We start from the raw sequence: 275453 nt of genomic DNA, 5'->3' as shown, positions 1-275453 counted from the left end.
CAAAGAAAACCTAAAGAGCAGGATGGGAAGAAAAATGCTTATTGTTAGGATGGGTCACAGTCTATCTTCTCCCATGTTTTATGTGCAACTTAAAAGAAGACTAAACAATATAGTGAAAATGAGTATACTACCCAAAGCAATCTATAGAGTCAATGCAATCCCTATCAAGCTACCAACGGTATTTTTCACAGAGCTAGAACAAATAATTTCACAATTTGTATGGAAATACAAAAAACCTCGAATAGCCAAAGCAATCTTGAGAAAGAAGAATGGAACTGGAGGAATCAACCTGCCTGACTTCAGGCTCTTCTACAAAGCCACAGTCATCAAGACAGTATGGTACTGGCACAAAGACAGAAATATAGATCAATGGAACAAAATAGAAAGCCCAGAGATAAATCCACGCACCTATGGACACCTTATCTTTGACAAAGGAGGCAAGGATATACAATTGAGAAAAGACAATCTCTTTAACAAGTGGTGCTGGGAAAACTGGTCAACCACTTGTAAACGAATGAAACTAGAACACTTTCTAACACCATACACAAAAATAAACTCAAAATGGATTAAAGATCTAAATGTAAGACCAGAAACTATAAAACTCCTAGAGGAGAACATAGGCAAAACACTCTCCGACACAAATCACAGCAGGATCCTCTATGACCCACCTCCCAGAATACTGGAAATAAAAGCAAAAATAAACAAATGGGACCTAATTAAAATTAAAAGCTTCTGTGCAACAAAGGAAACTATAAGCAAGGTGAAAAGACAGCCTTCAGAATGGGAGAAGATAATAGCAAATGAAGCAACTGACAAACAACTAATCTCAAAAATATACAAGCAACTCCTGCAGCTCAATTCCAGAAAAATAACCTAATAAAAAAATGGGCCAAAGAACTAAACAGACATTTCTCCAAAGAAGACATACAGATGGCTAACAAACACATGAAAAGATGCTCAACATCACTCATTATCAGAGAAATGCAAATCAAAACCACAATGAGGTACCATTTCACGCCAGTCAGAATGGCTGTGATCCAAAAGTCTACAAGCAATAAATGCTGGAAAGGATGTGGAGAAAAGGGAACCCTCTTACACTTGGTGGGAATGCAAACTAGTACAGCCACTATGGAGAACAGTGTGGAGGTTCCTTAAAAAACTGGAAATAGAACTGCCTTATGACCCAGCAATCCCACTGCTGGGCATACACACCAAGGAAACCAGAATTGAAAGAGACACGTGTACCCCAATGTTCACTGCAGCACCGTTTATAATAGCCAGGACATGGAAGCAACCTAGATGTCCATCAGCAGATGAATGGATAAGAAAGCTGTGGTACATATACACAATGGAGTATTACTCAGCCAATACATCTGAAATAGTTCTAATGAGGTGGGTGAAACTAGAGCCGATTATACAGAGTGAAGCCAGAAAGAAAAACACCGATACAGTATACTAATGCATATATATGGAATTTAGAAAGATGGTAACGATAACCCTGTATACGAGACAGCAAAAGAGACACAGATGTATAGAACAGTCTTTTGGACTCTGTGGGAGAGGGAGAGGGTGGGATGATTTGGGAGAATGGCATTGAAACATGTATAATATCATGTAAGAAACAAATCGCCAGTCCAGGTTTGATGCAGGATACAGGATGCTTGGGGCTGGTGCACTGGGATGACCCAGAGGGATGGTACGGGGACGGAGGTGGGAGGGGAGTTCAGGATGGGGAACGTGTACACCTGTGGCGGATTCATGTTGATGTATGGCAAAACCAATACAATATTGTAAAGTAAAAAAAAATAATAAATAAATGATAAATAATAAATAAATGATTAAAATAAATAAAATAAAATTTTTTAAAAAAAAAGAAGACTAAAGAGTTCCCCGATGGCTCAGTGGGTAAAAGATCCGCCTGAAATGCAGGAGACACAGGAAACATGAATTTGACACCTAGGTCAGGAAGATCCCCTGGAGGAGGGCATGGCATCCCACTCCAGTATTCTTGTCTGGAGAATCCCCATGGACAGAGAAGCCTGGTGGGCTCCAGTCCATTGCATCACAAAGAGTCAGACATAACTGAGCGACTAAGCATGCACACACACGGAGTTCATTAAGAACTGTCCTTGGCATCTAAATTCAAGACATGGTTCTGTACTCAGTGATGTAAATAAAACCATTCAGCATCCAAAAAGTAAGTACAAACTGGAGATGAAGGTGAGGTGAGTGTTAACAGGTAAGATTTTGAAGGGCGTGTTACTACCTTTAAAAAAATTTCTTTATCCCATTTCAAAATAATGCTCTCTCATTTAAAAAGTCTGGAAAAGTAGAAGACCAAGAAATCCTCCACAGCCTGACCATCTAGGGGTAACTCCTATTAATGTTACATAGGAACTAAACTGTCATCTGGGTGATTTTACTGTGTCTGAAATGGGCATGCAAAGTAACAGACTAAAAATTACTAAGTCTTTACCTCAAAAAGTCACATTAAAAAAAACTCACCAAAAATGTGATTGAAAGCCCCACTTTTTGCCTCTCTAAAAAAGATAGTGAAAGTCACTCAGTCGTTTCTGACACTTTAAGACTTCATGGACTATATATAGCCTGCCAGGCTTCTCTGTCCATGGGATTCTCCAGCAAGAATACTGGAGTGGGTAGCCATTCCCTTCTCCAAAGAATCTTCTCAACCCAGGGATCAAACCTGGGTGTCCTGCATTGTAGGCAGATTCTTTACCATCTGAGCCACCGGGGAAGCCCCTAAAAGATATGCTTCTCAAATTAAAATATTTCTTTTTAATTTCTGCAGCTGTAGCAACATTAAAAACCAGAGCTTGAGGATTTGTGTCACTAACTTGCTTGGTCAGGAACTGATGTTTAACCAGCTTACTTTCTCTTTGCCCTCCAAACCAAACTGCCAGCAGTTGAACCAATGAATACCACAAAGAACAAATGAGGCAATGACCCAAGGGCACATAATCTGCAATGATACCGGACACTTATATTTTATTAATGTCATTGTTACAGGAGAAGTAGCAGTAAGGCTTTGTGGTTAAGTCTAAATTGTGGAGTCAGACTTGGTTCAAAGCCAGATTTTGACATTTTTCAGATATATGACCATGGATAAGTTAATCTAATTCTGATCTTGTGATTTATAAGATAGTAACTAGCAGTATCTGGCTTCCTAGGGTTCTGTAAGCACTAAGCCTGTGGCACGTGGAAAGCTATCAGAAAGTGTTACCTACCTTTATTATGATTTCAGCTAAACACCCTTGACTGTATTATACTTTACAAGGTAAAATGAATTTTCATGGGATCATTTTCCCTGATCAACAACTTGTGGCTTTTCTAAGGAATGAATAAACTTACCCAACAAAAGAGAAAGGAGAAGATAACATGTGTTTGCTTCCAGTTTTGTTATTTTCATACTCGCCATCTAACTGACTAGCATTGTCATCAGCATTTCCTGAAATCACATCAGAAAACTGAAGTTCAAAGAGGTGACTTCTTTGCTTAAGATCCCATGACCATTAAGCTGCAGAGCCAGAACTAGTTCCCGAATTGTGGCCCTAAATCTTGGGCTTTTCCTGGATCTCCTCTGAATGATCCCGATGATCTCAAAAATAACTGCTTAAGACATGGAACTGAGATGAATGGTCATACTCCTGGTTTTTGGCCATCAAAGCTCCATGATAGAAAGTCGCTCAGTCATGTCTGACTCTTTGCGACACTGTGGCCTATACGTCCATGGAATTCTCCAGGCTGGAATACTGGAGTGGGTAGCCTTTCCCTTCTCCAAGCGATCTTCCCAACCCAGAGTTTGAACCCAGGTCTCCCACATTGCAGGTGGATTCCTTACCAGCTGAGCCATAAGGGAAGTCCAAGAATACTGGAGTGGGTAGCCTATCCCTTCTCCAGCGGATCTTCCTGACCCCGGAATTGAACTGGGGTCTCCTCCGATGTAGGCGGATTCTTTACCAACTGAGCTACCAGGGAAGCCCTGAGCTCCGTGATAGTCTTCTCCAAAACAATGATTTAGTATGATGTACCCATACTCCTGTATAAAATCAAAGAGTATATGGAGTTCAACACTCCATGTGAGGAAGATGCAAACCACTAAAGAGAAATTTTTAAATAAAACCAGCAATTTGGAGATAGTTACTAAAAAGTAGAAACAGTATCCTTAAAGACTGCAGTCTCCCTGTTAAGATAGCAGACCAACCCCAAAACACATATATATAAAAGTTGTATCTACAACAGTATTTTTCAAATCATTTTTGATGACAACTCACAATAAGAAATGTATTTTACTTTACAACCTAGTACATATGTATCCCTGTGGCTACTAAGGGCTCCCCTGCTGGCTCAGCCGGTTAAGAATCTGGCCGCAATGCGGGAGACCTGGATTTGATCCCTTGGTCAGATCCCTTCCCAATCCCTAAATTAAGAAGATCCCTTGGAGAAAGGAATGACTACCCACTCCAGTATTCTGGCCTGGAGAATTCCATGGACTATATATTCAAGGGGTCGCAAAAAGTCTGACAGGACTGACTTTCACGTTCACTTTCAAGGCTAGCAAAAGCTTTACATACAAATACTATTCCCCTCATGTCTGAATATACTTATATTTTTTGTTATATTTCATTAAAAAAAAATGTTAGCTAGACCTATATAATTCATTTCAAGACCCAAACAGTTTGAAAACACTGAACTAAAGAGATACAAAGGTTATTTATATCATCAGTCAGTTGTGTCTAACTCTTTAAAACCCCATGGACTGGAGTCTGGCAGGCTCCTCTGTTCATGGAATTTTCCAGGCAAAAATAACTGGAGTGGGTTGCCATTTCCTACTCAAGGGGATCTTCCTGAACCAGGGAACAAACCCACGTCTCGAGTCTCCTACATTGGCGGGTGGATTCTTTTACCACTGCGCCACCTGTGAAGTCACCTACATTATCCTGCCATGTTCTAATAGAAGTGAAAGTGTGGGTCGCTCAGTCTTGTCTGACTCTTTGCAACCCCATGGACTGTGGCCCACCAAGCTCCTCTGTCCATGGAATTCTCCAGGCAAGAGTACTGCAGTGGGTTGCCATTTCCTCCTCCAGGGGAACTTTCTGACCCAGGGATCAAACCTGGGTTTCCTGCATTGCAGGCAGATTCTTTACTGTCTGAGCCATCAGGGAAGCCCATTCTAATAGAGGTCTAGCAAGGGAAAAAATGATATACATCAGCAGGGAACTCCTAGGAAGGGAATGCTAAGTATTTCACAACCAGCCACTTAAAAGAAATTAAAGGGAAAGAATCATTATAGACCTAAAAACTTTTGGGGAGAGGGGGTATATTTAATATTAATGAATCAAAGCAAAAAAATAAAAAAACAGAGAAAATTAGGCACACCCAACTTAAGATCTAAATTTTCTCCTCTCAGCCTCTTTAAAGGTGGAGGGAAAAGACAGAAAAAAAGAAAAATGGAAGAAAATGTTACACCAGTTTGAGAGATTCTCTTCATATTTGATGCTATGTTACATTATGTGTTTATATATTTGTGTGTTTATGTATGTATGTATGTATATACACATATATATATCCAAATTATGGTTAATGTTTTCCCCCCAGAAATAATTTTTAGAATTTCTTACAAAGTAATTTGGTGACCACTTTTTATGACAGGCAGCCATGGTGACACTTATTTCACTTAAAAGGTGACCCTGCTTTCTAAGAGATTATACTGCATACAATCTTCATACAGACTAAACCCTCAGGCTAACAACTGCCTTGCATCTATAAACCTTTGTCACAAAGGAAGAATATACCTGGCTTAGCAAGAACGAATTACCAAAAGGGAAAAAACTCCTTTATGTGTAATTTAGAATGAAATTAAGTGACTGCCCCCAGCTAAATCTCTTAACAACCTGTAAAGTACTGAATTACAGGTACATCATTCAGTGCACTTGCTGATATTTTAATGTCTGCTTAGCACTTACCACAAATACCAGGCACTCTCAGTTCTAGAGGGAGGAGGAGGTAGCAAGGAAATAAGGAAGAACAACTGAGAATATTATATATCCTGCTACTTAATACAAATTCATTATTCTACTTGTGAAAATATACTAAAGTTTTTTCAAGTTAGAAATATCTGAAAAGAAATTTGCATTTGAGGCAATATTCATAAAAGTACACAGAAAAAAACTCTCAAGAAGAACAGACTTTATTTTTAACATAAAAGTTCCATTTTCTTGTGAGGCAGCAACAAGTGTTCAGATATAGGGAATACATAAGTACACAGTAACAATATCACCATTGGAAATGCAGTTTTGGGGGAGAATTTTGTTAGAAAAACAAAACTTTAAAAATTGCATTTGAAAAAGATTTACACAGCTTTAACAGAAATGAAAAATAAAGACTTTTAAAAAACATAAATTATATCCATCAACAGGATTGTATAAACAAAATATTGTTCAGGGCTGATCTGCTTACTCCTAATTTAGGAAGAGTAAAACTTAAACCTTAAAGTGCGAAATTAAGTATTTTAGCTTTTTGAATGCAAATTCAGCACTTCCACTGGTCTAGTCTTGAAACATCAAAATTCTAAGCATTAAGGAATGAATCTTCAGAGTTGTATTTAATAAATTCAGTAGTGGCGATTTTTCTTTTACTTTCTTTAACAAAAGAAAATTCTGACAATCCAGTCCTAATCATGGACACAGAGGAGGCTATAAACTCTGCTATTTTTTAAAATACCTTTTCCCAGTAAAAGCCAACCATTAGGGAAAAAAAGGGGGGTGGGGGCTTCCTTGTTGCCAGTTACTCCACAGTTAGCAGTAGCACCTTCTAAAAGGCTGATTTGGCTTGTCACAAACATCAGAAATAGTTTAAAAAAAATGAATCTAATTAAAAAATAATTTTGGCATCCATGCTCACCGTATTAATCAAAGAAGCAAAACAGGTATTTTAAAAACATAACTGTTCACAAAAGCCATGACAACTTAAGATCTAAATTTGACAAGTAATACAGACTTGGTCATGATCAGAAACAGTAAATGTATATATTTTTATCACAGCAAGGAAGAAACTGTTTAAGAGTAAAAATAACAACACTGACAAAGTTAATAACCAGAGAATAGCTTCCTTTTGCTGAAATATACAAGCCACCTGTTTCTTTTACCGCAATGGAAGTACATTTATTCAAAATTTTTTAAAAATTTAAATTGTATTTCCATTGAAGCTATTCTGATTTACTTACCTTCTGTACAGTTTTCTACAGAATAACAAGATAATTATGGAATGTAATTTTAGAAAACAATATTATGCATTCTATTAAGAGTAGACCCATTTAAAAAAAAAAAAGTCAACCACCTGTGCACCAAGGTTAAATAAAAGCTAAATGGACTACAATCAATATTTTTTCAAGACGGCATAAAGCTCATAAACTTAAAATTTAGCCCTTTGGCACTGGCAGTTAAGAGTTTTTTTATACCTTGTACCTTTTTTCCTTCCTTCAAACCTCAGGCTCTATTTCTCCCAAACACGAGGGCTATGTCCGGTTACCATATAATTCATTTACCTGCAAATTCACATTCTCCTTACAGCCAAACATTAAAAGTTCCACCTATAAGACTATGAAAATGATAGTATCTTAAAACTGTCTCCCATTCTGATTTTAAATTACTGTAGATTAAGGATATATGAATACTCTACAGAAAGATGTGTACAAACGTGCACAACACAGTAAGAAGAGAAACTTTACAAAGTGGCATTTTGGTAAAACACCCTTGTGACCACGTCCAGGTGGGAAAAGAAGTAAGTCTGAGGCAAGGAAAAGAACAGAGATTTAACAGAATTCAGGTAATCCAAAAACTGATGGGGGATTTTTCTGAAACCTTACTTTTAACTTCCAACCTTCAACACCAGCTCACCTGATCTGTTTTGCCCTTTTCTGTACTTCTCACAGAGCGGTTCTCGGTGGTGAAATGGTAATGTCAAATGATCAAGGTTCTCAAAAACCAACCCACCAGAGAACACTTAGACCTTGAATAACTGAGCTTTTCCAATTTGGAAGCCACAATGTACTAATTCCAGCTAAATCAGTTTTGGGTGGAAAAGGAACCAAAATTCATCAGGCCTACCAACTGAAACCTGAGACTGTTCAAATGTTGTTTACCTAACTTGCCTAAATCCATCTCCATTTTTAACAGGGCATATTTTTAATTATTTAGATGTTTTAAAGGTACTTAAATATAAGAAGTCCTTTCAGAAGATTTATTGCTACCACTAGGTTTTCTTTGATGGGATCAAAGTGACAAACTGACATATTAACCTTCTAAACTGAATCCCTTTTACAGTATTTAAATGTTCTCTTCCTATAATATGTATAGGAACATTAAATTATTGCATCATAAGGTAGTTTACGAAGATCTTAGAAGGATGCTTTCTATCAACAAGGCTGTAACTTTAAAACGCGCTGCTCCTTAATACCACATATCCAGACACGAAGCCTGCTGTCACGTGATACTGGCAGTGCTTGTGTTAAGATCGGACTAAATCCCCAATTCTTCAAAGATTCCTGCTGTTTATGCTCCAAAGCCCTTCTGGCCTGTTTTTTCCCCCTCTGTGTGGAATGCTGGAGCAAAAACTAGCAAAATCTATAGGCAACATATCTCAGTGCCAGCCACCACAAAGGAAACGTCAGTCTCAAGATTCTGTGACTAAGGGTTGCTATTCAATGGATCACACTCCTGGCAAACTACTAACCCAGACCAAATCCACAAGACGACAACATCACAAAAGCAGAGGAGGAAATCCATGCACAGCCATTTTCAGGATCTCTTGGGGCTATGATACAGTGACGGTTAAAGGTAGAATGACACCCACGGGACAGAAGGGTGTTCCTGTGATAAATACTGCGCAGAAAATCCAAGGGGCTCCTTACTCCTAGCTAGCAGTCAACACTGGGCAGTTAAGTTTCCTTTTGGCTTGCTGACTTTTAAACCAAGTTCCAATGATGGGTGAGAAAATATTAAAGCACTTGTCTCCAGATTATAATTTTTCTGACAACGTGGTGAAATGTATACAAGAGTAGTGAAGAAAACAGCAGTTTTACAAATATTTCACCCAAAGCACAAACTTCTGACATCAGAAAACATAAGTCACAAAATGTACTCATATTGCTTTTTATCTTTTTTATATATGTACTTGGTTCAAGGTATTATTAACCTATCAATTCTTGTTTGGGAGAAAGAACACAGTCATGAGATTAAGATTGCTAGGAAAATGTCAACAATCCCTTTGGTCCCAAAGCTGAAAACAGCTGAGAAAAGCACACATCTAGAAAGGGAAACAAGAAACAGAGGCCACCAAAGAACATCCTGTTTGCTACGTTTCCAGAAAATGTAACATTGGTATAAAATAGTCATTTTCATAGAAAAGATGGTTCTTGCAGCATCATTCACGTCTCCCTTCAGGAATCATGTTTGCAGGGATCAGTTTTTTGTTTTTTTCAAAAAAGTCTAATTTGAGAACAAAAAACGTGATATTGGCCCTCCAAAAGCAAAGAATGATACCTTTTTCTTGTTTCAACCGGTGCTTTAAGCAAAGGCAGGCTCGGCGCTGAGGGCCGGCCTCCAGAGGGGCCGCTCCCGTCCAGCAGCCACGCCACGCCGCATCAGTGTGGAAGAGCTGGGGCACTTCACAGCCAACGAGGAGCCATGATGCCATCGCTGCCAAGGGGTCGAGGAGGTTCTCAGTTGCCCAGAACTCCAGCCTCACAGCACTGGGACCTATCCTTCTGCTTCCTCAATGGGTTCTGGTGTGGGGAGGAGAGAGGCGGGGGGCAGGACTGTACTTGTTCCTCGAGAGACTCGATCTTGCTCTGTGTTTGTAGACAGGGAGGCCACAGCGATGGGCTGCAGCAGAGTGGTGGTCATGCCAGTGGTGACGGTCAGGCTATGGCCAGAGCCCTTGAGGGTAAGATCTGGTGTGGGGAGGAGTGGCTTCAGGATGCTGACGAGGCAGAAAGCAGAGCCGCTCTTAGGAATGAAATTCACCTTGTTTTTGTCAGGACAGTAAAAGGCCGGGATTTCGTGAAGTTGTTTTGGCCTAGACACAGAATAAATAACCCAAGACTTTTAAGTCACGAAACACCAGAAGTTTTTTCTTTAAAAACAACAACAACTTATAGACACAAAAAAGGAAAACAAAACTCAAGCTATGTCTAAGGCTCCAAATGCCATCAACCAAAGGACACATGATTTGAATTATGCATCTCAGAATGCTGGAAGGACATGAGTTTAACTGTTGATTTCAGCTCCCTGGCAAGCCCAGGCTCCACACAGGATGCTCAGGCATCTCAGTGAAGCTCTAAGACAGCCAATGTGAATAAAGAATTTCCTAAAGCAAAAGATATTCCAGCTGTTTAAAGACAAAAATATGTTCCACTATGATTGTTCCAAAGTCTGTACTATTTTGAAGGGCAAAGGCAAAGAAATGAATGACCCAAGATGTCTATCTTTTGCTGAGCTTTGCCACTGCGTGACTAAACTTCGCTAGGCTTGGCTTCTCCAAGTGTGCTTAAAAATCTCTTTGAAACAGTTCTGAGTTAACAGCCATAATGACTTCCTGAATAATATAATGTAAATGTAAAATCAAAGTAAAACTAACGACAGTCCTGTGTTCTAAAGGTTTTATTGAAGCCAAATCCTTCCCTCTCCTCAGGTGCTCTTGACAATTAACCCAAATGGTTGGAAAAGGATACAAGTGTTAGTGGTATTCCCTAAAAGTAAAAATATAAAATTTAAACTGTTAAAGTAACATGGAGGTGACACAAAATTAATAAGAAAGTCAAATGGAAGAACCTAAATAAATCATGATTCAGGTGGGGAAAGGTAGTATGATCATATGATCAAAGTATGGTTCTCATCTCTCCTAATAAAAAAAAAAATACAAGTGTGCCACATCTGCACTAGATTCTGGAGACCTAAAGATAGAGTGACGTACATGGAGACATACTAAATATGTAGTTCTTGGGACGAGAGAGGTATAAGGGACAGACTGCATTCCAGTATTATCAGTCTCCATTATAATCTTTAATATGTTTTTAAAACATAATTCAGAGAAGCTATGAATCACTTCAAAGGCGTTACCAAACTGCCAGAGATGTCCACAGCAAAAAAAGGTTAAAAACTGGCACAAGCATGTCTGAGAGATGTGATAAAAATGGTCTGTAAATTGTTTAGAGGTAGAACAAGCGAGTGAATAACCTCTGGCACAAAGAAACAGGGGGAGTTTGGTAGAAGATAACTTCCAGAGGAAGGAACATCTGAGCTGAGTTTTAAAGAATGAATAAACACCAACCCTGGGGAGTAGGTGCAAAAAAAAAAATGTTCCATATAGGCAGTGCTTTGGGGAGGCATATTTTATTAATAGTGAATACTACCCATGGATATCTTTGGCAAGAATAATTTAAGAAGAAAGAAATTACATCATTTAAATTTGTTTTACTTGTGTATTGTTATTCTTGGATAAAATGGAAACTTTATATGGTGAGTACTTTTAGGGTCACATGTGTATTTGGGTATACTGTAAGAAGGGCATACACCCCTCTATTTTTACTGACAACATGGTTTTCAATTCCTTAAAGCAGATAGGAAGTTGATATTATGTTTCTATAATTAAATAATGCTTGTATTTTTTTTTTGAAGAATTAGTAAAGATAACTTTCATTCCTATATTAGGGGGAAAAAGGGCTAATCAAGTTTTATACCCTCCTTCAAATGAGGCTTAGGTTTTTAATTATTTATTGTTTGATGTTATCTTGCTAAAAATCACATAAGACACAATGCTGCTAATGGATCTTGAGGATGAAACCTCGTATTTCTGAAATACAAACAAACTTCTTCCTTTTTTTTTTTTAAGGCTAATTCATTTGTTTTGTTAATGCTATTAAGTAGGTAGCTACTCCAAGTTCCAGCTCTAGCCTAAATGGGATCACATTTCAAATGAATTCTCAATACAACATTAATTATATAGCATCATTATTATCAATAAGTTTCTCAGCCTCTGTACTGCTAAAAGAGAATCTAAAATTCCCTCTCACCTACATCCCATCAGCACAAAAAATACACTTTTAAAAATTACATATATTTATACTTGAGTCAAAAAAACTGTTCAGTTTTTCTTCAACTAATGATCTGATAACTGTGACTTTTTAAATGACAGAACCTAAAATCAGTTTAACTCCCTTTCTGCTTTCATGAAAACAGACTTAGCAACAGATCTCACACAAAATAACATAAAAAAACATAACTTGTCTAATGGGCACAGATCAAGAAACAAAACACTAACAGTGAAAAAAAAAAGTATCAGGCCCCCACCCCTCTTCCAGTCTCCCCTCCGGTCATGACTGCAGCCCACCAAAAGCAATCAATTTTCACTCCATTTAACTTTTAGGAGAAGATTCTCCAAGAAATTCGTTATCCACAACCAGTATAATACTTATGCCACTATTAATAGAAGCTGCAAGTTCTAATACTACTACAAAGCTTTCTTCAATTTAAGAAACAAGTATGTCAAAAAACCAAAACACGTACACACACAGAAACCCTCAGAACTAATGTAAATATTTTATTTTTCCATAAGTTATACCAAAAGTTACTGTTTCTCAAAAACAGATATAACTGCTTGCTAGATGATTTCTGAAAAATAGATGGTCAGACTAGATAATTATTATAGGTATTTTCATACTGATGTAAGGAATTGCTATTTTTTTTAAAGCCTTATGCAATTTTCTTTTCAAATTCAGGAATAAATTATCAGCTAAGAAATGGTGGTTCCAATTTACTTAGAATGGGAGAGAGGGAAAGAAAGGAAGAAAGAGAGGAAGCAGTTCTGTCATACTTTTAAAAAAATCTCTATACTGCAAAGAGGCCATAATATCTAGGAACCTAAGATAACTAAGGTCAAGGAGTTCATTAACTGGGATCAGGAAAGAGCCTATGTGACTTCATTAAAAAGGACTTGCTAAGTGCAGAAGGAATGGCTAAGGTCTTTGCTGTATCAAAAAAAAAAAAAAAGCTAAATCTGGTCTTGTCCTTTCTGGGCCCAAATCCAACTACCTATTTTCTTTCAGGCAAATAAACATGCCAATAAGAGACTAAGCCCTCACCTGACTCCTGGTTCAGATCTTTAAGTCTACCTTTAAGCAAAAATGAAGACTTAGAAAAATATACTTTAAAGAATGATTAAATAAGCTAAAATTTTAAGATTAGGGCCAATAATTACCCTTGCTTTAATGCTAGTGCATAAAGTGCGTTTTGCTCTAATTATGACATACATATCTGGGGCAAAAAGAAACCAGTATTTTAGACTTTGAGTAACTTGTTTTATTGATAGAAGGTTAAAATTAGCTCTAAAAAATCCATTCTTGGGTTACTGCCATTAATTTCTTTTTGGAATACAATTAAGATATTTAAAAATAAATAGGTTTTTGTGTGCTACACATCCTTTATGTCAGTAAAATTTATAATAAACTATGTGCATTCAAAAAAGAGATTTACCTTCTAATAACAGATGGATATGCCATAAAACATTTTATATGTCATGGTTCACCTTTTATTTATCCATCCATACATACACACACAATACATACATATTCCCCATCCTTTCTTCCCTCTCTTTAGAAACAACCAACACAGTTGTATGTATACAGTTCAGATACTGAGAACTTTTCCAAATATAACAGTCTAGGCAGATGCCACAGGACACCAACCTACACAACTAATATTCACTCAAAGTCATTTATACAGAAATTCAAATTGCTTTTTAAGTCCATCAGCCATGAGTCAAATACTCCAAAAGGTTCCACGTGGACCATTTAACTTTTACCTATTAGAATGACTCCATTTCTGAAGAACTCTCATGAAAAGGTCTAAGCCAGCATGTTGAAGGGAAGCATAAAAGTCCTCTGAGATCTGTTAAAGATGCATAATCCAGGTCCTATCTAGCTCCATATTGTTTCACTCCTTAGGGCTAGGGTGGGACCTGGGACTCTGTAGTCTGAGCTGATTTCCTGGATGATTATGGTGCAAGGAGTCCATGAAACACATGTGTGCAGAAATACTGCTTAAACTCTCTGGCACCACGCATGCCTTCAGACTTACATGGTGCAAAGACTAAAGAAGAAGCTGCCAGAACAGGGTTTTCAATTACTGTCACAAAAGCAAAAAGACTGACAGCTGGGATCTCCTGGTAGAGAAGGTGAAGGGATTCAAAGACAATGCTCTTTGTGTGGAAAATTGTTTAGAATTGACATTAAAGGAAGCACTGAGAGGAGGGGCACAGAACAAAAGGATGCCATGTTTCAGAACGATTCTAAGATACTCATGATGGAACAAAGAAGTTATGTGAACCAAACAAGGGCGGACAATCTCCACCCTGTATTTTTAGTTTCATAGTGAGAAAAAGCCAGAAGGTGTCTCTTAGTCTTGCAACGAGACTGAAAAGTGAGGTTTATATATGTACCATCATTCTCTCTTCAAATAATGTTTGTCACCTAATTTGCTCAGCATCATACATACCTACAACCCTGTAGCCATCACTTACAAGCAAAGGGCCACAGCTGCTGAAAACAGGCCGTGGCTTCAATACCTTCTAAACAGATTCTGAGTCTAAAATTAAGAGTCCCTGGCTAGAGTAAAAGCCAGCAGAAATACATGAGTACAGAAGATTGCATACCAAGGGTACCAGATGCTGTTTAAAGTTCTGCTTTTTCTATGATCTTTATCACAGCAACACGTTTCTGCAAAGTAATAGAATTCTCTTCCCCATGTTGGCAGCAGAATATTTCAATTGTTTAAAGAACCAGAGACTAAAAACTGAAGGGAATTTGATCCTTGAAAGGAGGAAACCCACTCTGCATTGAGATCTGTGGTCTCTCTTGAATAAATACACTGCTAAATTCAATGTGTGGCGCTGACTGTTCACAGGTTCAAAAATAACCACGGGTGATATGCTGGGGATGACTGAGGAAATGTGAATAATAACTGGATGCTAGTTGGTGTTAAGCACAACTGTAATTTTCTTTGGTGTGACAATGGTACTGTGGTTATGTAGGAGTGGTTACTTTTAGGAAATAAGTAAACTGTATTCAAGGGTAAATGTCATGACTACAACTTACTTTCAAACAGTTCCGTAAAAACTAACACCAAAACACAGAGAGACAAAGCAAAATGTTAACCATAGGATCTAGTGTTGGATATACAGGTGGTCACCGTACTGTTCTTCAGCCTGTTTGAAATTCTTTTAATACTTCTCATAATAAAAGTTTGGGGTGGGGGAGGGATGGGGGGATACTTACGAGCATTCCTCAAAGACTTTGACCCTCTCACAGCCCTCAGGAGGTTCCCTTTTGAACATGTAACTGTTGTTAGGTTTTGGTGAGGTTGCATATTTGGGCAAAGGAGAGTTGTTCCCATTCTCTGCAAGAAACGACATGCTGGATTACTAAGCAATACTAGCACATGCGTGCATAGTCCTACTGTATTTGATTGCTCCTGGCCTCCCGTACACCATGAGCTACTACTTGAGGGTAGGAACAAGGCTTTACTCATCCACATTACCCCAATATCTAACACAATTCCTGGTAAAAAAAGACATAATTGTTAAAAAATGCATAAACCAGAGATTTCCTTTCTACTTACAATTACCACAGCCTAGGCCTGTATAACTTACTCCTCAGCACTGAATACTGCGGTATGCTGCTGCTTATTTCTATTCTATACACAGCACACGGGCTCAAATGCCACCTCCATTCTTCCCAAGACAAATAACTAAAATGGTTCCTCACTGGTGGCTTATCATTCACTCTTGGCTGCCCCTCAGAATCTCTCAGTTGATTCCTCTACTCCTCTGGCTGCAATCTCTGCTCCGGGTAGTCAGAGTCTATGCACAGTGTATGGCAGAGACTTTCTTTTGCCTACAAACTTCTCTGTACCTAAGAGGTCCTCCTCTGCTCATTTTCCAAAACCTCCTTCAAAGTCTGGCTCAAAGTTTTTGTTATCTTTCTAAATTAACCCTACCCAAGGGAACACTTCTTTACTCTGGTGATTCTGTTCAGTGCTGATTTCCTCAGTTTCTACCACATTAACTTAGAATTCTTGATATGTAACCTGTGTGTTCTAAATGTACAGTGTGTGTCAACTAAACTACAACTCCTTGCTGACAGTAGCACTTTATTACAAAAGAAATCCAGAGAAGTTAACCAGTCACTAGTTTCCTGAAGTCAAATGAACAGGACACAAAACTTACAGAGTTCCTTATATGCTGCTGAAGTAAAAGTAGAAAGTACGGAAAATGAAGGGCAGATTTTAATAGCTGTGGTTAGTCGGGGGTGGGGGGGGGCAGGTGCACCTGATTGAGCTTAAGTACTTGGAGCTGCATTCACTCTCTCTTTTAATCCTTTAGCAAGTATCAGAAGTAATTAAGTATGTCAACTGACAAGAAACACAAGGCCCAATCAAAGGATTTAATTCAGTGGCGTCAAAATTCTGTGCATGTGAATCGCCTGGGAGCACGGAAGACTGCTGGTGCCTGTGTCCTGCCCCCAGGGGATGTGATTTATTAATAACTGGTCTAGGGTATAGCCATGTTTTATTTAACCTTGTAGATGACAAATAAGGGCCCAAATAGTATGATTTTACAATTGCCCATGGTCTGAAGTGACTTCTTCAGTAAATCTTGGGTCTTTTGCACTTGCTGTAGTCTCAGTACTTCAGATGACTGGCACTAATGACCAGCTGTCATCAGACGTGGAACATTTTAGGACAGTCAACACATTGCAAGTAGGAGGGTCTAAATAAATGACTACTGAACTGAGCCATAGAATTTATCTTATCATTTTTCTCAAGCTCATGCAGTAATAACTAGAATTTAGGCTAAGAAAAGATTGCCTTGATAAAGATAGATGAAAGATCATATTTGTTTTAAAAGTAAAACATTATCAGTAACTAATATTCAAAGTGCTATGTCTCCAATTACTTTCTGAATCATGCAAGTGGTTTAATACTATAAGTATCCCACCTCCCCTTTTACTCCAGGCTTGCCTGGAATACTCATCTTGCACTGATATAAGTCAGCTTAATTCTTATTAGAAATATCACAAATATAGATCCTGAAACACACTAACTTGAAGGCTTCACATTCAATTAAAAAGTAGTAAGATAGTAAAAACATGACAACTAAGGTAACAGAAAACAAATGCTTTTCAGGACAAATGTTTATCTCATTTATACCAAAAAACAATGTTACTCACTATTAAGGAACTTGTATTAGTAAATGCAAAAAGAAAAAAAAGTGTACAAACAAAAGCCCATAAACCCAGCCAACCTGACCATCACCTGAGTACCACAGTAAAACCTACGGTTCTGTACTACAATTCTTTAAAATCTGTATTTTGAACACATCTCAAAGTCATGATCTTAGTGGCCCTAAGTGTATGTGTTCTGCTAGAAAATGAACAGAAAGCAGGATACAGCGGTGGTGTCGCTTATCCCGTGGCAGCAAACTCCTCCCGTGTTGTACCTTTATCCCTGGGATCGACAAGCAGGTCATCAGCCGAGCACGGGCTCTCCTCGCTCCCCTCGTTGGAGATGGTGAGGAAGGATGTGGGGGACACAGACTGGGAGCGGCTGCTGTCGTTGCTCCCCCGCTCGGCCCCGCCGGGGGTCTGCGTGTCGGTGCTGCGTGTGCTGCTGCTTCTCTGAGCAAGGGGCGGAGGCGCACGGTGGCCGTCTGGAATGTCTTGGGGCTGTTACAAAAATGTTTTAAATGTATGTGTTTTGGTCACTGATTTTGAAATTCCCCTGGAAAGGCACCCAAGGTTCAACCTTCCCCTGCAGTTGCTGAAGACTCAAAAGTCAGAAACCCTCTCCTTATCGGGCTCACGATAGAGGGAGAAGCCTCTGTGTTGGCTGTGGGGACAGCCATTCCTGTCTCATCGCCCGCCCCCCCTGCCGCTGGACACCGAGTGGCAGAGGAGGGCCTCTGAACTCACAGCAGTCTGGCACATGAGTGGTCAGTGCTCGCTGAAGGATGAAACAACACTGAATTACTTATCACGTGCTAACATTTTCAAAATGAACAAGACACACCATTATAAAAGAGGAGAAACCTAGGTGTAACTCTAGGTTCCACATGAGAAGAAAAGGTTGTGCACTGTGTGAACTAGTAATACCTGATGATAGCCTCTGCCGCCCCCTCCCCCTGCTCACTTCCTCCTCAGTGTTCTCAAAATCTTCCTAAATGAGAGAACGGTTAATCACAGCAATGCTAATTATAGAGGGAAATCAAGGAGAATGTTCAGAGGAAGGCTTGTGTGACTCACTTAGCAGGGAAACCAGCTCCCCGGACACCTTTGCCGCGTTTACCTTTATTATCCATCAGGGGAAGTTTCACCATCATGCAGTGGAGGAGGGTAGGGTGTGGGCAGTGGTGTTTTCTCTAAGCTAAACCAGCCTTTCATCTTAAGGGAGAGAAATCTCAGGCATCAATAAAATACTACTTTAAACTCCCCAAATCCTCTTTCACTGGAGAATGAAAGCTTCAGGATACTGTGACATGCTTTTAAATATAAACAGGAAATTTTCTGTCTTACATATAAACCATACTTTTGTATGTCACAGTTAATAGAATACACATTCTATGTATGTTATAGGTAAACAGACCTGTGCTTCACAATGATACAGTCAACCAAACAGTAACTGACAAACCGTAAGATATATATTCATACTCAGAAAATACTCCACGCCACCACCAACAAACCAGTAAGCTGAACTTTTGTTAAATGGAGTTACAGATAATGAGAAGAAGTGATATTGATTTTTTAAATACAGAAAAACAAAAAATAGTTTCTGTTCAAAGACCCAAATTTAAGTCCTATCAGTTGTCTCTATGAGATGCCAAGAAACAAAAACTGTCATTCACTTGCAAAGGTCAAGAGTTTTTCAAAAGAGATAAATTTTTATTCTCAACAAGAAGCAAGAAACATGTAAATATGGAAACCAAAATTGTGATTTTTAAAAAATAATTAGAAGAATTAATGTATAAGGCTGATTTTAAGATACAAGATTACTTACTATAAGTTGCTCTTCCTTTTCCCCAGTCTCTTTAATTATTATTTCAATCTCCTGATTCAGTCCTTCCACACTATTCCGGAACCGGGAGCCTGTTGATTTGGTGATGGGAATTACTGGAATAAGTGCACTCTTTGGAACAGGGGCCTTAAGAAAAAGTGGTGGAGTGGGGAGAAGAAACATTTATTACTACCTTTACATTCTCTAGATGGAAACATACTTATTTGATCTGGGTAACTCTAAAATAAATCAAAATTTATAGACCTCACAAAAAGTGTGAATAACGAAACCTGCTCCTTGGTATACATGAAATATAATTTCAAGCAAAAATCCCAGACAATCAAGGTAGAATTTCAGAAATTAATTCACATCTATGAGGGACTGTAAAGAGAAGAGGGATACAGGAAAACACTAAAAGAATCTTAACCTCAGACATTCTTTTATGATTATAGGAGTTCAGATTTCAGAACATAACTTTAAAGTCCTCCACTGCCATAATTATCTATATTCCAGAAAATAAATAACAAAAAGTAATTTATCAAAAAAAAAATTTGGTAGCAAAAACAAAATCACTTCCAAAGTCCATATACAGTAGCAAGATGATAGAGTAACTTCCCTGTGAAATTTATTTATACTTCAACTGCAATTATTTTAATGTTTTGTTTCAAAGCTTATCTCTAGTTTAAAAAAAATGTTCCCACTGGCACAGTATTATTTTTGAAAAAAAATAACTGATTATATTACAGGATATCACTTGGTTTCCTGACAAGATACTCAAAATAAAAATATGAAACAAGAATTGCAAGGTATCTGCCAAAGTTCATAGCAACAGTGTGCCAGAAGGTCATCTAGTATTGTCCTGCTGTCTGGTAAAGAAATGTGATTAATTCATCCTTCATTTAGGGAGGCCTCTTTGAGAAACCTCTCTTTCAGGGAGGTTTCAGATCCCCTATTCTTCAATCCTTCCGTCTTAGTGCTACAAAGCCAGTAACTTCCCGCACTTCCCGAAAGCCTCATCAGCAGGCCAGCCTGGTTCACCCTGTGACAGGACTGTGATAAGACGGGACAGGAAGAGGAAAGTAAACACCAGAGCCCTCCCCTCCATTCTTCCAAGAACTTGCATTCTCCACCCTCCACCCTACTCTCACCCCAAGGTCTTCACTTTCCTACTTCAGTGAAACAATGCCTAAGACAGCCACTGAAACTGGCAATTTCCCATCAGTTTTTTATATCCCAAGACCTGTCACTAACACCTTGAAGGGTACTTTTTTCTTTTTTTACCTATTCTCACCCTCTTGTTTCCTTAGCAACAGAATAATATCGCAAAGAATAATCTAAAACAGGCCTAAAAAAAAAAAAAAAGAAAAGAAACTCTCTCCAATTAGATATGTACCTACTCTTGGGATAAGAGTGGGAGAATGAAGCTAAGAATATGGTTTGGTTCATGACAGGTCAAGGAAGGAAAGAAACCTTTCTCAAAGCGGTGGCAAGAGAAAACAAAAACGAATGAAGGGACGAAAGGAAACTGATTGGACGGAAGCACCTATGGGTTAAAAGGAACCCAGAGCTCACTAGTCTGCAGTGGAGCGCGTGTGAGAGCATTTCTGTCAGGCAGGCATCCTTCCTGTGCCTGGACTCTTCCTCTGTCAAAAACTAATGAGGTAACAGAGAACTGCTACAGACTAAGATTTCAGGAGTTATCAGTATATATACTACAAACAGAACTTTGATTTTATTTTTTATATTGAGTGAAAGGTACTCAATTCTAAACTTAATTTTCTCTCCTAAAATCACAAAACAACATGAATAATGGCTTGCGTTGGATGCCATTTTTAGGCTGCATCTGGTTTGTAGCTAACATTACAAAAATGAGGAAGGAGAAGACTAGAAGGGGAAGATGATCTGTCAAGGTTTCTGCAAAATGTTGACCTTTCTGGATTTTGGAACCATAAGGATCTGTTAGTAAGTCTTCTAAGAACAGAAAGCTTAAGTCTGCTGGGTGTCATGTTGAGAAATGCACACAACAGGAACCCACCAGTGTAATAACTGGACATCTTGTTACTGCCTTTCCAGGCAGCTACAGAAGTCATATCCTAGATAATTGGTAAGAAGTTCTTCTCAAATGTAATCTAAAATAGCGGCAAGTGTCAATAGTTTAATTTATTTAAAGCAAAGGAAAGAAAGGAAGGAAAAAAAAGAAAATGCCCACTTTCTTAAGGTCAACACACCATTTTAGGTAAATGAAGCAAAGGTTCAACAGTAATTCATTTAACCAGCAAATAGTTATACGATTAGAAGAAAAATAATCTACCAAGCTGTCTGGGAAATATTTTCTTCATTAAGCATAGTGTTATTATTCCATAAATAAAAAGTAATAGGCCTTTGGTTTTACTCCTTACATAAACTATGCTCTAAAATATTTAAAAATAAAAAAATGATTATACTTGGAACTTTTATGCTTCATTTCAAGGGTTCTTAAGGAATTTTGTGTGTGTATATATAATTTATTTTTCCCACATCTACATAGCTTTCTGTAATAAAATGTGTATTTCTAAATATAAGTCAGCCTATACAAATACAAGTGGGCAATCATATTAACTGAGAGATGTCCTATGCCAAAGCCTTTGACTGTGTGGATCACAATAAACTGTAGACAATTCTGAAAGAGATGGGAATACCAGAACACCTGATCTGCCTCTTGAGAAATTGTATGCAGGTCAGGAAGCAATAGTTAGAACTGAACATGGAACAACAGACTGGTTCCAAATAGTAAAAGAAGGACGTCAAGGCTGTATATTGTCACCCTGCTTATTTAACTTGAGAAACGCTGGACTGGAAGAAACACAAGCTGGAATCAAGATTGCCGGGAGAAATATCAATAACCTCAGATATGCAGATGACACCACCCTTATGGCAGAAAGTGAAGAGGAACTCAAAAGCCTCTTGATGAAAGTGAAAGTGGAGAGTGAAAAAGTTGGCTTAAAGCTCAACCTTCAGAAAACGAAGATCATGGCATCCGGTCCCATCACTTTATGGGAAATAGATGGGGAAAAGGTGGAAACAGTGTCAGACTTTATTTTTCTGGGTTCCAAAATCACTGCAGATGGTGACTGCAGCCATGAAATTAAAAGACGCTTACTCCTTGGAAGGAAAGTTATGACCAACCTAGAGAGCATATTCAAAAGCAGAGACATTACTTTGCCAACAAAGGTCCGTCTAGTCAAGGCTATGGTTTTTCCTGTGGTCATGTATGGATGTGAGAGAAGAAGGCTGAGCGCCGAAGAATTGATGCTTTTGAACTGTGGTGTTGGAGAAGACTCTTGAGAGTCCCTTGGACTGCAAGGAGATCCAACCAGTCCATTCTGAAGGAGATCAGCCCTGGGATTTCTTTGGAAGGAATGATGCTGAAGCTGAAACTCCAGTACTTTGGCCACCTCATGCGAAGAGTTCACTCATTGGAAAAGACCCTGATGCTGGGAGGGATTGGGGGCAGGAGGAGAAGGGGACGACAGAGGATGAGATGGCTGGATGGCATCACTGACTCGATGGACGTGAGTTTGAGTGAACTCCGGGAGTTGGTGATGGACAGGGAGGCCTGGCGTGCTGCGGTTCATGGGGTCGCAAAGAGTCGGACATGACTGAGCGACTGATCTGAACTGATCTGATCCTTAGACAGCTCTGAAAGGTTAAAAATCCTTCCGTTATTAAGGAAAAATCTCTCTCTCCTAAGATTTGGCCTTTGGAAACAACAAGGATCTCTTATTTTTCTCAGTTCTTGATTCTTTCTCTTCAAATCATAGTTTTCCACTCAAGTAAGATTTCAATTAGGTGAATCACGGTTTTAAAGTTTTCTTTTTGCTATTTACATTCTCCGTCTATCTATATATTACATTACAGCTTAAAGATCAAACTGCATTAAAGCTGTGAACTAACCAACAAAGAACTCCAAGAGACGGTTTGGCTAACCCTGAAGCTTCATAAGAATCCAATCTACACTATAACTTAAATATCTGTTTCAAAGAATGGGGATAAAATTGTGGCAAGACAAGCAGACTCAGGAAAGATGGGAAGAATACCTACTGAAGTAGTAGCTGAGCAGGGGAAAAGACAAAGAGAGCTAAATTTTCAAAGGAACAAAACTGTGTAGGATAGAAAAAGGTCTGTTCAGCAATTCAACAGAAATCTAGGAGAGAAATATGAGCCAGAAACCCTAATACAACAAAACGGTGGCCACAACGGATGTTTAGAATGGATTTTTTAAAAAATTAGAAAGCACTGGGGGAAAAAAGCTTTCCCATCATAGGGGCTTTGGTAGGGGGGCCTTGATTCCTCCTGTCCCGTCAGCATCACTTTATTTCTGTCCTCCAGAGATCAGTGTCCTCTGGTGTGTATCCCCCTTTTAGCTCTTCTAAGCTATAGCTATATTCTCTAATGAAGGTCACAGCTGAAGCACCTACTGTTTTGATTTCTCAGTGGCAAAATCTTGAAACTTTCAAGAACAGCAATCGTGTCCTGGACAGGCACACAAAGATTCCAGTGCTAAGAAGCAATTTTCTCTTTAAAGTGCAATGCTTCTCTCACTTCTCAGATGAAAATATGTTTTTTTTTCCTCCCCTTTTCTTTCTCATGATCCCTTTGCTCTCAAACCCTCCTAAGCTATTACAAAACTATCGTGTGCCCAGCCCAGATGAAGCAATAAGAAAATCCTACGGGAGGGCTTTCTTATTTGAGCCTATCACAGCCAGAAACACCTGCATGATTTTAAAAATGTGCACTCTTAAATTAGTTTATGCTGCATCTCCAGCTCTTCTGTTACTAACATCTGACTCTAATCATCAAACAATTCTGAAATGTGTTAGCTACATCTTTTTGGAAAAAAAAATTTTTTTTTAACTGGAGGATAATTGTTTTACAATGTTGTGTCAGTTTCTGCCGTACATCAACATGCATTAACCACCAGTATACGTATGTCCCCGCCTCTTGAACCTCCCTCCCACCACTCTGAGTAGTCACAGAGCACCAGGTTGAGCTCCCTGCATCATACAGCAATTCCCACCAGCTATCTATTTTACATGCGATAATGTGTATGTGTCAATGCTGCTTTCTCAATTCATCCCTCTCTCTCCTTCCCCTGCAGCGTCCACAGGTCTGTTCCCTATGTCTACGTCTCTATTCCTGCACTGCAAATAGATTCATTGGTACCATTTTTCTAGATTCCATACATATGTGTTAACATACGATATTTTATTCTTTCTGACTTACTTCACTCTGTGTAACAGGTTCTAGGTTCATCCACCTCACCAGAACTGACTGGAATTCTTGGCCACATCTTCTAATGAGGGTATTTATTAAAATACTCCTTAAAAATGATACCTTAAGTATCCAAGAGTTTTGTCAATTTTGGAAACCAATGACATGTGAAAAGTTTCTCTCTCCTAAGGAACTTGGCAGCAGTTATTCTTCATAATAAATAATCCCCCCTCCTGAATTTCCAGGGAAGGAATCACTCAAAAGTATGTCAGAATTCTCTAACTGTAAAAAATCCATTGCAAGCCCAAGAAAAAGATCTCATGTTAGCCAGTGGTTACAGACTATCCACTATCAGAACAATACTGTCCTTGATCATTAAAGGATGCTAAAGGAATTTCCCAATAATCTTCCTAAAGACTTGGACCATGTGGTTTATCTGTCCCTAGATTAGTGTTTTCTCCCCTTTAATATTGATGTAAACAGTGTGCTACAAACAGTAACATGTAATTTGACTTTTCTTTTTTAATGTCTTTTCCAAAAACTACAAACTACTGTCATTCACATATGTCTCCTTTTTTTTTAATTGGAGAATAACTGCTTTACAATACTGTGCTGGTTTCTGCCATCCATCAACATGAATCAGCCACAGGCATACAAATGTCATCTCCCTCTTGAACCTGCCTTCCCCTTCCCACCTCCTACCCTTCAAGGTAGTCACAGAGCACTGGGTCCCCCATGATAAATAAGCTTGTCTTCCTATCTGGCTTTTTATGCATGTGTTCCACCAATTAACTACTTTTGCAGTTTAATCCAATAAAATTTCTTCTGTTTTGTTTAGTGTAAAGGGGTAAAGATAAAAGCTGAAACCGCGCCCCCCCCAAAATAATCATCTACATATCATGAACTCCAAACAAAAAAACTGTAATAACTTGGAGAGCCTATGAAGAGGAAAGTCAAAGAGCCCCCAGATATTTAAACTTATTAACCAAATAATGGAAAGTTATTTTCTACCCTAGAAAAGTATAATGTAGAAAAAAGCTTTAAGCACACAGTAACTGGACCCAACTAAATGACCAAAGTTAGAGAACTGCTCTACAGAATCTGGAACATTAAAAATGTTTCTGAAGCCCTCTGAATAACAAACATTTTTCCACACTAAATAAATTTTTAAAAATACATACTCTAATACATGGTATGATCTCCACAAGGAATGAAAAAGGAAAAAGAAAGAATTTAAGGAATACCTGTCTTTATAGAGTGAAACTGGATGATTTTTCTTTCCTATTTGATTTTTTTTTTAAAGTAACAGCTTGACTGAGGTCTAACATTTCTTATTTTTAGTTTTTCTTCTAGTTTTATTGAGATAATTGACATACCACATTGTATAAGTTTAAAATGTACAGTATAGAGATATAATTTTTCTATTGACTTTAGTTTCTAAAGTTTCTTGTAATAAGCATGTAAATATTTTTATGATAATTAAAGTTTTAGAAAATAAGTTAAATATGAATTGGCAGAGAAGCCTAAAGAAAAATCCAACTGGAGGCAACCTAAGATTTATTGAGCAGTTATTCTATGCCAAGAATTACATTAACTGTTTTATAATACTCTATACCATAAAGAAAGCTCAGCACCGAAGAACTGATGCTTTTGAACTATGGTGTTGGAGAAGACTCTTTTGAGAGTCCCTTGGACTGCAAGATCAAAACAGTCAATTGTAAAGGAAATCAGTCCTGAATATTCATTCGAAGGACTGAAGCTGAAGCTCCAATAGTTTGGCCACCTGATGTGCAGAACTGACTCATTGGAAAAGACCCTGATGCTGAGAAAAGCCAAAGGCAGGAGGAGAAGGGGCCAACAGAGGATGAGATGGTTGGATGGCATCACTGACTCGATGGACATGAGTTTGAACAGGCTCTGGGAGTTGGTGATGGACAGGGAGGCCTGGCATGCTGCAGCCCATGGGATCACAAAGAGTCAGACACAACTGAGTGACTGGACTAAACTGAATACCATTTAGTGGGCTTCCCTGGTGGCTCAGATGGTAAAGAATCTGCCTGCAATGCAGAAGACCCAGGTTCAATCCCTGGGTTGGGAAGATTCCTTGGAGAAAGGAATGGCTAACTGCTCCAGTATTCTTGCCTGGAGAATTCCATGGACAGGGGAGCCTGGAGAGCTACAGTTCATGGGAACACAAAGCGTCGAACACAGCTGAGTGACTAACACACACACACATGCACCATTTAATCCTCAGAACAACACAACAAACAGGTAATATAATGCAGAGAACCCAAGGAACTTCAAATAGCTAGCAAGCAGCATGACTCAGATCTTACGCTAAACAATCTGAGCTCAGAGCACCTGTGCTCACCTTCTACAGTTATAAGACCTCCTGGGTTACTTCTGGGTTCTTTGTTAGCATCTAATTTATTATTTCCAGACAATTACATTTGCATTTTATCTATTCATTTTTATGTTGGTTAGTACACGTTTTTTTGTAGAACTTTATTGAAAAATAATTCACAGTATCATACAACTCACGCATTTCAAGTGTACAACTTCTGCTTATGAACAGTAATTGAACAGAAATGTACCACTATTATCACAATTAATCTTAGAATCAAACCAAAAAACAAGTCCCTCACACATCAGCACTCATTCTCCATCTTCCCTCAACTTTCTTACCTTTAAGCAATCACCAGTCTACAATCTGTCTCTATGGGTTTGCTTCTCCTGGACATTTCATATGAGGGAAATCATGTGTTCCTTTGTGTCTGGCTTCTTTCACTTAGCATAATGTTTCCAAGGTTCACCCATATGGTCGTATGTATCAGTATTCCATTCATTTTTTGTAACCAAGTAATACGGGCTCAATAAAGGACAGAAATGGTATGGACCTAACAGAAGCAGAAGATATTAAGAAGAGGTAGCAAGAATACACAGAAGAACTGTACAAAAAAGATCTTCATGATCCAGATAAACACGATGGTGTGGTAACTCACACTCACCTAGAGCCAGACATCCTGGAATATGAAGTCAAGTGGGCCTTAGAAAGCATCACTACGAACAAAGCTAGTGGAGGTGATGGAATTCCAGTTGAGCTATTTCAAATCCTAAAAGATGATGCTGTGAAAGTGCTGCACTCAATATGCCAGCAAATCTGGAAAACTCAGAGTGGCCACAGGACTGGAAAAGGTCAGTTTTCATTCCAATCCCAAAGAAAGGCAATGCCAAAGAATGCTCAAACTACTACACAACTGCACTCATCTCACACGCTAGTAAAGTAATGCTCAAAATTCTCCAAGCCAGGCTTCAGTAATACATGAACCGTGAACTTCCAGACGTTCAAGCTGGTTTTACAAAAGGCAGAGGAACAAGAGATCAAATTGCCAACATCCACTGGATCATCAAAAAAGCAAGGGAGTTCCAGAAAAATATCTATTTCTGCTTTATTGACTATGCCAAAGCCTTTGACTCTATGGATCACAACAAACTGTGGAAAATTCTGAAGGAGATGGGAATACCAGACCACCTGACCTGCCTCTTCTGAAACCTGTATGCAGGTCAGGAAGCAACAGTTAGAACCGGGCATGGAACAACAGACTGGTTCCAAATAGGGAAAGGAGTACATCAAAGCTGTATATTGTCACCCTGCTTATTTAACTTATATGCAGAGTACACCAAGAAATGCTGGGCTGGATGAAGCACAAGCTGGAATCAAGATTGCTGAGAGAAATATCAATAACCTCAGATATGCAGATGACACCACTCTTATGGCAGAAAGTGAAGAAGAATTAAAGAGCCTCTTGATGAAAGTGAAAGAGGAGAGTGAAAAAGTTGGCTTAAAGCTCAACATTCAGAAAACGAAGATCATGGCATCTGGTTCCATCACTTCATGGCAAATAGATGGAGAAACACTGGAAATAGTAGCTTACTTTATTTTTTTGGGCTCCAAAATCACTGCAGATGGTGACTGCAGCCATGAAATTAAAAGACGCTTACTCCTTAGAAGGAAAGTTATGACCAACCTAGACAGCATATTAAAAAGCAGAGACATTACTTTGCCAACAAAGGTCCGTCTAGTCAAGGCTAAAGTTTTTCCAGTGGTCATGTATGGATGTGAGAGTTGGACTATAAAGAAAGCTGAGCACCAAAGAATTGATGCTTTTGAACTGTGGTATTGGAGAAGACTCTTGAAAGTCCTTTGGACTGCAAGGAGATTCAACCAGTCCATCCTAAAGGAGATCAGTCCTGGGTGTTCGTTGGAAGGACTGATGTTGAAGCAGAAACTCCAATACTTTGGCCACCTGATGCGAAGAGCTGACTCATTTGAAAAGACCCTGATGCTGGGAAAGATTGAGGGCGGGAGGAGAAGGGGACGACAGGATGAGGTGGTTGGATGGCATCACCGACTCAATGGACATGGGTCTGGATAGACTCAGGGAGTTGGTGATGGATAGAGAGACCTATAGATGGAGGAGCCTGGTAGGCTGCAGTCCGTGGGGTCGGAGTCAGACACAACTGAGCGACTTGACTTTCACTTTTCACTTTCATGCATTGGAGAAGGAAATGGCAACCCACTCCAGTGGTCTTGCCTGGAGAATCCCAGGGACGGCAGAGCTTGGTGGGCTGCCGTCTATGGGGTCACACAGAGTCGGACACGACTGAAGCATCTTAGCAGCAGAGAGACCTAGCGTGCTGCGATTCATGGGGTCACAAAGAGTCAGACACGACTGAGTGACTGAACTGAACTGAATATTCCATTGTATGGATATATACTGCATTATATTTATCCACTCATCGGTTGAAGGACAATTTGGTTGTTTCCAAATTTTGGCTACTGTGAGCCATGCTGCTATGAACATTTGTGTACAAGTTTTTTTATGAACATATGTTTTCAACTCTCTTTAGTACATAATTTGGAGAAGAAGCACTGGGTCATACAGTAACTCTATGTTTATTTAGCCTTTTGAGGAACTACTAGACTTTTTTACATTCCTATCAGCTTATACAGTGCTGACAGGATTTTACATTCCTATCGGCAATATATAATGGTTTCGATTTCTCCACATTCTTTCTAAAACCTGCTATTTGTCTTTTTAGTTTTAGCTGTTCTAGTGGGTATGAAGTAGTATCTCACTGGAATTTGTATTCATTTCCCTATAGACAAATAATGATAGATATCTTTTTCACACACCTATTGGCTATTTGCTCATCTTCCTTGGAGAACTCTCTATTTAGATCCTTTGTCCATTTTTAAATTGGACTGCTTGTCTTTTTATTGTTGAGTTTCAAGAGTTCTTCATATATTTTAGATACAAGTGTTTCATATGATTTGTATATATTTTTGCCTATTTTGTAGCTTATCTTTGAAGCACTAAAGTTTTTAACTATGATAAAGCCCAATTTATGTACTTTTTTCTACTGTTGCTTGTGCTTTTGGTGTCATATCTAACAAACCATTGCCTAATCCAACATCACATTTATGCCTATGTTTTCATCTAAGAGTTTTTAGTTTTGGCTCTTATATTGAGGTCTTTGATCCATTTTGAGTTACTTTTGTACATGGTGTGAGGTAGGTCGATATATTTCTTAAATCATATTTAAAGGCTAGAATTGGCCTTACCTTTTACTCCTATATGTCCATCATTCCCATATCATCAACCATAAGCTAAAAAAGTTTAAAGACTCAGACTCTGAAGTCAAAATGCTTCTATTAGAATCCCAGCTCTGTCTCATATGACCTTGAACAAGATACATGAACTCTCTGAGCCTTAATTCTTTGCCTGTAAATTGGAATAGTAACAATCTCCATCTCAAAGATGAGGATTAAATGCTTAAATATACAAAAGCTGAGTACAGTGTTCCCGTATTGTAAATACTCACTGCAAAGTCACTGCTTAGTATACAAAAGCTGAGTATAGTGTTCCCATATTGTAAGTACTCACTGCTAAGTCACTGCTAAATATACAAAAGCTGAGTACAGTGTTCCCATATTGTAAGTACTCACTGCTAAGTCACTGCTAAATATACAAAAGCTGAGTACAGTGTTCCCATATTGTAAGTACTCACTGCTAAGTCGCTACTTAGTAAGTACTCACTGCTAAGTCACTGCAGTCATGTCCAACTCTGTGCGACCCCATGGACTACAGCCCACCAGGCTCCTCCGCCCATGGGACCCTCCAGGCAAGAGTACTGGAGTGGGTTGCCACTGCCTTCTCTGAAGTACTTACTCAAGTTCAACTATTAATTATTGCTTTCTAAATATGACTCAGGTTTGTCCATTCTCTCCAGTTCCATAGCTTCTACCTTACTTTAGGTCACCATCATTTCTTACATGGATTATAAATCTATTTATAGATTTTCCTGTCCCTAATCTTGTCCTGTACCAAATTCATTCTCTACTCTGAACTCATAATGATCATGTCAAAATGCATATCTGATCACCTGTCAACCCCCTGCATTGTAGCAAATAGTTCTCAGGTGCTTCAAGGACAAAGTCCAAATTTCTTAACAACTGAGACATGAAGACTTTCAGCTCTGGCTAACCTAATCTCTTACTATCAACCATCCCTAGAGCCATGATTTCTTCTGCGTCCAGAAAGTGAAAGTGAAGATCTCTAGTCCTGTCTGACTCTTTGCAATCCTATGGACTATACAGTCCATGGAATTCTCTAGGCCAGAATACTGGAGTGGGTAGCCTTTCCCTTCTCCAGGGGAATCTTCCCAACCCAGGGATCGAACCCAGGTCTCCCACATTGTGGGCAGATTCTTTACCAGCTAAGCCACAAGGGAAGCCCAAAACTGGCTAAATTCTACCTATCCTTCATGGATCACTTAGACACCACTTTCTCCAGAAGTCTTTCTAGATGGCTCATTGTCAATTCAAGGATAAATGCTCCTTCTACAATACTCTGAACACTTCCTGATCAACATACTCATTATACTGTATAAAAATTAACTGTTTACTTATCATCTGAGATTTGGTGGGGGGAAAGCCCCAACATTTCATTTATCACTGCATCCACTAATGAGTACTACAATACCAGTCATATGGCAGATATTTGATAAATGTTGCGTGGATGGAGGAATGGCCTCAAAGCACACATATCTCCAAGTGGTACTTTCTCCTTTAGAGAGAGAATCCACTACACAAAGCCACAATCATGACTTGAATAATATTTTCATGTTCACAGTCTTAAAGTTTCAGTTAACTCTGAATACTACTGCCATAGCTATCATAATACACACGTGCTTGATCTCTGACTGGCTTTAACACTCAATAAAGCAAGTCAAGTAGTCAAGATGATTGGTGTGTCAAGTGTACAAAAGTCAAGCCACATGAATTTATTTTTCAAGTTACTGTATTTTCTAGTCCTCACCTTCTCCACAAAGAGGCACCTTTGTGAAGTTCATGTGAACTTCAATAGTCTTTACTAAGCAAATTCAACTAGCAGGGGAAAAAAATTTTTGGATAATTTTACCACTGTAACTGTTAATTTAAATACAACTTTTTAAAAAACCACTTCAGAAAGTTATAAACTGCTAAAATCCATCAATTAAAATTCAATAAAACTCAATCTTAACTTCTATTCTACTTGGAATAAAAATATGAATAGGAAATAAGAACTGGATTTATCTCTTAGAAATGCATCTAAATTATTTATGGATGAATTAGAGGGAGCAGAAGGTTGGCGAACTCACCTGTAAAACCAGGTAGGTCTGCAGCCTTTTGTGAGTGGAATATTTAGTATCCCAATAGTCTATTCAAATTTTTCACTTCTTACTTGGTCAATTTTGCATTTTCCATTTCTCCAAATATAAATGCAATTTGTTTAGGCTTTTAAATGTGTCAATGTATATTCATATTTTATAATTAAAATGGCTTATATATGGAAAAACGTTACTGGAAGCCAAACTGCAATCAAACTATAAATCTGTAAAATCAAGTTTGACCCACCTATCAATATTTTAAGACATGATCAGTTAGTTTGAAAAAAAAATACACCTTCACTCATACTTTCTCTTGAAAACAATCCACATATACTTGACAATCATCAGAAGCTATCAACCTAAAAAAGGAACAGGCAAAGTTTTTCTTGCTCTCTCTTTGCCAAGGGATGCCATCCAATTTCAATTCAATTTCAGTGAAGAGAAATGCTCCCTGGGTGAGCAATCAAGAGCAGTTCATAGGGTTCAATTAAGAAATCAAAGCAGTTAAAGACCTTTTCTACTAAAAGACTTCATGTGCCAGGTATCATTATCATCCTCTGTTGTCACATGAGGAAACAGACTTTGAACAGGTTACTTATCCAGGCTCTAGCTCCACAGCCAGTGCTCATCTGTATTATCCTGCCTCCAATATACCACACTGACAAAGACAAAATTCAAAATATGTAACCAGCTATATCTCCTAGAACTCATATCATTAAAGGAAAATATCATTTTTGTCAACTTAGTATTGTGGTTTTTTTTTTAATGAAGGCTGTGATTCAGTATTTAATCACTGTTTCAAACATGCTTTTGAACATCTTTATCATAACCATTTACCTATGCAATAACATAACACCAGGAAAACTACATATCCCTTGTCTGGATTTTGTGGTATCTTGTGCTCCTACCTGACTCTGGTTAATAGCTGCATGGTTGCCATGGAATGGAGACTGTCTTTCTTTATCTCGATGATGCCGACTGCTGTGTTTACTTCTCTGCAATTGCTGGCGTAATTTTGCAATCTGAAAAGGGGAAAATAAGTGCGTCAGAGTGTCTTCCACATCACATAAAACATATCCTTGCTTAATAATAACCAATAAAACTCAACCCTATTATATCTTTTGAGTTTTTAAACCATACCACAAAAATCTGATTTACTTTTAAAAATTTATATGTATATATACACATATCTATTCTATGTATAAATGTATATTTTTCTTTCAAAGAAAAAATTATGTTCCAACACTGTTCTGCACCTTTAAGCTTCCCAAAAGTATTAAACAAATGAAGCTTTTAGCAATTATACCTTATAGCTTTCACAAACAATTCAAAAACAATGATAATTATTCTCTGATTTTCCTTACAGTAAGTCACATTTTATTCAGAATTAGATTTATCAAATACCTTACCTTCAACAGCTCCAAAAAAGTAAACAGTATTATTTAAAAATCAATTCAAGCCATGAAATGCATTTAGATACAATCTTTAAATAACAAATATAATTTTGATTAATCTCTGATTATTAATTATGATTAATATTATTATTCCTTGACTGAATTTTTCTGTTTTATGGCTACATTATATTTAAAACACAAATATGCTAATTATAGGCACAAAAAATGGTAATCATAACATAGGGCCATAATCAACTTGGTTATACTGGGTTACTAAATATCAAAAATACTTACCATTGTATATAGAAATAATAAGAGTGAATCTGTTGTATCACTACAATCTCATACATTTGATATTTAATTATATTAACAGCTATGGATTCTCATTAAAAAATAAAAAAACCACATAATCAGGTAAGTTACATGTATATTTCCCTATTCAAATCTTTCTGTTTTTCTGGTATTATTTCTCATAAACAAAACCACCACCAAAAAAAAAAAGAAATAAATTAAAAAACAATGGAACTGACAAATCTCTGCAGCTCACAGGTTTCTGGGAACTAGTCAACCAAGGGATCAAACTTTCACACCCACTTCCTTGGAACCCTTTTCCTGACCTCCTTAAGCTGATCTGTGCTGCCCCACGATGCTGAACGTTTGTGAGACCCTTTCTTCTTTTCAGAGTATTCTTCAGCCCATGCACTCTCTGTCTATAATGGGAAAGAGAAGAAAGAGGTTTTAATAAAATAGTAAATCATTTAACAATAGTGAATGCCATATTTGCAACAACATGGATTGACCTTGAGGGCATCATGCTAAATGAAATAAGTCAGACAAAGATAAAAAAATACTGTATGATCTCACACATGGAATCTAAAAGAAAGAAAAAAGCCCATAGAAAAAGAGATCAGATTTGTGGTTAGCAGAGGGGGAATTGGATGAAGGTGGTCAAAATGTATAAACTTCCAGTTACAAGATAAATAAGTACTGAGGATATAACATACAACACAATGGCTATAGTTAACACTTGCTGTATGGTGTATTAGAAAGTTGCTAAGAGACTAGATCCTAGATGATCTCATCACAAGGAAAAATGATTTTTTTGGTAACTATGAAGTAATGGATGTTAACTAAGCTTACGTTTTGTTTTTTTTTTTCTTTGCTACACATATGTCACATCATTATGCTGTATGGCTTAAACTTTACAGTGTTATATGTCAGTTATATTTCAATAAACCTGAAAACATTTTTCCTTTCTAAAAAAAAAAGTATACCATATTTTCCTATTACAAAATACATGCCTATTACAGAAAAATTAGGTATTACAAAATACTTAAAATAACGCAAATTACCCATAATTCTTCAGCACCAGTTACCTAACTGCAATACTTTAGCCTATTTCTTTCATTTCTATTACTAATAAAAATTACTATTTTTATATAATTATAAGCATACCATTTACTGAGCAAATGCATACTAATAATAGCCAACATTCCTGTGATCTTATTATGTGCTATATACTGTGCTTTATGAAAGTAAATGAAAGGTCATCACTGTGCTATCTGATTTAATACATACACAAAGTTCTTCAAGGTCTGTAGATAAAGAAGTTGTGACAATGAGAGGTTAGGGAAGTTGCCTGAGGTCTCACAGCTAGGAAATGGTGAAGTCAAAGATATAAACCTAAAATTCCAGAGTTTATAATCTTAATCTCTAAATTATGTCTTTTCTTGGTTTAAATAACTGCAGAGTACAGCTTCAAAAATGTTACATTCTTAGTGGTTACACAAAATCCAGAACTTAAAAACACTGTATCGGGGGGAAAAAAGTCATTCTCGGCACATGAAAATACTGCTCAGCCTCACCCCATAATAAGAGAAATGCAAGTTAAGGTTACTAAGACTAGGCAATTTGATTACATACACTCTCCTCCATTGCTGGTGTAATGTAAAATTCGTACAGTCTTTAGTGAAGGTGACATGGCAACTGCTGTCAGAGTTACAAATGTACACACTGTTTGACACAATAACCTTTTGGTACTTTATATCACAGATCTACAAATTTATGCTTCTATGCACAAAATGACATATATTATTCCCTACAGCACCATTTGTGCAAGCAAGAGATTAGAAAAATGTTAATAGAGGACTGGGCTTCCCTGGTGGCTCAGCAGTAAAGATTCTGGCTGCAATACAGGAGACGTTCAATCCCTGGGTTAGGAAGATCCTCTGAATAAGGGAAAGGCCACCGACTTCAGTATTCTTGACTGGGAAATCCCATGAACAGAGGAGCCGGGCAGGCTACAGTCCATGGGTTGAAAGAGTCGAACAAGACTTAGCAACTATTGTTGTTCAGTCACCTAGTCGTGTCCGACTCTTTGCAACCCCATGGAATGCAGCATGCCTAGCCTCCCTGTGCCTTACCACCTCCCAGAGTTTGCCCAAGTTCATGTCCATTGCAGCAGTGATGCCATTCATCCATCTCATCCTCTGACGCTCTCTTCTTCTGCTCTCAATTCTTCCCAATCAGGGATTTTAACCACCTTAGCGACTATAATCACCACCATAACCAAACAGAGGATTGGCCAAATAAATTATGGCATATCATTACAACAGAATAATATGCAGCTATAAAAATTAATAAGGAAATCTAAAATATACTTACACAAAATAATTTCCATGAGATACTGTTAAATGAAAAAGTCAAAGCTCAGTACAGTATGTACAGCAACGACCTTTATAGATAGGACTGCTAGAAAGAATATATACACATGTAGAGTATACATGGTAACAAAAGAAACTGGTATCAGTGGCTGCCTCAGGGGAAGATGTCTCTCAAATTCTGTACTATATGAAAAATGTATAGCCTATTCAAAATAATACCTCTTTACATATATGATGTAAAAAAACTTTTAACACCAGGGGAAACTTTTCTATATGGATAAAATGATGCCTTTAAGTGAAAACAAAATTGCAGAAGAATGTACAGAATATGCTATCTTGTGTTTAAGGAAAAAAAAAAATCACCTTTAGGCAAGGATTATCAATGGACACTAAAACATTAGGTGAAAAGTTACTAAGGAACAGGATATTCACTGGTGCAGAGACATATTCTACAGTTACTTCCTAATTCAAAAAGGATAAAGTATCTCCTTTACAAATATGTCATTCATAAAACATAAAATAACAATGTTATTAAAACTGAAAGAAAGTATAAGAATGAAAATGAACTGTTCTAAATTAAAAGGAACTAAGAGAAACTAAGTAAAATGCTTGACTCTCCAAATGGATCCTGGTAAAAAAGAAAGAAATCTTGTGTAAATTTAACATAAACTGGACGTTACATGATATTATGTAATTATTCATTTTCCTAAGTGAGCTAATGGCACTGTGATTATACAAGAAGATATATGCTGAAAGATTTAGGGATAAAATGTGAAATCTGCAACACACTTTGAGAAAGTACAGCAAATGCATACATAAAAGCACAAAGGTTGATAAAACAAACATGGCTATGTTTAAAACTGCTGAATCTAAGGACAGCTAACATGTCCTTCCCATTTTCTTATATGTTGAACATTCTCTTAGTAAAAAGTTAAAGAGGGGGAAAAATAAATCTTAAGTCGTATCAATCGACATTTTAAATCCATTTTGGACAATTTCATAAAGAACCATTTCTATCAAAAAGTATTAGACCAACAAAGAAAGGCAGGAAGAATGACAAGAGTTAGAAAGTCATCATTTGGAACTTCTACAGTAATTGTTGATTTAAGCAAGAATCATCAACAAATGCTAAAAACAATGGGTGAAAGTCTGTTGGGGAATGGGATATTTATAGTCTCAAATATTTCCCCACAGCCTGTGCAGGTACAGTTACAAAGGGTACCCGGTGGGTGAAACAACATTACTGACGTTGGGCACTTCTTGATGCACATGCACAAAGAACACACATCAACTACAGTATTTCTGTAAAAAATGTTATTACTGAATCGAATTGTTTAAAAAATGGATAAACCCGGGCTGAGATTCAACAAAATACCACCTTGCATCCTTAGAAAGTATCAATGTCACAAATGACAAAAGCTGAGGAACTATTCCAAATTAAAGAATTCTAAAGAAATATGACACTTAAACGTTGACTTGCGCTCCTTCACTGGATCCTAGCTTAAGGAAGAAACTGCTACAGAGAACATAATTGGGGAAACACACCAAAAAAAATGGGTCTATGTATCCACATAATAAAGAACAGAATTGCATCAATGCTCAATCTTCTGAATTTGATAATTAAATTTTTAAAGTCTGTGTTCGTATATACTTTCTGAGGTATTTGAGAAGAGTCACAATGTCTGTAAATTACAAAGAGCAAATAATAACATCAATGATAATAACAATTATATATTAAAGAACACAAAATATGCAAAAATGTTTATTGGTAAATATAGGTGAGGAGTACCCTGGTGCTCAATCTTAATTCTTGTGATTTTTTTCTATAAATTTGAGACTTTTCCAAACAAAAAGCTTTTAAAAATTAGAGAAATTACTAAAGATATTCAATATAAGTATAAAAACTCAAGGAAAAGCAAAGGAATATAGAAGGTTCTTATAGATTTAAGAACAAAGTAAAGATAAAAAGTATTAATTAGCAAAACAAATAAAAATAAGCATAAAGAGCAAAAGACAGCATTGTTAATTTCAGTGATAAGATGTTCAGGCAGGAAAAAATATTCAGCAAAAGTCGTTAATTTTACTTAACCTCCTAATTCAAAAGATAATTGCTTTCTTTGTTCAACTAAGAAGCCAAGCCTTTATTATAAGACACTCAGGAATTAATACAAAGTAAAATTGAGTTTTAATTAAGTATGTATCAATTTTGTTCAATTTTGCATTGTATACTGGAAAGCAATATGTATCTTCTAACATATCAGGTACTAGACTAGGTGTTGGAGTTAGAGAGAAAATACAGTTTTTATGCTCAAAGAGTTTTTTCTAGGAGAGAAAGGATAAATAGCCAATTTGGATATGATGTGATGACTGAGGTCCCCTAAGAAAGGCACCTAATCCAAACCTGGAAGGACAGGAAAAGTAGGCAGGCAAGATTCTATGGGATTAGAGGCAGCTGCTGTGAGCATTAGAGTGTAAACTATCCAGGCAAATGGTGGGAAAGCATTACAAACAAAATGAAAGCCAGGAACACAAGTCAAGTGGTAGCTAGAGCTAGATCACAGCAACTTGCTGAAGAGACTTACTGAACTTCCACAGAACAAGGGGCTCCCAGCGATTTATAAAACTGTACATTCTTACTGGTAAGGCAAAATATCTGAACCCACTGAATCTGAAACTGTAGAGGAAATAAAGAAGGTTGCAGAAATATTGAAGGAAATACACTCACACTACTTTAAACATCACATGTGGATGAAGCTAAAGCAAGTAGAGACCGTATTCATTTTCCTTTTTTAATTTTATATTGGTGCACAGTTGATTAATAAGGTGTCAGTTTCAGGTATACAGCGAAGTGATTCAGTTATACATATATGGGTTTCTATTTTTCAAATTCTACTGTATAGGATAGGAAATGCTGCTCAATATTCTGTAATAACCTAAATGGGAAAAGAATTTTTACTCATTTTCTATACGACCATGCCCTAATCTCAGTAAAGTTACAGATTTAGAATAAATGCAGAGGGCTTCGCTCATAGCTCAACTGGTAAAGAATCTGCCTGCAATTCAGGAGACCCGGTTTCGATTCCTGGGTTGAGAAGATCTCCTGGAGAAGGAAATAGCAATCCACTCCAGTATTCTTGCCTGGAGAATCCCATGGACAGAGGAGCCTGGCTATAGTCCATGGGGTCGCAGTGAGTTGGACACGACTTAGCGACTAAACCACTAAACCACCAACCACCACAGAACTCTTTGGCTTAAAGAGTCACAGTTCCTTAAAAGACTCATTACTTTTGATGAGTACAAGACTCAACGCAGAGTACAGACTCTGCATTTTCATTTCTGCAGCTGCAACTGGAGTATAACCCTCAAGGTAATTTCGAATCCTAAGTATCTACCCTAACAGTGGGGCTCAGTTTTAAGAGTATCAGAACAAAAAAACAGAAAACAAACTAATGGAATTCTGGAAGCCAATATGTAAATCTAAAAACCACTGCAAAGTGTATTTACTTGGTCCTGTAAAAGGACGCTCTCTCATAAAGTGCTGAGATCAAGCAACCATCAAGTGACGTAAATTTAAAGTCTAAATCAAGATGTACCTTAGCTGATTTTCAACAATCAGTATCAAAGATCTTTTAACTCTTTAAAATGATTTTCATTCTTCACTAGCCATAAAGCTTTAACTGTTCTGCTCATTCAATCCGTTGCAAATATTCCTGGAGTGCTTATTCCATCAAGTATAGATAGGGGATGAAAATATAAAAATGGGCAAGCCAGACACAGTTCCTGCCTTCATGGGCTTGCCATCTAATGATTATGAGAAACATTAAATGATTATACAAAGATTTAATTAAGTTATAACTGTAGTTAAGTTGCTGTGACAGAAACTACACCCAACTAAGACACAGTCAACAATTGGCTTTATGATCTTGGACCTTAGTTTCCTCACTCGTAAAACTAGGAGTTAGATCAAATGATCCTTTAAGATCCCTTTAATTAAAACTTTTCATAAATCTAAAAGTACAAAACTTTGCTTCCAGACTCCCTTTGTCAGGATATCTACATTTATAGACTCTATCAGCAATATAAAATAATATCCATTCCCCAAAACATGAAGATTTTTGGCACAAAAATATAAGGTTGGATGAAAAAGTAACCTTTACTGTAACAAATTTTTAAGTCCAATTTCCATAAATTAAATTTACTGTGATGTTCTAAACTGTAAAAAAGTGAGAGAAAACATGTCCATAAATTACTGCATGTATCAGAATTCCTTTGAGAACTGTTTAAAATGCACATTCTTAAGACTCAATCAAAACCTACTGGAGAACATTCAAGGTCAAGCCTGGGGATCTGCATTTTTGATAAGCTTCCCAGATAATGCTAATACACACTAGTTTTAAGAATTTGAGAGCAGAGTAGAATAAACAATATTATGAGAAATGGTTTCAGAGTGAAACACTTCAAGATAAGAACTGTAATAAACCTACCTGTGTAGCCTTGTCCCTCATGCAAGGAGCAGCTTGCCCATGACCATCACGAGGCCAGTGCCCTGCGAGGTACGGAGCAGCGAGTGTATCCAGGGAGGAGGTACGGCGGATGATGCTAGAGGGGCTGGAGGAAGGCGGTCTCGTTTTGTCCCCTAGATTTAAGACAGATACATTTATTTTAAAATAGCTTAGGAAGGAAACAAAGCAGAAACTAGGTAGAGTTTCTCTAACTTAAATATAAAAAGTGAGTGACAAAGAGGAATAAGCTATTGATTCACACAAACTTGGACGGCTCTCACATTAAGGGATTCCCTGGTGGCTCAGAAGATAAAGAGTCTGCCTGCAATGCGGGAGACCCAGGTTCAATCCCTGGGTCAAGAAAATCCCTTGGAGAAGGAAATGGCAACTCACTCCAGTATTCTTGCCTGGAAAATCCCATGGACAGAAGAGCCTGCCAGGCTATAGTCCACAGGGTTGCAGAGTTGATCACGACTGAAGCAACTTCATTTCATTTCCAGGTATATTAAGTAAAAACAGTCACTCTCTAATGGCTACTTATAACTTCATTTGTACATTTTTGACATGACAAAATGTTAGAAATGGAAGAAAGATTAATGGTTGCCAGGGGTCCACTAGTAGATAGATAGGAAGAGGGAAGGTGAAGTGGCAAGAGAGAAGCAGGTGTTACAAAAGGGCAACGTGCAGGACCCTTTGGTGACAGGAGACTATTCAGCATCTTGACTGTAGTGGGGATGTACAAACATAAAAAGGAGATTAAGCAGTATAGAATTTAAAACACATACACACAAGTACAAGTAAAAACTGAAGAAATCTGAGTTAAGGGCAGTGGTTTGTACAATGTCAAAATCCTATGTAATCCTACAAAAATGTTATCACTGGGGAAAATAGGGAAAATGTTTAGCCTATAAACATACAAAAGATCTCTGTATTATTTCTTACAACTACAATTAATCTCTACAAAAAAACAGAAAATAAGACAAATGTATCAATATTATCCATGAGAGGATTTACAAGCTTACCGTGTCCTGAGAGATAAAAAGGCATAATAAGAAAGGCCACCATCCTTATCTACCCATTTTCAAAATGCTCACCTTGGGTTTAAGATTAAGTAGGTGTAATAGGTAAATATCACTTATTATTATACCACCTATACTCACTCAAAAGGAAATAAGACAGATAAGATAAAGTTACAGGTAAAATTCCACTTTAATCAGCTCAGTCAGGCACATGTCTTACTGAGTTTTGTTATACTAAATAGACTTCAAGAAACCAAACTAACCAGCCTATAGGAGCTATACTTGAAGACATATATGCAAATATATTTTCCATTTCAAGATACAGGATATGTATTTAGATATAAGCCAAAAATAAAAACTATAAAAAAAAAAAAAAAGAAAAGAAACTAGAGGTAATGGGAAGTTAGAAGTGATACAGAAAAAATACTCTATTTCCTTTTTTTTTTTGAAGGGGGAAAGTAATAGGCTTAGCTAATTATATTACAAAAATTTAAAAATTAAAGGATTTAAAAATATGAAACTTGAATATAGGCATGAGTAGATTATATTATAGTGCTACCATTCTAGCTCTCTCTATATAACAAATACCTTGTTTTTCTTAAGGCCATATATGAAAACATTTTAAGACGCCTCTCTTCTAATCGTATCACATTATTTCTTGACAAGAATCTTATATAGTTACAAATATAAAAGTTCAGTTGCTGGTTATGTGACCCAAATAACAAGAGATTCAATTCCACCAAGATAATAGTTTTAGCAGCTGTGTTGTTGATAATCATAAAAGTTGCCTCACAAAAAAAAAAAAAAAAAGTTGCCTCACAAGATATGCCTCAGATACATAATTTGTTTTCAAAATGGTACAATTATTTCACTAAAACAATGCCTAAATGTTGCAAATGCTAACCATATCTCTGCAGTGTCTTCCTTTTATAAACACAAAATAAATACAGTACATATCCATAAGTTCAAGGAAGCATGTACTCATGTAACTACCTGTAACAAGTGAAAAGCAATAAATATACATGTACATCATTTTTCCTTTAACTAAAAAATGAATCTCTATTGGGAAAGTCACAAAAATATTGTTCTTGTCCACAAAAAAGGGACACAGACTATGTAAACTGGGGTATATTCATTAAAATCCAATTGTTAAAAGCTGGCCCTTTTCTTCCTTAACTACAACATTGCTTCCATCACTGTTCAGTGCACTAATCAAATAGGTCTGATTTCATCATCAAGATTTTAAATTATCCAAGCACTGACTTTTCAACTAGACTTTCTAAGACTATTAGATTTTCCATAACGAAATGGAGAATAGAAAAGTTATACATGGTCACACGTAAAAACACTAAACATTTTCTTTTGAACTCCCTTCATGTAAATATTTACTAAGGGTCTGGGAGCCAGTGCTAAGCCCTAGAAATTAAAAAGACTAAGTTACAGCCTGCCATAAAGAACACAGAGTCTACATCTAGCTTGTCATTATTCTATTTCAATCCAAGTTCCCAAAATTGACAAGATTTGGTGCCTAATTATGAGGAAGTTTAAGGGAAGGGAGGAAGACTTAAGAGTCAAAGATGACTCAAAGAATTCCCGTCTATGTGAACAAAGGCTGTATTTACATGGAAGTCCAGAGAAAGAAACTCGCTGACAGCTGACAAGACCCTTCATGATCTGGCTTCTCCAGCCTCCCTTTTTCTTGCCTGGACTGCCTGTAATCCCAACCATGCTGAAGGCCTTACAGTTCCCAACATGTGCCATGCCCTGTCTGCCTCTAAGAATTTGTCTCTACCCTACATTACCCTCATATCCCTTTCCTGGGTTTGGCTAATTTACATTTAATCTTTGAAACTTCAGATCAAAATTCAGTTCAAATGTTTCCTCTGAAAAAAAATCTTCCTTGAATAGTCATCCAAACCCAAAAAAAAACGATACATCAGCATCTAGGTCAAAAGCCCTCCTGTGTACTGCCTTAGCATCATTCACCGATACGCTCTCCTGACTGTACCAGTGCTCTAGCAGAGTGAGATTTTGGAGGGCAGGAATTTTACTTTCCCTCAACCCAATGATTTAAACAATACCTGACATATATGCAGAAAAGAGAATGATTTCTAATATTTCTATCATTTATCAACAAGAACAGGTGTGTGCAATAAATTCAGATACTTTGTTAATCCAAAGTAAATCAACAAAAACTAATACTGCACAGTATCACTTTACATGTACAATCTTTTTTAAAAAGTCAAACTCATGGAAACAGATAGTAGGAAAAGTGACGGCCAGAGATATGGGAGAAGCAGGGAAAGGCTGATGAAAGAGCATAAGTTTTCAGCTCTAAATGAATGAATAAGGTCTGAGGTGGTAATATATAACATGGTGACTACAATTGGTAACACTATATTGTACAAGTGAAATTCACTGAAAGAGTAGAACTTAATGTTTTCTCTCACATAAATGAAAAAAAGATAAATATGTGAAGTGATGGATGCTTTAATGAACCAAATGGGAGGAATCTTTCACAATGTATACATATATTACATCATTATGAGCTATGCTTTATATATCTAACAATTTCTTTGTTATTTATAAACAAAGCTGAGAAAAAGTAAATCAAAGCAACAGAAACAAAGGTTCAAACTTGACTCTGTTCTTTAAAAATCAAGTCTTAAAGCACTTACAGCAGGGTGTGGCAATGAAAACTTCAGTAAATGCCCTGGGGTCTGGAGTTCAGAACTCCCCAACTACCGGCACCAGTGCTTGGGTAGTTTCAATGGCAGTGGTACAGCATCCCAAACCATGGCTCCAGATATCACATTAGAATGTTTCTACAGACACTGGTAGAGTTAGGTATTTCTAGAATTTATCAGGTATTAGTTTAAAAGCTGTATTTTTTGTTATCCACAAAGTTAATTAACAAGCAGAAGGGATAAATTAGACATATTTATTTGTTCAGAAAGGGGAAAAATACTCTTCTTTCTTCAGGTATAAAAATGATAAAGATTAAATATAAAGAAACCAAACAGTACTAAAAAAAAAAAAAAAAAAAAAACCACAAAATCCCAAAAGGCCACCACTCAGAGATAATCATTTTAATCAGTATTTATTTCCAGAAATCTGTCTACATTTACACACATGTACAATTTTATATAAATGAGGTCCCATTAGGCACACTATTACTTATTGTTGAGAAAGAAGAAGGGCATGTCAAGGACCTATTTCCACTGTAATAAATATGAATCTATATCACCATTTTTTAAAGTTTATTTTTAATTGAAGGATAATTGATTTACAATATTGTGTTGGTTTCTGTCACACATCAACATGAATCAGCCATAGGTATACATGTCCCCTCCTCCTTTCATCACCATTTTTAATATTAACAGCTGTACAGTATCCAATTGACTGGATACATCATAACTTAATCTTATAGTGATGGACATTTTCAGCGGCAGATATATATCATTTTATGCTTATTTATCTCTTTATGAAAAATTTCTAGACATCAAATTTTGTATCTCCAACGGTAAACACATATTAAAATTTTAAATATTGCCAAATTACCTGCCACTAGAAAGAATTTTGCCCTTACAACAACACTCATTTACCACATCCTTAAGTATATTCATTAATTTTTCTCAATTTTCCCAAAGATTAAAAATATCATTTTATTTGCATTTCAATTGTTATTGAGTTCTAAAAATTTTAATTTCACTGCTAATTTATATTTCTCGTATGTTACTAGTATTGTAAGTATTTTATTTTCTTCTGATGAAGAATGCTTTTGTGTTTTTTTCTGGCTGTGCTGTGTGGCTTGCAGGAGAGATCTTAGTTCTCTTATCAGGGATTGAACACAGGCCCTAGGCAGTGAAAGCAGAGTCCCAACCATGGGACCATCAGGGAATCCCCAAGAAATAGTTAAATCAAAAGAAATTCCTTCAATTTCACTTTACCTTCCTCTTCTTTTATTATATTCTAGTAAAGTTACATGTAGTTGATTTTGTCTTAAATAGTACACATGTGCTCGCTTAATCATGTCCAGCTCTTTATGACTCCATGGACTGTATCCTGTCAGGCTCCTCTGTCCATAGGATTTTCCAGGCAAGAATACTGAAGTGGGTTGCCATTTCCTACTTCATAAATAGTACATGTAGTATGATTAAATGCCTACAACAGTGTATGTCTATTCATCCACTGTCTAAGCTCCCACCTCCTACACACACACAGACATACACATACTTAAAATGTCTCTGGAAAGAAATATAAAAAATTGATGACAATGGCTGCCTCCACAAAGGGGAACTGGATGGTGGGCAGACAAGAGAGGTGGCAAGGGAGTTATTTCACTGTATTTCTAATTATACGTTTTAAAATTTACATGTGAACTTACTACCTGTATTTTAAAAATTCATAAACTTTGATTCAATGACTCTCTATCTAGACATGTAAATAGAATAATCAAATGTAGAAAAGGGGAACTTCCCTGGTGGTCCAATGGTTGAGCTTCTGCTTTCCAGTACGGGGGATGTGGGTTCGATTCCTGGTCAGGGAGCTCAGATCCCACCCAGCTCAGCGCAGCTAAGCCTGTGTGCTGCAACTACTGAGTGCAGGCACTTCCACTAGACAGTCTGTGGACCGCAGACTCTGGGGCCCACACGCTCTGGAGCCCTCGCACCACAACTCAAGAGAAGACCACACACCACAGCGAAGATCCTGCATACCGCAAATAAGACTAGATGCAGCCAATAAATTAAATATTTTTTTAATGTGGAAAGGGTTTTAAATTCAGAGACATTCATAACATTTACAATAGTAAAAACCATAAATAATATAGCCAATAGTGGAGGTTAAGGAAACTGATGAAAAATATAATGGAATAGTAAAATTATTAAAAATTATGTTTTAAAATGATAAACATGAGAACTTTATTTATAATCTGTTAAGGGAAATTTAGGGGAAAAGTATATGCTTCCATAATTTATTTCTACTTCATACTTTCTTCAGTTACTCCAGGTTTCAGTTAGTTTTTTGATTAAGTTTTCAATGAAACATTAACAGATAACATCAAGAACTGATGCAGGCACAGCAGTACCAAATTAATGATTAACCCTAATAAGAACTAAATAATCAAATTAACCAAACTGGTTATCAAAAAAAAAGTCTATTCTAGAAATGTAAAAATCTAATGTACAATAGCCAGGACATGGAAACAACCTAAATATTCATCAACAGAGGAATGGATAAAGAAGGTGTGGTCCATATATACACTGTATACATATATACAGTGTGTACCTATATACACCCATAAAGTAGAATGAAATAATACCATTTGCAGCAATATGGATGAACCTCGAGATTATTATACTAAGTCAAGTCACAAAGAGAAAGACAATGGCACCCCACTCCAGTACTCTTGCCTGGAAAATCCCATGGACGGAGGAGCCTGGTAGGCTGCAGTCCATGGGGTCGCTGAGAGTCGAGCTCGACTGAGCGACTTCACTTTCACTTTTCACTTTCATGCATTGGAGAAGGAAATGGCAACCCACTCCAGTGTTCTTGCCTGGAGAATCCCAGGGATGGGGGAGCCTGGTGGGCTGCCGTCTGTGGGGTCACACAGAGTCAGACACGACTGAAGTGACTTACCTTATCACTTATGTATGAAATCTAAAATGTGACACAAATGAACTCATTTACAAAACAGAAACAGACCCACAGACACAGAAAAAACCTTTCAGTTATCAAAGGGGAGAGGGGGTAAGGGACAGGTAAACTGGGAGACTGGGATTGAAACAAAGTCCTGCTATATATTCACTAACCTACAATAAACCATAATGGGGAAGAATATGAAAAGAATATATATACACATATACAGAGATGTATGTATAACTGAATCACTTTGCTGTATACCAGAAACTAATACAACATTGTAAATTAACTATTACTTCCATTAAGAAAACACACACACACACACACACACACACACAAATGAGACGAGTTATAAGTCCACAGTGTTAAGAGGTCACAGGGCACCTCACACATTTTGCTATAAGCAGCAAGAAGAAACTTCTTGGCACCTTTACACTCTGCTTAGAAATCTCCTTAGCTAGATCATCCTGTTTTTTAGGCATAGTTCCTACTTTCTATCCTACTAATCTCAATAGTGTGGCTAAATTTTCTGCCTCAACATAACAAGGATGCCCCTTTCTCAAGTTTCAACATCTCTCTCATCTCCTTCTGAGCTCTCAACTACAGCTTCCTCATAGTCCAAATTTAAATTTCTCCATCATCATTTGCATCTTTCCTTTCCCCACCTGTAAGAGGTCATACCTATAAGGACCACGGTCCTAGTGATCACAAATGAGGATACTCAAAGGGAGAGGAAATGCTGAAAGTGCAGAGGTCTTGTGAAAAAGCTGCCACTTGATGCAACTCTTAAAAATGGGAATTTGACAGTGATGAAACAACTAAAGGGCATGCCCGAAGAACAAAACGTAATCCTAAAATATAGCTCTAGGACGTAAATGTACCTTATAATGGCTGAAACAAAAGGACCGTGCACACAACATGACCACGAGCAAAGAAGGTCTTGAATACTGTGCCAAGTATTTTATCCCAAAAGCAGTAAGGGAAATGACATAATCAGATTTGCATTTTAGAAGAAATTTTTTGACAGCAGTATGGATGTAAAAGAAACTGAGTCAGGAAGATTTATTAAGTGGCTATTGCAATAATCCAAGTAAGCAAGGCAAACAGAATCAAGAAACATGAAATATTTCATAGCAATTCAAAAGGTCAGCAGTAGCGGGTGCTCAGAGGGGCGTGTAAGTGTGCTGTGTTCATGTTGAAGGGAGGGGGACCAGAAGTGCCACAGAACGGATAGAGTATGGAGTTTGCAACTATACATATTCTGTTCAAACCCAACTCCATCTGTTGTACTGCCGACTGGTTAAGCTCCTTAACTGTTCTAAATCTCTCTTAGTGCTTCTGTAAAACAAACTGGGTTGTTGTGAGGATTAAAAGAGAATATTTCTGTACAGAATGCAAATCTCGTAAATAGCATCTAGCATGATGGCGATTTCCCCAAGTTGCAGGCTTAGGCAACTTGTCTATAATTCAGTTTCAAACTCTGGGTTTGATACAGGTGTAGGATATTAAATTGAGACTTAAGTCAGTTTTACACTTTGGTGAGTTTGTCTAGAGTTCTGTGTCAGAAGGAGAAACTTAGAAGTAATCTGCCTATACAGGTTAAAGCCACTGATGCATACACAACGGATGAAGCCTAAGAGAAGCAGGTACTGAATGGGATCTTGGGAAACAAGAACGTTTCCTGCAAAGAGACGTTTGGGGGAAAGGTTGTCTCTGGATTGCTGTGAGGATTAAACAGAAAAAAATACATAAAGCACCTGGCATGTAGAGAACACTGTACTCCCTCCCTTTCAAGAGATACGTCAATGAAGTCAACAGGCAGAGGTTATACTGTACAGTCTGAGGCATAAATAGGATGTGAGAAGTCACACATGACCCTTTAAAGAAGGTTCCTGGTAAAGGAGTATAAAGTAAAAGCTTTAAGAAATGGAGGAGAAGGGGAGAACATATAAAAAAGAATATATAAATGTATAACTGAATCACTTTGCTATACAGCAGAATTAATAAATATTGTAAAGCAACTACATTTCAATAAAGTTTTTAAAAAGAAATGGAGTAGAAGGAATAATTGGCCTTTAATTCATCACTCTAAAGCAGGCGCTAGCAATTTTTTTACACTAAATTCAAGTCTAAACAAACAGTAAGAGGAAATACTGAACAGTGAAGCAAGGACTTAGCCCTCGAGCATTCTCAGCATCAGCCAGCTGTAACCAAAGTTCATGCTATCTTAGTTCACAGCATGCCACAGCTCCTTTCTGGGCTTCCACTGCAGTCTTAACACTTTTCTTGCAAATAATTCTTTTAAAAAACTAAAATAAACAGATCCTTTTACAACCAATAAAAACTTGTTAATACAAGTCTTCGAAGAGCAACAATAAATAAAATACAAAAAACAAAAGGGAATTTAAATTTCCTATTTCAGGAGGTACTTGGAATTTTAATATCAATCAGTACATGCGTCATGTTGTACTTGTTAACGTCTACACCACTAGCTTCAATTCTCTATCCCTTAAGAAGTACACTTTAGAACTGCCTGCCATATATGTCTAAAGAGGTGAGTTACAAAGCAATTTTAAACCTACCACGTCTATTCATCTCCTGAGTGGCCTACCTTCCATGGCTTTCATTCAATAAACATTTATTGAGTACCTATTAAAGATACAGGAATGAACGAGAGAAAAGATGCCTGCAGTTGCAAAACCTGTATTCTAATAGGGGAAGTTGTTCATAAAACCAATATGGTAGGTGCTAATAACAGGGAGAAAGTAGGGCAAAGCAGCAGAGGAGCGAGCTGTGTGAGGTTGCCATTTTAGACAGAACTTAGGAAGGCCTTTGAACAGACACAGAAGAGAGGAAAGAGTATAGGAGGGGTGGCCCAGCTGGAGAGAAGAGCAGCTTGGGAAAAAGCTCTGTGGGAGAAGCACTATTGGCCTTCCAAAATCACTTTACCTTTTCCCCTTCTGTAAACTATCCCGAACAAAAACTGTAAGATTCACCAAGACAATACTTCCTTATCATTCCTTCCTTTCCATATCCATCAGTGTCACTCACTCAGTTGTGTCCAACTCTTTGTGACCCCATGGACTGTAGCCCCCCAGGTTCCTCTGTCCAAGGGATTTCCCAGGCAAGAATACTGGAGTGGATTGCCATCTCCTTCTCCAGGGGATCTTCCCAACCCAGGGATCAAACCTGGGTCTCCGGCATTACAGGCAGATTCTTTACCATCTGTCCTAATTTCAGGTTTCATCACTTCCTGCTTTGACAATTACATCAATCAGCTTTGGCTTCTCCTCCCACCATCCCATCCTACACTCTGCTACCATTTGTTCATGTAGAATAAATTAGCCACTGAAACAATCCTTTTGAAAAGTGGTGCCAAACTTTAAAGAGGAAACTAAGAAATTCTGCTGCAATTCTTTGCCAGGTGCCAAATTAATGACAAAGCAAGAATTTTCAGTTTTGTGAAAAGTAAATAACTGCTCTTTATTTTTACCATTTGTGATGTAACCATCAATAAAGGAAACTAATTAATTGTGTATGTGCAATATATGAATACTATTAAGGAAGAAGAAATGTGACTTATGGATCTTGGAGATCACCATTAAAATTCATGAAATCTTGACAGCTGAGTGAAAATTCTTCATTGCAAAATGGGTCAGAGACAGTGCCTTCCTTCTAATTAGGCTGGAGCCCTGTAACTGGTTCTGGCCACACATATGATTGAAGTGACATGTCCCCTCTCCACGCTTTCTCCTGTCCACCTGGTTGACAGGGAGTACTCTGGGACAGTGGAATTTCAGCTTGGAGCTCTGAGTCATCCATTGTTTGGAGGAAAGCTCTTCCAGAAAGCCACCAAATGTACACTAGCCACAATAAACCTTTGTTGAGTGGCTGAAATTTCTGCGGTATATTTCATCCAACAGTATCAACAATCATAATGTAGAGAAAATGAGCTGAACTGGGGTGGGAGGTAAGTATAGGTACTTATGTTGTTCTAGCACTACACAAGAATCTTGGTGAAAAATCAAAGGAATAACCCACCTACTTGAGGATATACTTGAGGATATCTTTCACCATTTACAGCTGAAACTATCAAGTTCAGTTCAGTCGTTCAGTCGTGTCCAACTCTTTGCGACCCCATGAATCGCAGCACGCCAGGCCTCCCTGTCCATCACCAACTCCCGGAGTTCACTCAAACTCACGTCCATCGAGTCAGTGATGCCATCCAGCCATTTCATCCTCTGTCGTCCCCTTCTCCTCCTGCCCCCAATCCCTCCCAGCATCAAGGTCTTTTCCAATGAGTCAACTCTTCACATGAGGTGGCCAAAGTATTGGAGTTTCAGCTTTAGCATCAGTCCTTCCAGTGAACACCCAGGACTGATCTCCTTTAAGATGGACTGGTTGGATCTCCTTGCAGTCCAAGGGACTCTCAAGAGTCTTCTCCAACACCACAGTTTAAAAGCATCAATTCTTCGGCACTCAGCTTTCTTCATAGTCCAACTCTCACATCTATACATGACCACAGGAAAAACCATAGCCTTGACTAGACGAACCTTTGTTGACAAAGCAATATCTCTGCTTTTCAATATGCTATCTAGGTTGGTCATAACTTTCCTGCTAAGGAGTAAACGTCTTTTAATTTGATGGCTGCAATCACCATCTGCAGTGATTATGGAGCCCAGAAAAATAAAGTCTGAGGCTGTTTCCACTGTCTCCCCACCTATTTCCCATGAAGTGATGGGACCAGATGCTATGATCTTAGTTTTCTGAATGCTGAGCTTTAAGCCAACTTTTTCATTCTCCTCTTTCACTTTCATCAAGAGGCTTTTGAGTTCCTCTTCACTTTCTGCCATAAGGGTGGTGTCATCTGCATATCTGAGGTTATTGATATTTCTCCCGGCAACCTTGATTCCAGCTTGTGCTTCTTCCAGCCCAGCATTTCTCATGATGTACTCTGCATATAAGTTAAATAAACAGGGTGACAATATACAGCCTTGACGTACTCCTTTTCCTATGTGGAACCAGTCTGTTGTTCCATGTCCAGTTCTAACTGTTGCTTCCTAACCTGCATATAGGTTTCTCAAGAGGCAGGTCAGGTGGTCTGGTATTCCCATCTCTTTCAGAATTTTCCACAGTTTATTGTGATCCATAGAGTCAAAGGCTTTGGCATAGTCAATAAAGCAGAAATAGATGTTTTTCTGGAACTCTCTTGCTTTTTCCATGATCCAGCGGATGCTGGCAATTTGATCTCTGGTTCCTCTGCCTTTTCTAAAACCAGCTTGAACATCTGGAAGTTCATGGTTCACATATTGCTGAAGCCTGGCTTGGAGAATTTTGAGCATTACTTTACTAGCGTGTGAAATGAGTGCAACTGTGTGGTAATTTGAGCACTCTTTGGCATTGCCTTTTTTGGGATTGGGATGGAAACTGACCTTTTCCAGTCCTGTGGCCACTCTGAGTTTTCCAGATTTGCTGGCATATTGAGTGCAGCACTTTCACAGCATCATCTTTCAGAATTTGAAATAGCTCAACTGGAATGCCATCACCTTCACTAGCTTTGTTCATAGTGATGCTTTCTAAGGCCCACTTGACTTCACATTCCAGGATGTCTGGCTCTAGTTCAGTGATCACACCATCGTGATCATCTTGGTCGTGAAGCTCTTTTTTGTACAGTTCTATGTATTCTCTTCTTTTTTCTTTTTAGTTCTATGTATTCTTGCCACCTCTTTTTAATATCTTCTGCTTCTGTTAGATCCATACCATTTCTTCCAACAACACAATAGAAGACTCTACACATGGACATCACCAGATGATCAACACCGAAATCAGACTGATTATATTCTTTGCAGCCAAAGATGGAGAAGCTCTATACAGACAGCAAAAACAAGACTGGGTGCTGACTGTGGCTCAGATCATGAACTCATTATTGCCAAATTCAGATAAATTGAAGAAAGTGGGGAAAACCACTAGACCATTCAGGTATGACCTAAATCAAATCCCTTATGATTATACAGTGGAAGTGAGAAATAGATTGCCTGATGAACTATGGTGGAGGTTCGTGACATTGTACAGTAGACAGGGATCAAGAATATCCCCATGGAAAAGAAATGCAAAAATGCAAAATGGCTGTCTGAGGACACCTTACAAATAGCTGTGAAAAGAAGAGAAGCAAAAAGCAAAGGAGAAAAGGAAAGATATAAGCATCTGAATGTAGAGTTCCAAAGAATAGCAAGGAGAGATAAGAAAGCCTTCCTCAGCGATCAATGCAAAGAAATAAGAGGAAAACAACAGAATGGGAAAGACTAGAGATCTCTTCAAGAAAATCAGAGATACCAAGGGAACATTGCATGCAAAGATGGGCTCAATAAAGGAAAGAAACTATCAAAGCCCTACCCATATCCATTCACAGCCACTATGGAGAGCACCTGCAGTTTCTATGGATAGTTCTCTGAACAATTCTCAAGCATCTGTCCCTCTGTGCCTCAGAGCTTTCTGCAAACTGAAGGAACACACTCAATAGGCAGCAGGCCAAACAGGAAGTGGCTGGAAGTCAACATCCCTTAAACCTCCAACCACTGAGGGACAAAAGGTGATGGATAAATACCCCAGCTTCCTTATCTCCTCATTGAGACAATTCTGAGGTATGTTCCACATGATCAATCAGAGGTGCTTAGTAGGCCTGAGCTCCTGTTTTCCACTGTGGTATACTACTTATTAACACATTCATATTGGCTTTTGTCCTTTCCCCATCTCTTCATTACTTCCTTAACATCTCTTCCTGGAATCAACCAAACAAGTCCATGTTTTGGAGAAACCAAACTAAAACACCATGCAACATTAGCTTTCAAAACCATGTCTTTATAATCTACAAGACAACAACTTTCCTATCAATGTGGCGAATTATGTGGGAAGCAACATATTAAATTATTTATCTGGCTCTTCGCATATCAAACTGAAGTTCACAATTTAGATTTAGAAATGAGGAGAAAGGGTAACATTTTTTTAAAGTCTTCAAAATCAGTAAAGCTTTGGCATATGTGATACATTTATCTGAAGCACAAATACAAGAAATCAAACTTCATAATGCAAATGCCAAGAAGAGCTACTATGTTTGCCTGGCTAGTATCTTTGCCTTTCCTCCTTGTGGTAACAGAGTCTGGTCCTTGAATATTGAGTTTAAATGACCCAGGCTTAGTAACAATATTTTACCCTTCTGGGTGCAGTTACTGATTGCAGAATGGGATCACAACCTACCACAGTCCTTCCCTGGAATTTTTCTAGGAGAGTAGGTGGGGAAGACGCCCTCTTGCCTCATGGGTCTTACAGATGAAAATCAAGTCCATAATGGTCTCTGGCCTTGTCCCCTGCTATGCAGACCAAGTCCCTGCACTAGAAAGAGTGCTTCTTGAGGACACAGACTTAGTTTGTCTTATGTTATCACTTGCTTCTCCACCAACTAAAATCATGTCTAGCACATACTACATATTCAATAAAGGACTACTGATTTGAGTCAACAGGACAGAATGAAGCTAAGAGATAGACAAAGATGAAAAATTAAAGGATTTTCAGAAAGTATCCTGAAAGCATTTGATCCTTGTGGACAGATCTATCCAAGCTCTTCGTTGTTCAGAATTTCACCAAATCTACTGTCATTCTACTTAATTTAAGTTGGTTTGTCATTTACAACCAAGAGGCTAGAAAAAACTACCTCAAGCAAACAAAGGAAAAATGGCATAAATCAAATTGGTGCTTTAATATTCCTTTTTGACCCAATAAAAAACTCAAAAATAAGGATTTCAAAGAAAAAAAAAAAGCAATACTCCTCTAAAGGATGATCTAAGGAAATACTTTCACAATGACATGTCTCAAAATTCCACTTGAAACAATGTGAGGAACACTTCCCTTAGTTATGTTCCTGCTTGGCCAAAATATCTCTAAGGATAGGTTTTATAATTTAAGCTTGTCTCAGTTAACAAAGTAATTTTCAAAAAATAGTCTGGAGAATTTCAGGGGGAAATGTCTTCTAGTTTGCTGCCCCTCAAAAATAAGCAAACTTTATCCTCCCTATATAATTTATTTTGCAAAGCTGATATTTCTTGCTGTACTTCTGACAATAAAATCAGGTTTCCAAAAATTAAAAACTCGGATTCCACACTATGTGTGATTGACAAGCCTGTTGGCAAGTAAGCAGACCCATCTATACTGACATTACATGACTGATACAGAAGAGTATCTATTTTTTAGAAACTAAAATTTTTTTCTCCTAGAATCACTTTATTTTTTAAACTATATTTGTTTTGAAAATTTCTAACATCACAGCATAATATTTGTATTTACGAAATCAAGAGCTGAGATTAATATTTCTACTTAAAATGCCCTGTTTTCTAACCTCTTCTACCAATTTTCCTGGACCCCTCCCATCCATTGATTTATCAGTCTATTTATTCACTATCCTATTACTAATCTCTAGTCTTTCCCATTCTGTTGTTTTCCTCTATTTCTTTGCATTGATCACTGAAGAAGGCTTTCTTATCTCTTCTTGCTATTCTTTGGAACTCTGCATTCAGATGTTTATATCCTTCCTTTTCTCCTCTGCTTTTCACTTCTCTTCTTTTCACAGCTATTTGTAAGGCCTCCTCAGACAGCCATTTTGCATTTTTGCATTTCTTTTCCATGGGGATGGTCTTGATCCCTGTCTCCTGTACAATGTCACGAACCTCATTCTATAGTTCATCAGGCACTCTATCTATCAGATCTAGGCCCTTAAATCTATTTCTCACTTCCACTGTGTAATCATAAGGGATTTGATTTAAGTCATACCTGAATGGTCTAGTGGTTTTCCCTACTTTCTTAAACTTAAGTCTGAATTTGGCAATAAGGAGTTCATGGTCTGAGCCACAGTCAGCTCCCGGTCTTGTTTTTGCTGACTGTATAGAGCTTCTCCATCTTTGGCTGCAAAGAATATAATCAGTCTGATTTCGGTGTTGACCATCTGGTGATGTCCATGTACAGAGTCTTCTCTTATGTTGTTGGAAGCGGGTGTTTGTTATGACCAGTGCATTTTCTTGGCAAAACTCTATTAGTCTTTGCCCTGCTTCATTCCGTATTCCAAGGCCAAATTTGCCTGTTACTCCAGGTGTTTCTTGACTTCCTACTTTTGCATTCCAGTCACCTATAATGAAAAGGACATCTTTTTTGGGTGTTAGTTCTAAAAGGTCTTGTAGGTCTTCAGAGAACCGTTCAATTTCAGCTTCTTCAGTGTTACTGGTTGGGGCGTAGACTTGGATTACTGTGATATTGAATGGTTTCCCTTGGAAACAAGCAGAGATCATTCTGTCAGAGATACCAAAGGAACATTTCATGCAAAGATGGACTCAATAAAGGACAGAAATGGTATGGACCTAACAGAAACAGAAGATATTAAGAAGAAACGGCAAGAACACACAGAAGAACTGTACAAAAAAGATCTTCACGACCCAGATGATCACGATGGTGTGATCACTAACCTAGAGCCAGACATCCTGGAATGTGGAGTCAAGTGGGCCTTAGAAAGCATCATTACGGACAAAGCTAGTGGAGGTGATGGAATTCCAGTTGAGTTATTCCAAATCCTGAAAGATGATGCTGTGAAAGTGATACACTCAATATGCCAGCAAATTTGCAAAAACTCAGCAGTGGCCACAGGACTGGAAAAGGTCAGTTTTCATTCTAATCCCAAAGAAAGGCAATGCCAAAGAATGCTCAAACTACTACACAATTGCACTCATCTCACACGCTAGTAAAGTAATGCTCAAAATTCTCCAAGCCAGGCTTCAGCAATATGCAAACCGTGAACTTCCTGATGTTCAAGCTGGTTTTACACAAGGCAGAGGAACCAGAGATCAAATTGCCAACATCTGCTGCATCATGGAAAAAGCAAGAGAGTTCCAGAAAAACATCTATTTCTGCTTTATTGACTGTGCCAAAGCCTTTGACTGTGTGGATCACAACAAACTGTGGAAAATTCTGAAAGAGATGGGAATACCAGACCACCTGACCTGCCTCTTGAGAAATCTGTATGCAGGTGAGGAAGCAACAGTTAGAACTGGACATGGAACAACAGACTGGTTCCAAATAGGAAAAGGAGTACGTCAAGGCTGTATATTGTCACCCTGTTTATTTAACTTATATGCAGAGTACATCATGAGAAATACTGGGCTGGAAGAAACACAAGCTGGAATCAAGGTTGCCGGGAGAAATATCAATAACCTCAGATATGCAGATGACACCACACTTATGGCAGAAAGTGAAGAGGAACTCAAAAGCCTCTTGATGAAAGTGAAAGTAGAGAGTGAAAAAGTTGGCTTAAAGCTCAACATTCAGAAAACGAAGATCATGGCATCCGGTCCCATCACTTTATGGGAAATAGATGGGGAAAAGGTGGAAACAGTGTCACACTTTATTTTTTTGGGCTCCAAAATCACTACAGATGGTGACTGCAGCCATGAAATTAAAAGACGCTTACTCCTTGGAAGGAAAGTTATGACCAACCTAGATAGCATATTCAAAAGCATTACTTTGCCAACAAAGGTTTGTCTGGTCAAGGCTATGGTTTTTCCTGTGGTCATGTATGGATGTGAGAGTTGGACTGTGAAGAAGGCTGAGCACCGAAGAATTGACGCTTTTGAACTGTGGTGTTGGAGAAGACTCTTGCGAGTCCCTTGGACTGCAAGGAGATCCAACCAGTCCATTCTGAAGGAGATCAGCCCTGGGATTTCTTTGGAAGAAATGATGCTAAAGCTGAAACTCCAGTACTTTGGCCACCTCATGAGAAGAGTTGACTCGTTGGAAAAGACTCTGATGCTGGGAGGGATTGGGGGCAAGAGGAGAAGGGGACGACAGAGGATGAGATGGCTGGATGGCATCACTGACTTGATGGACGTGAGTTTGAGTGAACTCCGGGAGTTGGTGATGGACAGGGAGGCTTGGCGTGCTGCGATTCATGGGGTCGCAAAGAGTCAGACACGACTGAGCGACTGATCTGCTCTGATTACTAACCTCTCCTTAGAAACAGAAAACAGACTTTTAAAAAAATTGTACTCTATATTTTTAGATTCTAGATAAACCAACGTTTGTGTGTGTAGGGCAGTTCTGCCCACTGATGTTTAGGACCTAGTTGCTTTGACCAGTCATATGTATGTTGCTATTACAGTGATTTCACTTCTAACAGCACTATCATTCTATAGCCTTATCCACTTTTCTGTGGTTTAGCCATGCCAGATGTTTCAGTTCAGTTCAGTCGCTCAGTCGTGTCTGACTCTTCGCGACCCCATGAACCGCAGGATGCCAGGCCTCCCTGTCCATCACCAACTCCCAGAGTCCACCCAAACCCATGTCCATTGAGTTGGTGATGCCATCCAACCATCTCATCCTCTGTCGTCCCCTTCTCCTCCTGACCCCAATCCCTCCCAGCATCAGGGTCTTTTCCAATGAGTCAACTCTTCACATCAGGTGGCCAAAGTATTGGAGTTTCAGCTTCAACATCAGTCCTTTCAATGAACATCCAGGACTGATCTCCTTTAGGATGGACTGGTTGGATCTCCTTGCAGTCCAAGGCACTCTCAAGAGTCTTCTCCAACACCACCGTTCAAAAGCATCAATTCTTCAGTGCTCAGCTTTCTTCATAGTCCAACTCTCACATCCATACATGACCACTGGAAAAACCATAGCCTTGACTAGACAGACCTTTGCTGGCAAAGTAATGTCTCGGCTTTTTATTAATTTTTTTTAATTTATTTATTTAATTAGAGGCTAATTACTTTACAATATTGTATTGGTTTTGCCATACATCAACATGAATCTGCCACGGGTGTACACATGTTCCTAATCCTGAACCTCCCCTCCCACCTCCCTCCCTGTCTCGGCTTTTTAATATGCTGTCTAGGTTGGTCATAACTTTCCTTCCAAGGAGTAAGCGTCTTTTAATTTACTTCACTACATACCCATTTATCTTCTCACCAGCCACTATTCCAAAGGCCTCAGAAAGAATGAAACCTAGCAGAAATCAACACACCCAGAATTCTACTTAACTGTGTAACCCAACTTACTTAGTTTAGCTTACATCCTGAAATAATTCAGTGGGGCCCAATGACTAAGGTTCACTTTGAGATTAGTCTAAAACATAACACAAGGAATACCATCTGAGGGCATCCTGACACAACGGTCCCTCTAGATGCAATTATTTTCATCATAATAACTGGATCCAATACAGAATATCACTTCTCTTATGGAAATAGAGGACACACACAGAAGCAGCTTGTTTAGGACCGTGTTAAAAAGAAAACTCTACCAAAACAGCCCAAATAGAACCTTAGAGCAAATCCCAGAGGTAACGCTTTTACTGTTTTTTATCCTTTCTTTTTTCAACAGTTAATTCCATTGTAAGTCAGTGCTATTAACACAGAATTTTGATTAGCTTTTTATTATAGAAATGAAGCATGCTATATCAAAATATTAAAAGAAATGGAACTGGATAAAGTAGAAAGTGCTACGTTATTTGTGCTGCATTCCCCCATGCCATCAGTGGAAGCCCAGCTAACAGGCAGTAGAGTCTGAGATTTTTCAGAATATAAATGTTCATATGTACACACTCAGATACAATTTTTTTAAAAAACAGATGTGGCAGTGTAAGCTTCTCTGACTCTTCAAGCCTTCATTCCGTCCATCCTGACCAAAGCTGTGTGTGTATAGTATGTCGTGTATGTGTTTTTGAATGTGCAACATTAATTCATCTTTTATCAACAAAGTATTCTTTCAGTGCAAATTCTAATGAGTCTATTAATTTTTTATTACTTTACTAAAGACGATAGGTGGACTATTTCTAATCTTTTTCAATTTTTGTGTTTATTTTGCTAAAATAATTTTTTGTTTCAATCGCCTTTAATGTAAAGCTTACAGAAAAGATGCAATCGGCTTTTGACTCATCAAATTTTATCAATTAAGGCCTTTATCATCAAGAGTTTTCCTTTGTAAAAATTATTACTGTCATGCCCAATTTCTTAAGGGAAAATTGTAAAGGCATATACATATGGTCATATGTATGATCTGTACAGAATTTTCAATGTCTAAAGATATAATATACATGAACACTAATATAAAGGGAAGAGGACAGAAAGACATAATTGATTATATAATTTCTACATTTTATCTGATTACATGAAAAGTTAGGTATATATAATTCCCATAGCAACCAACAATGACAACGAAAAAGTATACAAAGAACAGAAATTAAACAGAACATTGTAAATCAATTATACTTCAATTAAAAAAAAATTTTTTTTAGGGCTTCCCTGGTGACTCAGTGGTAAAGAATCTGCCTGCCACTGCAGGAGACATGGGTTCGATCCCTGATCCACGAAGATCCCACATGCCAAAGAGCAGCTAAGCCAGTGCACCATAACTACTGAGCCTGTGCTCTAGAGCCCGGGAAACGCAGCTACTGAGCGGCACCACAGCTACTGAAGCCCTCGCGCTCTAGAGCCTGTGCTTCCCAAAGAAAAGCCAGCACAATGAGAAGCCCAAGCACAGCAAGGGAGACCTAGCGCAGTCAAAAATAATAAATACAAATATTAAAAAAAATTTTTTTAATCTATATAAAGAGACACAGTCAAAAGCCAATATATAAAATAAAATAGATTATTAAAAAATACTCAAGTAATCCAAAAAGATGGTATATGGTGTCTGTAAGAAATGCCCTTCAAATACAATACAGATAGGATGGAAATATAAAATAATACAGAAAAGATAGAAAAAAAATAGATGATACCAACACTAATCAAAGCACACTTCAGAACAAAGAAAATTACCAGAGCCCCAAAAAAATGCATAATGATAAAAAGCTCAATTCCAAAAAGACATAACAACTCTTAAATGGTTCTGCAAATTAAAAAACAAAAATAAACAAAAAAACCTTCAAAATACACAAAGCAAAACCTAACTGGAATGAAATAAAAACCCACTAATATATTTGGAGAATTCAACACTCCTCTCTCAGTAATTGATAAAGAAAACAGAATCAGAAAGAACAGAGAAGACCTAAAAACCATTATCAATCAATTTTATCTAACTGACATTTATGTAACACTCCATCCAACAACAGCAGAATACACAAGGGCACATGAAAGATTCGTCAAGGTAGATCATGTTCAGGGACATAAAACAATTCTTAAGAAATTTAAAAGAAATAAACTCATAGAAAGTATGTTTTCTGGCATGGAATCAAATTAAAAATCAATCAAAGAGAGCTATGTGGAAAACTCTCAAATACTTAGAAATTGAACAAAACCCTTCTAAGTAATCCATAAATCAAAGAAGAAGCCTCAGAGAAACTAGAAACTAGAAAATACTTTGAATGAGTTAAAATGAAAATAAAATGCAATAAATTTTGTGGGATGCAGCTAAACAACTGCTTAAAGAAAAATATTCAACATTAAATTTTTCTATTAGAAAAGAAGGTCTCGAATCAATAATTTAACTTTCCATCTGAGAAAAACTAGAAAAAGAATAAACTAAACACAAAGCAAGTGGAACAAAGAAAAAAATAAAGATAGGAGCGGCAATGAAACAAATGTAACAATGTAAATTAAACTAAAAGCTGATTCTAGGACAAGGTATATAAAAATCATAAATTATAGTTAAAATGTCTAAGGAAAAAAGAAAAGACACAAATTTCCAATATCAGAAATGAAAATTCCCAAACATCTTTCAACTAGGAAATAAATCAACAAACTGGGATACAGCTATATTATGGAATACTACTCAGAAATAAAAAACAGTGAACTTCCGACATATGCATGAACATGAATGAATCTCAAATGCATTATGCTAAGCAAATGAAGACAGAATAAAGAGGCTAAGTACTATACAAATCATTTACATAATATTCTGAAAAAAGTAAAAGTTACAGGAACCAAAAACAAATCAGTAGTTGCTATGGCCTAGCAACCACTGACGGGAATGACTTTAAAAAGCATGAGGAAACTTTATGGGTGATAGAAATGTTCTGTACCTTGATTGTGGTTGAGATTATATAACTGTGTTCTTTGTCAAAGTTCATACGACAGTATATATTTAAAAAGGATGAATTTTAGTGAATGTAAATTATACCTCAATAAACCTAACACTCCACACAACTACCAAATGAAGACAATCTTTTAAAAACAGTAAGGGCTAAAAAAGTTAAACTTTCAATGAGTAAAATGTTCACTCAACAGATACGAACAGAATTATATATTTCATATAAAGAGGGAATAAGCACTTAAAAAGAATACAGTTAAGTCCCCTACGAACCTCCAAGCTGCAAACTCTCAAAGATGTGAATGTGCATTTGCATGTCCCATCGTGTAGTTCACACATGTACACTGTCATATGCACGCATCCTCTACACCCGGCTGTGCTTTTGTGTACTTGAGTGTACAGCACTGTATAGAGTACAACAGTACAGTGTCTTTATTTCAAGACCAGGATGTCTGGACGCAAGCATAAACGCATGGTGACGTAGTTGCTCTACCATCTCCCACCTCCGTTCCCTCCTCTAGTCAGTAACTTTTCTTGTCTGTTTACTCAATGCCAGCCCCTGTAACCAACATTTGTACTGAACTACTATACTTTTCAAGGTAGTGTACTGTGAGATTAAACATGTCTTCTTTAATTTTGTGTTTGTTTTTTATGTATTATTTGTGTGAAAAATATTATAAACCTATTACAGTACAGTATTGGGCTTCCCTCATAGCTCAGTTGGTAAAGAATCTGCCTGCAATGTAGGATACCCAGGTTCGATTCCTAGGTTAGGAATATCCCCTGGAGAAGGAAATGGCAATCCACTCCAGTATTCTTGCCTGGAGAATCCCATGGACAGAGGAGCCTGGCAGGCTATAGTCCATGGGGTCGCAAAGAGTCGGACACGACTTAACGATTAAACCACCACAGTACAATATTATATACCTATAGTACTCTATACCACATGCGGGAACTTTCTGGCAGTCCAATAGTTAAAAGACTCAGAGCTTTCACTGCCGTGACCCAGATTCAATCCCAGTATGGGGAACTAAGATCCTGCAAGCCTGTGGCATGATCAAAAAAAATAGAATAAATAAAAAGAATATTCAGTTCAGTTCAGTCACTCAGTCGTGTCCGACTCTTTGAGCCCCCACTGACTGCAGCACACCAGGCCTCCCTGTCCATCACAAATTCCCAGAGTTTACCCAAACTCACGGCCATTGAGTCGGTGATGTCATCCAACCATCTCATCCTCTACTGTCAACTTCTTCTCCCACCTTCAATCTTTCCCAGCATCAGGGTCTTTACAAATGAGTCAGCTCTTCGCATCAGGTGGCCAAAATATTGGGAGTTTCAGCTTCAACATCAGTCCTTCCAATGAACACCCAGGACTGATCTCCTTTAGGATGGACTGATTGGATCTCCTTGCAGTCCAAGGGACTCTCAAGAGTATTCTCCAACACCACAGTTCAAAAGCATCAATTCTTCGGCGCTCAGCCTTCTTCACAGTCCAACTCTCACATCCATACGTGACCACTGGAAAAATTATAGCCTTGACTAGATGGACCTTTGTTGGCAAAGTAATGTCTCTGCTTTTTAATATGCTGTCTAGGTTGGTCATAACTTTCCTGCCAAGGAGTAAGCATCTTTTAATTTCATGGCTGCAATCACCATCTGCAGTGATTTTGCAGCCCAGAAAAATAAAGTCTCACTGTTTCCACTATTTTCCCATCTATTTGCCGTGAAGTGATGGGGCCGGATGCCATGATCTTAGTTTTCTGAATGTTGAGTTTAAGCCAACTTTTCCACTCTCCTCTTTTGCTTTCATCAAGAGCCTCTTTAGTTCTTCTTCACTTTCTGCCATAAGCGTGGTGTCATCTGCATATCTAAGGATATTGATATTTCTCCCGGAAATCTTGATTCCAGTTTGTGCTTCATCTAGCCCAGCGTTTCTCATGATGTACTCTGCATGTAAGTTAAATAAGCAGGGTGACAATGCACAGCCTTGACTTACTCCTTTTCCTATCTGGAAACAGTCTGTTGTTTCATGTCCAATTAATAACAACTATTATTTCTTATTAAATGGTATTACATGGCTACTACATGAAGTTATTAAATATATTATCTCAAATATTCTCTATGACTCCAAGAAATAGATATTAAGGAAATATCAATGGAAGCAATGAGGTACTCTATTACACGTACTGAATTGATAAAACTAAAGAAAAGATATGAAGTCTAATTCTGATAAGGCTTCACAGCAACAGGTAGACACACTTCTTTCTGTTCGCAGGGTAAACTGACTCAATTACTTTTTTGGTAAGCAGCGCTACAAAGCAGCAAATTATTTAAAACAACTAAATAATCTCAATCTTGGGAATATTTTTTCCTAAAGAGGATATATATCAACGTACACTTATCTATACCAATCCCCAAACACACACATTTTTAAATATATTTTTACTAAGGTAATTTATAGGAAAGAAAATAGAAATCCACTGAAAAGGAGAGTGATTAAGCCAAAGTTTATAAAGTTTTACAAAGGGGAAGCTGTTCTATAACCTCTCACTATACTTAGCCTTAAACCCACTTATCAGTCAAAAGTATACTATTAATAAAAAAAATGTATCAGGATTCTGTCCGGTGGTTAAGAATCTGCCTTGCAATGCAGAGAACATTAATTCAATCCCTGGTCCAGGAAGATCCCACATGCCTTGGAGCAACTAAGCCCATACACCACAACTACAGAGCCCACACTCTGCAGACTGCAGGCCGTAACTACTGAAGCCCACGAACCCTACAGCCTGTGCTGCACAATAGGAGAAGCAATCAGAAGCCTGCACACAACTACAGAGTGGTCCCCACTCTCCACAACTAGAGGAAAGCCCACACAGTAACAAAGACCCAGGGCAGGCTCCCCCCCAAAAAATATATGTATCAGACAAGAGTATGTATTAATAGATGGATCAGTATAATCTCATCAACCATTACCAGAAATATGTAACTTCCCTATCCAACAGGATGTCCAACAGGCCTTCCAAGGACTATTGAAGATATTCTACTCAATATTGAGCTAGCAGTACAATCTTCATAAGCAAAGCTCAATTACAAGAAAACAGTAGCACTTAAAACCTAGTGCTATGCAAGGACTCCAAACCAAGCGAACAGACAAAAGACACACAGAAGACAGGCATGGGTCTTCAGGCTCACACTGCTTTAAAATAGGAAGCCATCCATTCATTCAAAGTTTTTATTGGGTCTCATTTAAATCTTGCATTTTACTAATACCCCAACTGAGGGGAGAGAGTAACAGATTTAATTACAAAGGAGGTTTTGGATGGGCTATCTGGGAGAATATAAGTTTAACTTGTGGATCCTAATTCTTCCTAATACAATAGAGACATCTCTGAAGTAGGACAACAGCATTCCTGTGACACTAAATCAATTTCCAGGAGCAGACTTTCCAAGAATTCCAGGGACAGTATTAATGGCAACTGCTTTCTAGAGAAGTGACGAATGTCCATCCTCCAAGTCACCTAGCAATTCCTGACTGCACACAAACCACTCAAGAGAGTCCCACAGGGCCAGAGCAGGCTTTTGCAATTAAGTAATACTCTTCTTAGTAATACTATATATTTTCTTACTTTTATTGTTAATCCTTGAATAGTACAAAAATCCACACTGTCTCTCTCTTTAATTCTAAAGCCCATAAGGTCAGGGATGCCGTCTCAATGGCTTACATGTTGTTCTGCACAGAGTGAGCACGGATTCTAAAAGAATACAAAGACATCCCTTGGACTTCCCTGGTGGTGCACTGGATAAGAATGCACCTGCCAATGCAGGGAACACAGGTTCGATTCCTGGTCAGGGAAGATTCAACGTGCCAGGGAACTAAGCTTAGGTGCCACAACTACTGAGCCTGTGCTCTAGGGCCTGCGAGCCACAACTGAGGCCGCAAGCACTGAAGCCAAGGTGTTTAGAGCCTGTGCTCCGTAAAAGAAGCCACCACAAGAAGCCTGTGCAGTGCAACAAAGAGTAACCCCATTCACTGCAGCTAGAGAAAAGGAACAAAGATCAGCACACGTCTTAAAAAATAAAAAAAATTTTAAAATACCATTTGTCCTTATCTTTAAAAATATCAGCATACATGCACAATAGGAAAACATAATTAATGCAAAATAGTTTTTCAGAAAATACTAGATAGATCTCAGTAAACACAGTAGGACAGTAAGTAAAATAACTATTACAAGTTTTTAAGAATAATAAATTGGAAAGAGTATACGCAGAAAAAAAATTAGGCTTTATCTTCCAAAATTTCCATATTATTATTATTTCTTCTGAAATGTTAAAAAATTTTAGTGCATTATGCCTCAAAAGTTTATGGCCTACTCTGTATGTATTCTGAATATAACAGCATTTACGAAACCAGTTAATAACGACAGCATTATTAACTTAACCACCCAGGTAGGTTGGAAATCTCAGTCAAAATGATGACTTCTCATCTTCTCACCCCGCAAATCTAATCAGGTAACAAGTCCTGTTATTTCTTTGCTTCTCAAATAATCCTTTTTTCACTCACACTACAACCACCCTATTTCACACAAAGAAATTACGAATGATGAAAATGAGAATAAAGATAAAAAATAACCATCTAAGGTACAAAGAGTAACAATGTACTGTGGAATTTACAACAGAAAAACAAAATACTGGACAACAGCACAAAAGATGTGAGGCAGGAAATGGAAGTATATTACTATAAGGTTCTAATGTGAAATATTAGGTAACAGATACAGAACATTTCCATCACTGCACCAAGTTCTTTTGAACAGCGCTGCTGTAGAGTAACCATTAACCACTGAGAGTGTAATGAAAAGAGGTATAACTGATAACTAACAGTAGAGATAAAACGAATATAAAAATAATCCAAACAAAGATAGGAAAAAAGAAGCAGGATCTTAGAATTCAAGTCTGAACTGATATTGACTCCTGAAATATATTTTACAATAGAAAGAAAAAATGTACATCTTTGATCAAGAATTTCATTTCTAAAAATTATCTACAGATAAGCTCATTTATATGTATAAGTGCACAAAGAAGTATAAATAAGAATGTTCAACATAGGACCATTTAACAACAGAAGACTGGAAAATGATCTAAACGTTCAAAACAGAAGGCTGGGGAAATAACATATGGTCTATAGACTGAAGCGACTAGCAGCAGCAGCAGCAGCCCTAAACATAAAGTCACACACCCATATATGTATATGCGCATAGAATGAAAGTGAAAGTGAAGTCGCTCAGTCATGTCTCCTTCTCCAGGGAATCTTCCTGACCCAGGAATCAAACCTGGGTCTCCCGCACTGCAGGCAAACGCTTTACCGTCTGAGCCACAGGGAAGCCGTGCATAGAATAACTGTAGAATAATACAAAAGCAGCAGCTAACTATTTCTCTGAGAAGAGTGATGTTAAAGACAAGTAGGGGAAGACTACTTACTGTATTATTTTTATTATCTATAATTTTTATCATGTGCATATATTAACTGCACAGAAAGAAAAGAGAGAGAGAGGGAGGGAAGGAGGGAAGGCAGGAAGAAAGGGAGGAAAAGAGGGAAGGAGGGAAAGAGGAATACAGGCCGGGAGGTAAACTTGTAAAATACACAATTCCAGAATTAGCTCCTTGGAGGCAAGAAATCCCACCAAATTGAAATTTACTTCCAAAAGAAATTTACACTAGTTCATAAAGAAAAGTGGGTCACTTAAAAATGTTATATGTATTTTCATTTTGGAATAAACTATAGTTAATTTCACCTTGACTAGCCTTTATCAGAAAAAGTAGCAAAGATTTTCAATTAAAATAATACTGAAGAAATAAAAATATGTTACTCACAAAGACAACAGACAGGGAAGGAGGCAAGAGCAGAAAAGAGGTTTCAATGAAGTTTCCAAAGCAGATGTCTAAGTGGTAACTTAGCTGCGGTCTGACTATAAACTTAAATCAAGACTTTCTGATCTGCCCTGACACAAGTTCTAGATTTCTGTGGCAAGAAAAGTATCTTGTCATTCACAGGAAAGCAATGAATAATTTGCTGCATTTTCAACTTCTTACATGAATAAACAAACTTAATTGTTTAACAAGTATCAAGAGCTAGGAAACTAATGTTTCATTTCATTTGAAAATGAAATGTGGCTGTGTTCATTTCTAGTTCAACTCAGAATTGACTATTTGTACAGAAAACACACACACACATACACACAAAAACCTCAAGAACACATTTCACTTTAAAAATATAAATTTTAAAATATCATTTTTTTATGTATAGATCTATAAATGAGGTCACAAAGTCAATATGTGCCAGTAATTCTGCTAAACCTATATTGAGACAGGGAATTTTACTTCAGGGGGCTTCCCAGGTAGCTCAGTGGTAAAGAATGGCCTGCCAGTGATGGAGATGCAGGTTCAATCCCTGGTTGGGAAGATCCCCTGGAGGGAATGGCAACCCCCTCTAGTATTCTTGCCTGAGAAATCTTATGGACAGAGGAGCCTGGTGGGCTACAGTTCATGGGGCTGCAGTCAGACACAAATGAGCAACTGAGCAGGCACGTGTAACTGGAAGTTTTTCAAATTTAAACAAAATTGTATTTCAGGCTAAATTTCTGTCATTTTACTGTACAATCTTCTCAATAAATTTTCACATTATAAAAGGATAAATTTACTAATTTTACTTAAATTAAATCTACTGAGTCTACCTTGGCTGTGCCGTACTTAGTCACTCAGTTGTGTCCAACTCTTAGCAACCCCATGGAATGTAGCCCGCCAGACCCCTCTGTCCATGGGGATTCTCCAGGCAAGAATACTGGAATGGGTTGCCGTGCCCTCCTCCAGGGGATCTTCCCAACCCACGGATCGAATCCAGGTCTCCCACGTTGCAGGCAGATTCTTTCCTATCTGAGCCACCAGGGAAGCCCCATTAAAACTACTGAGCCTACCTTTAGAAAAATTAAACCTCATTTGATTTAAGCCAATTATTTAATCACAATGTACTTTGGTTGCCTTTGAGCTTTAAAAAAAAAATCTATGAAAAGGGATTAATACCAAGAACAGTAAGCTAAGCTTAACTATGTTTGTGTCTAAGAAGGGTAGAGGTGAAATCTATACACCTACCTGTTTACACCTAAACACCTATAAAATGAATAGGCTTATAAACTGGCCAAATAAAAAGATCCACAGAGAAACCAGTCTGTACTCAGAACAATATTATTTTATCGTATCTCAACTTACTCATGCAGGGGTTCCCTGAGAAATGAAAATTATTCCAAGGGTGTCTCCCGAGCAAAAAGACTGGGAGAAACTGCTTGAGAGATTAACTAGACCGGCTCTGTATTTAAGGACACAAGACAGATCCTCGGGCATGATATTGTAGGACTCTTTCCAGGAGAATCTGGCCTAAGAGGAGAAAAAAACAAAAAAAAGCCTACTTTTGAGAGACCCTGCATCATCATTCAACTTTGAGATCCTCCAGTCTACCAGACTGACCTGCACTCAGACTGAAAACCTAACCAGCAATTTTGTATCTTTTTAAAATATTAATAGAAAACTAAGGAAAGTTTCCAACCAGAAAGACATGGCTCAAGACAAAAAGGTCTCTCAGGACAACGAAGAAGGCAAAGAAAACTTGGAGGGTATTTATACCTTTTATAAATGTTTTCAGAAGACACTGACAAGACAAGGAATAACTTAAAAGATACTAACACAAAAAGTAAGGTTAAATCCTTCCCAAAAATGATTATGTCCAAAGAATTTAAACTCAGTTGAAGTGATAGAAAATACATCTGCTAGAAGAACAACAACAACAACAAAAGACATGGAAACTAGGACAGAAATAAGAAAATTATAGATTGAATCCAAGAGGTTCCACATAGTGGTGGTTCCAACAAGATAAAACAAAGATAACAGAAAGAACAAATGAGAGAAGAAAACGTCCCAGAAACAAAGAGTCTGTAAAATTCACAGAGTAACCAGCACACTGAATGGGAGAAAACAACCCTACACCAAGGCAATCACTTCAGAACAGTGGTAGCACTTTCACAAAGAAACACACACACACACACATAAACCATACACAAAGGACTAAGAAGCAGAATGGCGTCCAGACTTCCCAAAGGCTTTTCTAGAGCCTAAAAAATGAAGTCCTTTCAATTATCAGTAGAAACATTATTTCCAACCTGGAATTCTATACTGAGTTAAACCATTAAGTGCAAAGACAGATAAGTGCAGACATTCAAGGTCTTAAAAAACACTTTGGAGGTTATGCTCTAGTAAAACAAGTTCCAGAGATCAGGGTGTCCAAAAACAGGAGGAGAAGGAGTTTCCAGAGACATTCCAAGGCAAAAGCCATGCCACCAATCTGGAAACAATGTGACAGTTGGGAATAGGAGGATACGAGATTCCAGAAAGGCTATCTTCAAGAAAAAAATAAAACTTTACAAAGTACTTGATGCATTTTAAAATACTTGAAAGAAAGTTTGTTATGAAAACTTTGGGGATGACTTAGTCAGAGGCACACAGAAAATAAAGCAAACCAAAAGCCTTTTCAATCTCAAGGAGCCTAAAAAGTTATAAAAGAAAGGAAATATAATCGTAGCATACCACAAGGTTCTGCTGTAAACAGTATTTACACAATCATAATAATATAAACATTAATAATAATTTAACCGAGAGTGCTGTAACTACAACGGGAGGACTGGGAAGGACAATAAAGGACCAAGTCTACAGCTGTAGGAAGTCACTGTATAATACACGAAGATGAACAAAGAAATCCTGCAGCAGTTATCAGTCATTTAGAAATATGTAGGTGAACACCTGAAGAAACCAAGAGGTGAAAGCAGCTGTCTCAAAGTGGCAAGAAGCGGGAGTGGAAAGAGATGTGGCAGGGAGACACTTCACTTGATTAGGAGTTTTAGTGTTACTTGACATTTTAAATTACATACATGTACTTTGATAAAAATAAAATTTAAATTTTAAAATACGGTATCTGACAAACATACTATTTCTTCTTCAAGTAGTTTGGCAATGGAAATAGCTTACTTTATCTACTCCCTTCCTGTCTATTGCTGAGTCATCTATCATCTTAACCCACCCTTACCTCCCCTCCATCCTCAGAGAAAGAAGTGTCCTTAATTGTTTCTGAGATTTCCAGACTACACCCTGTGCTGGCCCACTGCCTCTCATTTTCCATGACCTTGCTCCATCTATTATTTCCTCCTCTTGAACTTGCAGTCTTTCATTTTCTTGTGAATCCTTCCCCAAACCTATAAAACATGCCGCAGTTCTCCCCATCCTATAAGTAAACAAGTGAACTTTAGCTCGCCTCTTGGTCCTGTTTTGTCACCTTCCTTACAGTGAGACAGTAATTAATACTCCGCAAGGGCAATCTATAATCATTACCTCTACTTCCTCAACCAAAACTTTAACCTGATTTGTGTCCCCAACATGCTATTCTAACAACTGGACTGAAATGTCAAATTCAAAAGCCTATTCTCCAAGCTCAGCCTACTTGTTACCACCACAGAATTTTAAAATCTTTACCATCTCCTCCTTGAAATCCAAATCTTTCTCTAGGCTTTCTCAACACTAACTATTCTACCACCACATTCTTAGGCTTCTTCGTTGGCTTTTCTATCTACCGTCCCCTGGTGGCTCAGCTGGTAAAGAATCCACCTGCAATGCAGGGGACCTGGGTTCAAACCTGGACTTGGAAAGATCCCTTGGAGAAGAGAAAGATAACCCACTCCAGTATTCTGGCCTGGAGAATTCCATGGACTGTATATCCACGGGGGTCACAAAGAGTCGGACACGACTGAGCAACTTTCACTTAACACATTATTGACCAGAGACATATTACAGCCACAGGCATTAGCTTCTACAAAAATTTCCCCAGTCAGTAATATGCTAAAATGCTTATATTCTCCCACCGTTGTATCCTCAGCATTCTCCTATCATCTTATCCATCCTAGTAACTAATCATTTCAATTACCACCCACACGCAAACACTTAGCATGAAGTGTGGGTTAAATGAATGTTTACTGAGCTGAAGTAAACAAGTCCCAATTTTTTGCCTCCAGTTCAAACTGTACCCCCAAGTTCTAAACTGTATTTGCCACAATTTAGAAAATTACCTGAATTTCCTGAGAGCACAAACTAAGTATGCCCAAAACTGAACTCATTTTTCTCTTCCCAAACTGGCATTACTCAGTGTTGTCTCAGTTAGTACATCCAACCCTCAACTCCTCCTTTCTCCATCCCTACATCCAACAGGTAACTGAACCCAAGTTTCCTCAGCCTCCTTTATCCTTGCCATTCCCACTGCCAAAGCAACTAAATTCATGTGCTTGATGCCTTCGACAGTCTCTCCCATCTCACATTTGCAGTCTACTCATCCGAGATATTTACCAACTCTGTGTATTTGAAGAGTGTAAACACCACTAATGTAATCAATTTATTTTTAATGCCTAAACCCCTGGATGATGAGGATGATAAAAATAATGTGAAAATAGCTAATATCAAGAGATTCCTTATTATTCCCACTCAGAAATTACAAAACATTTTGTCCTTCTAACAAATGCTGGGCTGGATAAAACTGAAGTTGGAATCAAGATTGCCAGGAGAAAAATCAATAACGTCAGACATGTAGATGATACACCCTAATGGCAGAAAGTGAAGAAAAACTGAAGAGCCTCTTGATGAAAGTGAAAGAAGAGAGTGAAAAGTCAGCTAACTCAACATTCAAAAACTAAGATCATGGCATCGGTCCCATCACTTCTTGGCAAATAGATGAGGAAAAAATGGAAACAGTGACAGACTTTATTTTCTTGGGCTCCAAAATCACTGCAGACAGTGACTGCAGCCATGAAATTAAAAGATGCTTGCTCCTTGGAAGAAAAGCTACGACAAACCTAGACACCATATTAAAAAAGCAGAGATATCACTTTGCTGACAAAGGGCCATCTAGTCAAAGCTATGGGTTTTTCCAGTAGTCATGTATGGGTGTGTGAGCTGAACCATAAAGAAGGCTGAACACCAAAGAATTGATGTTTTCGAACTGTGATTCTGGAGAAGACTCCTGAGGGTCCCTTGGACAGAAGATCAAATCAGTCAATCCTAAAGGAAATCAACCCTGAATATTCACTGGAAAGACTCATGCTGAAGCTGAAGCTCCAATACTTTGGCCACCTGGTGCAAAGAGTTGACTCACCTGCAAAGAAAAGACCCTGATGCTGGAAAGATTGAGGGCAGGAGGAGAAGGGAGCAACAGAGGATTAGATGGTTGGATGGCATCACTGACTCAATAAGCATGCATCTAAGCAAACTCTGGGAGACAGTAAGGACAGGGAAGCCTGGCGTGCTGCAGTCCATGGGGCTGCAAAGAGGCAAACACGAATGAGCAACTGAACAACAATGACCTTGAATAACAAGGGGTTATGACCACTGACTCTCTGCATAGAAGAAAATTCAAATATAACTTTAGAGTCGGCCATCTGGTTCCACAGTTCCGCATGTCCAGATTCAATCAAGCTCAGATCAGGTATGTTGTAGCATGATTTAGACTTTGAAAGTTCACGTATAAATGGACCAGGACAATGCAAACCTGCTTTGTTCAAGGGTCAACTTATTACTAAATATTAGTTAGTATCCCATTTTTACAGGTGAAGTGAATTTGCCCAAAGTTAAACAGCTACTAAGTAAGCAGTAATACCAAGATTTGAACCTGACAGTCTAGCTCCAATGGTATTATGCATGGGATACATTTGAATTCACACATTCTATTCCAGGCCATTCTGTAAACTTACCTTCCTACTCTCTTTTTCGACTGCTTGCTCTCTTTCCTCCCCAAACATCCTATACTCTACATTTTAAGACATAGGACTGAATATGACATGTATATGTTCATACCTCTATGATCCAGCTGTAAAATGCTGGTCCTCTCTTTCCAACTCAAAGCAAAATCCATCTCCTCTGAATTTCTATACCCACTCCCTACAGAATTACTCACTTCTCTATGAGCCCAAAGCTCTCATATTACATACTTAGGAACCTGTCTTACAAGGCTGGTTTGTGTCTTTGGAGTTCTCTTTTACATTCCTGTATTGCACAGTTGAAGAGGGCATGGCAACCCACTCCAGTATTCTTGCCTGGAGAATCCCCATGGACAGAGGAGCCTGGTGGGCTATAGTCCATGGGTTCACAAAGAGTTGCACACAACTGAGCGACTAAGCACACCACACAGTTACTAACACAGAGTAGTTCAAAGATTATAGAATTGAACTTAATTCAATATAAATTCTATTAGCCAAGATGCTGAACTAATAATAAGGTTCCAGTTGCCTCATCTTCAATGTTTGTAAAATACAGATATTAAAACCAAAAGGATTCCCCTGAAAGTGTGAGATTACCAGCAATCCTCCAAATGGTTAGAAACACCTAAGTCTCTAAGCTGCATAGTTCACAAAGTACTAGAAAGCAGACGTCTAAGATGGCACCAATATTAAGTTCCCTTTCACTACTTCCTTATTATTAGTCCAGAGAAGTCCATCTCTTGTTGCTGCTCACTCCCAGCTCAATTAATAACCATATTCATACACAACAAATGCATCCAAAGTAATGGAAAAATGAGCAAAAACACAACTTGCTGTCTACCTATTAGCGAGCCATACTGCAAAAATAATTTTTACACATACTGTACCAATGCCTTTTTCTCTAAAGAGGAGTTTTCAAACTATTTCCCTTTTTTGCTTCTAGTAACTGTTTTTCAAACACAGAATTCAGCAAAATCAAAGAGGTGCAAGGTACTTTCAAGATCTGGAGTAGGTAGGGCCTGGGAACTTGCATTTTTAACAAAGACCCTAAATGATTCTGATACAAATGAACCACAGATCACACTCCAAACAGTTCTGGATGTTCTTGGCAACTTGAAATGTCATACCACCATGAAAACTAAGCCTACAGTGGCAATTCATGCTATATCCACTACAACCAGAAGCAAAAACTAGTATGACACACAGCAGCTCACTTTTATACTGAGGTACTGTGCTGGGTATTTTTCACTTTTCTTACATTTAATCCTTACTACCATATGAAGTAAATATCATCACCGATTATATTAATACAAATGAGAAAGTTAAGGGATAGAAAGTTAATCACTTCCCTGTATCATGTGGCTTCTGAGTGGTAGAGGACAGAATGTCTACCCAGAGCCTGTGCTCCTGCCCTCTTTGTGCCGCCTCTCTATTTGTAATTCATCCGTTTGACATTATACAGAGTAAGACAAAGTCAGGTAAAAGGAGGGAAGGAACAAAAACTTCACCTTCTTCACCATTTTATCTACAGTTAACACTGCTGCCTAGTTATCTTCTCTAAGCCTATCTCAGCTTCTAATGACAAACCACTTGGCCCTGGAAATGGCAGGCATTGAAGGTGGGAAGTTGAAGCTATCTGTCAGGGACAGGTGTTTGGACTACCTTATAGTCCTCAAGAGAAGGAAGTTCTCAATTAGCCAATGATTAACTGTAACCCTGGGGGAATAAAGCAAGTGGGGAGGGAGCTGACTGAATAGGGACACCCCTCAAAAGATCCTGAGACCTTCAAACAGGGGACTTTCAGACTGGATTCCTAACAAAGATTAGGGCATCCAACTCACCTACAAGCTGACTGCCTGATCTAGATGGACCCCAGAATTTGAGTTACATGAGGTTTATTTAATAAGGTAGACCCTTGCCTCTACCAATAAGGATGTCTGCATTTCACTGAAGCTGAATACTAGCAGTAATCTCCTTCAATCAAAAAGGGAGTATCTGATGTGCACCTGAAACTCTGTAAATCAACTATGTTTCAGTGAAAAATAATAAAGGACTTCTCTGGTGGCCCAGGGGTAAAGATTTCACACGTTCCCTGCAAGGAGCATGAGTTGGATCCCTGGTCAGGGGAGATCCCACATGCCATGTAGGGCGTCCAGAGGGGAAAAAAAAGGAATAAAAAAAATTTAAAGGAAGTCTCATGATTTATCCCTTTCCTTCCAGATTTAGTTTGTGCTAAGAGGACAGTATTTTGGGGGGCTCCAAAATCACTGCAGATGGTGACTGCAGCCATGAAATTAAAAGACACTTACTCCTTGGAAGGAAAGTTATGACCAACCTAGATAGCATATTGAAAAGCAGAGACATTACTTTGCCAACAAAGGTCTGTCTAGTCAAGGCTATGGTTTTTCCAGTGATCATGTACGGATGTGAGAGTTGGACTGAAAGAAAACTGAGCACCGAAGAACTAATGCTTTTGAACTGTGGTGTTGGAGAAGACTCTTGAGAGTCCCTTGGACTGCAAGGAGATCCAACCAGTCCATCCTAAAGGAGATCAGTCCTGGGTGTTCACTGGAAGGACTGATGCTAAAGCTGAAACTCCAGTACTTTGGCCACCTCATGCAAAGAGCTGACTCACTGGAAAAGACCCTGATGCTGGGAGGGATTGGGGGTAGGAGGAGAAGGGGACGACAGAGGATGAGATGGCTGGATGGCATCACCAACTCAATGGACATGAGTTTGAGTGAACTCCAGGAGTTGGTGATGGACAGGGAAGCCTGGCGGGCTGTGATTCATGGGGTCGCACAGAGTCAGACATGACTGAAGCGACTTAGCGGCAGCAGCAGCAGAGCAAAACAAGAACACATTCCTGGGAAGGAAGCTATCAGATACTCAGATGGTATAACTCAGTAACAAGGAGTATCCCTTTTTCACACCCAAGTGAGAGCACTCCATTCGAAGAAAAAGGTTTTATTTTTCTGTTTTGTTTGTGTGTGGGGCGGGGTGGGGGGTGGGGGGCGGGAGGAGAGGGCTAATGAAACGAGTCAATTTTACAGCATGAATACTCTATGAAATGACAGATCTGAAATAAAGAAGCTTTGGGAAACATGAAAAGTGGGCATATGGGAATCTGAGATCCTGGAAAATAGAGCCCTTCTAGAAAGATAAGAAAAGAGCACCTTTCTCCACACATTCCCAATACTTAATTTAACCCGGCTCTCATCAGGTAGCTGCTTTTTAAGGGTCAAATAGTTCAGAGAGTAGTCAGATGTTGTTATCAGACCATCAGATCACCACCTGCTTCCTCCATCTTAACTGCCTACCTAAGTAGTTCTCCTTTCTTTCCACCTGCCACATTACACCGGCTCCAGAAGGTTGAAAGCAAACTGAATAGATTATGTTCACCATATACCTCTAAGAGCTGCTTGGAAAACTAAGCACATGTCATTTTTGGTGTGCTACATATTTCCCCTGTACTATCTTACACACCATGAAGCTTCCTCCTTGATACAATGTAAAAGACATGGTTTTGGAGTGCCACTCATCAGAGTTCAAATATCCACTCCACTGCTTGCTCTCCAAAACCCCCTGTGAGAGTTAAAGTAAGAACCAGGAAGTAAGTCACTCAAAGTAGGAGCTAAATAAGAGCTATTATTTGAGGGAGAGGGATTTTTTCTTCAACAAAGTTTAGAATAAAGCATTTTGCATGTTTGAAAGTTTTAAAACAGTACTCTTGTTTCACTATCAATCATTTTTCAGGACAATTCTCTCCCCTCAAAGTATCCACCATCTAAAATCTTTGATAAAATAAATGGTAGAAAAGATTCATCCCATTCCCTGCAATTCTGAATGAACCCTTGAAACCATTTCATTATCATTTTTATTTGGTTAGGAAGTACTGTACTAAGTTTCCTGAAATAATCAGCCATTCTGCCTAAAAATTCTAACAAGTTTTCCAAACAGGGTAAGACAACGGTAGATGCTGGCAGTATTAAAACACAAGCTAGAAACCACACACTCCTCTTTTCAGGAGATTCTACAAAGACAATCAGATGATAAATATTATCTCTTTCAATTTCTACAGTCTGAATTTCTCTTATGAATGACTACTGAGGAATTCAACAGCTCCATTCAGGACCTTTCCCAAAAAAGCTCCCAGGTCTAGAGAAAAACAAATTTTGATGCTAAGTCACTTCAGTCTTGTCCGACTCTGTGCGACCCCATAGATGGCAGCCCACCAGGCTTCCCCATCCCTGGGATTCTCCAGGCAAGAACACTGGAGTGGGTTGCCATTTCCTTCTCCAATGCATGAAAGTGAAAAGTGAAAGTGAAGTCGCTCAGTCATAACCGACTCTTAGCGACCCATGGACTGCAGCCTACCAGGCTCCTCCGTCCATGGGATTTTCCAGGCAAGAGTACTGGAGTGGGTTGCCATTGCCTTCTCCGAAAACAATTTTTAGGTCCCTAAAATAACAAGAAGGAGACAAACCTTTAGGTCTTGTTCTTAAAAAAAAAAAAAAAAATGGTTTTATATCCTAAACACAAAATCAGTATATCAGAAATATACCAGACCCTCAAAGCCCATAAACCTTCCAAAGGAATCTTGCTTAACTTACTTCTCACTTCTTGCTACCCACTTAGTCTTAGGAAATGCTAACACACTCCCAGCCTTACGTCTCTTCAGGGATCCAACCAAACCTGCTATGCTAGTGCACTCAAGTTACCCAAATCTGACACTGTTTTGTGAAAGAGAAAGGCTTAGCAACAAACATGCACTATACTAACATCAACCGTGTCACTAAAGTGACAAACTACTCTTAGCCTCACTCCCAAGAGAGGGTAAGCGATAGACAGCGGGCGGCCAGAACCCCAGGTTTATCATTAACACATCTGCTTAGGCACAAGGTTAGCGCCTGCGTCTCCACGGACCAGGACCAACTCAAGGCGGACGGAGGGATGAATGAGGCGGCCGGGAGCGGCGGAGGGGACGCGGGGCTGGCCCGGGGAAGGCGGGGCCGCACCGCCCAGGTCCCGCCCCCAGCCCCGCCCACGGCCACCCCGGCACCGCGGTAGCGCCGCAGTCCCCGCGCGGTAGCGGCGCGCGCCCCGGACCCCTTCCCGCCGCCGCCTTTCCCTCTTCGCGCAGCCCCCAGCACGTACCTGCTTTGCAAACCGGGGCGCTCGGGCTCCTCCTCTCCGGGGAGCTTCGGCTGTGCTCCGGGGACCTCCTCCGGTGCCGGACGCGGGCTGGGGGTGGGGCCGCGCTCACCTCTCCAGTCCACAGGTGGGTGGGCGACGAGCAGGGCGATGACACGGTACCCAGTAGCGGTGGCGGCGGCTGCGGCCGTGGGGGGCTTCCGCGGGCCCCGGGCGCGGCGGCGCGCGTGGGGCTGGTGCCTCGCGTGGACGTCGCGGATGCGCCCGTCTGCGTGGCCACCGTGGGGCTGGTGCGCGCGGCCGCACTCCCGCCGCCCCGCGTGGGGCTCGTGCTGCGCGAGGCGGTGCGCGGGGCCCCGCCGCTGCCGCCGCCGCCCGAGGGGCCTGAGGCGCCACCACAGCAGCCGCCGTTGTTGTTGCCGCCGCCGCCGCCGCCGTTGCTCCGCGTGGGGCTGCCATGTTGCTGCTGCTGCTTCAGCTGGAACGGAACCGTCGCCCTCATGGGCTGCAGGCGGCTCCCGGATCCCCCGGCCGTGGCGACCGCACTGCCCCCGAGGGAGCCGGCCGGCGTGGGGGACCCATTGCGCCTCACCCGCTGGGACATGGTCCCCCCCTCCCTGGTGACTGGGCGAGACGTGGGGTAGTTTTGTTGTTAGAAGGCAGGGGGAGGATTCTCGAGGCTGGAGGGAAGGCCTCCGCGACGGGGTGACGAAGCCGGAGTCTGGGGTGCTGGGGGCTCCCGGGCCGCGGCCGGCAGCAACGAGGTGGTGCAGCCGTCGCCGCCGCTGCTCCTCCTCATCAACAATAGTGTCTCCTTCGCTGCCCCCGCCCCCCGCGAGCGCCCATTGGTGCAGCGTCAGCCGCGCTCGAGCCGCTCCACCGTGCCCATTGGCTGCGAGGAGCTCGGGTCCCGGGCCCCGGGGCCTTAGAGAACCTGGGTTTGCGCGGAGACCGTCTGCTCTTTAAAGAGAAAGAGACCCGCCCCCCCGGGGGGAGGGGGAGCGGAGGAAACAGGCTGTGTGTATGTGTAGTGTGTGCGCGCGCGCGCGTGTGAGTGTACACGTGAGTGTACACGCGTACGCCTGCGCCTGGCCACGCGCATCTTTCCCTTCCCACTGGGGGGAGCCCTGGGGACTCAGATTCTGGAATATTGCCAAAGGGATTGCCCCCGAACCAGAGCGGTCCCCAGAGATGTCTCAAGTCTTTTCCCCCCAACTCATTTCCTTAACTCAGTATTTACTGGCACAGTCTGTGTTCTTGAGTCTCTTTCTGGCATTTTTTTCCCTTGGTCTTTTTGTTCTGTCCTAATTCCATCAACGTCTTGACAGGGCTCAAAGGAAAAGAATGTTTAATGTTACTGGCATTTTACACCTTGTTTCTCTTTTTTTTAAAGCTCTGTAGAGAGCCAAATCTTAGAAAGATTAAAACTGCTGGTTTGAATGCTGTTTTAGATTGTATCAACGAAGCCCAGTAACCAAATGCTATTGCTACATCTCCTGTATCTCAAGTAATCAAGAATTTATTTCAATCAGCCACTTCCGAGTTCCCCGATACCTTGGAAAGATGATTGTTGCCTTACAAGTTTGTTAAGTGCCATAGTTTTCAAAGGGCCTATTTTATCCTCACAGTCATTATTTGAGACAGAAGTGGACCAGCCATTCGTATTTTTGTCTAGTGGAGAAAACAGGTCTTTGTAGAATGGGCAAGAAATCAGTAACACTAGTTCTCAAATAACCTGAAAGGCTCTTCATCAAGACAAAAAAAGAAAAAAAGTGAACCCATACCCCACATACTCATTTCCCAAGCTATAAACTCCCTGTGCATGACCTGTTTTCCCTTTACTACTTTATTAGATAAATATTCTAGACAGATTTCATCCTATAAAAATATGGGAGTGGAGGGCCCAGTGTGATTTGCTCTGGACCTGAAATTCTGCTGGGTCCTATACACTGTGGTGGAGAGCCTTTGAGGACCTAGAAAAGAGATTCATATTCCAGATCCACAACATACTCTGTGGCTGGGATAAGTCACCAGCCACTTTCCTTTATCTGTAAAATGCAGTTAAACAATACCATCTCTTTCATACAATTGTGATTTTCAACCAAGAGTTAAATGAGAGTATGGTGCATACAAGGGATTCCCTGGTGGCTCAGACGGTAAAGTGTCTGCCTGCAATGCAGGAGACCAGGGTTCGATCCCTGAGTTGGGAAGGTCCCCTGGAGAAGGAAATGGCAACCCACTCCAGTACTCTTGCCTAGAAAATTCAATGGATGGAGGAGCCTGGTGGGCTACAGTCCATGGGGTCGCAAAGAGTCGGACATGACTGAGCGACTTCACTTCACTTCACTTCACTTCCTGGTGCAAAGTACTCAGTACTTTGAGTCTCCATGTGATTCAGAGGCCCATGTCTCTCCTTATCACGCATTCCTCCCCTCTTCCCTACCAGAAAGAAAGGCCCCAGGCCCTTATTCTAGGACCTTCCTTAAATTGGCTGGTGCTCTAGATAGACCTAACATCACTACTCATCCCAATAACCTGGAATGAAGACAAAAGCAACTTCTCCCTAGACAAGGAGAAGGAAGTTGCAAACACCAATGCAGACAGCTAAAGCTAGTCTTAAAATAATGAGTAAGAGAGAAGATAAGCCACAAGGCTACCCTAGAAGCTGTATCTGGTACTTTGTCCTATGCAGAGTAGTAAAGTGAAAGTTGCTCAGTTGTGTCTGACTCTTTGCAACCCCCTGGACTATACAATCTATGGAATTCTCCAGGCCAGAATACTGGAGAGGGTAGCCTTTACCTTTTCCAGGGTATCTTCCTAACCCAGGGATGGAACCTAGGTCTCCTACATTGCAGGCAGATTCTTTACCAGCTAAGCCACAAGGGAAGCCCAAGAATACTGGTGGGTAGCCTATCTCTTCTCTAGCAGATCTTCCTGACCCAGGAATTGAACCATGGTCTCCTGCATTGCAGGTGGATTCTTTACCAACTGAACTATCAGGAAGAAAAGTTGTAACCCAACACATATTCATTGAGTTAAACTGAGGGAGTTCCACAGCCCTAATGTCTTAGACTTCCTGACCAATTACTTTTTAAAAAAATTTTACTGCAGTTTTGTTGATTTACAATGTTGTATTAATTTCTGCTATACAACAAAATGACTGTGTGTGTGTGTGTTCTTTTTCATATTCTTTTCTGTTATGGTTTATCACAGGATATTGAATATGGTTCCCTGTGTTATACAGAAAGACCTTGTTGTTTATCCATCCTATATGTAATAGTTTGCATCTGCTAATCCCAAATTCCCAATCCATCCCTCCCCCACTTCTCTTCCCCCTTGGTAACCACAAGTCTGTTCTATATGTCTGTGAGTCTGTTTCTGGTTTGTAGGTGTGTTCACTTGTGTCATATTTTACATTCTACACCAAGTGACAGCATGTGGTATTTGTCTTTCTGATTTACTTCAGTTAGAATGATCTCCAGGTCCATCCATGTTGCTACAAATGGCATTATCTGAGCAATATTCCATTGTATACACAAAATCTTCTTTATCCATTCATCTGTTCCAAAATTGACAAAACCCTTGGATACTTAAGATGTCATTTTTAAGGAGTATTTCAAGAAATAGTCTCATTAAAAGATGGAACTAAGAATTCGAGTCAGTTCTAGTGAGGTGGATGAATCGCCTGATATACAGAGTGAAATAAGTCAGAAAGAGAAACACAAATATCATACCTTAACACATATATATGGAATCTAGAAAAATGGTACTGATGAACCTATTTGCAAGGCAGGAATAGAGACTCTGACACAGAGAAAGACTTCTAGACACAGTAAGGGAAGGAGAGGGTGTGACAAATTGAGAGTGTAGCATTGAAACATAGTTGCTATATAATCCAGAACTCAACCCAGTGCTCTGTAACAACCTAAAGGGATGGGATGGGATGGGGGAGAGGGGGTGGGAGGGAGGTTCAAGAGGGAGAGCAGATGTGTATGCTTAATGGCTGATTCACATTGTTGTATGGCAGAAACCAACACAACATTGTAAAGCAACTATCCTCCGATGAAAAAAGAGAAAAAATAACCATAGTTCTACCCTGGGAGAAAAACCTCTGTTAAACCTGTTTATCTATTAGTATGTGCATGTTGTTATTTTTGTTGTTTTTTTACAATAATAGAATTTTATATTATTAAAAAAAATACTTGTTTGGATGTCTGAGAACTCTTCATTCTGTTTTTAAGATTTGATGGCAATGCATAAAAGCATTATATACTCTTGCCCTTGACTTACATTATCTGTTGATAAAGATTCAAAACGATATGCATCAAGGTTCAGTTCAGTCATGTCCAACTCTTTGCGACCCCATGGGATGCAGCACAGTAGGCTTCCCTGTCCATTGCCAACTCCTGGAGCTTGCTCAAACTCATGTCCATTGAGTTGGTGATGCCATCCAACCAGCTCATCACTGATATTCAGTTTGCTAGTTCATCTACAAACACAGTCCATGTATTTCAAGACTCGATGAAATAAACATGTCTCCCTGTGGTTTAACCCTGTTCTTAGGATATAATTTGAATTTTCCATTTTCTCTCCAAGGTTAACTGTATGAAGTTGAAGAAGCAACACATTGAATAGGCTTATTGGTATTTAATTTCCAGAAGACAAGATTATCAATAGACTCATTTGCTTCCATGGTTTTTAAACTATTGTAAATGATCTTGTTAATGGTAAAGGAGGATGGGTTGTGAGAAAAGCTGATCATCCTGTAATTTTTTTTTCTTCCTATAGTTTTGATAGTCTAGACCATATCTCTTTACAGATCTCTAAAATGTCATTGAGTGAAACATTACACAGCCACTAAAATGACAATTAGGAAGTCATTAAGTTTCTTTCACTTTCAAATGGAAAAAATTTATGCATTCATTTTAGCTACAGCCATGCAAAAATGTTTATGCATTATAAATAAATACTGGAAGATAAAATACTTATATGAAAATAGTTATTTTAAGGTGGGAGTGAAGGAGGTGTTTTTTCCCCCAAGAAATGTTGATATACAATTTCCTAACAAAAGGGGAGAATTATCAGAACATAAACTATTTAGTGATGTTCTCTACTTAAAATTTGACTGCTAATTCACTGAAACTTTGTCTTAGGCCATTTCCTCAAGGCCTTCCATAGCACCACACAGTGCAGTGTTACTTTTACCCTCTGACTATTCCTTGGTCACTTTGCTGGCTCCTTCTCAACATGATCCTTAAAATGGTGAGAGGATCTCAGGATTTCATACTAAGCCCTTCACTCCACTCACTTCCTAGACAGATTCATGTGTACACAGACTCCGGCTGACCATTATATTGCCATCTTTTCCACTGTCTGCTCAACCTCACACCTTGTATCTCACACGTGCCTCAAATTGTGTCCACAGCTGAATTCATCATTCTCCCACCACTTACCCACAAACAACTGGCTCTTCTTCCAGTTTTCCCTTATCCCTGTCAATGGTACCACTCAGTCATCTAAATCAAAACTTCAGAAATCATCTTGGTCCTCCAGCTCTCTTACAGTAAGTCCAGTGACCCACCGTATCTTAACTACTCTGGCTTCTAAATCTCTTATGGATCTACCATTATTCTGCAAACTTGCCAGCTTCTCTAGCCAAGCCTCTATCTTCTCTGGCCTGTGCTCCTATGTAGCCACTCTAACCAAGATCATCTCTGCCCTGGCCTCCTCCAAGCTCCTCCCTCCTCCATGCGCTCTATTTCTCACCTGTAATCCATTCCCCACCTGTAATCCATTCCCCACACAGCTAGTGGTATTTTAAAAACACAGACTTAGGACTTCCCCTAGTAGTCCAGTGATTAAGAATCTGCTTGCCAATGCAGGGGACACAGGTTTGATCCCTGGTCTGGAAGATCCCATATGCTGCAGAGCAACTAAGCCTGTAAGCTGCAACTACGGAGCCCATGTGGCGCAACTACTGAAACCCACACACATAGAGCCCGTCCTCTGCCACAAGCGAAGCCACCGCAATGAGAAGTCCAAGCACCACAATGAAGAGTAGTCCCTGCTCATCACAACTAGAGAAAGCCTGCATGCAGCCAAGAGTAAATAAATAAAAATTAAAAGAAAAAAACAACACAAACTTAATCATCTCACTCTGCTGCCTGAAGATTTTCATTTCCTTAGGACGAAGCTCCCAATCCTGAGGGTTAGCAAGTATTCACATGTGCCCGCCTCTTCCTCTCTAGGCTTTAGCCATAGTGGTCTTCTTTGATTCTCCCCAATATTCCATACTCTATAGAGTATCCTGAGGCTTTCACACGTGTTATTTCCTCTGCCTGAAACAATCCTCACTCTAGTCATTTGGCCAACTCCTAACCCATTTTTATATCAGGGAGGCCTGGATTGACTTGCTCCCTACATAAATTATCCTCTCCAGGTTAACGGTAATATCATACTTCCCTGTTGTGGTCGTCATAACATGATCATCTGTTCAGTATCTGTCTTCTCAAAATTTTAAGCTCTACAAGAGCTTGTCTGTTCACTTAACAAGTGTTCATTTGCAGCCTTCTATGTGCAGAGCACTGAGAGGGGCATTGGCTCTACAGCGGTGAACAAAGCCACAAACTCCTTGTCCTCTTAGACGTACATCTGCTGGAAAGAGACAATGAACAACACAGACGTGCGTGCGCACACACATGAATAAATTATCAATTACAAAGTTCTATGAACGAAACCACAGAGGGCCATGAAAGAGAACAACAATGGAAAGCCAGCTAAGACAGATGCACAGGACATTCTGAAAAGATGACATTTAAGATAGGACCTAAAATAAGAATGTGCCATCCTTTAGGCCCTGGTAAAGGATTTTGAATAAAGCTGAGCCCACTCATTGCTTATATCACCATAGCCTGTCTCATTCAAAAGAAACAGCAAGTACCAAAAATAAAAATGAAAAGCAATGTTTATAGAAGTTCATGAAATAAGCACAAAAGGGAAATTTCTGTGTATGAGTCTCAGTAAACAGTACTTTTTAAAAATCTTGATCTATCTATTTCTCTTAAGTTCTACCTATCACAGCACAACAGTCTGCAATTGCACTTCTCTTTAAATTTGACCCCCAAACTAGACCAGACCTGGACCTGACTCTTCTTTCCTTGACCTCCTTCTCTAACCTTTTAAGAGACCATTCTTGATCCTTGAATAACCTCCTGCTCTTGCTCATGTAAATCAATCTGTCCTTTCTGATCTCATCAGTTCTTTATCTCTACCAATTTACCCTCATCAACACAACAGAAGCCCCAGGCCCAGGGGTAAGAATCTTCCCAGAAAGGAGTGGGAATGAAGAATACTTATATTTTTAGTTTTGTTTACTTGTTGTGTTTTGTGTTTGTTACCAGTACTGTAGCTATTGCTTTCACACTGGGAATCCATTCTGGCCACTGTAGAGAAGGGCTTGTAAGGTAGCAAGAGGAAGCAGGGAAAATAGTAGCGCACCTATTGCAAGAAGTCTAAGCAAGGAGGGTTGCAGGGGGACAAACAGCAGATGGTGTCAAGATCTGCCTTCTAGGTAGAACTAATTTGTCTTGCAGGTGGGAGGTCAGGGAGAGGAGCTGTCAGGCAAGTCCCCCACGTCTCCAGCTTGAACACCTTGGTGGATGGTGGTCTGTTTACAGAGATGGGGACAAGAGGAGGGACAAACAACTTTGGGATCAAAATCAGTCTAGGTTTGGATGTATTGAGTATCTTATGAATTTTATTTAAAAGGAGTCATCAAAAAGGTGAGCGGGCTTCCCTTGTGGCTCAGTGATAAATAACCTACCCTACAATGCAGGAGACACAAGTTCAATGCCTGCTGGGAAGATCCCCTGGAGAAGGAAGCGACAACCCACTCCTGGGAGTTTGCCTGGGAAAACTCATGGACAGAGGAGCCTGGCAGGATACAGTCTGTGGTGTCACAAAAGAGTCGGACATGACTTAGTGACTAAACAACAACATCAAAAAGGCATTGTAAAAAAAAAAAAAAAAGGCATTGTATATATGAAAGTCAAGTTCAGAAACATTAGTCCTGGAAGTGTAAATTTGGGAGTTTTCATATGTAGATATTATTTGTAGCCATGTGAGCAAACGAGACAACTGAAGAATTAACCACTACTTCTCAGCCTTAGCACAGAGCCTGGCACATAATAAATGCTCAAAACTACTTAAGCTCCCGTCTGTGTTGTTCACTCTTATATCCTCACACTTAGGACAGTGTCCAGCATACAGCAGGTGCTCAATAATGTCCTGTGAATGAAATAAATGATTTTGCAACTATCCATTCACAGCTTCAAAACAGTCTTTTCATACCTATGAGTCTTAGACTCCAAAGACAATCTAATCTGCTCTCACCATAGGATGTTACTCTAGTTCAGTAGACAGTCTCAAAACCTGGTGACAAATTTAAGTAATGTGGTATCCCCATTACAGAAATTATAGAAAATTACAGAAATTACGTGCTTGCTTAAAACCAGAACCCAGGTCTTTTGACTCAAATTTCAGCATTCTTTCAACATAGCAGGGATGACTTTCAACCAACTAGCAGCTGCTCTGGGTAGTTCAGTTCAGTTCAGTGTAGTCTCTCAGTCGTGTCTGACTGTTTGTGATCCCATGAACCGCAGCACGCCAAGCCTCCCTGTCCATCACCAACTCCCGGAGTTTACCCCAGCTCATGTGCATTGAGTTGGTGATGCCATCCAACCATCTCATCCTCTGTCATCCACTTCTCCTGCCTTCAATCTTTCCCAACATCAGGGTCTTTTCAAATGAGTCAGCTCTTCACATCAGGTGGCCAAAATATTGGGAGTTTCAGCTTCAACATCAGTCCTTCCAATGAACACCCAGGACTGATCTCCTTTAGGATGGACTGGTTGGATCTCCTTGCTGTCCAAGGGACTCTCAAGAGTCTTCTCCAACACCACAGTTCAAAAGCATCAATTCTTCGGTGCTCAGCTTTCTTTATAGTCCAACTCTCACATCCATGCATGACCACTGGAAAAACCATAGCCTTGACTAGATGGGCCTTTTGTACCTACTAATTCACATTTGCTGTGAAGAAAGAAAAAAGAAAAACCAAGGAATCAGGTTTGGAACAGTGAGTATTACTACTTAAAACAATCTTCTAGGGCTTCCCTGGTTGCTCAGCAGTAAAGAATCCACCTACCAATGCAGTAAACACAGGTTTGATCCCTGATCCGGGAAGATCCCACATGCCTTGGAGCAACTAAGCCCATGCTCCACAAATACTGAGCATGTGCTCTAGAGCCCGGGAGCCCCAACTACTGTAGCCTGCATGCCCTAGAGTCTGTGCGCCACAAGAGAAGCCACTGCAATGAGAAGCCTGCACACCACAACTGGAGAGCAGCTCACAGCAGCCAGAAAAAAGCCCACACAGCTATAAAGATCCAGCACAACCAGAAATAACTAACTAAATAAATAAAATTATTTTTTTTTAAAAAGCTTCTTGTACTTCTCTGCCATGTGAGCCTTTCCGTCAAGATTCAGCTAAAACATCATATGGCCTTTTTCATTTCCCAAAAGCTAGGTATTCACTCCCTCCTCTCTTTGTTCCTTGATCTTGTGCTGTCAGAGATATGGTTCCCATTATACCAGCAGTTTTGTGTCTTTTCAGAAACTCTTTGATCTGTGTATTAGAAGAAACATTAATGAACAAAGGTATGGTATAGAACAGTGTACACTGCCAATAACGCTTTTCTCTTTAAGGATTATAGTTACACACATGCTTGTGTGTGCATGCATAGAATATTTCTGGAAATTCTCCCAAGAAACTGGCCTTTGAAAAGAGGAACTAGGAGGGGTAGGGGTAGGAGGAAAATGTTCTTTTTTTTTTTTGAAAATGTTCTTTTTTATGTGTACTCTTTGTACTATATTTGAAGCCTTTAAAGCATCTTTATGTGTTAATTTTAGCAAAAAAATTAATATAAAAAATTCTCAAAACCAGATTATTTTGGTAAACACTCAGGTTTGAAATTAGGATTTATAAATGATAATTGCAGTCTTTATCTTTTTTTTTTTAACTTATTTATTTAGCTGTGCTGGGTCTTAGTTGCAGCACACAAACTCTGAGTTGCAGCATGTGGGATCTAGCTTCCTGACCAGGAATCGAACTCAGGGCCCCTGCATTGGGAACCCAGAATCTTAGCCACTGGACCACCAGGAAAGTCTCTTTTTTTTCTTTTTCTTTTTTTTTTAATTGTAGTCTTCACTATCCAAAATAGTTCTCTATTTTGTTTTGATTGAGTAACATTGAGGAAATCCTGATTAACAAAGATAGGGAATTACAAATGGTAACAGTGTTCTTTTAATTGTTCTTCAACTGGACAGATTCAGATAAAAAGGAATAATTAAATGTTTATTAGAAAAAATAATAATCAAGTAGGGAACAGATGGAGGTTTGGATGAAGTAAGAATGGCAGACTATAGCTGTTAAAGCTGGGCAATAAATGTAGAGTTGTTGATTACTGTATTGTTCAGTTTGTATCTATTTCAAAGTGTTCATAATAAAATGATTTACACATTGATTCACAAAAATAGCCAACCACCACTCACATGCTTTACTACAAAAGTCAAACAATGAAAACTTTATAAAACTTTAAGGATCTGCAAAATCCTATCTACCCTACCTGTTATACATTTATCTGTTATGGCACATAAGAATGCCCATCAAGCAGATGAACTTGAACTTTGCTGTGTATTTAGTCATGTTCAGTACATATATGCTGTGGTTGCATAGTCTCATTGCAATTATTATATAAGCACATTTATGCAGATTAGATTTTTTAAAAGACCAATATAAAGCTACAATCTTTTTTAAAAACTGTTTTATTTTATTTTTGGCTGTATTGGGTCTTCATTGCTGCACAGGCTTTTCTCTAGTTGCTGTGAACTGGAGCTCCTCCCTAGTTGTGGTGTGCGGGCTTCTCTTGTCGCAGAGCATGGGCTCTAGGGTGAGTGTGCCACAGTAGCTGTGGCGTGTGGGCTCAGCAGCTGGGGTTCCCGAGTTCTAGAGCGCAGGCTCAGTAGTTGTGGTGCACAGGCTTAGTTGCTCCGAGGCATGTGGGATCTTCCTGAATCAGGGATTGAACCTGTGTCTCCTGTATTGGCAGGCAAATTCTTTACTACTGAGCCACCAGGGGAGCCCGAAGCTACACCTTTCTAAGTAATGACATGTTTACAATAAATTCAAATATATGCTCAGAAATAACAGGAAAAATTCAGTGCTGATAGCTACACAGCTATATTTATTATACTAATTGATTTTATTATAGGTGTTTTAATATTTAAATATATTTTGAAATGAAATTCAGAGCAAACATTTACTCCATCCCTAAAGCACTAGGCAATTTAAAAACCTTTCCACTAGACTGTGATAAAATTGAAGGAAGATATTTTATTCATCTCTGTCTTTTAGTACCAAACACAGTATTTTGATGAATGAATCGTGATAACTGAAAGTATAGAAAAACTGATTTCTAAGCTCCAAAGTAATCTTATTAAAAATTAATCTGAAACTATTATATATAGGATGGATAGGCAATAAGGTTGTACTGTATAGCACAGGGAACTATATTCAGTACGCTGTGATAAACCATAATGAAAAAGGATACAAAAAAAAGAGCATCTATATGTGTATAACTGAGTCACTTTGCTGTACAGCAGAGATAGCACAACATTAAAAATCAACTGTATTTAATAAAAATGAAAATAAATAAGACTAAAAATTCATCTGTGTTGATTTTTCTTAGTACATGAAGTCCATCCTCAGTATGAACAACAATTCAACACCAAAATTTTTAATTAGGAAATAAAAATCCACAGTTCCTCAAACTTTTGTTTTTCTATGTATAAAGTAATATATAGAAGAAGTTTTTTACTTTAAAAAATAGAGTCACATCTTGGATACAAATTTTGAGATCTGTTTCTTTTTTTCCCTTACACATATAACCTGGACATCTTTTTGCTCAGTATACATCTGGATTCTTTTTCATTCCTTTTCAAGGGTACATAGTATTCTATCATTTGGCAGCACCATAATTTAACCAATATTTCACTAATGGACATTTCATTTATTTTCAACTTTTTGATATATCATACAATGGTGGAATGATATCTTTGCACTTATACTTTGCATTCTTGTGAGGGTATTTTAAATTTAATGTTGTATAAATGCAATCAGTTCAGTTTAGTCATTCAGTCATCTCCGACTCTTTGCAACCCCATGGACTGCAGCACGCCAGGCCTCCCTGTCCATCACCAACTCCCAGAATTTACCCAAACTCACGCCCATTGAATCGGTGATGCCATCCAACCATCTCATCCTCTGTCTTCCCTTCTCCTCTCGCCTTCAATCTTTCCCAACATCAGAGTCTTTTCAAATGAGTCGGCTTTGCGCATCAGGTGGCCAAAGTATTGGAGTTTCAGCTTCAACATCAGTCCTTCCAATGAAAAGTCAGGACTGATTTCCTTTAGGATGGACTGGTTGGATCTCCTTGCAGTCCAAGGGACTCTCGAGTCTTCTCCAACACCACAGTTCAAAAGCATCAATTCTTCGGCGCTCAGCCTTCTTCACAGTCCAACTCTCACATCCATACATGACCACTGGAAAAACCTTAGCTTTGACTAGATGGACCTTTGTTGGCAAAGTAATGTCTCTGCTTTTTAATATGCTGTCTAGGTTGGTCATAACTTTTCTTCCAAGCAGTAAGCGTCATGGCTGCAGACACCATCTGCAGTGATTTTGGAGCCCCCAAAATAAAATCTGTCACTGTTTCCCCATCTATTTGCCATGAAATGATGGGACCAGATGCCATGATCTTAGTTATATATATACACAAATTAAGAAGTCAAATAGCTTTAGAAGGCTGATTTTCTTAAATGGTCATTTGATTTCATTGCCCTTCCCAAATCCTCCAAAGAATTGTTAAATCTCTCTGAAAATGATTAGTAGTTTGTCTTTTTCCTTAAAGATGCCTTAAGGGAAGCTTCTTCTCTCCTGCTATGTTTAAATCCTAGAAATATTCTAGGATTTCTGCATAGCTGTCAGCCTGGGATTTCCCTTCACTTCTTGGCTATGCAACATGTTCCCTTAACCCAGGAAACTTCTGTTTTTGTTTCTTTGCTTGTTCATTCCTTTTTTGTGTGTGTGATAGCTTCTTAAGAAAGAGTGTCTAGAGGGTAAATTTATGAGACATTGCATGTTTGCCAAAGTCTTTTTTCCATCCTTACAATTAATGAAGATTTGGCTTGGAAAGAATTTTTCCTCAGAAAGTTGAAGACATAGCTCCATTGTCATACAGCATTCAGTGTTGATCCAACCTAGCACCATTGTGATTTCTGATCCTTTATATAAGATCTGTTTTTCCCTCTGTGGAAGCTTTTAAGATCTTTTCTTTATTAATGGGGTTGTGAAATTTCATTATTCCGTGCTTTTGCTGGGCTTTCTTTTTTTTTTTTTGGTCACATTCTCTGGGATGGTCACCGGATGGTTTTCAGAAGGGAAATTGTTACAGTATTATTCTTCAGTAAATTATTTCCTTTCATATGCTAGTCCTGTCCTGCTCTGAGAGAATGACCCCTGTACACTATAGACTGTATCAACTGGTTTCTGGTTAGGCTTGGCCAATGTGAGATCAGATCACAAAGAGAGAAGTCAGAGTAATTCTTCCCTGCTTATGAATCCCTGAAGTGGAGCCACATTTCTTGGGTACATTTCTTCCTGCTAGGAAGGCCTACTTCCTTGGCTACAGTTCTCGCTGGGCTCTGTGTATACCACCTCCTCCAACCTCATCCCTTTAGCCGTGGGAGTGTAACAGCTTCTTACTGTTGCTAGTCTCTGGACACTATGCATGTGTGCAATGCTAAGTTGCTTCAGTCATGTCCAACCCTTTGCAACCCTACAGGCTCCTCCGTCCTTGGGATTCTCCAGGCAAGAATATTAGAGTGGATAGCCATGCCCTCCTCCAGGGGGATCTTCCCAACGCAGGAATAGAACCCGCATCTCTTAGGTCTCCTGAATTGGCAAGCAGGTTCTTTACCACTAGCACCACTTGGGAAGAACCTTGACACTATACCACCCTTGTTTTCCCTTAATCCTTTCTTCTCACATTTCATAAGGAGTCCATTTATAAAAATGACTTCATCAGAACCATGTAGGGTCAATTGGGTTTGCTGTTAGGACTCCGACTGCTACAATCCGCTCTCAATCTCTCTCTCTCTTTCCATTTTCCAAGAATTATTGAACTTCCTGGACTAACCCTCTAATGTTCTCTTCTATTTTCTATCTCATCTCTTGGATCTACCTCCTGGGAAATTTCCTTGTCTTCATCTCCCAACCCTTCTACAGATTTCTTACTTCAGTCACTATATTTTTCATTTCCAAAAGCTCCCTTTATTCTCTGATCATTCCTGCTTTTTTATAGCATTCCATTGTTTATTCATGTTTTGTGGATATAATTTATTTTCCTGCATTGTCTCTTTTTTCCTCTAAATCCTTTTGTTTTGGAATGTGCCTGTCATGATGGAGGCAATCCTTAAAGGTCAAGTGACTTTCACATAATAGCTGATTGGTAGCTCTGTGTACTCCAATAGTGCTTGTCTGTTGGTGGGCTTTACTTCAGGGTCATGAAGCAGGAATTCACCTGCTTCATTTGTAGAGCCCCCAAACATAATTTCTCTTGAGATGATACATTTTTTCAAAAGAGAATCCACCAATATCTTGTCTGGTATTCTTGGAGCCAAGTGCAGAAATTAGGCTGAGTAGTTTCAAGTTCAGAATAGACTTTTATTTAATGGAAATATTTTTCTGGAAAAAATTCCTTGAGGTGAAATTGTGGTATCTACGGGTATGCATTTTAAAATTTGATAGATTCCAATGCAATTTTAGAAGCATCCAAAGAAAAAAGTTTAATGTGGTTTAAAAGAACAAAGTAAATGCATTTTATAAGTTTTAAATGTCAGCAGAATTTAATAAAATGCTTTTCTTATGGAATTAACACTCCAAGAGGTAAAATAGACTGAAATACATTCTTTTTTTCCATGGGTCCTACTTGGCTTCAGAATTAGTGCTAATACAGGCTATTTGAAAGATTAGAATTTCTCACCTTTCTAGAAAACAAAATTAGATTCTCCATAAAGGCCATTTGCAATAGAGGCAAAAATGGAAACTTATAAAGAGGTACTTGGTCTTATTTATCTATAAGGACCTAAGGAAGTAGCAGTTAAAAAAACTGTTTAAACCAGATGATCTTTGGTAACTGATATTTGAGTTTATGACTTAATTATTTGTGGGAGATCTATCTCAGGGCAGTGATTGCTCTGTAAGTTACAAGAATAATTAGGGCAAGAAACTGTTCAACCACACTCCAGAAAGAGGCAGGCCACAGAACAAGAAGATAAGTTACTTCTAAAGTGCATGCGTGCTAAGTCATTTCAGTTGTGTCTGACTCTGTGCGACCCTATGGACTGTAGCCCTCCAGGCTCCTCTGTCCATGGGATTCTCCAGGCAAGAATACTGGCGTGGGCTTGCCATGCCCTTCTCCAGGGGATCTTCACGACCCAGGGATTGCACTCGCATCTCTTATGTCTCCTGCATTGGCAGGCAGGTTCTTTACCACTAGCACCACCTGAGAAGCCCAATTTAGCTACTTCTAAAGTAGCTAACCCTAACCCTAACTTCTAAAGTAGCTAAATTACATCCAGGTCATAACTGACCTGTAGGATCTACCTCTATGGTAATCAAAGTAGGTTTTTCCTTTTTTAAAATTGCTGATCATCTTACCCCATAAAGTTGCTCCATATTTTGTCTTAAATTCTTCACTACATGGCAGACAGTAAGAAATTCTTCACAAACTCTACCCTGGAGAGGCCAAGTCTCAGCCAGAAATAGACATTTCCCTTCTCAAATGATTGTAAGGAAGCCTTTACATTTTCTGTCTCTATGGTGACAACTTGATGGAGATAGTTGAGGGCTGGTACACAAAATATGCTTTGCCCTTTCAAATTCTATAACAAGCATTCAACATGAGCTCACAGGCTACCAATCATTGCTATGTAATCGTCACTGTACCATTGCTGAACTGGAGCTGGATTTCTTAACAGAGGGAAACAGAAGAGAGAAAATAGTCAGTCTACATTGTACCTAATCACTCCTTCTTACCTAAGCTTTTACTTTATAGATACAGTTGAACTTTCCTGAAAGAAATGCAGTTGAAAGCTGTATATTGGCAAATGTACAGTCCAAGCACTGGTTTGGAGTCAACAAAATGTGAGATTTTACTAGGTACTAGTACTGTGTTCTATACTCATCATTGTCAATAAATATTTGTGGATGGGTGATTTTAGGTCACTAATTTCACCAATGATTACCACTCACTATCTTTTCTCAGTATCACTTAGTCATGCCAGAATACAGAGCGAATCCAAACAGCAGAGTGCCAAATCACTGCTTCCTGTTAGATCCAGTGGGGAGTCGCTTAGCCCCCCATGCATGTGTCTCCAGTCAGCTGGGAGAATTAATTGAGCCATGGTACCCTGTGAGATGACTTAGGCAGTTCACAGGTGAATAAACTTAATCACTTACCCCTCCCATGTAGTGAAAGCATAGGCCTGCCCAGACTTGGTCTTTAGAGAACTAAAATCAGACTGCTTGTTTGACTCAGCTCCCAAGTACTCATTACATGGGGCACAAAGACCTTTCTCCTTAGAGATCTCTCTAGAGAGAAAAGCTGGTAGAGAACTAGCAGCTCTGACCTATGAACAATGACAATTGCCTATCATGTTCTCTTCATTGTGTGTGTGTGTGTGTGTATATATATAAAATATATATATATATTTTAAAGCAATGTCTTTTAAAACCCACTCGTAACTCCCTTTAAGTACTCAGAGTTTTGAAAGAGAGTTGCAGCATGGATTCCTTCTTAATATGGGCATCATCTATTAACAGTGAGGATAAAAAAGCAGAAACCAAAAGGGAAGTTAAATTCACACTCAATATGTAAGTTAATAAAGCAGCAATCCCACTCCTTCCTGCCCACAAAACAGAGGCTCCACACCAACCAAAGTCTTAGCCTCCCTCCCTTTCTCTCACTTCTATATGGTTTTTCTCCAATGCTCTGAATGACTGGCATTTTCAGTTAATTCTTCTCTTTGGAACATCTTTCAATTTCTCTTCACTGCCCTCAGCATGATTTCTACTGATCCCTAAATATTCTGTAACTCAAGAGCAAAGGACTTGTGTGTGGAAAGTAACCAAATGTCTCCCTTTTCTTATTCTGGCAATTATAGTACTGTCCTGCCAGGTTCTAAAACATGGGGTGATAAAAACCATTTTATTGATAGTTAACCTTTATTGAACACTCACAATGTGTCAGGAACTGGATTGAGTACAGCACACACTATAGCACATTTATACTTTATAGCAACCCTATACTTGGGTGCTATTATCTCTTTTTATAGATAAGGAAAAGGAAAGGTAGACTTTTAAGTGGATTGTTTAGGCATTTGTGGCTAGTCGCACTTACTAGCCATAGGCAGAAATCCCAGGGAATCTGAATCTAGAGGTCATACTCTCAACCATAGCGGTAGGGTAAGTTTCTTCCTAACTTTTTTTGAATTCAGAGATGTAGCCTAGTTGTTAAGTGGCTTTGGAGCCAGAGTGCCTGGATATAAACTCTGGTTCCTTGCTTATAGTTGTATGATCTGGAGCAGGTTATTTAATTTCTTCTCAAACAGTTCTGTTGAAGTTTAAACACATTAATTCACATAACAAGCCGTTACCTTGTGACAGGCACAGAGAAAGCACTCAGTGAGGGGAGGGGTGGTCCTGATAATTGTTCAAGTGATGGTTAAGCTCTGTTCACTGGTCCATCTTATGCCTCCAGGTCACCTCTCCTTCATTTTCATAGCTGCAACTCTAATCTGAGCACCTCTACTAGCTTTTCATACACAGGAGGAAGATTAATCTTCCTCAGACAATTTCATACACCATTACCATGCTTAAGAATCTCCAGAGGCTCTCTATCACAAATTTTATCAGATCCAAATTCTTCAACTCAGCCTTCAGGTATATTTCTACAAAATCTTGTTTCGCTTCCTCATTCTCTGTCTATTCAACCCTTTCCATACAGCTTGCCATGTTTGCAACTTTTGTGTTCTCTGGAATATGACTCTGTGGGGCTTTCTTTAATCATTTAAACATTGGAAAACCGTCCCTGCATTCTTTGGTAAGTATGTTAGTATAGTCAATTACATTTGCAGGGAAGTCTTCTTCTAAGAAGCCTTCTCTGATTAACTCCCCCCAAGTTTGAACTTGCCAATTAACTCCTAAATCTGTCTGGAAATACTCTGCATTATGTTAATTTGTATTTGTTTGTGTAGTACTTCATGTTTTTATGCATTCTCAAGTCTCTCCTCAGCAAGTTTTTAGTCCTCAAGGCCAGAAATTATGGTTTTTCTTCCTTTCCAACCTTTCCTTCAGGCTTAAAGGAAGTGCTTCATAAATGCTGTTGAGTGATGAATGGTGTGAAACAGTCGATGAAAAAAGAAAGTTCTGTTAGAGGCAAACAAAGTAATGTGACACTGGGTCTCATGTTCCTTTAAGTGCAGGTATCGTAACTATGCGTTCTGCAGCTCTGCACATCAGGACAATTTTCAGTGTAAGGCAGGCCACTTGCCTCTGAAAAACAGGGCATCCTTTCAACAGCAGCCAGAAAGCTGATCTCTTGATTCTCCATTCCTGGGTGTGTAGGCAGAAGAAGGCAAGGGATAGGCTGCCATGACATGTCTAGGGGACTTTGCTGAGACAACACAAAGTCAGTAACCCCACAGCGGGGAGAGGAGTCAGGTTGCAACTAACTCCTTATCACCTGCTATAGCAGAGTCAGCAACCTGGCAGCTTTCCCTCCATCTACTTAGAGAAAATGTTCCCCCTTCCAGGCATCTCCCTGGATCCCTGATCCTAAAGAGACCCTATGCCCTCTCTCCCAATTGCACAAGAAGAAAAAGAAGATAGGTTCCATGGATATCTTCCAACTCCGGATGAGTAACAGATAAAGGGGAGGAGGTCTAGAGATTTTCAAAGTAACACTTGAAACAGGACCCAAAAGAACTGAGTCATAGATCACCTTTAACCATTGTGCCAATTACTTCCTTGGTAGAATGACAAATGGAAGCCAATAATTGAAACCTCTGAAATGAAAATTAAATCATTCCAGTTATACCAAGCAGAGCAGAGAAGGCCTGTCAACACTCACACAAAAATGTAAGGGTGATCAAATTCCATGGAGCTTAGGTGTGGCTTTTACTTTAAAAATAGAAAACAGTTTTAATTCTTCCTAATTCAGAAGTGGAAACAGGTAAACTCATAGGATTTTAGAGTTTACATAGTACAAGTTCATGCTTTTTAAAGGAGGAACTGAGGCCTAGAGAGGAACATTAACTTTCCCACAGCCACAAAAGTGTGACAAAGTCAAGGTGAGAGCTCAGGTCTCCTGACATTCCAGGGCAAGGCACCTCTACTGAACAATAAAGATGCTTGCACCTGGGCAAGGCTCCCACATTCAACTATGGCCCAGAGAACATGAGTAAATACAAAACCTTTCCAGAAAGAGAAAGCTCCACCTCCACCACACTGGGCCACAACACAACAGCCGTGATTTTTATAAAAAGTTCTAAATTCTCTGATTTGCCTGTTGATCTCTTGTACGAGTAGTGGGATAAAGCATGTGAAGAGAGAAAGAAAGAAGAAAAAGGAAAAAATCAAAATGAAACAGTATAACCTAAAGCGGAAGCAGTCTTCTCAGTGGCGTTGGAGTGTTTAGTAGCAAACTGGAAGCAAGGGGGATATGCATTCTCCTGCCTCTATTTCTGCCACTAACTAGCTTTGAAAAGTCATTTAACCTCTGGGTGTCTGTTTCCCATCTGCAAAACGAAGGCTGTTGTTGATCAGTTGTGTCCGACTCTGCGATCTCATGGAATGCAGCACTCCAGGCTTCCCTGTCCTTCATTGTCTCCCAGAGTTTGCTAAAATTCATGTCCATTGAGTTGATGATGCCATCCAACCATCTCATCCTCTGTTGCCTCCTTCTCCTCCTGCCCTTAATCTTACTCAGCATCAGGGTCTTTTCCACTGAGTCCGCTCTTCTTCCCATCAGGTGGCCAAAGTATTGGAGCTTCAGCTTCAGCACCAGTCCTTCCAATGAATATTCAGGGTTGATTTCCTTTAGGATTGACTGGTTTGGTCTCCTTGCAGTCCAAGGGACTCTCAAGAGTCTTCTCTAGCACCATAGTTTGCAGCATCAATTCTTACGCATTCAACCTTCTTTATGGTCCAACTCACATCTGTAAACCATAGCTTTGATGGGACGGCCATTTGTCAGCAAAGTGATGTTTTTGCTTTTTAATATGCTGTCTAGGTTTGTCATAGCCTTTCTTCTAAGGAGCAAGCATCTTTTGCTTTCAAGGCTGTACCCACACAGTTTTATCTTACCCCAGATTAGTAACAGAAAAATATATATGTAAAGAAGGTGGTGAGCAAAAAATATTACAAAAATATATATGTAAAGAAGGTGGTAGATAGCTGATTGTGAATTCAACCAAAGAGATAATTATAATTATTATCCCTTTTATCTCTTATCTGCTTGCCCTATGCCTGGCCTTCACTCTCGGGACAAAAAAGATACCACCCATGCTCTTGAGGAGCTGTTGGCCTAGAGGAAACACCTCTAAAACTCTGTATTCATAGATAATCTCTAATCTAAGTACTATGGGTCTGACCAAAGATCAAACAAAATTCAGTCTGTTCAGGAAGGTTTTGCCAGAGGCATCTTGGTAGGCAACTTCCTGGTTTCTTTTCTCTTCTTACATCTCCAACAACTCCCAAGCATTGCAAGCAGTAGGAGCTGCCTGGTCGGGGCAGGAACCCACCTGAAGAGCATTCCTAATTCATGCTAACTGGCCAGTAGCATGGTAGGTCAGACGCTGGAATGTCAAAGCTGTTCACTGAGAGTACTATACACAATAGATGTAAATAGCCATTAAGTTACATTTTATCAGGGATCAAAGCAAAATGCTAGGAACTCGGAGTGCACACACATGACTTTTCTCTGAAAATGGACAACTTGGCAAAAGCATCTCTTTCTATTTAGGAAATCGAGAGCCAGAAGGGATCTCTGACACGTGTACCTCTGCAGAGGATTCTTAATTCTAGAGGTAGGTAGTCTCAAGATTTGTCAGAAGTGTAAGCAAGGTGCTTAGTTCAAGAGGCCCTCTTTATTGTGAAATTAAATTTTCAAGTTCTGCCATTGTTGCACACTACCTACTTATACAAGTATAGTGTGCTAATCCGTTGCTACTCCATGTAACAACCAGGGTAGTAGCTGCATTTTCATGGCCATGCAGGTGTATTATATACAAAGTGAAAGCTTACCCTGTGGAGTTGTGTGCATAGGTAACCTTGAATTACTTTATGACATCTTAACTTAGGTGTGTTGTCCTTTTATTCAAGTAGTACCTGTTTGGAGCATAAATTGCCCACGCTACAGAAGTGGGGGAAAGGAAAGAGAGACAGGACTATAAGAAAATAAGTAGAGTGGTAGGCACAGCCTATAAGAAATAGCAGACTTTAAAAGAAAAATGCCTATAGTCAATTCTCCCGTGGTGAATGAGATATAAATAAGCACCTTCTGCTTCCTAAACTAGAAATCATAGACATTAGGGCTCTGAACATATTTACCCTGCTCTCTTTTTGGGAATCTACCCTCTTAAAGTTTTTCTTCTTTATTTAAGTATGAAAATAGAGTTCAGAGCCTGTCTGATCATAAGCCCTAAACCAAGATGAATCATTCAGTTATAATGTCACTGGCAACGTCTTATGATTACACAAAAACCTTTCCAAACAGCATCCAAAAAAGACTACACTGAGCACAGTCTGAGCACAGTGAAAAAGGGCACACTGAGCACTTCACTGCCCTTTACATGAGCAGGCCAACCCTACATAGGGGCAAACAGAACCAGTCAAGAACACTGAGTGAGCTTTCACATCCCACTGAAACTCACTTTAGCAGCAAGAAAGCTGAAGGAAAACTACCTAAGTAGAGAGCTGTTCCCTAAACCGTGCTTTAGGTAAAAGGTAGATTTCCTCATCTTCTCTGTGTGTGTGTGATGATGATGATGAGGGGGCAGGGAGGGAGGAGTTGTTTTTAAATATTGCAAAAATTTATTGTGGAAAAAATTTAAATGTACAATTAAGCAAAAAATAAGTTAACAAAAATAAAACAAACGAAAAACACTCATCATACCCTCAATGTAATTTCTATGCTTTTGTGTATGTACTTCAGACATAGAAGAGAATAATACTACACATATTAATTTGTAGCCTATTCTTTTCACTGAGTAACATACATCATGAAATTCTTTCCATGTCATATAGATTACTAGGGCTATTTTTAATGTCAATATTAAAAATTTGCACATGAAATAGAATGTATATATTATGTGAATGTATAATTATGTGAATGAATCATAAAGTATTTACCTAACTTCCAATTCTTGGATTAGGTTATGCTATGGGCTGAATCATGTCCTAAAATTCTTATGTTGAAGTCCAAAGACCAGTGTCTCAAAATGTGAGTATACTTGGGAGATTAGATTTTAAAGAGGTAATTATGTTAAAATGAGGATATTAGCACAGGCATTAATCCACTATGATGGGTGTCTTATAAGAGGAGGAAATTTGGACACAGACATACGCAAAGGAAAGACTGTATAAAGGTATAGGGAGAAGATGGCCATCTACAAGCCAAAAACAGAAGCCGTAGAAGTAATCAATCCTGCTTAACTTTGAATTTCTAGCCTCCAGAACTGTGAGAAATTAACTTCTGTTAAGTCACCCAGTTTGTGGTGCTTTGTTAGGGTAGCCCTAGCAAACTAGTATAGGTTGTTTCTAATTTTTTCTTTGTATTTAATTCTCTGGGCACATGTCCTGTTATTTTCTTGGAATACATTTCTAAACAGAATTGCTGGGTCAAAGGGTGAATAGCATTTTTAGGCTTCTGATATGAATTGTCAAATGGCCCAGGACAAGACTGGGTTTCGAGTTACTGCTAAGGATATTAGTCAAGGTTCCATAATTTTTCATAGCTTTCTCTTTTTCTTCTAATTATGTGTTTTTCAAATTTTCCATTGGGAATACATACTGCTTTTATAATAAGATATATTTCTTTTTAAAAAAGGAAAAGAGAGCCCTATACAATATAAATGATTTTAACATATGACAGAATTAAAATAAAAGTTACAATGAAATTGTGGTCTGAAGAGACAAAATTGAAGGTTAGCCAAGATAATGAGAAGAGAAGCCACAGACTGGGAAGAAATATTTGTAAAAGACATATCTGATAACCATTATCAAAAATATACAAAGAACTCATAAAACTCAACAATAAGAAAATGATCAACCTGATTAACATATGAGCAAAAGACCTGAACAGACACCTCACCAGAGCAGATACATGTGTGTGTGATGATGATAAATAAGCATATGATTGATGCTCAACATCATATGTCATTGCTGCTGCTACTGCTGCTAAGTCGCTTCAGTCATGTCTGACTCTGTGCGACCCCATAGACGGCAGCCCATCAGGCTCCCCGTCCCTGGGATTCTCCAGGCAAGAACACTGGAGTGGGTTGCCATTTCCTTCTCCAATGCATGAAAGTGTAAAGTGAAAGTGAAGTCACACAGTCATGTCCAACCCTTTGCGACCCCACGGACTGCAGCCTGCCAGGCTCCTCCGTCCACAGGACTTTCCAGGCAAGAGTACTGGAGTGGGTTGCCAGTGCCTTCTCCGTATTTTAAAGCAGAATTTCTAATTTCAAGTCATATGTTCAATTCAGTTTTCAGTTCAGTCGCTCAGTCATGTCCGACTTTTTGAGACCCCATGAATCGCAGCACGCCAGGCCTCCCTGTCCATTACCAACTCCCAGAGTTCACTGAGACTCATGTTCATCGAGTCAGTGATGCCATCCAGCCATCTCATCCTCTGTCATCCCCTTCTCCTCCTGCCCCCAGTCCCTCCAAGCATCAGGGTCTTTTCCAATGAGTCAACTCTTCGCATGAGGTGGCCAAAGTACTGGAGTTTCAGCTTTAGCATCATTCCTTCCAGAGAAATCCCAGGGCTGATCTCCTTCAGAATGGACTGGTTGGATCTCCTTTCAGTCCAAGGGACTCTCAAGAGTCTTCTCTAACACCACAGTTCAAAAGCATCAATTCTTTGGCGCTCAACCTTCTTCACAGTCCAACTCTCACATCCATACATGACCACGGGAAAAACCATAGCCCTGACTAGATGGACCTTTGCTGGCAAAGTAATGTTTCTGCTTTTCAATATGCTATCTAGGTTGGTCATAACTTTTCTTCCAAGGAGTAAGCATCTTTTAATTTCATGGCTGCAATCACCATCTGCAGTGATATTGGAGTCCCCAAAAATAAAGTGTGACACTGTTTCCACTGTTTCCCCATCTATTTCCCATGAAGTGATGGGATCAGACGCCATGATCTTCGTTTTCTGAATGTTGAGCTTTAAGCCAACTTTTTCACTCTCCTCTTTCACTTTCGTCAAGAGGCTTTTGAGTTCCTCTTCACTTTCTGCCATAAGGGTGGTGTCATCTGCTTATCTAAGGTTATTGGTACTTCTCCCGGCAATCTTGATTCCAGCTTGTTCTTCTTCCAGCCCAGCGTTTCTCATGATGTACTCTGTATAGAAGTTAAATAAGCAGGGTGACAATATACAGCCTTGATGTACTCCTTTTCCTATTTGGAACCAGTCTGTTGTTTCATGTCCAGTTCTAACTGTTGCTTCCTGACCTGCATACAAATTTCTCAAGAGGCAGATCAGGTGGTCTGGTATGCCCATCTCTTTCAGAATTTTCCACAGCTTATTGTGATCCCCACAGTCAAAGGCTTTGGCATAGTCAATAAAGCAGAAATAGATGTTTTTCTGGAACTCTCTTGCTTTTCCCATGATCCAGTGGATGTTGGCTATTTGATCTCTGGTTCTTCTGCCTTTTCTAAAACCAGCTTGAACATCAGGAAGTTCACGGTTCACGTATTGCTGAAGCCTGGCTTGGAGAATTTTGAGCATTACTTTACTAGCATGTGAGATGAGTGCAATTGTACGGTAGTTTGAGCATTCTTTGGCATTTCCTTTCTTAGAAAACTGTAAATTAAAACAGCAGGAAGATACCATATAACACCTATTAGACAGGTAAAAATCCAAAATACTGACAACATCAAATGCTGGCAAGGATGGGGAGCAGCATTCATTGCTGATGGGAATACAAATGGTGCGGCCATTTTGGAAGACAATTTGTCAGTTTCTTACAAACTAAACATACTTTTACCTTATGACCCAGAGATTATGCCCCTTCATATTTACCCAAAATAATTAGAAACTTATGTCTACCTAAAAACCAGCATTTGAACTTTTATTGAAGCTTTGTTCATAAGTTGACAAGGCTTGAAAGCAACCAAGAAATCAACCAAGGATAAATAAACTGTGATACAGCCACACACTGGAATATTTTTCCCTGTTAAAAAAAAAAAAAGAGCTACCAAGTCATGAAAAGACATAGAGGAAGGTTAAATGCATATTAATAAATAAATGAAGAGGTGGCAAGAATACACAGAACTATACAAAAAAGATCTTCATGACCCAGATAATCATGATGGTATGATCACTCACCTACAGCCAGACATCCTGGAATGTGCAGTCAAGTGAGCCTTAGGAAGTATCACTACAAACAAAGCTAATGGAGGTGATGGAATTCCAATTGAGCTATTTCAAATCCTAAAAGATGATGCTGTGAAAGTGCTGCACTCAATATGCCAGAAAATTTGGAAAACTCAGCAGTGGCCACAGGACTGGAAAGGTCAGTTTTCATTCCAATCCCAAAAAAGGCAATGCCAAAGAATGCTCAAACTACCTCACGATTGCACTCATCTCACATGCTAGCAAAGTAATGCTCAAAACTCTCCAAGCCAGGCTTCAGCAATACGTGAACCATGAACTTCCTGATGTTCAAGCTGGTTTTAGAAAAGGCAGAGGAACCAGAGATCAAATTGCCATCATCTGCTGGATCGTCAAAAAAGCAAGAGAGTTCCAGAAAATCATCTATTTCGGCTTTATTGACTATGCTAAAGCCTTTGACTATGGGGATCACAATAAACTGTGGAAAATTCTGAAAGAGATGGGAATACCAGACCACCTGATCTGCCTCTTGAGAAACCTGTATGCAGGTCAGGAAGCAACAATTAGAACTCGACATGGAACAACAGACTGGTTCCAAATAGGAAAAGGAGTACATCAAGGCTGTATATTGTCACCCTGCTTATTTAAGTTATATGCAGAGTACATCATGAGAAATGCTGGGCTGGAGGAAGCACATGCTAGAATCAAGATTGCCAGGAGAAATATCAATAACCTCAGATATGGAGATAACACCACCCTTATGGCAGATAGTGAAGAAGAACTAAAGAGAGTCTTGATGAAAGTGAAAGAGGAGAGTGAAAATGTTGGCTTAAAGCTCAACATTCAGAAAACGAAGATCATGGTATCTGGTCCCATCACTTCATGGCAAATAGATGGGGAAACAGTAGAAACAGTGAGAGACTTTATTTTGGGGGGCTCCAAAATCACTGCAGATGGTGACTGCAGCCATGAAATTAAAAGACGCTTACTCCTTGGAAGGAAAGTTATGAACAACCTAGATAGCATATTGAAAAGCAGAAACATTACTTTGCCAGCAAAGGTCCGTTCAGTCAAGGCTATGGTTTTTCCAGTGGTCATGTATGGATGTGAGAGTTGTACTATAAAGAAAACTGAACGCCAAAGAATTGATGCTTTTGAACTGTGGTGTTGGAGAAGACTCTTGAGAGTCCCTTGGACTGCAAGGAGATCCAACCAGTCCATCCTAAAGGAAATCAGTCCTGGGTGTTCATTGGAAGGACTGATGTTGAAGCTGAAACTCCAATATTTTGGCCACCTGATGTGAAGAGTTGGCTCATTTGAAAAGACTCTGATGTTGGGAAAGATTGAAGGCAGGAGGAGAGGGGACGACAGAGGATGAGATGGTTGGATGGCATCAGCAACTCAATGGACATAAGTTTGGGTAAACTCCGGGAATTGGTGATGGACAGGGAGGCCTGGTTTGCTGCGGTTCATGGGGTCGCCAAGTGTCGGACACGACTGAGCAACTGAACTGAACTGAATAAGTAAATGAAGCCAATCTGAAAAGGCTATATACTATATATTTTTATCTATATAACATTCTGGAAAAAGCAAAACCATGGAAGACTGAAAAAAAGGGAGTGATTAGCAAAGAAAAGGAAAAGGGAGAGATGAGTAGGCAGAGCCCAGATTTTTAGGGCAGTGAAACTATTTTGCTAAATACTATAATGCTGGATACATGTCATTATATACTAGTCAAAACTTAAGGAATGTACAACAAGAAGAGTGAAACTTATGTTGGAGAATAGTATGGAGGTTCTCTAAAAGACTAAAAATAGAGTTACCATATGATCCAGCAATCCCATTCCTGGGCATATATCCAGAAAAGACAAAAACTCTAATTCAAAAAGATATGTGAACCTCAATGTTCATATTTACAATAGTCAAGACATGGAAGCAACTTAAGTTTCCATCAACAGATGGATAAAGAAGATGTAGTATATATATGGACAATGGAATACTACTCAGCCTTAAAAGAAGAATGAAGACTGCCATTTGCAGCAACTGAATGGACCTAGGGATTATCATACTAAGTGAAATAAGCCAGACAAAGAAAGACAAATATCATATGATATCACTTACATGTAGAATCTGAAAAAATGATACAAATGAATTTATTTACAAAACAGAAACAAACTCACAGACATAGAAAACACACTTATGATTACCAAAGAGGAAAGGTAGGGGAGAGATAAATTAGGAGTTTGGGATTAACAGATACACAGTAATATAAACATATATACATATATATGTATATACACATGCATATATATATATATAATAAACAACAAGGACCCAGCACAAGTCCCTGTATATAGCACAGGGAACTATATTCAATACCTTGTAATGACCTATAACGGAAAAGAATCTGAAAAAGAATATATATATATGTGTGTGTGTGTATATATATATATATATATATTGCTGAATCACTTTGCTTGTACACCTGAAGCTAACGTAACATTGTAAGTCAACTATACTTCAATTTAAAAAAAGAGTGAACACTAATGTAAACTACGGATCTGGGGTGATGGCACATGAATGTAGATTCACTGATTTTAACAAATGTATGACTCTGGTGCGGGATGTGGACAGTGGGAGAGGATGCGGACAGTGGGAAAGGCTGTGTGTGGCACCAGAAGGAATCCTCTGTATTTTCTACTCAATTTTGCCAAGAATCTAAAACTGTTATAAAAGATAAAGTTAATTAAATAACAAATAACTAAAAGCTCATTGAGAGATGCATTATTAGGAAACAGGTCACCAAACTTCCCATTTAAGTAAAAGACACCACCTTCCTTGGCTCAGTGGTAAAAAAATCTGCCTGCAATGCTAGAGATGCAGGAATTGCAGGTTCAATCTCTGGGTCAGGGAATTTAGAAAGATGGTAACGATGACCCTATATGCGAGACAGCAAAAGAGACACAGATGTAAAGAACAGACTGTTGGACTGTGGGAGAAGGTGAGGGTGGGATGACTTGACAGAATAGCATTGAAACATGTATATTATCATATGTGAAATAGATTGCCAGTCCAGGTTCGATGCATGAGGCAGGGTGCTCAGGGCTGGTACATTGGGATGACCCTGAGGGATGGGATGGGGAGGGAGGTGGGAGGGAGGGTCAGGATGGGGAACACATGTAAACCCATGGCTGATTCATGTGAATGTATGGCAAAACCCACAATATTATAAAGTAATTAGCCTCCAATTAGAATTAAAAAATAAATAAATAAAAATTAAAAAAAAAAAATCCCTGGGTCAGGAAGATCCCCTGGAGAAGGAAATAGTAAGCCACTCCAGTATTCTTGCCTGGAAAATCCCATGGACAGAGGAGCCTGGCGGATACCGTCCATGAGGTTGCAAAGCTGGACATGACTGAGCACATACAGACACCACCTTTCTCCTAGTTATACAAACCAGTAACCCGAGGATCATTCTTGATGACTGCCCTTACCTTACTCCCTACTTTAACCTCTCTTGCTGAAAATATAATCTTAATATTTTCCCCAATACTGTTGCAACCTTTGTAGGCCAAGCCAGACTAGAAAGTCTCTCTTATCTTTCTCCAGACTAGAGACAGTCTAACTGTTCTTCTAGCTTCTGTTCTTGCCAGATTTTAATCCGTTCTCCACACAGCAGCCAGAGTAATGATTTGGAAACATAAACTTACGTCATTTCACTGCTTGAAAGGATTTTTTTCTGCAATGTGAATAAAAGCCGAACTCTTCAAAGCTGGTCAGGTGTCCACTTATCTTCCAACCTCAACTCACTCCCCTCCCTGTCTTGATTGATCATCAAGCACTGAAAATATAAGCCTTCTTTCATCGTGTTGTCTAACAGACTTTCCATTACTCTCCATTTCTGAATATGGTTTGTTTCCTTCACAGCCCTTGGAATTTATAACTTGCTTGTTTACTTATTCTCTCTTGACCTCTCCCACTAATGTGAAAGTCCCATGAGGACCAGAGTTCATTAGTTCTGCCTAATGTGGCATTCTAATACCTAACAGTGTGGCTTGAGCTTAGTAGGCAGCTGTGTACCAGGGATGGGCAGTGGGAAGAGTACCCTCCATGGCTCAAGCAATAAGAGGATGTGTTTAAAAACAGTAATTCAAGGCAACTAGGAGTTGGTTTACTTTTTATCATCACCATGAGTCTTAAACAGTGTGACAGAGTACTCCTCCCTCTCAAATTCTTTTTTAAAATTAATTTTTATTGGAGAATAGTTGATTTCCACCCCCAAAATTCTTTTGTTGACATAAATTCTGTAACAATTGTTGCTGGACTTCCCAGATGGCTCAGTAATAAAGAATCTGCCTCCCAATGCAGGAACTGCAGGAAATGGCAATCACTCCAGTATTCTTGTCTGAGAAATCCCACATACAGAGGAGCCTTGTAGGCTACAATCCAGAGGGTCTCAAAGAGTTGGACAAGACTGAGCAACTGAGCATGCACACAATTGTTGATATTACTGTTTCACTGATGAAAGCTTCAAATTAACATATTTGTATCACTTTTGCTTCAATAAACATTTTATTTTACATAAAAGTTAATTGGGAGAATCCCCAGTTAGACATGCAGACTCAGCTATACATAGGTACTTCAAGAGTAAATTTACGGGCCGGAAGTTCAAGAGCAAGGGGACATGTACGTATCATATGTATACATATATGTATATGAGGGGACATAGGTATACATATGTATACCTATGGCTGATTCATGCTGATGTATGGCAGAAACCAACACAACACTGTAAAGAAATTATCCTCCAGTTAAAAATAAATTAATTTAAAAAAGAGTAAGTTCATAACAGTTTAGAATTATTCTACTTATTTCGGGAGCAGTTCACATTTCAAGTCCCTGTAATACAACATATTCTTGAATTTAAACATTAGATTCAAAATAAATGATAGCCTGTGCTTATATAGATTAAGACATGGAATGATTTCTATTCTCTCACTCTATGTGATCATTTAAAGTTTCATTTGTGCCTAAAATTTACAACAATGAAACAGTGCATGTGGTAAGATTTTATCTGGTTAATGTATGTTTTAGTTCATACATGAAATAATTTACTGAATTTGAATAATATCTTTGAAATTGAAAGTCTTTAAAATTGTTATTCTTATTATTTAATAAGCTAAATATCATTATTCATCAATAGATGAATGCTGCTGCTGCTAAGTCACTTCAGTCGTGTCCGACTCTGTGCGACCCCATAGATGGCAGCCCACCAGGCTCCCCCGTCCCTGGGCTTCTCCAGGCAAGAACACTGGAGTGGGTTGCCATTTCCTTCTCCAATGCATGAAAGTGAAAAGTCAAAGTGAAGTCACTCAGTCGTGTCCTTGGCAGTCCAGTGGTTAGGACTCTGTGCTTTCATTGCTGAGGGTAAGGGCCCAGGTTCAGTTCTAGTTTCAGTTCCTGGTTGGAGAACTAATATCCCAAAGCTGCATGGCATAGCCAAAAAAAACTTTTATCAATTACTTCTTTTCTTTTTTGTACTTATGTATTTTATTATTTAGTCATATCAAGAGTATATAAATATGTGTGTATATATGTGTATATACATATACATACACACACATATAAAATTCAATGAAAGAAAATTTTTGTCCTCAGATTTCTTTTCTGGCTACTATTGCTCATTTCATTTCATGATTCGATAAAAAAATATTGTAGAATGTATGAATTAGTCAATTTGAAATGTCAGCAACATATAAAATGATTTAATCACTTTCCAATATAACTAGACTACACGCTATTTAACATTATACCTAAAGACAGTGACAATTTTATTTCCATCTGGTAAAAACCATTTACTTACAGAAAATTCAAGCCCAGACAAAGCAAAACATTCCTACCCAGAACATGACACTGACATCAGGTTTGACCTAGACCATAGTCACAAAGCAACAGTTTTAAAACAACCCTTAAGTTCTGTGAAGTAAGCCACCCATTTTGGAAATGCAGACTCCTGCGCTCACCAGACAAACGTGTAGAACTGAGAGAGCACTGATGCTTCTGCTATTAGTTCCCTGAGAAAGGGTGGGAAGAGGGTCCCCCCACCTCCTCCACGAGAAGAGAAGGCAGCCTTTTCAAACCACCACCTCCTTTACCTTTGTGACTGTAACCCGCTGTTTCTAGGACAGTAAGTTCCCTATGTTTTATCACTTCTAACTTCTGGGTAACAGCGTAAGTGAAATGGATTTTCCACTGCTCTAGGGATCAAAGGAGTTCTCCACTTTGAGCTTCACAAATTCCAGCCACTGATACTGTTTTCTGTTTTCATTTTCTCTCTCTTTCTCTTACACACACACACACAGCCGCTAGGAAATAAAGTTCCCTAATCCCAGCTTCATAGGAGTTTTGGGTGTTGGCTCACACCTTTGAGATATCAGTGCCAAGGGTGGAGCTTATTTGAAAAATTCAAGGAACTGTTTGAGTTAAAGGGAAGTTCTTGCTTTGTCTGGTTTAGTTAAAATGTAATCTTAAAAAATAAAGAGTAAGCCTCCAAATCAATTTAATTATTTTGAAACTTATAAAGGAAGAGAAATTAATAAATATGTTTACTTTTTTTTTTAATTGAGGTGTTAATTTGCTTTCTGTTTATCCATTACTTTTTGAGGGGAGAAGCTTATTTATTTAGGCTAGAGGATAGTAGAAATGAAGCCCTTTAAATTTCACTTTTGAGTAGAGACTTATTAAGAAAGGTGCAGGAAGATGGAAGGGAGGTTCGGGAGGAGGGGACATGGGTGTGCCTATGGCTGATTCTTGTATGACAGAAAACCACAAAATTCTATAAAGCAAATATCCTTCAATTTAAAAAATTAAGTGGCCAAAAACAAAAAAAAGAAAGAAAGGTATAGGAAAGAGCAGTATAGAATAATTTGACACAAAGTCATATTGGTTCTTTCTCTAAAATTAGCAGTTCTTACATTGCTTCAGTTTGCACATAGTTTTCTTCTCACCCTCTCAAATTATACAAGTGCATGTTCATTCACACAATAAATGTATTACTGAAAAGATGATTTGTACTAGAGGAAAACCTATTTTAAAAAAAAGGGTGGGGGGAGGATTGGTGAATCCTTGAATCCTTTTAATTGAAGAATCTCTTTCTATTCTACAAAGCCAGGTTTTCAGGTAGTAGATTTGCTCTTAGAGAGGCCCACCTGTCTGCTATATAATAAAACATACTCCTTTTGAATTCTAGCCTAAATTTCACTCAAGTTTTGGTCTAGAAAATCCAGTTTAGCAGGATTAGTCATCAATAACCTCCCCCAAGATGAAATTTTAAGTTATCCATTGAATGTTAAAGTTGAAGGTACTAAAGGTCTGATTTGGGCCACACGATTTAGGTGAAAACAAATCAGAGAAAGGTTAGCAATAAATGAGGAAAGAAAGAGGCTTACAGGAAAGTGGAAGGGGATTTTAGAGTCTGGAGATGAAAAAACTATGGGGAAGGTTTTATGTTAACTGTGAAAGCTGTTTAAAAGCACATCACCAATTATTTTTGTTGACATGAACAACTGAAAGAATATCCTAGTGTTAAAACCAGAAAAAAATTAGGTGAGCAACAGCATCAGTAGGTCTTGACTTATGAAGGAGAACAACACAAAGGTAAGTTTTTGAGGTCAGTATCCCTGTTTCTGTACTTCTCTGGTTCAGTGTGCCATGAAGCCGGGGCTCGACTTGGAGATAATAATTTCTGAAAGCCTCTTCTCTCTGGTCCCCCCATTCTAAAAGGCTAAAGTGAAACTTCTGTCTCACCTTTCCTTTCTCAAGAGTGGCCTTTCTTGTCTACTTTTCCTGACCATCTCACCTACCAAGTTAAAAAAAGTAAAAAGGATTAAGAAACAGAAGCTGTTACAGAAACCAAGCAGGCTTCAAGTAGGGGTGACTGTTGATGAAATTTTCTTTGGGTTTAAAGAAGCCATATTGGGACAGTATACAGCTGTATATATAAAAATATATATACTTTAAAAGTAGTCCTCTATCCCATGAGTGAGGATTAAACCCATATTCATGTTCAGGTTTCAATGGGAGATGAAGGGAGAATGGAGAAATACAACAACAGAGGACTTGCTACAGAAGAAGAGTGCTCACCAGTGGAAAGAGCACAAGAGTTGCCTTGCTTCACAGTTTAAGGTGGGGCTGTCACTCCTCTCAAGTTTACCCCAATATTATAAGCATTTTGTCTAGGTCCTTATTTCCATGTTATGCTTGGGATAGAAATTCTTGGAAAGGGAGCACAGATGAAAGTTAAAAAGATTAGGAAGTAAACATAAATGGGTAAATCTTTGGTATAAGACAATAAGGAATTGCTGGATTTGGGGAGAGTTCAGGTCACACCTAAAAGACATTTAAATTAAAACACATTTTAAACATTATGCAGGTCAAACAGCTGGTTGGCTGAGTTCAGTTCTTGGCTCCTTTTTATTCCTTCCCTAGAGAATAAAGTATTCTCCTCTTGTGTGTCAGATATGGAAACGATATAGAGAAACAAAACTAATTAAGAGGAAGGTGGAGAGTACAATTTAGTGAACTTTTGCATAGCTTAGGAGAGGTTATTTCTAGAATTTTAGTCACACTGTGAATTTAAACCAATCCTGGTTCTGATTTCTTATTTTAATTCTTCAAATCAATTTTGGGCTGAGCAATATATTTTTGTATAAACCTTTTTGAAAGAATGGAGCTTCCCCTTCTCCCCCTCAAATAGTTCAAAACTCAATTACTGCCCTTTTTGGTTCTTGCTTACATTCTTCATTTTTTAATTTATTTTTTAAAATTTATTTTTAACTGTAGTATAGTAGATTTACAATGTTATGTTAGTTTCTGGTGTACAGCAAACTGATTTAATTATACATATGTATATAATCTTTCTTATATTCTTTTCCATTATGGTTTATTGCTAGATATTGAATATAGTTCCCTGTGATATATAGTAGGAACTTGTGTATCCATTCTATACATAGTAGTTTGCATCTGTTAACCCTAAACTCCCAATCTACTCCCTACCCAAGCCCCTCTCCTCCTTGGTAACCACAAATTTGTTCTCTATGTGAGTCCATTTCTGTTCATAGATAGGTTCATTTGTAACATAGTTTCAGTTCAGTTGCTCAGCTCAGTCCTGTCCTGTAGGACTCTTTGCAACCCCATGAATTGCAGCACACCAGGCCTCCCTGTCCATCACCAACTCCCGGAGTTCACTCAAACTCATGTCCATCGAGTCAGTGATGCCATCCAGCCATCTCATCCTCTGTCGTCCCCTTCTCCTCCTGCCCCCAATTCCTCCCAGCATCAGAGTCTTTTCCAGTGAATCAACTCTTCACATGAGGTGGCCAAAGTACTGGAGTTTCAGCTTTAGCATCACTCCTTCCAAAGAACACTCAGGACTGATCTCCTTTAGGATGGACTGGTTGGATCTCCTTGCAGTCCAAGGGACTCTCAAGAGTCTTCTCCAACACCACAGTTCAAAAGCATCAATTCTTTGGTGCTCAGCTTTCTTCACATCCAGCTCTCACATCCATACATGACTATTGGAAAAATCATAGCCTTGACTGGACAGGCCTTTGTTGGCAAAGTAATGTCTCTGCTTTTGAATATGCTATCTAGGTTGGTCATAACTTTCCTTCCAAGGAGTAAGCGTCTTTTATTAATTTCATGGCTGCAATCACCATCTGCAGTGATTTTGGAGCCCCCAAAATAAAGTCTAACACTGTTTCCACTGTTTCCCCATCTATTTCCCATGAACTGATGCTAGTAAAGTAATGTTCAAAATTCTCCTAGCCAGGCTTCAGCAATATGTGAACTGTGAACTTCCTGATGTTCAAGCTGGTTTTAGAAAAGGCAAAGGAACCAGAGATCAAATTGCCAACATCCTCTGGATCAACGAAAAAGCAAGAGAGTTCCAGAAAAACATCTATTTCTGCTTTACTGACTATGCCAAAGCCTTTGACTATGTGGATCACAATAAACTGTGGAAAATTCTGAAAGAGATGGGAATACGAGACAACCTGACCGGCCTCCTGAGAAACCTATATGTAGGTCAGGAAGCAACAGTTAGAACTGGACATGGAACAACAGACTGGCTCCAAATAGGAAAAGGAGTAAGTCAAGGCTGTATATTGTCACCCTGCTAATTTAACTTCAATGCAGAGTACATTATGAGAAATGCTGGGCTGGAAGAAGCACAAGCTGGAATCAAGATTGCCGGGAGAAATATCAAGTAACATAGTTTAGATACCACATATAAGTGATACCATATGGTATTTGTCTCTCTCTGACTTACTTCACTTAGTATGATAGTCTCTAGTTTCATCCATGTTGCTGTAAATGGCATTATTTTGTTCTTTTTATGGCTGAGTAGCATGCCTTTGTATATATATGTACCATATTTTCTTTATCCATTTGTCAATGAACATCTGTTGTTGATTGGATGTTGTGAATAGTGCTGCTATGAACACAAGGGTGCATGTATCTTTTTGAATTATAGTTTTATCCAGATATATACCCAGGATTGGGGTTGATATTTTTATTTTTTTGAGGACACTCTATACTGTTTTCCATAGTGGCTGCACCAACTTACACTACAAGAATATCATTCTTGATGTTGCTAAAGATTTTCATGTTGAAAGAGATCCTCTTTGAAAACAAATGGAAGTCTTAATAAACAGCCCTCAAATCCAAAAAGATTTGAAAGATTGGGAAAATAATTTATCTTTTGAGAACTTGAGAAAATAGTGGCTCAGATTTAGATAAAAGACAAAATAATATTGAAAATTACCGAACATTTCTGAAATAGGTAACTGAGGTCACATTTGACTCAGGCATGATCTATCTATTCTAGCCCAACGCTCTGATCATTTGGGGTATTTCAGTTTATCAGGATAGAGGCAGTGATGTCTCGTCCTTCCCTCACTATCTCATTTTCATTTTTAGTAAAGGAGATATCAGTAGCTTCATTTACCATCTAAAATTTTCAAGTAAGTTCTTAGAATTGGGGAAGTTCCTGTCAGTTTGTACATCTGAAGGCATCTTAATGGAAACTTAAAGACTCAAAAGCTTTAGAGTACAAGAAAAAAATTGTACCCATTTCCCCCTTCTTATGATACTATACAAAGTAATACTGAAAGCTGCTCAACAATTCTGAATACTGATAGGAATGAAATTTTAAGGTAGAAAATAATCAGAGAAGAGAAAATACAAGGAGGGAAAATAATCAAAAATTGTTTCCTCAAAAAATTAAATATCAAGAAAGCCAAAGTAAAAATAATTAAAAAAAAAACCTAAAAGCTAAGTTTGCTTATAAAATGCCTTTATAGAATTTTGCTAAATTTTGATAGAATTCTGGAAAATGCCACTGTTTCATGAAAATGTTTGAACAACCTGCGATTAGTCACTTCTTCCAATGTCTCAGGAATTGTCCACCATGTTTCATTGCAGGGCTGTAGTGAAGTCATAAAGAAGGTCATGTTTGTCAAATCCAGGCTTTGGAGAAAAGGGAAACTGGACTAGTAGCTCAAACCTTAGTCAACACTGGACTCTTCTAATGTAAATTGCGTTCATAGAACCTGTACTGCTTATTATTCATAATCAATAAGAAAACACTATGAACCAAATTTGAGATGTGTAGACACTGAAAACAATGGAGAGGCCTCTAGTTCTTGGAACATGAAATAAGAGAGCCTCCTGGTGTTCAACATGAAATCAGAGAGCCGCCAGCAAGCACAGGCTTGCAGCTGAGGGAGTGATTTTACTATTTTATTAACATGACTGAAAATGTAAAGAGAAAAAGACTCTTGTTATAAAAAGCAAAAGATAAAAGCATTTAACTTAAGGACCTATTTCCCAAACCCACTTACTCTAACTCACTTTTTCTAGAATCATGCCTGTTGAATGTAGTTTTATAGGCAATACTGGTATTCGTTTATTTAGAACTCTCTGTACTTAAATATCTTAAACATCTTTAACATCTCTCTGTACTTAAACATGCTTAATTAAAATAAAGCACATCCACATGTTCTCTCAGTGCTTATCATTTTGGTCAATTTTAACCCCAAAGGTGTGCCATGAATCTCACAAAATAACTTACAGAAGGACCTGCAGTTAAGTTATTGCAGTTCGAGCACACAGAGAACGCAGGTGGACTAAGAAGTCTGATTAATAGAAGTTAGGTGAGAGTCTAAAATATTTTAAAAACTATTTTAATTTTCATCACTCCAGGTGGTGGATCACAAAAGATCTTGCTGTGATTCGTCAGAATGTTCTGCCTATAATCTCCGTTAAAAGTTTTATAGTATCCAGTCTTACATTTAGGTTTTTAATCCATTTTGAGTTTATTTTTGTGTATGATATTGGTATCAGCATCAGTTCAGTTCAGTTGCTCAGTCATGTCCGACTCTTTGTGACCCCACTGAGTGCTGCATGCCAGGTATCAGCATATCAATCAAAATTGGAACTTCAGAGACAGAAAAAATTGATAAGGCTCCCTCCTTGAAGTAAAAAGATAAAAATCCAGTAAGAAGATAAACAACAAGCAGCTATAGACTATAGACGGAATCAAGTGGTGGATGATAAGGCTGGAAAGGAATTGGCTGACACACTGTAGACAATTTAGAATTTCAGGTCGAGGAGAATGAGCCAATGGCAACCTGATAAGGGTACTGACAAGATGACTGGGAGCAGAGTATAGAATTGCTTGGAGTAGGGAGAAAATTTTAAAAGGGAAGACTTAAGACCTATCAAAACAGCTCACCTTCTTAGTTAAGAAGGTGCAGTGGGTGTTAGGAGAAGGAGACAGAGATGTAAGAGGTTTTATTTCAGAATTTTCTCAATTACTTTTGTTTTTGTTTTTACTTTTCTAAATGTGAGAAGATGTGACTTACAGAGGGCATCACCAGTGTCACAGAGAAGCAAGTTTAATAAATGTATTTGTTTGCTTGAAAAACTAAATAAAATTTGTGCTTTAAAAAACCCAGGTAGTTCTGAAGTTCTGCATGACATTTAAAAGAAAATAGCTTACTTTCCTACATACATTTCTTTAGATGTCATCTTTTCTCTGACATCTTACACTGAGTATGGGTTCAAAGGAAACTTCCCTCTTACCTGTCTTATTTATCACAATTACAAAAAACAAACATCCATTTGGGGGGTTTGTTTCCTTGGATAGAAAAGTTTCTGGGTTTTCTACCTTCTTTTCATATTAAGTAGAGAAGAAAGGAAGAGCTCCAGTGTTGAGAAGTTAAGCTGCCTGAGGACGTGATGGGAAGGGGAAGCACCAGGCAAGAGAAGAGCAGCTCTCCTTGGAAGATCATGTAACTACAATCAACACAACCTCTGCAGTTATCTTCCCACCACTCACCACTTTAGGATATCTTTTTGTTGCCATAGTTTAAGGCTGCTTTTAATACTCTTTTTATGGGGCAGGATAACCCCCAAAATATCCCAGTACAAAAATTTGTCAACAAGGTGGTCTAATAAGGCACACAGTCAAAAAAATAGAAACTTGTGTGTGCCTTACTTTGGGCTAATTGCACTCACCTCACATGCTAGTAAAGTAATGCTCAAAATTCTCCAAGCCACGCTTCAGCAATATGTGAACTGTGAACTTCCTGATGTTTAAGCTGGTTTTAGAAAAGGCAGAGGAACCAGAGATCAAATTGCCAACATCCACTGGATCATGGAAAAAGCAAGAGAGTTCCAGAAAAACATCTATTTCTGCTTTATTGACTATGCCAAAGCCTTTGACTATGTGGATCACAATAAACTGTGGAAAATTCTGAAAGAGATGGGAATACCAGACCACCTGACCTGCCTCTTAAGAAATTTGTATGCAGGTTAGGAAGCAACAGTTAGAACTGGACATGGAACAACAGACTGGTTCCAAATAGGAAAAGGAGTACGTCAAGGCTGTATATTGTCACCCTGCTTATTTAACTTATATGCAGAGTACATCATGAGAAACGCTGGACTGGAAGAAACACAAGCTGGAATCAAGATTGCCAGGAGAAATATCAATAACCTCAGATATGCAGATGACACCACCCTTATGGCAGAAAGTGAAGAGGAATTAAAAAGCCTCTTGATGAAAGTGAAAGTGGAGAGTGAAAAAGTTGGCTTAAAGCTCAACATTCAGAAAACGAAGATCATGGCATCTGGTCCCATCACTTCATGGGAAATAGATGGGGAAACAGTGTCAGACTTTATTTTTTGGGGCTCCAAAATCACTGCAGATGGTGACTGCAGCCATGAAATTAAAAGACACTTACTCCTTGGAAGGAAAGTTATGACCAACCTAGATAGCATATTCAAAAGCAGAGACATTACTTTGCCAACAAAGGTTTGTCTAGTCAAGGCTATGGTTTTTCCTGTGGTCATGTATGGATGTGAGAGTTGGACTGTGAAGAAGGTTGAGAGCCGAAGAATTGATGCTTTTGAACTGTGGTGTTGGAGAAGAGTCTTGAGAGTCCCTTGGACTGAAAGGAGATCCAACCAGTCCATTCTGAAGGAGATCAGCCCTGGGATTTCTTTGGAAGGAATGATGCTAAAGCTGAAACTCCAGTACTTTGGCCACCTCATGTGAAGAGTTGAGTCATTGGAAAAGACTGTGATGCTGGGAGGAATTGGGGGCAGGAGGAGAAGGGGACAACAGAGGATGAGACGGCTGGATGGCATCACTGACTTGATGGACATGAGTCTGAGTGAACTCCCGAAGTTGATGATGGACAGGGAGGCCTGGCGTGCTGCAATTCATGGGGTCGCAAAGAGTCGGACACGACTGAGCAACTGAACTGAACTGAACTGTGCTTGAAGTGTTTCTATAGAAAATAGGTGAAAGGAATCTGTATATATTTTTTGAAACAAAAATTTGAAAATGTTTTGTTTTCTATGTCAAAACAATGTTCCAAATGTCAAAAATGTCTATTTTAAAACCTATAAATTAGTCTCCTCTGTTAGCCTGTGCATTCCCTGAGATTCCTTTTTAATCCTGACCCAATCTGCTTCCTCTTCCCTACCATCACTGACTCAGCCTTGGTTCAGGCTCTCATATTCTCTCAAGAGTGAGTCTCCATACTCAATTATACTAGTCTCCATACTCAACTACACTTCACTCCCTTCCTCTCAATCCATTCTTTATACTACCAGCTGAGCTATCTAATTTGAACCTTTCCTGCTTGAATTCTTCCATTGGTTTCCAGATAGGTCCAAACTCTCAGTATAGTATGCTAGAGTTTCTGTGTCCTAGTCCTGTTTGGGTCATCTCTTTCCACACTTCCAGTTAGCATTCCAAACTCTACATCCCAACAAACAAGAAAAAGCTCCACCCTTTCCAGCCTCTAGGGCTTTGTGGATGCTTCAACTTCTGCTAGAAGGTCATTGCTCATCTCTTAACTAATTCCTTATATTTTAAGACAATCAGTAATCTCAAAAGGAGAAATTCTGACTTAGTAAGACTGGATTAGCTTTCCTTGCCATGTACATCCATAATACCCCTAGTTTTCACTCCGTCATAGTACTTACAATCTGCACTATAATTTTAAGTCTACTGTGAGGGTGGGCTGTGTCTTTTATCTTCTACTACAGTGTTTCCAACACAACAGGTGTCAAAATTTTTTGATGACCCTTCAAAAAAGGAACTGATAACAACTGAAATTCCATTTGGCTTGAAGTTTCTCTCATGCCCTCAGTCCCACCACTCTCCTTTACTTTATCCTGCCCATCTGTGACTCTAAACTTCTCCAAATTACTTCCAGGCCTTTCCTACCTAAGAAACTTCAACCTCCGTATTGTCTATCACAGCAAGTCCAAAACCTGGCTTTCCAAAGTCTTAATGTCTGTTTGGTTCTATATGTTCTGCTTTATATTAATTCTCTATGCTCCTTTATTTCTGGTCACTTCAAGTATTATGCCTTCATTTTCCCTATTGAAATCCCACTTGTCAAGACCCAGCTCAATAATCATTCCCTCATTGTAGTCTTCCCTAGCTCTTCAAACACATATTGAATATGTAGTTTATCACTTATTGGGGTACTTACATGTCATCTTCTTTGATGTCACCACTTCTTGGATGAGCCTTCTCTCCTCACAAGATGCCTTCAGCTCCTGGGGGGCAGGAATCATGTCACACACTCAGTACACAATAATGATTCAATTTTAAGAAAGTGAACATATTATTTACATTATACCAATAAAATGAAGGCCACCCTAATATGGAATTTGGCCTTAAGTTTGAAAGACACCAGGTAGTGCAGTGGTAATGAATCCACCTGCCAACGCATGAGACGTGGATTTGATCCCTGGGTTGGGAAGATACACCCTGGAGGAGGAAATGGCACCCTGCTTCAGTATCCTTGCCTGAAAAATCTCATGGACAGAGGAGCATGGCTGCCTACAGTCCACGGGGTCACAAAGAGTCAGACAGGATTTAGCAACTGAGTACATCACGAGAAGATAAAAGAAGATTAGTCACTATCTAAGTTTGCCCTTTGCAGAGAAGTATATAAACTGGGGAGATGAATCACACAGGTGTAGGTGTAAATGAGAGTAATTTTACTTTTGGCTAGTTGTTACTAAAGGTTCAGCAGTTCATTACTATACATTTTCCCCAGGTCATATTTTCTCTAGGGACATTTAGTTAATCATCTTGAATATTACATAGTGGGTTTTATAGAGAATTGCAACATCCTGTAACATTATATTGTTAAGGTTGGGCATGTGAGTCAAAAGGAAAAAGATACCCCACACCTATTATCCCCTACAATATTTTTTAAGGTGACAACAGAGCAAATGGGAGTAGACCATGCTTCTCCTCAAGCAAAAGTTCCTTCTAAAAATACAAAGGTCTAACTGAAAAGATTATTTGATGCTGTGAAGCACAACAGCATTGTCAAGCCAATAAAGATAGTTGTTTTGGTAACTTTTCAGTAATCTCAAATTGCTTCATGTTATGTTCCTGGAGCCACTAGCGGATTTCCATTTTTGAGTTTCTCTTTCTGTAAGCAGAAACTGAAAACTATATAGTTCAAAGCAAAATGGAAAATACATTAGAATCTCATCTTTACAAGGTCTGTGGCTTTGGGCAAGGTCTGTGGCTTTGACTTCTCTGAGTCATTTTTTATATATAAAATGTTAATAGTAATATGCATTTTGTAGAACTGCTATAAGAATTACCAACATACATAAAATAAATAACACCATACCTGGCATACAGTGAGTGTGCAACTATTATTCTAATGTTAGTTGATTTTTGTTTTGATGTATCATACTGAGTAATGAAAGTCATACTATATCAAACAATTGCTATTCTGATGCAAAATACCTAAAATATCATACTAACAATCATATTTGTTGATAACCTCATAAAATCAAGATACAATCACTGTTGTCATTAATATGATCTTTAATAAATGGAATAATGCACCATTTTACAGCAAGCCTTTTTTAAACCTAAAGAACTCCCTTAAAATCTCCTTCTCGAATGTCTCTGTATCAATACAATCTTTTTATTTAGGTTTATATATATCAAAGCATTTACTTACAATTATTCATAGAAAACTCTTTAGTGGCTTAATGTCAGCTTTCATAGTGGCATCCATAGATAATACAAAAGAAAAGTGATTTGCTTTATTTCATACTCACACCGATCCATCAAACACAACTTACACAGCATAGCAAGGTCTCAGACGGCTTATACAAAAGCAAAATAACTGAAAGCAATTATTCATAAATTCATATATGATATTCTATTGGTAATGTAAGAGCAAAACACACCAACAAGAGATACCCGTTAACAAGAAAGAGGGTTCTGAGGAATTGCCAATATTTTTCAGCCTTTCTCATTAGAGAAAAGCATCCTCAGAAATGAATACTCTGTAGCTTATGTTTCTCCTGTCCGTTTAGAAAAAGCACGGTGGCTACACATTTCCATGTTTCAGCTACTACAACACCCTAAGAGTTAGTGTATTTTACAATTATCCACTTATCTTCATCTGAAAAATTATCAACAGAAAATTAATGATGATTCCAGCTTATACAAACACTTATACAATATGATCTCTATGGAAACATGACAAGGCATACAAAAACTGCTTAAATAAATAAATGTGACCAGAAAAAGAAAAGCCACAGACTCTAAGCAATTTAGCATTAAACCAGGACTTATCTTTGAAGTTCATCTTTTATTAGTATTTCAGTTTTCTTACTGTTAAGCTTTAAAAATGTGTTTCCCTATCACATTTCAGAGGGTTGGTAATAAGGTGGAGAGCCTGAGACAAGAGACTTGTTACAAGTAACTTCACTGCAAGGATTTTAAATATACAGCTTACTAATTTGGAGTTTGAACTTGTCTGGAAGAAAAATTCTATTTGGATGTGATGATGTGATAAATAGGTTACCGTAGGTTACCTTCTCAAAACCATCCAAGCTATTACTAAAGCTATAAACTCACTAGTTCACTTTTGAAGACAGTTTAATAATGTTAAATTACCTCTTGAAAAATTTTATTTCTGAGGAACTACTTTACCAAATTCCCCCATTAAAAAATGAAACGAAATGAACTGTCTCATGTATAACTATTTAACCAAACAACAGAAACGGGTTGAAGACTGTGCTTCAACTCTAAGGCCTACATATGCTGTAACATGTAGCGAATTAGTTGAGTCATTTCCCTCTATTCAGTAATTATAAAACTGGGCAAGTTTTTACAATTAATGAAATTTGGTATCTATGTAAGTTAAGTCAAATCGTAAGATGAAACATTAAATGAACTCTGTGTGTAACAAAAACTTAAATATTCAACTGTATCTAATTGTTTGTTTGCTATCAATTGAAGTTTTTCAATGTGCAAAGGGATGAAAGAGACCCTGAGTTTTTAAGTAATATTATGTCTATAGAGTGAGTCTAAAACAGGAAGATGGTTTTGAAATCTTAAAGTACAAATAAAATGGAAAAAAACCTACATGTTGCCTTTTAAAACATTAATGACAAAAACAAGTTGCAGTTTAAAATACAGTAATTTGCTTAATATTGTCATAAACTGGACGTGCTAATCGGTGATAAGATTCTTTGTCTCTTACCCAGATTTTAAAATCTGGGTCTCAAATTAAGTTAAAAAAAATAATTTTATAACATTTAATAGTAACACGATGGATATCACAGTAATAACGGAATTAGAATTTTCAAGATATATTTATTTGGGGCATAATTTTAATACACAGCATAAATTCTTAAATATTTACTTTTCAAATGTTACCAGCCATGAGATAAACCTTTTCTTTATATGTACAACACTCAATTTTAACCACTTAAAAGTTAAATGAAAGTTGTTATAGTCCAGTCTATGTTGCAAAAAACAATGACAAGTATTTCAAAAGTGGTCTGCAAAAATGTTTGTAGATAATACTTGATTGTTGTAGGGTTTGCTTTCAAAAGTTAATCTTGCATTTTGTGTTTAATATTTGATGCAAAGAAATATGTAAAATGTTGTGGCTCAATCATAATGTTAAGCCTGCTGCAATATAGGTTAAAAATAACAATAAAGTGATATACAATTCTGTATGCATGGCTTTTTAGTTATAAACTATTGTATAAAATCACAGAACTCCACAATTTGACTAAAAAAAAAGTTAGATAATATAAACTGAAGTGCTTATTTGCTGACAATCTGATGGTTAGATCTACTGTCAAATGGAAACATCTTAATTCTGAATTCTACCCTATTTAACCATAAATGGAGTAATGAACTTGAATATAACAAAGCATAATTTTAGGTGTTCTTAAATATAAATAGGTATGAAAATAGTAAAAACTGAGGAGAAAATGGCAAAGGAACCAAAGAAATTTTGTGTGAAGAGCTGAGACTTAAGTGTCGAGAAGCTTGAAGCATCCTGAATAACAAATGTTGGAGAGGATGACCAGTCGGTCACCCTCCTTTTTATTTTATCTGCTGGTTAAGATAAACAGATACAAAATTAAACAGGAGGGAAGCAGAATAAATGTGAAGAAAACCTTCCAGACACAGAAGATTGCAAGTCAGATAACCAAGGGACAGAGTAAGACAGAAACTAACAGGTGAATGAAATAAAGTAGACCCAGAGTGCCATCCAGGGATTTCCTCTTTTCTTGTATGTTAATCAGGGAACCTGTAGAAAAGCCTACTTTTGATAATATTTGTGTAAACTAGTTCAAATAGTGATTTGCCAGATTTACTTAATCAAGGATTATCATCTAGGAGTGGATCACACAAGGTAGTTTTGGCTAAAGTTTACACAGTTCAGAATCTAAAAGTTAAAATGAACTTTTATTTGCTGATGAGCAAACTGACAATAAAAGGTATGAATATTTAGAAAAATCTTACTCTGAAAGACTCCTGGGGTGTCTATGGGAGAATTACATAATTTCTAGGATAATTGATCTAGATAATCAACCAACATGTGTGTACAGATTCCAAGTTTAAGAAGTTAGCTTGGAAGATAGAGTAATATATATAGCAATCTGTGAATAGTTATTGATATGTAATAGCCTGCATACAACTGGTAGTAAGTTTAACATAAATTTATAAAAGGTTGTAAAGAAATAGAATGTAATCTCATATTCTAGGAGCTAATTACCTCCAATGAAATATTTTTATAAATAAGAAAAAAGAGTTTGTGAATTTCATTTGGCTTTAGAAGCCAGGATGGAAAATATTTTAAATATACATACTTGCCAAATTTTGTGATAATTCCCACTGAAACACATACTTATTTGAGTGTTCCTACCTTTAATTATTGTCACATTCAGAACCAACACATTTTCCAGAGTGAGTGGATACACCTAAGGAAGCTATACAAATTGCTTTATAAAAACAGTATTTTCCTTCTATTCTTCCTACAGCCTCTTCTATTAGTTCTCTGGATTAGTAAAATTTTCTAAAGTCATTAAAAGTAGAAATTTTCAAAATGAAGTGCAAGGACTGATGGGACACATTAAACTAATTCCACCAGGTCAAGAATGGAATCAGTTTAGGAAAAGGTCTCTGTTCCCACAATTCACCTTTGCCTTTCCCATTTAGTTTTGTAATATAAGAATATCGGGAGTGAAGAGAAGTTAAATGATTTTAAGATTCATGATGGCACATGTGGGATTGAATTTCGTCTTGAATTAGTAATTATTTCTCAAGCAACAAACACCACAGACATGTCTGTACATCTTCTTATGTTTTCCTAACTCTAAAGCCATTAAGGTATCTGGTTTGGCTTATATTCAAGCCACAATTGTGCTGGAGTTTAATGACTAAATTTCTTACAAAATGTTAGTCCATCATGCATTCTGTCATACAGCATGTAGGCAGTGTGGTGTGGATGAAAGAGATGTTAAGAGAGCAAGCCTAGGTTAAAAAAATCACAGCTTTGTCATTTACAAGGTGTAGACCTCAGGCAAACTAGCTAGCTTCTCTTAGCTTCAGTTTCCCCTATTGTAAAATGGAAATGGTAACCATAATGCTCATATGGTTGTCATGAGGAATCAAAGAGATAATGTATTTGTATCGCAGCATTCAGTATGTAATAAATGGCCAATTACTATTTGTATCTTTGCCTTCCCATAACTTTTTACACCAGTATTTTTTTTCCCCAACTATGCATTATAAAGAGGGAACTTTTTAGGAGCTATCATTAAATCATTTTGTCTACATTCAATTCAAATTAAGTTCTTTCAAAGACTTAGTTCTGATATACAATTATGATAGTTAAGGGAATTATTTTGATTACCTATTATGATGCTTTTAAGGTTACAATACTTTTAAGGTTGAATTTTAGTATTTTTTTCATTAAATGAATGGCCTCTTATTCAAAGGAGCCCAAATGATTTTCTACATGCAAAAATTTTTGAATACAGTTAAATATTAGATTTAAGATACATTTATTATTAAATAGTTTGCAAATGAGTATTTTATGTAATTTTGCTTGCTTGTATATTTGCAAACAGATTCTAAATCAGTCTGAGGTAAATTTAACTTAAAATTTATTAAAATGATCTACACTCTCTATTTCTCCTACTTTACCAAGAGTCTGCTAATAAAAACATAGAGAAAGAAAATTATTTAAGCATGCCTGCATAAAATGGGAAACTATAAGGAGTTCTTTTAATTTGGTATACCAATTTTTGAGAGCATTTTACTATTAAATACCAAAAAATCCTGAAAAACTTACAATCATCTGGCCCAAACACAGTGTAGTAGAATGTAAGGCAACTCTTCTTCTGTCTGGAAAAGATCAGTTAGACCTCAAATGGTCATTTATCTTTGATGCTTCCAATTGAAGAAGACATAGAATTTATTTTGACTCAAAGGTGTTCTACAATTACTTAAAAATAATATCCTGAAATGCAGTTGGAAGACATTTAAAATTAAGAGAACCAAGGGAAATTTTACAGGAAAAAATATAAATAAATCATTACATAGATAAAAAAATAAATGAAAAATTTTTATGCCAGATGACTGAAAAATATATTAAGGGTCTGAATGAATAGAAGGGCCAATAAAATACAAAAGGTGGAAATCTTGGGCACTAGCAAAATAATGTCATTTCTAAGATTTCATAACTGTGTTCATCAATCCAGCTGAATAAATGTTTAAGCACTGTGACATCTCTCTTCATAAGATCACAATAGATGGCAAACAAAAGAAGGCTTATATACACAAGTAAGTCATACATATTTTGGATAGCAAATTGAGAAACAGAGTCTGTCTTTTTTTTTTTTTTTGACAGAGTCTGTCTTTAGCTAAGTGATGCAGATAGAAGAATATGAGTGTGAAAACTTTGTTCAGGAGATAAAAATCTCAATCAGGAATTTGTGTTTTCCTGTGAGCTTTTTATCTCCAGAGAAATCTAAGAACTGAAAGTCTATGAAGTAATCTGAGAATCTGGGGGAAGAAGTGAGCTCTTCATTGTTTGCAAATTGATAGAAAATAATTTGTGCTTATAAAAAAGGCCCTTATTTGACATAAAGTGCTTTATTTATAAAGAAAAAAAACATGCAGAAGTTGTTTTAGAGACTATTATCAGTAATGAAAGAAGCAAAGGAAGCTTTAAAAAAAAACATGATCTGAATATACATGATGTTATCACTAAAAGGTACATTCTAATATAATGTAAAATCATAAAACGATGCTCAGATATCAAAGATATAAAAACTGGCAAATGGAAAAACTATGAAAATAAGATTAGTGAAGAAACACAGTTTTGAAAAGAGAGAGGTAAGTCTCAGTCTGCTCAAAAATTATAGGTTTGGCAGCAATTCTTCCTTCCACAGGGACTTGGCATGCCAGTTGAATGATTTTTCCACACAGTGTTTTAGGTCATGGGAAAAGGAATAATTTCCAGATAAAGTTACTAGGCCTCGTTTGGGAAAATATAAAAAGATACTACAGGTTCACAACTATGAATTACTTTTGAAGTTATTTTGAACAGGATGTAATTTTATTTATGTCAAACACAGCATATTCAGAGAATGAAGACTATAATACTACATTGTGTTAACCATCTACCTACTTAAAAATTCCATAAGGAAAGCTCTGTAAGTTTTCTGATAAAAATGTGCTTCTTAAATAAATGAATATGGAACATGAACATATATATATAAAATAAAATGGAAAACAGCTAATATTTGACTTGCTCTTTGTTCTGTGCTCTTACGAACTTCCAAAACCAGAAACCAAGTATGTTTATTAAAATGCCCGGAAGGAAATGTTTAGGATTTGGAAGGATAAAAGAAATGGCATTTCAAATTAGGTTTTGGTAGTTCCTTCTTTAGAGCCCTTTGAGACGTTTCTGCATTCTCCATAAGGAGAGAGAAAGCAAGAAATCAGGTAGCTGCTTTCTCTTGTGCAAAAACTCACTGTCAAAGAACTGACCTGCCAAAAGTATGGAGGGTGGGGAAGGAAAATGTTCATATCTTGGAAGAATGTGTGCTCTGTTAGGAAGAGAGCTTACGAGAAAGCTTATTTGTGGCCTATAGACTATTGCACATTCAAACAAAACACAGAGAAAAGAATGTCCAACAGATGATGCGTTCAGGAACGTATCAACATACAAACTAGCTTGTGCCCAGAAATAAAACATGGATACCAGACACCACTGCAGTCAAACCTGTCTTAATTTGCTTCTGATTTAATGACCTTTAGAAACTGGTCCAAACTGATTATCAGCAATACATTGTTTCTGCTTTTTTTTCTTAAAAAAATATTTTGAGACCACTTTTGATACACACACATATAATTCTGTGGTCATAACAGACAAATATAACTTCAGCGAGACTAAACAAAAGTGCAAAACTTAAAAAAAATTAAAAAATATGGAAGCATAAGCTAAATTTTTCTGCATAGCTGAAATCTATTTAAAGCAAGTCCTTGTTGCAGGGGTAGGAGGGGGTACTGACAGGAGGATAAAGCAGTTTTTTCTTTTAATGTCTTCTGCACATTTAAATGATGCAAAAAATAATTTCACTCCATAGGTTTGAAAACATTTCACAGACAGTTCATCCCTATATCTTTAGACACCATCGTCGTGGCAGTGCCTCCGTCTGCAAGGTAAACAGTGGTGCTGGATTTGGAATGCACTGCCCTGTCTTTGCCATTGTTGTTGACCTCACAGTCCAGTGGTTCAGTGGAAATGACCCAGGTGGAAGGGCGCCACCGCTTAAGAGAATAGGGAGTTTTCACTCGTTTCTTGATCTTTTCACCAGATCCTGATTTGCCATCTTGTGTTGAGTCACCTACTGAAAATAAAAGTGCAGAAAAATGAACTATACATAAAGAAACTACTAAAAAGTAAAAATTAGGGTTGTAAATGGAAAAGAGATCAAATGAACATCTACAGGAGAAGCTACCAGACATTTCTTAAAATTTATGATGCCAGATAGTATTTTTCTAACTTTACCAAATTATTTTTGAGATTCTTTAAGCACGATGTTTCTATAATTGGTTGAATTATTCTATAGGCAAGGAAGAAAATATAGAAAAACCTCAAAAAGCAAAAACAGAGGAAAAAATTCCAAGTTCTCAACTATGTTCTCAAATCCTTTGGTTATTGGTAGAAATCCTAATTTGGCAAAATGCATTTAATCTTTCTATTTCATGATCAAAGCAGGCACCTAGAATATAATTATTTTTTCAGAAGAATGACATAAACACTAGAGTGTAAATTTTCTAGTAACTTCCCGTTCCCATACCTGACAAGACATTTTAAAAATGTGGACCCTTGCTATAATTTATGTCAACTCTTCAATACAAGCTACTCAAGCAAGGGGCTAGATTCTACAGATTTTTTGACAATCTAATCCCAGTAGCCCATTTTGTAGTCTTTGACAACAAACATAAAATGCAACTTCTTCATAACTGCTATCAGTCTAAAAGAAATGTCATTTTGTACAATAATGACTGTTTTAGTGAGCTCTCCTGTCTTGTGTTATAATCCCTCAACGGCCATAAACCAAGCATCAGGTTATTTGTGTAAGTGGCTAAGGGCCCCATAGCACCGTGCTACAGGCACACAGCTCCTGAAAAAACTGACATGAAAAACCAAGAATAACTTTGTAGTTTCTTTACAGTGACTTTTCTGAATTTTCTTTGTACTTTTCAGATTTATTAAGATTAGTCTGATAAAACCTAAATGTGTATATAATAGGTATAATATGCTCAACAAAGTGCTTCTAAAGTTGTATTGATTATCATTTTACTCAGATGCTTTAAACTACAAAGTACAAAATCTCAACTATGTACAGCAAGTATGTGAGCTGCATTATAAGCTGCATAAGATACACATTAAGTTGGTAATTATTCTGATTATTGTGACATTGACTTTTTAATTATCAGCAAAAAATTACCTTTTTAAAAACAAATGTCTAATTACTTTTGAAATCCAACCAAATGTGGTAAAAGTAAATAACTGCTAGTTGAAACATAATCTGTTTCTAGCTAAGTATATTTAAATGGTCTCAAAATCCCTCCATTTACACAATCCCTCCACTTACACTGCAAACTGTTGCCATCAAGGACATTGGTGGCTGAAAGATCCAGAGAATTAGGCCTCTGTGCTCTTCTAGGCTTTGATGGTCCGGGGTCTGCTACTGTGCTTGGAACACCCTGTGTGAGAACTTCTTGCTCAGAACATGGATTGCTGTTGTTGTTGTTGGAATTAGTTCGGCCGCCTTCTAGGGGCCGTTCTCTCCTGTCCACAAGACGATCCAGAACACCTTCATCATGGCCAGCCTGCTGCTCTCGTCTCAGTAAAGGTTCATGCTCATCAGGACTAGAATTAATGTTCAGCCGAGTGTCCTCACCAATGAACTGATTCTGCAGCATTTCTTGGGCTCTGTGTGCCACTGTGTTAGCTGTCTGGCCAGATGGTACTACGCCATTGGCATACTGAGTAGTGGCAGTATGGGAATTAACGCTGTGGTTTCTACCTGCCACACCATTCATAGTGACTGTCACTATATGAGGTTCTGCAGCATTGATTGTATTCATCTTGGCAACTCCAGTTTCTACTTGTTTCAAGTTTGATTTGTGCTTGCTGCCAAATTTCAGCCTGGGCTCCTTTGTCGAATTTTTGGTGTTTAAAGGCAAACTAGTAGGTCTCTTAGGAAGGTTCTGTTGCTTGGGGAGAGGATAGATCTGAGCAGGTGGGACATCAGGAATTAAACATGCTTGGCCATTTGCAGCCTGTGTGAAGTCCTGCTGCCCAGTCACTTCAACTGCAAGCTTTATAAGTGGGTAAAGCAAGCTAGAACTGGTACTGCTCAGTGGGTCTGGCCCACTGAATTGTTTAAGAGAATGCTCCATGAGATTCTCATCAGAACTTTCCTTGAGATTTTTATCGACTTCTTTTGGGTCCAGCTTGTTGGTCTCCAAGTCTTCTTCGGTCAGTTGTAAGCAGACAGGGGTTGGCCCGACTGGCTGTGAAACATTGGTGGCATGCAGACTTGTTTCATCTGGGTATGGCACCTCGGATATAGTGGTCATGCCGGTACTTGGAGTGAGGCCAGTGGTGTTTGTGGTTGTGGTGTTGGTAGACAAGCTGGTGACACTTGTTTCAGGGCTGGGGATTCGAGCTTGTGCTTGCTGCCGTTCATAGTTAATTGAGTTTCGGTTCTTTTCCCCTATAGTCAAAGGTGTGCTGGACATCGAATGCTCAGAGGAAATGTTCTTCACAATGCTGTCAGTATGATGAATAGAATCTTCAATGTATGAGGAAGAAGAATAATCTGGATAAGGGCCAATCTTTGGCACACGCCTATTGTGTGACAGGTTGCTTAAAGAAAGAAAAAAGTGTCACATTGAGAATACATTTATGACAAAGTGACTCTTCAAGTTTAACAACTCTGATTTTTAAAGTACAAACTGCCCTCTCTTTTATTCCTAACCCACGTTAATTCTTGAAGCTATTTAAAAATTCTAACCAAATGTTAATCCAGTATTGACAAATATGAACTAATAATTTGTTACAGGCTAGTTTAATGCCATTTAAGCCTATCAGAAAACTGATGGGGATCTATATGATTTTTATAGATTCTCATTATTTTAGTTTATAAGAGTTATTAATTTTAAAAAATTTCCCCTATAGTTTTGTAATGTTAGCAAATATGTCTTTATGAATTGTATATTTGCTCAATTAGACATAAATGTCCATGAAAGAAGGAACCAAGACACTTGTCTTTTGTGTTTCTGTAATTCTAGATACACAGTGGCTACTCAACAAATATATTACCAATTAAGTTCCAAATGGTAAAAAGAATACAAGCTTTTAGGCTGTTCCAAAGTGCTCCATTAAGTGGCATACTCTAGCAAAGGAACATATCTTCCTAGGTAGAGACTGAGCCATATCAATGGAAGTCCTAGAGCCTAGAGTATAAGGCAGAATGTGATACTCAGATTAAAAAAAAAAAAAATCTAAGACTCAGAACTGCTCTCCAGTTTACCAAGGGTTTTACACTGTAACTGTCACATCTTGAGAATGATGGTTCTTGGGCAGCATACTGTAATCTAGTTATGTTTTTAAAAATAAAAACCAGGCCAAGATACCTAAGCAACCCAATATTGTTCACTGATAGGTGAACAAATATACTATATGATTTTACTTTTATGTTGAATCTAAAAAACCAAACAAATGAACAAACAAAACTAAACAGAAACACAGGCAGGGATACAGAGAAGAAACAGGCAGGAGCCAGAGAAGAAGGGGTTGGAGGGAAGAAAAGGATAGATGAAGGAGACGAAGAGGTATAAAATTCTACTTTCAGAATAAATGAGTCATAGGTATGAAATGCACACTGGGGGGAATACAGTAAATAACTATGTGATATCTTTGTATGGTGATATACCATAACTAGACTTATCTTGGTGATCATTTTGAAATGTACAGAAATAACAAATCACTATGTTGTATAACACAAACTAACATAATGTTGTAGGTTAATTATATTTTTTAAAAAAACTCACAGAAAAAGCAATAAGATCTGTGGTTAACACAGGCAGAGGGGAACAGGTAAGGGGAATGGGATAAAGGCAGTCAAAGGTCTTTCAGTTGTAAGATAAATAAGTACTAGGGATCTAATATATAGGATACAAACAATTAACACTGCTCTATGCTATATATGAAAGGTGTTAAGACCGAGTTCCCTGGTGACACAGTGGCTAAGACTCTGAGTTTCCAATGCAGGGTATGCATGTTTGATCCCTGATTGGGGAACTTAGATCCCACATACTGCTTGACATGGCCAAAAAATAAAACAAACAAAAAATAAAATGAAAACTGTTAACAGAGTAAATCCTAAGAGTTCTCATTACAAGGGGAAAAACTGTTTTTTAACTATTTCCTTAATTTTTTATCTATATGAGAATGATGAATATTCACTAAACATTGTAATAATCATTTTATGTATGTAAGTCAAATGATCATTCTACACATGTTAAATTTATAGAGTGCTACATGTCAATTATATCTCAATAAAACTGAAAAGAAAAATAACATAAAAGTGAAGGGTAGTTTAAAATCAAGTATAAACAATCAAATATAGACAATGGGAACATTAACAGATACAAGCATTACAGGAGAAAAGCAACAACTAAAGGAAAACTGCTATGAAGAAAAACTGCTGAAGTTATGAGGCGAATGACAGGAAGGGGAGGAACAGAAAAGCTTTTGTATTGCACAAGAGGGATGGAGGGAAAGAGTCAATACAATGAACCCTAGAGTAGAATGAATGTGAGATGAATTACTATTTGAAGGAAAATTCAAAAGTCACAGGACATGAAGAGCAGCACAGGGTACAACTGAATGGCTCAGGAGGCAAAAATGGCCACAGCAAAGGAAAGCATCAAAAAAAAAAAAAAAAAAAGGATTTCCTCCTCCCAGTTAAGGAAAGTTAAAGCACTTAAAGTAAAAGTAGCTGACTCTTATAAGACGTACAAATAGCATACTAAAGCACACAGAAAACACAGAGATAAGGGGTGATGGAAGCAGAAGACTATCTTCAAGGTATTTGTAAGGTGAGAAATTTATATTTAGAAATGCTAATTTCTATCTTCCTTAACTTGCTGATATATTAATAACAGAAATAAAGGTTTATACCCTGAAGGTAATTCAGTCCAAGCACAAGCAGTGTAAACCCAATGTGGGATCCATAGTTCAGAATACAAATTTTCTTGAAAAATTAGAACAGAAAATATCAAAGAAAATGATTCAAGAATTCAGTTATTTTTTATCTCAATTTTCCCTGCTTACTCTTTCTTTTCTGAATCCTTCTCTGAAAAATTTTAACATGTTTTATTTAGATAAAATGAAAATTTGTGGGAAGACTTTATCCCCTAAACACAGAATGAAGAAACACAGATTACATGGTCTGAAAAGTTTCAAGTTTTAGAATTTTTTCTAAAAGCCCTTCTAAGAAGTTCTAATAAAGACAGCTTAAAAAAAAAAATCATGGTTCTAATAAAGAAATGTCTCATAAAACAAAGTTCATGATGAGACAAAAAGACTTATGAACTGCTTTCATGTAAAAGTAGCAGCATTCTATAAAGAAAGACCACTGGATAGGGAATCTGGAAACCTTAGTTTCCAGTGAAGCAATGGTTAGATACATATGCAAGTTCACAGTTCTATTTGCTTTAAACAAACAAAATTCAGGGGAAAAAGAAATAAAAACCACGAAGGCTAGATAATCAAGACAAAATAGTACGCAGAAGTGCTTATAAAACTTTTGGAACTATGAAAATGCTTTTCCTTTATTATTGTACGGAACTTTGTGCATTAACAAAGACTAATCTTTTACTGTATTGTTAGATATAAAAACCTATGGATTTCATCTTGCACTTACATTAAACAAGAATATTCAGTAAAAGAACAGGAATACTGAAAGAAAAGTTATGACATTAGACTGCACCAGTTAATCACTGTATGCTTAGACTGTTTTAATAGTATTTATTTTCTGTTCTCTAGTATCAGATTTAAATTCTGACAGACGGATTCCAAACCCTTAGTGTCTTACCGCTCATTCTGCATAGCAGTAGACATTGGATTGACTGTTGGGCTCACAGACTTGTTTCTTTCCCATATCATCATAAGTTCAGCCATCCTCTCTTCAGCACACTGAGCAGTAAGCCGAGCCTCTGCATCCTGGTCCCAACAGTCTTCGATTGTCTCCTTGAGTGATCTCACTGCCTGTAATAAAGTATATGTCAAACACTGTCTCTTACCAAAATATAACTGAATTTTTTTAGTGACATGAGGTGAAAGAAAAAATATCAATTTTATTTAACCAATATTTTACATAGCTATAATAAAATATCTTAAGACATCAGAGATTTGTAAAGGGCCGTATTCTCAAAAGGTGAGGAACAAGTACAGTAAGAAAATTTTAATTGAACACATTGAAGAATTATCCACAAGAGCAAGCAGTTGTAGTAAGTCATACGTATCCTCAATGCCGTGTGTTTATGTTGTTGTGCATCCACAGCACTGTTATTTCAATCAAGAGCCACTAATTCTACTTCAAAAATGAGTTTAAAAAATTTTGACACTAGACTGTCTTCAATCTCTAAGCTCTTCCTCCTTTACTCCTAGTAGTGTGCTTCATTCTAATCATAAATCTTAAAAGCCTGACACTTTCTTCTTATTTAAACTAGTTTCATTAGTAGTATCAAAATCAGTCCTATTCTGTAACATTCATATATATCTGCAATGAACAGCAGTGTTCCGTTTGGAGAAAGTTGGTGCAAACTCCCTTTTAAAAAGACAGACTTTATATACTTTGATGGACTGGCATCCAGAATTCTTACTCACACTTGTACTCTGATTTTTTATTAGGTGTCAAGCTCTTCACCTGCCAGTACATTTCTTGTGTCTTCAAGACACTTTCAAAATAGTAAGGCCAGGATTGCCAGATTTAACAAGTAAAAATATAGGATACTACTTACTTAATTTTAGTTTCAGATAATTGGACAAACCATTTTTTAGAGTAGGTATATTCTTGCCAATTCATAAATCAAAGTATTTTATCTGGCAAGCCTATTTTAAGCTAAAAATTTCTGTAAGGAATCTTGGTAACATTTTTAATGTTTCCTAATAATTTGTGTTCTGTAACAACTTGAACCTTAGGTCTCTGGGAAACATCTGTTGTTGCTGTTGTTCCCTCACTCCGCTGAATCCGACTCTTTGCGACCCCATGGACTGCAGCACACCAGGGTTCCCTGTCCTTCACCATCTCCCAGAACTTGCTCAAATTCATGTCCATTGAGTCAATGATGTCATCAAACCATCTTGTCTTCTCTTGTCCCCTTCTCCTCCTGCCTTCAATCTTTCCCAGGATCAGGATCTTTTCTAATGAGTCAGCTCTTTGTATCCAGTGGCCAAAGTACTGGAGCTTCAACTTCAGCATCAGTCCTTCCAATGAATATTCAGGATTTATTTCCTTTAGGATTGACTGGTTGGATCTCCTTGCAATCCAAGGGACTCTCAAGAGTCTTCTCCAACACCACAGTTCACAAAAGCATAAATTTTGGGGTGCTCAGCCTTCTTTAAGGTCCAACTCTCACATCTATACCTGACTACCAGAAAAACCATAGCTCTGACTAAATGGACCTATGTTTGCAAAGTAATGTCTCTGCTTTTTAATATGCTGTCTAGGTTTGTCTGGGCAACATGATAGTGTTCTTTCTGAATACAGGCTCACTGGGTACACGCACCACGGTCTACCCTTAATACCATTTTCCCCTGGCTCTTCTGAGCTGTCTGCCTCAGTACAGTACTGCTGATTCTCCAATCCTGCCCAGAACACAGATCAAAGAGTGTATCTTTTAAGACTCAACTTTACTTTGAGTTTTGAAATCTATTTAAAAGTATGTTCCAGGCTCTATTGAGTAAAAATTAAAATATGAACAATAGACATAAAACACCAACAATCTTTTCATTAAGCAATAAAAATCTACCTATTTCTTAAGATATGGAAGAACCGGAAGAATATATAATGATAATCTTGAGTTTAATAGCAAGTGTATCATCTCCCTGAGGTAAAAGTTTGGTGTTTATAAGTATGGTTGAGTCTGTTATCGATAGCAGTCATGTTCTATAAAGTTGCTGTGCACTGAATTAATGATGAAACATTAATCCTAGAGGAAATCCTGTGAGTCTCTGAATATAACATTTTCATCAACTGATCAATAAATAATCTTGTTTTACTTGTGTTTCTGTTTAAAGACACCTTTTAAAATATATATTATCAGTTTAAGTCAGATAGAAAAGGAGAAATACTGTATGACATCCTTTATATGTGGTATCCACAAAGAGATGATACAAATGAAATTACAAAACACAAAGAGACTCACAGACTTAGAAAACAACTTATGGTTGCCTATACACACTGCTGTATTTAAAATGGATAACCAACATGGACCTGCTGGAACTCTGTTCAATGTTATGAACAGGAACTCTGTTCAATGTTATGTGGCAGCTTGAATGGGAGGTGAGTTTCAGGAAGAATGGGTTTATGTATACGTATGGCTGAGTCCCTTCACTGTTCACCTGAAACTATCACAACACTGTTAATTGGCTATACTCCAATTCAAAAAAACAAGTTAAAAAATACATAAAATCACTTCATTAATTTGTACTCATGGTCACAGCACTACACCCCATGCCCTAATGGAGTTTATCTAGAACATGTTTTCCTTTCTTCATAAGGAATATCAAACTTTTCTTGTGCTTAGGAATATCACATAAGAGTTCAGCGTTATACTTAAGGGCTATTTTAAATGGTGAAATCACCAAAAAACGCAAAAAAAAAAAAAAAAAGTGAAAAATAGGGCAGTGAATACAGTGCAAAAAAGATACTTTTTTACAATACAAGATATGAAACACGAAAGCCTTATTAGACCTTCAGTTGGGAACATGTACATCTGAACTCAAAATTTTCACTGCTCTGCACACATACACAAATGACTGGGACAGTGTTCTGACTAATGATTCGGGGATTACAAACACACTCTGGCAAGTAGTTGAATGCCAAATATGAAATTCATGAATAATGAGGAAAGACTATATTTAATGAATTTAAAAACGACTTGGATTTTAAGATAACTCAAGAAACTCAAGAATAACTAACTTTTTATGATAAATATACCTCTAAAAACTAGTTATATATTTACCTTAGTATATTTGTAATATTGGTTTGAAAAAACGAACTCGTCGTAAGTTATGAAGAGAGGAATTTTTCTTTCCCTTTTGAAATAATTTCAAACGTACTTTTCTTTTCTTTCATGATCTTGACATTTTAAAAGACTATGCAGACCTAAAAATAGCCCAGTTACTTTTGAAAATGTTCCTCAATTTATCTGATATTTCCTCCTGACCAAATTCAAAGTTTGCATCTTTGGCAGAAAATCACAGGAGAGATTGCTGTTCTTCCCACTGTTCTTCCTATCATGTACACATTTTTTATTTGTCCCATTACTAGAGAACTTAACCTTAACCACATGACTAAGTTGGTGTCTGCCAGGTATCTTCCCTGTAAAGTTCCATTTTTCGTTTAATAATTAATCACTGTTTTGGGAGGGGGAGAGTACTCAAAGCTCCTGTATATATCTTGTTCTGCATTCAACTTTTCACCCATTGGCTTCAGCATCTCTTGCTGTTTCTTGGATGAATCAATTATTTCTATGACACTTGCCAGTAAGAAGACATTTAAAAAGTGATAGTAAATCCATAACAGGAATATAGATAAAGTGCATATAAGTAAGAAAAACAAACACCTTTAAAATATGCTAAAATGCTCAACCTTATTCACCATGTTGAGGTAGTACAATGAAGTAGTTAAGAATATTAGTTCCAAATTTGTAGTATTAGTACCAGCTCAATCAAGATCCTGTTTTCAAATACTGCCTTTATTTTTTACTAGGTGCAAATCAAAATAAGATTTATTTTTCCCTAACACATTAACTGATGAGAAGAACTGACTCATTGGAAAAGACCCTGATGCTGGGAAAGGTTGAAGGCAGGAGAAGGGGATGACAGAGGATGAGATGTTGGATGGCATCACTGACTCAATGGACATGAATCTGAGCAAGCTCTGGGAGCGTGTGATGGACAGGGAAGGCTGGTGTGCTGCAGTCCATGCGGTCACAAAGAGTTGGACACAACTGAGCGACTGAACTGAACTGAGCGCATTAACAAAAACAAAATTGCATACCACCTAGTGTTAGTGATGGGAAAACAGGCACTTGTATATTATTATTGGGAGTGCCATCACTTTGGAGGGTAAATTTGTATTTTAAAACTTACCCATGAAAAAACCTCCATGTCTGGATGGCTTTAGGAAGGAATTCAACCAAACATTAAAAAAAATAATAATAATGCCAAGTCTTAACAAGTCTTCCAGAAAATCAAACAAGGAAGGTTATTTCCTAATTCATTCTGTGAGGACATTAGTCAAAACAAAGCAGAGCAAGGAACTTTGGGAGGAAAAGCACTGAAAACTTCGCAAATATCATAATCAACTTTACTGAAACTCTGGATGTTAGTCAAATGTTTACAGCAACCAACTTAAAAACATAAATAGAAGGAGAAAGGTCACTGAAACAGGCTAGGAGACTCTGTCGTGTTTTAATTTAGAGCTGCCCCTGGAGTGATGGCACATATGAAGATGGCAGTCCGTTTTTCCCAAGACAGGCACCTGTTCCCAGAGGGAACAGAGTGACCTTGTTTCCAAGGGAATTATGCTGTCTGTTTTGACATGTCTTCCCTTGAAGATCCAATGCAATAGGCCTGTCTTTGTTCTACCTAACTCAGAACTCTCTTAGCATAGGGAAGTGGCTATGACTAAGTGCATAACATTCTTTGGAAAAATTGAAAGACCAAAGAACAAATGCTACAGCCTGGGGCAAAATGTAATAGTTGAGGCACACAAAAGAAATGCTTGAAAGTCAAGGAAGAAAAACTGGGTGTGAGAAACTTTGGGGAATAAGGGCATTGAAAAGCTTCTGCATATACTGAAGAATCTAAAAATCCACACACAAGTTCAGAGCAGGATGCAAGCTCAGAGAAGACCACAAACTTTCACAGCTGACTGGCTCAGCCAATGAGAAGACTTGGAGAGTCTTTTCCTTTTTTGTTTCCTTTTTGTCCATAATGATATCCAAAAAGTGATTTTAAACAAAAAATTACAAAGCATGTGAAGAAACAAGAAACTATGCCCCATTCACAGGAATGAAAAAAGGAACAGAACTGTCCCACAGGAAATACAGACATTGGAGTTACTGGCAAAGACTTTAAATATGCTCAAAGAACTAGAAACCATGGATAACAAATGAAAGGAAACTGGGAAAACAACATCTCAACAAATGGAGAATAGCAATTAAGAGACAGAAATTGTAGAAAGGAGTTTAAAAGAAACTTGGGAGGTCAACAGTAAAAACACTGAAATGAAGAATTCACCAGACTGGTTAATTGAGGATTTGAGCAGAGAGAAAAAAGAATTACTAAACATGAAGATAGGAAATAAAAATTACCTAGTCTGAGAAGCAGAAACAAAAAAAGAATGAAGAAAATGAATAGAGCCTAAAAGACTTGTGAGGCACCATTAATCACATCAAACTACACAAAATGAGTGACAGCCCCAGAAGAAAAAATGGAAAAAGAATATTTGAAGAAGTAATAATTCAATAACTTTCCAAATTTAGTAAAAGAAATGAATCTACACATCCAAGAAACTCAATTAACTCAAGGAGAGTTCCATACTGAGACACATTATGATCAAATTATCAAATGCCAAAGAAGAAAAGAGAATCTTGACAGCAGCAAGAAAAGCCACTTGAAATAAACAGTTCGGTTCAGTCACTCAGTCTTGTCTGACTCTTTGCGATCCCATGGACTACAGACACCAGTTCTCCCTGTCCATCACCAACTCCCAGAGCCTATTCCAACTCATGTCCACTGAGTTGGTGATGCCATCCAACCATCTCACCCTCTGTGGTTCCCTTCTCTCCCCGCCTTCAATATTTCCCAGCATCAGGACCTTTTTCAGTAGACAATTTAATAAAATATATCATATCATCATTTGGTATGACTAGAGCCCATATCAAAACATTTGATGACTGCATTTATGTAAAAATCATTAACTTTCTCATCTAACACAAGAGGGAGCTCTATAAAGGTGGAGGCTGTATCTAGTGCTCTCTATATTAAGCACACAATACACAGGATTCATTTAGTGAATGTTAATGAATAAATTCAGAGAAGGCAATGGCAACCCACTCCAGTACTCTTGCCTGGAAAATCCCATGGACAGAGGAGCCTGGTGGGCTGCAGTCCATGACGTCGCTAAGAGTTGGACACGACAGAGGGACTTCACTTTCACTTTTCACTTTCATGCATTGGAGAAGGAAATGGCAACCCACTCCAGTGTTCCTGCCTGGAGAATCCCAGAGATGGGGGAGCCTGGTGGGCTGCCATCTACAGGGTCGCACAGAGTTGGACACGACCGAAGTGACTCAGCAGCAGCAGCAGCAGCAATGAACAAATTCATTAACTCCAATAACCATTAACTCCAATAAACTCATTGGAAAAGATTCTGATGCTGGGAGGGATTGGGGGCAGGAGGAGAAGGGGACAACAGAGGATGAGATGGCTGGATGGCATCACTGACTCAATGGATGCGAGTGTGAGTGAACTCCAGGAGTTGGTGATGGACAGGGAGGCCTGGCCTGCTGCAATTCATGGGGTTGCAAAGAGTTGGACACAACTGAGCAACTGAACTGAACTGAACTGAATTAATAAATAAGCTGAATGACACTGTATGGGTTTCTTAATGATCTGCAGTAAGTTCAAAATTCAGTTCACTTCAGTTCAGTTGCTCAGTCGTGTGTGACTCTTTGTGACCCCATGGATTGCAGTATCCCAGGCTTCCCTGTCTATCACCAATTCCCAGAGCTGGCTCAAACTCATGTCCATTGAGTAAGTGATGCCATCCAACCATCTCATCCTCTGTCATCCCCTTTTCCTCCTGCCTTCAATCTTTCCCAGTATCAGGGTCTTTTCCAATGAGTGAGTTCTTCACATCAGCTGGCCAAAGTATTGGAGTTTCAGCTTCAGCATCAGTCCTTCCAATGAATATTCAGGACTGATTTCCTTTAGGGTGGACTGGTTGGATCTCCTTGCAGTCCAAGGAACTCTCAAGTCTTCTCCAACAACACAGTTTAAAAGCATCAATTCTTCAGTGCTCAGCTTTCTTTATAGTCCAACTCTCACATCCATACATGACTACTAGAAAAACCATAGCTTTGATTATACAGACCTTTGTTGGTAACATAATATCTCTGCTTTTTAATATGATGTTTAGGTTGGTTCCCTGGGAATTTTTAAAATGGGTTTTTACATTCATTAATTTTTAGAAGATTTTGAGTTTTGTTACTACAAAAATGTTTTGTAATTTCAATGCAACTATGAAGCAAAATGTCTTCATAGAAAGGGGGGATATTTCATACAGAAACTATGTATTTGCTATCTAATTCTAGTACTAGATTGTCATTGCACAGAAGCAGCAGTTCTACTGACTATAGCACATTAGATTTAAATGGATTTATTGGAAGTGAACCAAATATTACTTATTTCTTACTTAGCAACCTCATCTAAATTGAGAGTAAAAAGTTTTCAGAAAAATATGCATATGGTGCATATCCCATAATGGCAGGGTTGCCAAAAGATACTTTAGAATAAGTAGTCCAATTTCTCTGGTGAAATAAAACCATTTATGGCAGATGAAGTTGTATTTTAATAGATAAAATTTCACAAAGAGATTTTTCTTTGAAGCATACTCTGTTGTGAGGCTGGCACATCTAATGAACCCTGGGAAAGGATTCAGCCTCTTACCTGACATCAAGGACCTCTTAAGAAAAAATCTGTCCCAGTTCCTACAGGAGAAGGCAATGGCACCCCACTCCAGTACTTTTGCCTAGAAAATCCCATGGACGGAGGAGCCTGGTAGGCTGCAGTCCATGGGGTCGCTAGAGTTGGACATGACTGAACGACTTCACTTTGACTTTTCACTTTAACGCACTGGAGAAGGAAATGGCAACCCACTCCAGTGTTCTTGCCTGGAGAGTCCCAGGGACGGCGGAGCCTGGTGGGCTGCCGTCTATGGGGTCGCACAGAGTCGGACACGACTGAAGCGACTTAGCAGCAGCAGCAGAGGGAAGGGAAGGGGAGAGGGAGGGGAGAAGAGAAGGTAAGCCTAGGGCCAAAAAAATCAGAAAAGCCAGGGGATGGTGACTTTTAAAACATCATTCCTCAAAAGGCAGTAGCTTCTAGTGACTAACATAGGATTTTCACTTCCTCATTTATGAGTCCAAGCACAACAGTACATTGTGCCAAGGACGTTTCCACAACCATAATTCTACAAAATTCCCATGTTTTTATTTTATTAAAAATTTTAGATCTGTATACAAAATAGAAATTAATACAGTATTATACTAAATTATTATACTGTATTATACAAATACAGTATTGTAAAATTAGGAGAGGATAAATGAGAGACAACATAAATAAGAATAAACATAATATTTAAAGTTATAATGGGAACTTCCAGAAGAGAAAGTTTAGAAACAAAAACAAAACCTCAGAACACTGTTAACATGAATTACTTCTGAAGGTAGGACAGGAGAAGTCTTTTCTTTTCTCATTTCCTCTTTTAGCCATTCCATTTAATTTGATTTTGTTTACCATATATAAGCATAACTTTAATTCTTCTAAAAGGTTTTTAAAATAAGAAATACAGGGTACTATCATGCAATTTAATAATTATGACATATAATGAAATACTGATCAAATGGAGAGAAAGTGATAAATCTATATATGTAATGACATGAAAAATTAGTAAAAAAACAAGCTTCAGAAATGACAGTGGATAATGAGATGATCCTACTCACATTAAAAAAATATATAAGAGTGTGTGAATATATCTGTTGTGGGCAAATGTTTGTTAAGATGCTTTTAGAATTGTAGCAACAATTTACTGAAATGGCAGGAGCCTCTGAAAATAATTCAGCATTGTAAACTTTATTTTTAACAAGCAGAATTTATACATGGTACTTTGGTTTCTTTTTGGTGCAGTTTAAATTTCTATCAGTCAGTGAATATATATGTCTGAACTAATTAACATTTTTGGTACCACTCTCAAGAGAATAGATGGAATGGAATTTCAATCATGTTTGAAATATTATCACGTTAATTATTCCAGCTGTTACCCAATGCGGCAAACTGCAGACATAAGTTAGTCTCTCTAAGGAGTATTTTATACTTGAAGAAAACAAATTAAAACACCTCCAACTTTGAAAATATACAATATCATACAAATCAAGTAAGTTAGATTTTTGGCATTAGACAACTCTAAAAACTATTTACCATCAACAATCTATTTTTGCTTCAGGCAACATTTGAAACATATTCAGTCATAAGTCCTCTTTTTTAATAATTTAGTTTTTCCTTACCAGGCTATTTTCTTTCCAAGCTTCTGGGAACTTGGGTCTCTGTTTTTCCCTAGACACCAGAACCTGCATATCTTCAAAAGTGGGATGATTTCCAACCTCTGTCTGAAAAGCCATCTGGTATTCTGGTACAGATTCACCTGTGAATTTTTTTTTAAAAAGGAATAAAATTTATTATTATCATTTTGGGTTTCATGCATTATTAATAAAAGCTCTACTTGTAACAGTCTTTGTTTGATAAATTAAATGTTGCTATAAATTAAATGGTAGTTATAAATTAAATGGTAGTCCTTTTCTACATTTTATCTCACATATACTTCTTCACTATTTCCATATCTAGGATAACAGGGTATCTTAATACAACTCTCTTCATTTTCCTTTATTTTTAAACTGTGGTTAAATGTACGTAACATAAAATTTACCATTTAAACCATTTCTGAATATACAGTTCTGTGGCACTAAGTGCATTCACAAAGTTGTGCGTTCATGTCCAGAACTTTTTCTGTCTTCCTAAACTGAAATTCTGTATACATTTAAAAGTAACACTCACTTTTTCCTTTTTTAAACTCTTTCTAACATTATTTCAATTCATCTTATATCTCCATTAAAATAATATTCTGCAAACAAGATTTAATTGCCTTTCCTGTGCAAACATTTGATATTGCACTTTATAATTTAACAGTACAAAAGCAATAGCTATTCTTTGAATGTAGTAACTGTTTAAAAAAACATTGCTGATAGCAATGTATTAACTTAAGCTGATACAAGAATCATTTTAGTCACATATGCTTCTAAAAAACAAAAGTTCTGGATTAGGATTTTTAAAATACTATGGCCGAAGTTTCAATAATAGAAATTAAAACTTATAAGGTTCCAATAATATGTGATACTACTGTAATCACTATTTCCAAAAAAACACTTTGAGTACCCAATCAGTGAGTCAGTTCAGGAGCTCAGTCCTGTCCGACTCTTTGCGATCCCATGGACTGCAGCAGGCCAGGCCTCTCTGTCCATCACCAACTCCTGGAGTTTACTCATGTCCATTGAGTCAGTGATGCCATCCAACCATCTCATTCTCTGTCGTCCCCTTCTCCTCTCGCCTTCAATCTTTCCCACCATCAATGTCTTTTCAAATGAGTCAGTTCTTTGCATCAGATGGCCAAAGTATTAGAGTTTCAGCTTCAGCATCAGTCCTTCCACTGAATATTCAGGACTGATTTCCTTTAGGATGGACTGGTTGGATCTCCTTGCAGTCCAAGGGACTCTCAATAGTCTTCTCCAGCACCACAGTTCAAAAGCATCAATTCTTCAGTGCTCAGCTTTTTTTATAGTCCAACTCTCACATCCATACATGACTACTGGAAAAACCATAGCTTTGACTAGACAGACCTTAGTTGGCAAAGTAATGTCTCTGCTTTTTAATATGCTGTCTAGTACCCAATACTTCTATTTAATTGGAAAATATACTTCTAAATAATAACTGATTGAATTGCCAGTAATCTAAATAATTATTAATTTATTCCATTATATTTTAGAATTATAAGCTGTCGATAAATGTTTTTTCTTTTTTAGGGGCTGGGGAATTGCACTGTGTGCCATGTGGGATCTTACTTCCCTAACCATGGATCAAACCTGTGCCCCATGCAGTAGAAGCACAGATTCCTAACCACTGGACCACCATGGAAGGCGCAAATGCTCACTATTTTTGAAACAACAACAACAAAAAAATCAACCACATTACTAATCTGTTTTTATTAAGTAGTTCCATTTGTCTAATGCTGGGTCAATTCACTGTTTTTCATTTCCCCATGCTATTAATGCTGTTATTCCTACAATATAGAGACCACTTATATTGGAGAAGACTCTTGAGAGTCCCTTGGACTGCAAGGAGATCCAACCAGTCCATCCTAAAGATCAGTCCTGGGTGTTCATTGGAAGGACTGATGCTGAAGCTGAAACTCCAATACTTTGGCCACCTCATGTGAAGAGTTGACTCATTGGAAAAGACCCTGATGCTGGGAGGGATTGGGAGCAGGAGGAGAAGGGGACGACAGAGGATGAGATGGCTGGATGGCATCATCGACTCGATGGACGAGAGTTTGGGTAAACTCCAGGAGGTGGTGATGGACAGGGAGGCCTGATGTGCTGCGATTCATGGGGTCGCAAAGAGTCGGACACAACAGAGCGACTGAACTGAACTGATGTCAAATTATTTTTATGCAACCTAAAAGAGTGCAATGCACTGGTAAATACACTGGTAATTAGTTTAAATTTTTATTAATATATCACAATGTCATTGATATAATCATAACAAAAGGAGAAAAATATATACTCATTTTGCTATTTCAAGTTAGCCTCAAATAAATATTTACATTGAATGAGTTGTTCTTTCATGAAAGGAAGGAAGACAGATAGGAAGGCATGAAGACAAGAGAAGGGAAATTTTTTTAAAAAGGAAGAAAAGGAGAATTTTAAAAAAGGAAGAAAAAGATAATCCAATGGATAGTTCACTACTTCTAATTCCTTACTGAGTCAATTCAGGTAACACTATGAAGTGCAGCTTCGAAAATGCTCAGAGGTTGCATAAGGAAATGATAACTGCTAAAGCCATCAGAGACCAAACTGAATACAGGTAAGCTATTATGAGCAATTAATTAAATCACCCTCAGATGCAAACCCGGAGTTCTTTCTAAAAAGTTTTTTCCCACTGACATCTTTCTGCTAATAATATTTTTGAACACTAGATGGCAATGAAATTAAGGTTTAAATGAAAGCACAAACACATAAAAGTAGACTTAATATAGGTAGAAGAAAGATGTAACTGCTTCACTTCAAAACATACATTAATTCTGACAACAATTCCCTCACCTGGAAAGAGGTCTGTACATCTCATAAATATCTCCCAATAAATTAGTCCAAGTGCATACATATCTACTTGTTTCAAAGCTGATTCACAGTCCCTAAGGTTCACAGCTCCTTCCAGAACTTCTGGTGCCATATATCTGATTGTGCCAACCTGATAAAAAAAAGTGTTATGTATTTCAGGAAATAATGTAGCATATTCTGAAGGGCATACATTAGGCTAGAAGTTATACATAAATTCGGGTCAACAGTAGCTCAATATGCTTATTTGAACCTAAGTATGGCACTGAACCTTTTTAGATCTCATTTTTTAAAATATAAAATACCCTTTTCAGAACATCTTGGTTGCTTCTAGTTTTCGGCAATTATGAATAAAGCTGCTATGAACCTTGATGTGCAGGTGTTTGTGTGAATACAAATTGTTAACTCAACAGGGTCTATATACCTAGGAGTGTGATTGCTGGAATACTATGTTTTCCAAAGTGAATACTATCCAGCATTCCTACCAGCAAGGAGTGGGTTGCTGTAGCCCCACACTGTCTCCAGCATTTGAAATTATTGTTTTTTTTAAACCATTCAAAGGCAATGGCATCCTGTTTTGATTTGCAGTTCTTGAATCATGAATCACGTTGAGTAACTTTCACATGCTTATCTGCCATCTATCTATATAAATACTATCTTTGGTCAGGTTTCTATTTAGATCTTCTATTTATTAATTGACTTATTTGACTTCTTACTGTTGAGTTTTAAGAGTTTTTATATTCTGGATACAAGTCCTTTATCAGATATGTGTTTTTCAAATACATTCTCCCAGTTTGAGGGTTGTTTTTTTCATTTTCTTAATACTATCTTTCATAGAAGTTTTTAATTTTAATAAAATTCATCTTAGCAATTTTTTCTTAATAAAAAAAAAAAATATCCTCTTGAAATAATTAAGGTGTGATTTAGTCATCCTAGTCAATAGTGCTTATGCTTATGTGTGCTTAGTTGCTCAGTCGTGTCTGACTCTTTGTGACACCATGGACTGTAGCCCACCAGGCTCCTCTGTCCATGGGATTCTCCAGACAAAAGTACTGGAGTGGGTTGCCATGCCTTCCTCCAGGGCATCTTCCCAAACCAGGGATCAAACCCAGGTCTCCCACATTGCAGGTATGCTTTACCATTTGAGCCACCAGAGAAGCCCAGTCAACAGTATTCCTCCTAATGCTTGACAAAAATAAGGTTGACTGGCAGTGATCTCCATAATGAATTGATGAACTTCATGCAGTGTTTTCTGTATATCTTAATTCTGTAATTCCTAATATGCTATAATTGGATAAGGACAACTGTCCTGAGTACTTAGTAGGTTTTTAAATTCAATTTATTATGTTTTAAAAGTATGTCAGCTTGATACCCTTTGTATGCACTCACCTCACTAATGGCTGCATTATCTTCTTCCCCTGGGCGCACCAGTCTATTTCCAGTCAGCTTCATGGACAACCCAAAGTCACTAATAACGCAGGTTCCATCATTTTTCACCAGAACATTTCTGCTGTTCAAATCTCGATGGGAAATTGCAGGTTTATAATGATCTGTTTGGATAGTTTTCATATATTTATTAATGCTTCAGTTGCACTACTGAACACAAAATGAGCAGAAGGTAATATAAAGAAGACTGCTTTTTTCCTTCCCTATACTTTTCTAATAACAAAAGGACGTAAATAAAAATTTCAACTCACAATCCTGTTTTCATTATATTTCACAACATAATTCCTTTTGCATCTATAATTAATTAAGCTTTAAACATTCAGTTGCAATTACTAGTCAATAGGATCTTGCTTCTAATTTTAACATATACTACTTTGGTCCTTTTTTTTCCCTCTAGTAGGAAAAGGAGGCAATAAAAAAAGGAATATTTGGTAAAAACAAAAAGTAAATTTATCTAAAACAATTATCACTATAAAACTGGCATGGCTCTGAAATTGGTATATGTTATCTTATAACCTATGACAGAAAATCCCAGTTTTGCACTGAGGCTTAGCTATATATCTAAGCCCACCACAGTTCTTCAAATCAAACTAGAAACAGTTTTGCAATGGATTGTTTTCTGATTTTACAAAACAAAACACTATTATACTTATTCTGTTACTTGTTTATCAGAAGACGTTTATGTTCTATGAAGGCAGAGAGAGGACATGTTCTGCCTGATTTCAAAAGGCCTGATACACAGACACACACACACTGCCTGAAAGAATATATCCAATCAAGAAGCCTAACTAAAATCATAATTCTTTTCCTCTTGATAAGAAAACCATGGAGGAGGGAGGAAGGAAGGAAAGGACTGGGAGTTTGGAATTAGCAGATGCAAACTGTTATATATATAAAACGGAAAAACAACAAGGTCCCACTGTATAGCACAGGGAACTACATTCAATGTCCTGTGAAAAGCGACAATGGAGAAGAATATGAAAAAGAATACATGTGTACAGCTGAGTCACTCTGTAGTACAGTAGAAATTAATAGAACATTGGAAATCAACTATACTTCAATAAAATTAAAAAAAAAACTTTATATAAATCTTATATTGAAATAAAACCACAGCTCTTAAAAGGAAAAAAAAATCTATAGTACAATACTCAAAATTTAAAATAACTTCTTAGTTATATAAAGAAATAGAGCAATGAGAACAAAGTCAATGATAAAAACAAACAGAATGCTTACATTTAGGCACAAAAAGACTCAGTATTTACATTTATTACTCTCATTAACATGTATTAAACTGCAATTTCACCAACAATAAAACCAAAGACAGAAGATAATGATTCCTTTGACCAAAAAGAAATGATACAAATGAACTTACTTACAAAACAGAAAGAGACTCACAGACATAAAATGAACTTACTTACAGGGCTGGGGAGGGATAGTTAGGGAGTTTGGGATGGTCATGTACACACTGCTATATTTTAAATGGATAACCAACAAGGACTATTGTATAGCACATGGAATTCTGCTCAATGTTATGTGGTAGCCTGGATGGGAGGAGGGTTTGTGGGAGAATGGATGAATATAACTGAGACCCTTCGCTATTCACTTGCAACTATCACAACTCTGTTAATCAGTTATAGCCCAATACCAAATAAAAGCTCAAAAGGAAAAAAAAAAAGGATTCCTTTGATACGGGGAGGAAAACGCAATAGCACAACTGGAAGAAAAATAGCAATTATTAGGTTTCTAAGAGTTGACTTCTTTCTCATTTGTTCCCCTTCCTACTTACTTCCTGGTCCAGTCTTCCTAAAGTTTGTACTAACATGGCTCACTCAACTAGTAAAAGAGCTACATTTCTTATTCTGGATAAAACCAGAACATAAGTATATATGGTTTAATCTTGAGCTGATATTTATATAAGAAAATTTATAGAGATACCTGAAAATGTTTGTATAACACCATACCAATACAATGCAATGAGTCAGTGAGCCAGCAAGAGGGGAAACTAGGGTAATACTTTGTGATAATATTATAAAGGAAATAAAAGGTGGAACAACTGAGCCCACGTGCAGTAACTACTGAGCCTGGGCTCTAGAGCCCAAGAGTCACAACTACTGAAGTCCATATCCTTTTCCCCCTTCCCCTTTGGTAACCACAGTTTGTTTTCTATGTCTGTAGGTCTATTTTGTTTTGTAAATAAGTTCATTTATATCTTTTTCTGTTTGCAGACTCTACATACAAGTGATACCATATGATATTTGTTTGGCTTAATTCACTTAGTATGATAATCTCTAGGTCCATCCATGTTGCTGCAAATGGAATTATTTCATGGCTCAGTAGCACATAACACAATATTCCCTTTATATGTGTGTATAATTTATATATATTTCCCTTTTATATATATCATATCTTACTTATCTTCATCTATTGATGGACATGTACGTTCCTTGGATATTGTAAATAGTGCTGCAATGAACACTGGGATACATGTATCTTTTTGAATTATCGTTTTCTCTGGATATGTGCCCAGGAATGGGACTTTAGGATAATAAGGTAACTCTATTTTTAGGTTTTTAAGGAACTTCCATACTATTCTCCATAGTGGCTGTGCCAATTTATATTTCCACCAACAGTATAAAAGGATTCCTTTCTCTACACACTCTCTCCAGCATTTATTCTTGTAGACCTTTAGATGATGGCCATTCTGACCAAAGTGATTTGCGGAATATTTTTTAAATAATTAGGTACTAAAAATTTAAATAGCTATTATACTGATGTTTTCTACAATAGCATATACTCAGTTGTTTTTTTATTTAAGGTTAACTATTCAGTAATAATATAAGGTGATGTTTAAGAATAGAATCTGTGTTTAAATAAAACTCCTATATGATGGCAATCATTCTTTCCAGCCAAAGTTTGACTGGAAAACTTTCTGAATCATGCGAGCTTTGAAAAGGAGGATAGGATGGTATTTTAATTTTTGTTTTAAGCCAGCTCTTTAAAGGAGTTATAATATTTAAGAATAAAGAAACACAATACAAATGGTTAATGCACTAAAGTAAGTGCATCAAGTTGCTGACATAGGCAATAACATTGACCAATTCTGTATTCAAGAAAAGCAAGATGTCAAGATAAATGAACTGATAAATTATTCAGGAGAAATTACTTATATATGAAGCAGCAGCTAAAAATGATGATCCATGCTATTATACAATGGAACAAAGATCTAAGAAATTGATACATTAAAAATTCTCTTCATTACAGAGGTCAGAGAAAGTGAAAAAAGAATGTATGGCAAGAAAATTGCTGTAAGGGATGTAAACGCAAAGACAGTTTTATAGCAAAGCTAATTTTGAGGGGCCTGTGATATGATATGAGGTGTACTTTGAAACAAAGTGAAGAGAACAAATATATTTAAAAAAGATGCTTTGGAAAACTAGCAAAAATGTACATAAAGGCTAAATAAAACTGTAGTTATAGCACTATACTCATTGACATAATACAACCATTCAGTATTGACACACTGGCGAAGACTGACTCCTCACCATGCATTCTCGTTATTTGAAGCAGCAATGCACCTAGCTAAAACTAACAAACACACATACACTGCACTGAAACATCCCTTGCAGCTAAGTGTGGTGGGAAAGCATGGACTAACCTCTGGGAAAGAAAACAAGCACAAGAGTGGGACTTCTGGAAGTAAAAAGGGGCATTTCCTTCTATTCTTTCTTTTCTCTGATTAGCATATAGCATGATGGACAATGAGGTGATCCTGAAAACATCAGCTACATATAAAGATTAATGGAGGAGAAATATATGAGTCTGGGCCCCTAAAACTACTATGGTGCTACCAAAAGAAATGTGAAGACTGTCTCTGTCTAGATTCTTACATGAGAAAGGAAAAAAATAGTCATTCTCATTGAAATCTGTTTTATTCTCCTCCCTGATAAATTTGAACAAACCTAGTGCTAGCTATGGAGAAGGCGATGGCACCCCACTCCTGTACTCTTGCCTGGAAAATCCCATGGACGAAGGAGCCTGGTAGGCCGCAGTCCATGGGGTCACTAAGAGTCGGACACGACTGAGCGACTTCACTTTCACTTTTCACTCTCATGCACTGGAGAAGGAAATGGCAACCCACTCCAGTGTTCTTGCCTGGAGAATCCCAGGGACAGGGGGAGCCTGGTGGGCTGCCATCTATGGGGTCGCACAGAGTCACACGACTGAAGCGACTTAGCAGCAGCAGCAGCAGCAGCAATGCTAGCTAAGAGAAGCACTGATTTATAAAAAAGATACAATTGGGTTTTATACTAAAGACCAACCAAACTACAGAATGTGTACCTAAAGAAGTAACAATGCATTTGTAGTTCATTTAAATAAGCAAAATAAATACAAGGAAAATACAATGCAGTCCAGCTAAGAGGTTCTTAAACTAGGGCCAGAGAGGAACTTCAAAAGATTGAGAACCCCTACAATCACAAGAATATTTTTTAAAGTATGCCCATACGTGTATCTTTACAGGGAGAGTGTTCATAGCTTTAATTAAAATCTCAATGGAATCCATGACTTGGCTAGAGTAATGAAGTCCTTTTTCTTATTCTTCTTGTTAAATTTCAAATACGTTTCCTCACACTAGATCTTTTAAACAACTATCTGCTGTAATATAAAACATACTTTTATTCTGAAGATACAAATAAAGCTTCCCTTTGTGAATTGTGTCCCCACATGGTTTTCAGAGTCTTGTCATTGTCTTACCTCCTCGTGGTAATTCAGTATGAAGATAAGCCAATCCTCTAGTCACAGAATGAGCCAGACGGCAAGAGCTTACCCAGTCACTTGTATGGAGACTTAAATACTTGCATAGAGATCCCTATACGGAGGGAAAAAAGTAAAAGGGGAAGGGGAGAAAAAGTGGAATTACTTTATTTGAACATGAGGAGGTAAGTGAGCAACTGTATAAAGGGATTTGCATATGTCAGGATTCAAAGGAGGTCTAATGAATCATGACATTTCAGAACAATGAAGTAAGAAAAGACATTTCTGTGGGTAGAGAAAGGAAGAGAGAATGGAAAGTAGAATTTAGACATTATCAATTTTTATGCCTCCAGTATTAAAAATTATGAAAGGTTATTTAATTTCATTTTAAAGGCTTCTTTGATTTATCAACAAGATAGAAAAACTGTTTCTTTACACGGTTTCTTTACAACTGTTTCTTTACACGGTATATTTTACCAGGACAAAACCAAATTATCCTATTATGTAGAAAACTTTTTTACAATCAGAAGGCTTTTGTAAATATATGTGTCATTGCTACTCAAGGTCCTCATCCATAAATTCTTTATTACCAGGCTGAGATAAAGAGCACGCATCAGAGTAAATGTCAATCAAAGCACTGCCTCCTTCATCAAAAAGTCTTGCTAAGAGACAGACAGAGACAGAGTGACAGAGGTTCAGGGCACTAAACAGTTTCATTCACATTCTGGGATAAAATCCTTATTTCACTGTAGACCATTAATACTCAGTTTGCAAAACAGCAACTCTCTACGTAATGGGGATCCTCTTACAAATCCAATTAACATAAATGTCAGTAAACTTTTTAAGAAGAACTTACATTGGGATAATACTCCATCACAAGCAAATACTCCATGCGTCCATCTGCAGTGACTCTCTCATCTCCAACTATAAAGCGAGCAATGTTGTCATGTTCCATCAAAGGCACTCTGTAAATGTTCTTCTCATTGATAAAATTCTGACGGTTTGCAAAGGAAAATACTTTTACAGCAACTGGACGTTCATCTAAGGAACCTTTATATACAGCTCCATATCGACCCCGGCCAATCAGCTGTAAGTTTGTTTTGAAAAAAAAGCAAGATGTTATTTCTTCACAACTGAACAATCAAATTTACTAAAGTATAAATCCGTATGTATCCAACAGGTCTCTAACGCTTAGTCTGAATTACTCCATTATCAATAAACTAACAAATTAGGCATCCTACACAGCTCAGAAACAAGTACCATACCCAGCCCTTCCAAAGATGACAATTATAAACTCTGAACAAAATTTTTTAAAAGAAATCTAAAAATGTGGTGGAATGAACAAAAGAAGGTAGATCCTGAGGGGAGTTAACATTTAAAAGAAAGAAATGGCATAGCCTGAGATATTCATTTTATAGTGTTCAGTCTGTGAGCAGGCTGAAATCTGCACTGTGTATTGGGATCAAAAATTGCAATAGAAAATCTTTCAGGCCTCAGAAACCAGGGAACAGAATTTAGGGCAACAATTGCCGATGGAGAATGAAGGCAGAATCCCAAAAAGAAGAGTCAGAGAGTGGGAAATCCAACTAATGCATGGGACAGACTCCAGGTAAAGGATCAATAACAAGAGATAAGTTTGTAATATGCCTAACGAAGATAACTGCCTACCAAAACCAACAATGAAATGAATACACTTTATAAGAATAGAACAGAATACAGTCTTCACAACATAATATTTATAGATTCTAGTATAATACAATAAAAAATTACTCAAAACCCCCAGCAATTTACAACTGTTCTCTTCATTTCTGGCTTCTGGAACTTCTCTGCCTTTTTACTGAAAAAAGCTTAGGAATTTACCACCATTTATTTAATGATTATTTGTTATATTTCATTCACTATTCCTAATTTAAATATTTACAAACAGATAAGATTGCCCTTTAGAAAGGCTGTATCAAAGCAAAGGTAAAAAGCAATGGTTGGATTGTTTCTTTTACTCAATCCAGAACAATTTCCTAATGGTTTTAATTCATATTTTTTCCAATTTAGTAAACAGGACATCTTATTATACATTTACTAGGCATACTTCCCTGTAACTCAGACGGTAAAGAAAGTGAAGTCACTCAGTCGTGTCTGACTCTTTGTGACCCCATGGACTGTAGCCTGCCAGACTCCTCTGTCCATGGGATTTTCCAGGCAAAAGTACTGGAGTGGGTTGCCATTTCCTTTTCCGGGGGATCTTCCCAACCCAGGGATTGAACCCAGGTCTCCCACATTGTAGGCAGACGCTTTACTGTCTGAGCCACCAGGGAAGCCAGATGGTAAGGAATCTGCCTGCAATTCAGGAGACCCAGGTTCGATTCCTGGATCAGGAAGATCTTCTGCAGAAAGGAATGGCAACCCACTCCAGTATTCTTACGTGGAGAATTCAATGGACAGAAGAGCCTGGCGGGTTACAGCCCATGGGATAGCAAAGAGTGGAACACAACTGAGCGACTACCACTACTACTACTACTAGGCATACTTCTGTGAATTGACAATTCATCTCTTTTGTCTATTTTTAATGGATTGTTTATTTCATGTTGATTTCTACCAGCTCTTTATCAATTCTTTACGCACTGAAATACCTTTTTTGAATTTTGCTTTTCACTTTTACTATATTTTCCTCCCAAAAAGAAAGTTCTTAAAATGTTTTATATACCAGATCTATCATTTAACAGTCTCTGGTTTAGACATTATACTTCAGTTATCCTAATAAACAGCATAAAAACATTCATCATGGTGAGACTTTTAACACAGGTTCTGAGATATAACCAAATTAAAATTTAATTTTATGCAAAACATAATATTTGTATGTACCTATACAATACATAAAACACAAACAAGTAATGTTTATTTGGCATCTACCATGGATTCCTTGCCTGTACATTTTCTCTGAGAATCTGTATATCTGTATTCCCATAGTCTGTTCAAGTCTCTACTCAAAGATTATCTCCTTTCTTAATATACTTTCCTTACTAACCCCTTTCTGTAACTTTCTCATCTCATTTGCATTTTTTTCTCCATAGCACTTACTACTACTTGAAATATATAGTGACCTTTCCACAATGTGGGGTTAGGGACACCTAATCTCCACATAGTCCAAAAATCCACATATAGCTTATAGGTGACCCTCATACAAACATGCTTCTTCTGGTCCATGGTTCTACATCCACAGATTTAATCAAATATGGATGGTGTAGTAATATCTATTATTGAAAAAATATCTGTGTACGAGTGGACCCATACAGTTCACACTCATGTTGTTCAAGGGTCAACTGTACCTTCATTTATTTACCCTCTTGTAGACTCCTTCTCACTAGAATATAAGCCTCATGTATCTGTATTGGTCACCAACATTCTCAGTGCCTTGAAGAGGTCTTGACACAAAATTCATAATAAATGGTCATTGAATAAATGAATTAATCACTGTCTCAGATGTACTATGTGGACAGAAAAAAACAAAAAAACAGTCTATAATCTGAACGCAATCTTACCTCCAGCAGTTTCAGATTATCTAGGTCAAGAGAGGGCTCTGATGCTGCTGCCTCCATCATATTCATACTGTGAAGACCTTGTTTGCGGTCTCCTACAGAAATTAGAAAAAGAACTTCCTAATTCGTAGTTCTCTTAAAAGTGAAAATATTTATTATACATTTTTATATATTACAGTTAAATAGAAGATCTGCAGAAGGATAGACAGCATAACTTATACCTAATATCAAAGGGACTAAAACTATTTACTAAACTAACAATCATCTATAAATGAAGATAAATAATGAATAACATGAAAACTGAACTCTGGGAGATGGTTCCAGTACACCCAGTGTAAAACCCTAAGAAATGGACAGAAATATTAAGGAAGGTTTTATTAAAATTATTCAAATCAATGAACGGGTGCTCATTTCCTAAAAAGCTTATCAAATCAAACGTTTATTAGAACCAACTAGACAGCTGACGCAGAGAAGGCACTGGCGACCCACTCCAGTACTCTTGCCTGGAAACTCCCATGGACACAGGAGCCTGGTAGGCTTCAGTCCAAGGGATCGCTAAGAGTCAGACACGACTGTGAAACTTCACTTTCACTTTTCACTTTCATGTGTTGGAGAAGGAAATGGCAACCCACTCCAGTGTTCTTGCCTGGAGAATTCCAGGGATGGAGGGGCCTGGTGGGCTGTCGTCTATGGGGTCACACAGAGTTGGACACAACTGACGTGACTTAGCAGCAGCAGCAGTAGCAGACAGCTGATGATTAGGAATTATTTTTAATTACTGTTATTTTTAGATGTGAAAATGGTATTGTGTTTATATATATTTTAAGTCTTTATACTCCAGACATAATACTAAAATATTTATAGATGAGGGATACTTTCAATTTATTTCAAAATAATCCAACAGCATGGAAAGGTAGGGTGAGTGGGCCTATACATGATGTACAGATGTGATAATCATCGAAGCTGGGTGATGAGTATTCTGTTACGTTTGAAACCTTTCACAAAAACTAGGGGAAAAAGTTTAAGACAGAAGGATGGCTGCAGGGCTACTGCAGCAAACAGATGCTTTTTACAATGAAAAATTGTTTTTTAAAGAAAATCAATTCTGATTAAACACAATGTTTAATAAACATTACAAAATAAATAATAAACAAAACAAAAACCTGCATTTTTACCTGTCAGCATCCTATATCCAAAGCATAAGGCAACTATCAAAACAGCTAATACAGAGACTGATGCCAATGCAATGATTATTGTCTCATCTCGGTTAAATGAATGAGGTGGACCTAAAAGAAAGTAAAATTTTTAAATACAGTCATCCTTTCTATCCGGTATTTTGCTAACTACTTATAGACAGGCTATATCAATATACAGTCAAATCAGCAATGTTTTTGCATCAAAGGAAAAGAAAAATTAATAACAAATTTGTAATAATTGAAAATCGCACATATATTTAATCATACAAATTATTTTATATAGACCCACAACACTGAAATGCCTGGTAGCTGTGCTTCTATTTTCTAGGAGAAGTTGTAGATAACCGGCATCATTTCTTCTTTAAACAGTTGCTAGAATTAAACAGTTGCTAGAATTAAACAGTGAAACCATCTCAGCTTGGTACTTTTGGTTTAAGGAAGCATTATTTATTTATTGAATTTCTTTAATAGATAAATACCTATTCAGATTATATATTTCTCCCCATGTGAGTTGTGGTAGATTGTCCAGTACAATTGTCCTTTCAAGGAATTGGTCCAGTACATTGAAGCTATTGTATTTGTTAACAAAAAGTTGTTCATAATTTTCCTTTACTATCCACGGGATCTGTAGGTATGACATTTTTTTCATTTCTGATTATTAGATATTTATTTTTTTAATTTTATCTTGGAAGCCTTGCTAGAAGTTTATCAACTTTATTGATCTTTTTAAAGAACCAGCTTTTGGTTTTGTTGCTTTTTCTCTATTAATTTCCTGTTTTCAACTCAACTGATCCCTCATCTAACTTTTATTCTTTTTCTTCGCTTTCTTTGGATTTAATTTGCTCCTCTACTTGTAGTTTCCCAAGGTAAAAACTTAGGAAATCACTACAATTTATAATGAAATAATAAAAGGACATACAAAATTAAATCCAATTTCATGTAACATTTAAAAAGAAGTACCTGCCTAGAATCTTAGCACCAATGTGAAACCAAGAAGGACCCTGTGGGGTTTCTGGGCACAAAACCCCATGTCCCCTGTTTCTTGTTTGAAGGAAATAGGTTTCATTCAGCCTTTAAGACTTCCCCTGAGTTTCAAAGGATAGATTCAAACAGTTGCTAATCAATAAAATGAGAGGGCTGCAGAGAAATGGAGGAGCAGTCAAGAAACAATAGTGCAGTTCTGAAGCAGGGTCCTGGTTCCTCCTCAAGGAATATACATATCAATATCCTTGAGTTCTTCTACAGTACTAAAACCTCCACCAAATGGAACATGCTAACTAGCTGATGAAGCATTCTTCATTCCAGAAAGAAGGTCACAGTTACCACAGAATCCCAGAATCCCATCAGGAGACCACTAGATGAATCCTAAATTGAAGGGATGCAGGCCTTGCAGGAACCCAGGTCCTTATAGGCAACCCCACTCCTTGACTGTGAGACTCCTCACAAACCATCTCTCCCAGGTTAGGACACAGTTTTGAGGGCATTAGCTGGCTATTGCCCCCTTTGCATGGCAAAGCAATAAAGTTATTCTCTTCCATTTCACACAAACTCTGTCCCCGAGACTCAATTCAGTGTGGATATACAGAGACAAATTATCAGTAGCAAATGTGACAGACAAAATTTATTTTTGATAGAATGAAGCTGTTCTCTAACTGGATTAATAAAATTCACAAATCTAATATGAAACAAAGATTTCCTATTTCCAAATTAGAAAGGCTAATTATTTAAATGGGTATTTATTTTCTTGTGTAATTCAAACACATACATGAGTTAATAATGTCTTAAAAACACTACAAGACATTATAAGACTATAAAAACACTGTAAGATTACTAAAATAGGCACTGCTAAGTCGCTTCAGTCATGTCCAACTCTATGCGACCCCACAGACAGCAGCCCACCAGGCTCCCCCGTCCCCAGGATTCTCCAGGCAAGAACACTGGAGTGGGTTGCCACCTCCTTCTCCAATGCATGAAAGTGAAAAGTGAAAAGTGGAAGTGAAGTCGCTCAGTCGTATCCAACTCGTAGCGACCCCATGGACTGCAGCCCACCAGGCTCCTCCGTCCACGGGATATTCCAGGCAGGAGTACTGGAGTGGGGTACCATTGCCTTCTCCGAAAATAGGCACATAATAAATCAAATAAACCGGGCTATCTACATCTTAGAAGAATCATTGACATGGGATAATCAAATGATTTATTTAGAATGATCTATAGAAGGGGAGGGAGAAAAAAACCATTTAAAAGATGTTAAGTATGAATATAATTAAACTGTTCTGCATAGCTGTAAGCTGTTGAAAAATCATTGCTAGATAGATCAGACTGATATGAAATCAGAAGTTTTGGAATGGTGTTTATGAGGAGAAGCTTGGCATTGATTATGAAGCCAACAAGAATGTTACAGAAATAAAAAAAGAACAGATTCTATAAGGAACAAATGCAGTCGTAAATCAAAAAAATGTTTCTCACAGTTGTATATCTATTCAGACAGCAGCCTGTTCAGCATTATCTATATGTAAATGGTTTTGATAATGACATTTTCAGATTACAAAGCAATGGCTACCATTAGAACCATAATCAGGTAAGGTTTTCTTCTGCAAAAGATCCACATTTTATTTAGCAAAATTAATAAACATGGCATTATCTTTAAGTAATGGAGAAGATTTAAAAACAAAGGGGCCAGAAACCTAAATAAAAATCCATCTTATTCTGTAGTGGAATTCAATAGATTTTGTAGTCATTATATGTTTTTTACTATGGAAAGAAAACCTGAAATAGCTGAGAAGAGATCTATGTACCCAGTCTTAAAAATGGTACTTGAGCCACTGACAGATGTTTTAAGGGGTGTGATTTAAACATGCTTGATAAGAATATAACTGCTGAATTTATAAGTAATAAAAGGCAAGTGATATCCTCTGAACAGGCCAGATGTAGAAAAACCACAAGGATGGAAATATGAGGCACTATGTTTCACATTTGGCCTAAATGAAGACATTCTTGAACAGGAAACTTGTAGGAAGAGTCAAAATTTGGATTCTCTAAACCAATGTTGAGGAGCTAGAACTCACAAGCTTTTATCTGACACAACTATTTAGCTGTGTACAAATAATTATGTGAATGCACCTTGAAAATCTCTTAGATTAAGACATAAACAGCTGATTTCTAGAATATATGCATTAAATAACTGCAGTCCGCTGGAGAAGGGATAGGCTACCCACTCCAGTATTCTTGGGCTTCCCTTGAGGCTCTGCTGGTAAAGAATCTACCTGCAATGCAAGAGACCTGGGTTCGATCCCTGGGTTGGGAAGATCTCCTGGAAAAGAGAAATCCTACCCACTCCAGTATTCCGGCCTGGGGAATTCCATGGACTGTATACTCCATGGGGTTGCAGAGTTGGGACACATTTGAGTGACTTTCACTTTTTAAACAATTCATGTGGATCACAACACATTGTGGAAAATTCTTAAAGAGATGGGAATACCAGACCACCTGACCTGCCTCCTGAGAAACTTATATGCAGGTCAAAAAAAAAAAAAACAGTTAAAACTAGACATGGAACAATGGACTAGTTGAAAATTGGGAAAGGAGTACGTCAAGGCTGTGTATTGCCACCCTGCTTATTTAACTTACATCCAGAGTACATCATGTGAAATGCTAAGCTAGATAAATCACAAGCTGGAATCAAGATTACTGGGAAAAATATGAATAACTTCAGATATGTATATGATACCACCCTAATTGCAGAATGGACTTCCCTGGTGGCTCAGACGGTAAAGTGTCTGCCTACAATGCGGGAGACCCAGATTCAATCCCTGGGGTGGGAAGATCTCCTGGAGAAGGAAATGACAACGCACTCCAGTATTCTTACCTGGAAAATACCATGGACGGAGGAGCGTGGTAGGCTATAGTCCACGGAGTCACAAAGAGTCAGATATGACTGAGCGACTTCAATTAATGGCAGAAAGCAAAGAGGAACGAAAGAGCCTCTTGATGAAGGTGAAAGAAGAGAAGGAAAAAGTTGGCTTAAATTTCAACATTCAAAAAACTAAGATCATGGCATCTGGTCCTACCTCTTCAAGGCAAATAGATGGGGAAAAAATGGAAAACAGTAACAGACTTATTTTCTTGGGCTCCAAAATCACTGCTGATGGTGACTGTAGCCATGAAATTAAAAGACACTTGCTCCTTGAAAGAAAAGCTATAACAAAACCAGGTAGTGTATTAAAATGCAGAGACATAACTTTGTAGTCATGTACAGATATGAGAGTTGGACCATAAAGAAGTCTGAGTGCCTTAGAACTGCTGTTTTTGAACTATGGTATTGGAGAAGACTCTTGAGGGTCCATTTGGACAGCAAGATCACACCAGTCAAACCTAAAGGAAATCAACCCTGAATATTCATTGGACGGACTGATGCTGAAGCTGAAGCTCCAATACTTTAGCCACCTGATGCGAAGAGCTGATTCATTGGAAAAGACTTTGATCATGGGAAAGATTGTTGGCAGGAGGAGAAGGCAGCAACAGAGGATGAGATGGTTGTATGGCATCTCCTACTCAGTGGACATGACTTTGAGCAAATTCCGGGAGATAGTGAAGGACAGGGAAGTCTGGCATGCTACAGCCCATGGGGTCTTAGAGTCAGACATGACTTAGAGACAGAACAAAAACAACAATCAATTGATGTACATACCATTCCTTTAACAAATATACTTTATATTCCCAATTGAATATTTTAGAGCTATCTAAACAACATACTCAGAACTAAGCTCCTTATTTCTACCGATTCCAATTTACCTTGCCCAGTAGCACCACGGTAAAATGATTAGTACAGAAGAGCAAAAAATCTTAGTAAAAGACAATGAGTAGCATGGAAGCATATATACTAACCTATGTAAAACAGACAGACAATGGAAATCTGCTGTATGACTCAAGGAACTCTGAAACAACCTAGAGTGGTGGGAAAGGGTGGGACATGTGAGGGAAATTCAAGAGGGAGGGGAATATGTACACATATGGCTAATTCATGTTGATGTATGACAGAAATCAAACCAATACTGTAAAGCAATCAGCAATCCATTAAAAATAAATATAATTTTTAAAAAAGATAGTATCTACAATTAAATATTTTTTTTAACTTAAAGCATTTTGTATAAAATGCTCTTAAAAAGTGTGTATTTTTTATGCCTTCTCAAACTAAACATACTGGAGCAAATTTCTACATGACTGGGCCATAATTTTGGATGTCCACTAGTCTATGGTGATATTCTCAAGGACTATTAAGGATTCTCACACCTTTGAGTTTTCCTGGATTACTGCATCTGATTTCCAATTTTTCCATCTCATCCTTTGCAATCTCTTCTTTATGTTGTCAATATGCTTACCTTAAGGTTTTTATAATCTAGCTCAGGTTTTAAAAACAGACAGCTTAATTTGTTATAAGTGAATATAAATTTTAAGAAAACACACTTTTAAAAAAAGTCTAAGGGACTTTTCTAAAAATAGAGAAAATTTAATAGAAAAATTTTGTAGCATCTATTGTGGCCACTAATAGTAAAGAAAATTAATTGATAGAGACTCGGTACTGCAGCAGTCCATAAAATTAGACATTATTAGGAGTTCACTGAAATTTGATTTCCAAACTTTCCTTTCAATATCTGGTATGAGAAATTACCCAGGAAGTCAAAACAAATCTGCACTTTCACAGTGCAGGAAGCAAATGAAGCCTGTGTGTTTGGCCTTTACTGAAGACACAAACCTGTGTGTTACCCATGCCAAAAATGTGTAACAATTATGCCAAAAGACATTCAACCAGTATGCTACATGTGTGAAAAATGAGCTTAAGAACCCACTATGACAGAAAACATTTCATTCTAAAAAAAAATTTTTTTCCCCTCTCCTTCCTGTTATTCATAATTTTGAATATTAGACATTTCCCCCTGTGGAGTCAAAAGATAGGATTCTGAGTGGAAAAGTATAGGACAGATCAGGTATTGGCAGTTTTTCCATTAAAACCTGTATGTCAATTTTTAATATAAATGTGGACACACAAAAGCACAAATGCAAGTCAAAATGTCTCAGTGAACAAGTTTCAGCAGTTCAATGTCATAATAGTTATAAATAAACCTGTTGAATGTTTCTGGACAATGCCACCACTTGGATTTTTGTTTTTTTAAACTAAGCAAACTTTTTATTGACAGCAACTGAACGGTGTTTGTAACATTATTATCATACAGTATATTCCACCCATTTACTATACTTTTCAGAGTTGTACTACATGCAACAACAGATTTTTAATGTTGTCTGTCTTCCGTGCTGTTCCTATAAGTTTGCTATTAAAATAAAACCATTTTCAAAAGGTATTTATACTTGGTGACTTCCAAAGTCCTTCTAACTCCAAAATTCTGTTTAACTCCTCTAGTTTTTTTTTTCTGAAGGTTCAGCATTCTCTTTGCTTTTATTCTCAAATTTGCACAAAAAAGTTAAACATAACATTTCATAAAATAATGCAAAATCTAAAATAGAGATTATTAATCCACATAATAGTAAGGAAAAGGGTGTTAAAATAGATTTTAAAACATGTTAAAATCATGCTAATGGTTAAATATTTTAAATTAAAAGCTTTCAGGATATGTCACATGATCTAAAATATGAAATCCCTGAAAAACTTCCAGGAAAAATATTTCAATATGTGTATTCACACACGTGTGTAATTAAAAAAAGCGTTTACCAAAAAAACTACAAACTTTTTTTTTCTTTTTATAAAATATATTTAAAAGAAACATATATGCTATATATAAGCTATCTTTGAAATTGTTGTGTCCTGCTAGTTCTAATACACCCTTTTCTTCTTCCCTATTAGCTTTTTCAGTTAAATACTCAGCCAAATGTAAACACTGCTATGTATGCCTGTGTGCAATGTCTGGGCTTGTAAAAGCAAGCGCTTCCTGAATGCATAACAGACAGGGAACTGCTGTCTGCCTCATTGGAGCCTGGGATGTTTCTGTTTACAAATCCTGGAGCCAGGCAGGGGCCACTACTGGAGGCGTGCTGTCTGCTTCCTTGCTACACTTAGCCTTTGTCTGGGTCTGTGTCAAAGAAAGAACAACATTGTTGCATGTGCAATAAGCAACAAAGGAAATCTTAAACATAACACAAACTGGTTATGTTGGCTCCTTAATCTTTTACAACTTCAATGCGGAAAGGCAAATTAGGGATTAAGTTTTAAAAAAAATTTAAGCATGTGCTTCTCATAAAAGCAGAGAAAAACATTTAAAATCAAAACAATTAATGTGATCAGAGTTAAATGAATTACTTAGCAAAATAATTCAGATTGCTAAATACTGTTCCAGGAATGATGATATACCGTGCAGCTCAGTGTTTTGAACAAACATTTTTACAAGGAATAAACAATGTTGACTTGTTTTAATTATTATGTTTGGAATGGCAACTATACCATAATCATAATCAGATTAATGTTTATGTTTAATGTCCCAAAAACAAACTGAGTGGAGGCAGATTTCTTATTTTTCCCAAGATGGTATTTAAACTTGAATATTTAAGATCATTTTAAATTTAATTTGCCTTGTTAATCACTGTAAACAGAACTAGCCTGTAAGAAACAAATACAACAAATCACAACAGTAAACAAAACATTTCATATTCTGTTGAGTTTAGGCATTCTATGACTAAATTAGAAAAGGAACAGCAGAAAACTAAAGACAGAAAGCGAAACAAACTGCATTAACCCTCTTCCCTATAAAAACTTTAAAAGAAAACAAAGGAAAGGTAAAATCTATCAAACTTAATTTGTAAGTCTTTATAATAATTTTAATATCTTTAAAATAGTTTCTTTGTGATTGAAAAGACTGAATTGCAGGATTATGCTTCTCTCATTAAGGAATAAATTAAAACTAACAAAGTTAATTATATTTCACTGGAATAAAGTCATTAAATAAGTCTAAAATCAACATTTAAATAAATAGGTTAAAATTCTCAGTAAATATAATTAAACAGGAGATATAGATTAATCTGCAGACTATGCTACCTTCAAAAAAATTTCATAAAAGTATAAAGAAACACCATTAGTCATGTTCTCAAAATATTTTTGGTATAATTCTACCAGGATGTAATTGTCTCTATTTTTTTCAGATTTTATTTTTCAGCTTTACATGTAGATATGACAAAACAAAAGTATCATTACTGCACACAAAAGCTTTTGAAAATAATTATTTCTATTTCTTAGAAATCAATAACCTAATTGAGAAAAGATAATTTGAGCCTACAACAGAAATCCAATCATTCCAATATTCATTATGTAAAACAAACCAAAAGCAAATTAAAATTCTCACAATACAGAATCAAACCAAAAAGTCAAATAACTCAAGAGATCGCTAGGCAATTTTTCTAACTGGCATATAAATGATACTTCGAAATCCAGAATTCATACTAAAGATCCTTCAGAAAATGACCATAAAATAACCTGACTATAAAAGTGGAAGTTGTATCTTCCAGTCATTTGCCAACCAGACAACAAAATATAAATTGCATTATACAAATAACTCCTACCCCTCTGACTGATGTTCTTTTCATTATGATCATAACTTGTGCCCATTCTTATAAGGAAAGCAAAATAAGATGTATTAAGAAAAGCTATCTTTTTTCCTATTAAATTTGTTTCCTAGTTTTTCTGATAATTGGCTTCCTTCTTTTAAACCATTTTTATTACAAAACATAATCCACATACACAAAACTGTTCATAATACAAATGTAGTGTTTGGTGAACTATTATGAAGTAAATACTCATACAGTTACCACCTAGGCCAAGAAACGGAGAAGGCAATGGCACCCCACTCCAGTACTCTTGCCTGGAAAGTCCCATGGATGGAGGAGCCTGGTGGGCTGCAGTCCATGGAGTCGTGAAGAGTCGGACATGAATGAGCGACTTCACTTTCATGCATTGGAGAAGGAAATGGCAACCCACTCCAGTGTTCTTGCCTGGAGAATCCCAGGGACGGGAGAGCCTGGTGGGCTGCTGTCTATGAGGTTGCACAGAGTCGGACACAACTGAAGCGACTTAGCAGCAGCAGCAGCAGGCCAAGAAATAGAACATCTAGGTTCCCCCAAAACCCTTACCTGCTCTTGGGTCATTACTATGACCCCTCTTCCCAGAAAAAGCCATTATCCTAACTTTCATGGTAAGCATTTCCTTGCTTTCATAATAGTATTATATTTTTTACCTGCTTAGTTTTGACCATTTCTCTATTCCATATAAATAAAACTTTTGTGCCTTGAATCTGTTATTCAATAGTACATTTTCAAGATTTAACTGTGCTATACGTGCAGATGAAATTCATTCAGGGCTGCTCTTCTATATAACAGGTTATTTTTCCTTGCAACGAGCCTAGGAGTTATGATAATAATAATGAACAGATCATTGTAGGTAATCCCTATCAAGCATCATAGAAACATTACACATTTCACTTATATTTAGTACTTTTAAACTATCTAATTTTATTAATAAGAGAAGAATATTAAACCAAACAGACAAATGAAAAACGATTGGTTTCTACTGTTTTGGCAGCAGAGGCAGTAGCAGAAACCAAAAAGGCCAGAGTTAATAAAAGATGAACTGGGGCAGAACAGAGAAGAAACAAAAGCTTGGCAATTGAGATTAACGTGTCGTTGCTCAGTTGTGTCCAACTCTTTGTGACCCTGTGGACTGTAGCCTACAAGGCTCTCCATCCACGGGATTTTCCAGGCAAGAGTACCGGAGTGGGGTGCCGTTTCTTTCTCCAGGGGATCTTCCCAACCCAGAGATCGAACCTGGGTCTCCTGCATTGCAGGCACACGCTTTACCCTCTAAGCCACCAGGGATGGGGCAGAGGTAAATATGTCTTATTGGACAGTTTATATGTAATTAGCACCATTCAGAAAACCATCCTTAATACATATCTAAAACCTTAATTTACCTATTTCATGATTTCCAAACTATTTCCTCATCCCTCAAAGCACCTACCATGTTATCTGACAATTCTTTAAAAGGGACCTTTGAAACAGCACAGCTGGTCTTCCATGAAAAGATCATCAGCTCATCCATCATTGATTATTCCCACTCACACTGTTTATAGATATTTGCTCAGTTCCTACAAACCCCACTCCTCAGATAGTGAGAGAAGGGTGGTAAAGTGACACAATACCTAGGGCAGTGATGAAGCCAAAGTGGAGTTTAGAAAAACTGTGGCTGGTACTGTACTATTCTCCAACACAGACACTTCTCTTTCTTATGTCCTCAACTCTTCCTTTTTACAATTTGTCTTTTTATCTTTCCTTCTCTTTTACATTCCTTTATTTTCCCTGAACATATTTTTGTCTGCAAACTTGTCTTAAAGGCACTGACATGTCCTGCTTGAACTATAAAAATAGCTCAGCCCCGAAGAATTGATGCTTTTAAACTGTGGTGCTGAAGAAGACTCTTGAGAGTCCCTTGAACTACAAGGAGATTAAACCAGTCCATCCTAAGAAATTAGTCCTGAATATTCAATGGAAGGACTGATGCTGAAGCTGACTTTGGCCACCTGATGTGAAGAACTGATTCACTGGAAAAGACCCTGATGCTGGGAAAGACTGAGGTCAGGAGGAGACGGGGATGACAGAGCATGAGATGGTTGAATGGCATCAATGACTCGATGGACATGACTTTGAGCAAGCTCTGGGAGTTGGTGATGGACAGGGAAGCCTGGAGTGCTGCAGTCCATGGAGTCACAAAGAGTGGGACATGACTGAGAGACTGAACTGAACTGTCCCACTTAGAAGCACTAATGAAAGTAAGAAGTTGGAGTTTCACCACAACTCTACCTAGGTTTTCTAACAAAAGCAAAAGATATTTATCATATAATCTCTGTGAGATAAAAACAATTTATGTTTTTATAAATATCTTAGTATTTTATCAAATTGGAAAGCAAGACATATTACTCTTTAAATGAGTGACTTGTTTAGTAGCTCTTAATCCTTTGACAGATCCACTTCAAGAATCATCAATGAAAAATACCAACCTAATTTTTTAAAAGTATTGATCTGTACAGTAACTAATAGGCTATTTTAAAGTAAGAAGAAAATCACCTAACTAGAGTATCTGTAGTAAAAGCTAGCAGAGTGAAAATAATTTTGATTTATACCACTTGTGGGTATATTTTGGATGTCCATTCTTATATGCAACAGATTTTATTTTAAAAGGAGTGAGGAATTTATTAGGGAAAAAAAGAGCTGGTACTAAATATATAGGTGCTAAAGAAATTTTCCTTTTAAGTTTAGAAAGTAACTCTTCTTGGTTTCTAAAAGTCTCTCTTGCTGTAACAAATATATTGACATTCTCCTATGGTCTCATGATAGATGGAATGTACTTCCCCACCTGTTGATATTGAATTTGGCTACGTGACTTACGTGGACAACAGAAGGCTGGCAAATATATAAAACTCACAGAGATCTAAAATATGCTTGGGCAATTCTATTTGAGCTCCCTGTGATCAACTAGCCCATTCTGAGTAAAATGCTGCCCCTTTATCCTGAGCCCCAGACAGCGAAGGCCTGAACTGACCCTACATCCTGAACCTGAGTACAGCCTGTATCAGGCAAATCCAGCAGATCTTCAAGAATGGTGATCGTAATAAATGCTTGTTGATAAGGCCAGTGAACTCAGAGGTGGCTTACTGAAGAAGTATTATTGGCAACAGTTGACAAATAAATAAGTACACCTTCTACTGTAACATATTAAATAAATGTGTGCAATATATACAACTTTTGGTTATCTAAAAATTAGACATTTAGGAATAGTTTAGAAAAAAATATTTTTCTACTTTTACCTGTTTTTCTCACAATTATAGACATATTAACATACAAACAAGAGGCTATATAAGAAATGCCTATAACCCTGCTATTAACTACAGACTGAACTATTAAAACTGGAAAAATCAATGGTATTTGTTTATTTAAAACACAGCACTTTGGTTGTTTTCTGGAGTAAGACATGTAATACTCTCCAAAGATCAACATTTTATTTAACTTTTGTGAGCTTCAGATTTGCAAGACGAAAAGAGATCTGGAGACTGGTTGAATAACAATACTGAACGGAACTATACACTTAAAAATGGTTAAGATGGTCAATTTTATGTTACGTGTATGTTACCACAATTAAAACAAAACCACTCTACAAGGATAGTTCTCACTTTTTTCAAAGTTAACATTTTATTTTTAAAATCCAGGACATATACATATACATAAAGACCAGAACTCAGTAACATAATTTCTAGTAGTTATAAAAATGTTTTACAGATACTATTAGCATTTATTTCAGTATATTTTTAGTCTATGATAAAGGAAATAATAAGCTCAATTTCCTTTTCCTTCACTTCCAAGCAACGACCTCTGGTCAGCAGTTCTGGCAGCTAGAAATACCACGTGACTTGCTAGGTTGAAGGGCACTAAGATGTGTCTGATTGATTTTTTTAAAAAAGGAAAATAAGTGATCCTCTACTTAATAAAATGCACTGTGGCAGACAAAATCGTCCCCAAATTAGCATGGAGGAACTCAGGACAGATAGAAAAAGAGAAGTCCTTACAGTGAAATAATTGTAAACAACTCTTTTAAATATATGTATAAATTTCTATTGGGAAAAAAAATGCAAAAATCTCTCTTAAAATCACACATAAAAATCAGCAGGCAAAATTCTTTTCCATGGTAACAACAGCAACAAAAACCAAAAAACAAAGAACAATAACAAAAAAAAACCAAAAACAGCCAGAAAAAAACGCTCCATAAATTCTGAAACAGAAAGCCTAAATTTTGAATTGAACATTAGGCTTTTAATCTCTGTGCCAATATTAGTAGAAACTGAAATTAAAGAATGCCATCTTTTATTGCCATTTGCAGCACGGAAGGAGCTAGTGATGATCATACTAAGTAAATTAAGTCAGAAAGACAAATATTGTATCACTTGTATGTGGAATCTAAAAAATAATACAAATGAACTTATTTACAAGACAGAAACAGACTCACCGATGTGGAAAACAAACTTATGGTTACCAAAGGGGAAGGGGGGTTATAAATTAGGAGTATGGGATTAACAGATACACACTATACATAAAATAGATAAATGACAAAGATTTACTGTACAGCATAGGGAACTATATTCAATACCTTGTAATAAACTATAATGGAAAATAATCTGAAAAAGAATATAAATATATGACTATATATAAACATATAATCAAATCACTTTGTGTATACCTGAAACCAGAATTGTAAATCAACTACTGTTGAATTAAAAAAAAAAAAATGCCACTTTTCTCCATCATAAAACACTTCAAAATTGGGGTCAATAGGATACATATAACCATTTAAACATTACTTTCTCATAACTTTAAACCAATAGATCTGTTGGGTAAGCCATTTTCACCAAGCTATGTCAGTCTTTCTTTCTATCAATTGATTTTTAATTAATGTAACAAATTATTCAACATCTTGAAATACAGAAGAATAACTAGAAAAAAATAGGGATATGTAATGGAAAAGACTGAGGTCTTGTGGATGTAGCCTTTAATGTAGGATTAAAAGGTAATTGAAATAACTGGCAAGAATATGAAAAAAAATTTTAATTTAAAAAAATCAGTTAAGCCTTTATAGTAGTTAGTAAATAATTGAAAGAAAAAAAGGGAAAGCCAAAAAATGGTCCAGTGATAAACATATTAGGGTGACTACATCTCCATGCTACTATCCAACATTTTATATCAAAAGGACAAGAAATAACAAGTGTTGGTGAAGTGCTGAGAAAAGAACACGCTGTGTGCTGTTAGTGGAAATGAAAATTGGTGCAGCTACTGTGGAAAACAGTATGGAGTTTCCTGAAAATATTAAAACTAGAAGTAACATATGACACAGCAACTCCACTTCTGGATACTTATGTTTGAAGAAAATGAAAACATCTACTCAAAAAGATACATGCACCCCATGCTCACTGCAGCATTATTTTCAATAGCCAAGATATGGAAACAACTTAAGCATCTACTGATGAATGTATGGATAAAAAAAAATGTGGCATAGGTATATAAACACACACACACACACACATACATATTCACCATAAAAAAGGAAGGAAATCTATTTGCAACAACATGGATGCACACTTGAGGGCATTGTGCAAGGTAAAATGAATCAGACAGAGAAAGAAATACCATATGACCTTTTATGTGGAATATTAAAACAAAAACAGAACTCGCCGGCCAATGTAGGTAGGTGTAAGAGACACAGGTTCAATCTCTGGATAGGGAAGATACCCTGGAGGAGGAAAAGGCAACACACTCCAGTATTTTTGCCTGGAGAATCCCATGGACAGAAGAGCCTGGTGGGCTATGTTCCACAGGGTCACAAAGAGTTGGACACAACTTGAAGTGACTCACCATGCATGCATAGAGAATGTCAAGATTACTATAAAGATTATGTTGAACATATGAAACTAAATACAATGTTATATATGTCAATAATATCTCAATTTTTAAAAACCAACGTATTATTTTAAAGACAGCTGCTATACAAACCACAACTGGTTTTGAGACAGGCTGGAACCTGGGACCTTTTGCTGCAGGGCCTGCAACTGGACCAGTGTCTCTTCAAGCAAAAAAATACAAACAAACCAAAAGGGCCTTAAAAATAACCGCATGCATTCACAGATGGGGCAAATTATGAATAAGAAGATACAAAAAAGATGAAAAACCTAACTGCCACTTCTGAGGAGGCAGGAGCAAAAGCAGGGTACTGCAAGTGACCCCTGTACATAGCGCCACCGATGGGATGAGTAAGCCACCCCATCACTCCCCTGGCCGGACTTGTGGACCCACCCCTAAAAGGGACCAGTTCCCATCCTTCGACCCTCAGGGAAGGAGCAAGGCAACATTTTACTTATTTTCACTCCCTCCTGCTGTAACAGAAGTCCCAATAAAGCCTTGCCTGAATTTCGTGTCTGGCCTCTTATTAATTTCTACTGATAAAAGAGTCCTGTAACCCAGTTTCATCTTGGCTTTGGATGTGCTGGAAAATTTTCATGTATCTATAACTCTACTTTTTATGATATGCTGGCATCTGAAACCACTAAATATTTATGGATTTAAGAATAATGAGTTCTTCCATATGAAAAGATGCAAAAAGTTCTCAGTAATCAAAGAGATACAACAAGAAAATGAAGCCCAGTTAGTGCAGGCCAACAGGTACAGAACACGTATGGACATGGAAATCATAAAAGACAAGAAAATTTATTGTAGTTATTGAAATGAGGACATGGAAATTATTTCTTGATCAATATCCACATTTGTATCTCAGAAGACGTTTATTTTTAAATATCAGTCTATTCTTTTTTAGAGTTAGGGTCAAGTTGATAAACATGGAATGGGATGGACTTTCAATGGTAGCAATGGTAGCAAAACTTCAGAATCAAAACTGTCTGATCAAGAACATATAATATGTATAAATAGAATCTTGTTACTATAGCATTATAGTCGATTATATTCTTACCAGGGGGCTTCCCTTATGGCTCAGTGGTCAAGAATCTGCCTACCAATGCACTTGGGTGCGATCCCTGGGTGGGGAAGATCCCTTGGAGAAGGAAATAGCAACCCACTTCAGTATTCTTGCCTGGAAAATCTCATGGGCAGAGGAGCCTGGAGGGCTACAGTTCATAGGGTCACAAACAGTCAGACACGACTGAACAACTAAACAACAACTACAGCATTAAAGAATTAATATTTTCTACAGGAATGCATTCCTCTATTTCTTTTGTGCCACCTCTTCTCCACTAATATTTTTTTAACATTTTAATTTGTTTATTTTTACTTGAAGGATAATTGCTTTACAACATTGTGTTGGTTTCTGCCATACATCAACATGAATCAGCCATAGGTATACATACGCCCCCTCCCTTTTGAACCTCTCTCCCACCTCCCACCCGTCTAGGTTATCACAGAGCCCGGTTTGAGCTCCCTGAGTCATACAACAAATTCACACTGGCAAACTATTTTACATATGGTAGTGTATATGGTAGTGTATTATGTCTAATAATATTTTTAGTAAGTATAAAAAGGAACGGCATATTTTGTTTTGATTCTTACTAAAATGCATCATGAAGTATTAAGCATAAAAAAATTTTAAGACATTCTTATTACCCATTTTCTGTCTACTCAATTGTTTTAATGCTGCCACAGAAGCAGTAAAAACCGAAAAAAATCACTATAAATTCACAATAGCTAAAAACCTACCTGTGGCCCTATGCCAATGTCAGTGTCTCTGAATGTAGGCTTTCATTTCTAGCTTAGTGTGAGATAAAGACATTTGCTGCCAGATGCTGAAATTAGAATTTCTAATCTTAACAAACAGCACAGCATAAATTAGAATTTCTTAAACACAGCATTAGATGCAGTTCAATCTTTATTTTTTTTTTGCAGTTTAATCTTTATTATCAACCTGATCTAACCATCAACTTAATGAATAACATACATAAAAGAAAAGTATTCTACATTTTTATACTGATTTTCATCCAAGAACTTCCAATACTAAACACAGTGAATAAAGTTTAATTCTTTTAAATGACAAATTTTTGCCTGCTTTTCTACTAACTTAATTATCTTGTTTATAGTTAGGGAGGTTAATTATACCAATTCCAGAAGTGTTATCAAGAAACTTTTCTAAAATAACTGCAAATACTGCATTAATTATATACTTCTTTCAAACTCTTGGAATTTACAAACACACGAAGGGTGAACTAAGGGTTTAAGAAAATAAAAGAATACTGTAGATACAAATTCATTTACTTAAAAGACTGGCTTTCTTTTTAAACAGAGTAAGTACCACAAAGTCCCTCATAGTTGGAAAAAACTCAATACAGTTCACTTTCCTAAAGTGTCAGACTTTGTAGGTGCTACATGGACATATATTAGTGAAGTTTCTTTCTTTCTTTTTGTCTGGTTATTATAAAATAAAATCTCAACTTGGTGACAGTTTAATTCTATTACCTCACAAACTTTGCTATTCTCTTCTTTAACACAAAGAAAGCAAGCCTGAAGTTTCAGACAATTTGATAAGCAACAATATCTAGCTAATTAACTAATTTACTTTCAACTTATTTACAATTAAATGAGTAATTTTTAAAATTTATTTATTGAAGGATAATTGCTTTACAGATGTTTTCCATCAGACCTCAACATGAATCAGCCATAGGTATACATATATCCGCTTCCTTTTGAATCTCTCTCCCATCTCCTACCCCATCCCTCTAGGTTGATACAGAGCCCGTTTGAGTTTCCTGAGCCATACTGCAAATTCCCGAATTCCTGATGTCTATCAATTTTACATATAAGTTCCATGTTACTCTTTCCATACATCTCACCCTCTGCTCCCCTCTCCCCATGTCCATAAGTCTATTCTCTATGTCTGTTTCTCCACTGCTGTCCTGTAAATAAATTCGTCAGTACCATTTTTCTAGATTTGGTATATGTGTGTTAGAATATGATATTTATCTTTCTCCTTCTGACTCACTTCATTCTGTATAATAGGTTCTAGGTTCATCCACCTCATCAGAACAGACTCAAATGCGTTCCCTTTTTTTTCATGCTGTTTTTTTTTTTACATTTTTTTTTAATTGAAGGATAATCGTTTTATAGAATTTTGTTGTTTTCTGTCTAAATGTATTTCCTTTTATGGCTGAGTAATATTCCATTGTGTATATGTACCAAAACTTCTTTATCCATTCATCTATCGATGGACATCTAGGTTGCTTCCATGTTCTGGCACCACTGTAAATAGTGCTGCAATAAACAATAGGATACATCTGTCTTTGTCAATTTTGGTTTTCTCAGGGTTTATGCCTAGGAGTGGGATTCCTGGGTCATATGGTGGTTTTATTCCTAGTTTTTAAAGTAATCTCCATACCATCTTCCATAGTGGCTATATCAGTTTACATTCCCACCAACAGTGCAAAAGCATTCCCTTTTCTCCACACCCTCTCCAGCACTTACTGTTTGTAGACTTTTTGATGATGGCCATTCTGACTGGTGTGAGGTGATATAAATAAGTGATTTTAAAGTTCTTCTTTCTTATAATACTTACAACACCTTCTACTTACCATACTGGCTTTCCATTTACAGTTGATGAGAAATTTCCCTTTAAAGTACTTGTAAGTATTTTTTAATGAGACGATACAAAGAAAAACAGATGTCCTTGAATTTGGGGAAAAAGTCATAAGCATGCTCAAAAAAATCTTTTCATTCTACCACATGAATGAACAAACAAGTATTAATTTGTCTGCATTTGTGTGTAGAGAATAATGGTTAAGGATAACTGAGTATGGACAGTAATGGTTAAAACTAATAGAAAGTAATGTTTGGTAACACATACTCTGGAGTTAAAACATCTGGTCTGTAATCTTGGCTCTACCACTTACTAGCTGTGTAACTTGGTAAATTATGTATCTGTGCCTCAGTGTTATCTATGTGAAACAAGAATGTAACAGGAACCATTTCATATGTTTCTGTAAGGGTTAAATGTAAATGCTTAATGCATACAGAGCCCTTAATGAGTACTCAAAAAATGTTATTTAGCTAGTTTCAATTTCCCTATGTAATAAAGGCCTGGAGTCCCTTTAATATGTTTACTGAAACTGCTCTATCAATTGTATAATCCTGATAGACTGAATTGAAATTTTATTAGTAGATGTATCCTATCTGAAAAAAACATTTTCTAAAAATCTAAAGTTTACTGCAAGTAATATTTTAAGAAGCAATACTCATTGAATAACTATCTAACGCTAATGTCTTAAGGCCAAAAGGAAATAGAATTAAGATCAGCATATGCAGATTGGGGAAGGAAACAAAGTACATCAAAAGTAAACCTATCATACTGGGCACAAAACATGGACGGTTTCCTAAGAGAAAGCAAAGGGCCACAGAAAAGGAGATCTTGAGGGAAGAAGAGTACCTAATCTTCCTGAAATCCATAACTGTGTCTAGAACCAGGTTTACTTATATTAATGCATAAACAGGTACAGAACTACTGGATACTGTTTTTAAAGATTCTCATACTTTCTCATTTTTAAAATACAAATAGTCAGAATCAGGTACCCATTCCCTTAAAAGAGACAAACAATTGAAACAGACTTAGTAGTAGAAGAGAAAAATCTTTGAAAAAAGTGACTGAGGAGCAAAGATCTACATGAGTTATCAATCAATCCATATATCTCCTTATCTCTAGCCAGTTTTATTTTGGAGAATTATCCGATAATGTGACTCAGTCTAAACACATGCTAAATGTTGCCAACAACCCAAGATCAGGGGTTACAGCAAAATATCTGACATGCATTTCTAAATATCAGAAGCTATTTTTATTTTCTTTTTCAACGGTAATAATTCAACATATAGAAACATACATATGGAAAACTATACTTCAGATGCTGTGATTGGAGGAAAAATGCTTGAGACCAAAGAGCTAGCGTCCTAACTAGCTAGAAATCATTGGTGATCTATAGTCCAAATAGAATGTTAATTTTTATGGCATATAACAATGCTCATACAACTTTTTTCAACATTAATAATTAACTGCTGGTATTTAATTATTTTAAAACAGACATTTCACTTATGCCTCAACAAAAGCATCAGTGGACTTCCTATTCCACTAAATTTTTTAGGAACCAGTCACACTTAACTTACAGCTGATATTCCTGTAACTTTTTGCCTATTATTATATTGGTAGACAATAAATGTCAAATGTTAATATTTCAGACCCCAAACCAAAAAAAATTTAACCTTTAAATTAGAGGTTATGTTAAACTTACAAAAACTTATATAAGAAGGGGAAGAAGGGGATGACAGAGGATGAGATAGTTGGATGGCATCACTGACTCGACAGATAAGAGTTTGGGCAAACTCTGGGAGTTGGTGATGGACAGGAAGACTGGCATGCTGCAGTCCATGGGGTCACGAACAGTTGGACACGACTGAGCAACTGAACTGACATTTTTAAGGGAAACAAACTCCCTTTTTGTAACAGAACATCCTTAATTTATGACCTGCCTGATTTACCTTTGTGATTAGATTCAGGATATGCATTCTTGGTTGAAATACAGTACTGTATTAGCACACTGTGTCCTCAGGGTATCATGGATGTCCATCTGCCCTTCATTAATGACACTATTAATACTTGTCTAAGGTACTGTCCAATTTTCTCACTCCATAATTACTAATTTTCCCTTGCAATGTATGTTGGAGAAATTCTAAACTCAAATACCCTCTGTCTTTACTGACTGCCCCCTAGATTTGAGATCATTTGATGATTCTTGCCTGACCCAATACTTGGAATGATAGCTGCATAATGATAATTTTCTAACTTCTCGATTTACCACTTGGCATTCTACTATAAACAACTGCCCTATCTTCTCTCTCTCTGCTATCAACAGAGAACTAATTCATTTTCCCTCCAAAGGTTTATAACTTAATACTGTAGTTTTTTAGCACTACAAGGATCTCAAATGTAGCTCATGGAAGGATCCTTCAAGCTGATTACTGTGACAAGTCTCCATTCTTTGAGGGGGTACTTCTTTCCTTACTTTCTAGTGTTACAAGATGTTGCAGGCTTATTTTGTACCTATACTGCACCAATCCTAGAATAAGTCATTTTTCCAAGGAGCCCAAGTTTCATTGACTGAGGAGTCATCAGTTCAGTTCAGTTTAGTTGCTCAGTTGTGTCTGACTCTTTGTGACCAGATGGACTGCAACACACTAGACTTCCCTGTCCATCACCAATTCCCAGAGCTTGCTCAAACGTGTGTCCATTGAGTCAGTGATGCCATCCAACCATCTCACCCTCTTGAATCAGGTGGCCAAAGTACTGGAGCTTCAGCTTCAGCATCTGTCCTTCCAATGAATATTCAGGACTGATTTTCTTTAGGATTTACTGGTTTGATCTCCTTGCTGAGTGTTTATACGAAATATAACTGGCTTCATTTGCTTTCAGTTTGGAATTGTGGGGAGTCATAGTAGAAACTAAATCTGTGTGTTATGTACACTTATAGTTACCGGAGTGCTTTTGTTTCTTGTCAACAAACAAAGGTAAGAAATATATTTAGGTAGGTATATATGTATACACACACAAATACACACACACACACACACAGCTTCATATAAATGCATATAACACATATATGTGGATATTTTTAAAGGCATATGTCCCTAATGATATTTTAAACTACAATCTATTCACATAGGATTCTCTTTTATTTCCACATCTATAACTATGTTTCCTTATTTCCTTCAGTGAGAACAAGAGATCCCAAGAATATCAACACCTACATTCATTTTCTTAATCCTATAATACAAATATATCTACAACTTCAGAACTGCTTTGTCGACACTACTGAATATAAAATCTTCTAAAGAGATCAGTATTTATTTGCAATTACCCCCACTATCTCTTACATCACATCTTGCATCAAAGAGTATATACAGTCAAATACCATTTTAGTAAAATGCTTAGTTCTTTCGTTTCCCCTTAAGTGTGATTACAATGTTTATGTGAAATACAGCTGGGCTCATTTGCTTTGAGTTTGGAATTGCACCCCCTTCCCATCCTTAATGACTTAGTTATACTTTTACACACACAGATTAGCAACAGGACTCCAAAATTCAAAACTACATGCATAAAGCTATGTTCAGAGGACTCTTTTTCCCTGTATCCTTTTTGCTCCATTCCCTCCACCCCTTGTAAGTAACCAACATTACTGTTTTCTGGTTTATCCTTTCTTCACTTCTTTTTGTAATGATAAGCTTTCTGTTTTACATAAAAGACAGCATATTGTATAAGCTTATTACACACCTAACATTACCTCCAAATATAGCTTTAAAATTAGTACTCCATTACACGTACATACCATAGTGGATTTCAATCAATCTTCTATTCTTAGGCTTTTACGTGGTTTCAATACTATGCAGTTACACACAACACTGCAACGGATACTTTATGCATATGCATTTAATACTGTTGGGGGTATGTCTTCAAAGATCAATTTCCCACAAATGGGAGTGCTGGGTAAAAAGTAGGCACACATGTTGTATTCTTAATATTGTCACTCCCTTCAAAATATAGTTGGAAAGTATTATATTTTGATTCATATCTTGGAAATCCTGGTGTACCTTTTTTCGATTTCAGCCATTAGCTAGATGCACTCTCATTATGCTGGAACTCTCTCCCTTTTACTTTGGCCAAACTGGAATATTTGTATAATTTAAATTCTGAAAATCTTTGGAGAAAGGAATTTTCAGGAAAAAGTATGTTACTTTACTCACTGAGTGGTGTTGTGTCTGGAGGTGGAAAATTCTCAGTAAAGTTGACATTACACAAGTCTGTGCTACAGCAGCAGAACCGGTATGTTCCATTCTGAATTGAGGGTGGGGTGGTAGTTACTACACATTCTTCATAGTGACACTCCTGGGGATCACCAATGTGAGACCAACATCCTACAAGTAGATATTAATGTAAACAAGTTAAGAGTCTGTAGGATTAGAAAGAACTAAAAGGAAAACAACAAACAAATTGCAAACAATGTGATGGAGTACAAATAAGTTATAAAACTCTCTTGCAAACCAAAAGGAAACCACATTTTTTTAAATAACAGAAAAAGGTAGAGCATAAAAAGGCATTTGTGGGAGGAAAAAGCCATTAATAAAATGTTTCACATCATAATTAATCGAAGAATTTATTATTAAAACATCTATAGGAATACTTTTTTATCTATTAAACTGTTCTGGTTTTTAAAATAATGATATATAATGATAACAAGGATTCAGTAATACTCTCATACAGTGCTGGAGGGAATGTAAACATATACAACATTTTTAGAAAGTTACATAGTAGTTTTTATGAAGAGCCTTAAAATATTCATGTTTGATAATCTAAAAATTGTACTTCAAGAAGTCTATTCCATATGTATGGTTAAGGCCTTCGGCTGTTCACCTGAAACTACCACGACATTGTTAATCAGCTATATACCAATACAAAATACTTTTGGTGTTTAGAAAAAATAAAGTAGAAGTCTGTTCTGGGGATTCCCTAGTAGCTTAGGTGGGAAAGAATCTGACTGCCAATGCAGGAGACACAGGTTTGATCCCTGATCCGGGAGGATCCTGCATGACACAGGCAACTAAGCACATGAGCCAGAACTACTGAACCTGTGCTCTCTGAGTCCATGCTGCACAACAGAAGCCACTGCGATGAGAAGCCCAACACACTGCAACAGTGAGCGGGAGCCCCCGCTCACTGAAACTAGAGAAAAGCCCATGCACCGCAAAGGAAACTCAATGCAGTCATAAATAACATTTTTTTAAAAAAGGTCTATTTGAGATACAAAGAATTATGTTCAAAGATATTCACTGAAGCATTATATTACAATGAAAACCGGACAACAACATAATGTCCAACAAAAGAGTAATGTGTAAGTAAACTGAGATACATGTATACAATGAAATACTATATAGATGTTGAAGGTGTTCTCAAAGAATAGTTAAAGATAGGAAAATATCCATGATATAATTGAAAATGGGAAAACTGTATATTAAATTTTTTATATAGTATTACCATACTTTGGAAAAAAAATTACACAAACATATAACATAGGAGTACAAATGTAGTACCTGAAGGGAATAAACCAATGTAGTTTAAAAAAATTTTTATAGGTATGGAATTGTAGACATTTATTCTCTTACAGTTTTCTGTATTTTCTAAACTTCATAGAATGTCATTATATTATTAACACTGTAATAACATACTATTAAAATAAGCTAAAAATCAATTACCCTTTGTAAATTTGGAGCTTGTTTGGGCATACATACATGAATACATACTTTTAAATGTACTGTTCTCCTGCAGTGTTATACTCTATCTCCATGCCCTTTTTAGATAATCTTCAATTGTATGAAACAGTGATTTCAGGTAAGAAAAGTATTACTTGCCTTGTTTTACCAGATTGATGTCCCCTTTTGATTTCTCCCAAAGGCCATAGCAGGTGCTACCTTTTGAGCATAATATTGTTCCGTTTTCATGAGAGATTCTACTTTCACCTATCCCAAGGTCTTGTTGATATGGATCTTTAAATGCACAGAGACGTTCTTGATTCTGAGAAGCTAAAACAAAGGGAAAAATGACAAATTCGTTATATGATAATCTTTGCAAAAAATTATTACAAAAGCCTTTATAGTCTTTTTGAAAGCCACTTTAAATTTCCCTACTAAATTCCTAACAAGGTGTGGGTAACTGAGAAATTTTATACATATTTAGTAATATTTTCTATTAGTTTGTTAACTTCCTGAATACACATTTCTCAAAAGCAATACCCTCTTATACAAATTATTCTCATCACTCTATGGAATATTAATGTCTGAATTAACAAATATCATCAGCAAAATGTCCAGGATCTAAATTATTAAAAATTAAAAATAAAGAAATCAACAAACCTAGAAGGCTGAATAATTTTTGGAAATTCTACAGTATCCCCTTCTACCATATTTTACAGCAAATTGTAAAACGCTAAACCTAACATCATTAGCCATATTAAACTAAGGATGAGGACTGACTGCAAATGGATACATGATTTTTATCTGGACTATTCCAAAATTACATGTGGTAATGTCTGCACAGCTTTTTAAAATTTATCAGAAAAAAAAATAACTCTTCACTTAAAATGACTGAATTTCATGCTATTATATAAATTATACCTTAATAAACCTGTTTTTAAATATTAAGCCTATCAGTGGTCAAAAAGAAAATGATTTTCCATTATTAAAAATATCAATAAAATAGCCAGAAAAAGAAATGCTTAATAATCCCTTATACTAAAGGTCACCCGAATGTATTTTCAATGCCAGTCAAGCTTTCTCCATATACATAATCGATTTAACTAATCTCAGCACATTTGCCACATAATTTATCAGCTAACAAACATTTACCAACACTGCTGAGACTACCAAAGAAGTAAATGGTCATCAAAAGCAACGGCTGATCTTTATTTGGTTTCATAAAGCAGACACTCCTAATGGTTTGACTAGCTAGTAGCCAGGCTCTTCTGTCCATGGAATTTTCTAGGCAATTAATACTGGAGTGGGTTGCCATTTCCTACTCCAGGGGGATCTTCCTAACCCAAGAATCAAATCCGTGTCTCCTGCGTTGACAAGTGAATTCTTTAGCACTACACCACCTGGGAAGCCCATGTTAGCACTAAAGACGATCTATTAAAATAATGTTTCTTATACAAAACTAAGGACCAAACCCTAGAAAAGAAATGAAAGACCAACAACTGTGGGCTCAAGTCCATTCAGAAACACAGACCTGCCATATTTATTACAACAGACCACATTCAAAGTACTGGGCTAAGTAAATAGGGGATTTATAAGTAGATAATATAGAGTTCCACCCCTCAAGCATCTTAAAGTCTACTTGGAGACAGAGAGTAATTACTTAAAAAAAACACAAAAGTGATTTCCACAATTAAAAATTACCTCAGGCAGTCTTCTAGAAGATATCCACTAATACCAAATAAATGGCCAGAAAATACAGTATATCTTTTCATAAAAACTAATCTTAGGACATTAGCCTGATTATAATTCTACCATATTTTACCATAAATAGTCACATATTCAAATTCCTTTAATGACAAACATTTATATTATCTTGCATATTGAATATCAATATTTCCTTAGATATACCCTAATTTGCAAACTTTCACAAATAGGAAAAGGAGTACGTCAAGGCTGTATATTGTCACCCTGCTTATTTAACTTATATGCAGAGTACATCATGAGAAATGCTGGACTGGAAGAAACACAAGCTGGAATCAAGATTGCTGGGAGAAATATCAATAACCTCAGATATGCAGATGACACCACCCTTATGGCAGAAAGTGAAGAGGAACTAAAAAGCCTCTTCATCAAATTGAAAGAGGAGAGTGAAAAAGTTGGCTTAAAGCTCAACATTCAGAAAACGAAGATCATGGCATCTGGTCCCATCACTTCATGGGAAATAGATGGGGAAACAGTGGAAACAGTGTCAGACTTTATTTTTTGGGGCTCCAAAATCACTGCAGATGGTGACTGCAGCCATGAAATTAAAAGACGCTTACTCCTTGGAAGGAAAGTTATGACCAACCTAGATAGCATATTCAAAAGCAGAGACATTACTTTGCCAAAAAAGGTCTGTCTAGTCAAGGCTATGGTTTTTCCAGTGGTCATGTATGGATGTGAGAGTTGGACTGTGAAGAAGGCTGAGTGCCGAAGACTTGATGCTTTTGAACCAGGGTGTTGGAGAAGACTCTTGAGTCCCTTGGACTGCAAGGAGATCTAACCAGTCCATTCTGAAGGAGATCAGCCCTGGGATTTCTTTGGAAGGAATGATGGTAAAGCTGAAACTCCAGTACTTCGGCCACCTCATGCAAAGAGTTGACTCATTGGAAAAGACTCTGATACTGGGAGGGATTGGGGGCAGGAGGAGAAGGGGACGACAGAGGATGAGATGGCTAGATGGCATCACTGACTCGATGGATGCAAGTCTGGGTGAACTCCAGGAGTTGGTGATGGACAGGGAGGCCTGGCGTGCTGCGATTCATGGGGTCGCAAAGAGTCGGACACGACTGAGCGACTGAACTGAACTGAACTGAACAAATTATTATTAAAATCAAAATAAAATATATCTCTACATATAAAGTACATACAGCACAGAGACTGATACTTAAAAGATGTAAACTAAAAAGAAAATTCTATAATATAGATCTTTCAAAAAAGCATGCCTATTTTAACTCCCTATCCCCGTTTCTTGATTAAAGTTAAAGGCTCTTTAGCTACTACCACTTGCTGAAATTATATAACCTACTCTGCTTCCCTTTTTGTCATTATTGTTAGAAATTTTGCCATTATTGTTAGAAAGGTCAGAATGAATTTATAAACTAAACGTCTCTAGTTTTTCACAACCAAGATAATTGATTTTTTCTCCTCCTCTTCTGTTCTTATCCATTTTGTCTAGAATTTTGTATTGAATATTGAGTTGATGAATAGGGATCTAACCATATCTGGAAGTAGAATTAAATGCCTTATTTACTTTAAAAATAAAAAGAAAATGAATATTATCATGAAATGACACAAAATAAAATTTTTTCCTCTTCCTGGATTTCTTTTACAATAGAAAAGCAGCAAAAGGCATGAGCATAACGGCATAAATTTTTAGTGCCATTATTAAATAATTCAATGAATGAAACCTAGAAGACTCCTTATAGAGAAAGACAATAAACAAATCCAATCTCTTCTATGTTTCCCTCTCTCTTCGTCCCAATATCATCAAAGCAATAAAGGTACAGATGTAGGTACACTGAATCGTACACTGAATTGTCTCTCAGTTTTCACTGATTTTTTTCTTAAAATTACTTCAGCCTAGACTCCCCTGGTGTTTTAGTGACTAAGAATCCACCTGCCAATACACAGGACACGAGTTTGATCCCTGGTCAGGAAGATCCCACGTGTCCCGGAGCAGATAAGCCCAGAAGCCTCAACTACTGCACCCATCTGAGGCAACTACTGAAGCCCATAAGCTCTACAGCCCACGCTCCACAACAGAGAAGCCACCACAATGAGAAACTCCCAACGAAGAACAGGCCCTGATCACTACAACTAAAGAAAGCCCGCACGCAGCACTGATGACCCAGTACAGCCTAAATAAAAAAGTCTAATTAGTATAGGGAAAATCTACTTTGCTATTTTAAGAATAACTCTTTCAAATTTTGATTCAGCAAATTACCATATAAAATAAAGATGTCTAGCAAATCACCTTTTGCTCAAATAAAAAAAAAAGAAATCCGTTTCATAAAAGAGTGCTTATAGTTTTTTAAATGCTATTTGTTGGAATGTTTCAGCAGTATCTCTATAGAAAGTTTTGGATTCTTCATAAATCATGTAGGCAAAAAAGGCATGAAATAAACAGTATTATCAGAGAGTCTAGCCTAGCATTATACTGTCACATACAGAGACCTGATTATTTACATGTGGTTTTCTAAATTTATCAACAGCTTGGCAAATCTTCATCAGTTGAATATAGTCAATTAGCTCTCTTAAGAGACATCCTTAACCAAGTACTGTGATTAGACATGAGTTGCTCTCCTCATTTTAAAGAGGTGATATTTGGTTGTAATAAGCACTAAAACAATTTTGATTAACTTAACTATGTTAAAATGCAAATAGTCACATCCAAAGTGCTAACAGAGATATCTTCATAAAAGATAAAGTGGACCATGCTTAAAATCTATTAGCTCCCTGAAGTTGCTAGAATGAAATTCAAGCACTTCATTTAGCATTGAAGGCCATTTATAATTAAGACCCAATAGGAACATGACCAATTTTGTGGGCCCTAGGAACTTTTGTTTTCATGGGACCTTTCCTCCATTAAAAAGTATACTTTATAACTGCATTGGGAGAAAAACATTAACACTAAATATCAGAACATTTTCTTTAACAATAAACTTCATTTTTTTCCTTCTGATTTTAAAACAAATTAAAACATTCTCATGGGCCTGCAAAAATACTATGGGCCCTGGATTCTATGCCTTCTGTGCCTAACAGGTAAGTCAGCCCTAGGACTCAATCTACTACTTGCCATTCATGCTATTTCTCCATTCTTCACTTTCCACCACATGAATATGCCAAGGGCTTTTACACATAATATACCCAATATCCAGAATGCCATTTTTGATGCTCTGCTTTAGCATTATATGGTACTATATTTTATCAATTTAACATACATATCTTCCCCACCAAGCAGGAGGGTGACTTCACTTGTTCCCAGAGTCAGATTAGATTTACATAACTCATTTTGTATACCATAAATCCCCAACAGTGTTAAGGGCAGTTTTCGTATCTACATGAATTATACTTAATATCATATTCCCACTCAAAGATTATATATCTAGGCAATAATCATCCAGTCCTTTGACCATGAAACTATAAATGAAGCAATAAAGATACTATTAGTATAAAGACAACATATACTATTTCGCTCCATATACATATAAAATTGAAAATAAAGTAAACATTTTCTGTTTACATAAGCTTCCTGGGATCTGCATTTGCTAATCATATGCAGCATTTAATTTCCAGGAACAGGTGTGGCATGTCTAGAATACTCAGCTGTCTTACATTTTCCCACTCTGTGACATAACACTATCAAGAATGCAGGGTATAAAGGTATGGCATAGTTTCATCATGTCAGCATGAGTTAACTGTCATTACAGACATAAATCAGCATCATTATGCTTACACTGAAAAATACTACCCACTTGCTTTTATGAGGGAAGAAAAGAAAGGAAAAAAAGGCTGTACTGAAAATATTAACTCTATGTGTACTCAGTCATGTCTGATTCTTTGAAAACCCATGGACTGTATAGCCCAATAAGCTCCTCTGTCCATGGAATTTTCCAGGCAAGAATCTTGGGAGCGGGTTGCCATTTCTTCCTCCAGGGGATCTTCCCCAGTGACTCGAACCTGTGTCTCCTACATTGACAGATTCTTTACCACTGCATCACCTGGGAAGTGAAACTATCAACTATTTGCCCTTTTAAAACAAACAAATACTATCATATTATTTGACCTTTCATGAAAATATATTCATGATTACTTATATGTTTCAAAGACAAAAGTTTTTGAATGATTTTATGTTAGTTTTTTACTTTTAAATATCAATATATCCATAGGTAATTGAAAAGAAATACAGGGAAGAGAATTTGATTTGCAAACTAGGTTCCCACTTCTCCATTCTTTGGCCACTGAATAAAATGTATGCTAGTCCAGTCTAGAAAAGAAAAAGAAAAATAGAGAGTAGTCCAATCCCTCTCTCATCAATGCACACATCCCACCCACACAATCACTATACAGTAGTAACAAAACCAAGAGATCAATATTAGCATAATCCACAGAGTTTAATCATATTTTATCAACAATACATGTACCTATCTGTGTGAGAAAAAATTTAAGCAATTTTGTCATATACTATCACAATCAAAACATTCAACTGTATTATCACTCTCATGTTAACCCTTTAAAATCATGATCCCTTCGTCCCCCATTCCTAATCAATAGTAACCACTAACCTGCTCTCCAACTCAATGATTGATATTTCACAGGTGTTCATATAGTACATATTCTTTAGAGACTGACTTTTTTCACTGAGAAAAATTCCTTGAGGTTCACCCAATTTGCTGCATGAATCAATAGTGAATTACTTTTTATGTAGTAGCATTTCATGATGTAGATGAGATGTACAATCTGTTTAATTTTTCATCTTATGACGCTTATGGGGTAGTTTTCAGGTTTTTTTGGCTATTAGAAATAAAACTGTTATGAACATTTGTATATATGTTCAATTTTATCAGGATTTTTGTTTAGAGTAAAATAAGATTAAAGTCCTAGAAAAATAAAGTATGACATCAGCAAAAAAGAAACTTGACACTAAGACCATGTGCTCTACCAACAAAATACACTGCACCCCATTATATACATTAAAAGCTTATTTCAGAGCATTCAAAAATCTCTAACCTCTGTTAACCAAGTAGTTCTAGTATGGGGAGAACTGGGTTGTGCTATGGGATCTTGGTCTAAAGAACCATTCGTGTAGTATACTCTTTATATGTATATGTATAAATACAAGGTACTCATGGCACAAAGTCTTTAAGATGAGAGATTCCAGTTTGGGGATGCTGGTGTTTAAAGGAAGCTTAGTTCTTTGTAACAAAGTCCAACAAATACAGCAGAGCTCTGTCCCTTTGATGCCTGGACACCCAGAGCCCTTTAATGTGGAAGCCTCTGCTGGTGAGCTTTTCCTAGAAATACAAGAATAACACTGATCCATCCATCTTTATTTCCTTTTCCTACATTAAAAACAGACACATGGCAAATAAATTTTCACATTAAAAGAATGTGACTCTAAAACAAAACAAAACAAAAAAAAAAAAAGAATGTGACTCTAACATGAAAATTCAAATTAAAACTGCAATGAATGATAAAATTCAATATCCATTTAAGACAAAAACTTCAACAAAGTAGATATAGAATGAATGCACCTCAACATAATTAAGCCCATATATGACAAATCACAACTAACAAAATACTCAATGGTGAAAAGCTGAAACCTTTTCCTTTAATATCAGGAACTAAGACAAGGATGCCTACTTGACACTTCTATTCAACACTGTATTCACAGTCCTAATCAAAGCAATTAGGCAAGAAAATAAAATAGAAAGCATCCAAAATGTGAAGAAAGAAGTAAAACTGTCACTATTTGCAGATGATATATTATATATAGAAAACCCTAAAGATTCCACCAAAAAACCAAAACCTATGAGAACTAGTGAATGAATTCAGTAAAGTTGCAGGACACAATTCTAACAGACTGAAATCTGCAGGACTTCTACATACTAAGAGCGAACAAACAGAAAAATGAAGAAAACAATCCCATTCACAGTTGCATCAAAACGAGTAAAATGCCTTGTGATAAATTTAACCAAGGAAGTGAAAGACCTATACTCAGAAAATGTAAAAAAAATGCAAAGAAATCCATTTATCAGTGCTCATGGATTGGAAGAATTAGTATTATCAAAATGTCCATACTACCAAGCAACCTACAGATTCTATGCAATTCCTATCAAAATAACAATAGCATTTTTCACAGAACTAGAATAAATAATTCTAAATCTACATAGAAATACAAAATGCCTCAATAAACAAAACAATCTTGAAAAAGAACAAAGCTGAAAGTAACAAATTCCCTAATTTCAAACTATATTACAAAAGTCTAATAATCTGAACAGTATGATACTGCCACAAAAAGAGATACAGAGATCAAAAGAACAGAACAGCAAGCCCAGAAATAAACCCAGGCTTATATGCTCAATCAATATAAGCCAAAGGAGGCAAGAATATTCAATGGTTACAGTCTCTTAAATAAATGGTGCTGGGAAAACTAGACAATGGAATGCAAAAGAATGAAATTGGACCACTTTTTTACATCATACACAAAAACAAACTCAAAAGGGGATACGGAATTAAATCTAAGATTGAAACTATAAAACTCTCAGAAGAAATCATAGGCAGTAAGCTCTTAGGCATTAATCTTAATATTTTGGGGGTATATCTCCTCAGGCAAGGGAAACAAAAGCAAAAATAATCAAATGGGATAATATCAAACTAAAAAGCTTTTGCACTGCAAAGGAAACCATCAACAGAATGAAAAATCAACCTACTTAGTGGGAGAAGATATTTGTAACTCCAATAAGGAGCTGACATCCAAAGTACATAATGACCTCATTCAACTCATAAGAAACTGTGAAAAATTCTTAAGGAGATGGGACTACCAGACCACCTTACCTGCCTCCTGAGAAACCTGTATGCCAGTCAAGAAGCAACAGTTAGAACCAGACATGGAACAATGGACTGGTTTAAAACGGGGAAAGAATTACATCAAGGCTGTAAATTGTCACCCTGCTTATTTAACTTATATGCAGAGTACATCATGTGAAATGGCAGGCTGGATGAATCACAAGCTGAAATCAAGGTTGCCAGGAGAAATATCAACAATGTCAGACGTGCAGATGATACCATCCTAATGGTAGAAAGAAGAGGAACTAAAGAGCCTCTTGATGAAGGTGAAAGAGGAGACTGAAAAAGCTGGCTTAAACTCAGCATTCAAAAAACGAAGATCACGGCATCCAGTCCCATCACTACATGGCAAATAGATGAGGGAAAAAATGGAAACAGTGACAGACTTCATCTTCTGGGGCTCCAAAATAATTGCAGATGGTGTCTGCAATTAAATCGCATTAATTTAATGAAATTAAAAGACACTTGCACCTTGCAAGAAAAGCTATGACAAACCTAGACAGCACATTAAAAAGCAGAGACATCACTTTGCCAACAAAGGCCCATACAGTCAAAGCTATGGTTTTTTCAGCAATCATATATGGATGTAAGAGTTGGACCACAAAGAAGACTGAACACTAAAGAATTGATGCTTTCAAACTGTAGTGCTAGAGAAGACTTGAGAGTCCCTTATACCGCAAGGAGATCAGAGTCAATCCTAAAGGAAATCAACCCTGAACGTTCACTGGAAGGACTGGTGCTGAAGCTGAAGCTACAAAACTCTGGCCACATGATGCAAAGGGTCAACTCATTAGAAAAGACTCTGATGCTGGGAAAGACTGAAGGCAGGAGGACAAGGGACAACAGAGAATAACTGACTCAATGAACATGAGTTTGAGCAAACTTTAGGAGAAGGCAATGGCAACCCACTCCAGTACTCTTGCCTGGAAAATCCCATGGACGGAGGAGCCTGGTAGGCTGTAGTCCATGGGGTCGCTAGGAGTCGGACAGGACTGAGCGACTTCACTTTCACTTTTCACTTTCATGCATTGGAGAAGGAAATGGCAACCCACTCCAGTGTTCTTGCCTGGAGAATCCCAGGGACGGAGAGCCTGGTGGGCTGCCGTCTATGGGGTCGCACAGAGTCAGATACGACTGAAGCGACTTAGCAGCAGCAGCAGCAGCAGGGAGATGGTGAAGGACAGGAAAAGCCTGACATGCTGCAGTCTACCTGGTCAAAGAATCAAACACAACTTAGCAACTGAACAACAACATTCAACTCAATACCTCTCACCCCACCAAAAACCCCAAACAACACAATTAAAAAATGGGCACATGTACATCTGTGGCTGATTCATGTCAATGTATGGCAAAAACTATCACATATTGTAAAGTAATTAGCCTCCAATTAAATTAATTTTTAAAAATGGGCAGAAGACCTGAATAGATTTTTTTTTCAAAGGCATACAGACGGCAAACAGGCACATGAAAAGATGCTACATGTCAGCAGTTGTCAGGAAAACACAAATCATAACCCTTATGAGACAGACACCTCACACCTGTCAGACTATTCTCAAAAAGACAACAAAGAACAAGTACTGATGAAGATGTGGGGAAAAGGAAACCATTGTACACAGTGGGAATACAAACTGGTGCAGTCACTACAGAAAACGGTAGGGAGGTTCCTCAAAAAATTACAAATAGAACTACTATACAAGATAGAGATTCAAATTCTGTTTATCTGGAGAAAATGAAAACACTAATTTGAAAAACTATAAGTACCCCTAGGTTCACTGTGGCATTATTTATAATAGCTAATATATGGAAGCAATTTAAGTACCCATCAATTTAGATGTGATGTTTATATACACACAATGGATATACAAGAAAAATAAGATGTGGTTTATATATACACAATGGAATATTATTCAGATATAAAAAAAAGAATGAAATCTTGCTAATTGGAACAACATGCATGGATTTAGAGGGTATCACACTAAGTGGAATAAGTCAGAGATATACCATGTGATTCTACTTTTCACATGTGGAATAAGCAAAGAGATAAACAGAACAAAACAGAAACAGCTCCGTAGATACAGATAACAAATTGGTGGTTTCCAGAAGGATGGAGGATGGTGGGGTGGGATATCTAGGTAAAGGAGATTAAGAGGTATAAACTTATAATTGTAAAATAAACACATCATGGTGCTGTAATATACAGTATAGGGATTACAGCTAATAATATTGCAGTAATTGCAGTAATATTGCAGTATGGTGACAGACAGTAGCTGGATTTATCATGTGATAATTTCATAATGTATAAAAAATACCCAATCACTATGTTATACACCTGAAATTAATATAATATTGCATGTCAATTATAACTCATCTTTCTTAAAACCATGAATGAAAAAAATTTTAACTACCATGAGATACTATTGCACACCTATTAGAATGACTAAAATTTTAAAACAACAAAACAAAAAACTCCTGACAGTATCAAGTACTGATCAGGGTGCTGACACAGATGGGACATATGCTTACCAATTAACTTAGCAGTCCCATTCCCTGATACCTACAGATACTGATATAAATGTAATGAAAATCTATGTTCACACAAAAATCTTTATGTGAATACTTATTGTGATTTTACTTATAGCCACATAAAACTATTTATAACCCAAATGTACCTCAACTGAAAACCAGATAAACAAAAACTTCTCAGCAATAAAAAAGGAATGAACTATTGACATGAGAAAGAACATGAATGAATTTCAAATACATGATTCTAAATGACAGAAGCCAGACTAAAAAAGCTGTATACTATTTGATATATTACATGACATTTTAGAAAGGTAAAATTACAGGAACGGAGAAGAGATTACTGGTTACCAGAGCCCTGATGGGAGCAGGAGGGAGTAACTGATTATGGTGGTACTGAAAGAGTATTTCTAAGGGGTAGAAATGTTCTGTATCTTAATTGGGGTGGTAGTTAACATGATTATGTACTTGTCAAACTTCACAGAACTGTATAACCAAAAGAGAAAATTTCACTTAAGGAAATTTAAAACTAAACCTTAAAAATAATTTGGTACAGATAATTTTTGAATATGTATTAGTAGATAAATATATTAATTCCTTTTTAAATTCCAATTTGAATTCTAAAAAGGGATATCTCTACATTATAAGAATTAAAGTAAATTAACCCAAAATCTCTTCAATTTCATGAAGGCTGACAGAGGTGAAGAAGCTGCAGAAGAAGAGTTTGAAGTGAGCAGAAGTTGGTTCATAAGATTTAAGGAAAGAAGTCATCTTCTCAACATAAAAGTGCAGTGAAGTAGCAAGTACCAATGTAGAGGCTGTACCAAGTTACTCAGGAGATCTAGCTAAGATATTAATAATTAAGGAAGGTGGCTACACTAAACAACAGATATTTTTAATGCAGATGATGAAACAGACCTGTGCTGAAAGAAGATGCCACCTAAGACTCTGAGCTAGAGAAGTCAATGCCAGTTTTCAAAGCTTCAAAGGACAGGCTGACTCTTTTGTTAGGAGTTAATACAGCTGGTGACTTGATGTTGAAGCCAATGTTCATTTACCATTCTGAAAATCCTGGGGCTCTTAAGAATTATGCTAAATCTACTTTGCCTGTGCTCTATAAATGGAACAACAAAGCCTGGATGACAGTACATCTGTTTACAACATGGTTTATTGAGGATCTTAAGCCCACTGTTTGGACCTACTGCTCAGGAAGAATCCTTTCAAAACATTACAGCTCACTCACAGTGCACCTGGTTACCCAAGAGCTCTTAAGGTGTTGTACAAAGAGATTAATGCTGTTTCCATGCCTGCTAACACAACATCCATTCTGCAGACCAAAGATCAAAGTGACATTTCAACTTTCAAGTCTTATTTAAGAAATACATTTGGTAAGGGTATACTGGCATAGATAGTGATCTCTCTGACAGATATGCACAAAGTCAATTTAAAACCTTCTGGAAAGGATTCACCATTCTGGATGCCATTAAAAACATTTGTGATTCATGGAAAGAGGTCAAAAATTTCAACAGGAGATTGGAACAAAGGATTCAGAACGTTACATAAACTTAGTTGATAAACCAACACCTGGGTTTCAGAGGATTGGCTCCACTTTTGAAGAGTACTATTGTGGATAAATTGCTATCAAAAAGCACCACATGAAACACAGAAGTTTGTTTGTGAAAGGAAGAGTCAATTGATGCAGCAAACTTTCTTACTCTTATTTTTTAAATCATAGTCACCTACTTCAGTAACCACCACCTTGATCAGTCAGCAGCAATCAACGTGGAAGAAAGACTCTATAACTACAAAGATTATGAGCTGCTAAAAGTTCAGATGATGGTTAGCATTTTTTAGCAATAAAGTATTTTTAAATTAAGGTGTGTACGTCTTTTTTTAGACATAACTTACACATGTATTAGGAAAACAAGTAAGTTACATGACTTACTTTTTTGGTGATATTCTGGAACCAAACCCAGAGAATCTCCAAAGTTATATAACCCAAAATAATACTCTAGGTTATCAATGCATACCTTATGTACTAAAACTATAGGTACATGGGAAAAAAAGCAGATTCATTCCAACTCAAGAAAGCATTAGTTTTGGGGAGCAGAAAATGGGATGAAATTAGGGAGTGGAGTTTTAACCAATGTGATCTATGCACACACACATTTTTAAACAAACATAGTACAAACATGACAAAACGTTAACACTTATTAAATCTTGGTATTCAGTCATTTCTCTGAGTGTTAATGTGTTTAAAATACTTCACAACAAAAAACTGTTTAAGCTTTAAAAGTTGGGATTTTTGGCAATGACAGCTTAAATGCTCTAGACATGATTCACAGAACTAGAGCACTGAGAAGAACTTAGGTGTTAATAGTTCAAAACTGGAGTAAACGAAAACAATGCATAAAAGTAGAATACCTTGACCGAGTTTTGAACATACAAGGCTAAGACTCACCAGGCCAATCTACAGCTGAGCATTTGGGGAAATTTTTTTTAATGGGGGAATGTATCCCAGGTGTAGAAGGTTAGTTTGAAATCCAAAAATCAATTAATGTAATCTATCACATCAATAAAGAAGAAAATTCAAATGATAATATCAATAGATGAAGGAAAAGTGACAAAATCCAACAACTACTCAAGAGAAAAGCCATGAATACAGAGGAACTTGTTCATCTTGATTCTGATAATGAAGGAGTCTGGGTTGGGGGAGGGGGGTAGGTATGTGGGAATTCTATACTTTCCAGGCAATTTTGCTGCAAACCTAGAAGTGCTCTAAAAACTAAAAGTCTCTTAAAAAAAAAAAAAAAAAAAGGATGGGAGATAGGGAATGGAATGGCACCATGAAAAGGTGGGTAAAAGACGGAATTACTGAAACAGGTGCATTTTAAAAAACATTTAGATAGCCACTAAATGTATTTTAAGTGGTGGCGGTGGTGGTGTAGTTGCTAAGTTGTGTCCAACTCTTGCGACCCCATGGATTGTAGCCTGCCAGGCTTCTCTGTTCATGGGATTCTCTGAATACAAATCAACAGATGAACAGTCGTTCCTAATTTGGGCAGGATGGCCTGTGGTGGGAGGGTAGCAATTTAGAGACAAGTGAAAGAGGTATATTTTGTTTTGGTTTGGTTGTCAAAATGATTGGGGGGTTTTCGCTGGCTTTAATGTCAGTGGCCAGGGATGCTAAATATTCAGCAATATGCAAAACAGCTCTGCAGGCAAAAGAATCACCCCTTCCAAAACGCAATCCCACTCCCACACTAGGGAGGTACAAAGGGAATTGCTGATATGATTTCTGACATTTAAGGAGACAAGTATAACACAGACAATTAATCCACATTATGTGAATATGCTTGCCAAATAACTAAGAGGATGTAAAAGAAATCTTTTTCTTTGCTTTATCTTTAGGTAGTCAATTGCAGTCAATTCTTATTCTCAGCCAAATGAATTGTTGCTTCTGATTTCAAATTTTCATATTTTCTTCCTTCCCCTGATTCCTGGAAGCATCATTTTTATGTCAAACTTTTCATAGTGAATATCAGATTTTCAAAGATGAAGCTTGATTTTAATATTTCCTTTTCACCAACCTAGGAAGTTGGTAGACTAATTAACTGCTTGTTTTTTTCTCTTTACTTTAATAAATTTATTAGCATGAGTCTAAGTACTGTTCTCTTTTCATTATACATTTATTGACACTCAGATAATCCTTTCAATATAAACAGTACAGTCTTTTATTCAGATCAGAAAAAGAATACTGTTTCAATAACTGTTTTCAATCTTTTCCCTTGTTTTCAAAATGACAGTTATATTATGAACCCATGATTCCCAAATTCAGTACAATCTATATCACCAATTCTCCCACTTTCTTCTATGACATTGGGGTATCATTCCAGACCTCTTTAATTTTGTGGTACCACATCTATTTTTTAAAATATTTTTATTTATTAATGGCTATGCTAGGTCTTTTATCTTTTTTTTGCAGGGGGCGGGGTATTAGGTCTAAAAGGTCTTCAATGAACCATTCAACTTCAGCTTCTTCAGCGTTACTGGTCAGGGCATACACTTGGATTACCATGATATTGAATGGTCTGCCTTGGAAATGAACAGATTTGTCGTTTTTGAGATTGTATCCAAGTACTGCATTTCGGACTCTTTTGTTGACTATGATGGCTACTCCATTTCTTCTAAGGGATTCCTGCCCACAGTAGTAGATATAATGGTCATCTGAGTTAAATTCACCCATTCCAGTTCATCTTAGTTCACTGATTCCTAGAATGCCAACGTTCACTCTTGCCATTTTCTGTTTGACCAATTCCAATTTGCCTTGATTTATGGATCTAACATTTCAGGTTCCTATGCAATACTGCTCTTTACAGCATCGGACCTTGCTTCTACCATCAGTCACATCCATAACTGGGTGTTGTTTTTGCTTTGGCTCCATCCCTTCATTCTTTCTGGAGTCATTTCTCCACTGATCTCCAGTAGCATATTGGGCACCTACCGACCTGGCGATTTCCTCTTTCAGAATCCTATCATTTTGCCTTTTCATACTGATCATGGGGTTCTCAAGGCAAGAATACTGAAGTGGTTTGCCATTGCCTTCTCCAGTGGACCACATTCTGTCAGACCTCTCCACCATGACCCACAAATGGTATGGACTTAACAGAAGCAGAAGATATTAAGAAGAGGTGGCAAAAATACACAGAAAAACTGTACAAAAAAAGATCTTCACGATCCAGATAATCACGATGGTGTGATCACTCACCCAGAGCCAGACATCCTGGAATGTGAAGTCAAGTGGGCCTTAGAAAGCATCACTATGAACAAAGCTAGTGGAGGTGATGGAATTCCAGTTGAGCTATTTCAAATCCTAAAAGATGATGCTGTGAAAGTGCTACACTCAATATGTCAGTAAATTTGGAAACTCAGCAGTGGCCACAGGACTGGAAAGGGTGAGTTTTCATTCCAATCCCAAAGAAAGGCAATGCCAAAGAATGCTCAAACTACCACACAATTGCACTCATCTCACACACTAGTAAAGTAACGCTCAAAATTCTCCAAGCCAGGCTTCAGCAGTACGTGAACCGTGAACTTTCAGATGTTCAAGATGGTTTTAGAAAAGGCAGAGGAACCAGAGATCAAATTGCCAACATACGCTGGATCATGGAAAAAGCAAGAGAGTTCCAGAAAAACATCTATTTCTGCTTTATTGACTATGCCAAAGCCTTTGACTGTGTGGATCACAATAAACTGTGGTAAATTCTTCAAGAGATGGGACTACCAGACCACCTGACCTGCCTCTTCAGAAAACTGTATGCAGGTCAGGAAGCAACAGTTAGAAGTGGACATGGAACAACAGGACAGGAACCTATTTGAACATGGTTCCAAATAGGAAAAGGAGTACGTCAAGGCTGTACATTGTCACCCTGCTTATTTAATTTATATGCATAGTACATAATGAGAAACGCTGGGCTGGATGAAGCACAAGCTGGAATCAAGATTGCCAGGAGAAATATCAATAACCTCAGATATGCAGATGACACCACCCTTATGGCAGAAAGTGAAGAGGAACTAAAGAACCTCTTGATGAAAGTGAAAGAAGAGAGTGAAAAAGTTGGCTTAAAGCTCAACATTCAGAAAATGAAGACCATGGCATCCGGTTCCATCACTTCATGGGAAATAGATGGGGAAACAGTAGCTGACTTTATTTTTCTGGGCTCCAAAATCACTGCAGATGGTGACTGCAGCCATGAAATTAGAAGACACTTACTCCTTGGAAGGAAGTTATGACCAACCTAGATAGCATATTCAAAAGCAGAGACATTACTCTGTCAACAGAGGTCCGTCTAGTCAAGGCTATGGTTTTTCCAGACGGCATGTATGGATCTGAGAGTTGGACTGTGAAGAAAGCTTAGCACCAAAGAATTGATGCTTTTGAACTGGGGTGTTGGAGAAGACTCTTGAGAGTCCCTTGGACTGCAAGGAGATCCAACCAGTCCATCCTAAAGGAGATCAGTTCTGGGTGCTCATTGGAAGGATGCTGCTGAACCTGAAACTCCAATACTTTGGCCACCTGATGCGAAGAGCTGACTCATTTGAAAAGACCCTGATGCTGGGAAAGATTGAGGGCAGGAGGAGAAGGGGATGACAAAGGATGAGATGGTTGGATGGCATCACCGACTCAACGGACATGAGTTTGGGTAAACTCCGGGAGTTGGTGATGGACAGGGAGGCCTGGTGTGCTGCGGTTCATGGGGTTGCAAAGAGTCAGACACAACTGAGCGACTGAACTGCACTGAACTGATCCTAGGTCTTCATTGCTGCACGGGCTTTTCTCAAGTTGTAGTGTGCGGGTTTCTTATTGTAGTGGTTCGTTACAGAACATGAGCACATGAGCACGTAGTGGTTCGTTACAGAACATGAGCATGTTACAGAACATGAGCTTCAGGGCGCATGGGTTCAGTAGTTGAGGCAAATGGGCTCAGTAGTTGCAGCTCCAAGGCTCTAAAACACAGGCTCAATAATTGTGGCACAGGGGCTTAGGTACTACATGGCACGCAGGGTCCTCCCAGATCATGGATCAAATCCATGTCTCCTGCATTGACAGGTGGATTCTTGACCCCTAAAGCCACCAGGGAAGCCCCACTTCTATCCTTTACTACCTTTAAATACTATTTTTCCTATTGAATTATTTTATTATAAAAATTTTAAAATCATGGAAAAGTATAACATAAAGCATAGTACTCACCACTCAGATTTAACAAGTGTTAATACTCACCCATATTAGATTTGATCTAGTCTAAATGTTGGAAACTTACCTGATCTTTCCCTGATCTTATCTCCTGAGGAGTAACCACATTCATGAAATTTGTGTTTAAACCTCAAATTTATCTTTTAATATTTTTATTCCATATATATGAATATATGGATCCACAAACAATATTTGACAATGTTCAAGGGTGTTTTAAATTTGCAAAAAATGTACTTCATAGAATCCTGAAACTTATAAAACATTATACTTTTGAGACTCATCAAATTTTATTGAATTTTTAGTTACATCTCTTAAAATATAAGAATGTTCTTCCTCTCTGCTTTCAAATAGTCTTATGGTTTTATTTTTCTTAATAACAGAGTTATTCTAATGCCAAATGCCAAACAATTTAAACATTGTTGTGGTTTTAATTCTATCTAGTTCTCAGATGTGAATCAACCTCTGAAGAATTCTAAATAATATTCTATTTTTCATAGTATGTGTTTTTATTAGTTTTATTCACCAGAACTAAGTAGAGCTCTATTAATAAAGCATGTTTGCCAAATAACTAAAAGTGGATAAAAGGAGGAGTATGAGGAGTCGGAGTAGCCAGGTGGTAGCTGACAAAAGTTTTTATTAAGAAGAATCAAAAAAACTAGAACTTTAGGAAAACAAAGGAAGAGTTCACTTAAAGGGGAATGCTTAAAGAAAAATAGCAAGAATTCTAGCACAGACATGAACACAACAGTATATCTGGCAGCAGGACATCTTACTTTCTCAGTCCAACATGTTGAGAACAGCCTACACTTTTTCTATCTTTAAGATACAGCTTGCAAGCTAGGTCTATAAATGTAAAACTCTAGAAACTGTACACCAATATAGAGAATAATTTTTTCAAATTAACTCCACAACAGCTTTTTAGAACCTAGTGATAACCAATTTATACCCTGAGATTTGAGAGACATGAAAATTGTAGTTATAAATAACAGACTACTTTATAGGCACAAACATATTGGAGAACAAAATAAATAAAATTAGTTTGAATAATGCAGAAAATTCACATCTCAAGTGAAAGGGAAGGCAACTTTTAAAAATAAAACGGAGGAAACTGTGACATGAAAGAAATATTTAGTTTGGTTGGCATTTACTTTGAATATCTGTTAAACTCAGAGATACAGAAATGGGCTTCCCTGGTGGCTCAGGGTTGAGGAATCTGTCTGCCAATGCAGGAGACACGGGTTCAGTCCTTGATCTAGAAGATCCCATGTGTCATAGGGCAGCTCGGCCCATACACCACAACTACTCAGCCTGTGCTCTAGAGCCTGGGAGATACAACTACTGCATTCACGTGCTGCAGCTACTGAAGCCTGCCAGCCTAGAGCTCCGCAAGAGAAGCCACCACAATGAGAAGTCCACAATGCAACTAGCGAGTAGCCCCTGCTCTCTCCAACTAGAGACAAGCCCATGAAGAAACGAAGACCCAGTACAGCCAAAAATAAGTAAATAAAATTATTTTTTAAAAATTCTAAGAAGCTGATCAAAAACATTTTTAAAGAGAGATACAGAAAGAATAAAAAGAGTTTGAAACAACAAAGCCAAGGTCAATACCTTCTAAAGAAAATAGTAACAAAGAAAACAAATATTAAGCATTCAAATTTTTTTAAAAACTCAATTTTATAGATGTGGCAAATGAATGCTTTCAGCAGAAAGTATCATTACATAGAACTGACCATGTGTTGTCATGCAATATAAGCAAAACGTGTCCAATAGTTTACTTTAAAAAGTGAAATTTGGGGACTTCCCTGGTGGTCCTGGGGTTAAGAAACCACCTTCAAATGCAGGGGACATGGAGGAGATCCCTGATCAGAGAACAAGACCCCAACCTGTCACGTGGCAACTAAGCCTGCATGCCTCAATTAGAGAACTCACACAACGCAACTACTGAGCCCACCAGTTGCAACTAGAGAGAAGTCCACGCATTGCAATCAAGGGCCTGAATGCCACAATTAAGACGCAATGCAGCCAAAAACCAGTACATAAAGATTTTTTAACTGAAATTTTGTCGCCTATGTTTTGTTCTTGGAGTAAAAATGTCCATTTTGACACTAAAAAGATTAAAAAAAAAAAAAACGCTTTGAAAAAGAATGAGCATGTGTTTCCCAAAGGTCTCAATGGCTTATCTATAATGCCTTAAGAAATATATAAAACCAAAGCTTGCTAAAAACAAAAATATTTATTTGTATTACTTTCTCTCCTAAAAAAATCATTAAATATACACACTGCTGAAGAAATTAACAAAAATATGATTGTCCTGAAAAACAGTTATCTTATAGCCATGTAAATGAGCTATACTAATAGAAATTCACTAAAATAGAGCTAGGGTGTTTTACTAATAAGAGATTCACTATAATAGAGCTAGGGTTTCCTCAATGGCTTAGCGGTAAAGAATCCACCTGCAATGCAGGGGACGAGGGTTCAATCCCTGGGTCAGGAAGATCCCTGGAGGACAAAATGGAAACCCACTCCAGAATTCTTGCCTGGGCAATCCCATGGACAGAGGAGCCTAGTGGGTTACAGTCCAAGGGGTTGCAAAGAGTAGGATACAACTGAGCACCCACACATAATAGAGCCAAGAGCAAGATTCATTAAGTGAGACTTTAGTATAGAAATTTATTATGTTGAAAGTTTTACATAAGAAGTGGTTAAAATTTTTCACATATTATCTACTGTTATAAAACAGATCTCCACTTATGATCTATCTTGAAATCAATGTCTTACTATAGTACATATAGGGAACACACATTAATAAACAAATACTGATTTGGGGGCAATAAGTACATAGTACTACACTACATGCCATATGAAATCTTAAAATATTTACAAGACAATTGTCACGTGCTAAAAATTTGTTCAACAAATAACTACAGAGCACTTTCTTCGTGAAAAAGTTGTGTCAGATACTGAGGATGAAACGATGAACAAAAACTTCCATCATAAATAACTGAAACAGGATGTACCCATTGGCACATGTGCCCAAATATACCAAGGCTATTATTCTAGCTCAAAATCTCACAACATGAAGTTTAATCTCATTCATTATTTTGGATCAGATGCTAATAATACTAGGGTCTATAGATAGATGCACAAATAATAAATCCATTCTGAAAATAGGAGCAATTTGGCAGACACTGGTGTACAGGGTACTAGAAAAGTATATTCTTCCTCTAAAACTTCAAACTGATATTTAACACTTTTAAAATAGAAGGGAAGGAGGGAGGGAGGCAAGGGAAGAATACAGGTCAATTTTTATATTTATTACTATTAGAAAGGAAAATTTATACTACTCTGAACCTTTCAAGAGATGCCCACATGTGAAGCTATACATACTGTATAGTTTACACAATCTCCAAACTCATGTCCACCATGGTTTACAGAGGTATGTGAAAGGGCTTTGAAAAGTATTCTACATATAGAAATGACTTTTCTGAAGAGATCTGAAACAAGTAACTAGCAATACTACTTTTAAGTAAAGAGTATACCAAAGAACACACCATGATAATAATATAGCAAATAGAAGTTTAAAAAATCAACTTTAAAATGAAACGAACCACTGCTTCCAAACAAAAACTCTCTACTTCTTAAAAGGATTAATTATAGTGGATTTTTACTTTGTTTTCCTAGCCTCAGAGCAAGTACTATAAAAGTGTTCAGTGTCTTAACAAGATACTAGATTACAGAAGGTCAGACTGTCAACAAGCCTCTTATAAATCATGCCTCTTGCCAAAATGATTTCCTGCAAATACACTTGTTATGTATATGAAAGTTTTCAACATTGGTATTCTAGTAGTATCTTGATAAATTCTACTTAATCAGAAATAACCAAGAAAATTAAATAAGTAGTCATCTCAGTCTTACTCTAACATTCTGCTCATCTAATAGCAATCCTTATCAAAATTTAGGGTTAACACTTACATTAACATTAGACTAAAACTTGATTAAAAGTACACAGAATTAAAGATGGCAGGTAGAATTTATGGAAATGAGGAGATTATAAAGTACTTACTCAAAAAACTTGATCACAGTACCTACAATTTGACCTTATCATTTCCTTGATTTTCATTTCCAAAATTCTTAAAATGATGTAGAAGGACCTTCTTGACTGAGTAACTACAGATACTCCCAGCTTCATCCAGACAGAAATGATAGAGTACCATTCTCTTTCTCACCTTATCACACAGTCTATTTCTTTTACCTAGAAGGCCTCATTTACTCAACCGCTATTCATCTTTACATTTCTTCTTCAAAGACTCTCTCCCTGTTCAACCCAGACCTGGGTGGGGGGATCTGCTTTCATATTCTCCATAACATTCTTTACACAACCTCCATTTCTTATTCCTTGTATGTGCCTGAATTATTCACCAAATTGTAAGGTCTAAATAAGAGCAGGGGCTGAGTTCTTGTTCACCACTGTGACTTCAGCACATGGCACTATATCAAAAGCATTCAATATATGTTCATTGAATAGGTGAAAGATTAATGTGTTTCCCTCCCTTATTTTTCGCCTAGGACAATAAGTACAAATTTTTTTAAAAAGTGGGGCACACCAGCAAAATGAAACCCTATGCCTATGCAAAAACAAGTATAATATCAGCTTTGTTTACAATGGCCCCCAAATGGAAACTAACCAAGTGTCCATAAATTGGTAGACAGATCAACAAAATGTAATATATCCAAATAAATATTAATGAAAAGCAAAAGGAATAAACTATTGACACATGCAGTAATGTGGATAAATCTCAATTATCACTGTGTTAGTGATAGATACTATATATGATAATGTTTCATATGATTTCACTTATATGAAATCCTAGAAAATGAAAGAAATTTAAAGTAGATCAGTGCTTGCCTGGTACTAGTGGTAAAGGAAAAAAATGACTACAAAGAGCACAAGGAATCTTTAGGGGATGATGACAATTTTGTGTATGCTGATTGTGGGGGAGGGATTTCATAAGCATACACAATTATAAAACTTCATCAAACTGTACAGTTTAAAGACATGCAGTTCCTCAACTGGGTCTATTTTCAAAGACAAGTACACAGAGTAAAACTGAACAAGAACAGGACAACATAGCTCAGAGGAATTTTTTCAGGCATGTTGTGAAATGATAATATACAAATGTTTTCCTGAGTCACAGAATCTTATGCCTAATCTGTAATCCTCTTAAAAGCCGGTTCTATGAATGAATATAAATTTTCCCTTGGTGTTGTTGGCAGGAATTTTTTTAAGACCTTCACTGCTTATCTAAACAATCCAAGAGTCACATAACATCCATTTTTCAGTAGCTGTAATATATTTATCTGTACTGGAAAAGTCTAAATGCCTTATCTTTACCCTGGAACAAAGTTCAGGGACTAGTTCTGGGTATGCTGTGTGTTTGGCTTCTGTTTATCTAAGTGTCAAAATGAACTATCTAACATAAACAACACAGGAACCTTGCAGTAATGGGGCAAATAACTGAATAACTGAAGCAACAGTATCCTGTTCTTGGAACACAAATTTCTCAAGGCAAACATAACTGGGATTTCAGAGTATTACTACAAAAAGAGTGTCTTAACCTAACAGAAATGTTCCTTAAAAAATCTGGTATAAACTCAAATTTCTAAACTGAATTATAATACATCAAGTACTGACGTTTCTTCTTATGCAAGTTAAAAAATTACCTTTTAACTTACACATTTCTTTATCCAGATTACAACACATTAAATTGTCATTCTGCTGTGCATTCCCATAATGTCAAAAAGAGAGCAGAGTGGGAAGATTACAGTCTTCAAAAGGTGCCTCTTTAGGATGTTCCTGAATTTGATGTTATGGTGGGAGTCCTTCAAACTACGCAAGGACTCACAGGACTCGGACATCATCGTACTCATGGGTATAATTTACTAAAGCAGATAATCCAGAACCAAAGTCAGCAAAGGGAAAAGCTCTATGAGGTGATGTCTAGAGGAAACCAGGTACAACTTTCCAAGGGTCTTCTGCCCACAGAGCCACAGAGGATGCACTTAATTCCTCCAGCACCGAACTGTGACAACATGTGTGAAATGTCTAACCAAGGAAGCTCATTAGAGACTCAGTGTCCCAAAGTTTTTATCACGGTCACGTACACAGCCTCTGCCTGACACACACAAAAAATGCCACACTCTGAGAAGAAAAGGAGGTGCTCGACATAAACCATATTGTTATGCAAAGAGTTCAAGCATAGTAAACCACTCTTATCAGTTATGAAATGGTGAGAACACTCCCAGAATTCAATTTTTTTCCTCAGATGCAGGCCAAGGGCCAATCTTAAAAGCAGATCTTTCTAAGCACAGCAATCTTGCTGTGTTAACTCCTTTTCTGCATAGATTCTGAAAAAGAAAGGCAACCAAACGCTGATTAAAACACACACAAACATTTTGAGTACAGGGCTGCAAGGCTAACCAGTTGTCTGAACAGACATGGGCCTCAAGACACCTTGTTGCCAGGATCGACCAGCTGTCGAACTGGACAGAGGGCTCCAGGTCACTAGTTCAAATAATCAGACACGGGGCCCCAGGTCACTAATTCAAATAATCTCCTGGTGAAACATGGCTGAGGTGAAATATTAACTTTAAAGGTAAATCATAGAGAATCTCAGATAAATTCTCGTTCAGAAAACAGGCAAGAAATAATAGGTTTATCTTCACTGCAATTATTACCATCATTTATTAATGTTTCAATGTTGTAGCAGTGGTGGTTGCCAAAAGAAAAAAACCCAAGTAAAGTTTCTGTCCACAAAGATGCCCACCTGACTGAGGGAAAAAAAAAAAAATGCGATACACCCTCAACAACAACTCTGGACTGACAAAATACCTCAGGTAATCCAAGCTCTTCAGAACAGCAGTGACATACATTGTTCTCCCCTAATTCACAGCAACATGGACAGAGGAGCCTGGTAGGCTACAGTCCATGGAGTCCCAAAGGGTCGGACACGACTAAGCGACTTCACTTTCACTTTCAATTCACAGCACCAGAAAACCACAGACTGCATAACAATCAGTCATTAAAGAGTCACTCAAATATTTATTAGTACCTGTTAACATGCCAAGCACTATTCTAAATCTGGAGATATGGTAGGAATAAGATAGAGTATATACATATAAAGTAACACATAGTGAGTCTACCTTCAAGATGCTTATATTCTAGTGATGGAAATATAAAAGTCATAAAACTATAAACAAATAAATATGTAAGAATTTCATAGGATGGTTTTGAATGACTCAGTTTTTCCTCCTAAGTTGCAATCAATGGTCATTCTCAGTAACTACTCTTTCAGGAGTAAATTTTAAAACATTTTAAAAGTAGTCTTTATCTACATAGTTTGCCAGTTTTCCAAAAGAGCAATTTAGTGTTTTACATAAAAAATTTTAATGCAGATGTTCTTAAGCCACCAAATTCCCTTTCAAATCTTTATGCTAGGAAATAAAGAACCAATATGTAAGTATGTAAAAAGAAAACTTACTGGAGCACTGTTTGTAATAGTAAAAATTGGAAACAATCAGTTCTCTGCTGATAAATATTTAAGTTACCAAAATCAGATATATCCAAAAATAAAATACTATGCAGACATAAAAAATTACTTAGATCTGATTTCCTGATGGGGGGGGGACGATGATATATTTAAAGATATTATCGTCGAAAAGACAATATTAAACATTGGTGTATCGTAATTTCATTTTGGAAATTTATGTGGGCAGGAAGAGGAGGAGGGGAAAAGAATGTGTGTATGTAAAAAAAGTCTGGAAGGATATACTCCAAAATATTGTGAGATTATGACTTAGCATTGTTAACACATTATACTACATTAAACTAATAGGACATCAAAACTGGAGGCCTAAAAGACCCATTATTATGTTTTATAGAGACGATCAATCAGCAAAAACAGAAGCAGATGCAGTATTTCAGAAATTTAAAATTATAGTGAACATATTTAATTATGAAGAATTTTCTCAAGAGTATATTAATCTTCAAGTTTAAAATTCTTCACAATTATGTTTATATATCCCAGGTGGCTCAGAGGTTAAAGCATCTACCTACAATGCGGGAGACCTAGGTTCGATCCCTGGGTCGGGAAGATCCCCTGCAGAAGGAAATGGCAACCCACTCCAGTATTCTGGCCTGGGAAATCCCACAGACGGAGGAGCCTGGTGGCCTACAGTCCACAGGGTCGCAGAGAGTCAGAGACGACTAAGCAACTTCACTTTCACTTTCATCTTAAAAATACTTATTTACAAAGGGACACAGATAGTATTTTAAAGTATATGGAGACAGGCTGTAACTAGGATGTCACTTAACTACTACTCTTAAAAATGTCTAGTTCACTACAAACATTACTTGCTTTTGCTTTTTAAAACTCACCTGTGGCGGATTCATTTTGATATTTGGCAAAACTAATACAATTTGTAAAGTTTAAAAATAAAATAAAATAAAATAAAAAACAACGTAAAAAACCTAAGGTATATTTCTAAATGGAGAGTTAATTACAGGGGTAAAGATGGGTAAACAAAAAAGGATTGTTCAATCAAAGATTTTACTGATCAAATTTCTAGTACTCAAAAACACACACATAAAAAGCAGAACAAAACAAATACTGGCACCCTTCATAAAAAATTTCTACCCAAAAGAGTTTCACATATGAACATACTAAGGCCTTCAAAGTCATGATATATATAAACTGACACACCAAAAAAACAACTTGGGAAAAAATGCAGAGCAACTGGAACTCTCATACATTACTGGTGAAATGCAAAACAGTACCGTCACTTTGGAAAAGTTGAGCAGTTTACCAATGTACACAGCAATATCTGTCCTCCGTGAAATGGAAAACATACCAGTATTCAAGATATTCATTTATAACAGCATTATCTACAACAGTTTAAAGACTACTACTCAATAAAGAAGGAACTACATATGCATGCAATAACATGGGTAAATCTTTTATATATATATAAAAGATTATATATATATATATATTCATATTCTGCCTGGAATGCAGGAGACCCCAGTTTGATTCCTGGGTCAGGAAGATCTGGTGGAGAAGGGATAGGCTACCCACTCCAGTATTCTTGGGCTTCCCTTGTGGCTCAGCTGGTAAAAGAATCTGTCGCAAAGAATCGGACACGACTGAGCGACTTTCACTTCACTATATACATATATATATATAATACTGGGGCTTTCCCCGGTGGCACAGCGATAAAGAATCTTGGGAAGATCTCCTGGAGAAGGAAATGGCAACCCACTCCAGTGTTCTTGCCTGGAAAATTCCATGGACAGAGGAGCCTGGCGGGCTACAGTCCATAGGGTCACAAGGAGTCAGACACGACTGAGCAACTGAGCACATATGAAATACTGCTGCTGCTGCTGCTAAGTCGATTCAGTCGTGTCCAACTGTGAGACCCCAGAGACAGCAGCCCATCAGGCTCCCCCGTCCCTGGGATTCTCCAGGCAAGAACACTGGAGTGGGTTGCCATTTCCTTCTCCAATGCATGAAAGTGAAAAATGAAAGTGAAGTCGCTCAGTCGTGCCCAACTCTTAGCGACCCCATGGACTGCAGCCTACCAGGCTCCTCCATCCATGGGATTTTCCAGGCAAGAGTACTGGAGTGGGGTGCCATTGCCTTCTCCGTATGAAATACTAGAGACAAATAAAAAATGTCTAATCACTATCAGAGTCATTTATTTTTAAAGATGAAAAAGAGTAAGATACACTTCTGAATGAACCGTTAAATTTATGATACTAATCAATAAATTGATTTCACATATATTAAATACTAAAGATAAAATCATAGAAAATGTATCAATAGTAATCTGGAGCAAGGGTTGAGAACACGAAGCAATGGTAAACAGTTAAGAGGGAAAATTTTGAGAATGATGAAATGTCATTCTTTGTGGTGATAATCACACAAACATATTCATTTTCCAAAACTTATCAATCTGGATATTTAAAAGAATGTTATGTACATTAAACTTCAACAATACTACACACACAGACAACTCAGCCATAACTTACTATTTACTACGTGCCAAAACAAATTCCACCAAAAACATCTCCAAAGTCTTAAGTAAAATACACATGCTACTGGATCAAATGCCATTATATAATAATAAGTGTATCTACAATAGCCACATGAATACTTAAGTATACATATATCCATGTGCCCGGGTATCTAAGATAAACTCTTAAAAGCAAGTCCTAAGCTTTTACTGTAACCAGTTCTTCATTCATATAAAAATTTCTACCAAACCACTTATTTATACACACAAGTATATTTTTCATAATACTATCTATTCCAGAACAAATTAAATTGGTCAGAGAGAGTTTATTACTTCAATAAAACATGGAGTTATAGAGAAAGTACTAAACTGGGAACCAAAAGAACAGGACTTCCTAATGATATAATAGAGCACAGAAGTTTTGTTTTGTCGAAAAGCAAAGAGGCCCAACTTTTACTTTTTCAATCTATCAAGATTTTATTTTTAGTTTATTTTTCCATCACACTAAATACAGAAAAGCCTTCTCCTTCCAAAGATATGTCTTTAACTTAAAAAAAAATTTGATTAGCTTGTTTTTTTTTTAAGATCAGCTTTAGAAGTTGAACGCAAAATTGAGAGGAAGGTATAGAGGTTTCCATATGACCTCTGTTCCGACACACGCCTCCCCTATTATCAGCATCCTCAAAAAAACTGCTGCATTTGTTACAACTGATGAGACTACAAGGACTCATCATCATCACCCAAACCCTATAGTTACCCTAGGGCTCCCTCTTCTACATGTGAGGGTTTGGACAGACACATAAATGACATGAATCCATCACTAATTGTCTCGCTTTTTTTTTACAAAATTGTTTTTTAACTGTTTATGATTATATTCCATCTATCATCTATTTTGGAGGTATGATATGAAGTGAGACTATAAATTAACTTTTACCTAAAGGCAACTGATCCTTCCATCCCTATATATCAAATAATTTACCATCTCCACTAAAAAACAAACAGAACAAAACTCAAAAAACAAAGAAGTACACCTTCACCCCCTACCAACAAAACACCGCATGTCTTTTGATCTCATTTCTGTCATCAGTCAGGTTACGATGGTACTTGAAACAAACTACGTAATTTCTCTAGGTTTCATTCTAAATATCAAAAAATATGCTAACTTAAACCTTCCTTAATGTCTCATGTAGCTCAGTATCTAGGGTTATGTAATTCTAAGAATTTCTTCACGAGCAAAATCTTTACTTCGAAAATAATTCTAAGGAAAAAAAATGAAGATACGTTATCCTACAAATCTAACTTCAAACTCACTGAGGAAAAACTTTCCCAAGAATTATCTAGCAAGTTTTTAGGCAACAATCCATTTTTCCTATTTGAAAGATTAAAATTCTGCTGAGCAAAATTAAATGCTGTGAATGACAAAAACAGCAAAATCCACACTGACAAAAAAAAAAAAGGATATGAACAAAGAATAATATTTTCTTTCTTCCTCTAAGGCAGTAAAGTTCTCAATCAGGGGCAATTTTCCCCCAGGTGACTTACGGCACTATTAAGAGGCAATTTTAGTTGTCACAACTGTAGATGATGGTACCACTGGTATCTGCAACAGAGGACAAGAGTCCTGCCAGAAATTTTAAAATTCACAATACTTCCTCACGCAAAAAAAAAAAAAAATCATCCAGCACAAGATGTCAATAATGCCAAGGCAGAAAAGCCCTGCTCTAAGGATATTACAATGCAACAGATCTTCTGGGCAGAGATATAACAACAGTAGAATTATCTATTTGGAAATACAAATAAACACAAAATCATACTCTTTCTTGCACCAATCTCAAAAAACCTTTCTATGTGAAACATCCAAAAAATTACAATGGCGTGTACTAGGATGGCTATAATGAAAACAACAAACAGTAAGTGTTGGCCTATCACAACACTGTTAATCAGCTATACTCCAATATAAAATAAAAAGCTTAATAAGAAAAGGACTGCTGGCTAAGTAGAATGTAGATACAATGGAACGCTCATATATTGCTCATGGGACTATAAAATGCAGCAGCCACTTTGAGAAACAATCTGGCAGAGGCTCAAAACTCTCCTAGGTATGTACCAAGAGAATTGAAAATATATATCACATAAAAACTTGTACACAAATATTCATAGCAGCATTAGCCAGAAGAAAAACAAACTTGGAAGCACCCCAAATCTTTATCAACTGATAAATGGATAAACAAAATGTGATTCAGCCATACAATGGATTTTGGGATAATATTTTTAAAATGAAGTAATCATATGGAATCTCAAAGAATCCTGAATAACCATAACATTCCGAAGAAAGAACAGAGCTTAGAAGCCTTGTATTTCCTGATTACAATACACTATAAAGCTACAGTAAGTAAAATGGTAGGATACTGGCATAAAAACAGATACATACACCAAGAGAACAGAAAAGAGTGCTTAGAAATAAACCCTTCCAAGTCATCAAAAAAAAAAAAAAAAAAAAAAGTCATCAAAACTCATTGATGTCCAACGCATGGATTGTCATGCTTAATAGTGATAAAATGCTCGGTTCTTTTTAGTCACTCAGTCGTGTCCAACTTTGCGACCCCATGGACCGCAGCACACCAGGCCTCCCTGTCCATCACCGGCTCCCGGAGTTAACCCAAACTCATGTCCATTGAGTTGGTGAGGCCATCCAACCATCTCATCCTCTGTCGTCCCTTTCTCCTCCTGCCATCATTCTTTCCCAGCAGATAAAATGCTAATACTCCCCAAATTGATCTATTGATATATACTCAATGTAATCCTTATCAAATACCAACCTCTTTCTGCAGAAATGATAAGCTGCTTCTAAAATCATACGGAAATGCAAAAGACTCAAAACAGCCAAAACAATCTTAAAAATACCATAGTTGAAGGGCTCACATTTCCTGGTTTCAAAACTCAGTACCAAAGTGACACTAATCAACACAGCATGGTACTGGCATAAAGACAGACATACATATTAAGGAAACAGAACTGAGATTTCAGAAATAAATCCTTACATGTATGGTTAATAGATTTTTAACCAAGGGGTACCAAGACAACTTCAATAAGGGGGGAACTTTTCCTTCCTTTCCCATTTCCAAGAATGAAATGGGATCCTTTGACATCACACCACATTCAAAAATTAACTCAAACCACAGCGTCTAAATATGAGAGCTAAAACCATAAAACTCTTAGAAGAAAACATATTTTGCTTGTGACCTTGGATTAAACAACAGTTTCTTAACTGACACCAAAAAAGCACAGTAACAAAAGGAAAAAACAGGTAATTTGAACTTCATCAAAATTAAAAGCTTTAATGCTTCAAAATACAACATCCAGAAAGTGAAAACACAATAAAAGAATGATCCCCCAAAATTCAAATTATGTTTCATAAATGTCTCAGTTCAGTTCAGTTGCTCAGTCATGTCTGACTCTTTGTGATCCCATGGACAAAAGCATGCCAGGCCTCCCTGTCCCTCACCAACTTCCAGAGTTTACTCGAACTCATCTCCATTGAGTCAGTGATGCCATCCAATCATCTCATCCTCTGTCGTCCCCTTCTCCTCCTGCCCTCAATCTTTCCCAGCATCAGGGTCTTTTCCAAGGAATCAGTTCTTCGCATCAAGTGGCCAAAGTATGGGAGCTTCAGCTTCAGGATCAGTCTTTCCAATGAATATTTAGGACTGATTTCCTTTAGGATAGACTGGTTGGATCTCCTTGCAGTCCAAGGGACTCTCAAGAGTCTTCTCCAACACCACAGTTCAAAAGCATCAATTCTTCTGTGCTCAGCTTTCTTTATAGTCCAACTCTCATATCCACACAACTACTGGAAAAACCATAGATTTGACAGAACAGACCTTTGTTGGCAAAGTTATGTCTCTGCTTTTTAATATGCTGTCTAGGTTGGTCATAACTTTTCCTCCAAGAAGTAAGCACCTTTTAATTTCATGGCTGCAGTCACCATTTGCAGTGATTTCGGAGCCCCCAAAAATAGTCTGTCAGTTTCCATTGCTTCCCCATCTATTTGCTATGAAGTGATGGGACCGGATGCCATGATTTTAGTTTTCTGAATGTTGAGCCCTAAACCAACTTTTTCACTCTCCTCTTTCACTTTTATCAAGAGGCTCTTTAGTTCTTCACTTTCTGCCATAAGGGTGGTGTCATCTGCATATCTGAGGTTACTGATATTTCTCCTAGCAATCTTGATTCCAGTTTGTGCTTCATCCAGCCCAGCGTTTCTCATGATGTACTCTGCACATAAGTTAAATAAACAGGGTGACAATACACAGCCTTGACGTACTCCTTCCCCAATTTGGAACCAATGTTCCAAATGTTCTGGACATCTAGTTCTAACTATTGCTTCCTGACCTGCATACAGATTTCTCAGGAGGCAGGTCAAGTGGTCTAGTATTCCCATATCTTTAAGAATTTTCCACAGTTTGTTGTGATCCATACAGTCAAAAACTGTAAACAACCCTAAATGTCCATCAGCTGATAAATGGATAAACAAAATATGATATATCCATAATGGAATATTAGGGAACAAAAACAAAAGAATTATTGATACCTGTTACAACATGGATGTACCTTAAAAAGACAGTACTAACTGAAAGAAACCAGACAGAAAAGGTCACATATTTTATGATACCATTTACATGAAATGTCCAGAACAGGCAATTTCTTAGAGACAAGAAAGTAGATTCAGTGGTTGCCAAGGGCTGGGGGAAGGAATGAATGAAGAATTATTGTTAATGCACACAGAACCTTTTTTGGAGTGGGGGGGGGATGATAAAAATGTTCTAAAATTGCTTGTGCTGACAACTGAACAACTCATATGCTGCTACAGAAAATATTAGATATGAATAAAATGACATCTGTGAAACAGTATACAGTAAGCGAAAATTTATTTGCAACAACTGAAAATAGAAGAAGCAAAGACATAAACAATCAGTTGAAATTCCTGAGAGGTAAACATAAGGCTTTTGAGAGAAGCTCCCAAAGAGATGCTGCTGCTGCTGCTGCTGCTGCTTAGTCACTTCAGTCATGTCCGACTCTGTGCGACCCCATAGGCGGCAGCCCACCAGGCTCCCGCGTCCCTGGGATTCTCCAGGCAAGAACACTGGAGTGGGTTGCCATTTCCTTCTCCAATGCATGAAAGTGAAAAGTGAAAGTGAAGTCGCTCAGTCGTGTCGGACTTCTAGTGACCCCATGGACTGCAGCCTACCAGGCTCCTCCCGTCCATGGGATCTTCCAGGCAAGAGTACTGGAGTGGGGTGCCATTGCCTTCTCCAAAGAGATATTAATTTACTAAAAAGAAAAATTTCCCATTTGGATAATATGAGAAAATATGAAAATAAGAAAACACAAGCTGAGTAAAGGACAATTCCTCCAGTAAGACAAAATATTTTGCAAAGACTTAGTAAAGAATTCTATAGTCATGTTTCTTGCAAAACTGCCAAGTCTGAAATAGCCAATTTGGGCTGAGGTTATTTTAAGTACAACTGAAAAAACTGTTAAAAAAAAAAAAAAAAGAATACACCATTTTCTAGGAACAGGACCTTAAATAAGCTAGAATCACAAAATATTACTTGGAAAGAACCAAACAAATTTCCCATAGAAAAGGCAAAATTTCACCCTATATGTAGCATCTTTGATCAATGATCTACCTGGATGTTTTCAGAGCTAATTCAAAAATAGGGCATGCACTGTTGCAAATGACAATGCCAAGAACCAAATGAAATTTCTGTATTTTAAGATAAAATTTTTCATGAAAATAGCCAATTTACTAACACTATTAAAAAATGATGTGTCATTTTACATAGTTAACTTATAACAGTGTAAGAAATGCTTTTTTTGAGCCATATGCCCTAGTACACACATACATACACATACAAGTTAAACAAAAAATTCATGAAGCAATACTTTTACCATGGACAATGCACTATAATGTAAGTCACAGATAACTCAAAAGCTCAGAAGACAAAATTCTCCAAACCACAACAGGTACAGTGCAGGATAAACTGTATCTCCTTTTGAAGGAAAACACGGTAGTGAAGCATGGATTCTGACTGCTCCCAACCCATTACTGGGTTAACTGCAACTGATTCTGCACTTACGCTTTTTCAGCAGGTGGCTGCACACTTTTTTAATCAAATTAAAGTCGACTCCCATCTTTGTGCTCATTTTTAAAGAACTTGGTAGGGCAGGTGAGGGTGTGGACAATTATCTTCTATTCCCTACACACATACAATAATAATGCATATGCCCGTGCATATGAGAGGATATTCCCTAGAATTAATATTTCTTTCAATTAACTTATACATATTTGTTGTCTATGACTGTAGATATAAGCTGTGTGTAACCACATTTACAAAAGTTCCTGTAAACAAATGCAACCAGTTATCAATTTTGGAAACATTAAGTTCACTTGTCAATAATTTCCCTTAAATTATATTCTTCCTCCCTTTTGTAATATCTTATCTCTATCAACATACTACTTTTCCTTAGAAAATAACAAACTTCAGCCTTTTCTAAAAATTTGACAATCAATACTAACAGGAAAAAAAAATTAAACATCAACAACTAAAAATGTCAAGACACTAATTTAGGGTTGTCTGGGTCCTAAAACACAAAACCTTAGGACCTAAGCCATGGCCCCAATCAGAAGAAAATCATCACAAAGAGCATCTTTGTTCTTCCCTCAAGGAGTTGCTTACCATCTTCAGTTCTACCACAACCACTATAATTAAACACTGTTTCTTAACAAACTAAGCTTTATTCTCAATCTCTGTTACAGGGGTCCTAAATCTAAAGTCTGTGAAATTTTGTAGAGGTGAATATGTACATTTTTTAATGGGAAATACCTGTAAGTTTGTCTTAAAGGGGATAAGAATTCTGCCCTTAGGGATGCCACTGTCTAATAGGTGAGAGAAACAGAGTACAATGTGCTGAATGCGCTACTGAAAGCAAAAAAAAAAAAAATAGGATGCAGATAATCCTAACACTGCCTCATTTTTCCAGGGAAAGCCAAGGAATATTGTTAAATGTCCACATCACAGAACTGTAGCTTGAACTGAACTGTGAAAGAAAAGTAAGGATTTACACAGCAGACCAAGAGAGAAGGAAATTGCATACAAGGGGAAAATTCCAAAAGCAAAATCTTGATGAGAACATGTTAAGTTCCAGTAACCATTAACAGTACAGTGTTGCTGGAATGCAGACTGGGGAAGGGAGAGTAGTAGGAAATGATGTTGAAAATGTAAGCAGGAACCAGATGATGGATGTTCCACGATAAGGAGTTTGAACTTCATTTTGTGGGCCACAGGGAACAACTGAAGAATTTTAAGCAGGGGAATAAAATGAACAGATTTGTATTTTAGAGAAGCACTCTGGCAGAGTATGAAAAAGAGATTGCAGGAGGGAGAGAAGAGAGGCACTGTACCAGTTAGAAAGCTATTGCATATATTCAGTATTGTGTGATAAACCACAATGAAAAAGTATTTTTAAAAAGCTACTACAATAATTAAGAGAAAAAATGATAAAAGCAGTAACAGAAATAAAGAGAAGAGAATACAGAAATATTTATAGGGCCAAATAAAACTAGCATAGGCCTTGAAGTCACATAAAAATGTTAACATCTAACCCTAGCCTCATTGAACCTGGTTCCCTCACCTGTATAGTAGAAATAAGAAAAATCCCTCAAAGACAAGAGCTAAGAAAATAATTTCCCTACATTGTATATGCTACAGTTGTTTCTAGATAATGTCAGTTATTTCCTTAGAAATGATACAATTACCTTGGTGTCTAAATGGATGCTCTGGTAGAAATGGACATGGAAACTGAGAGAATAATCAAGAACCAAAGATAACCCCTGTAATATGTGGCCTGGGCAACAGGGTAAATAGTGGTGTCAGTAACTTATCCAGGAAATAAAGGAAGAACAGTTTTGCACGGAAAAGTGCCATGACAGAAGTAAACAGAATGGTACAGACACATGCGAAAACTTCTAGTTAGAGGCATGAGGAATCATGATGGATATGTGATGGATTCAAAAAAATTCAGTAAGATATCAAGAGGCACAATGGCATTCAAAAACAATAAGAATAGAAGCAGAGAAATAGGAGCATTTCATGGTGAATAGACAGGGAAGCAACAGAAACAGTGAGAGACTTTATTTTTGGGGGCTCCAAAATCACTGCAAATGGTGACTGCAGCCATGAAATTAAAAGATGCTTGCTCCCTGGAAGAAAAGTTATGACCAACCTAGACAGCATATTAAAAAGCAGAGACATTACTTTGGTGGACAACAAAAGTCCACCTAGTCAAAGCTATGCTTTTTCCACTAGTCATGTATGGATGTGAGAGTTGGACTATAAAGAGAGCTGAGCACCGAAGAATCAATGCTTTTGAACTGTGGTGTTGGAGAAGACTCTTGAGAGTCCCTTGGACTGCAAGGAGATCCAACCAGTCCATCTTAAGGGAAATCAGTCCTGAATATTCATTGGAAGGACTGATGCTAAAGCTGAAGCTCCCATACTTTGGCTACTTGATGCAAAGAACTGACTCACTAGAAAAGACCCTGATGCTGGGAAAGATTGAAGGTGGGAGGAGAAGGAGATGACAGAGGATAAGATGGTTGGATGGCATCACCGACACAACGGACATAAGTTTGAGTAGGCTCCAGGAATTGGTATGGACAGGGAGGCCTGGCATGCTGCAGTCCATGAGGTCGCAGAGTTGGACACGATTGAGTGACTGAACTGAACTGAATATAAATCATTAAGTTCTGATAAACTATGAACTACAGAGAGCAAGTATATGTATGTGATAGAAGGGGGAGGAAGAGAGGACAAGAGGGATGAGAGGAGGGAGGAGGGTGTGTGTCTGTGTGTGTGTGTCTTAGGGAAGGAGTTATAGGAAAAGGCAGAGGAGGGAGGGAGGGAGGGGGAGAGAGAGGGTGTGTGTGTGAGTAGGGGGATGTAGAGAAGGGAGGTGTGGATGTGTGTGGGGGTGTGCGCGGGGATGTCTGTGTTCTTAGGGAAGGAGTTACAGGAAAAGGTAAGGTCAGTAAGGTGGAGGGTTATACTCTGTTCTATAAAACACTGGCTTACAGATAAGAGTCTACTACAGTTGGTATGTGTGTAAAAAAACTGCACTGCAATTACACTTGCGCAAGATCAGACTGCTCAAAATATGGAGGAACTGTAGAGGGAATAGACAGAAGGTGTGTGAAACAGTAAAAGGTTATTTCTTACAGTGATGCAGTGGCGAGGGGGGGGGTGCAAAATAAAATTCTTCACAGAAAAGTGCTATGAGAACAGAAATAAAGGTCCAAACGAATAAAGAAATCAAACTACCTAACAGACAATAATACAGAACTGAGAAAGTTTTAAGGCTCAGAAAATAATGGAATCTTATTATAATATAGGCCTAATTCTTTTTTTACTTAACAACTGCCAACTAAAGAATGTCACTTGCCATCTGGTTCTACACAAATTAAATCACTAAGTCACTGCAGTCACTGACATTCAACAAACACACTCTGAAAGGAGCTCTGAAGGAGATTGGAATGAGGCATTCTGTGCTCTGGCAAAACTAGTAGAACAGGCCTCCAGAATACTTTCAGGAGAAAATTTTATGAACCCAAATGTTCCTTCTTCTCATTCTTAGAAAAATCACTAAAATCATTAACTGAGATATGTGTTCCTCGTGACCAGTAGCAACCTTCTACTGAGATGTGTTCTGGATAGCATGTACCCTTTCTCCAAAATCACTGATATCACCCTCCACCTCTTTCGAACAGCTCCTCAGTCCTATGTTAGACACTGCCTACCAGGCTATAGTCCCCAGTGAAAGTGAAAGTGGAAGTGTTAGTCACTCAGTTGTGTCAATCAACTCTGCGACTGCCAGGCTCCTCTGTCTATGGAATTCTCCAGGTTAAGAATACTGAAGTGGATTGCCATGCACTTCTCCAGGGGAATCCTCCGACAAGGGGTTGAACCCAGGTCTCCTGCATTCCATGCAGATTCTTTACCATCTGAGCCACCTGGGAATAGTCCTCAGTAAGATCCCAAATAAAACAGAAATACAACTCTCATATTGTGCATTTTTTATTTTAGTCAACGTAACTTCATTTTGATGTTATGTTATAGTGAAAGCTTGATATAGGCCTACTTCTTTAGTTTTTACTTAAAGCTTGTTATAGGTCTACTTCTTTATTTTTTACTTAATCACTTTATTTTGGGCCCATAAATGTATTATATGCTCACTGTAAAATTTCCACTGCAGAAATACATAATGTCCAATTCATCACAAGGCACAGTGAATGCTACCTCAAAATAGCTCTGACTCCATCTATCTATGTTAATCTGTACCCAACACACCATCCTAGTTTTGGCTGTCATCATCTCCTGCTGAAACAACTTTGATAGACTCCTTACTAGTTCCTCATCTAGTCTCTACATGATACCAGAGTAATTTTATAATTTAATATAATACATGCACAGAGTAATATAAAGGTATACCAGGACATATAAAGTCTCCCCTTCTTCCTAGTCCCAAAGCCATTTTACTGCCTCTTTTTACCAAAATAAACTTGATTATATGCAGTAATAATCCCAAAATCTCCATTGCCTTAAACAACACATTCTAACTCAGAGCCTAAGTAATATATTACTTCCAGCCACTTACTTGAATTGCTGTCAGACTCTCCAGAATTTTTTTTATCTTCTTTCTGCCATTTCCTTGATTAATCCTGTGGCTTTTCAGAAGCTTATTAGCCATCTGCTGCTGCTGCTGCTAAGTCGCTTCAGTCGTGTCCGACTCTGTGTGACCCCACAGACGGCAGCCCACTAGGCTCCTCTGTCCCCCGGATTCTCCAGGCAAGAACACTGGAGTGGACTGCCATTGCCTTCTCCAATGCACGAAAGTGAAAAGTGAAAGTGAAGTCGCTCAGACGTGTCCAACTCTTAGCGACCCCATGGACTGCAGCCTACCAGGCTCCTCCATCCATGGGATTTTCCAGGCAAGAGTATTGGAGTGGGTTGCCATTGCCTTCTCCGGTTAGCCATCTAGGTTCCCTATTTTGTGAATACAAAGCCTTTCCCATTTTCCTTTTGAACTACTTTTTTAATGTTTTTCTTATTTTAGATAATAATCCTTATTTGATTATATATTTCACAAATATCTTTCTCAACCTGAGGCTGCTTTTTTCACTTTTTGTGTATCTCCAGTTGTACAGAAATAAACAATTTTTAACTAAGTTTTTATTTTTTTTTAATCTTTGGCTACTCTGGGTCTTACCTGCTGTGAAAGGCTTTCTCTAGTTGCAGTAATGAGGGCTACTCTCTAGTTGAGGTGCACAGGATTCTCAAAGCAGTGGCTTCTCTTGTGGATCAGGCTCTAGGGCATATGAACTTCATTCAGTAGGTAGTGCACAGACTTTGTTGTTTTGTGGGCATGTGAGATCTTCCCGGACCAGGGACTGAACCCATGTCCCTGCAGTGGCAGGTGGATTCTAACCACTGGACAATTAGGGAAGTCACAGAATTTTTTTTGTTTTTAATTTTTTGGCCACGCCATATGGCATGAAGGATCTTAGTTCCCCAACTAGGGATTGAACCAACACCCCCTGAATTGGAAGCAGAGTCTTAACCAATGGACTTCCAGGAAAGTTCCCTAGAATTTTTAATTTAATGTAATTATATTTATTAATTTTCCTTTATTGTTTTTTATATCTTTTTAAAGAAATCCTTTTCCAGACCACAGTCAAAAAGATAACAGATTTTCTTCAAGCTTTTTCACACACAGATTATTTTTCCACATATAAGTGTCATTTCTAGTTCATTTCTAATGACCTTCCTCAATCTTAGGTTTTATTCCTCAGATGTTTTGAAATTTAAGTTTGCAGCCTCAGACTTCTTGTCTGTCCTCTCTCTCTCTCCCAACTCCCTCTCACCATTTCATCTCCAGGAGACTTTCAGGTATTTTCCCCCAGATACCTATACTTTGCTTGTAGTCCAAAACTATAATGTCATTTTGAAACTCCAACCCTGCAAATATAAAGGGGATGCTGCACATCCAGTCACAGATCAGAGAGACCTTGGCTAAGTTCTGGCCATAAAGGTGAAAGTCTTCATTCTGGTGCTCCTTAGGTCCACAGTTAATGAAAAAATTTAAAAAATTTTAACACTGAGAAGAAAGAAGCCGCTTGTTTTGCCTCCTTTCAAGAGAGAACACCTGGGATCAAGACAAGCCTAGTTCTGATGTTGTCACATGGTTACTTTTGGAACCTGCTAACCCTGAAGGATGGAGAAAGCGATGGCACCCCACTCCAGTACTCTTGCCTGGAAAATCCCATGGACGGAGGAGCCTGGTAGGCTGCAGTCCATGGGGTCGCTAAGAGTTGGACATGACTGAGCAACTTCACTTTGACTTTTCACTTTCATGCATTGGAGAAGGAAATGGCAACCCACTCCAGTGTTCTTGCCTGGAGAATTCCAGGGTCGGGAGAGCCTGGTGGGCTGCCGTCTATGGGGTCGCACAGAGTCGGACACGACTGACGGGACTTAGCAGCAGCAGCAGCAGCAACCCTAAGGGAACCTATTTTATACTCATCACTGCCAACTTCCAGTCCCAGAGCTTGGCTATTCACAACACTTTGCTCTTCTACTCCACAGAGATGTTACACTTGCTTTTGAGCTTACGAATGTTATCTTCTAATATTATACCTGTCAATGTTGTTTTTGGAACAGAAGTCACATATCAAACTATGAAGTAAGAAACACCTTCACTAACAGTGATATTTTCTGCTTTTTGAAGTGAGCGTAAGACTTCCCTGGTTGTCCAGTGGCTAAGACTCCAAGCTTCCAATAGCAGAGGGCTGAGTTAGATCCCAGGTCAGGGAACTAGATCTCACAAGCCTCAACTAAAGATCCATATGCCTCAACTAAGACCCAGTGTAGTCAAATAAATAAACATATAAATAAATAAATATTTTTTTTTAAATGACAATACATGTTATTCACTATATAGTCACTTTTCAAATTCTTGAGTTTTCCTCACCCCACCCAACAGGCAAAAAATCAACAGGTGCTCCCACTGCTGCTTTCCCAATATCTATAACTAAGCGGAACTGTCTCTTTTCTTAGGGAAAGACAGTGGCAAAAAGGGGACATTTCTTCTCTGTGGCTGACCTCTAGTGATACTCACCCTTATTGCCTCTAAATTTCTAAACTCCCCTCCCTTAAGCACATTAAAAAAGTTTTTTAAAGGTAACAGTTTTACTACTAAATACTATAGAAAATGTTAACAGTAGTAATTATACAGACTTAAAATTCTGGGGGAGAAACCCTTCAGTGATACATAACTATGTCTGTAAATATACCACTGCCTGATTTTAAAAGAAAAACGCAACTTTCTTTTTTTTTAATGAAATGCTAATATTTTCTTCTATATTGTATCTCATATATTAAAAAAATAACTAAACTTTGTCATTACGACTCTTTCACTCTCCTATAAATATTTTCATATTCCAGGCAGGATGTAGGGTTACAAATGCACATTCAGGAATGCCAGCAGGCCCCGAGTGTATCTGTGTGTGGCTGGGTGGCTAATGTGTACACACGCAACTCAGTTGTATCCAACTCTTTGCCACCCTCTGGACTGTAGCCTGCCAGGGAAGAATACCGGAGTGGGTTGTGATTTCCTTTTCCATGAGATCTTCCCAACCAAGGGATTGAACCCGCATCTCTTGCGTCTCTTGCACTGGCAGGCAGATTCTTTACCACTGCACAGGAAATCCTGCAGGTCCCATCCTTCAACTTAAACCCAGAACACTTAATTAGAAGCAACATTTGAAAGGAGTTTTTGGATATGTAAGACTAATCGATAAAATTCACTAAGTTTGTGTATAAATTAATTTCAAAAAATAAAAATAAAAAAAATTAATTTCATTAACTGTGCTATATTATTTAGTAAAAATATTCTCTTCAAGCTTAATTTTGCAATTGCTCAATATTTCTTAGGATATGTGTATCTCAAATAGAGGTTAGACCTTTCCATTATTGTCTATGGTAAGTCTTCTATTTTTTCTTAGTCTCTTATTTTAGAGACATCCTAATTCCTCTGTTTATGGTAAGCAATAAGCAGCACTAGGCAATTAATTAACCAATTCTACCTCTGAGAGAAAAAGAAAAGGGATAAGTAAGCATTGTTAATAGAAATATTCTGATTCCTTTTGAAGTAAATGCATATCATTCCCTTCTTTTATTTATATAATAAATTGTTTTCTAATGTCTCACTGTGCTTTTTGGAAAACAAATAGTAGTGAAAAGCTTAAGAATCAACAAGATACTGTTTTCTTCTGGAAACGTTAGATACACTAAATATGTAAGACCTTACTTACAGAAACTGAAACTCTAATGTTTCCCATTTTCTACTCTAGGCTGTACTTAAAAAGCCCAGAAGAGAATCAACAAAAATTACCTAGAAAAAGTAATCCTAATTAGAATATTCATTTAAATAAATCAATCACTACAGAAAAAGGTATTTAAAATTTAAAACAAAACAGTATATGATATTCAATTTTACCTTAAAATCAAGGCAATTTAATTATCAAATAGAAAGATGTGAGGGGAAAACTCACTATTCCTGGAATCTAACAATCACAGTTTTTTATATGATATTTCTTAGGCAAAGCAGACAGTAAGAATCTAAAAAGAAAACAGAATTTGGAGCCAGACCATGAATTTTGGCTATTATATTGTGTCTAAACACATTTTTTTCATTCATAAGAATATGGATGCTTTTGTAGGATTTGGTGAGAGCAGAACACATATAACACATATATAATTTATAATATATAAAATATGTAATATCACTAATAATATATGTAATTTATAATACAGAACACAGGTATCATAATACACACACACAGAGAATTGATTCTTATATGTTCTATAAAGTTGCTGCAAACACTGAATTAGAAAATAATGAACTGGAAGAAAATCAGGGTTAGATTCCTAAAGCCTCTAGTCACAACATTTTCATCAACCAAATATATAATACTGTTCTGTGTCTGTATGTCTCTGCTTAATAAACCTTATCTAATATATATTAAACCTTTTTTAATATATATTGTGGCTACATTAACACTGAACTCATGACAACAGCACTACAACTAATGTCTGAATGAAGTTTATCTAGTATTTTCTCCACAAGGAGAAAAGCCTTCTTGCATTTAGGAACACCAGACAAACTCACAGTACTACATCTGCAGGCCATTTTAAGCAGTGAAATCATCAACGAAAATGAGAAAATGTGGCAAATAAACAGACCATGGAAAGGACATTTGTTTATAATTTAAGAACTGAAACAAGGCAGTGCATTGCCTTGTTTGACCTCAAGTGGGAACATTCACATCAGATGACTCAAATTTTTCACAGTTCTGCGTATGTCCACAAGTGACCACGAAAGTGCCACAAGTATCCATTTGAGGGCTTACAAATTTTAATGAGTAGATGAATCTGCAAATAAATCACTACAAATAATGAGGATCAACTGTCCTATACTTACACATAGAGGCAAATGATAAATACACATGTAAAAAATAGTCTTCTTCATGCTTCAATTACATAATCCTAGAACTACCCATGAAAGAGTAATTACTGAAGACACTGGATCCATCATAGGTAGAAACAGAAAAGTAAGTTCGAGAAAAAAAATTTTAAATAGTGTGGTTAGTGCCTATATAAACTCTAGTTTTCCTTCAAGATTTATTATCTCCTGATTATAAAATTTACAAAACACTTCTTGCCTGTATTTTTATTGAGAATTATTGGTGACACATACAAGTTACATCTTAAAATTATGATAAAACATACCTTAATAAGTGATGACAGACTGGACTAATATTCCCACCATAGAAAAAGTATTGATATAACCTCTAGCAAATAAGGAAATATGCGAGAACACTTTGAATACTATAAAATACTACTAAAATTCAAAGTGATAATTGTTGATCTTGGCAAAGCTCCTCAGAAATATAATGGATATTTTCTTTATAAGACTTAAAATAAGGGCAGAAAATCCATTCCATTTGGCACAAAGCCAATAGGACAGTAGCACTGTTGTAAATTATCCATTTTAAAATGAGGTTAATAAGTAATGTGGGAGCCTGAAGTATGCTGTAGTTCATTTCCACAGACACTTTAAAAAAATTTTAGCGTGTAAAATACATTGGCCCACTACGGAGAATATTCAGAAAACTATCATTTGTACACCCAGGCAGGCTCTGACAAACTTCATCTAAAGACAAAGATAGTAGACAGAAATATATCATAGGACAATTTTAGTATATATAACATTAAGTTAGTAATATATAAATTATAGAGTAACAGCTATACTCTAATGATCTATCTCTGGACGTGTACTCCAAAGTGAAAAGAGTATAGTTCTAAGTTCTTGATCATAAATATAAAGAGTATTTGTGATACTCATGGGGTTCAAAACACCACTCTAAAATATGGTACCTTTGCATATTGAATATATTAAGCTGAAGGAATCTGACTAACAACAGATGCAGGAAGGGCTTTCTGATCTCCCCCATCTCTTCTGAAGCAGGTCAAAAAACCTCTAGATGAGAGGTGGCACCCCCATACCTGGAGGAAAAAAGAGCATCCTTGACTCAAAGCCAGAGGGACACCAAAGGAACAGGTCTTACTCTGTTTCCCCCTAGTTTACTACCTTCATAGCTCGTATCCCATTGTCCTATCACATTTCTCACAATTCCCCACGCTTCATCAAACCTAGTGTAAGGCTGCTCAAGCTCTTCTACTTCTCTATATATTCATTCTATTAATTTTTGAGAATTTGATACTGAAACTCCAACTAAAAATCTTAATTTATCTACTTTAAAAAAACTGTAACATATAGTGAAACTATATATGTAACTTTGTTCCTTATCTTCCCAGTCTCCTGTAAATATGTTATATTTTAATAATTTTTAAAAATTAAAATTAAAAAAAAAACACCTAGAAGACATCTTTGAAAAAAAAAGAATGCCCAGGCTTATCTGCTTCTTAGGGCCTCATTTCCTGATGAAAGCTCCTATGTCATGTACAACACCAAAAAATTTTTTTAATTTTTAAAAATAATAAATGTGTATGCCTTTCTGCTGTTAATCAGTCTTTTTTAACACAGCCCTAGTCAAGACGCAAAAGGTAGAGAAAATGGCTTTTTCTTCCCTACAATACTATTCTGTTTGCAAACATATGATACCCTTAGCCTCAACCTAAGACTTCAAGTCAAACTGAAAACAGCCTATGTAAACAAGGATAAACCAGAAAATGAAGTAAACTCAGAATTCAGTATCTACAATGACTCTCACACCAAACAGTGCTACAAACTGTAAAATCAGTAACATACTGGAAGGACACCAAGATTTATGAGAACCAACACCAAAAAGATGTCTTTTAACATCTTATACTGGGAAGATTACTCTCCTGCTGTGCAGATACCATATCAAAGCACGGTTTTTTCAAAAGCTTTAATTTAAGCCATCCTAAAATGATACAGGGGCAGCACAAAGACACTTGTAAGTGTATTCCAGTACAGATACAAGGGAAGTTATATATAAAGTATCACATGTCCACCCAGGAAGAGCTTTATTATATCTGATGTACTGATAATATTTTTACTTATTTGTCCAATACAAGTATATATTAAAAGTAGAAAGAAACCAACAGTACAGTATCTGGGTATAATATTTTTTGTCTTTAACTTTATGGTTTTTCAAAGTAACTTAAGCTTATTCTTTTCCTCTCTAACCTCCCTATGGTTATATATTACTCATTTATAATACAATTAAGTTATTACTTACATATCTTTTTGAGTTCTTTCCACATCCTGTTTGATCTAAATGATTTGTTTTTGAATCACATACCTGCTTGCATGAGGATTTAAGAATACTTTGTTCCTTTGACTAATGAATGGGAAAGGAAAGAAAACTTATCTCCTTGACAAAAAAAACATAATGTTCCTGATATTAATGAATCAATTCAAGACATTCCAGGCATCCAGACACAGAATGCTCCATCCCCCGTATTCTAAAATAAAAATATAAAACAAAGTAGATAAAGTGATAGATAAAAAGAAAAAAAAATCCATATACAACTATTGTCTGATGCTTTACCCTGTGTTTCCAAGATACTTCAAGTGGAATGTGAAATAAAAACATGGGTAGACTTCCTGTTTCCTTTTAGGTCCGACGCCCTATTTCCTGCTTCTTTCAAATCTAAAAGATAGAAGACTGATTAGAGTCCCTAATATAATTACTACTAATGCTTACAAGAATCTAAATTTTTGTTTATTTTAAAAACACTTGCTGCCCACATCCTCTATGCCAGGCACAGTGCTAAGTGCATCACATACATTTATTTATTTAACTAAATGAAAGCTTTGGGGAAGACCCACTAACTTCCTATATCACTGATTTATTTCTTCCCTAGATTCATATACCACTGTGCCAGTACAATTAACATCCAATAATAAAAAAAACCAAACAACAAAATTTGTTATGAGAAGCAATTTAACTGACCGATGCAGATGGATGGATATTTGATAGTTAGAAGTAAGAAGCACCCATAGATATATGATTTCTATGAGAAAAAGAACATATGGAATTATTTTGTAACGTAAAATTACAAAGCTTTTAAAAAACATTTTTTAGAAAGTATTTTATACAACACAATCCAGACTTTTGGACACCAAGACCTGGCATTACATCCTTTAGCATTTTATTCATCATGCCAGATAACTATAGTCAAGAGTTACGCATTATTTTTAGATAACAGATTTATTTTCCCTCAGTGAATTCTATTTTTCTTATGAAATTCTGAGTTTAAAAACCTCTTTAAAAATAAATAAAAACCTCTTTAAGGGAGTTCCCTGATGGCCAATGGTTAGGATTTTCACTGGGTTTTCACTGTCATGGACCAGGTTCAAACCCTAGTTAGGGAACTGAGAGCCCATAAGCACCACTGCATGGTGCCACTCCCTCCCCAGAGAACCTCTTCAAAACATTAGCTGTGTAACTCCTAGGTATAATATATATGCAGAATACAATGTGAACACAGTACGATTAAGGAGAAGTACCTGAACTAGATGGATCACACCAATATTTACGCAAGGTGCCACAAATGGACAGAACAAATATTAGCACGGAGAATGATGTCTGCACAGGACCCGCTCAAATAGACTATCCCAGACCTCAGCCACTACCAACACCAATTACAGCATCATCAGAGCTGTAAATTTGTTAGAACACTGTTGCTGCCCCTGTGTATGAATCAGCACACACTGGTGATAAAGTGAAAACAGTTGAATTACCAAGTCACAGCCTCTAATACCATGTCTAACTTCAAGTTTGCATGACACCATGACCCAAAAAGTCTCCGAATCTCTGGCACAGAGATTTACTTACTCACTGATGTTCAATTTTGTTTGGTTTTCATTAAAATCAGGTTCAAATTATAATGGATTAATTAACTTCATGTAGAGAGAAATTTTAATTTGACAAACATATTCCACACTCATGAAACTATGCTCATGTCCCAGAAAACAGGACTTGTATTCTGGTTCTTCGATTCCTATTAAACAATTTAATTGTATGCAAAAGGTTAATATCCATTTCCTTAACTCACTGGTTACAACCTGGGGTCCTTCCGACAATTATCTACCAAAAAGGACTAGCAAGGATCCTCAGAAAAATAAAAGTCTCTTCCCCAGCCACAAAGCACAAAGACTACTCTAACAATTCTTATTTGGAGAAGAGGGCGCTCAAGAGGCCACAGTTTGCTTGGAACTCAGAAGGCGATGGTGTTCTATGAAACATGAACAACCAAAGAGCACTATCATATCCTTTCTTACTCCTATTAGTTGTCCATTTTAGGCAACCACTTATGCAGAATATGATGACAAAAAAAAGTTAATAATTTCTATTTTCTCTTACTGCTGCTACTGCTGCTGCTAAGTCGCTTCAGTTGTGTCCGACTCTGTGCGACCCCAGAGACAGCAGCCCACCAGGCTTCCCCGTCCCTGGGATTCTCCAGGCAAGAACACTGGAGTGGGTTGCCATTTCCTTCTCCAATGCATGAAAGTGAAAAGTGAAAGTGAAGACCCTCAGTCGTGTCCCACTCTAGCAACCCCATGGACTGCAGCCCACCAGGCTCCTCCATCCATGGGACTTTCCATGCAAAAGTACTGGAGTGGGATGCCATTGCCTTCTATTCATCAGTAAGCCAATATGCATGTATCAAGAAATAAAAACAACTGAGTTAGTTTTGTGTTTCTACTGTTTTGGTAAAAACTACACATGCAAGAACAAGTTATAAAATATAATTGTATAATTTCAGTGATTCCACAAATAAGTTAAATACTCTTTTATTTTCATTTAAATGGGCATCATGCAAATATTAAAAATGAATGGTAAAATATATGATGATTTAAATTTTTTATTTTTATTTTCTTAAAATGACATTAAATGAAAAAATTTAAAACCCTATGACAAGTCAAAGGAAAGATATGGAAGAAAAAACTATATATTTTACTGCCTTTAGTGGCTTTTTTTTCGTTCTTTTTGAACAAAGGGACCCAAACTTTCACTTTGCCCTTGGTCCCACAAATTATGTAGTACCCTCAACCTTTCCATGTTTGGACTTCTAATGAATGAATAAAAGCATGATAGCAGAGGAAACTGCTTAACAGTTAAACAGTACTAACTACCATATCTGATTTTCTCTTCAGGCTTCAGGAACACAAACTTCATTAGTGTTCAATTCATGGTATAATAAGAAAAAGCTGGGAACCAATGCTCTAAATCTAGTTCAGTAAGTATTCAGACAGTCTGACATGATAAAAGATAGCTCTGGAGGGAAGGTGACAGCCTTTGACACAGCATGAATTATAATAGTCTTTTTCTATCTATTATAATACTTTCTTAAGAGTAAAAATTTTAACCAAGTCACATTCTACAAAACATACTCCTACAAGCATGAAACACATGCCTAACCATACAATAATAAAATATTAAAACATACTATGTCAATTTTAAAGTTAAAATACTATCCTAATAAATAAGTCATCAAGTCAGATAGGAGTCACTACCTTTTAGAGTTAGAAAGGCTCAACTTCAACTTCTCATTTTAAAAGAACAAAGTCTAGAAAAGTTAAATGACTGACGTCTAGAAAAGTTAAATGACTTACCAAGTTCACAGAGTAAGAATGGAAATGTAGATCATTTGGATCCTAAGTTTTTTTCTGCCCAATACACTGTAGTGAATTTAATTGAGACAGTTTGCTAAATCAAACTGAATCACTATTTTATATTCTTTTAATTTTCTATAAGCAGAAAAAAGTTTTGAATTCTCTGATACTGAAAAAGTATCAAGCAAGTACAGTATAAGATATCCCAAAGCTAAAGCATAGTTTCCCATGGAAATTACTCTGGCCAGTGTTCAAAAGGTAGTGTGAAACTTTAATCCTGGCAAAGAGATCTAAATTGATTTACTAGATCCATTGAAACAAAAGTACCACAAACCTGGTGGCTTACCCAACAGAAAATTTATTGTCTTCTCAGTTGTGGAAAGTAGAAATTTGAAATCAAGACATCAGCACGTTTGGTTCCTTCTGAAGACTATTAGGGCAAAATCTGTTCCGCTTTTCTTAGCTTCTGGTAATTTCGTGGCAATCATTAGTAATTCCTTGGCTTACAAATCTCTACCTTCATCTTCACATGGTACTCCCCCATACACATGTCTGTGTCCAAAGTTTCCCTTTTTATAAGGACACAAATCATATTGGATTACAGGTTGGCCTTATTCTAGTATGGCCTCATCTTAACCAATTACACCTGCATTAACCTTATTTCCAAATAAGGGCATGCTCTTAGGTAAAGGACATTAGGACTTCAATGCATAAATTAGTAAGGGACAAAATTGAACCCATAACAGAATTTTAACTAGAAATCCATGAATGTGCTCTAGGAGACCAATCACAAGCTCCTGAATTGTTCACAACTTTGAGGGACAGTGTGCTTATGTGACCCTGTAAGTGTTTGAGTACATATGTGTGGGTCATGTGATAAAAGAGGGTACATAGATTTCATCAGATTCTTACATGAATCAGCCAGTTCAGTCACCCAGTCGTATCTGACTCTTTGCAACCCCATGAACCGCAGCACACCAGGCTTCCCTGTCCATTACCAACTCCTGTAATTCACCCAAACCCATGTCCATTGAATCGGTGATACCATCCAACCATCTCATCCTCTGTCGTCCCTTTCTCCTCCTGCCCTCAATCCTTCCCAGCATCAGGGTCTTTTCAAATGAGTCAGCTCTTCGCATCAGGTAGCCAAAGTATTGGAATTTCAGCTTCAACATCAATCCTTCCAATGAATATTCAGGGCTGATCTCCTTTAGGATGGACTGGTTGGATCTCCTTGCAGTCCAAGGGACTCTCAAGAGTCTTCTCCAACACCATAGTTCAAAAGCATCAATTCTTCAGCACTCAGCCCTCTTTTGGAGAAGGCAATGGCAACCCACTCCAGTACTCTTGCCTGGAAAATCCCACGGACGCAGGAGCCTGGTGGACTGCAGTCCATGGGATGCGAAGAGTCGGACATGACTGAGGTACTTCACTTTCACTTTTCACTTTCATACATTGGAGAAGGAAATGGCAACCCACTCCAGTGTTCTGCTTGGAGAATCCCAGGGAAGGCGGAGCCTGGTGGGCTGCCATCTATGGGGTTGCACAGAGTCAGACACACTGAAGCGACAAAGCAGCAGCAGCCCTCTTTATAGTCCAACTCTCACATCCATACATGACTAATGGAAAAACCATAGCCTTGACTAGAGGGACCTTAGTTGACAAAGTAATGTCTCTGCTTTTCAATATGCTGTCTAGGTTGGTCATAACTTTCCTTCCAAGGAGTAAGCGTCTTTTAATTTCATGGCTGCAATCACCATCTGCAGTGATTTTGGAGCCCAGAAAAATAACGTCAGCCACTGTTTCCACTGTTTCCCCATCTATTTGCCATGAAGTGATGGGACTGGATGCCATGATCTTAGTTTTCTGAATGTTGAGCTTTAAGCCAACCTTTTCACTCTCCTCTTTCACCTTCATCAAGAGGCTCTTTAGTTCTTCTTCACTTTCTGCCATAAAGGTAGTGTAATCTGCATATCTGAGGTTATTGATATTTCTCCCAGCAATCTTGATTCCAGCCTGTGCTTCCTCCTCGACTTTCAATGAAAAGGAAGGAATCACCAGCCTAAGTGAAAAATCATTGGACTGAGGGTTTATGATGTTCCAAGACTCCTACAACCTTTAGCTGATAAGAGCAATTCATTACTTCTAGAAGAACTGGATCCCAGTACTTATCATCATCCTTTGTTATGCAACAGAAATACCTATGCTTCCCATTTTGCCACACAAAATATTAAAAAGGCAATTATTTAATAAAAGACTAGATTTAATAAAACTAATTTCTGTAACTTCAAGTAAGTGATATTAAGTCAACTGGGTGGTTGTGTTTCACTTTTTTTAGTGAAGATCACAGTGAACGCTAGAACAGTCTGGTGTCAACACCTTGAGTTGTGCTAAGGAATCAGCTGTTTTACTTTCAATTGCTTTTACAGTACAAGTATCAACACAGTGAAAAAAGCAAGTAACATCCTTGAACTATGCTAAAAATATGTTTGACCTCACAGATCCTCTGAAAGGGTCTTAAAGACTCTCCAGAGATCCTTACTTAAAGCTTTAAAGACTTAATCTAAAAGTCTGCTAAACCCATCTGACACAATAAACTAAACAATAAGTTACTGTGTAAAAGTCTCTTCTACCACCCACTTCTACCTCATTCCCTGTACCACCTGCTCCTCTTGAGACTCAGAGAAGGCTTGGGGGAATCAACCAACTAAGTGTCTGGCTATAATCAGCACTAGCTAAATGAAGTCCTGGCAACTTTTAGGCATTACAGCCTTCCCCTAAAGGAGAGGAACCACAGGCCAAATTGTGCTAACGATAGAGAATTTTACAAAAAACCACTCTTGAATCCTTTTTGTTGCATGTTCATTTTAAGCAACCACTCTATTTTCTAACATTTTACTTCATCATAATTACAGAACAATCCTAAAAGTAAAATGTAGATAGTCTTGAAATCATTTAGCAACAAAAACTAAACTATACTTATTTGTTAAGAAGCTAGGTTAATATATATGAGATTCCTTGGTTGCTGCTACATGATTTCTTAAACTGGCACTTAAACGATTTTTGGACACTATATGTGCTAAAGATTAACATTTGGCTTAACTTTTGGCTTTAAAAAATAAAACTCTAGAAAATACTGCTCACTTCTATCAACTGAAATGTTACATAATAAAGATTTATCATGTTACTGACTTCTACCAATGGAATCACTGACTAAACACATATGTATTCTAAGGATTAGCAACCTATTCAAAATAAAGAAGATGAAGCTATTTTCACTGGCATGCAAAACTTGGAGTAAATGTGATCTTACTGAAAGACACCTTCAAAATTAACAGAACAAAATCACTTCTGTCTATTCTCATTTCAGAATACTTTTCCACTGAAATTCTTGGTACATTTTATCTGTACCAGCTATCAGAAAAATTTGCACCCACTATAGTTTAAAAAATCTACAACTGACAAAAAAAACAAAACTCTCTAACTCACTTTTAGAACCATCATCCTTTCAGGTACTGCCACTACATGCCATCCAACTTTATGATTACATGATGGCGGGAGATGAGATGAGAGATACTGCTGGCAATCTTCACTAATTTCCCTTCACTCACTGCTGATGAGTGATGGGTGGTAAGCAAACACACATCTGTATACTGGACAGGTCCAGTGACATCTAACTGAAATAAAGCTGCCAACCTTTGCCTGGCTTAGATAATAAGAATATTATAAAATGTTCATTTCATTGTATGCTCTTTCATTTAACTTCCAATTTTTTCATTATGGCATGTATTCTTCTGAACTACTTTTACCTTTTTAAGTTAATAATTTAAAACTATTTTATCTAAATCAAGCTTAATTTAGAGAGTTTAAAATTCAGTATTAGAATTAGAGAATAAAGAAGTAGAATTAGTTTAAATATGAAAGAGTTTGAATTGATTTACCTGAATAATAGAACACAAAAAACTAATCAAAAATAAGTCTCACAAGTAGTAACTAATATAATAACTGAGAATTTCTAGTGATAAAGCTGAAGACTTTTGACACTATGTCAGTTCTGTTCAGTTGCTCAGTTGTGTCCGACTCTTTGAGACCCCATGGACTGCAGCATGCCAGGCTTCCCTGTACATCACCAACTCCCAGAGCTTGCTCAACTCCTGTCCATCGAGTCAGTAATGCCATCCAATCATTTCATCCTCTGCCGATGCCTTCTCCTCCTGTCTTCACTCTTTCTCAGTATCAAGGTCTTTTCTAATGAGTCAGTTCTTCACATCAGGTGGCCAAAGTATTGGACCTTCAGCTTCATTATAAGTCCTTCCAATGAATATTCAGAATTGATTTCTTTTAGGATGGACTGGTTGGATCTCCTTGCAGTCCAAGGGCCTCTCAAGAGTCTTATCCAACATCACAGTTCAAAGCATCAATTCCTCAGTGCTCAGCTTTCTTTATGGTCCAACTCTCACAACCATAAAAGACTACTGGAAAAATCACAGCTGTGACAATAGAGACCTTTGTCACCAAAGCTTTTTAATATGCTGTCTAGATAGGTCATAGCTTTTCTTCCAAGAAGCAAGCATCTTTTAACTTCATGGCCACAGTCACCATCTGCAGTGATTTTGGAGCACCCCCAAAATAAAGTCTGTCACTGTTTGCATTGTTTCCCCATTTATTTGCCATGGAGTGACGGGACCAGATGCCATGATCTTAATTTTTTAAATGTTGAGTTTTAAGCCAACTTTTTCACTCTCCTCTTTCACTTTCATCAAGAGGCTCTTTAGTTGCTCTTTGCTTTTTGCCATACGGGTGGTATCATCTGCATATCTGAAGCTACTGATATTTCTCTTGGCAGTCTTGATTCCAGCTTGTGCTTCATCCAGCCTAGCATTTCGCATGATATACTCTGCATATAAGTTAAATAAGCAGGGTGACAATATATAGCCGTGACGCACTCCTTTTCCAATTGTGAACCAGTCCTTGCTGCATGTCCAGTTCTAACAGTTGCTTCTTGACCTGGATACAGATTTTTCAGGAGGCAGATCAGGTGGTCTGGTATTTCCATCTCTTGAAGAATTTTCCAGTTTATTGTGATCCACACTGTCAAAGGCTTTAGCGTAGTCAATGAAGCAGATGTTTTTCTGGAATTCTCTTGCTTTTTCTACGATCTATCAGATGTTGGCAATTTGATCTCTGTTCCATTACCTCTTCTAAATCCAGCTTGAACATCTGGAAGTTCATGGTTCACATACTGTTGAAGCCTGGCTTGGAGAATTTTGAGTATTACTTTGCTAGCGTGTGAGATGAGTGCAACTGTGCGGTAGTCTGAACATTTTTGACATTGCCTTTCTTTGGGATTTGAATGAAAATTGACCTTTTCCAGTCCTGTAGCCATTGCTGAGTTTTCCAAATTTGCTGGCATATTGACTGCAGCACTTTCACAGCATCATCTGTCAGGATATGAAATAGCTCAGCTGGAAGTCCATACCTCCACAAGCTTTTCATAGTGATGCTTCCTAAGGCCCACTTGACTTCGCACTCCAGGATGTCTGATTGTACGTGAGTACTCACACCATCATGGTTACCTGGGTCATGAAGACCTTTTTTTGTATAGTTCTACTGTGTATTCTTGCCAGCTCTTCTTATTATCTTCTGCTTCTGTTAGGTCCATACCATTTCTGTCCTTTATGGTGCCCATCTTTGCATGAAATGTTCCCTTGGTATCTCTAATTTTCTCGAAGAGATCTCTAGTCTTTCCCATTCTGTTGTTTTCCTCTATTTCTTTGCATTGATTGCTGAGGAAGGCTTTCTTATCTCTCCTTCCTATTCTTTGGAACTCTACATTCAGATGGATATATCTTTCTTTTTCTCCTTTGCCTTTCATTTCTCTTCTTTTCTCAGCTATTTTAAGCTATTTCAAACTATGTACTATTCAGCTAATTTATTTTGAGACTTGGGCATAACTACTGTTTTTTACAGAAGTCACTATGTAGGAATAAAAACAAATTTTAAAATTCTCATTACATATAGTAAAACCATTATGTTTATTAACCATGGAAATACAACAAAGTATGTTGCTATTATTATATTCTACTAAGATGTAAGACCACTTCCCGATACTACTCTAAAAAATTTACTTTTCAGTCAAGGCACAGGTAAAATCTGTCTTTGCATCATTTAATATGAATTTAATTTTGCAGTCATAGAATACTACATTAAATATTAGCTAAAGTCACTGGGTAGCTGAGGAATGCCAGGATATTCTTTACTCTGTAGTTGCATTAAAGCATCCTTTCAACGGAAGTGAGAAATAGATTTAAGGGACTAGATCTGATAGATAGACTGCCTGATGAACTGCGGACGGAGGTTCGTGACATTGTACAGGAGACAGGAATCAAGACCATCCCCATGGAAAAGAAATGCAAAAAAGCAAACTGGCTGTCTGGGGAGGCCTTACAAATAGCTGTAAAAAGAAGAGAAGTGAAAAGCAAAGGAAAAAAGGAAAGATATAAGCATCTGAATGCAGAGTTCCAAAGAATAGGAAAGAGAGATAAGAAAGCCTTTCTCAGCAATCAATGCAAAGAAATAGAGGAAAACAACAGAATGGGAAAGACTAGAGATCTATTCGAGAAAATTAAAGATATCAAGGGAACATTTCATGCAAAGATGGGCACCATTAAGGGCAGAAATGGTATGGACCTAACAGAAGCAGAAGATATTAAGAAGAGGGGGCAAGAATACACAGAAGAACTGTACAAAAAAGATCTTCACGATCCAGATAGTCATGATGGTGTGACCACTTACCTAGAGCCAGACATCTGGGAATGTGAAGTCAAGTGGGCCTTAGAAAGCATCACTACGAACAAAGCTAGAGGAGGTAATGGAATTCCAGTTGAGCTGTTTCAAATCCTGAAAGATGATGCTGTGAAAGTGCTGCACTCAATATGCCAGCAAATTTGGATAACTTAGCAGTGGCCACAGGACTGGAAAAGGTCAGTTTTCATTCCAATCCCAAAGAAAGGCAACGCCAAAGAATGCTCAAACTACCGCACAATTGCACTCATCTCACACACAATGGCAACTCACTCTAGTACTCTTGCCTGGAAAATCCCATGGACGGAGGGGCCTGGTAGACTGCAGTCTGTGGGGTCGCTAGGAATCGGACACGACTGAGCGACTTCACTTTCACTTCTCACTTTCATGCACTGGAGAAGCAAATGGCAACCCACTCCAGTGTTCTTGCCTGGAGAATCCCAGGGATAGGGGAGCCTGGTGGGCTGCCGTCTACAGGGTCGCACAGAGTTGGATACGACTGAAGCGACTTAGCAGCACACACTAGTAAAGTAATGCTCAAAATTCTCCAAGCCAGGCTTCAGCAGTATGTGAACCGTGAACTTCTAGATGTTCAAGCTGGTTTTAGAAAAGGCAGAGGAACCAGAGATCAAATTGCCAACATCCGCTGGATCATCGAAAAAGCAAGAGAACTCCAAAAACCATCTATTTCTGCCTTATTGACTATGCCAAAGCCTTTGACTGTGTGGATCACAATAAACTGGAAAATTCTTCAAGAGATGGGAATACCAGACCACCTGTCCTGCCTCTTGAGAAACCTATATACAGGTGACAAAGCAACAGTTAGAACTGGACATGGAACAACAGACTGGTTCCAAATAGGAAAAGGAGTACGTCAAGGCTGTATATTGTCACCCTGTTTATTTAACTTATATGCAGAGTACATCATGAGAAACGCTGGACTGGAAGAAGAACAAGCTGAAATCAAGATTGCCAGGAGAAATTGCCTCTTGATGAAAGTGAAAGAGGAGAGTGAAAAAGTTGGCTTAAAGCTCAACATTCAGAAAACTAAGATCATGGCATCTGGTCCCATCACTTCATGGCAAATAGATGGGGAAACAGTGGAAACAGTGTCAGACTTTATTTTGGGGGGCTCCAAAATCACTGCAGATGGTGATTGCAGCCATGAAATTAAAAGACGTTTACTCCTTGGAAGGAAAGTTATGACCAACCTAGATAGCATATTCAAAAGCAGAGATATTACTTTGCCAACAAAGGTCTGTCTAGTCAAGGCTATGGTTTTTCCAGTAGTCATGCATGGATGTGAGAACTGGACTGTGAAGAAAGCTGAGCACCGAAGAATTGATGCTTTTGAACTGGGGTGTTGGAGAAGACTCTTGAGAGTCCCTTGGACTGCAAGGGGATCCAACCAGTCCATCCTAAAGGAGATCAGTCCTGGGTGTTCATTGGAAGGACTGATGTTGAAGCTGAAACTCCAATAGTTTGGCCACCTGATGCAAAGAGCTGACTCATTGGAAAAGACTCTGATGCTGGGAGGGATTGGGGGACAGGAGGAGAAGGGGACGACAGATGGCTGGATGGCATCACCGACTTGATGGACGTGAGTCTGAGTGAACTCCGGGAGTTGGTGCTGGACAGGGAGGCCTGGCATGCTGTGACTCATGGGGTCACAAAGAGTTGGACCCGACTGAGCGACTGAACTGAACTGAACTGAAGTAGGCAGAGAGGAGAAAGAGCATTAGGAATACATTAGAAAGAGCAGCCAGCTCAGCAGTAAGAATGGAAAAACTCACAAGGGAATCTGATCTGCCTAGTTATATTTAAAACAGGACAAGAAAATACCTTATAGCAAAGACACTGTTGCATTTTCCCCTTATTCTTTGCTTTTTACCCAAAGCTGAAAAGACTACTCTAATTGTGTGATAGTCTTGGTTACTACTATTGTTAACTATTAGCATCAATTTTTCCAACTAGATTAGTTGGGTTGTATCAAAGTATACTCACAAATAAATAGAACCTCTCGGGTACCACAGGTCCTCAAGCCTTTATATGAAACCTTTATAACCAAATGTGATTTAAATTTTGAACTTTTCCAGGTTTTACAACGTATCATGTGCATATGCCACAACATTCCCAGCAGAGTCTGGGGAAGTTTCCAGTAATTAAATCTATCAGTATTTCTTCAGCAAAAGTATGAATATTCACACTTAGGTAATAGTTTTCAAATTTATTTTGCCACCAAATGATTATGGTGAAAGCTAAAAACAGTTTTAATTTGATAGTTTCATAAGAGAATGTAAACCTATAATAATTAACATTTGACTAGCATTTTCACATCTTTCATTGCATTAAATCATTATAACACCTTAGGAACTGAGGCCTAACAGAGTTAAGTGAACATCACACATATTTAATTAGAACCTAAAAAGCAGGTCTCTCTTCCATCACTTTAGAAACGCGTAACAAAATCCACTGACTAAAATAAAAACCCATCATTCACATTGACATAAACAAATGAACAAAACAAATAAAAGAAAAGAAAGTTCTTCCTTATGGTAGAATGACAATTAATAAATGTAAAAAAATATTAGGTTTAGGAAAATATCACTAATTCTCAAGAATCATCAATGAATGATGAAATTAGTCTGTTGAGAAAAAGTCCATTCACAAAGTCCTCAATATCTCTTCACAAGTTGCTTTTTAATTACAAACGGGAAAATACTAACTTTCTCTGGCAGGTTATCGCCTTACAAGTGATAAAAGTTAACATTCACAGTAACGAGGAAAACTGACATCATATACCCCCAATAGGATGGGCTAGAATGGCAGAACCCAAATTATTTCTATAGAATTTCTGCTAAAAATGCATAACGCAGCTTTAATTATGAAAAAACACCAGCTAAATTCAAACTGAGAGATATTCTGCAAAATGACCTGTATCCTTCAAAACTGTCAAGGTCATAAAAGACAAAGACTAAGGAACTGTCACAGATTAGAGTATAAACAGACATTAACAACGAAATGTAATGCATGATCCTGGATTTGCCTCCTGGACCAGAAAAACTTTTTCTTTGGTTATAATGGACACTATTAAAACAATTAACGATATTTGAAGGTCTCAGTATTAGTAAGTGGTATTGTACCAATCTGATCTCTGGTTCCTCTGCCTTTTCTAAATCCAGCTTGAACATCTGGAAGTTCATGGTTCACACACTATAAAAACCTGGACTTGAGAATTTTAAGCATTATTTTACCCTCGTGTGAGATGAGTGCAATTGTGCAGCAGTCTGAACATTCTTTGGCATTGCCTTTCTTTGGGATTGGAATGAAAACTGACTGTGTGGATCACAACAAACTGTGGAAAATTCTTAAAGAGATGGGGACACCAGATCACCTGACCTGCCTCCTGAGAAATCTGTATGCAGGTCAAGAAGCAACAGTTAGAACTGGACACGGAACAACAGACTAGTTCCATATAGGAAAAGGAGTACGTCAAGGCTGTATATTGCTACCCTGCTTATTTAACTTATATGCAGAGTACATCATGCAAAATGCCGGGCTGGATGAAGCACAAGCTGGAATCAAGACTCCTGGGAGAAATATCAAGAACTTCAGATACTCAGATGACACCACCCTTATGGCAGAAAGCGAAGAACTAAAGAGCCTCTGATGAAAGTGAAAGAGACTGAAGAATTTGGCTTAAAACTCAACATTCAAAAAACTAAGATTATTGTATCTAGTCCCATCACTTCATCATGGCAAATAGATGGGGAAACAATGGAAACAGTGACAGACTTTATTTTGGGAGGGCTCCAAAATTAGTGCATATGGTGACCGCAGCCATGAAATTAAAAGACGCTTGCTCCTTGGGAGAAAAGCTATGACCAAGCTAGAGAGCATATTAAAAAGGAGAGACATTACTTTGCCAACAAAAGTCTGTCTAGTCAAAGCTGTGGTTTCAGTAGTCATGTGTGGATGTGAGAGTTGGACTATAAAGAAAGCTGAGCACCAAAGAACTGACTCTTTTGGGTGCTGGAGAAGGTTCTTGAGAATCCCTTGGACTGCAAGGAGATCTAACCAGTCCATCCTAAAGGAGATCAGTCCCAAATATTCATTGAAGGACTGATGCTGAAGCTGAAACTCCAATACTTTGGCCACCTGATGTGAAGAACTGACTCATTAGAAAAGATCCTGATGCTGGGAAAGATTGAAGGCAGGAGGAGAAGGGGACGACAGAGGATGCAATGGTAGGATGGCATCACCAAACTCAATGGACGTGAGTTTAAGCAAGCTCCAAGAGTTGGTGATGGACAGGGAAGCCTGGCGTGCTGCAGTCCAAAGGGTCGCAAAGAGTAGGACACGACTGAGCAACTGAACTGAACTGATTTCACCAATGTTAACTTCCTGATTTGGATAAACTGTATTGTCCTTATATAAGAAAATGTCTTCATTTTTTAGGAAATAGCTTGACATATTTCGGGGTATATGAGCATCATGTCTACAATTATTCTCAAGTGTTTCAGAAAGAGAGAATATGAACAAATAGAGAAAAGAATAAAGCAAATTGGGGAAGCAAGGAATTCTTCCCCATACATATAGGAATTCTTTGTATTATTCCTGCAAGTTTTTATGTCACAGAATAAAAAGCTTAAAAAAAATGTTACTGCCAACAACATTATTAATAGCTAGACCTAAAAGAGCAGTCCCTCCACCAGTGCAGTGAGACTCATTAGTCCAGAAACAAACACTCTTTGTCAGGCGAGTAATCAAGGAATCAGTGCATAGTAAGGCTCAAGAATAAAGGCATGCTGGAGGGTATACTGTTACAGAGCAGGATACATATGGATAGTTTCAAGCAACATTTGAACCTACAGTAGTTAATGGATTATGAGACAATAAAAAGGACTGGCTTGGTGGCAACTAAAAATGCAATAGCTTGCACTGAAAAGAGAAGTTTAGATGGACAAACAGCAAGTTGCAAAAGAGTTCAAAATAGCAAGGATATGGCAAATGATTGATTATACCTGAAATGCATTTTGCTTAGAACTTGGAAGGAGTCTGGCATCTTCTAATGAACTCTGCAGCTCTCTTCATCTAGGTATTGCGCATACAGTGAGCATGGTGTAGAACACTGTCTTCAAATCTGAAGTCAAGTCAAGAGTCAAACACCATTAGTAATTACTGAACCAAACAGACAGGCATCAGGCCAAGTTTCTAAATGGAGCTTCTGTGCCCTCCTGAAGTAAGATGCAAACAAACTACTACTCTTCTGGAATACAGGGAAGGCAGATGGCAAATAAGACTAACAACTCTGAGATTTATATATTATTTTCAGGATCTAAAAAATTACTTAACACCTTAAAAAAGAAAGAAATTCTCATATATGCTGCAACATGGAAAAATCTTGAGGATATTACGCTAAGTGAAATAAACCAGTCACAAAAAGACAGTGTATGATTTCATTTGTATAAAGTACTGAGAGTTGTCAAAATTAGAGACAGAAAGTAAAATGGTGGTTGCCAAGGACTAGGGAGAGGGGAGTTACCATTTAATGAGAATAGAGTGCAGATTCAGTTGGTTTCAGTTTCACCAGAAGAAAACAGTTATGGAAATGGATGGTGGCGATGGCTGTACAATATTCTGAATATATTTAATACACCTGAGCTGTACACTTTAAAACGCTTAAGGTGGTAAATTTTATAAGTATTTTACCACAATAAAAATAATTGGTTACATAATATTATGTCAATTATAACAATCAAAAACAATAAATGAATGGATTGGGGGGGAAACTAACACTTTCTAAAGACTATTTTAAAAATGATGATTAATTGATGTGTTCACTTTATGAAAATTCACTGAGCTGTATATTTAGGATCTGTGTGCTTTTTCACATTTATGTTATACATCAATAAGCATACTTAATAAATAGTTTACTTACAAAAGAAAAGCAACAATTACTAAATGGTTCCCAATACAGTTGCTACTTCAATCAAATTCTTTGCCTTCAACCCCTTGTCCTTACACAGGAACTCTTCAGTGTGGCCATCGTAGATGTTTGGGAAAAGTGGTTGTGGGGAAAGGTTGTTTTAAATGAAAATCAATAAATGAAAGAGGTAATTTAATTTATGATCTGAGGACTTACTTAAAATGTTAAGGGCTTTTATTTTTAACTTTATTAAGTACTACAGAAGTCAAGACATAGCTATTATTACTTTTTAAGATAGGTGAATAAAGCACTGGAGTCATGTACCTGAGTTCTAATGACACCTGTGATACTACTGATGAGCTATGTGACACAGGTTAGTCACTTAAACTCTCTGGATCTGTTTGTTTGTTTGTTTTCATTTTTTAAACTGATGGAATTTAAATCATCTTTGTTAGGATTCTTAGAAAAAGAATTTCACAGTTCAAGGATCTTAACATAGACTTGTTTAAACCTACACTTGAGAGTTTATTGCTTATCTTCTATTCTTTGATGTCAGCCAAGACAGGAGAGTTTTCCTGTGCCTCTCTCCACCCAGCAAAATAAACTGAGAATTCTCTAGTGGCCCAGTGCGGAGGATTCCGAGCTTTACTGAAGAGGGTCCAGATTCAATCCCTGGTCAGAGAACTGGGATCCAACAAGCCTCAAGGCACAGTCAAAAAAATAAAGAAAGAATTTGTTTTGAACCTATATAATTTGATTTTTACTTCAAAATATTTGTGTTTATGTATTTGTCTGTGTGGCTTTTTTTCTCGCCAACAACCATTTCAAATCTAAAGGACAGAAATTATCTCAGAGACCAATTTGTAGTTCAATCGTAAAGTCGTGACCAACTTTTTGCAACCCAATGGACTGCAGCAAATCAGGCTCCTCTGGCCCTCCACTATCTCCCAGAGTTTGTTCAAAGTCATGTCCCTTGAGTTAACGGTGCTATCTAACCTTGTCAATCTCTGGCACCCTCTTCTCCTTTTGCCTTCACTCTTTCCCAGCATCAAGATCTTTTCCAGTGAGTCAGCTCTAAGCATCAGGCAGCCCAAATATTGGAGTTTCAGCAACAATCCTTCCAATGAATATTCAGGATTGATTACCTTTAAAATTGACTGCTTTCATTTCCGTGCAGTCCAAGGGACTCTCAAGAGTCTTCTCCAACACCACACTTCAAAAGCATCAATTCTTCGACGCTCAGCTTTCTTTATAGTCCAACTCTCACATCCATACATGAACACTGGAAAAACCATAGCCTTGACTAGACGGACCTTTGTTGACAAAGTAATGTCTCTCCTTTTTAATATGCTGTCTAGGTTTGTCATAGCTTTCCTTCCAAGGAGTGTCTCTTAATTTCATGGTTGCAATCACCATCCACAGTGATTTTGGAGACCAAGAAAATAAAATCTGACACAGTTTCCACTCTTTCCCCAAATATTTGCCATGAAGTAATGGGACCGGATGCCATGGTTTTAGTTTTTTGAATGCTGATTTTTAAAGTCAGCTTTTTCACTCTCCTCTCTTAACCTCATCAAAAACCTCTTTAGTTCCTCCTTACTTTCTGCCATCAGGATGGTATCATCTACCTATCTGACGTTTTGGATATTTCTCCTGGCAATTCTGATTCCAGCCTGGCATTTCATATGATGTACTCTGCATATAAGTAAATAAGCTGGGTGACAATATACAGCCTTGACGTACTCTTTTCCCAATTTTGAACCAGTCCATTGTTCCATGTGCAGTTCTAACTGTTGCTTCATCCCCTTCTCCTCCTGCCTTCAATCTGATGGCAGCATCAGGGTCTTTTTCAATGATTCAGCTCTTCTCATCAAGTGGTCAAAGTATTAAGAGCTTCAGCTTCAGTTCTTCCAATGAATATTCAGTTTTAAGTGATGACTATTTATTTCAATATTAATTTCCTTGGAAAAGATAAAGATTTACTTTCTATCACTTTAACTGTCTTCTCCATCTTAGTTGTAAATATCATGTACTAGGATTTTCCTGGTTAAGAATCCCCCTTTCAAAGCAGGGGATGCAGGTTCAATCCCTGTTCAGGGAACTAAGACCCCACATGCTACAGGGCAACTAGGCCTGCAAGCCACAGCTACTGAGCACATGTGCTCTGGAACCTGCACACAGCAACAAAGACCTAGCGCAGCCAAAAAAATAAATAAAATATTATGTATGAAGGTTATGGATAAGAACATACTTTTGTAAAGGATTTAAATTAAATCCCACCTTTAACATAAATACTATTATTGTAATAGAACTATGTTCAAAAGAGAAAAACTCAATCTTGAGAAAGATTCACACTCCCTGACTTCAGATTACACTGCTGCTGCTGCTGCTAAATCGCTTCAGTCACGTCCAACTCTGTGCGATCCCATAGACGGCAGCCCACCAGGCTCCTCCATCCCTGGTATTCTCCTGGCAAGAACACTGGAGTGGGTTGCCATTTCCTGCTCCAATGCATGAAAGTGAAAAGTGAAAGTGAAGTTGCTCAGTCGTGTCCGACTCTTAGCGACCCCATGGACTGCAGCCCACCAGGCTCCTCTGCCCATGGGATTTTCCAGGCAAGAGTACTGGAGTGGGGTGCCATTGCCTTCTCCGTCAGATTACACTACAAAGCTACAATAATGAAAGTAGTATGGTACTGGCACAAAAAAAGACATAGAGATCAGTGAAACAGGATAGACAGCCCAGCAATAAAACTATGCACTTATGGCCAATTAATCTGTGATGAAGGAGGTAAAAATACACAATAGAAAAAAAGTCTCTTCAATAGGAGGTGCTGGGAAAACTAGACAGCTATATGAAGAAGAATGAAATTATAACAGTCTCTAATACCATACACAAAAATAAACTCAAAATGGACTAAAGATCCAAATGCCTCAGTTCAGTTCAGTTTAGTCACTCAGTCATGTCCGACTCTTTGCAACCCCATGAACTGCAGCATGCCAGGCTTCCCCATCTATCACCAACTCCTGGAGTCCACCCAAACCCATGTCCATTGAGTCGGTGATGCCATCCAGCCATCTCATCTTCTGTCATGCCCTTCTCCTCCTGCCCCCAATCTTTCCCAGCATCAGGATCTTTTCCAATGAGTCAGCTTTTCGCATCAGGTGGCCAAAGTACTGGAGTTTCAGCTTCAACATCAGTCCTTCCAATAAACACCCAGGACTGATCTCCTTTAGGATGGACTGGTTGGATCCCCTTGCAGTCCAAGGGACTCTCAAGAGTCTTCTCCAACACCACACTTCAAAAGCATCAATTCTTCAGCGCTCAGCTTTGTTTATAGTCCAACTCTCACATCCATACGTGACCAATGGAAAAAGCATAGCCTTCACTAGACGGACCTTTGTTGGCAAAGTAACGTCTCTGCTTTTTAATATGCTGTCTAGGTTGGTCATAACTTTCCTTCCAAGGAGTAAGCGTCTTTTAATTTCATGGGTGCAGTCACCATCTGCAGTGATTATGGAGCCCAGAAAAATAACCTCAGCCACTATTTCCACTGTTTCCCCATTTATTTGCCATGAAGTGATGGGACTGGATGCCACGATCTTAGTTTTCTGAATGTTGAGCTTTAAGCCAACTTTTTCACTCTCCTCTTTTGCTTTCATCAAGAGGCTTTTTAGTTCTTCTTCACTTTCTGCCATAAGGGTGGTGTCATCTGCATATCTGAGGTTATTGATATTTCTCCCGGCAATCTTCATTCCAGCCCAGCGTTTCTCATGATGTACTCTGCATGTAAGTTAAATAAGTAGCGTGACAATATACAGCCTTGACGTACTCTTTTTCCTATCTGGAACCAGTCTATTGTTCCATGTCCAGTTCTAACTGTTGCTTCCTGACCTGCATACATCCTTACTATTCATCAAAAATCATCTTTTAAATTTAAGTATTTTAAATGATGGCTATTTCTTCAAATATTAATTACCCTGGTAAAAATAAATTTTAAATATCCAAGATCAACCCTGATAAAGATTTATGACAGGAAACCATAACATTCCAAGAGGAAAACATAGGCAGAACACTCTTTGATGTAAATTATAACAATATTTTTTTAGATCTGACTCTGAAAGCAAAGGAAATAAAAGCAAAATTAAACAAATGGGGCCTAATTAAACTTAAGAGCTTTCTCATAGCAAAGGAAACCACTGACAAAACAAGAAGACAATCTACTGAATGGGAGAAAATATTTTCAAATAATATGATGAATAAGAGGTTAAGTATGGTGTTAGAGAAGACTCTTGAGAGTCCCTGGGACTGCAAGGAGATTAAATCAGTCCATCCTAAAGGAAATCAATCCTGAATATTCATTAGAAGGACTGATGCTGAAGCTGAAGCTCCAATACTTCGGCCACCTGATGCGAAGAACTGACTCATTATAAAAGACCCTGATGCTGGGAAAGATTGAAGGCAGGAGGAGAAGGGGACAACGGAGGAGATGGTTGGATGGCATCACCAACTCATGGGCATGAGTTTGAGTAAGCTCCAGGAGATGGTGAAGGACAGGTGACCCTAGCATGCTGCAGTCCATGGGGTCACAAAGAGTCAGACATGACTGAGCAACTGAAGCACAAAAAGAGATTAACATACAAAATATATAAACAGCTCATACAACTCAACATTAAAAAAACAAAAAACCCTTCTGCCAATAAAAATGAGCAGAAAACCTGAACACACAGGTTTCCAAGAAGGAAATGCTGATGGCCAAAAAGAACAAGAAAAAAGACTCAATACCACATTAGTCCTCAGGGAAATGCAAATCAAGACCACAATGAGACATCACCTCACACTAGTCAGAATGGCTATCATCAAAAAGAATACAAGTAACAAATGTTGGGAAGGATATGTTGGTAAGGATATGAGAACCCTGTGCTGGTGGGAATGTAAATTGGTGCAGCCACTGTGGAAAACATTATGGAGGTTTTCAAAACACTAAAAAGAGAACTATATGAGCCAGCAATTACATTCCTGGGTATCTATCTGAAAAATAAAAACAACCCACTAATTTGAAAAGATACATGCACCCCAATATCATAGCAGCATTATTTACAATTGCCAAAATATAGAAGCAATGTAAGGGTCCATCAACAGATAAATGGATTAAAAAAATATACAGATAATACATACAATGAAATACTACTCAGCCATTAAAAAAGAATGAAATTTTGCCATTTGCTACAACATGAATGGACTTAGACGGTACTATGCAAAGTAATAAAAGTTAGAGAAAGACAAATACACTAGTAAACCTTGCCTGACTGAAATACAAAGGTTGTTTGGTGAGCAGTATAGGCATGTCGTTGTTGTTTAGTCACTAAGTTATGTCCAACTGTTTGCAACCACATAGACTGAAGCCAGCCAGGCTCTTCTGTCCAAAGACTTTCCCAGGCAAGAATATTGGAGTGGGTTGCCATTTCCTTCTATAGGAGATCTTCCCGACACAAGTATCAAACCCATGTCTCCTGCTTGGCAAGTGGATTCTTTACCACTGATCCACCAGGGAAGCCCAGTACAGGTATGGGGTAACTTAATGAGCTACATAAACCATAATGAAATATCATTTTGAGAATGGGATCTGAGGTCTTTTTAAAACTGTGAATTAGGGGGAAATCTTCTGACTAAAGTAAAACAATTTAAAACAGAAAATAACTAAGCTTTATTCACTTGCAAAATTGTCAGATTTTTATACCCTGTGGAAATGTGAAATTGTTGCCATTGTTGACCAACAACTATTTGTGTGTATTCTTTACTCTTACTGCTTCATTTCCCTGGGAAGTCTCCCAAACATGCATCTCCAGGAACTTTGAAACTAAGGGAAATTTAAGAAACAAGACTTTTTTTCTTCTATCTACTAGGTTCTATCTGATGCTAATTACTAACCTTCAGGTTTTGCTTCATGTTTTCAAAAACATCAAATAGTCCATTATGCCCATTTTGTTTCCTTTTAGTAGAAACTCTGCAACTGTTTATGTCCCTCATCCCCAGGAAGAGAGCTAAATAACATGTTCAACTGTCAAGTAAGTACAGAAATAACTGCAGTAACTGTAAGGCTAATAGAAAAATAAAGAAAAGAAAGTTATCAGGGGAAAAAAGCTGGATAACTAGTCAATATTACCCTGAAATTGGCAGAGCCCCACTGCCTGCCTGCTTACATCGCTCACAAATGTCCTATATTAATAAATATACCTCTTGCTTATCAAAAAAAATTCTAAAATTAAGGGAAAAGTTAATTGCTTTTGCCTATTAATACAAGTTCAGGAAGAATTTTAATATAAGACTAAATTAGTAGAAAACCTAAACATTAGTCCTTCAATAAGTGCAGAACAGTGTGATGAGTGCCGAAGTTAATAATTACCATTCAGCCTACATTAAACACTAAGCCACAGGATCACAGGTCAGGATGGTGACGGAGAAGGCACAACAGGGCTTCTGGAGTTCTGTTACTGTACAGGGTGCTGATTACGATGTGTGTTTTCAGTCGGTGAAAACTTCTTGGTGAAAATCCATCATACTTAACGATTTGCGCATTTACAATATACCTTAGAAAGTCAAATATGGACAGCATGTAACTCTTAAAAGGTAATTTGCAATTTGCTTAGACCTGTTTTTCTTTATGGGTCTAAATATGCTTTACCAAAAAAACATATTTTTCAAATTTAAAAGTCTGAGAAACGAATAGTAAGGCTGCTTCCTTCCCCACAGAAAAGTACTAATTCATAAATAATTCTCTTAGTTCAAGATCATTTTTAAAGAAAGCATATGAAAATTTCCTGTAGAGAAAATAACTAAGAAAAGAATTATAACATATTGGGATATTGTAAGCTAGAAAAGCTTCTTCTGAGAAGTTTTTTTAAAAAAACAACAACTCTGATGGAAAACCTTTCTTTAAATGTATACTCCCTGTACATCCACTAGTTTTTAAATAATAGAAGAAAGCAAAGCAACTAAAGATACATCTCCTGTGAATTTTTAGACATCTACAAATTAAAATAATTAACTGTAAACTTCTGCTGCTGGAGTATCAAATTAGAAAAATAGACTCTGCCAGCTATGTCATGTCTTCCAGCAGTTAGCTGTAAAATCTTTACTTCATTTAAATTCTACCTTAATTCTGCCCCCAATTATTCTGTTACTTTATGGAGTTTTCACTCTACTATAAAAGAAAAATCACTGATCAAATTCTGTTATCAAATTCTCATAATTTAAGGTCTAGTTCAGAAAAAAATTTTTGATGAGACACTATAGACTGCAATCACACCAACTATTCTAGAGTCCAAGTAAGAAAACTAGAAGCCTCCAGTATTATTTGAAAGTAACCAAGAATGAGAAAACTTTACCCTGACCAAAAAAAAAAAAAAAAAAAACTACTAGGGACATATGAATGAGCACTTCTCTGTGATAATGGGCAGAAGGAATATCAACAACAACAACAAAAAAAATCTCAAAGTGAAATATGGACTCTGTACCTATGTGAGCAAAGAAAGACTACACATGCTTTAAATGAGAATACAAATGAGACATGACCCTAGTCTTCAAACATTGCAATAATAAACTTTTTAAGAACATGACAAACAGGAAAGTCCTGATCTCAAAGGGCCATGGGACTAGCAATTATTCTTCTAGTCTGTATTTTCTGCATCATAAAGGAGTCCAGGAAGATGGACTCTACCCCTATTCTTTGAATCATTACTTGAGGCAAAATACTTTCCATGTTTACATTTTTCCAATAAATGAAAAATACAGATAATACTAATACATATTTGTAGTGCTTCCTGAAAATTCTAAACAACACAGATCTCTAAAATAAATGTTTGAGGGAAATAGGTTTTTAAAACTAATTCAACTGTACATTCCAAATCCAAGAAATAGTCCCTGCTATTTAGAAAACAGTATACAACAGAAGGAAGACATGTGATGATACCAAAATATAAGCTGACATACCAGGGAGAAAAACGCAACCTGCCGTCTCCCTTGTCCATCTGGATCGCTATAACTGCTTAACCAGGATTCTGACTTCTCCTTAGTTCCTCTCTAATCTTTCTCCACACACAAGCCAAAGTCATCACTGAAAAATAAAAATTAGATCATGAATTGACCTGCTTAAACTCTTTCAATATCATTTCTCATTTTCCTAAACTAAAATTCAAACTCTTCATCTTCTGCCATGGCCTAAAAGGCCCCACAGGATTTAGCTCCTGGCTGCCTATCTAACCCCTTGTCATTGATCTCTCTCCCTAGTTACCATACTCTAGGCCACATCAGTTTCCTTTTTGGTTGTAAAATACCAAGCTCTTTCCCACCTTCCAGCCTTTGGACTTTCTGATCTTCTTCTGGCAATTATTCACAAATTTGACTCATTTTAATTCTTCAGAAGTTATCTTGTATGGAAGGCTTCATTAACCACCTTAACCCTTTAAATACAGCCCTGTTGACATTCACCATAATCTCTGCCTTGGGCATTTACATATTTACTACTTACTTATGATCTATCTTCTGGACAAGCAAGTGCCATTAGAGGCAGAAATCTAGACGCCTTGTTCATGGTCTCTTAACCTAACTTAATCTTCATAAATATAACAGGTAAAAACTAGATTACAGAATGTAAGCTCTCCTACATATTTTGCTCAATATCTCCTTTCAACACTTCTAAACAGTGCTCAAAGGCCAGAAGATATAGGAAAACCATAAGAATATTCAAAACTCAGCAGGTAAGTCTTTGATCTTAGTTCATTTCAGGAGTGTTTCAAACTTGCCTTCTCCTTAAGCTTATGATGTCTTCAAACCTATTTTAACAGTTTCCCTATAGAAAAGCACAGCACTAGGCTGAGTTGCCTCCCTGGATAGCTAAATGGCCTCCTTGGCAACACTGGGTACATTACAGCATATAATTTGCTTCACGTACAGCCCTTTTATTTTAGCACCAGTTTTTTCTTTTCACATGTAATTAGAAAAGAGCTAAACGAAACATTTCCCCAAAAATAATGAAAAGAAAAATCTCTAAAGATGTAATACGACGAATTTTGAATTTAAATTATCAGTGCTTTTCTCTACAGAAATGTCATCATAAAACATTGAAACCAGAAAATAATTTTTTCTTACCACTGTTACCTGCTTACATGAAATTACAGATCAAAAGTTCTTAGGTTTACGGGAAAGGTATGATGGGGACGGAGGTGGGACGGATGTTTAAATGAGAGGTGACATGGGTAAACTTATGGCTGATTCATGTTGATATTTGGTAGAAACCAACACAGTACTGTACAGCAATTACTCTTCAATTAAAATTTTAAAAATTACTTTAAAAAAGGTTCTTTGGTTTAGTGAAACAGTATTTTTTAAGGGAAGTGTTACTCACTAGAGTAAGATTTAAAATATCAATAAAAATTTCTTGCTCAAGAAAACTATAAGGCACTCCAGTCAAAGAGATATACTGTGGTTCTATCTATTTAAAAAAAAAAAAAACCAAGCATACAGTATCTCTGATGAATTATTTAATATTTATCATATAATACATTACCGAATGATTAAAGTGGGGCTTCTCTTCCTATATTGGTTTATGACACCCTCTGCTTTCTTTTGCTACTTGCTTTTCATTTTAAGTGCTTCCTCTCACCTGATTTAAATTCTGTCATCAAAGCAAATGTTGCTAGATAACTCAAATACTCCAACTGTCAAGAATAAAAATAGTAGGAGGAATGTACGTGGGAAATACAATCCTAAACAGTATCAGTGAGCTCTTGCGTATGTATGTCTCTCTCTTCTAGATTGCTACTTTTATTGTTACCTCCTTAACCATCTATACTCCTTTTACAACCCTTTCCCCACAAGGGATGGTAAGCCATTAGCCAGATTTCAAGACTAGAGCTCAGTACAGCACGTGGGCCAATGGTGAATAAGAATATAATGCACCAAATAACCTCAGCCTTCATCACACTTCACCACCAGGGGCTTAGGAGGATGACCATCAATCAAATATAAAACTCAGTGGCCACAGGAATGACAAAGGACTACTCAGATAGCTGAATTTCCCCCTCCTCCTCTTTTTTGTACAGTCCAGCCCACTTGACTAGGCCTTTCTGAGCCTCTGTCCCTGCTCCTTACAGTTGTCTCACACCTATGTTTACCACACATTTGGTCACTGAGAGATGCTACTCTCAATATAATTCTTTTTATTCAAGTATTACATTATTAATGTCACATTTTTGGGAGGAGGTAAATCTTACACAACAGGTTCCTTTAACAATAATGAAATATTCATAAGCTGCAGAAATTCACTGCTTCTCCAACACAATTCTCAAGATAATTACTGAGGATATGACTCAGTTGAATCTCACAGGACTCTCTCTCCAAACACCTTAACTACATGCAATCTTCTAAACAACAAATTCTATAATTAGTGACCTAAATAAGTACAACGGGCTGAAAAGATTTCAGCAATCAGTTCACCTAAGTGACAAGATGATAAATACAAACACAGTAATTTTAGTACTCGTGACTGTATTAACTTCCTTCTGATAGTCATTTATTTAATTGTTCAAAATTATCTTTTCAAATACAATTCTTTGCTCCCAAACTTTCCAATATCATAGCTACTGTTTAAAAATATTTGAATTCACAAACCTAGAGGAGCTTACACAAAGAACGGTATGCTGCTTTGGAGTCTATACTAATTCAGAGATAAAAAGCAAGACCAAGCTGGGGAAGTTTGGGTGGAGAAAGACAGACAATTTCCTCTTACTTAAGAGGAAATTAAGTAAATTACGTTTTCTCCCTTCCCTCAGACTCCCCCCAGACCTATCCCTTCACATTTTTCTACCACTATTCTTTTCTCCATTTGTACCACTCCTATGAAATAGGACCACTGGAATGGAAAACTAGAATGACAAAAGTATTACACTTAGTGTAATGTATTTCCAGACAATGTATTTGGTACTGCAAAGAACAGGTTCTAACTCAAACTCGTTCAGAACACATTAAATGAATATTCATGCTGAGGCATTTAAAGCCGTTGATATCAGTCATATATTTTACTTATTCGATGCTCCCTCAACTTTTAAGTTAGAAACCCAAACAACTAGAGTTCTTAGAAACTTTTAAATTAAAGTAATAGGTAAAGTGCTAAATGAGAGCTAAAATGTCTGGGTGCCAATGCTGAGGCATTGTAAGCAACTGATATTAGTCACCTATTTATCAGGACAAGCAAAAAAATCTACTACAAGTTAGCAGAAGTACATTTTATATATTCCAAATAACCTGCCCCTTAATGATGCTCTTCACTACCCAAACAAGACACTTTCTCTACTTGGAATTCATCGAATAAAAGACAATTTGGCTATATAAGCAGCAGTAGAGTGCAGCAGTTAAGAGTGTGAGTAAAAAAAAAAAAAAAAAGAGTATGAGTTGTCCATGTCTATATTCTCCCTATCACTTGTTAACTATATTGCTTTGGGCAAGTTTCTTAATTTTTCTGTGCCTAAAACTGCTCATCTGTAAATGAGGATAATACAGAATATCTACCACGTTATTGAGTTAATAAATGTACAACACAAAGAACAGTTCCAGGTGGATTAAATTATCTAAACATTAAAAAGAAAACAACTACAGACTCACCTACTATAATATAAAATTTTTGGAAATTGTGGATATATTAAAGGCTTTTCTAAGATAACACAAATCCAGACCTCAAAAAGCAAAAATAAACAGTTCTAATTGCATAAAATCATTTTCTAATATTAATATCACCCTAAAACTAGTAAGAAAAAGAAATAAATCATCAGAAAAATTAATCTGATACCTGAACACATAATTCAAGAGAAACATAACTGTCCAGTAAGCATACAAAAAGAAACTTGGCTTAAGCAACCTAAATGTCCATCAAGAGAGGACTAGATAAAGAAGGTGTGGTACATATATACAATGGAATATTCCTCAGCCATAAAAAAGAACAAAATAATGCCATGTTGCAGCAACATGGATGGAGATTGTCACACTGAGTGAAGTCAGACACAGAAATATATGATATTGTATAATGTGGAGTCTAAAAAAACCAGAGGGTACAAATAAACTTCTTTATAAAACAGAAGTAGAGTCATGAGTGCAGAAAACAAACTTATGGTTACCAGGGGATAAGGGGAGGAGATAAATTGGAAGATTGGGACTGATGTATACATACTACTACATACAAAATAGATAACTAATAAGACCCTGCTTTATGGCACAGAGAACTCTACTCAATACTCTGTAAAGGCCTATACCCTGTAATTTCCTATATGGAAAAAAACACTCTGTAATTTCCAATATGGAAAAAGAATCTTAAAGAAAAAAGACTGGATATATGTATTCACTTTGCTGTCCACTTGAAACTAACACAACATTGTAAATTTACCATACTGCAATAAAAATTTTCAAACATAAAGCTTGGCTTCACTAACAATGAAAGCACTGCAAACAAACATACACAATGCTTTGGCAAAAAAAATTTTTTAAAAACTCACATTGTAAAATAGTTGGAAAAAGTATAAGAATGTCTATTTGATATACCATTAGTGGAAATGAAAACTGCTACCATCTTTTAACAGGAAATTTGAAAGTTGGTATCAAAATTTTTAAATGTACAAGCTTTGAACAAATGATTTTATTTCTAGAACTATCCTGTATGATAATCACAAAAATCTGTGTTATACAGTACATAATGATTCTACCTTTGTTTAAAAAATAAAATCTCATTATATCCATATATTTATTTATAGTACATACAAAAAAAGTATGAAATACACCAAACTAGTAACAGTAGTTATATTAAGGGAATGGGATTAGAGAAAAAGTAAAGAGGGAATGGATCTTTTTATTTTTTATACTTTATTATTACCTATAGAAATGTTTAATGATTTTGTGTTACAACTTTAGAATTCTAAAAAACAAAGATTCTTTTAAAGAAATAAAATCAAAGTCCAGAAGCAAAAACAAGTATTAAAATACAAAGCAAAGTCAATACAAGTATATCTTACTACTTCCTACAGTCACTATCTGATGTACTATTACGCAAATTCCTTTTGTAGACACTTGAAAAGATCACATTTCCTAGAGGTTGGGAGACCATGAGGGTAAAAAGTTAAAAAAGCAGTATAAGTAGAAGTGGTGTCAATCTCTTCTAGGCAGAACATTTAAATGCCAACAAAGACCTTATACTTTACCTCTGGCAGCCAACAACTTTCCAGATGGTGCCCTTCCACCAACCCAGATCCCTGAATGATGAGCAGAATACCCCTGCCAGTCTTCAATGGATAGGTAGCATGAGCAAGAAATAACCATTGCTATTTTATAACAACCTAAATTATCCACTGATACAATTCCATAACTAGAATTTAATCTTTTTCAGTTACTGAATTTAACCTATTTTCATTAACAGGATGATGTAAAGTATGAAACTTATTAGCTACTTAGTGTACAAATCTAAACTGACTTACTACAAATCTAAGAGCATTGCCTTGCTCCTAAAAGGCCTTAGCAAGAACCAGTAAAACTGAATTTCTCATAAACCTAATGGACAAAATAATAATTCCTAGAGGAGCGCTGGATAAGTGGAAAAAGTTGGTGCTAAAGTGAAAATGAAAGTCACTCAGTCATATCCGACTCTTTATGACCCTATGGATGGTAGCCCACCAGACTCCTCTGTCCATGGAATTCTCCAGGAAAGAATACTGGAGTGGGTTGCCCTTCCCTTCCCTAGGGGATCTTCCAGATCCCCAGGAACTGAACCTAGTTCTCCCACATTGCAGGCAGATTCTTTACCATCTGAGCCACCAGGGTAGCTAAAGACTAAAGTGAATTCATAGTTTAACATTCTTGATAAAATTTCATCAAGGTAACACACCAGTTTAAAGAAACAAATAATTAAATACCCCAGAAAATTATCTCCCACCAAAAAGTGTTTCAATAAGTAAAATAATAAATTCATGTATTGACATCATTTGACTGTTCTTAATCTTGCCTCTCTTGTCACCATAATATGGCCCTTTGTGTGGTAACTGGATATAAAAAGTTACTCTTCACACTAGACTGGCCCCTAGGGGTTCTAATCACTAACAACAGATGGAAACACTGAAAATGTATCCTCAACCAAATATTTTATCATCATTCTTCTGATCTAACTGGTTTTCCTTTCCAAAACTTAAAAACTTAGACTCTTCAATGAAAATTTTTATTATCCACCAATATCTAAATGCTATACAACCAAAACCTAAAATATCTGCTGTCATATAATAAAATAAATCATAACTAAGAAACAGTTTAGTCAAGGCAATTATTTCTGAATTATTAAAATGCCAATAAGATTTTCAGATGCTTAAAATATTCCAAGTATTTTATACCTTCAGGCTAACACTGTATCTATTATATTAATGCTGTGCTTTGAAGGTATAAAGGACTTTATTTACTCATCTATGAAATCAGGAAAATAATAGTAGTGATCAGTCTAGTTTGAGACTGATGAGATAACACAGTAAATATGTAAGGCATTTAATGGATATATTAAAGGCTTAAGAAATATTCATGTGAAAAAAAAAAAAAAAAAGACTCGTCTGGCAGTCCACTAGTCCTTCCATTTACCCCAAACATCCAATTCCATCTAAAACTATTATAGCCAATGCCTCTATCACAGTTTTATCATGTTCCATAATTCCCTTTTTTTTTTTTTTTGGTTGCATCAGGCCTTTGATGCTGCAAGCCAGCTTTTTCATATTGTGGTGAGCAGGGGCCGCTCTCTAGTTACAGCGCACAGGCTTTCTCACTGTGGTGGCTTCTCTTGTTGCAGAGCATGTAGGTTCAGTAGCTGTGGCACGCAGGCTTAGTTCCCCAGCATGTAGAATTTTCCCAGAGCAAGGATCGAACCTGTGTCCCCTGCACTGGCAGGCAGATTCTTAACCAGTGTACCACCAGGGAAGTCCGAATGTTTCATAATTCCTTCATCAAGCCCACAGTCAACACATTTCAGGTAAGAAAGATTATACAAATTTTGCATTACAGCTTGATAATCCGTGCAATGCACCTTCAGGGTTTCTTAATATGGTCAAGGCAAGGTTAATGGACAGTGTCGGACACAGGACTCTAGGTATGTATGTAAACTAGTTTTCTATATCTCTTTTGGTAATAATTGCCCTTATATCTTATTGCTATGTAATTTGACATATCATATAGACTCTTAAAGTCACATCATACCATAGTAGAAAAATGTACTTTATATCTACCAGTTCCTTACATAGAATTTCTTTAAAAAGAATTTATTGGGACTTCCTTGATGGCCCAGTGGTTAAGACTCCATGCTCCCAATGCAGAGGGCATGGGTTTGATCCCAGTATGGGAATTCCACATGCCGAACGGTGTGGCCAAAAAAGAAAAAGAAACAAAGAATTTATTGAATAGATTGCATAATATTTCAAAGAAACAGGATGTTGGGCCCCTAATTTAAAGATGAAAGGACTGCCCTTTGTATAAATAAAATGTACTATAGTTTGAATACACCCTGAGAAAAATATTCAACATATATGAAGTCAGTGAGAATGTATTCAACAAGTTTTAGGAAAAAAGCAGGTTTCAAGGTACAATTTTATGTGTTTGTGTTGTGTATACAGGGTACAGTATCACTTTAAAATCTATGTATGGAAAAGGGCTTTAAAAGTATTAAGATTCTTATATTCAAGTAAACATGATTATGAATTTAAAAATTGTCTTTATTGTATTTGTATGAAATAAGCATGTACATTTTTCATAAACTTATTTTTTCATAAACTTATTTTTGAACAACTTTTGTTTTACAGAAAAACTGCAAATATACAGAGGTTTTTCTATACACCACTCACCCAGCCCCCACTATTATTAGTATCTTTTATTAATATGGTATATTTGTTACAACTAAGAAACCAACGTTACATTACTAATAACCAAACTCCACATTTTATCAGGATTTTACTAGTTTCCCCTAATGTCCTTCTTCTCTTCCAGGATAGTTAGTAGCACATTATTTAATCAGTCATCATGTTTCTTTAGGCTCCTCTGGACCTAAAGAAACTTTCTCCAACCTTCTGATAACCTTGCCTCTGATAACCTTGGTAGTTTTAAGGAATGCTAGTCAGGTATTTCGTAGACTGTTGTACATTTTAAGAGTGATATTTTTCTCCTGGTTAGTTAAACTAGGACTATGGGTTTTGTGGAGGAAAACCACAGAAGTAATGTGCCATTCTCTCATCTCACATCAGTACTATCAACATGACTAATCACTGATGATATTTATCTTGATTAACTGAGGTAGCATTTGCATTTTTCTCCACTTTAAAGTTAATTTCCCCCTCTACACAGTTTTGGTAATAAGAAAAATATAAGTATTTAAATTTTTCTTAACTTGTAATTTCATATTAGTTAATGGGTAATGCGCCAAAATTCAAAAAGTGCAAAAGACACCGAAAAGGACTTCCCTGGTGATACAGTGGATAAGAACCCACCTGCCATGCAGAAGACTTGAGTTCGATTCCTGCTGGGAAGATTCCACACACAGCTGAGCAACTAAGCCCATGCATCACAACTACTGAAGCCTGCTCAAGTTTTAGAGCCCATGCTCTCCAACAGGAGAAGCCACCTCAGTGAGAAGCCCACTCACCACAACTAAGAGAAAGCCCATGTACAGCAACGAAGACCCAGCACAGCCATAAATAAATAAGTAATGTTTCTAAAAAATAAAAAAAGAATGAAGTTGGACAACTTACACTCCCCAATTTTAAAACCTACCATAAATTTACAGTAATCAAAACAGTATGGCACTGGCAAAAAGAGAGACATACAGACCAATGCAAGATGCTTTCTCTCTGGATTCTCTTTCATAAGGATACTGATCCCATTCATGAAGCCACACTGTTCATGACCTGATCACCTCCCAAAGGCCTCACCATTTAATATTATCACCTTGGGGGTTGATTTTAACATATGAATTTGAAGGAGAACATGCAGTCCATAGCATTTGAAAATCATCTATCTGATAAGGAATGGGAATATATAAAGAACACCTACCACTTGACAACAAAGACAAACATGATTAAAGAATGGGCAAATGCTTAAGAGTACCAACTCAGGCAATCAGTTCATAACGTATTCCTGGAAATGTAATGCATATCATAGTGAATTTAGACAATTAAATATTAAAAACTTCAAAGTTGCTAAGAGACTAGGTCCTAATTGTTCCCACCACAAACACACACAAAGAAATAGGTGTTAGCTAAATCTACAGTGGAAATCACACTGCAATATATAAATGTATCAAATCAACATGTCATACACCTTAAACTTACAAGCTGTTAAATGTCAACTATATCTCAATGAAACTACAATTTTAGTGAATTTTCTGGGGGTCAAATGATTAGGACTCAGTGCTTTCACTGCTGTGGCCCAAGTTCAATCCCTGGTTGGGGAACTAAGATCCCACAAGCCACGCAGCATAGCACAAAAAAAAAAAAAAAAAGTAATTCTTTAAAAATAGTGGACAAAGAATTTGAATAGATATTCCTCCACAGGAGATATACAAATGGTCAACAGGCACATGAAAAGATGCTCAACATCATTTATCATAAGGGAAATGGAAATCAAAACTACAATGAGACAACACTTCACATACATTAGGATGGTTATAATGAAAAAAAAAAAAAAAGATTGGCAAGGATGTGGAAAAGGCGGAACACTTGTACACTGCTGGTAAAATGGTAGAGCCACTGTGAAAAAAAGTTTGGCAGTTCCTCAAAAAACTAAACACAGAATTACCGTTTGATCTAACAATTATACCCACAGGTATTTTGCATAGGGGCTTCCTTCATAGCTCAGTCGCTAAAGAGTCTGCCTGCAATGCAGGAAACCCAGGTTTGATTCCTGGGACAGGAAGATCCCCTGGAGAAGGAAATGGCAACCCACTCCAGTATTCTTGCCTGGAGAATCCCATGGACAGAGGAGCCCAGTGGGCTATAGTCCATGGGGTTGCAAGAGTCAGACACGACTTGGCGACTATACCACTATATATATATATATATATACACATACACACACACGCACAGGTATTGAAAGCAGGGACTAGAACATATACTTGTTCACCAGTATTCACTGCATTCGTTGCCCATCAACAGCCAAAAGGTGAAAACAACTCAAGTTTATCAACAGATGAATGAACACATACAATGAAATGTGTTTCAGCCTTAAAATGCAATGGAATTCTGACCCATTCTGCAACAAGTATAAACCCTGAAAACATTATGCTAAGCAAAATGAGCCAGTAACAAAAGGACAAATATTGTATGATTCCACTTACATGAAATATCTAGAGTAGGCAAAAATCGCAGAGACAGAAAATAGATTAGAGGTTACCAGGGGCTGGGAGGAGGAGGGAATTGGGAACTATTGCTTAATGGTAACAGAGTTTCTGTTTGGGGTGATGAAAATGTTTTGGTGATAGCTGTACATACTCTGAATATAATACCACTAAATTGTACAGCTGAAAATGGTGGAAATAGCAAATCTTGTTATATATATATATATTTTTATATATATATATATATATATATTTTTTTTTTTTTAACCACAATTTGTATAGTTAATAACACAATATACCCAAAGCTGATGCTGGGAATGATTGAGGGCAGAAGGAAGAGAAGGCATCAGAGGATGAGAGGGCTGGATGGCACCACCAATGCAATGGACATGAACTTGGGCAAACGTCAGGAGACGGTGAGGGACAGAGGCGCCTGGAGGGCTGCAGTCCATGGGGTCACAAAGAGTTGGACACGACTGGGTGACTGAACACCACCACCCGAAAGAACTGAACTGTACACGTCAAATGGGTGAATCATGTGGTACAGGAATTATATCCAATAAAGCTGTTAGAAACAACTTACTAACCTAAAATTAAAATGGCATTATCACTAGTTTAGCATGTATGATAACTGGGTAAAGGCTGAGCTGAAATTGACCTTGGCATAATTTATTTTAAAATTAACATGAAACTCAAGATTGTAGAGAAGTCTAACCTTCTTAATTAAACTTCTACCTATTTAAAGTTTTACTCTAAGGTTTTTCCAATTCTAAAATTCTAAGATTTCAACTATTTAAAAAGCACTCTTTGCAACCTCCCTGCTGGCTCGTTGGTAAAAAAAAAACCCACCTGCCAAAGCAGGAGACACAGGTTTGATCCCTGGTCCAGGAAGATCCCACAAGCATCGAAGCAACTAAGCCCACGCACCACAACTACTGAGTCTGTGCTCTAGAACTCAGGAGTAGCAACAACTGAGCCCAAGAACTACAACTACTGAAGCCGGCTCGCCCCAAGGCCTGTCCTCCACAACAAGAGAAGCCACCACCATGCGAAGCCCACACCACACACCTGCAACTAGACAAATGCGTGCAGTAGCAAAAACCCAGTGCAGCCAAAAAATAAATAAAAAGCACTCTCTAGTTATAGACTTTTTTTTGGTGCCACACAGCTTGTGGGATCTTAGTCCCTAGACAAGAGACTGAACCCCTGCCCTCAGCTTTTAAGGCAGAGTCCTAACCACCGGACCACCAATAAATTCCCTAAAGAGATCTTCTTTACACCACTTTTGTGGTCCTACTTCAACACAGTCAAGACATTAAATACATCTGCAAAAAATTTTATATTTTCTTCAAAGTAGTACCTGCACAATTTCAGAATACTCCAGTTTCCCCTAACCTAAAAGTACCATATACTCCATAATAACCAAATGTACCATTCAAAGTGCTACACACTTACTAGTAACCAAGCATAACACTGGCTTTTCTCATATCATAAGCAAAAGTGTTATAAGTAGGAGGCCAACCTCCTCACTTTACAAGTGAGGATGAAAGTGAAAGTGTTAGTCCCTCAGTTCTGCAGACACTGTGACCCCATGGACTATAGCCCGCCAGACTTCTCTATTCATGGATTTCTCCAGGTAAGAATACTGGAGAGTGTAGCCATTCCCTTCTTCAGGGGATCATCCCGACCTAGGGATTGAACCCAGGTCTCCTGCATTAGAAGCAGATTCTTTACCATCTGAGCCACCAGGGAAGCCCCCACAAGTGAGGATACTGAGACCAAAAAGAGGTGCTGTGCCAAAGTACAGCCAGGGACTACCCTGGTGGTCCAGTGGCTAAGACTCCATACACCCAATGCAGGAGGTCCAAGTCTGATCCCTGATCAGGGACCTAGATCCCACATGCCGCAATTAAAGAGTTCGCATGTCGAAATTAAAGATCCTGCATGCTGTAATGAACACTGGAGATCGAGTATGCCACAACTAAGACCTGGTGCAGCCAAATAAATAAATAAAACAAAGTGAACAGTCAAGAATACCACTAAGAAGGAATTCAAGTCTTTCTAGTTTCCAATTCTGGTTGCCTATTTAACTTAGAAATCATCTCTTTTCAAGGATAATTAAAGCCTGGGACAGGAGGAGCAATAAGAGAAAATCAACAAGGGACAGAAGTAGCAATAACAGAAAAGTATACTCAAAACAATCTAAGGGAGATTTAAAACACACACACACACTCACAACCATTTAGAAGGGGAAGTGAAGATGGAGAAGATATAGAATAGAGGAAAAGGAAAGTCACTAGTCAAAAGAGGAGAGCTGTAAGCAAAGAGTGATCAAACTACCAAATTCAGTAGAAAAGTCAAAGAGAACAAGACTGAAAAGTGACTGGATTTGGCAATTAGGAAGTCACTGCTCACCTAACATACAGTGTGGGGTCAGGAGGGCAAGTAAAGAGTTAAGGATAGGGAAATCAAGAAGTGTTCACTGCTCTTTCTTTAAGATTAACAGAGAAGATAGACATAAAAGGAGAGTTCTCTGGTGGTCCAGAGGCTAGGATTCCAAGTTTTCAGTGGTTGGGAAGCTAAGATTTTGCAGAGTGCAAACTCACCAAAAAAAATTAAGAAGTGTGGATCAGCTAGAAGACACACAAGAACACAGTCTCTTCTCCTATATTGGAGAATATCTACAGGAATTTCTCATCCTGAAAGACAGGCAGAGGGAGAAAATAATACAACGCTAAAGGGTTTACAAGATAGCGAAATACCTACCCATGCTTACAACAGCATGGGATTGAATTCCCTTTCATAAAGTGATATAGATTATGGCATGAGACAGTTGGGAGAAGGGAAGCAGCGTTTCTTATTTTTGACTCCACCAACATTTAGAAAAGAACTATACACAAAGGAAGCACTAATAAATATTTGTTAGCTGGACACTTTAGTTCTCCTTCTGAAAGTCCTGTATCTGTCCTATTAATGTCCCCATACCTTTCCAGCTGCTCCCATGAGTGCATATTGTAATAGAAACTGGGTCTAACACAAAACACTTCCAGTCAAACAATTACTGTATTGCAATTAAGAGCAAGCAATAAATGTTGTGTTCTAGTATTCCTGATGAGGTAATGTATTCCAAAATGTTCATATCATTTATTTACAGGCTTATTTCTAACCTTACATAGACTACATATGTTTTGTTGTAATCTTAGCTGTCATATCCATCTCACAGACCAAACAAAAGTTCAAAAAAAACAAAGTTAAGTCTATTGCACTCAAATGTCTACCAAAGTCACCTTTTAGAAAGCAATTAAAAAACTATTTAGATTATTTAACTAAGAGGGGGAAATACTTTGATAATATGAGTCTCTTTGGCATGTGTAAGTGCTATGCAAGACGGTCAAATCTCATGAATTTCTAGATACTATATTCATTTTCTTCATATTCACCTATACTTATTTTCTTCCAGAAGATATCAATCACATATTTCTTCTCTGGTGGACAGAAATTTTAATATATGCAATTTATCCACCTGAAGGTCTCCATGTATTACTAATTTGTAGCTGAAACCAAACAATGTTATATTAATATATTCTAGTTTAGCTTAGCACTAGTTCTTTTTTCTAAACTTCATCAACAGTTCTCACCTAAATTTACTAGGAAAAAAACCACTTCTTTCTTCCTTTTTGGCAGAAGGAGAAGGAAAACGGCCCAAATAAAAGTACAAACTAAATAAACATAATATAATACGAGGTGAGTAAAACACTTAATTAAATAACATATCATCCTTAAGACTGCTGCTGCTGCTAAGTCACTTCAGTCATGTCTGACTCTGTGCGACTCCATGGACTGCAGCCTACCAAGCTCCTCCATCCGTGGATTCTCCAGGCAAGAACATTAGGACTAAAAATAATCAATAAAAAAAATTGTGCAAATTTTAAGAAAAAGGTTTTGGGTAGTTACTGAGAGCATAAAAATAAGAAAAGTTTGGTTATCAGTACTGACTGATTAGAAGGTCCAGAATAGGTTACAACTGGCACAAAAAGTAAGAAAATAAATAAAGTAAAATCTCAGAAAATAATCTTAGATCCAGTAGTTCTCAAACTTTTAAGGTACATAAATTTTACTTGGGGGAAATCTGTTTAAAATGCAGATTCTTAAAACTCAATGCCATTCAATATTAAGTGGGTCTGGGTTGGTGTCCAGGAATCTGCATTTCAAATATAATCTTGTCCAATTCCATAATACTGCAACTAAGAATACTATGTTAAATAGTCTATTTATCCAGAATCACACAGAATGCAAGTCTCCTTAACTCAAGACAGTACTCTTCCTAGTATATCATTTAAACTATTTTGTAGTTAAAAGGCCTGAGACAAAGAAAGAATATGTTACTAATACATAATCTGCTGTATTGAGCAATTTTAGAATTCTTTTTTATTATTAATTCATTTAGTAACTCTTAAATTCTTGTATGTGCCTAGCAAAATGCTATATTACAAAACAATTTAAGATATGAACCCTGTCTTCTAGAGGTAATTATCAATTAGGAGGACAAGTGAAGTGAAGTGAAGTCAAAGTTGCTCAGTCATGTCGGACTCTGCAATCCCATGGACTAGTCCATGGAATTCTCCAGGACAGAATACTGGAGTGGGTAGCCTTTCCCTTATCTAGAGGATCTTCCCAACCCAGGGATTGAACCCAGGTCTCCCGCATTGCAGGCAGATTCTTTACCAGCTGAGCCACAAGGGAAGCCCTAGGAGGACAAGACAAATACACAAAACTAATCGCCAAAAGCAAGGCAATATATGAGTAAGCACCAAAATCAGTGGTATGGCCACTACCCTAAAGCAATCTACAGACTTAATGAGATCCCTATCAAATTACCCAAGATATTTTTCACAGAACTAAAAAGAATAATCCTAAAATTTATAAGGAACAATAAAAGACCCAGAATTGCCAAAGTAATCCTGAAGAAAAAGAAAAAAAATGGAGGCATAACCTTCCCAGACTTCAAACAATACTACAAAGCTACAGTAATTAAAACAGCATGGTACTGGCACAAAAACAGACATATAGATCAATGGAACAGAAGGAGAGCCCAGAAATAAACCCACAAACCTATAGTCATTAATCTCTGAGAAAGGAGGCAAGAATATACAACAGAGAAAAAGAGTCTCTTCAGCAAGTGGTGCTAGGAAAGCTAGACAACTGAATGTAAACCAATGCAGTTAGAACACTCCTTCACACTACACAAAAATAACCTCAAAATAGCTTAAAGACATAAATGCAAGACATGACACCATAAAATTCCTAGAAGAGAACATGCACAAAACATTCTCTGACATAAATCCTAACAACGCTTTCTTAGGTCAGTCTCCCAAGGCAACAGAAATAAAAACAAAAATAGGGACTTCCCTGGTAAACTAGCAGTTAAGACTGTACACTTCTACTCTAGGGCATGTGGGTTCAATCCCTGGTTGGGTTCAATCCCCAGTCAGGGAATTAAGATCCTACATGTTGTGGCCAAAAAAATAAATAAATAAAAGCAAAAATGGGATCTAATCAAACTTAGAAGCTTTTGTACAGCAAAGGAAACCATCAACAAAATAAAAAGACAAACTAAGAACTGGAAGAAAATATCTGCAAATAATATGACCAATAAGGACTTAATTTTCAAAATATATAAACAGTTCATGTAACTCAATAACAACAACAACAACAAAAATCAAAAATGGGCAGAAGACCTAAACAAATATACAGATGGCCAATAGGCACATTAAAAGATGCTCAACTTTACTAATTACCAGAGAAATGCAAATCAAAAGCTACAATGAGGTATCATCTCACACCAGTCAAAATGGCCATCACTAAAAAGAACATAAAAAATAAATGTTAGAAAGCGTGTGGAGAAAAGGGAACTCTCCTATACTGCTGGTGGGAATATAAATTGGTGCAGCCACTAATGAAAGCAATATGGCGGTTCCTTAAAAAACTAGAGTTGCCATATGATCCCGCAATTCCAGTCCTGGGCATATATACAGAGAAAACTATAATTTGAAAAGATATAAGCACCCCAATGATCATAGCACTATTTACAATAGCCAAGACATGGAAGTAACCTAAATGTCCATCAACAAACTAATAGATAAAGACGACGTGGTATATATACAAATGGAATACTACTTGGTAATAGAATGAAATAATGCCATTTGCAGCAACATGGATGGACCTAGAGATTATCATACTAAACGAAGTTTAAGTCAGAAAGAAAAAGACAAATACCATATGATATCACTTGTATGTGGACCCTAAAATAGGATACAAATGAATTTATTTACTAAACAGAAACAGATTGATAAGACTTAGAGAACCAAAGAGAAAGGCAGTGAGTGAGGGAGAGATAAATTAGGAGTTTGGGATTAGCAGATACAAACAACTATATATATAATATATAAGCAACAAGGTCCAACTGTATAGCACAGGGAACTATATTCAATATTCTATAATAAAGCATAATGGGAAAGAATATGAAATATGTACAACTGAATTACTTTGTTCTACATCAGAAATTAACATAACACTGTAAGTCAACTATACTTCTATTTTTTTTAAAAAGTGATATGGCCAGTTATAAAATTAACTGATTTACACTGACTTCATTCTGTACCTTTTATAATTAAAACTTACCCATCATCTTTCACGGTTAGGAAAGTTGGCCTTTAATGTAGTAAAGCTGGAATAAACATCTCTCGCCCCACATTTTACACACACACACACCAACACCCACTCCAACAATACCACCACTACAATCCACATGCCATGATAGCTTTTGTAGACAACGTGTGTGTTGCTGAAGAGATGTATGTAAAACTGAAACCTAGTCAAGTGAACTATTTCAAATGCAGGAAGAATCAGCTGACACCGATGAGGCAGAATCAGCTAACATGGGTGCCAACTGAGCCATGGACACAACTGAGCCAGACAAGGAGAGAGGATTAAGAAAGGATGTAGGACTCCTGAACTCCTTTGGGTCCTAGAGAACCTTTCAGGTTTGGATCCCAAAAATGAGACCATTCGAAATACCATGGACTCCCTGGCCTCCGAGGCCAACAAAGATGGCAGGAAGGACAAGAAGGATGAAAACAAGTACAAAGACTGGAGGAAAAAAGAGTAGCTGAGTCTGGTTCCTCATATGGTGGGGAAGGACACAGGGTTAGATCTGTTTTTTGTAATCGTTACAACCTAAATGAAACAGCTTGGCAACTTAAATAAAAAAAATTTTTTAACAGAAGCTGACTCTTAAATAAGTACTGCATTGTATCACATCCTTTTATTAAAATTAAGACTTCATTTACAAACCAAACAAGCATGTATTTTCTATAAATTCTAATTTCCGCATACTAACTGTTCTTAGAATTAAGGATCCAAGAACTAGATAGAATAAGTGGGAAAGAGGGACCCAAAAGAAATAGGATTTATCCATGACCCCACAGAGGGATGTGATGTCAATCTTCCAGTGTTATTTTCCTGTTCAGCTGCACCATTTGCACCTGTCTAGTTACATCACTGCATCTGTACATCCCAAATTCACACAGGTCCTCTCTAGCTACCTTACACTTAATGAAACTGCACTAACCACTCCAATATTAGGCAAAGTTTTACACATTTAGAACCATGATATTTATAACAAGTGCTATACTAAGATCGTGTCAAGAGTCCCGGCTTCTTTTCAAAGGTTAATCTGAAGACACTAACCCTATCTCATGTTCCCAATTAGACTGAGAAGTTGTTGCCTTCATTAACATGGTAGGTAACATGGTAGGTGCAGGTTGTAATTTTAGCTCAATTTACTGTGTGGTGAGTTATTTAAATTCTCTGTACTTCACTCGGGGCTTCCCAAGTGGCTCAGATGGTAAAGAATCTGCCTGCAACGCAGGAGACCCCGGTTCAATCCCTGTGTAGGGAAGATCCCCTGGAGAAGGACATGGCAACCCACTCCAGTCTTCTTTCCTGGAGAATTCCATGGACAGAGGAGCCCGGTGGGCTAAAGTCCATGGGGATGAACAGAGTACTTCACTCTCTATAAAAGGAGCATAACTGAACCTGGAGTGAAGAACAGTCATGGGGATCAAAAGCGAAATTACATGTAAGGCTACTAGAACAGTTCCTGGCACATAGCTAGCACCCAGTAAATACTGTTGTTACTATTATTGTTACAGATCTGAAATCCAACTTCACAAATTTTAGCATCTGGTAATTAGTAATACTGAAGGAAAAAAGATGACGAAAATCACTTTTAAAGAGTGATTAATCTATCCCTTTTAAGGACCATTATTCTAATATTTCATTTATAAAACAAATCACATTTTTTTAAGTCAATTGATCTTTCTCTTACTTTTACCAGTTCTAATCACAAAATAATAATTTTGTCAACTATAAATTAGAATCTGAGTTGTACAAAAGTCAAGAATAACCAACACTGAAAAGTGTATGCTCTGAGATTTCTGCTCTTAGAATGACTGCTTAAACTTAAAGCCTTTTACTGTCCTCTTATTTTACAGGGACCAACCACATGGCTTATTACTAGAGAATTTAAAGAGGTAACACAATATAAAGTAATCTAGAGAAAAATCATTCACTTTTCCCCAAAAGGAATTGTGATGATTAGTAATATTAAAATATCAGTGTTAAAATAAATTCAGTTCATATCATTTTAACACAACTATCATAAACATAAGACATCAATCAACAATATCAAAAGCACAAAAGTTGAAAATTTTTTTCAGTGTTTTCCAAATGGAAATACGAAATCTCCATATCTAACACAAGAAATGAGAAATTTACTGAATGTGAAAATATGCAGTTTTTAAATGGAAATATGCAATCTCCGAATCTATCACAGCATTGAGAATTTTATTGAATGTGAAAATTATACTTATTAAGAAAAAATAACTGGAAAGGCGTTGTTGTCCTCTATTCATTTCTAAATGTATAATCTATCTGGCCATCCTAAACCCAATTTAAGAATTACATGCATAATTCACTCCCTAAAATTTCTAAAAGCAAATCACCAAAAGACTGCTTGAAAAGTAATTGCAAACAAAACGAGGTTTTTTCCTAAAGGTGTCTGAGAACTAAAGAACAAAATATCCTAAAGAAAGGATATTTACTGAAGCTTCCCTTTAAGCTTCAGTAAAATGTCAAAAGACTTTCAGGACTCAAATCTCCTAGAAGTCTTGATGTGAGGTCAAAGTTGCCTCAATGACAGGAAAGCCAATAGAAAGCCAGATGACTAAATGAAAACTTAACCGAAAACACTTCTAAGCCCAAAAGTAATTCCAAAAGTATACAAAATATGTGTCCAGATTGAAAAAATGAAAATTATTAATATACGTCAAAACAAAATAATGGTAATAACGATTAACAGTAGTATACAATGTATTAAGAATCTCTCAGATCTGCCTTCCTCAACATTTTTTGGAATAATCAAAGTACCAGGGATTCTCAAAGAGTGATCTACATCTAAAAATAAGCTTCAAGTGTGTGTTCTACAGTGGATGTCCTTTCTACTTACAGCCAATTCTGCTTCTTTATATTAAAAAAAAAAAAACTACAGGTCTGTTCCCAAAGATCTCCTAATAGGCACTGTTCACTGGTGATTAAAATATTATTTTTAATCCCTGCATTACCTCACAGCTAAAAATGTCAAGATACCACACCCTACGTGTCTTTCTTCCCCCCCGCCCCGGTGGGGGGAGTGGGGGGTGGGGAATACGAGGTGTGGGGATTTGAAACTCCATGAAAACGTGAAAGGTTAGCTCTCCGGGAGGACCGGGAAAGGCGCAGGTCCGGGCCGATCAGGGGACGCGCGGAGAAGGGCGAGCGCAGGCCTCGGCCTCTGCGGGCTCCCACCCCGCCAGCCGCAGGGAAGTGGCCCGGACGCGCCACCCGGGGCGACTCACCGGCCGCAGCGCTGACCAGCAGGACGGTCCACAGCAGCGAGGGCACCCGCCGGGGCCGCCGCGGCGACGAAGTCATCCCTAGGTCAGCCGAGGAGAGCAGAGAAAAAGAAAGACGGAAAGTGAATACGGGCGGAGAAACGCGGCCGGGAGGCTAGTCCTCGCTCTCGTCGGACTTCTCCGGCCCGTATTACAATGCAGTTTGAAAGGACAAATGGCAGATGAGAGGACCGAGCGGCAGAGTTTTCATTCCGCTGCACAAATTCCCTTCATTTCTCTCCCTCGCGGCTGGGGGTGTTCATTCGCCCAGGACTGGGTGCCTTGGCGCCCCAAACTGAAGGCATGTCCGTGGGGAGAAGCACGGAGACGAGAAGAAAAAAAAAAGCCCCGCAGTTATTTCCCCCGTAGTTTCACGATATCGAAGAAATATCCAGGTCTGGGAGAAAACATATCCAGGGTGCCGAAGAGTGGGCAGCGGGCATTCGAGGGGCGCCGAGGATCAGAACAAGTTCCCGACTGCCAGGAAGGGCGAAGCCGGACGGCCGGCGGCGGCGCCCGGCGACCCGAGGCGCATCGCCTGTGCTCCGGGAGGGCAAGAATCCTTTTAACTTTCGCTTCGGTGCTTCCCTTACTCCGATCTTGAGCACAGCAAATCCTCCTCCTTGACTGGATCGAAAAAGGTGCCTGCCTCCATGGACAAACCCACCGCCTTCACGCCTTCGCGGAACAATCCTGCGAGGGTTGGGCAGGTCCCGGCCGGAGGGCTGAGGGGCGGTGGGAAGCGGGGGAGGGGAGGGGTCGGCACACTACCCTTTCTAGCTCTCCCGGGTGCGCTCCTCGCTCTTTCTCTTTTTTATTGCTGCCGCTCCATCTTGCCTGAGGTAAATTCCACCGTAAAAGCTTCGTCTTCTCCCTTCAAGGGCTCCTGTGAGCGAATCACAACCCCCTCCCCCGAGGAAGCCGCCGCCGCCGCCGCCTCCTTTTCCCGCAGCTCTAGGCTCCGGGCGGAGCTCGGGTGTCGCGGGCCGAGGGCGGGGGGCGGCGGGAGGGCGGATGTAGGTGGCTAGGGAGGCGGCGAAACACCCCGCGCCCCTCCGGGAAGCACTTCCAGAGGCTCCGAGCAGACCAGACACAAAGGGGGGAGTCGCCGCAGCTGCCAGTCTGCGGCGCTCCCGGTCACCGGAGTCGCCCCGCCTCCGCCGCCGCCTCCGCCTCCTCCTCAGTCTCCAGCTCTTCCCGGCCCTGTCTGTCTCGGGCCTGTGGTGCAGCGCGGGCGGCGGCAGCAGCGGCGGCGGCGGCGGCGCGACAAGGCCCGCACTGCGCCTGCGCTCTCGCGGCCCCGCCCGTCTCCGCCCCTCGCTCCCGGGCTTGCTGAGGCTGACTCCCGGGCTCTCGCCCTGCGATTCTCCCCCCAGCCACCGAGAGTAGGGCGGGGCTGGCCGCCCGCGATGGGCAGCAATGGCCTTTCTCCTTGACGCTCACATACCTTCTAGACGGGCACGCGTGGGATTTGTGTGCTTAAGAGAGGGCAGCCGCGTCTGTTGTCCAACCTTTGGCAAACTCTTCCGAGCTCTGTGATTTAGCCTCTGACTCCTCTGGGACTCCTGGAGTAAAAGCCTGGAGGGGCAGAACTACCCCCTTTGTTTCTTGGGGCCGGCGCCTGCCTCTCCGCAGCTAAAAGAATCGGGACGGACCCGCCTTTCCCAGAACCAGAGACTTTGGCCTCCTCGGGCTACCCTCACTGATTCAAACAAAAGCCGGAATTGGAAAGACCACCCCTGTATTGATGTTTTTTGCTCTAATCGGTGGCCTGCTTCCCTCAAGTACCCATAACCGGAACCCTTCTTGGCTAACAGGAATATTGAACATTCGAAAAGATGCAAAGCTAGAAAGAACTCGTTCTTTTGCAATTCTGTTCGCTGTCCTGCTGTCTGTGCATATTTCTTATGCAGCGAGGTTTCCACTTCGAGGGTGGGCCTTTATTCACAAAGGCTGGGAGCCTTGGAAGCCCCTAAGGCATTTGAAAGGAAATTTGCGGTGAGGAGTAGCCTCTCAGGGTAAAGAGTAGCCTCTCAGGGTAAAGAGTGGGGTCGAGTCTACGCACCCAAGGGAAAGAGCAGGTCTTGCTGGTATCTAAGCCTCCTTTGAATCGGGCTCGGATCTATTTAGCAGGGTTTTTTGAATTGCAAAACCCCAAGCTACCAGGATTGTGCAAGGGAATTCTCCCCCCGCCCTCCAGCTTCTACACACTCCTGCAGGATCTGGTCGAC

At 37.5% G+C, this 275453-nt stretch overlaps 2 protein-coding genes across 2 annotated transcripts; both read right to left on the bottom strand.

Moving 5' to 3' along the window:
• Window positions 1-6190: 6190 nt before the first annotated feature.
• On the bottom strand, window positions 6191-80040 carry FAM117B (family with sequence similarity 117 member B). The gene is made up of 8 exons (XM_061381784.1): window positions 79351-80040; window positions 40626-40777; window positions 34096-34188; window positions 32993-33106; window positions 19125-19268; window positions 17572-17797; window positions 15350-15470; window positions 6191-10095 (listed from the first exon to the last, which is right to left on the bottom strand). Exons 1-8 carry the CDS (start codon window positions 79949-79951, stop codon window positions 9777-9779), a joined length of 1770 nt encoding a protein of 589 aa, XP_061237768.1. The 5' UTR covers window positions 79952-80040; the 3' UTR covers window positions 6191-9776.
• Window positions 80041-122562: 42522 nt separating this feature from the next.
• BMPR2 (bone morphogenetic protein receptor type 2) lies at window positions 122563-274387 on the bottom strand. Its single transcript, XM_061381769.1, has 13 exons — window positions 273187-274387; window positions 183029-183199; window positions 181367-181537; window positions 158978-159088; window positions 157806-157897; window positions 155126-155356; window positions 154270-154384; window positions 149461-149621; window positions 148057-148204; window positions 145192-145328; window positions 135705-135877; window positions 131190-132469; window positions 122563-129935 (listed from the first exon to the last, which is right to left on the bottom strand). The coding sequence occupies exons 1-13, from the start codon at window positions 273260-273262 to the stop codon at window positions 129685-129687; spliced, it is 3117 nt and encodes a 1038-aa protein (XP_061237753.1). The 5' UTR covers window positions 273263-274387; the 3' UTR covers window positions 122563-129684.
• Window positions 274388-275453: the final 1066 nt, after the last annotated feature.

Source organism: Bos javanicus, chromosome 2 (assembly GCF_032452875.1).
Source record: "Bos javanicus breed banteng chromosome 2, ARS-OSU_banteng_1.0, whole genome shotgun sequence".
NCBI classification, from domain to species: Eukaryota; Metazoa; Chordata; class Mammalia; order Artiodactyla; family Bovidae; genus Bos; species Bos javanicus.
The sequence above is the reverse complement of the archived record's forward strand: the minus strand, read 5'-3'. Positions and strand labels throughout refer to the sequence as shown.

What these genes read in the sequence shown, in the direction of transcription:
- BMPR2 (XM_061381769.1), bottom strand. Translation starts at nt 273,262, where the DNA reads ATGACTTCGTCGCCGCGGCGGCCCCGGCGGGTGCCCTCGCTGCTGTGG. An exon ending in TGATGGAGTATTATCCCAAT is followed by an intron (nt 154,385 to 155,125) that starts GTAAGTTCTTCT and finishes CCCTCCGTATAG; the next exon opens with GGATCTCTATGCAAGTATTT. An exon ending in TACTGAATTACCACGAGGAG is followed by an intron (nt 149,622 to 154,269) that starts GTAAGACAATGA and finishes CTATCCAAACAG; the next exon opens with ATCATTATAAACCTGCAATT.
- FAM117B (XM_061381784.1), bottom strand. Translation starts at nt 79,951, where the DNA reads ATGTCCCAGCGGGTGAGGCGCAATGGGTCCCCCACGCCGGCCGGCTCC. An exon ending in GCACAGATCAGCTTAAGGAG is followed by an intron (nt 33,107 to 34,095) that starts GTCAGGAAAAGG and finishes TCCCCTTTTCAG; the next exon opens with ATTGCAAAATTACGCCAGCA. An exon ending in AAAAGGAAGAGCAACTTATA is followed by an intron (nt 17,798 to 19,124) that starts GTAAGTAATCTT and finishes TTTTTGTAACAG; the next exon opens with CCCCAAGACATTCCAGACGG.